General features: G+C 38.5%; 5 protein-coding genes and 3 long non-coding RNA genes across 17 annotated transcripts; 4 read left to right on the top strand and 4 right to left on the bottom strand.

Annotated features, from left to right (window-relative positions):
• Positions 1-2,974: 2,974 nt before the first annotated feature.
• On the top strand, positions 2,975-26,793 carry prkcha (protein kinase C, eta, a). The gene is made up of 14 exons (XM_067421336.1): positions 2,975-3,814; positions 12,690-12,753; positions 13,431-13,584; positions 14,612-14,646; positions 14,760-14,842; positions 15,103-15,232; positions 15,344-15,477; positions 15,776-15,916; positions 16,282-16,455; positions 18,991-19,145; positions 19,992-20,130; positions 21,956-22,144; positions 25,017-25,163; positions 25,613-26,793. The coding sequence occupies exons 1-14, from the start codon at positions 3,464-3,466 to the stop codon at positions 25,859-25,861; spliced, it is 2,145 nt and encodes a 714-aa protein (XP_067277437.1). The 5' UTR covers positions 2,975-3,463; the 3' UTR covers positions 25,862-26,793.
• A 4,191-nt stretch (positions 26,794-30,984) lies between these two features.
• LOC137045737 (uncharacterized) lies at positions 30,985-32,582 on the bottom strand. The gene is made up of 3 exons (XR_010898835.1): positions 32,450-32,582; positions 32,122-32,256; positions 30,985-31,691 (listed from the first exon to the last, which is right to left on the bottom strand). It is a non-coding gene; the product is annotated as an uncharacterized lncRNA (long non-coding RNA).
• A 2,702-nt stretch (positions 32,583-35,284) lies between these two features.
• hif1aa (hypoxia inducible factor 1 subunit alpha a) lies at positions 35,285-65,074 on the top strand. Of its 5 annotated transcripts, XM_067420877.1 has the most exons (17): positions 35,285-35,565; positions 45,934-46,124; positions 46,199-46,344; positions 47,038-47,122; positions 47,291-47,403; positions 47,520-47,716; positions 48,974-49,080; positions 50,717-50,864; positions 50,984-51,237; positions 56,026-56,246; positions 56,356-56,457; positions 56,593-56,825; positions 56,982-57,084; positions 58,339-58,447; positions 58,551-58,636; positions 64,480-64,578; positions 64,765-65,072. In XM_067420877.1, the coding sequence occupies exons 1-16, from the start codon at positions 35,537-35,539 to the stop codon at positions 64,543-64,545; spliced, it is 2,190 nt and encodes a 729-aa protein (XP_067276978.1). In that variant the 5' UTR covers positions 35,285-35,536; the 3' UTR covers positions 64,546-64,578; positions 64,765-65,072. The 5 variants fall into 5 exon arrangements, with proteins under 5 accessions (XP_067276978.1, XP_067276977.1, XP_067276976.1 ...); XM_067420876.1 differs by having other exon boundaries at positions 64,480-65,074; XM_067420875.1 differs by lacking the exons at positions 64,480-64,578; positions 64,765-65,072 and having other exon boundaries at positions 35,287-35,565; positions 58,551-59,565.
• Positions 65,075-86,580: 21,506 nt separating this feature from the next.
• Positions 86,581-101,679, bottom strand: sertad4 (SERTA domain containing 4). Of its 2 annotated transcripts, none has more exons than XM_067421020.1 (4): positions 100,971-101,679; positions 93,102-93,270; positions 90,269-90,396; positions 86,581-88,316 (listed from the first exon to the last, which is right to left on the bottom strand). In XM_067421020.1, exons 2-4 carry the CDS (start codon positions 93,253-93,255, stop codon positions 87,588-87,590), a joined length of 1,011 nt encoding a protein of 336 aa, XP_067277121.1. In that variant the 5' UTR covers positions 93,256-93,270; positions 100,971-101,679; the 3' UTR covers positions 86,581-87,587. The 2 variants fall into 2 exon arrangements, with proteins under 2 accessions (XP_067277121.1, XP_067277124.1); XM_067421023.1 differs by having other exon boundaries at positions 86,581-88,313; positions 100,971-101,677.
• An 8,388-nt stretch (positions 101,680-110,067) lies between these two features.
• On the bottom strand, positions 110,068-188,267 carry syt14a (synaptotagmin XIVa). Of its 4 annotated transcripts, none has more exons than XM_067421323.1 (9): positions 188,212-188,267; positions 159,275-159,322; positions 149,194-149,346; positions 133,234-133,458; positions 124,793-124,974; positions 122,469-122,918; positions 122,183-122,372; positions 121,535-121,591; positions 110,068-114,576 (listed from the first exon to the last, which is right to left on the bottom strand). In XM_067421323.1, the coding sequence occupies exons 1-9, from the start codon at positions 188,222-188,224 to the stop codon at positions 114,263-114,265; spliced, it is 1,632 nt and encodes a 543-aa protein (XP_067277424.1). In that variant the 5' UTR covers positions 188,225-188,267; the 3' UTR covers positions 110,068-114,262. The 4 variants fall into 4 exon arrangements, with proteins under 4 accessions (XP_067277424.1, XP_067277422.1, XP_067277423.1 ...); XM_067421321.1 differs by having other exon boundaries at positions 124,703-124,974; XM_067421322.1 differs by lacking the exon at positions 121,535-121,591 and having other exon boundaries at positions 124,703-124,974.
• LOC137044929 (uncharacterized) lies at positions 138,316-143,663 on the top strand. Its single transcript, XR_010898654.1, has 4 exons — positions 138,316-138,601; positions 138,913-138,954; positions 141,067-141,131; positions 143,412-143,663. It is a non-coding gene; the product is annotated as an uncharacterized lncRNA (long non-coding RNA).
• On the top strand, positions 181,156-184,126 carry LOC137045262 (uncharacterized). Its single transcript, XR_010898726.1, has 5 exons — positions 181,156-181,215; positions 181,621-181,693; positions 182,059-182,153; positions 182,744-182,822; positions 183,085-184,126. It is a non-coding gene; the product is annotated as an uncharacterized lncRNA (long non-coding RNA).
• Positions 188,268-198,435: 10,168 nt separating the features above from the next.
• Positions 198,436-215,946, bottom strand: utp25 (UTP25 small subunit processor component). Of its 2 annotated transcripts, none has more exons than XM_067421776.1 (13): positions 215,762-215,946; positions 215,621-215,660; positions 205,731-205,917; positions 205,391-205,630; positions 205,118-205,206; positions 204,831-205,029; positions 204,535-204,728; positions 204,149-204,365; positions 203,661-203,863; positions 201,605-201,787; positions 201,326-201,435; positions 200,782-201,027; positions 198,436-198,844 (listed from the first exon to the last, which is right to left on the bottom strand). In XM_067421776.1, the coding sequence occupies exons 1-13, from the start codon at positions 215,860-215,862 to the stop codon at positions 198,589-198,591; spliced, it is 2,265 nt and encodes a 754-aa protein (XP_067277877.1). In that variant the 5' UTR covers positions 215,863-215,946; the 3' UTR covers positions 198,436-198,588. The 2 variants fall into 2 exon arrangements, with proteins under 2 accessions (XP_067277877.1, XP_067277878.1); XM_067421777.1 differs by having other exon boundaries at positions 205,391-205,627; positions 215,762-215,942.
• Between the last annotated feature and the right edge of the window lie 72,412 nt (positions 215,947-288,358).

A 288,358-nucleotide genomic window follows, 5' to 3' on the forward strand; every position in this document is an offset into this window, starting at 1 on the left:
CGGAACAGTGTGTGTGTGTGTGTGTGTAAATGGCAGATTTGGGAACTATTTCAGACTCCGGCAATGTGCGAGAATGTTCTGTATATATTCTGAATGCGATTAGGATGCTTTGCTGAGTTTGTACATGTGTATAGGTATTTGGTCAGGTATGGTTTAAGTATATAACAGGGCTTCAATCAACGATTATGCATGCATTACTATGGACTTAGGCTAGTTGTCATATTGGAATGCAGTCACACCTTAGTTCTGTTTTTTTTGTTAATTCTGTCCTCTAAAAAAAAAAAAAAAAAAAAAAAAAATCACCATGATATAGTTATGCTATAGGTAAATAAAATCACGCCTACAAGAGACTACATAAATCAAGACTTTTATCTTAAAGGTTTCCACCAATTCTCACTTAACTATGACTTTTGCCCCAATAAATTCTTAATTATGGCTTATTAATAGTTAGCAAGGTAGTGGTTAAGTTTAGGTACTGGGTAGGATTAAGTATTCGGTCATGTAGAATACAGTATTAATATGTGCTTTATAATTACTAATAAACTGTTAATATATTAGTAATATGCATGCTAATAAGCAACTTTAATAGTGAGTATTGGACCCTAAACTAACGTTACCCTGTTTTCTTCTTCTTTTGCAATTTTTGTCTTTTAAATGTCACTTTCATACAATTATTTTTTTAATGTTACCTTTTATAGTTTCACTGTTTTGCGAATTGTTTTGTGCTGCTTAAAAGACTATACACTATAAAAAATTATATGTTCAATAAGTTATGACAACATATTTTTTACATTGTTTTAAGTCATCAAAATAAGTTAAGAAATGTTAAACTTGTTTTGTTTAGTTATACAAGATGTAACTCATTTTTTAAAGTCATGTTAACATCATTTAAGTTGAAATAACTTAAACATCCAAGTTGGTTGTATTGCAAAAGCTCAAAATTTGCTCTTTTTTATTTTTTATTTTTTTTATTTTTTTTACAGTGTATATACTATTTTGAATGGCACAAATTGTGACAATTTTTTTTGGGACAACAGCTTATCTTATTTTAGTAACTTTAGTAACTATAAGAATTAAGGGGACCTGTTAAAAACAACTTAAATAAATTACATTCTAATTTATTGTTTTAATTAAACCCTTTTAAGTTGCAAACATAATTTTGTAGAATTCTGTTGAAATGATAATGTTGATCATTACATCGGCTTAATATTGTCTGTAATTTAAACTCAACTGCGTTAATTGGCTTTTTTTAAATTTAGGTTGTAAAACTTGAAATTAAATTGTCTTGATAACTCCGTACATTAGGCGGTGGATTTCTAGTTCCCAGCATGCTTTGCATAGGACTGGATTAGGAGAATAAATGTTGAAATGAAGTGTTAATTTATTTGTTTTTAGTGAAGGGAAAGACCTGTAAGCATTTAATGCGGTTATGTTTGAAGAGTTTCTGTAATGTTGAAGTTATTGTGGTTACCATTGTAAAGAGGAGATACATGAATTCTAAACACCTTGACTCTACAAGCAATGACTGCTAATTCCAGTGACAAGTAATATCTTGTTCATTAAATATACATGTTAGTATGTGATATGATAGCTGTTGATTAAAACTGAAAGATGAATTGGTTCTAGGGCTACAACTAGTTAGAGCGACTTACATTTTTTGAGTAATCAACTTTAAAGTGTGTGTTTAGCTAAAAATGATTACATCCCGCTAACTTAGAGTAGCTTGCTGGCTGAACAAAAATTCACTCAAAGTTGTCATACTCATAACTAAAAAAAAAAAAAAAGCCAACACATTATTTTTTTAGCATGTCCATACAGAGAAATGATATATATAAATTATATATAGCTAAAACACCAGAGGCACACATATGTCCTGAAATACACATTGCCTTATTCAGAACACATACTCAAGCTCTCTCTGACCAGAATAGTTCTGTTCTTCAATGGCCTGAGTTTAAACTCTCCCACACTGCGCTCCGGGTGAAAAGGGCAGTTCTTTAATGAAGACTCGGGAGGGGGCTAAACCATGAAGACCAATAAAGGTGATTTGGTGCTGAATAACTGTTTTAATACTGGTTCATTCCCCACAAAACTCTAGAGAGAGAGCGAGAGATGCTGAGATGTATGGGTATGACAGCTGAAACAACAAAGTCTGAGGACAACTTAACTTATGCTTAACACTATACGAAGCAGTCCAAAAAGAAACTGAAGATGTTTGTTTGTAAAATACAGGTAGGCCTGACTGGTTGAATACTTGAACATCAGTGTCTCCTGCTGGAAATTTCTGGTGCTACACCAGAATCATCAGAGTGGGTCCTCCAGTCCAGACATCACTTATAGACCTGTGCCAGCTCAATCAGAGCCCACATTTTGTTCATATAGACAATTCCTAATTTATTATATTATATAGCTTAATAAGCCTATATTTTAAGCATTTAAGCCTTTACAACAAAGGTTTTCAAAATCATGAGAAACTTACTTGTAATTTGTAAATGCAGTCAAGTGTATCCAGACATTACGTTTAATAGCCTAGATATTCTATTTATATAGCGCACGTAGGCCTACTTATTATTTTATTTTTTATTTTTTTTGTAACAGATTTAATTCTTTATGCTATTAATAAAAACGTGATGTTCTTCAACAGGTTTCAAACTATTTTGTGAGCTGAACTTTTTCTAAGATACAATATGTAGGCTACCTTTGAGATTAAGTAGCCTAGGCCTAGAAGTATTTATTTAATATAAAATATATTTTTTATTTATTAATTAGTTTATGTACAATATCTTCAAATGTAATTTGCTAATTATTATATAAATAACGGAATTGAATCCTCTTGAATTGGATTCCTTTACGAAACCACTAGGTGCACGCGTCCAATAAACAACATAAATCTATAGGAAAAACCTGCCGAAAGGTGGCGGATGTTCCCACTTGCTCGCAATAAAACAGGTGTGTTTTTCCCTTTTAACCTATTTCCACATGCAGGTACACTTCGAATATGGTGCTCCCGTGGCTTTGTTTAAAGAAAAATATCTGGAAAGATTCTCGCTCAGTTTGTCCGCTTAAAATATACTCCAAAAGTTTATAAGTAAAGATCGCTCTAACACGCGTTTAACGTCAACAAATTGTTTGAGCGTCGATTAGAACTTTACAAAGCCGACCTCTTAATGCCTCGCGTAACAGCTAAAACAGTAAGAAAGAGCCAGAAAGGACCCGTTATTGTTATGATTGAATCCCCTGAGCGAGATGCGTACTCATGCGTAAACTCCTTCACTTCCCTATTCTGCCCCCTCGCAGTCCTTCCGCAAAGCAGGTGTTTCAAACGGCGACTTGTTTCAGATGCAGAGCCTTTTAACTGGTGTGCGTTTTGCGCATTTACACTTTCCCATTTAAGTGATACAATGTCCACCATTCACTAAGTCAGTTAGGCTTCCATTTGCTAGTCTCCAGTTTAGAGGACACCATGAAGTTTAACGGGTATCTGAAGTTGCGCATCGGCGAGGCAGTGGACCTGAAGCCCACGACCACCGCTCTGCGACACGCCGTGATGTTCAACAAGGCGAACCAGACCATGGACCCTTACATTATCATAAAAGTGGACGAGTATAAGATCGGACAGACGCATACCAAGCAAAAAACCAACATGCCCACTTATAACGAGGAGTTCTCCGTTAACGTCAACAGCGGCAAGCAATTAGAGTTGGCCGTTTTTCATGACGCACCGATCGGATACGATGACTTCGTGGCCAACTGCACCATGCAGTTTGATGATCTGATGAAGAGTACGAACAGAGAGGAGTCTTTTGAAGGATGGGTGAGGAACGTTTATCATATAGATGTCTCTCGTTCGCCTGATAACACAATTGTGAGAAAATGTATATTGACTTTAAATTGGTAGAGATTTAATTTTCACATGAATGCTATGATGTTGGTTTCTGGCACTTTGAATCATATATTTGGAAAAGTGAAGTAATAACATGGTATGTTTGCTCGAGGGTGTTATGTTTGTAGAAAAGTGCATGTTGATAAAAAGGTCAGAATGTAATTAATAATGATGATAAATGCATATCTGATCTATACTTAATTGCACACTAAAGACGTAACAAAAACCATAGTGTTGGATGATAAACGGTCAGCATACTATAATCAGTTTAGTAATATATTCCTAAATTTAATATCAAGTACAAAGAATACGGTTGTCACAATGTACCCCCCTACCAGGTCTAATGGAACACTATTTGGAAACATTTTTTTAATGAATTTGTTGTGGTAATCAAATGTACTTATTTAATGATGCCACCCCGATCACCCTACCAACTTTCATTTACTTTCAAACATTTTGACTCATGTACATATACAGTCATCCTTTTGGCAGACCAAAGAGCTATACATTGACTTCAAGGTATAGTTTGTTGTATCAGTTCCTGTATTCTCTGGGCCTCATGTTTTACTGTTTGAGATGCAGGAATGCTATGGTAAACAATTAGGAATTGTAATTCAAAACCACAATTAAAACACAAAAGGCAACGAAAAACAAATATAGCTAGACAGAGGAGAACTGGCACCCTTGATGGGGTTTTGGTTCCTTGCCACTGTCGCCTTTGGCTTGGCTTGCTCAGTTAGGGACACGAAAATTTCGATCTAAGTTTTCAACTAAATATCCACATAAAATGAATTACTAAATGAAATATATCAACTATATCACATATCTGCCCACATTGTTGCTGTATGATAAATTGAAATGACCGTTTCCTCCAGAGCGGCTGTACAGCTGAATCAAATTCTGTAGCAGTATTTTAACACTCTGAAGCTGCTTTGAAACAGTCATTGTAAAAGCGCTATATAAATAAAGACTTGACTAGACACAAAACATAAGCGACTTATGTTCACACTGTTTACGTTGTAAAGTTATTTAGCTTGTTTAGTCATAATACATTGATGGTTTTTGTGCAATCTTTGTATCTACAGTAACACATTAGAAAGTGTTACAGCCCTCTGTGGTTTCAACCAAACTTTACACTGTTCGTCCTCTTGTATTGTGATGTGAATCTTTGTCTTGTCATGCTCTGTTGTATTGCATTGTGTTCTTTTGTGTATTCTGTTCTATTGTATTCTGTTGTGTTGATTGTTTTTAGACTTGTTTGGTTTGCGCTGTTGTATTCTTCCTCTGTGAACAGCAGAAGATATGAGTGTTATCATCTACCACAATCGAGCGTGGCTTCACACTTACACCCATATGTCCGACAGTGCATTGCAGTTCCAGACACAGATGCTGATGCATGATCAGTAAACGAAAGGAAGTCAAGCCATCTTTTTTTATACAGTGCTTTTTATAATACAAAAAGCAGTTTCAAAGCAGCTTTACAGTGATAACAGGTAAATAATGCAACTAAAATTGTTTCGGCTATACAAACAAACATTGACTGATTGCACAGTCAGCCAATTCAATTTGGTCTCTCTGTTGGAGTGTTGCAGCTAAGACCAGCTGAAACATCTTGCTTTGTGGTTTTAGCATCTTCTATGGTCTTAGCACCACAATTTCCATGTCTACACACGGCCTTCAGAGCAAGTTCATGTCAGCGAGCATAAAGTGTCTTAACTCAACACTGCTGCAGGCCATTAGGAAAACAGTAGTTGTAAAACACTTAGTGTCAGCATTTCAATGACCAGGCCAAACATGAACACACGACACGGCTTGCCTGCACTCAGCAGAAGTGGTGAAAGTCTTCTTTTATCCTTATTAATCAACCCAAGTACTGTTAGTTCCCTTTTCCAATAATGCTTGGGCACATTAATATTATTTTTAGATTGAACGATCCTCTTGTTTTAACATGTCCTGACAAATTTTAACATGTTTTCTTTACACTTTCTTGACATACACTTTGTTAGCATCAAGGTTATTTTAGGTTAAACTTTGTATAAGGGGAAGTGTTTGTTAGGGGTTATAAACTGCATTGTTTTATTTTAGAATGTTTCCTAAGGTGCACTTATAATGTTAGTAAGATTTATACATTAAAAATGGTCATAATTTAGAAATAAAAGGTGTTTTTCCTACCTTGATTTTTATCTCTTTAAAGCTCAGTTTGAAGCGTGTCTGCTGTGAGACTTCAATGTAAACACCCACTACTATGATTGGCTTACGTCTTTGCACATGAAATAGCTAAGTATTAATAATAAATAACAGTGCAAACACTGTAAATAAAAGAGTTGTTGATTTATTTTGAGTTTTGGTGCGAGTCCTGAGGCCTGTTGCATGAAGCTAGCTGAACAAACTCTGAGTTTCAGAGTAGGTTTAGAGTTGACAAATCCAGATAAATCCAACCTGGTTTTAGATCAAGTTCAGCCGTTTCTCAAAGCTCGGTATAAACTCTCTCTGTCAACTCCGGTTTAATTCAGAGTTAGCGATTAACTAACCAGCCAATCACAGTGTCCGTTTGATTCACTTCTCGTAAGAGAGAGGGCGCAATTCACTTCTGAAGATTGAGAGATCGTTTTGAAAATTATGATGAAATGAAATGCGTTTACAAGGCAGGAATAAACACTGCTTCTGCAGCGACAGTTTGAGAAAGCACATGAAAGAATATCTGACTATATCAGTGCATGATGTGAATCAAAGAAATATGAATAATAATTATAGGTTCACAAAGAGCTCAAATGTATACACATTGTTTAAAAGAATTATGATTACATGTATTATATTTACTATTTGGCTACTTGTCAATCAATATAGTATTTATATGAACATATATGAAAGTGATTATAATTCATGTAATATAAATATAATAAATAATTAGCACCAAAAGACTTTAGAGGATTTAAAGAATTAGTACCACAATTTTCATTATAAACTGCTTTAATTTGAAATGAGAGATACAGGGGGTGTGGCTTTAGTGCATCTTTACTTGCAGCTGATTGGTCCAGATTGGGTTTGCGATCTCTAACCCAGAATAAAACCTGCTCCAGAGCAGGTTAGCCCTGTAGTGTAAATTACCATGTTGATGAACACTGATAAAAACTAATCCACCTTCTTGAGCCCGAAAAACCAGTTAGCTAAAACTAATCTCGAACTTACCTGGGTAGCAACTGAAACCAGCTTTGTGCAACAGGCCACAGGGGTGTATTCCAGAAAGCAAGGTTAACTTACCGTCACATATACCTTGAACTCTTGCTTGATTAACCCAAACCTTGCTTACTTAAGGTATGCTGGTTCCAAAAACAGGAGTAAGTTCAGACAACTCAAAGTATGTTTCTGGTTAATTTACAAGACATTCTTAACAGAGTGATGAATCCATGATTCCCCATGGAAACGAGAGCGCCATTCTACTTCCTCTTCTTCTTTTGTTTAATGATGATTTACATAACATACTTAATACACATCGCACATATTGGTAGTTGTGCAATCATTTTCTCCCGTGTTTTCTTTTAATAAATAATCTTTATTCACTGAGAATAAGGATTATATTTTTTTCTTGATGCTAATTGTGAGATGACAATAAAATAAATAATAAATATATTTGAATTGCCTTAACATCTGAACTTATTTTTTATTCAAATTCTTTAGAATTAATATATAATATTGTATATTATTTAACTGAAACAAATTTGGTTATATTAATAACTATGTCAATTATATAACTCATCCGAATACCTCTTGAGCAAACTAACCTTGGAACATAACTTGCTCCAGAGCAGGTTATGAGTTGCCATGGTTACTCATATACCCTGAAAGTTACCTCAGTTTTTGGAACTGAAAGTTGAGGTTATTCGCGAACTTACTCTTAAACATACCAGGGTATTTCACATAACCTTCTTTCTGGAATACCCCCCTGAACTCAGTCACTGATAAACTCCTGTTTGATTGACAGCTTCAGTGATTACAAAGGGAGCATTCTTTGATCACTTTCTATAAATTACAGATTTTCATCCTACTAAGAAGTTGGCCGCTTAGTCTCTGCTTGGATTCACACAGAACATCTGACTGTACATGAATCATTGGTCATAGATCATAGATTAGAATTAACACAGTGGGCGGGGCCAAAGTTGCAATGATGAAGTAGGCGTTGATCTTCTTCTGCGGTCTTTAACCTATCTCTAGGCACATTCCACAATGAGTCCTTCTCTAGGCTTGGTTTCAATACAAGTTTTTAGTTCTGAAACTTACAAAATATTCTTATACTATGATGACCTCTTAAATGTCAAAAGCTCAAGGAAAATTATATTTCTCAATTCATGACCCCTTTAAATTATTAATGTATTTTAAGTTTGTTTTTTAATGTAATCAATTAATATGAGGTAAAAAAAAACATAATGCATAAATTAGAATTGTGTACACTATGCTTAAAATATCATGCAATCCAGTGGATCCCTCCAGCTCACAATTTTAGAGCTAGACATTACTAGAAAAATAAATAAGAACAAATAATAAAACATGTCTTGATTTTGTAGTCATTTTATCTTATTTCAGTACTTGTTTTGTCTTATTTTAAAAGATTTTAAGTCATCTTGAGACCCCCTTGGAAATTTGTTGAGGTCCCCTAGTGGAGCCCGGTTCCCTTGGTTGAGAGCCACTGATGCAATATGCTAGCCTGACAAGACCGACCCACATCAAGATGTTTGATCTGGAAACTCACCATTGACAGAGCTCAATCCGAGGGGCGGGATAAACGGTTGTCTTTCAAACTCCCTCTGCACGCGATAGGATAGAGCTACAACCAGCCAGAGCAACGAAGGTGAAACAGAGCTCGTTGATAGATTAAACATTCGCCATTTGTGGTCGGCAAAACTTCGAACACATCTTCCCTTTTTAAGAACGACTTCAGTGCCGTTCTTTGTTCTTTTCTCAGAGAAAAGCTTAACTCCAAGTCTTCCAGAGTCGCGGTCAAAGCTGATTCGAAAGACCGCCGTTCGCCAGTTTCTGTGTTTACTAGAAGCACGCAAACGCAACTCGGCCGTCGTCATTATAGCCCCACCCACCGACTCTATACACGATGTGATTGGCCCGACAAATTAGATTTGCTGCCGCTAGGGTGAGTCTAGATTTCTAGGCTAGCAATATGCATCTAAAACATTAATTTCAATCAAGATAAAAACCAAATCGAGTTTCTTGGGTAAATGTAAAAAATAAAATAAAATAAAAAGTCAGGGAATATTAGTATAAGGGTTTCAAAACAGAACAATTCCAGAAACAAATGGGACATCTAGTCAGCCCAGACTAAAGTGTTCATGAATTAATTGGTACAGGTAATACCCTGTGCTTCTATAATCTACTTTGTTTTGACTATGACATCTGTGTCACACATTTAAGTGCCAAGGTGGTTTGATATTTCAGTTTACAGTAATGAAAGTGTACTATTTAAAAGTTTAGGGTCAGTATGTATTTATTAAAAGAAAACAAGCTTTTGAACTCTGGTGTGTATCTGAAAATTTTTGATTGGGTTCCAAATGAATTTCAGGCAAACTCAGAGAGATACACGACCTCAGGTTCTGCAGCTGCAGATCACACAGCCACTAATTAATAATACTCCACTTTCATTCTGTCTGGGCTGTGGGTATATATATATATATATATATATATATATATATATATATATATATATATATATATATATATATATATATATAATTTATTTATTTTGCACCGCCAAGGTTCAGCCTCATGTTCCTGTGTGTATTTATATTTGTGTAGAGCCTCAGGCTTTTGGGACAAATGGTATGTAGTAAAACCTGCCATTCAAAACACACACAAGCAATTGTGTGTGTGCGTTAGCTTATATGGGAACTGCCTTTAGGAATCCAGCAGTTTCTGTTATGCAATTTTATCAGTCAGTGAAACTAGCATAAAAAAATTATATAAAATATAAGTTGTGTAATTTGGAGAGACTCTTTACGGTTTGTGTGAATTTGGATGCTTTCAGTTCTGACCAAATGAAAGGAAGTATGTGAGTGGTGAAAAAAAAAATATTCTAGTGAATTTAAAAGAAGTTGCTAAAGCAAAAATTAGGTAATACTTTATTTTGATGGTCCCTTTTGAGCCTTCTGGTGACTATAAGTAACTCTGCAACTACATGTCAACTTATACTAACTTATTCTGTCTATTACTAATCTCAGAGTTAGTAGACATGTAGGTGCGACATTACTTATAGTCAACAGAATGTGTTAAAGGGACCATCAAAATAAAGTAAAAACAAATTCTTGTTATTTCAGCTGTTTTGCTAAATAACACTTCTATTTAGAGCACCACCGCCTCTTTAACCCCACAGCCTCTATCCACCACAACCTAATCTTCCAAAGATGTTAGCCAACCTGATATCCGCAAACCGAAACGCACAAAAGGAGTGATGGGTAAAAGGCTTTTCTGATTGGCTAAAAATTCAGAATGGCTCAATAATTGTATACATTTTTTAAAATAATAATAATAAAAAAAAAAAAAAATGCTGGTTGGCTGCTCCCTTGTTTCTGCTGTTTACATGCAATATCGCAGGACACTTATTTCAGTGATGTGTCCGGTATTGTGTACGTTGTATGTGTGGTACTTCAAAAACTTACAAGCACCTTTTAACTTGTTTTACTACAGTTAACAAAAAATACGTATGAATAAAAGTGAAATATCTACAGATCTGTTTGCACCGTCTTGCAGTGTTTAGTCATTTAATCATTGTTTAAATTTTCTATAAAATCTGATTGTTCTGTGAGAACTTCAGAGATTTATTTTATAAATATTTTATATTTTCCATTTATTTTATCTGCAAATGTACCAAAAATAGTTTATGCTGACAGATAAAAAATCTAAATATAGGGATTTTTACATAGATTAGCATATTATCCAAATACATATATACTTTATATAAAGTTTTTTCTTCAACATTTATTTTACCCACAATTCCATCAAATCCCACATACAAGCATTTAGGGTTTAGTTCTGTTACTTACAGGTCTACACATGCCCACAGAATCGGTTGTCTACAGACTAGAGTTTACCACATGCTCATGAACAGCACTTTACCTTTCGCCGTCTCTTTCCATTTCCGGGTTTGTCTTTCCGTCTACAGTAAAGGTGTCCGGTTCTAATATTTCACTTCTGCCTGACCTCATTTACATTTTCAGTGGTGTAAAACTGCTGTGGAAAGTGTTTGCTTGATTGGTTAAATGTGGCACAGATATTTCTTTCAGTATGTTTGCCTGAATATGTAATAGAGGGGGAAAAAATAGTCACACAAAATAATGCATCATCGTGACTTGAAACAGGGTTCCAACCATCCTGGATTGGAAATGTCAAGGGGGAAAAGGCCTGGGAAAATCGTAAAATATTAAAGTCTTCGATACAAGTGTTTTTTTTCTAGGCCTGGTTGTGTTTATGGGGCACAGTATAAAATGTCTTAATACTCCTGTTTTTCAAAAAACACCATCTTTTCCTTATATTTGACCTTTATTTTACACCCCTGTCTCCACTGTCCTTTGAACGGCTCATTTGCTTCCTGCTCCGATGAAGCCCATCCCTCTGAAAAACGCAATGGTCTTAGATTGGTTAGATGGCTAAATGTAGTTTCATGTGTTTTTATTGGCTGAAGTGCCAAACACAGGTTGTCCGGAAATGCCACGCCCCTTACCATTACGGGCAGTGCTGCGTTCCACTCCACTTTAAGACACGCACTTGTGAACTTCCCTAAGCGCTTCCCCTTGGGGGAATCCCCGCTGCCATTTTGAAGTGTGTTCCACTTCGTGAAGTGAACAAGGCAAGTTTATATGGACAGACACTTGCTCCCTCGATTTTGACCGAGTGAGTGAGTCTACTTCATATGTACACTACATGCAGCTTCATATACCACAATGCAACGCGATTGTGACGTTACCGCATATCGCGTTTAATTTACACCACCACAAACATCTCTATGATATTTAACAAACACATCCCTATACATATAGAATGCTGCATTAAAACATTTCGTAAAGGAAAATAAAATAAATCAGCTCCATAGTGGATTCCAAATGATCAAGGGCTTAGGGCGTTCCAGTTCAGTCCATTGCAACGTTTCCGCCAGTAGTGGGCACTCATGCAATGTAAGCAGTGATGCACATCCGAGTGAACGAGACTGAGGGAAGTTCGCGAATGAAGGGCATAATAAAAACAAACTGGAACTCAGCACAGAAGTCACATCTGCAGTGACTAGCAAGGGTTTATGATGTCACCAACCCACGAAGAAGCTCGTTGTAGTCCAAACCGGCCGTTTTTGTAGGCAAGAAACTGCCGTAACTAACTAAAAAGACAATATCTCCGTTTCCATTGAACTTTCAGCGCTGTAAGATGCTGTGCAGATACTGTTTATGCTCAAGCATCAACATTACACACTAACTAAAGTTAAAAAAGTGAAATCGCATGCAACCACCCCTTAAAAAAGTGTTTGGAATTTCTGTAGTCATTGACTAAATTTATTTTTAGTATATAGTTCTTTCTTTGTCCAAAAATTATTCACAAATAACTGTAAAATATAAGCTAAATAAGTTTAATGTTTGTTTCGGCATACCTCTATGTGTGTTATTTTTTACGTGTGTGATCACTTTAACTTCAAATTTTTATATATTTAATGTTAATAGTTAATGTGAGAATAAATTTAGTATCTTAAGTATCTAACTTTAGTGTGTAAAGTTATATCTAATCTAATTTAAAAACAAATCTTGTTGTTGTGTTGCAGGTTGACCTTGAACCAGAGGGTAAGGTCTACATCCTGGTAACTCTCACAGGCACATTTATAGACGGTAAGTCTCTCCTCTCTCTTTTGCATAGCACTTCCTTTCTGTCTTGGTTTCTTTTTCTTTTAAATTTCTTTATGAAGAAGTAGAACTTTTACTGGGTGTCATTTAAAAACATGGATTCGACAGTCAGTCTGGCTTTGCTTGGACTTGAACATAGAGGCGTTGCATAAGCCCCTGAGGGAGTAAAATGAAAAATATAAAATTATTTTTGATCAAGGCTGTGATGATGATGCAAACACAAACACACACTTCTCTAAAAGAAGGAACCCTAATTTCCTCCCCTTTCTGTTGAGATATCGGTTCACTGTTAAACTGATACCAGACTTGTCAACACATGTTGGTAGTGCTCTAAGACAGACAAAGCCACCTTCAGTCACAGGATTTTTTTAATCAACATCTGTCAGAGCATCTTATGCATGAAGTGTACGCTACGTGTGAATCGCTCACACTGTGCAGGAGGGTGTAAAGCTAGTTTCCTTTAAAGGCCTGTGGTTAGGCCTGCAGAGAATAGACCACTTAATAATACCACTGAACTGGGGGCTTGTAATCTGTCACTCTTCCTCCTCACATATTTAAAATAACGTTACACTGCAATAGAGGAAATGCGTATGAATTTCTAAAAAGATCATGCATCATTATTCATGAAGCAATTAACATTTTCCCCATATCTCTGCGTTCAGATGACACTGGAGGAAATGAACGTTCCTATAAAGAATTTAATCGAAAACGGCAGCAGGCAGTTCGAAGGAAGATTCACCAAGTGAACGGGCACAAGTTCATGTCAACCTTCCTAAAGCAACCAACATTCTGCTTCCACTGCAAAGAATTCATATGGTAACACGTACACGCACATCTTTTTTTTTAACACAATCATTTTTTAAATTAACAATTTTTTTGTGAGTTTTAAACCACGCAACTTCATGTGTACATGTTAAAAACCTCACGATGTGTGCGCATGAGTCCTTGAGCAAGATATTTATATTCATCTGCATATCCCTGTAATGAGGTTACTGTTAGGGTTTTTTAATGACAGCATTATCTAAATAACAAATTGACCGTTTTTATGTAAACATTGAGTTTCTGCACTGAAGTTAAAGGGGAAATCTGCAGAATGAATTTAAACGCTAAGAAGAATGTATACCCCTGAGAATGTTACACATTTACTGGTAGCTGAATAGACTGGGTAAACTCAGCCTGATCGGCCGGCCATTTATTTTCGTCGGTCAACTCAGTCTGGAAACTGTACATTAATCTCTACTGCTTCTGTTACACTTTTGCGGGAACCAATCACAGACTGGCTTATCCATCTGGCACGTTATGGGCAGGTTTAATACAAAGACAGATAAAGAAACGATGAGTCGTTGCCTGTTAATCACGCATCTTGTGGTCTGATTGGTTGAAGGACTATCTATTTGCGTACAGATTAATTTGAATAATGCCAGCTGATCACGCCTCTTGTAGACAATACAGAGCAGACTCCCCAGACCAATGTTCAATCTTAAATTGAGCTTGGTCTGATAATAGCCAGACAAGTAGCTTAAAGCATAATCACGTTAAAATATTGAATAAACAAACACACAGTGTGACAGAGACATCCTACTGGTGTGTATTCCTACAACTTAGTTTTTTTTTTAACATTTGAGTCGGTGACATCAGAATGCCATCTGAACTTTTAATGGCATTTTTTTTTTTACTTTATATGAAATGCTTTTCTATACAAACAAAGTTTATTATTATAATCAAAAATTGCACATAATATAACTAGGGTCTATTATGTAAAAAGTGTTTTACAGGGAAGTTTGTGTACAAATATAACTGCACACACTTTTCACAAACATTGTGTGTTTTCTTCATGCTCCAGGGGTGTTTTTGGAAAACAGGGCTACCAATGTCAAGGTGAGTAGACCCACTGTCTCCACGTTAATTAATATTATCTGTGTTTACACTGATTGAAAAGTATGTTATAATTAACTTGTTAACTTGTGTGTGTGTGTGTGTGTTTGTGTTAGTGTGCACCTGTGTGGTACACAAGCGATGCCATCAGTTTGTGGTTACGGTGTGTCCACGCATGAAGAAACCTGCCAAGGAACAGGTAACACGCAACCCTAACACTAAAATACATTTGTAGTCCATTTTTTTTGTGTGGGGGGATTTTCGTAAGATGGTTTGATCTGGGTTTGCTTTTCTCATCTATTTACATTTCTTAAATGTTGCCTGTAGAATTACAGAGAAATGACTAATGGCTGTATCCTGATAAACACAGACTATTTCGCCACCTGCTAGTCAGAAGAAGAATTGCTGAAATGAATAAATAAAAACTTATGTTAATGAAAATTTTCCTTGTCATTACAGACTACAAATCAGGGTTTCAGTATAAACATTCCCCATAAGTTCAGCATTCACAATTATAAGGTTCCTACCTTCTGTGACCACTGTGGCTCTTTGCTGTGGGGAATCGTAAAGCAAGGATTGCACTGCAAAAGTACTCATTTCTTTTTTTTTTTGTCTCCACTCCTTATTTCTCAGAAATCCATCCATTACTATTTGTCATACTGTTGTGATGCTCATCTAGTTGTTGTTTTTACTTTTGTAGTTTGTAAAATGAACGTCCATATCCGTTGTAAGGGAAATGTTGCGCCAAATTGTGGAGTCAACAATGTAGAACTGGCCAATAAACTGGCAGAAATGGGCCTTCAGCCAGGAGGAATGACCAAACGCAACTCTGTGGTACGTTAAATACACGCATGTGCACAATCTTGTAGGAAGTGAAACGTGATCTCTCTGTTTAGGTTTTTTTTGTGCTTTATTGACATCGCACTTACTGTAACTGTACTTTTCACTTGGCTGCATGCAGTGAAAATAGGGCAAAATAAGACTTTAGGGAAGTAATCAAATAAATTAAGGGAAGTAGCACAAGACCATCAACAGAAAAGCAGTGAAAGATAAAAATGTATAGCACTGAACAAGTAATAATGTAATGAAGTCTATAGAAGAAAAAAAAATCACTTGTTCTTTCTCTTCTCAGGGTCTCGCAGGTATGGACACTCAGTCCCGGACGTTGAGTGTGAGAGGAGTTCGAGGGGATTTGAAAAAAGAGAAGAGTTTGAAAGTGGGAATCTCCAACTTCACACTTCTTCAAGTGTTGGGAAAAGGCAGCTTTGGCAAGGTCTGTGCTCAAGATTATTCCTTTTTATTTCAACTTCAGTTTGTACAAAGTTTGCAGACTATTTGTTACACACAGATTCACACGATTCCAATGTGATTGTGTTTCCTTGTTAAAAACAATTCCAATGTGATTTTATTTTTTACCCTTATGTGAAATAAATGACATGCTACAGTCACTCGCCTGCTTAAATTATATAATAATATTTACCAATCTTACTCAATCTCACCTAATGTTTAAAAGTTTTTTCATATTAAAATATTCGTTTTTTTGTGCCACAAATCAGAGTAAATTATTCACTTACAAATTAAAGTAAAAAGATACCCCACATGCTTTTAAGTCATGCTGTTGATGCGGTGTGTAAATAGGTGATGCTGGTCCGGTTGAACAATTCAGATCAAGTGTTTGCGGTGAAGGTCTTGAAGAAAGACATCATACTGCAGGATGATGATGTGGAGTGCACTATGACAGAAAAACGTGTGTTATCCCTCGCTTCCTCTCACCCGTACCTCACTCAGCTCTTCTGCTGCTTCCAGACACCGGTGAGACACCCCACACACACAAACACACACACACACGTTGTTTTTCACAACATCAGTAGGTGGCAGTAGAGGATTAAGCACAAGTCTGGGTTACATTTTACTTTGCATTTTCTGTGTATGAGTAGTTTCCTCTTTGTATGTTGTGAGAGGTCAGATGTCCACTGTAATCTCCTTGCATGTTTTGCTTGAAGCATGTAGAATAATTTACAGGTCACTGAATCCACTAACCTAGTTTTTAAAGCTTTTACAATCATACAGACCCATTCGAAATGTTATACACGCTCTTTCATTTGGTTACAGTGTTGCATTTACTTACTCTACCTTAAGTGTACACAAGGTTTTAACAAAGGTTTGTGCCCACGCGCACTGATTGCTGAAGGATTTAAAGTTTCATGTTCATTCCAGCAGAACAGATATGACATGATGACCTCTCAGGATTTATTACTGCTGAGTTCACGTGGACATGGATGTACAGGAACATCCTCAAGGACTCGCTGATGTGTGTACAGTGTAATTGTAATGATTAAAGGAATTTATGAACCATTTTTTTTCTGTGATCCGTCACAGCCCTGACACACACAATCAATCTCTTAAACCTCCACACGTGAGCGAGATACAAAGCACTCTCATGACCCTCTGGGGCCAGGTTAAATGAGATAGCAATGCAATGTGGCTGTGAAAATCGATGATCTCAGAGGGCCTGCGGTGTGTGTGGGACTGTTTCACAGTAATTGTGTTCGTCCGTGATGGGTTTAGTCCTTAGTGGACGGGTCATGCCGGTTTTGCTAGTCCAAATCTGGTCCACGCTGCATATCCTAGTGAAAAACTGTTTACTTAGGAAGTAAATGTCTGACCACAGTCCATTATGGTTATTTCACCCAAAAATGACAATTCTGTCTTTAATTACTCACCCTCATGTCATTCGAAACCCATAAGACTTGTATTCATCTTCACAACACAAAGGAAGATCTTTTAGGCTACACAACTACCACATTCAAGCCCCAGAAAGATAATAAAGACATCATAAAGCTTTAGTGGTTTTACTTCAGTTTTATGAAGTGAGGCAAGTGCTTCACAATTTACCATTTTATTTACAAGATATTAATCTCTAATGCACGTTCATACCACACTGTCTGCTTTCGCATCAACACAACATGCATGCATTATGATGCTCTCATGAACACGCCTTGGAGATGAGTATTTTGTAAATTAAAGTGATAAATTGTGCTTTTTTTGTAAACACTTGTGTTGCCTTATAAAATTGAGGTTAGAGGGTTAGTTCACCAAAAAATGAAATTGATCACCCTCACCCTAATGTCGTTCCACACCCGTAAGACCTCCGTTCATTTTCAGAAACCAGTTTAAGATTAACCAGCAGAAGAGAAGACTGAAGCTGAATAAAATCGTAATTTTTGTTATTTTTGGACCAAAATGTATTTTTTGATGCTTCAAGAGATTCTAATTAACGACTGATGTCCCATATGGACTACTTTGATGATGTTTTTATTCCCTTTCTGGACATGGACAGTAAAGTGTGCATTGACTGCATATGCTCTCGGACTAAAATATAAAATATCTTAAACTGCGTTCTGAAGATGAACGGAGGTCTTACGGGTGTGGAACGACATTAGGGTGAGTCATTAATGACATCAATTTCATTTTTTGGTGAACTAACCTTTTAAGTCATTGGATTTGCATGAATTAATTTTCATGATGTCTGACTACCTTTCTGGGACTTGAAAGTGGTTGTTGCAACGGCTGTCAATGATGGGACAGAAAGTTCTCAGACTTCATTAAAAAGATGAATGAAAGTCTTATGGGTTTGGAACGACATGAACGTGAGTAATGACAGAATTTTTAAGTGCAATTTTCTCTGGTGGACTACTTGTCCCAGTATTTGGGATAAAATAGCCCTATCATATTTTGTTTCTTACAGATTTTTTTTTATTTTAATTTGGCATTTTCCTTTAATATTTTGGATTATGCATAATGATTATCCTGTAGCCTACATGCTAAAGTCATATCCAAATATGGCCAGTTTCACAGTAAATGTGCACTGTTAAAGAGGAAAGTTCCCACATCTTACCCTACGGATTATTCCACAAATGGAAAATTATTGCTTTTCACAAGTGCTTTCCAGTTTTGTGTGCAACATGCATCATGTGGTCCGTAAACTGACTGTGGGTGGTCACTGGTTGTGCGGTCTGAGTTTGATATGTAGGCCATGCTGAACTCAAGCATGCTGTCAATTCAAACTTATGATGCTTTTCATTTTAGATCACTTCCAACCCTCACAATCCCATAATCCTGTGTTTCCTGCAGTCTTCTTTGCTGACTAAACAGTATTTATGTTTCTGCTTCCTCTTGCTCTCCCGTGAATCTTCTAATAGCTCAGACATGCATCTGGTTGGTTTGAAAACTGCTCCAGAAGACTCCCTATAAGTAGCTGGATTTCCTGATGTTGTTGGTGGTAATCTAGTGTTTATTGTTGTCTTGTAGCCGTATCTTTATCTTAACTTCTTAATCCTTTTACAGGAGCGTCTGTTTTTTGTAATGGAGTTTGTAAATGGAGGAGATCTGATGTTTCATATTCAGAAATCCAGAAAGTTTGAGGAGAACAGAGCCCAATTCTACACAGCGGAGATCACGTCTGCTCTCATATTTCTTCACAGCAAGGGGATTATATACAGGTTAGATGCACACAAAGGCACGATAATTCATCCAAATAGACAATTCTGGCATCATTTGCTCACGTTATGATGTTCCAAACACTTTCTTCAATGGAACACAAAAGAGGAAGTTTAGTTGAATGTTCAAGCTACCCTTTTCCAAACTACTGCTATCCCTGATCTTCATCAGCATTCATTCTTCATTTAAATTCATTTGGAACAGCATGAGGGTAAGCAAATGATGTCAAATGTAGTTTCTTGGTAGAACTATCCTGTTCTGTGAATTCTCTGAAATCTTTCCCTTCCACTTCCTTATTAATTGCCACTTCTGTGTCTTCTGAGGGTTTTTTACACTATAAGACCTTTTTTTAACCTCTGCGTTTCCATTATTACAAACCTTTATCCGCATGGACCTTTAAAGCTGTAGTGCTTTACTGCTTTGACTGGGAAACAGCACCAGCACATATGAGTTGACTTACATGGCAAATGGAAAATTCTCAGCGCTCGTGCAAATTTCTGTGGGCTGAATGTGAAATTTATGATAAAGAATAAACATTATTTTGAATGTATGTGTATGTAAGAGGTAAATAACCATTTTGAAATGAAATTCCATTTGTATTTTTTTAAGAAGGAAGTGATTTACCAAGTAAACAAAAATATTAACACATTATTCTCTCTCTCTCTCTCTCTCTCTCTCTCTCTCTCTCTCTCTCTCTCTCTCTCTCTCTCTCTCTCTCTCTCTCTCTCTCTCTCTCTCTCTCTCTCTCTCTCTCTCTCTCTCTCTCTCTCTCTCTCTCTCTCTCTCTGTGCCTGCCATAATGGTATGAATCTGGACATGTTGGTATATGTGTTTGTGTGTTATTTCAGGGATCTGAAGTTGGATAATGTTCTGCTGGATAAGGATGGTCATTGTAAACTGGCTGATTTTGGCATGTGCAAGGAGGGAATATTTGAGGGTGTTGTCACGGGTACCTTCTGTGGAACTCCAGATTACATTGCTCCAGAGGTGATTCAAACACTCCATGACATTTTATCTTGTAAGCAACGGCTGTCTAAAATACACACAAAATTATGCATCACAAAGTCATTCCGATTCTGTTTATGCTAGAATTAATCAGATGCCAACTCAGAGATTCTGCTCAGAGCGGTTCACATTCACTGAAATGTTTTATTTCTATGGCATACATAACACAAATATGGATCCTTTTTTGACTTTGATGTAATTAACAGACATTTATTAACTATAGATTAAAGAGTTGTTGCGCTCTTCAGTTGGAAAGATTCTCTCTCAGGTGCCAAATTGGTAAACTTAACCAGAACAGAAGAAATGGTTGACAGCACACTGATTCCAAAGAAGACTTAAGTCTAGGAAACCAGTAGACTTTCCTAGTCTTTCAAGTCTTTACCAATTGCGTGGTGCAATAAAGTGCAAAGTGCAAGTGAGTTAAAAACAGAGGAGCATAAACAGACGTTTCAGCAGATTGCTGTCCTCAGGGCTCCTAAAATGGCACTTTATCGCACCATGCAATTGATAAAAATAAATTTAGTAGTTTTCTAGAGTTAAGTCTTTTTTGGATTCAGTGCGTGATCAGCCATTTTTTCTGTTCTGCTTAATTATAAATAAAAATTTAAAGCTGCAGTTGGTAACTTTTTGCACTCTAGTGGTTAATAAACAGAACTGCATGCATCTTGCAGAAGAACATTGCAGCGGTACCTACCAGTCTGGCCTGAAATAGTCCCAATATAAATACGTATTATAAGTGTACCATAATGATTCAAGGTAAGACAAAAACACGGTTTGGAAAATGGATTCATGTTGTACATTCTCATTATATAATTTTTGCAAATCTTGAACACAAAAAAAGTTACGGACAGCAGCTTTAATTTACAGTGTTGCAATCGTTTACACTATTGAAAATAGTTTTCGTTCGTTGAAATGAAGCTGCAATAAAATAAATGTAAATATTAGATTTAAGAAAAATGTATAATATTTTAGTTGCATCTCATTTATATAATAACAAGTAAAATAACATATAATTTATGCAAAAGTTTGTCTGGTTCTCAAATTTAATAGATTCATGGCATTTGAGCAAATCCACCATTTTTTTGTGTCACGGCATGTATTTTTAAGAGCTTTTCCCCCTTTTTTAGGCGAGACTAGCTATTTAGACCTCAAATATGTGACTCTCATATAAACATAGCACCTATTTTACAATTTAGACACTTTAGCAGGTGTGAGCTCCAGACTGACAGCAGTGATTTAGCTCTCATGTACTGGCCGAATGCAGCTTAATTTCGTTCAGCCCTTCTGGAATATGTTGCTGGCTCGTATGTAGATGGTGGTAAAACATGTACACATACTTTGGGGGATCAAATGGGCAATTTTTGGTCTTATTAATCTATTACTTTTTCTAAAAGCAAATCGATTTGGGCCTGAATTGTTTGTTTGTGTTTAATTCCTATTGTCTTTTATAATTGCTATAATTTTTAATTCAAATAATATTGTTCAATAAATATTATTTTATATAAATAAGTCAAATTATTGAGAAGTGATCATAGGGACTTCAGTGAAAGTTACATTATTATGCCATTAGTATGTCTTTATGAGTGAGTTATAAACGCAATATCACATTACATAGCCGTGTAATATGGCTGTATATCAGCATGCTGGGATTACCTACGGCCGAATCACAGGCATGTTGATATACTGTCCAGGCATAATGCGTAGCTACTCGTGTGATAATATAATAGAAATGTGTGATCAAGGTGTAGGAGAGAGAAAGAGAAAGATGGTAGGATGACCTAAATGTGATTTTTATATGGTCCTATAGATCCTTCAGGAGATGCTTTACGGGCCGTCGGTTGATTGGTGGGCTCTCGGTGTGCTTTTGTATGAGATGCTATCTGGCCATGCCCCCTTTGAGGCAGAGAATGAGGATGACCTTTTTGAGTCCATCCTGACAGAAGAGATCATCTACGCGTCTTGGCTCGGCACAAATGCCGTGGACATACTGAAAGGGGTGAGCTGCTCAATGTTTGCTTAAGAGTCCTGGATTCATAAAGACATGAATTGACTTGAACAGAGCAGTGTCTGCTTATGCTCTGATTGGTGGGAGGCATATGGTGTGAATTAAACTGTCAATTCATGCAACAATGAACATCAGTAAACAGTAAATACCTCCCATCTGATCCCTCTCTGTCCCTCTTACATAACTATATTTAGCCTCAATCCACAATCCACTGCTCTCACATGACTAGCTAAAAATAAAGACTCTTCACGTCAAATGTACACAGGCTCACAACCCCCTGCTCTCACTCTATAGTGTTTGCCTTCAATGTGAAATATAGTACTGGCAATATTGCTGGGGATGATTGTTTCACCCTTAGAGTAACATGCAGTTATTGAAGGACCAATAAATTCCCAGTTGAATCTGGAAATTAAACAGCAGAATGTCACAATATTTGCCTGGGATGAAAACTACCGAAAACCTGGGTGATCCAGCATGATATTGACTCACAAGAGTCAACGAATGGATCAATAGAGTGGCTAAAGAGCATTCTATTTTTGGAATGGCAGATCTCAGCTCTGTTGCACTGCTATCTGACGTAGATGGCCCAGAAATATACATGAACCACTGTAAAAAACAATAGACAATATACCATATAGGTTATCGAGCAATATATATATAAAAAATTTTTTTTTAAACTTTATATTAATCAGTATCAACCTGATATTTAATAATGTGGTATATCCTTTTTTCTTAAAAAAACTAATTTAATCTTAAAACACTATAATAAATAATTTATGCTGTTAAATGTAATCTTTAGTAAATCAAAGTTAACAAATTGTAGTTCATGCACATTATGCCTAAATTCACTTAAAATAGATTCTTCTAGTATTTTATTAATTTAGACAAAATAGTATTACATTTTAATATCAGCTATATTGTTTTGTTGTTTTTGTTCAGTATAAACTAGATGATCCCTCTGAACAAACGTTGTTTGTAGCCGATGACATATGGTACCCAGCTGCGCTTCCTAATGGGTGTCAGATTTACCCGGTGTGTGTGTACGTTTTAGATGGAGTTTATTTCATTGTATTTTTAATCTGATTTGTTATATTTTATATTTTACATTGATACTCTAAACACAAACTCTCACAAGAGTTTGTGTTTAGTGTTGTTATATACACGTCCTTGCAGAAGTTGAATCTGATTACTTAATCTTACTATGGGGATCTGATTCACAATATTCAATAGCTTTGGGCACTTTCTTTTTATTTTTTGAATATGATTTTGTTTTTAGAAAAATAAACTGATATACAGGTGCTGGTCATATTATTAGAATATCATCAACAAGTTGATTTATTTAACTAATTCCATTCAAAAAGTGAAACTTGAATATTATATTCATTCATTACACACAGACTGATATATTTCAAATGTTAATTTCTATTCATTCTGATGATTATAACTGACAACTAAGGAAAATCCCAAATTCAGTATCTCAGAAAATGTTGAATATTACTTAAGACCAATACAAAGAAAGGATTTTTAGAAATCTTGGCCAACTTAAAAGTATGAATATGAAAGTATGAGTATGGAGAGCACTCAATACTTTGTTGGGGCTCTTTTTGCCTGAATTACTGCAGCAATGCGGCGTGGCATGGAGTCGACCAGTCTGTGGCACTGTTTGGGTTATGAGAGTCAAGGTTGGTCTGATAGTGGTCTTCAGTTCTTCTGCATTGTTGGGTCTGCCATATCGCATCTTCCTCTTCACAATATCCCATAGATTTTCTATGAGTTTAAGGTCAGGGGAGTTTGCTGGCCAATTAAGAACAGGGATAGCATGGTCCTTAAACCAGGTACTGGCTGCTTTGGCACGGTGTGTGGTACCAAGGCATAAAGTGCTCTAAAACTTCCTGGTATATGGCTGCTTTGACCTCAGAAAACACAGTGGACAAAAACCAACAGATGACATGGCACCCCAAACCATCACTGAATGTGGAAACTTTACACTGGACCTCAAGCAAAGTGCCTCTCCTCTCTTCCTCCAGACACTGGGACCCTGATTTTCAAAGGAAATGCAAAATTTACTTTCATCAGAGAACATAACATTGGACCACTCAGCATTCCGTTTTGTCTTTAGCCCAGGCGACACGCTTCTGACGCTGTCTGTTGTTCAAGAGTGGCTTGACACAAGGAATACGACAGCTGAAACCCAAGTCTTGCATACAGCTGTGCGTAGTGGTTCTTAAAGCACTGACTACAGCTGCAGTCCACTCTTTGTGAATCTCTCCCACATTTTGGAAAAAGTTTTGTTTCACTATCCTCTCCAGGGTGTGGTTATCCCTATTGCTTGTACACTTTTTTTCTACCACATCTTTTCCTTCCCTTTGTCTGACTATTAATGTGATTGGACACAGAGATCTGTGAACAACCAGCCTCTTTTTGCAATGAACTTTTGTGTCTTGTCCTCATTGTGCAAGGAGTCAATGGTTGCTTTTGGACAACTGTCAAGTCAGCAGTCTTCCCCATGATTGTGTAGCCTACAGAACTAGACTGAGGCACCAGGTGTCCCACTCAATATTGAACCTTTCCACAATATTGTAATTTTCTGATATACTGAATTTGGGATTTTCCTTAGTTGTCAGTTATCATCATCAAAAGTAAAAGAAATAAACATTTGAAATATATCAGTCTGTGTGTAATAAATATACAAGTTTCACTTTTTGAATGGAATTTGTGAAATAAATCAACTTTTTGATGATATTCTAATTATATGACCAGCACATGTATACAGTATCTAGTGTGCATTGGCTTTCACATTTAAAACAGATGCATTTTTACAGACATATGCATGATGACAATTTTTGGGCTTTATTTTGCACAGTTTCTGACAAAGAATCCATCCCGCCGTCTGGGCTGTGTGGCTGCAGAGGGTGGAGAGACGGCTGTAACCAATCATGCATTTTTTACTGGCATTGACTGGGACAAACTAAACCAGCGAGAGCTTGACCCACCTTTCAAGCCAAGAATTGTGAGTAAAAATGTAGAAGTGAAGTTATTAAACGTAATTTCGGGAGGAGTATGCCCATCTAATCTTTCAATAAATACCATAGTATAAAAACAGCAGCTTACCTCTTCCCCTTTTTAGTTCCTACAGCATCTCCACACTAATGGTGGTTGAGGAGAGATCCCTGACACAATTGTAAAGCTCTTTGGGGTGTACAGTAGTACATATGAAAGCGCTATATAAATGACTCATTAATTAATTAATTATTTCATTCATTCAACTTTGCCTGTTATAGGGGGGCAATCGCAGCTCTGGTAGAATATCCTCTCCGAAGCCCTCTATAGCAGACAGCAAGCCAAATCTGTTTACCACTTTCACTAAGATTATATGGGCACACAAACTCGCAAATTGAAATTTACTGTAAATGTAAATGCAGATTTATACATTTATATTTTAAAATCTAAAATCCCCAGAAAACTGCAGAAGACGTGAATAATTTTGATCCAGACTTCACTCAAGAGGAGCCTACTCTTACGCCCATTGATGACGACATCATCCCATCCATCAGTCAGGACGAGTTCCGTGACTTCTCCTTTACCTCTCCTGAACTCTTGAAAGTGGTATCGGAGGTGCAAAGTAGAGACAAAGAAACGTGTGATGTCTTAAAGAAGGATCGGATTGCAGGAGAATTCTGTGATGTGATAGACCCAAATGAATTGTGACAATGGAAACTTGCAGGAGCAGTCTAAAGTAACAGTTTGGATACCAGATTATTTAAAAACGGTTCATTTCAGTGGCCTAGGTTTTTGTTCCATACCCAAGCTATAAGATTCTCTTGGCCTATGTTTCTGCTTTAGCATTGTCTTCAGCACTTTAATTGTCTTTTTCACAGACATCATAAGTGATACACAAAGATCTCCTTGAGAAACTTTATTCCAGAAGACACCTGTTTACACCAATATGATCAACAGATATACTTGTCCATATCTAAATGCTCATATCTAAATGTTTAGATCCCTCTGCAATTGCTATCTCTAACACAGACAAACATCATGCCAAAGCATCACTAATTCTGTCAGAATTGTTCTGTTGTCAAGGAACCAGACTCAAAATCAGGCGCAAGAGAATGGATTTTAAAATGGAAACTCTAGTTTTGTAAAATATTTTCATACATTTCAGTGTTCATCTGTGCCTTTTTTTGAGTTTTAGGTCAGAATTTCACCCATGATTCACTCCAGCATCTGTAGATGTATTTTATTGTTGATAAAGGTTACAGTATTGAGTTATCTTAGACCTTTCTGTCTGTGACTCCATCAGAAGGCATCTCCCCTCTGTTTTTCTGAGGGGTTAAAGGCTAGCACAGTCAAGTGAAATGATGACCAGTTTCAATCTTTTATATTGAGGCCAGTGGCTTTTCCTCATCGTCCACATCATTCTTTAATGTTGTTTATCTGGATCCTCTAAGTCCGAGCAGAGCAAAATATATATTGGCGTTTGCTTTCATATCTCTGCGTATTTACCACTGATTTCCCATTATTACTTTTTGTGCAGTTGTGAAAATAATCTGTAAGAAAGTGGGAAAAAAACTTTATAATACTCAGATATGGTATTCCTTGCTTAAAACAACAACATAAACAAGCCTAGGTTTTTTTATGTTTTTTTCCCAACACATTCATGGCAGTTTGTAACTATTTTACAATGTCACTAATTGGTGGTTAATTCGTATTCATTAATATGATCTCATTCTTAAAGGGTTACTTCAGCGATTAGCATATGGCTTTGTATCAGTAGAAACCCTGGAGTATATTCAAATTGTTGTGCTTTCCCCCCTCATATCTCCCTGAGACAAGAGATTTATGCATTTTATTTCTGGAAAAATTCCTCCTATGATGCAAATTGACGATTTTTGCATCATAGGAGGAATGTTTGCCCAGAGGCTAAAGACTACAGCCAGCAGAGGGAGCCATTTCCGCATGTTTTGAATCTGCGCATGGGGGAGGGGAGATAACACTCAGCTTGCAGGGAGAGCTCAGCTCAGCTCCAGGCACTCATTTAAACGGAGCTATGGTGTGCAATGTAAGTCTTTTAACTTCTCAAATTAATTTCTATGAAAGCTAAGCTTGTAAAGGCATGAACTGAAACGCGCCAGACTGAACTCGCGTTGTGAATATATGCCGCGAGTGTAGTCGCGATTACCTCAGCTCTCATCACTCCTGCAGTTAGTGCTCAGTGCTGTGATACTCGGTGACTCACTCATTATATTGTACACACACGTTCAGTTTTTAATTGTAAGGTCTTCTCTAACTCAGTCACTGTAATCAAGTTGGTGGCGTTGGCAATGACACAGGGCAGCGAAGCATTCTGGGAATTGTAGTCTTTCATCCCCATGGAACAAAAATACATTTTCTGTCTTTTCTCAGTCTAGAAGACACCAAATTCAAAAATAATTTCACATTTCTACTACATTGATGACCCAGTTTAAATACAGATTCATCTTTCCAGCGCTGAAGTACCCCTTTAAGTTTTCTACTTACTTTTGATGTTTTGTAGACCTTGCTTACTTGTTTCCGAAAAATCGTACGTTTCCAAATTAATCGCATAGTAGGCCAGCTCAACATTAAAATGTGCTACTTCTGACATGGTCAAATGGATTGCAAAGGTCGCTTTGACACATCCAGTGTAGGCCCAGTATCAGACTGAAAAAATGTGTGTTGGATTTACATGATTTAATCATGTACATCGGTTCCACATGATTCAATTAAGCTAAACAAACACAATTTGTTCACATAACTTCAACATCATGGAATTAACTAATATTTAAGTAACCCAATTGAGTAGTCTCAAAATGATTTTAATATGGCTTCCTAACAACATGGTGTGCACAGGGGGGCTTTGAGACCCTGCCTCTTTAATCAAATCACAAGCTCATTTAGTTTTTTTCTATATTTTTGTGGTCACTTGACTGCTTTATAAGACTTCACTAGCTAGCTTTCATTCTATTAGCCAGCAATAGCACATAATGAATGTGTCTAGTGCTATGTTTGAAATGCTCTTTAATGACATGTGCTGTCGCAGTCCACAGCCTAAGCAATCGCTCCGCTCTTCTCCACTATGGTAACCCAGTATAATTTAAATGGTTCTAATTATTCAAACATAATTAAACACTAAACAAAGTCTCCCCCTTATCTAATTTTGTCCAAAAAACACATAAAATAACACTTTCAACAATTTTACTCTTTTCGTCAAGTCACGCAAAGCATGCTGGGAACTACAGTTTCAGCAAAAATCATGTTCGAGTAATTGATTGGTTCACATTAACCCCAAATAATGTAATCTAGTAGATTGCACATTTAAGAGAATTACATCAATTGAAAGCAAAGAAATCACATTTAGAAGAGAAACACAATTTTGTTGCGTAGAGCGCAAATAATAAGATTACGTAAATTGGACAATGTGTGTTTTCCTTTTTTTTTCAATAACGACCAGCTAAGACCAGGAAACCAGTTTAGGCTGGTTTAAGAGAGTTTTTTTTTTCTTTTTTTCTTCTTTCATGAAGATGATGCAACATCGTAATAGAGTCAACAGAGTAGTTCAGGTATGACATGACAACGCAGTTTAGCGCTTCCTTTCCATCGTCCAGAAGTCAATGGTTTTTTTTTTAAAATGCGATTTTTTTAAATGGCTAAAATAAGGTTTGTCATGAACACAAGGTCAAGACAAGACACTTTCACGTTTTATTATTTAAATACATCAGTATTATCCCACTTGTGATTGTTTTTAAAAAGCCGTACGTGTCTTGGAAAAAGGCGGTTGCTAAGCGGCTATATGGGACAGAGGCTGTCAGGGACATTAATCAGTCCACAACAGTCCACTTTTAAACTCAAACGGTATGTTATGAAATAGTTAGCTTTATGGATCTTTAGCTTTTTGCTTCTGGCAACTGCATTTAGGCTTCAATGTTAATAAAAGTTGCGTTCATCTGTAATAATTATCTTGATGGACAAAAAAACAAAACATGGAAGTTTTGTTGATCAAGGAGCTTGTTTTTCCCACCCGATAATCTAAAACAAAGCGGGGAATCCTATTGGGTTTTTTGTCCAGGGAAACTGCCGGTTGGCCTACAAAGTGACATCATACCTGCACCACTCAATTGGGATGGATCCTCAACTGGTGGCTGATGTGTTGCTTGCAAGGTGGAGTCAAGCTTTAAGGGAAACATTAACCTAATAAGAATAGTAATGAGTGTCTTGAGAACATTTTTCAATTTCCACTACCTCAGTAAAAAAAACGGATTTTGCCATATCATGCATATCACACTTTTGCTAGCAGTGGTGAATGGAGGCAAATAAATATTATAAACAACAGATATCTGATCTTAAATGAGAAAAACATTGGAGATGTCATGGGAGATCCCATTAAGCTACTTGCCCTTACAAGTCTGGCCCAGCCCCAGTTGGAGAATCAACGTCAGCAGCCCTCTTTCCTGTGGGAGACTACAAGACTGAAGACCAAGAGAAACAGTGCTGACTTATGTGCTCAGAGCCATTTACAGTCTTTGGCGATGTGGGGGTAGGCAGACACGGAAATCCTTGTATGGTAAAGGATACTCTTGTGGTGTTTGAATGACTCATAACAGTCTACACACGGAGGGGTTTCCTGATCCTTCAATGCCAGTTACCACAATTATTCTCTGTATTATCAGTCTTTTATACATCTTTCAGCATCTCTTCATCTTTTTCCATACACATCTCTATTACTGTGGCCCTTTGTATAGACCCATTCATTGTGAATGCTGGTGATGGTTCATTCCCCAGATATACTGCTGGTCTGTAAGATGGCTGATCTCTTCACATCAGACCATTCATGCTGTAAGATTGTTTGTTCTCTGCATGACTTGATTTTTTCCCCCCTCGGTGCACTATGAAATGCAATTTCTGTTACTGCGAGTCTCCGGTTTTGAATGGCTCTTGCTTGACTGCTCATGCTGACAGCCTTATTTTGTATATATATATATATATATATGACATTTATTCCAATGACAAATATGATAAGGGGTTTCTTCTTAGGTTGTATTTCTTATTAATGAAACAAACCTTTTACAACCATGAGAAATGTTTCTTTAGCACCAAATCAGCATATTGATTTCTGAAGGATCCTGTGACACAGACCACTATAGTAATGGCTTCTGAAAATTCAGCTTTGCATAACAGGAATAAATTAAATTTCAAAATATATTAACCCTAAACCGACCCTAAACTTTTGAACAGTAATGTGCATATATAACATACATTTGGACATTTCATAGGTTTCTTTAGATTTGTTTATCCATGCAGAATTAAATATTATGATTTTTTTTTTTCTTAGCATGCATGCAATATTTTGGATTAGAATACATATCAATATAGACAAATTGAACAAGCTGACATGGAACTGTAAGGCCCTGATTTAATTGTCAGTTTGTGTATTGGCGACAGGCTACTGTCCTTCCCATTTGCTTCTAAACTCATTCCAGCTGTTATAAAATTAGCCCTCTGTAATGCGTCTCTTAAAGGCCTTGGTGACAGATCAGTTTCCAGCCATTCCCAGGTCCATTGGGCTATAATTACATTTTATTGATTTCTCTTCTGCTTATACGTATCCCTTTTATTGGATGCAGAAAATCCATTTCAGTCTTAGCACCACTTCAGCTCCGAAACCTCGTCATGGACTGATTTTGTTTATTCTATTGATTTCTGTCTTGATAAATGAAGGGTGTAACGATTAGTTCAGGAGTCCCTGTGGATAAAAAAAGACATCAAGACATCTTCAGATGTATCATTGCTACACATTTTGTTTAAGAGGCAAGTGTGTTCAAACACTTGTTCTTTTATTTTTATTTTTCTTTCCTAATGAGGCTTGACAGGGAAACAATACATGCATGTTTTTATAGCTTTCACTGTACTACATCAACGGAGTGCTACGCAAAAGATCTTTGCACGTTTCTCTGATCCTTCCCTTCAAAGTCCCTCGTGTCCATTCATCCGCTGCTGAGGGATGGAGAGATCATCTCTGAACAGGAGGATGGAGATTATTGCAGATTAGAGTTGGCACGTGTCCATCTCCTTTCCACATTCATATACACATCACAGTTCTTTACTGCAATCCAGCTGAGGCAATGCTAATAAATTCGAAATGTCCCAGAGACCCTTTTCTCCAAACACACTGTATAATAGACCTGGCAGGAACAGTCCATAAGCTGGAAACTACACCGGAGAAAATGTTTCTCTCTCACAGAGATGGAGCATGCATGGCCATGAACTCATTTATCCTAGTTGTTTGCTCTCGCTTCAATATCTAAACCTGCTCCAAACCTGAAGTTCCTTGAACATTACAAAAACTTTAAAGTGAGAAAGGTCAACACACTAATTTTGGAAAATTAGTAGTTAACTCCACACGTGTTAGAGCCTGTTTCAGGGAAATGTTCAGAGTTTTTTTTCCACTGAGTTGTGGAAAAGGATGAGACACAGGGTATATGCTGGTCTGCACGTCTCGTCGTGGTCACAGGGCTGGAGTCTGGGGAAAAGAACATCTTTCCAGAATTTTCAGGGGCTGGAAAATGTTTGTTGACATGTCTCTTTTAATGGGAAAAGTAAAGGACCTTTTATAGCTAGTAAATGCATGTCATTAATAAAATTATAAAAAATTATTCAGTTACACAGCAAACTGTGTTGCATTACAAAATAATCAAAGTACCGGTACCCTATAGTGGACTCAGTGATGCTTCTCGGAATCCTGGTTGTCTTTCATACTGCTTATACTATACTTAATCTTGGGTATTTATAAACTGCAGTTTTACACCATACATTTCTAAACCCCTGGTTAAAATCCTTATTTGCATATTTGCATAGCACGTGAATATAAGCAAAGACTATATATATATATATATATATATATATATATATATATATATATATATATATATATATATATAGGCTACACTCACCTGAAGGATTATTATGACCCCTTTCGCCTTCAGAACTGCCTTAATTCTACGTGCCACTACTTCAACAAGGTGCTGAAAGCATTCTTTAGAAATGTTGGCCCGTATTGTGGGATGCACATCCAGGGCACAAAGCTCCTGTTCCACCACAGGGGAAAACATATAAGGAGATTTTAAAAAAAACTAAAAATGACACTTGATGGATTTTTATTATAAATGGTTGTGTACAGACACTGCCAACACACATTTCCATACAATCAGCTTGTAAAAGTGCATTTACTTATGACCCATTTAAATACAGATTCATCTTCCTAGCGCTGAAGTAGCCTACCCATTTAAAGGTCCACTGAAGTGCCTTGAAACGCGCCGCATTATTCAATGTGTGACGTAATTTCCCCTGAAACGGCTTCAGCTGTTAGCAGCTCCTCCCCTTTTTTGAAACAGCCAATAGCGTTTCGTTAATATACAGTTTGACTAGAGCGCAAGAGCGGACCTTCTTCTTTCTTTGTTGGTAAAGCCAGTTTCCTCTAACACTGTTTACCACCATAATCTCCTCCAAATCCCTTTGAATTGCAACATTCTGTGCAGAATTCAAATGGGTCGATATGTTTATTGTCTGCGCGGACTTGCGCATATGATCCGCGCTGCGCTCTTGTGTCTGTAGTCTAAATTTAGACCAGAGCCATTGGGGTGTGTGCGCTGCCGTGGTGTGTGAAACTAACATGAAACCAGACTTTATTCGCCTCAAATGAAAGCATATTTACACTGAATCGTTTCCTATCACATAAATGCTATGTGCCTTTCACCATGTAGAAATTAGTAAATGTGTGTTAACAACTCATGACCGATTTCAGCCTATTAGCGTTTTAGCTTCGGCAGTATAGGGGGCGGGCTTTAGATTCTAGAGAGCATTTTGATTGGACAGAAGATTTGACGAGAAAGTGAAGTCTGCGATGATGTCACCAAAATCTGAGATTCGTTTTAAACGGAAGGGGGAGACTGTAAATTTTCAATGCTTATATCCTAAATGCAAATTTTGTCATAGTTTTGGAACATACCAGCTTATTCATAACTTTAAGGCTAACACAGTCATACTAAAAGCTAAAAAACTTACATTTTAATTTCAGTGGACCTTTAAGAATGGGAGAAAGTGCAACGCCCAATATGATGAATAAGCCTTGCCTTCTAAATGAAAGAGCTAATCTTTGATTAGTATAGTATTGTGTCACTTTCTGCAGTTGCTGTTAGACACATGCATGTTTAGGATTGCACATTATCTTTGTCCAGGCTGAAAAATGCTGAATTTTAGACATTTGTTGTTTGATTTCATTTGGTGATTTCAAACATGAAATTTAATCATAAGCTTGGTGAACAGTTTTGGAGAATATAATGCTTCCCCGTTCAAAGAGATAGGAGCTGCACTTGCATGCCCGAGAGGCATTTCAAAGATGGCCGCCGAGTGATATGACTTGTCTTAAAGGGACTTTGATATATAAGACACACGATTGACTGTCGGGTGACTGTCGGTTGCTTTCATATATAATATGACACACACAATTGACTGTCGGTTGCGTCTAGCTTTAAAATTCTAAAACGGCATTGTTTTCCACTGCACAAGTTTGGCACCACGATGCAGAGTTAACACAGCAAAAGTAGTGCATTTTTATTTCCAGAGCATGATTTTATAGTCCAGGGTAAAAAGTGGTGTTAACCCCGCATCTAGATTTCAAGTGTGATACGTTCCCTTACCCAGGGTTAAAAGCTGTGTTTAGAACGCCGATAACCGGTTAAGCTCAGTGTGAAAAGCCCTTGTGGCATTTGATCTTGATGACAGAACATTCTCTGTTTGTCTCGATAGTTTTCCTTCCTCACCAAAGCTCCATTTTGGCCTCTGTTTTGTTCTTGCTATACCCTTTGGGGTCCATTTTTACCAAGCGTGGGGTGTAATTTCATTTCTATGCTGAATTTGATAAACAGATAAATTATGTAGTTAAATCTACCCCCCCCCCCCCCCCTAAAATTAAGATTGCTATCAAAAGCTATAAGAACTTTTTTTTAAATCCTTTTCAGAGTTTGAGAGAGTGATCCATGCATGTGTCATCTCTGCTTGATTATTGTAATTCTCTTTATTATTTATTATATTCTCTTTATTTAAATTATCTTTCTTATATTGTAATAAGTCAATCTAATCGAATTCAGATGCTTCAAAATGCAGCTGCCAGACTCTTGACTGGCACCTGGAAGTTTGATCATTTTACTCCTGTATTGTGCTCTTTGCATTTTCTGCCGGTCTGTTACAGAATTGATTTTAAAATGTAACTTTTTGTTTTTAAATCTCTGACCAGATCTGCTCTTAAATATGTGAACTTTTAAATCCAAACACTTTGAGGCCTTCTAAACAAAGATTCTTGATGGTTAAAGTTTTAAGTTGAAAGGTGACCATGATTTTTCTGTTGTTGCTGTGGAGTAGTCTCTCAAGATTAGTTTTGTCACAATCTGAATTTATATCCAAGTTTTACTAAGGTTTACTCCCAGGCATATAACAGTTCCTAGATATTTGAGGCCCCATGATGTATTGGTGTTTCGGTGTATAGCCTGCTCCAGTTTTTCTCATTGCATTGTGCTCTTTATTGTTTATATTTATGTTTTAGGTTTATTTTAGTTTGGTTTTGTACAACACAGTTGACAAAACAGTCAACTACTGTTTTTTAATTTTTTTTTATTGTGCTTTGTGAATAAATTCTGATTTTATTTGAATTTATTTACTCAAGTCTGGAGTTTTTAATCTTTTAGAAGCCACAGACCCCCAAATGTGATCATCCTCAAAATTTAAAATACATAGTTTCTTGTACAAAGACTCAATTTCTATTGTGACACGAGTGTATATTCACAAGAGTATATATAGCCTATAGGCTAATCATTATTTTCTTATTTACTAATTTATTTTAATCACATCTTTTCCTATTGGAGTTGTGCAAAATCGTCGTTCTGCACGTGATCTAGGCTATTTGTTGGAAACCGTGACACTTGACTTCAAGAATGCTGAATATATCCAATTATTTTTAATGTATTAAACACATCCATGAAACGAGCGCGGTGCAGCTTCTTCATGAGCGTATAATGGCCATCGGAGGGTTCTCGTTCCAGAAATATCCTCACTGGAGCACCACTGCGCGTTCCCGACTGCTCCGAGGCATGTGACTGCGCGCCCACATCAACCGTCAGGCAGATGCGGAGAAAGCGAGAGAGGAAAAGGCGAAGCATCACTTCAACTTAATTCAACTTTATCACCCGAACACTGGAACTCATGCAGGGCTTACTGTAATAGCACACCTAAGACTGGACAAATTTGAGCGAACAAGGGATTTAGCGAAGGTTTTTCCCCCCTTCTGCGTGTGTGTTGGAGTCCCGTTTGACTATGGATTCAATCGCACCTGGAAAAAAAAGGTATGCAAAGCAAGCACTCGTTTATTTTAAGATATGGACTTGTTTTGACAACAATTTTGTTGATTTAATTCTGTTTTGTCCTTTGTTTCTGGCTGCTATGCGTAGTCTCAATAGTTCACGGATAACCTGTTGTAACATTTATAATTCACACCCCTGTATGAAACTGAGTCTGTGACGAGAGTATTTTTCTCACATTTGCAGACGTTGGAAGATTTTGCCTGGTTACAAACTCAGAATAATTTGAGATATAACAGTAATGCTTTAGAAAAGTAGACTGACTCTCAAGCACAACTGATTTGCGCTTGTATAGGTTGTGGTGAACCGGTTCACTAAGTCGGTCTAAACGATTCATTCACGAATCGAACTGAGCCGATGTCGTATCCAGATTTCGGCCTCACATAAGCTGTGTCTTATTTCATTTATTTTCGAAGGTTGCGTCATCCGGAGGACATATCCTGTGAAGGATGCAGTATACGAGTTGCCTAAATCAGGAAGTAGCCTATCACGTTGCTATGCCAACACGTTCAGCTTGCTAGTTATGAATGGAAATTATTTATAACTTGAAAATGAAATGTTTCCTTGACAGTAATGTAGCCTACTGTTCTAAACTTTTAAAAAGGTACTGATCACTTGCAATCAAATTTACCACAACTATCTGTTTGAGGTAGGCTAATGCAGCTTAAAAACCAAAAACAAGCTTGAAACTACTTACGCCGGTTTCACACTGCACGCGCAAGCGGTGCTGGCAGGCAGTGTTGGGTGTAACTAGTTAGGCTACTAAGTAATTAGTTACTGTAATTGAATTACCTTTCCCTTGAAAAAGTAAAGCAAGGGATTACTCTTATTTTTTGTGTAATTGAATTACAGTTACTTCTCAAGTAATTGAACTTTACTGTGTAGCTATAGACTGTAGAACAATTATAATAGCTACAATAGTGGAATTAACATCAAAATTTAAAGTCTAACTTTAAAATGCATTTTTTTATGTATCCTTTTCACATTTGTAATACTTTGGTCAGTTAATGAAAATAATTGATGCAGTTTTATATTATGTATTTGAATGAATTAAAATTGCCATTTCATCCTTGAATTACTTGGATACTTAACCACTTTTTCATATGTTACTCCCTTAACTAAAACGAGTTGATGCATAGCCTACCTCTCTCGTCTCAGTGCGTGCACTTAATCTCTCTCTGACGCGCGGTGACGATCTGATAGCATTTAGCTTAGCCCACTAAGCCCAGTTCATTCACTATGGTACCAAACAGAGATCAAGTTAGAAGCGACCAAACACCTCCACGTTTTTCCCTATTTAAATACAGTTACACAAATAGTTGAACAATCAAGTATGATGACAAAATAAAACATGCTGCTTTTCTAAGCGGAATAAAAAGGAGAACTATAATGTATGGCGGAATAGCACTTCTGAGAGTACTTCGACTCAGCGCAGTGAAAAGTCCCGGCTGAAACATCCTCCCTCACATCTCCCCCTCCCTCTCTCATTTCTGGGGGAGGGACAGATGTGAGGGAGGATGTTTCACCCGGGACTTTTTACTGCGCTGAGTCGAAGTACTCTCAGGAGTGCTATAGAACTATGCATTGCGACTTTAATTCAGCGTGAGCAGTGCGGCAAAAATAGACTCGCGCCGCCTCTGCGTGCGATGTGAATGCTTATCTGTTAACATTAGGGCCGAAAAAACTGGCAGTATGCCCTGCTAACGTGTGCAGTGTGAAACCAGTGTTACATTTAAACACCACATCAAAGTTTGCATGTACTGTATATCTGGCGGTGGTGCCATTTTTTAAAATAAAATCTATAAAAAAAAATGACGGTTGTAAACAGCGACGCAAAGAATTGTGGTTTATCTGCAGCAGCGAAGGAAACACCTCATGCACAGCACACTACGAATTCCTGTAAAAGAAGGGCTCATTCTAAGGTCGCATTTGGTGAGTCCTACTCACTTTTAAGAAACCGCCTTATGAAATGCAGTCTTTGAATGTGACCTATGGAGGAAGCAGCGACATGTCCGATTCGAGTTATCGACGTTTGGGATATAAAAACTGAGTAGAACTGAAGGACATGATATGGTCCAACAAGTAACTTATAGCTTACTTTAATAGATGAATAGCAGAAATGTTCAAAATAAAACGTACAGTAGGCCTACTTGATATGTGACTTGATTGTATGATACTTCAAAACACATACAGGAGTCAATAGAGTGAAAATGCTAATTATTTTTAGGTTGTAAATTAGGCTACTTTTTATGAATTGAATCTCAACAAACTGGACTCGGACAACAAATAAGTAGCAATATGCTTACAATACAAAAATGCTTTATGGTAACATTTTTAGCCATGTTTTGCGGATATCTAGGGACAAACTCATGCCTAGAGAACCACCTGACGACGTCGCTCGTCCTCCATTTGTTTTTTTTTGGTCACATTTAATGTTGCAAGTGTATTCGAAGCATGCACTTTCTATTAATGCTGAAAATCAGTCCAAATGTGAAAATGTTTCCCAGGCCTTAAAGGGGTCATATGATGGTTATAAAAAACATTATTTTGTATATTTTAATGCAATGTGTTAACGAAGTTTTAGGTTTAAAAAAGTTATTATTTTACACATACTGTACATTATTGTTGCTCATCTATGCCCCTTCTTTCTGAAACGCATCAATTTTTACAACGCTCTTCGCCCTGAAAACTGCAATTTGCAGTGATTGGCGATCCAGTGCATTGTGATCAGTCTGACACTTGTCCTGTCCCAAAAGGCAGACTTCATGTGCACTTTCGGTCTTGTGGACTTACAATGGCCGCTGCATGCCCGTGTCTGTTAAGTCCACAAGACTGCAGGGTGTTTCAGTTGTCATTTTAGGTCGTGGAAGGGTGCTCGCGAGTGCCCCCCTTTGCGGCCCTTATGTGCCCTCGATGCGTACTTCTGCTGAGTCCACACTGGTGAGGGTTACGCAGCGGACTTCTTCCTGGCAGTCAAAGCGGCATTATGGATTTAGAGGAAGACCGTGAGGGTTTAGGGTGACATTTGGGACAGGGCCTTCAGCCGTTTGATGGAAATGTCCCACTTCTTTCCATATTTGGAACATCAGCTCTCAAACTAAAGCAATATTGACATATGATAATGTCGGTGCTACCTTATCAATTCAAGCCAAATCTGATCCAGATGATGCAGATGACCAAGCTAATTGATCAACAATGCGCACCCCACAGTGGAATATTTGGTTTGTACTGTTCTGGAACAGTGTTGTAACTAAAGCTTGGCCACACTGTTTTCAGATTGTCCCACTTTGTTTGGCCTTCCAGAAGTAGTTTGACTTTCCCAACACAGAACACAGCATGGCAGTGCCGGCGACAACAATACTACAGTGGATAAAAGTTACTCCTTTCTTTGCGCATGAATTTGGGCAGTGTTATGAAACTCTGCACCCACATACCGGTGTATAGAAATGTCGGGGTGTGTTTGAACTAAGTGTTTTAGGAAGGTGTGGCTGAGCCTTAACTTTTACAAAGAAAATCTCTTTGGGTTTGAGACTTTGAGCTTTGTAACTATGCAGATGTTTTACAACTACTATCTTATAACAACTATAACACGCTAAAGAGAAAGGAAAACAAGAAATTGCAAGAAATAAGGACAGTTTCAACCATAATCCTCCAAACGTGCACACACCTGCCAATTGTAGAAGTGATTTCACTGTGGGATTTCCATATAAACTCACAGAAACTCGCGTGATTAAACGCATGTTGGAAACAACAATGTCGTCAGCTGGCTCTCCTGGCGTGTGCACTGTTTTGCAGTGAAAAACAGAAACTGAAAAAAAGATTATGGGTGAAGTCTTGGTTGAGAAGGCTCTATAGATGGCTTGTACAGTTTGCAGCGTGATCTGGAGGTGATTTGGAAATTATCTAATGCATGCAGATGTTTCAGATATACTTCCCATTCCATTGAGGCTCCCAATATGACATATGGGGTTCACTCATTGTCAATTGCCGGTATCCAGTCAGACGGTCTGAACAAGAGTCGTAAATATCAAAAATTAGAATTAATAATTTAGCATTTGAGATTGGGGAATGCTCTGACTCGATCGGGAGCAATTAAATAATTGTAAAAAGCAAAAAGTAGTTTGTGACAAGCCTCGAATCGTACTAAACTTTGAGGGTGCAAATCAGGCTTAAAATCTTTGTGTGGCCAGACTAAAATAATTGCTTCCTAAATTTGTTTTTAAAACAAACCGACTCTCCATCACTGACACTGACAAGATATTCTACAAAGATAGAATTCTATATATATAACTGAGCTCTTGATTCACATTTTGGTCCTCTCAAAGAGATCTGGGTTTGAGTTTGTCTAGTCTTGTGTAGCCAGACCTTCAGACTCCATAGCAGCTTTCATTAGCCAAGGACCAGGCCATCTTACTGACACGTAAAGCAACCAATCACAGTACCTACAATTACAGACCTGTGGGTAAAACGCTTGGATGTATTTTAAAGAGTATGCCACAAACTTGCCTCCAGCATTTTGTTGATGCGGTAAGTTGTAAACATGTCATCTTGCTTTTTCCATAATGGGGTTTGGCATCACAGCATCATAAGCTGTCTCATTTTGAAGGCTGCATACTCCATAGGTCACATTTGAAGGCTGCATACATCATCAAGGATGTGGGATTTTAAGAAAAGTAACTGTTATGAAATTGGTTATTCCTTGTGAGGTATAAAATACTGTAATTTCTTACTTTCTTTGCAATCTAACGGCAAATTTTCTTAAATAAGACCGCCTCGATTACATATGCAGCCTTCAACTGCGACCTCCGGAGGACGCAGGCTTCGAAATGAGACGCTAAAGAACGCGTCATCCTGTAGAATTCAGATGACGACTCTGAAACTCCTGAAGTGTTTCCAATTTTGTGTGCCATATTCATCAGACGTTCAGCCAATGGTCCGTGACGTCTGAGACTAGGGTTTGTCTGTCAATTCTAATACGTTTTGTTGCACATGCAGTGCTGAAGAATTTCTGATGAACCTGTTGAATCTCCACATCACATATAGTGGGTTTGATTGATCATCTCTTCCTTTAAAATCACTCAGGAGTCCTGCTGGAAGATACGGCCTAGTGCCATTTAATTAAAGCTAAGTGCTTAAATCTATTCAAGAGTCAGCATTTTAAAATAAGAACATATTTCTTGCACCCCATTTTCATTTGGGCGAATTTTTGGTTTTTAGGAGGTGGCACGTAATGCACTTTACAATGCTTTAGAATTTACACTTTAATATAATAGTTTATAATACTTAAATTATATTAAACATAGAATTACAAGTGTATATTAAGTAGCACAGGGCAGTATTTTGATTTGAAATATTCCATTTAATACATGCAATTATAAGCCTTTTTTTAAATATGCAAACACATGAAAATAAGATCTTTTGGTGTTGCTCTGCTCTCTGAAAGCCCTCTGTCCTAGCACTTGTGTTTTGCTCTGGATCAGCTGACACCTCTCCTCTTGGCTCTATTGTAAAGGTCCCCTGTGTGCTATCAGCTTGTGGCCTGTCGGTGCTGTCATTCGCAGGAGTGTAAAATGAAGCTGAGAAAGGTTAGGCTGCTCCTGCACTTATCAAACCAGCCATTAGTCTTCTAAGAAACAGAATTTGTAAATAGAAGAGAATTTGTATTTATCAGATAGCTGCTAAAGGATGTTGACCTTTGCTTGAATAATGTTCTCGACGTCTCATCGTGGGTTCTGTAATTGGCTTCTTTCAGTACGGATTTCGTTAACAGGTCTGTGGTTAATGCAGGGCAATGTTAGCTTTTACTGTATGTGTTATGACGTTTAATAACATATCCACAGGATGCCAAGAAGCTCTAAATGTTTCATGAGCGCTTTAAAGGACGACATAATGGCATTAACCTAGATTCTATTGAAAAGCTGACATTATCCTATATCAGTCCTGTTAAACAACTTTCTCGCACGCACTCTGAATGTTTCTGCTTATGCTGTTTTAAAGTTCAGAAAGAGAGCATCTAGCATAGCGTAAACATCTCTTCTGGTTATACCCATTAACATTGTACATACTTATGGTCAAGGTTGCAAATGTAGTGGAGATGCATTAAGCAGAAATGTTTACCTGCAAGAGTGTGTTCACTGTCCTTGCTGAAATATTTAGACCATAGTAAGTGTGCCTTATGTGTGTGAGCCATAAATAATGAATCATCTAGTCCCCTGCAGGAAGCAGTTTGTACTGGTCAGAAGGAGGGAAAACAGAGAGCATGTTGACTGACAGAAAGCTTATTGGATCATTATTATTAAAACATGCTGAGGGGCACAGCGCGTCTCACAGAGGGACTGTGATCATGCTAAAGGCTCCGTCTGTCTGCTCTCCACAGTCTGGCTCAGCACATCTGAGATGACTTCTAGAATATTATAACAGCATAATTGCTTTTGTTCTTTTTGGTATATTAGATACACAGTTTTAGTTCACAACAGTCGGGATCAAAGCTGTTCATATGGTTACACACTTTACAAGGGTCAGTTCAGTAAAATTTGTTAAAGCAAAAGGTATCATCATGACCTATACTATACTTTAAAGCATTTCATTTTGGTTAATTTCTACATGTATACATTGTTAACATTTTACATTTCATATGTTCAAGCAAGTTTAAGAATTTCAGCAAATGCATTAACTATAAACTAATGTTATCAAATGTAACCTTATTGTAAAATAATAAAAATAATAATAATAATAATACTAATAACTTACAACTTGAATGGTTGTGTAAGATCCTGTCGACTCGTTGATTGTACATGGTGCTGTTTGATGTTTTAATGTTCTCTCAGCAGAGGTTTGTGGTTAGCTTATTGTTCCACCATGCTACTTTTGGGGTATGAGACTTTGCATTATCTCAAAACAGCATCTGTGACTTCCTACAGAACGACTGTACTGTGACTTGTATCCTCCTACAGCAATATATTCTACAGTACACTGTATGGAGAACCTTTCAGAGTTTAATTCAAAGTTCTTGACAGGTCATGAAAAAGGTGTCCACAGTTCCTCTTTCGGTGATGAACACTAGGTAAAGATGCACTATTTTTAAATATACAGTAAATTTTTCCTGATAATCGATAAATGTTCAATGTTAAAATGTCTTTATTTTATTAAAAAAAAAATTAAAACCCCAAAAAACTCAAATCAGCTGTTTTAAATGCATAGCCACATTATAATGTACAGTATAACATTTTCTTTAAATATTAGTTTTAAAATGTATTAAAGGGGACCTATTATGCAAAATTCACTTTTGAACATAAATATGTTGGCAGTGTGTCTACACAACCACCCTATAACGGTAAAAATGTACCCCCTCCATTTTTACACCCCATAAATCATAAGCAGTGTCATAAGCCGTTTGCAGTTTCTATGCAATGTGACATCACAATGCACAGGCCCCGCCTACGACAGCTTACGGATCCCGTCCAGAGTGAGTTGTACACTTTATTTCCTTGGTATAGCATTTAACAGAAGCATTTAAATAAGAAATGTATAATTATTGATGCTACTTAAGTTGTCAATCAGGAGATGTGAGTGATTTTGTTTTTCTTTTGTTGTTTTATTCATATTAATAGTATATTTATCAGTTGGTACTGTATATAATGCTGCTGTCACTTTAATAAATAGATCTAATATACACATGCAATTTTGTTACTTGCTGTTTACGTTCACAGATATAACCGACTGTGTTTATGTGAACTTTGTGTGTTTTTTGGCATAACCATGTTGGTATTTGACAGTTTAAGCACAATAAAATGTGGAAGAGAACTCAGTTTAATACTGGAGGGACGCTTGTTCTTCGGATAGTCAGATGTTTAGACTTACATGGCTTTAAAAGGCATACAGATAATAAACTTGCATGATGATGAAGAACTATAATGTCACATGAGTGTGAACGCAACAGAGACGATAATCAAAACCAGGAGCTAATTTGCATTTAAAGATAAATGCTTAAAAACAGCATGTTTTCCCTTATGCTCAAAAATGGGCATTTACAACATGGTATAATAAATTATCTGTAGGGTATTTTGAGCTGAAGTTCATAGATACATCCTGGTGACTTCTGAATACTCCTTACATCTTGTAAAAAGGGAGCATAATAGGTCCTCTTTAAGTTTATTAAATGAGTTATTAAATTAGTGTTTTAAAGTGAGTGTTAGATGGATATCTAAATGTTAAAGATATAGGCATGTAAATTAAATATTCAAAAAATGGGCTATTATATATTCACATGATAATATATTCACAAATGATAAAAAATAATATTATATTTGATATATATATAATAATATTATATTACAATAAAATAATATTTTATTGACCACTAACTGACCACTAACAAAACCTAAACCAGGATCCTGCTTAATGTGGCTACGAGGCATGGCTACTGTGTAGTCAAGGTCATTCTGGTGTGAAGGTTACTCAGATATGCTAATGATAGAAATGTATTAGTAATAGGCCTTCAACTGTGTGCTGTTGTGTGCTAAGCATGTCCACTGCATCTCAAGTACATACACATAATAAGACCTCATTAATCCCTGTTTGCTTCATTGTATTTTTTAAAAGGCCAGCTGGGTGACTGAAAGCTATTGTGTATGTGTTGGTAAATCACTAGCGTCCTTTTTTGTCTTCACTTTTCTTTTGTATCCGAAATAACATTTGCAGATAATGCTCAAACTGGGGGAGTGATTCAGAGAAACAGACAGGAAGAGGGGTGAGACGACTAGGTGGTTTCTATAGCATTCGCTTTTAAGACGATTGGCTGGCCAGCATCCAGACGCTCTAACTGCACTGTAGCAGCGTAGAGACCTTAAAATGAGCTCAGAGTTCAAGAGTGGATGTTTGTGTGTACATTTTCATCTTTTAATGTATAGCCATATCTTGTCTCATGAGGGGCCCAACATATGTTTTAGTGTTTTATTGAGACATCTTAGAGACATAATGATTTGACTAGACATCATTAATGATGTGCTGTATAACCTGTATATTATATCCCCTAAATCCCCTGCATTTGTTTTACACTTTCAAAAAATATGACTTGGTATGATTTCTAAGCTGTCGATTAAGTGTAGTTAAGTGCCTCTTAAGTAAGGGTTTTTATTCCATATTACACCATTAATAGCATTTGTGTCCAATCTGAATGAACAAGTGTTTTGAATAAATTAGTCAGTGACTCACTCATTAACATAAACTCAGTCACTTGTCACCACCTACTGGCATAACGATTACCTGTAGAAAATCATTAGATCTATATGATTGTAAACATTCTAATGACAGAAAAATAAATGTACTTCCCATTTAGAAAATTTACCATAGAAACATTTCTAGAACAAAAACACGCGTTTCATATTTCTCATGTTCATCTGTCACAGCCAACTGTAAATGACAGATATACGCACATGTCAATATGGCAAAAGCATAAGCACATGGCAATATATGGCAAATACATAAGCACATGGCATTATATGGCAAATACATTAGCACATGTACAAAATTGTACCCACTTACACATCTTATCCCACTCCCCCTACAGTGTATAATCCAACCCAGATAGTATGTGAAGTTGGAACCAAACTGAATGTGACCTTCAGACCTGTAATAATAATTTTTTTTTATAAATTATTATTATAAATGTGTAATGTTGATGGCTTTAACAATGAACACTAAGGTTTCTCATAAATTAAATCTTGAGAGAGAGAAATATAAATCAATGAGAGTTAATTAAACACTGTTGACATCTCTGTATAGTCTTGTCCATGGATGTTTTATGAGCTCTGGGTTTTCCATATTTGCCCTGAGGACAGCTCATGGCAAACATCATGATGTCAGTAACTGTACAGTAGGATCTTTGTGCATGTTTGTGTGTGCATGTGTGCGTGCGTGTGTGTGTGTGTGTGTGTAAGAGAGAGTGGTTTTACCTGCCGTGTCCCCATCGAGTCTGCTAATAAAGCAACTGTCCTCAGTTCAGAAGAATTGCCATGCCTGACCTCACACAGAACATAAAATTACACAAAACTACACAACACAACACAACAACACAACACAACACAAATCAACACAACACAACACAACACAACACAACACAACACAACACAACACAACACAACACAGATACATACATTATAATATAGTTGTTTATTTTTAATTTATTAGTGTGGCATCATATCCTGTAGTCGACATTTGTTGCAGCACCCTTTTGCAGCACGGCAGCATGTTTAAATGCTGTGTATTTTAAAGCTCTATGATATGTTTTTGACAGTTTGACAGGAGCACATGGCCCTCTTATATGATTTATATGCATGTGTATGTTTGTGATAGGGTGAGCTCAGAGCGAAGGAAGGAGAAATCCCGAGATGCAGCACGTTGTCGGAGAGGAAAAGAATCAGAGGTGTTTTATGAACTGGCCAGAGAACTTCCCTTCCCCCACAGTATCACCTCTAACCTGGATAAAGCATCAGTCATGAGACTCACACTCAGTTACCTGCGCCTGCGTAAGCTGCTGAATACAGGTGAGAGAGGACAAATGTTCAGTGAGATCATGCAGTGAAATTGTCTGCATGAGTTCATCTCTGTCTCTCTTTAGATATACTGGATGCTGAGACTGAATTGGACTCTCAGTGGAACAGTTCATATCTGAAAGCTCTGGATGGGTTTCTCATGGTTCTTTCTGCTGATGGTGACATTGTCTACCTGTCAGAGAATGTCAGCAAGTGTCTAGGCCTACCTCAGGTGATTTTAGGTGTATTTCAGAACATCTTGTCTTGATTGCACCTGCACGTGTGACTCACATTAGAAGTCTTTTTCTAGTTTTTTAAAAAATTGACAATAATTAGATCTTGTTATGAATGTTATAATGCAGTAACATTACAAAATATGAAATGTGGCAATAATTTGATTCAGTTTGATACTTATCAATGCTTAAAGTTGAAGTATGTGCCCTGCTAGTGGCACAAAACAATCGCAAAATTTTCCATAAAAAAAAAAAAAACTGAATTGCAGTTATATTTGATGCTGTTATTGGAGCAAAAATTACACACTTCCATTTTCAAAATTAGAAAAATAAAATAAAAAAATGTATGCTTTTGAAAGAAGCATATTATGCTTACTAATTTAAGGCTAATTTATGAATCATGGATTAAAAAAAATCAGGATTCTTGGATGAATAGAGTTTAAAGAACAGCATTTATTTGAAATAGAAATCTTTTAAACATTATTAGTGTCTCTACTGTCACTTTTGATTAGTTTAATGTATTTTGGAGAGAAATGAAAGCATAATATAATAGTTATTATTGTAATATTTTTGATCAACTATTGTCATAATCCACCTTCCTTTGTAAAATGCGAGGCCAGTTGTAGAATGTGTAGCCAGGCCGTCAGTAATGACATGAATTTTGTGTATTAAACCTTTTCTTACCCCTGTAGATCGACCTTACTGGACACAGTGTGTTTGAGTTTACTCATCCGTGTGATCACGAGGAGCTCAGAGAAATGCTGGCTCACAGGAATGGTAATGATCTGTGTTCTCTCTCTCTCTCTCTCTCTCTCTCTCTCTCTCTCTCTCTCTCTCTCTCTCTCTCTCTCTCTCTCTCTCTCTCTCTCTCTCTATATATATATATATATATATATCAATCACATTATTGATCACTCACATTCATCTCTCCCATTCCCCCTTCAGGTCTGTCTAAGAAAACAAAGGAGTTGCACACAAACAGAAGTTTTCTATTGAGGATGAAATGTACACTGACCAGCAGAGGGCGTACTGTCAATGTCAAATCTGCCTCCTGGAAGGTACCACCCCCTACTTGTGCTTCAGTTTTTACCCTGTGACAGCAGGGTTACTCTGAAAGCATCTATAGAGTGAATCTGGATACATATTTATCCCTATCAGCCTCTCTCTCTGACAGGTGCTGCGCTGTTCAGGCCATATCCACACAGCAGATGTCGAGAAGGGTGTGTGTGAGGAAAATAATGCATGTTCAATGAACCTGGTGCTTATCTGTGAGCCTATTCCCCACCCGGCAAACATTGAGGCTCCTCTGGATTCTAGAACGTTCCTCAGCCGCCACACTTTAGATATGCGCTTCACCTACTGCGATGAGAGGTAAAGTCCCAGCACTTCTCAGTGTTGCACAATAACACCTGCTCCCCTCAGCAAAACACGAAATACTTTTGTGCTGACAGCAGCAACTTCTGATTCTAACACCCGAGTATCATTTATTATAGGCTGGACTTTTGGGCACTCGAGTCACAATTAAAATGACTAAAGTTCATTGCAAATATAAAGTTTGGGGTCAGTAAGATTTTTAATAAAGAAAATAATACACCAGAAGAATTAAATTGATAAAAATTTGTAGACTCGTACATTGTTAACACTTTTCCTGCCAGTGTTTAAAAAAAAAGTTTTTGACCGTTTTCACAGAAATTTGACCCTCTTCTTTAAAAGTTTTTAGTGAACATAAAAGATTTAAACAATTAAAAAAATGTACAAATTTTACTGGCCCCAAATGTCTTTTTTTCTATGTATAAACCTTTAAAAATGTTAGAAGCGAACTGTATAACATAATTGTAAATCATGTCATTATTCCTAACTAGAAAGAAAAAATATATAGCTGTAAGCAGCCATGATGGGCCCAAGCCCTGGCGCCAACGCCATCCGGTGGCTTTAGGGAAACTGCATGACGTGCAATATGCATTTAATCCGGCTAAATATAAAATGACTTTGTCAAAGTCATTTGAACACGCAACATTTACCACAGCCTATGACCAGAAACTACAACAGCCACATCGATGAAATCATTTAAATTTAGATTAATTTCATGTCACAGGAGGACAATTTCAAATGAGTATAAAGTTATAATTTATAGCTCTCTCAATATCTTGACTTCATGGTGACCGAATTCGGTGCCGATCTCAAAAATCACTTAGGAGAAGTATTAAAAAGTTTAGCGCATGCTGTTTGGTTGCCTGTCAGTGCAAAAGTTTTCCTGCTCTATGAGATCTATATGTGTACAGAATTTTGTACATATGCATGTGAATTATATAGAATATATGAACCAAGTTCTCAAAATTCACTAAAAGCCATTTAAATTACTTCAGTCTTTGGGGCTTGGGCCCAAATATTAACAAAACTAATGTCATTATCAGAATCTTGTGAGGTCATCTGGGTATTTCTGCACAGAATTTCAGGACTACTGAGGTTTGAGCATATCGAGACACAAGTTTGGAAGTATGAATTTTCTGAAGCAGAGTCTGTGGACTGAAGGTCCAGATTTATGGCCTGGATTTCTTCGCCATCTAGTGGTGACATGTGAAAGCTGAAGTGTCACAGAGCAGCATGTGTGTTTGTGTGTTTTCACAGGATCACAGAGCTGTTGGGGTTTGATCCAGTGGATCTGTTGCAGCATTCGGTGTATGAATACTATCACGCTCTGGATTCTGACCACATGACCAAAACACACCACAACTGTAAGTTCATATAAATGCTGTTCACATATGCAGATCTAAATTGAGATATACAGGTCCTTCTCAAAAAATTAGCATATGTGATAAAAGTTCATTATTTTCCATAATGTAATGATAAAAATTAAACTTTCATATATTTTAGATTCATTGCACACCAACTGAAATATTTCAGGTCTTTTATTGTTTTAATACTGATGATTTTGGCATACAGCTCATGAAAACCCAAAATTAAAAAAATTAGCATATCATGAAAAGGTTCTCTAAACGAGCTATTAACCTAATCATCTGAATCAACTAATTAACTCTAAACTGCTGCAAAAGATTCCTGAGGCTTTTAAAAACTCCCAGCCTGGTTCATTACTCAAAACCGCAATCATGGGTAAGACTGCCGACCTGACTGCTGTCCAGAAGGCCATCATTGACACCCTCAAGCGAGAGGGTAAGACACAGAAATTTTTTTCTGAACGAATAGGCTGTTCCCAGTGTGCTGTATCAAGGCACCTCAGTGGGAAGTCTGTGGGAAGGAAAAAGTGTGGCAAAAAATGCTGCACAAAGAGAAGAGGTGACCGGACCCCGAGGAAGATTGTGGAGAAGGACCGATTCCAGACCTTGGGGGACCTGCGGAAGCAGTGGACTGAGTCTGGAGTAGAAACATCCAGAGGCGTGTGCAGGAAATGGGCTACAGGTACTGCATTCCCCAGGTTAAGCCACTTTTGGGCTACAGAGAAGCAGCACTGGACTGTTGCTCAGTGGTCCAAAGTACTTTTTTCGGATGAAAGCAAATTTTGCATGTCATTCGGGAATCAAGGTGACAGAGTCTGGAGGAAGACTGGGGAGAAGGAAATGCCAAAATGCCTGAAGTCCAGTGTCAAGTACCCACAGTCAGTGATGGTCTGGGGTGCCATGTCAGCTGCTGGTGTTGGTCCACTGTGTTTTATCAAGGGCAGGGTCAATGCAGCTAGCTATCAGGAGATTTTGGAGCACTTCATGCTTCCATCTGCTGAAAAGCTTTATGGAGATGAAGATTTCGTTTTTCAGCACGACCTGGCACCTGCTCACAGTGCCAAAACCACTGGTTAATGGTTTACTGACCATGGTATTACTGTGCTCAATTGGCCTGCCAATTCTCCTGACCTGAACCCCATAGAGAATCTGTGGGATATTGTGAAGAGAAAGTTGAGAGACGCAAGACCCAACACTCTGGATGAGCTTAAGGCCGCTATCGAAGCATCCTGGGCCTCCATAACACCTCAGCAGTGCCACAGGCTGATTGCCTCCATGCCACGCCGCATTGAAGCAGTCATTTCTGCAAAAGGATTCCCGACCAAGTATTGAGTGCATAACTGAACATAATTATTTGAAGGTTGACTTTTTTTGTATTAAAACACTTTTCTTTTATTGGTCGGATGAAATATGCTAATTTTTTGAGAATTTTGGGTTTTCATGAGCTGTATGCCAAAATCATCGGTATTAAAACAATAAAAGACCTGAAATATTTCAGTTGGTGTGCAATGAATCTAAAATATATGAAAGTTTAATTTTTATTATTACATTATGGAAAATAATGAACTTTTATCACATATGCTAATTTTTTTGAGAAGGACCTGTATTATAATGCTTCATACATCTGTCTCTGCAGTGTTTGTAAAGGGACAAGTGTGTACCGGACAGTACCGGCTATTGGCTAAAGCAGGAGGTTTTGTTTGGGCAGAGACTCAGGCCACTGTGATCTATAACAGTAAAAACTCCCAGCCACAATGTGTGGTCTGTGTCAACTACATCCTCAGGTGGGACTTCACACATTAGTCTTAGTCTTGTGTTTAAATGTGTGTCTGCCTGAATACCAATATGTGCTTGTGTTTGTATGAGTGCCATTATTTTCATGTTTTCGTTTCATCCTTTGCAGTGGCATTGAAGAGCCCAAACAAATCCTATCCCTTCAGCAAACCAACAGCACAAAAATAAAACGTGAACAGGAAGAACACCAGGAGGAGTTCCTTGGGGCTGAAGTAACCATGGCTGAGTTGAAAGCGGAGGGAAAACAAATGGATGAAAGGGAAGAAGAGTCATTGGAAGAGGAGTTGAATGATAGCCTGAAGGGGGAGCCAGCGGCACTGACTCTAGTAGACCCTGTCCTCACACTGGACATCACCAGCACAGGTCTGAACTCCACATTAGCCACACTTTTCATCCAAAGTTGCAAATTGTGCAACATTGAAATAAGGAACAAAGAACCGTTTCAATCCCATGTGTTCCAGAAAAAAGCCACTTCCTGGGAAATTGTCGCAAAATATCCACATTATAATATAAATTAAAGTTGCCGCAATTGGGAAAGGCACCTTGGCTCTTTTTTCATACATGCCATTCAATACACCTCAGATTGTGCAGACAGAACACAATCCTGTCATTTCGAAACACAGTTGTGTAAGACAGCTCTAGGAGGAAATTAGGGGAGAGCACTTTTTGACTTTCTCATTTTGTGTAAATCCACTTGGGGTTCAGAGTATTTATTTTTACAACATTAACTTCACACGTGGTTTTGTTTCATTAATACAATGTAAACTTTTTTCTTGAGTTACCCCAAAAGAATGGAAGTGAAATGTGACAACATGCCCCATAGGTGGAGTACACTGTAACATGACCAAATAGCACTTAAAATGTTACCTGATATAATCAACAACAAAAAAAATCAAGACAAACTAAAATATTTTGTCAATAAAATACAATTATTAACTTTTTGAAATAAAATAATTGCATTTTTTAATAATTAAAAATATACTTATTTTTGAGTTTGACAACAAACAAATCACTAAATACAATTATACCGCATAGTTAAAAACAATAATAATGAATAGTTAATGAACATTCACTCTGTCATTATTCACCCTTTTCACATGGTAAAAAAAAATTGATAAAAGTATAGAATACAATAGCCTAATTATAATAGGGGCTCATTGTCACGCAGTGTTACAACACACCCCACCTGCGCAACTGGGATTTAAACCGAGGCTCGTGTCTTCTGCTGGTTAGATCAACATTTAAAAAACGATCTCAATTGTTAATTTAACCTGTTAAGCTGACTTCCAAATTTTGAAAAAATCCTAAGAAATGTATACTCAGACTAAAACAAATACAGTTTGTGAATCCTTTGCACTAAAAGCATAATTATGGTCTCATTTGAAAGCAGACACCTAGCAGTTTACTGTAAAGTCAAAATGATAATATTTTTTATAATCAAAAAAAGCTATAAGCTTCAACGTTTTGTAAAGTTATTAGAAATGTATTTGTATGAAATATCTTTATGAAAATAAAATTGAAGTGGGCCTTGGAGAAATCTAGAAATGCACTACAGCTAAAGCCACAAGTCTGACCATGTTATATTTCAGATCTGAAGATGATCAGTCTAAAACTCTGCATTTTATTAAATGTTTTAAAAGATCGTTTCATGTGATTTTATTTTGAGATATCTCTGAAATATCAACTGATGTTTATTGCCATGTCTTCTCAGCTTTCATTCAATCTATTGCCTCTATTGTTTAGAGGTGCAAACTGCCCCATTCAGTTTGTCTCCCCGGCACACATTCACACTTCTGCGGACTGGTTATGGCTCCAATTATTATTCTTTTGTCTGCATTATAATTACTAACGATTCTCTATTCAAGCTGTTCTATTCAAACCTCATTTCTAAATCAAACCTCTCACTTTACCCTCACTGAGACTCTATTGAATGCATTTCGTCCAAATAAGCATTTCAGTAGTTTTACATTTAGAAAATATTCATAAAAATAAGTATTTACTCAGTGGCAGGTGCATCTAGGGCAAGCTAGCATGTTAGCTTAGCACACCAGCAAAACAACAATTTATACGATTAAAATCATGTTTTATTCAAAACTTGCTTCATATCACTTTATAATTTATATGTAGAGTATTTTATATAACAATATGTGATCTCATATAGCTTCGGGTCAAAAAATCTGACAGAAAATATACAATGCTAAAAGCTATGTGGAATAGCATTGCATTATAAATATCATCTATTATGAAACCACCCAACATGGCATAAAGAACACAGACCAACCATATATTGCCGCGATTGTGTGCTTATTGTCTTAAAACGTGTCTATCTGCATAAAATAGCGATATAACGATCTCAGGAAGCTGTTTTTTTTTTTTTTTTTTTTTTTTTTTATTGAACATTTAACAGAACAGAAACACAATCCAATTACCATAACAGAAAAGGCATTTGGAATGCTAGGGGGATATAAAAAAAAATTATAGGAATACATTAAAAAGTTTACATGCTTGCAAAATTCTTATAGCTTTTTGTTTCTTTGAGGGTAATATAGATTCCATATAATAGTTCACTTCATTTTTAAATGCTATAAAACATGGTTTTTTACCTGAAAATTTAAATTTGTGGATATGGAATTTGGCCATTAACATAATAAAATTTATAAAATAAGTGCAAACCTGTTTATCTTTGGAGTTTACAAAAATGCCTAAAAGAACATCTTTCCATTGTAAAATAAAATTTCCATCAACATTTTCAACAATAAAATCAAGTACATTTTGCCAAAATCTCAGGAAGCTGTTTTGGACATAGACAGTAAAAGAAATGGACACAGCGACCCCATTGACGTCTACGGCGAAATAATGAAGTCAACCTAGGGGCACTCACTTCCTGATGGCTGAGCGAACTGCGCAGGCTCAGACTGAGCTTGACGACGTAGATGTGACGTGAGCCTCCTGTCTGACAGCTGTGAGTCTTCTAGTAGATGTGGAAAGCGAAATCTGAATCACGTTGTTTAAATATTTTCTCCCGTTGCTTTTGGCTCACTATGGGCTTCTCCCCATTCTTCCCCCTTGACTTTATCAGACTAGTCTCCAGGACATGTCTCCACGTCCCCCCGACTGCCTCATAGACAGTAAAAGATTGCCTGGGAGTGTCTCCTCAGGTCTATACGGTAATTTCTCAACTGTGCGACAGGGTCGCGTTGGTTATGACGCAATCGTTAGCCTATTTTTACAAAAACAGCTTCTGCGGGGCGATAGTGTAAGATACAAGGTAATGGAGCCTTTTATACATTGTCGTGTTTCTTTAGAAATAAACAATGGACAAATGGAGTCTTTAAACGTCTCAGATGTAAAGTTATTCACTGTCAAAGTGACTCAAAAATGAATGGGAGTCAATGGGATGCTAACAGCAGGTGATGGCTTGGTTAGCAATGGCAGCCCCTAGGGGTGGAACGCTTTCCGAGCGCTAGATTACCCCCTTGGTTTTGGAAATGTCAGATACTTCCTGAATGTCACATGGTGTGTCTGTTCTTCATGTGTTCCACATGGGAGTGAATTTTCAGTAGTACAGCTTTCCAGCGCCCTCCGGCTGCCAGAATGAATTGAAAACACAGCATAACACAGTCTACTGCGCTCATAATCATACATCCGCGGATTTTGGATAAAGATTGAATAAATAATGCTTCTCTGTATAGAAATTTGACTCAAACATGTGAGAATCTATCAATATTTCTCCACATCTGCACACATTTAAAGTAAAAGCCCTGAGGGAAGTTGTTTTGTCGAGTGTCTTCATGACGACCTGAGAGGAGTATTTTATGAATGGGAGCAAATGACGCGCATATTACAATCAAAAGGTAGCGACGCCCAAGATCATATTCATAACTCCTGGCACATATTAACACATTACGGTCAATATACGACTTTGAGAATAAAACAGAGGTAAAAAAAATTAAACTTTAGTCTTAGATCTTTTTAATGATGTATAGTTTGTCAAGGTAATTACTTACACCTGATAGTAATTTTGAGCTAATTTAAGCAAAGTGAGCTTCAGCACGTCCTCGTCCTCGTGACGGTAACAGATATAAGATTACAATAATATCAGATTAGTCTTATTTTAAATAAACACAAAAAAGAGATGAAAAATTAACTTAAGAAATGTACTTTTGCTATGGTTAAATAATGTTCAGTAATATCTTCCAAATATTTTTTAATTTTGGTGAACATTTTTTATACTCATTTCAACTCTAAATAATGTTGAAATGGCAACTAGTAAATACACAAATTATCGCCATCCTGGCATTTGTGGAAAGTTTTAAACCATGCGCGTTACAACTAACCCGTGTTAGGTTGTGCCCCACGGTCCCCTATACCAAATCGTTTTGATGACAGACTCTGGCTCTGGCATTTCAGAATAATCAAACCAATATTTGAGATGCTGTGCAAGGAAATTGGTCTTCTAATTAGTTCAGGTTTCCAATCACATCATCTGTTCAGGCAAAGTTTTTTGTTGCACATCTTGGCGTTTTCATCCAGCATTTCATGCGATATCCCAACATTTGCATAAAAATAAGTGGCAGCTACTGACTCATCATAATCAAATGTTTTAGTTGCTCTGGCATGAGACCGAACTTCTGGAAGTTTCAGGGTCATTCACACAATTTCAGTCTGCAGTAAATTATGTGTGCTTTATATTGTGTTGATGTTGTGTTATCTTAAAATACTGTAGGTAGCATCAAATTTGTTATGTTTGAATGGAATACTAGCATATTATGTAGTATATATTGTATAACACCTAGTGCCTACTACTTTTAAATAATCTGCTGCTTTTTTAATTTATGTATGTGACATGAGTTGTGCAACAATTATTTAATTAATACGCTGCATTGCTGTTACATGATTTCACAACACTTCGTCATTAATAAAGCATGCTGCATCCATTAAGTCAGACATAAATTAAACATCTAGAGAAAATTATTGGTTTTGATTTCAAGACATGCTTATATCATTTGACTCTTGCCATTTAATTCTGTTATTTACAGCCTATAAAACAATAACTAAACATTAATTTATACATGAATTCTATTTACATTTTGACCATTTATAAGAAAGTATGTTGTTGTTTTTTAAAGTCCTTATGTTAATTTCTTGCAGATTCTGCGATCTCAGTGCTAACAGACATTCCTCTCTACAATGATGTCATGTTGCCCTCTTCAAGTGTACTGCTACCCCTCTCACCCCTCTCTCCTCCCTGTTCCTCACTAAATGATGATGATGCCTCCACAGCCTATCTACATCCTCACAACTTCCCCTTCCCACAATCTTCGGCTTCTGATTCTTCCAGATCCGAGGTGGAGTCTAGTCACCGTTTTACAGTACATCACATACCTTTCACACTTTTAGTACCTAATATTTTTTTCTAGTCAATGCTTTAAAACATGTAAAATTAAATGTGACATGAATTGGTTGTTTGTTTATGTTCAGGTTGATCTGCCAGAGGATTCAGAATTAAGTGACCTAAAACCAGATCGTGTGGAGAAACTATTTTCTATGGATATGGAGTCTAAGCCACCCTTTAATACACAGGTACAGTAGATGGGTTGATAATGTACCACATCCACACAGATGTCAACATAAGACCAAGATGACGGCCATATCAAAACAAAATAAATGTAGTGCACATTACATGTTTTAATGTGCTGACGATTATGATGATTATAGGGAGTGGGCTTGGATCTGGAGATGTTAGCTCCGTACATTCCCATGGATGATGATTTCCAGCTGCGGACTGTTTCTCCAGCCGAGTCGATGTGTTCCAGCCCAAGTTCAGCACTTGAACTGACCCCCTCCAGCAGCACACAAACTGCCCCTGCTCTCCCAGCAGCCCCGGCAGACTTGGTGTCCTGTGACACTGTTCAGCAGAACACTAGAACCACAGAGCAGGACAACAGCAGGTGAGGCCTCATCCTCAGAGAGACATGATTTGTTAATCAGATCTGTGCTGCAAATAAACTCTTAACAGATGAACAAATAAATACAGTTATTCAAGAATGATCTTTTTTTCTGTTGCCGTTCTTTCTCTCTTCCTATTTCGTTCTATAACTCCCCAGAGAAATTATTCGAGACAGTGATATTTCTTCTAAATGTCAGACCAACCCGAAGCTACTCAAGAGGAAACTTGAGACCATACCTCTGTCTGAAGCAATAAGGCTGGTATGCGAGCCATAATGTGTATTATTGCATCTCTCTAGAATACTTGAATCTGAGTCAGTGGCGTGCACGGGGGGGTGGGGGTGGTTGTGCTTAAGCCCCGGCCCCTTTAATCTTATAAGTCTTTAATAAGTCTTTTTATATTTAATATTTAATATATATATATATATATATATATATATATATATATATATATATATATATATATATATATATATATATATATATATATATATATATATATATATATATATATATATACAGTTAGGAAAACAAGTATTTGAACACCCTACTATTTTGCAAGTTCTCCCACTTGGAAATCATGGAGGGGTCTGAAATTGTCATCGTAGGTGCATGTCCACTGTGAGACACAATCTAAAAAAAAATCCAGAAATCACAATATATGATTTTTAAACTATTTATTTCTATGATAAAGCGGCAAATAAGTATTTGAACCCCTGTCTATCAGCTAGAATTCTGACCCTTAAAGACCTGTTAGTCTAAAATGTCCACCTCCACTCCATTTATTATCCTAAATTAGATGCACCTGTTTGAGGTTGTTAGCTGCATAAAGACACCTGTCCACCCCATACAATCAGTAAGAATCCAACTACGAACATGGCCAAGACCAACATGGCAATGACCCAAAGCACACAGCCAGGATAACCAAGGAGTGGCTCTGTAAGAAGCATATCAATGTTCTGGCGTGGCCTAGCCAGTCTCCAGACCTAAACCCAATAGAGAATCTTTGGAGGGAGCTCAAACTCTGTGTTTCTCAGCGACAGCCTAGAAACCTGACTGATCTACAGAAGATATGTGTGGAGGAGTGGGCCAAAATCCCTCCTGCAGTGTGTGCAAACCTGGTGAAAAACTACAGGAAATGTTTGACCTCTACAATTGCAAACAAAGCCTACTGTACCAAATATTAACATTGATTTTCTCAAGTGTTCAAATACTTATTTGCAGCTGTATCATACAAATGAATCGTTAAAAAAAGCATACATTGTGATTCCTGGATTTTCTCACAGTGGACATGCACCTACAATGACAATTTCAGACCTCTCCATGATTTCTAAGTGGGAGAACTTGCAAAATAGCAGGGTGTTCGAATACTTATTTTCCTTACTATATATATATATATATATATATATATATATATATATATATATATATATATATATATATATATATATATATATATATATATATATATATATAGAAGAGTTTATGAGTAACTGTTGATGTGTTTTCTCCCAGGGGTCTGTGTTGCAGGTGGTGACTGATTTTCCAGAAAAAAAGGTCAGAAAATCAGATGCTTCATTATCAGAAGGGATTCGTCACACCACTATACTGTTGCTGCCATCCGGTATGTCACCATGGAGACAACACATCAGTGTGTGAAATCCTTGTGAAAATTGTGAGACCAGTTGTTTTTCATGCATAATTGCTCTCTCCTTTTTTTTTCTCAGACGTTGCAAGTAGATTGTTGAGCAGATCGTCAGAGGTTGGAGCCATAACTATGCCCCTCCCCCAGCTTACCCGTTACGACTGTGAGGTAAATGTGCCTGTGACTGGACGGCAGCACCTGTTACACGGGGAGGAGCTACTGTGTGCCTTGGACCTAATTATTTAAAAAAAAAAAGAAGTCATATTTGTGTTTTCCCATAAACAGGGAAATATCAGTGGCATTATGGATTGACTTCCATTACAAAGAAACAGTGGTGAGCAGATGGGATGCTTCTGCTTCTAATGAGTCGATGGTACATTCTGACATCAAAAAGGAAAAGGCTAATAATAATAAATGGAAGGGAAATTTAAAACAGAATTAATAGAGCAGTTATGAGCTATGTGCTTACAAGATAGAAATACGCACAGAGAAGAGAATATATATTCTATTCTAAATAAGATTGTATTGTGTTACAACTACACAGATTTTTCTCGCACAAATGACGAATTTACCTGCAGCTTTCAGAAAATCGTATTTTATTAGCACTGTTGTTTTTATATTTATGTCTAGGGTATGTATAAGGTACATGTATGTATAAATGTTTTGTTTGTTCAGGTCTCTATGTCCCATATATTTGTTTGTAAATGTTGTGAAATGTCTAAAGTGGCTGTTATTATAAATTTGTGAAATATATATACAGCATTTGAGAGTAGTCAGCATATTGGTAGAGCGACCCATATTACACATTACTACCCTAATGTTGAAACTATTACTCACTATTCCTATTCTTGCTAGAGATTCCTATTTAGTTTAATCTCTGGATATATGTAGGGCATTAACTCATTCACATGTTCTTGTGTTCCCTATACTAAGAGTTTCCCTGTGTTACATTAACAGTGGCATATAGGAAGTGTAAGATCTGGTACTACAACCCCTAAAGTGTGAGCTCTGTGTTTCTCATGTTCTTTCCTGTCGTGTCACATTGTCTTCTGAGAACTGTAATGTCTGTGACAAATAAAGAAAACGTTTTTCAACAACATATAGCCTTCAGACATTAGTGTGGTTTAAATTTAAAGCTTTAAAAAAATAAATAATAGAACACATACTACTGTTTAGAAGTTTTTATCAGAAGTCTCTATTTGATGAAAAATACTGTACAAATAGTATATTGAAATATATATTGTGAAATATTATTACAGATAAAACTTTTCTATTTTAATATCTTTTATAAAATGTAATTTATTCCTGGGATGACAAACCTGAAATTTTAGTATTATCAGTGTCATATGAGCCTTCATAAATCATTTTAATAAGCTGATTGCTGCTCAATAGCTATTTATTTTTATTATCAACATTTAAAACTATTTTTATTTTAGATCTTTTTTATTCTCTACACCACTAAACCTAACCCTACTGTATATAAACAGTACATTCGCAAATGAGTCGAATATATGTGTTCATCAAACACAACACAGAACAAGAACTGTTTTCAATTACTAATGGCCTTGCCAAAGGACTTGCTTCATCGCTCAGGACGCTGCACGAGCTCTTTATGTGCCGTGCGAGACACACAAAACCTCAGAAGGTCCCCTCCACATTTCTGTGGGAAAACACTTACTCATGGAGAATGGCTTTATTCTTGGTAACTTTATACACACCATTTTGTATCTGTGTCCGTCATCCAGGTTGAGTGAATGGCTCTCATTGAATTAGTGGGAAAATCCCATGATTCTTGCTTTTGTTGCTATGGAGAGGGCTGTTCTCAGACTCTATGGACTGTTGCACTTCAAATCAAACACAGGCCAGTTTTGTGAATGTAAGAAAAGGACTGTTTTTCTGTTTAACAGTTTGTTCTCATAAACATGTCTGATTGTTCACAATAATGACCAGCTTTACTCAGCAGGAGCAGCTGGTTTGTTAGTGTATGACGGGTGGTTGTTCAACTGAACTGCAGAGTTTTGCACATTAGTCTTATAATATAAAACAATTCCAAGAGTGCTGATATAATATTCCAACAGCATTGGGACTGCTGGATGGTTCAGGTGTGTTTAATTAGAGTTGGAGCTAAACTCTGCAGTGGCCATTTAGGAGAAAAATTGGACACCCCTGTTCTATGCCATTTTGTAGTATGAATAGTGCAATTAGTGGACTAAAAATTCATAAATTATGTGGAACAAAAAACAACAACACTGCATCAGAATTGGCCTACTCATAGAAGTTTTGTACTGTGAGTTTCATAGTATTCATAAAACAGGTGAAAAGTACAAAACTATACAAAACCAAATGTAGATCCTACTATCCCGAGTCCAGTCCTGCCCCTGGAGGGCTGTCCTGCACAAACCTGAACCAGCTAATCAAAGGCTGTGTTCGAAATCGCCCCCTATACCTTCATTCACTATTCCATATTACTCCACTAATATAGCCCACTTGAAGGAGTGAGTGATTTTGGACACTGAGTGTGCCAGAAGGACTTCCGCGTCTGCTTAGTTTGTTGATTAAGTTAGCTGATTAATAATCTTTTGAAACTTATCAATAACTTAGAAATAACTGACAGCTCCAGTAGTAATGAAAATAAAAATTAATTTATACCTGTATGATATTACGGTGTAGTCGGTTTGGAAAATGGATGGATGAATCAGCTGCAGCAGCTGCCATCTTCTGGCAAGATGTGGAAATTCATTCGGCATGACCCTCGCAGTGCATTGTGGGTATTCTTTAGCCACTGAGTGTACGGCTACGTCCGAAAACCTAGGTAGCTGACTCGTTGCCTCGCTGCCTTATCAGACAATGGATTGTAAGGCAGTGTTTGTGCACGAAGGCACCTTACAAAACTAATTTCGGACAGACTTCTTTTGGCAGTGTTTAATGATTTGATGTTTAACGATTTAATGATCTACAGAAAAATAGAGAGAGCTTTGGTGAGAATTAAACAAATATTTAATTACTTTATTAGTAATTTCTCGCTAGAAATTACATCAGAAACAAACGCACCTTTCAGACGCCATCTTTCCCCCCCGGCTCAACTGTTACTGAATGGAAAGCAAAGAATTGTGGGATATTAAAGGCAGCAAAGGATACATGTATGCTGCCTTCAAAAATCGATCAGATGAAGGTATCTCAGGAGACAGGAAGCAAACATTAGATTCAAACGTGGTTTGATGCCTTCCTGCCTTCAAATGTGTCCTCTGAAGGCAGCATTTTCCAGGTTTTCGGACACAGCCACCATCAGTTGTACATAGATGCAAACTCCTCAAGTGCCTCCTCTAAAGTGTTTTGGGGAGGAGGGGAGGGGGGGGGGGGTGTCTGTTAAGGCTGTTAAGGTCTGTTATCTTTTTTTTTTTTAAATGACATTACAAGGTAATATAGAAACTTACGAGGCAGTGTACAAAGTATCCCATATTGATGCATTTGTAACCAGTGGGATCTTCAGTGTTGAGTGTTAATGAAGCTAAGATGATTTTCAACATACATTTTATCTGGTTGTTGTGTTCCTGGTGTTCGTTCGTCGTTTGACTCGTCGAGACTGTTTTCCAAGATGGCGCCTGTCCGTAACGGCGTAATGTACTGTGTTTATAATGTATCTTCTTATTAAACTATTTGTACACTTACAACGTTCTCAATCCTTCAGTTTGCATGTCATCATACTCAGATTGTAGTCAGAATATGAGTCTGATACTGCTCTATTGTGTGGGGCAGCAACAAAGGTACTCCACTTCTGTCTGTCTTTGGCCATCTTCTGCAATCTTCTCCAAGTGTGATGTAGAACTGTCATTTCTACCTCTACTGCACGTCTCCAGGTTATAGGTCTCCCTCTTCGCCGTTTTTCCCTCCGGTGTCCAGAAAAGTGCTGTCTTTGTCAAGTCCTGCTGGTCTTTTCGCAGAACATGGCCAATCCATCTCCACCTTTCTATCATCTTGATTACACCTGTTAAGGAGGTCCTGATTTGAGTTTTTAAGGCACTTTTTGCGTTTTCTTTGCCTCTTCTTGACAGATTGCTTCCTGTACTCCTGAGTTGTAAGTAGCTTTGGATAAAAGCGTCTGCTAAATGCATAAATGTAAATGTAAATTTAAGGATACACGAAGAACTTACAAACACGATCATCATTTTTGAGAGAAATAGTAAAGGTGAATACAAACAAGCTCTCCGTTTAGGATTTCAACTATTTAAACCCAAGCGCTCTTTGGTGATGTAAATATTTACGTTACAGTTTATTATCTGTCCATCATCGTATAAAGCCCGTCCTGAAAATTTGATTGGTCCAAACAGCTTTGGTTCGAGCATTGCTCCACAACGGATCAAGTCCAGACAGAACTTCCTGAACTCAACTGTTGTGGGCGGGGCTAAGTTCAGCTGGCATTCAGGCTATTTACCTAGCCGACTTGACAATTTCAGCATCCCTCCGCCACTCTGACTCCTTGCTCTTGGCTCACAGTCAGGTATACCAGAGGAATATTCTGAGTTTCGGGCAAAATACAGAGCTCGGAGCCCTCTCTTTTTGGACAGCATGCCAAATACACATTCATGGGCTACTTATTTTACTCTTAACTTATTATTTGTAGCGTGAACTCGTGAATAACGTGTATTTAACATGTATTTGTATATTTGGAAAGACACGTTTTAAATTTCTTTTTTTATGTTTTGAATTTTTTTAACCAACATTAAAGTTAACAGGACATAGAGTTGTTTAAAATAGCTTGATGTCCCGTTTCAGGGTTTCATTTTGAGTGATTCCCATTATACAATTTGGTTAAGGGAAGCTGATCCCATCAGTGCTACATCACAATGCAGTGAGGGTGGAAAAAATAAAAGCAAATGAACACAACCTCCCAAATGGGTTTCCTGCAGTTGATGACTGCACATGGTATATAGATCAAATGCTAAACAAAAGCATGTGTAATGGACTGAAGATGTTTCTCTCTTCCACAGCATTAAATGAGCTCCAATGGATAGCCAACAGGCCTGTTTTCACTTACATCTGTTAAACACACTTAACCACACATCACTCTTCCTCCACACACACACACACACACACACACACACACACACACACACACACACACACACACACACACACACACACACACACACACACACACACACACGCACGCGCGTGATTTGTCCTCAGAGGACTTGTTATAAAATCCTTTTACATGTGAAAGTTTTACTGTTTTTTTATGGATACACCAGCAGAAAACATCGTACAGGCCTATCTGCCCGGCCTCACAAACAGTGAAGCTATGATTAGTAATAAATCAGATCTTTTTCTCTTTAACTAGGCCTACATCATTCATCTCTGAGGAAAACTTTATTGCTCAGAGGTCGCTCTTTCATAGCTCAGTAAATATAATTGAACTCTCTCAAACCTTTTTTACTCAGTATAAACTTGTTTGACTCAAATGTTTAATACCACAGGATAAATAAAATGTCACAAATGAGACAACTCTCGTAATATCTTACCTTTGATTGCATGGCTTGGGATTGTTGAGATCTGAAATGTGAGATTATTGTGGTCTTTTATTTGAGAGAAAATGTTGTATTGCAGTATTCCTCCATGACAGCAGGGGGCGTCATGTTACTATTAGAGCTATAAGAAAAAAGGTTTAGCTTTTTCTAAGATATTTTAGAAGTGCAAATCACCCTTCAATACAAGGCCTCGTGTAACTATACAACCTACTGCTGCAATTATGTGTGAGAAAAAAAAAATACTGCATTCACAAGCCTTATGAAACAGAATGATGTCACCCCTTCTGGAGCAAGTCTAAATCTTGCGGTTTAGAAGAGGTATTGTGTGTTTTTACATGCTTTGAAGGGTAATCTTGTGTTAGCAGATGTGGCATTTAAATGTTCTGTTTTCCATGCAGACTGGTGATATATTATATGCATGTAAAAAGTAACTGAATGTAAAGTTCTGTGTCCTATAACTGAATGTTTCACTCTTTCTTTTATCAGCAACTGGAAGAGCAGCTGATGGAAGTCAGGCTGATTATTGAAATCTCAACTGATAGTTTTGACTGAGAACTGAGAATGTGATTTAGTGCTAAACGAGAGGTAACATTTATTCATCCACACAATTAGTCATTAACACATACACAACATTGTTTTATACTGATTTATTATGATTTAAATTCACTAACATATTTTATGTAACTCCAAAAATGATTAGTCTGTATTTTTGTTGTACATTGCTTTATACTGTAAAATCTTATTAACTGAACTGTTTAAATACAATTGAAGGCACACAACATGCAGGATAAAGAACTACAAACAACAAGGAATCAAGCTGTTGGTGTATTATTATAATATTAAATACTTTCAACAATAATCTGAGAACAGAATAATGGAGTGTACTACAGCATTTTATTGTTAGTAAACAGATTAAGTTGGAAAACATGCAAATGTAAATCTATTGAAAATATGCTTGTTACAAATAAAAAAAATAAGCACAAAATAAAAGATAGGCATTTTTTGCCCTTACAATTTTTTATTTATTTATCATTAATACGAGTGTATACTTTTTTTCTGGATTCACCCTGAAAGAATGGGAGTGAAATATGTCAACATGCCCCATAAGTGGGGTACACTGTAACATCTGAGGGGCGCATTGTAACATCACCATATGACAGCTTAAAATGTTACCTGATATAATCAAAAAAATATCTAAGACAAACTAAAATATTTTTTCAATACAATTATTATATTTTTATAATAATTTAGCATTTTTAATCATTAAAAATATATATTTTTTGAGTTTGACAACAAACACACTGAAAAACACAGCTGTACAGTATAGTTAAAAACATTATAATAATTAACAATTTCTCATTATTGATACTCAGTCATTCAACTTTTTCTCATGGTTTCTTAAAGGTCCCATTCTTCGCATGTTTTCAAAGCTTTGATTATGTTTACAGTGTGTAATATAACATGAGTTCATGTTTCGCGTGTAAAAAAAACAGTATTTTTCACACAATTTACTTCTCTGTACACCGCTGTTTCCTCTGTCCTAAAAACGGCCTGATGATTTCCTTGTTCTATGAAGTCCCTCCTTCAGAAACACGTAACGAGTTCTGATTAGGCCAGCGCTTCCCGCGCTGTGATTGGACAGCAGCTTAGTGCACGTTGCACGGAAAGGTCTCGCCTCTTAGGGTAGATACGCGCCCTCAATGTTATTGCAAAAATGTCTATATTGCCTTATCAATTTGAGCCGGAATCAGACCCGGCGAATATCGAAGAGGATCGATTACAACCTGCTCAGGAAAGACTTTTGCTGGATGTTTCAGAATGGTAAGCTGTCTATTCAGTAGTTTAAACTGATCATTACAAACACCAACAATCAATGGTGTCTGAATGAATTACTACACTTTTATATGCTAAATTTTTCGGATTAGTTTCAATTACCATCTAACGTTAGTTAACAAAGCTAAACAGCGTTGCACTTTGTGTCATGAGTTACATAAACTGTTAAACGGACCAACTTAAATAATAAAATACACTTACCGGTTGTGTCAAACAAAGGTGATTTGACTCCGGGATGAAAATAACAGCGTTTCAATGGCATGGCGACAAACACACTCTACAAAAACAACGCTTCCTATTCTCGACCTGCGAGAGCAAAAGGACAATGCCCCCGAATTTGCGTGTTCTTGTGGGCGGAGGGTTCATCAACAGACGGTTTTAGTTGCATCATTAAAGCAGGAAGTGCAGGGCTGTAGTCCAAACCGGCCGTTCACTGTAGGCTTTGAAAGGGAACTTCTGTTAAATAAAATATCTCGCTTGGCATTGAACTTTGAGCTTTATAATTTTACAGGTATTATTTATGCTCTAACAGCAACATTACACACTAACTAAAGTTTGAAAGATGGAATCGCAAAGAATGGGACCTTGTTAAGGTTACGTAGTATTACTGCTGCGGGTCAGCGTTGGGTTCCGAGGAAAAAGATAGACGAGAGATGGGATCATCTTTAGCCGTTCACGGCATATTTATTATTTTAGCTGACGACACATCAGTCTCATGGTCAGACAGCTTTTTAGTCAGAGACTACCACAAATCAACTGGGACAAACATCCTCAATACGCACACGCGTCTTTTCTCTTTTCTTTTAGTATACACTTTCAGTGCCCCCTTGTGGCATACACATATGCATAACAATGAACAGTATAACATTATATACAACTGAGGACATAATGAACATATTTTAACAGACCTTTAAAAGAAAATTATAGAATATAATAGCGTAGTTCTATTAGGGGCTCTTTGTAACGCAGTGTTACAACATGCCCCACATGCGCAACTGGGATTTAAACCCTGCTGAGAGTGGCTGCGGGCGGTAAGGTCGTGTGTGTGTGTGTGTGTGTTTGTGTGTGTGTGTGTGTGTGTGTGTGTGTGGATTGCGAGAGAATAAATCTATTTGTGGGACTCTTACAAAATAGAAATATCTACAGATAAAACGTACAAAAAACAAATAAATTGTTATTCATCTACTGCACAAAAGCAGCAAGAACAACTACTGGAAATGTTTTAATAAAAACGATTTACAGGCGCAAACATAGGCTGAGTTTCTGTTTATAAGGTTTTTGCTGCATTGTGCAATCAGTGTAGCCAATCACGGACTGCATTGTGCAATCAGTGTAGCCAATCACGGACATGTGTGTTGATTTCTGCATGCTGGCAAATCCTGAGATTATAACGAAGAAATTGTAGACAATATAAAAAAGATTCAGTGTTTCAGTGTTCAGCTTCATAACGGAGCTTTGTGAGATCACGATGAACTGAGATGTCAGCTTTTTAGGAGTTATTAAGCCACGCTAAACCATGTACATGCTTACATTTATGTTAAATTACTCAATATGTTCATGGATGTACAGAAAAAATCTATTTATACTTATATGCTGGCTTTTGCACGGGACAAAACATGAATATTGCGGGCGAAGAAGGTTACATATATATTTGCAGAAGCGAGACAGATTCCTGCGGGAGCAGGACAAAAAATCTGTCCCGTGGAGGTCTCTAGATCGATTCCATAAACACCTGCTTCACATTTCGTTTAGGAACATTAGTAACATTATGCAGTTTTGATTTACATGCTCTTTGTTTTGTGCTCATGTTATTGTACATTTGCGTGAGCAATCTTCTGTCACTTGTTACAGCTTCTTCTTTCCCAGTGTTTTGGTATGGAGATTCTGCACTAGTTGATGTGCAATTGCGCCCCCTACTGCATTACAGTGAAAACCCTAATTGTATAAAAATTCTGTCAGTGTCTGAATTTTTTTTTTAGTACATTTTGAAGTAAAGTTTTGAAGTAAATTCCAGTGTCCAGTACCAGTGGACTAGCTTACATAAAAAACCTCTCAATTAGGAACATGTATGTTTTCTTTATAAATCAATATCAACTAATATAAGTTTATGAAACTATGTAAAACATATTTAATAGGCCACTCAATCAAAAGATTAAACACAAATACAAGCCAAGTATACTTAGAATACTTAATTAAACGTTTAAATATATCTTGATCAAAATATGAGTACAAGTATATAGGCTAAATATATTTAGACCGTTCTGTCAACTATACTTAAAGGGATAGTTCACCCCAAAATTAAAATTTGATGTTATCTGCTTGTTTGCAGGGCATGTCGCCCCGAGCCACAGGGTTTAATATGGATTTGTGTGTCCAAGTGTTTTTTACACTTAATATTGGCTCTCATAGAAATAGACCCCATTGACATGCATTATACGAGCAACGGTTGGAGTTAAAAATCTTCTTTTTTTTTCTACTGAAGAAACAAACACACCTAAATCTTGGATGCCGTGGGGGTAAGCAGATAAACATCACATTTTTATTTTTGGGTGAACCCTTTAAGTGCAATTTTCAACTCATTTACAATTTAGTCATGAAGGCATGCGATTATGTAGACATGATTAATTAATCAGGTCTGTGCGATTATATATGTTTTAGTATTCTGGAGTGCTTTTCAAGCTTCTATTTCAATGAAGAAGGAAACATTGAGACCCCCTCATGATCATGTAGCAATACATATTCTCTGGTAAATAATCCACCTGAAAGGGTTTTGAGAACTATCATTTCTTTGTCCGCATGTATGACAAATCTATAGTAGGCCTCTGAAATACTGCTTTTGGTAAGGTATTGCTTTATGAGATGGTCTAGACATGCTATCAAACCGTGGCATGCAGGCTTCTCTTTCTGCAGCCAGACTTTTTTGCTCAGCAAACCATCAGCAGAGAATTGCTCAAGCTTTAACTGACACTTTGTTTCTACAGTTGCGCTTTGACCATGAACATTGGTGGCGTAGGTGACTGAGAACCTGTTGCATTTAATGTGTAGGTCTGAAAGACCGTCTTTAGGAATGGCTTGTTGAGCCTGTGTAAGGCAGGAGTTAAACTCATCTTGGCAAGAGTGGTTGAAAAAGTGGCGGGGGTCAATGGAAAACAGTTTTGCATATGTGTATATATGCACATTGACAAAGGTTTGGTTGTTTTCTGATGTTATAGTAAAAATCAACGATGGATTCTTACCAATTTGTACACAAGAGTAGTTTCCTTTAACCACCAATTTTGAGTACTGTTGTAGAGGATGGCCTCGAAGGAATCTCTCAGCAAAGTCCAAGTTGGAGAGAAGGGTGTTGTCTGAAAAGTTCTTTTCCTTAAGTTCATGCATCACAGACATTATGTTTTCCGTGTCAGGTTTAAAACTGGGGTAACATCTTGGAAAAATAAATAAAAACATATTTATGATATACACATGTATAAATTTATGTTTATCTTCCACCTGCAGATCATTTTCAGAGTGTACTTACAATGAAGTGTCCATTGAGAGGGTGGAGAGACTCTCTAGCAGGCCGAACAATTCACCAGGATGATCCAGACTCTGTCATCGTATACAGCAGTCATTAATGAGGAATAACGTACAGTCATTATTTCAAAATAACCTTGATCTCTTATAAACCTGAAGTGATACAATTAATAAATCACGTTCATTACATAGAATTTTGTTGATTATTATAATAACTGTGCTAAAGATAAAGCAGGCTCGGGCTGGCCATCGGGAGCAACCGGGAAAAGTGAAATCCTGCTTGTTTGTATTTACCTCCTTGTTATTTTTACCGGTGGGATAGGCATCTACGTTTTTAACTGTATTGTAAAACAGTATTTAAAGTAAAAATGCAGAGGTTTTCACTAGCGGATGCGGGCGGATATTGTTACCACTGCAACCACTTGAGTTCCACACTTCACATCACTTCTCATTCTCGTTAAATGCCCTTATATCTAGCACGTTATTAACTCTGTTCATTACAATAAAGGCAGTTCACCCGAGATGAGGCCTCCTATAAGCATTATAGTTAGGAGTACTATAATGTATGGCGGAATAGCACTTCTGAGAGTACTTTGACTCGGTGCAGTAAAAAGTCCCGGCTGAAACATCCTCCCTCACATCTCCCCTCCCTCTCTCATTTCTGTCCATAGGGGGGAAGGGGAGATGTGAGGGAGGATTTTTTAGGCGTGACTTTTTACTGCGCCTCAGAAGTGCTATTCCGCCATACATTATAACTTTTTTTTTTAACTGCTTAGAAAAGCAGCACGTTTTATTTTGTGTCACCATACTTGATCATTCAAATATTCGTGTAACTGTAATTAAATAGGGAAAACGTAGAGGTGTTTGGTCACTTCTAACTTGATCTCTGTTTGGTACCATAGTGAATGAACTGGGCTTAGTGGGCTAAGCTAAATGATCAGATCGTCACCACGCGTCAGAGAGATTAAGTGCACACACTCAGACGAGAGAGGTATGTATCAACTCGTTTTAGTTAAGGGAATAACAGATTAATATGAAAAAGCGGAGAAGTATCCCTTTAAGGGATATCCCTTAAAGTATCCCCCCCCATAAGGCCAAACAAATTACCTTGGGGCAGGGGCGTGGGACTGGGGGGATAAAGGGTACTGAGTAACCAGGGCCCGAGGCAGGGGGGGGCCCTTAGAAGTCAGTTTTCTATACATACACATACATGGTACGGGGGCCCAGCAAGATGGTTTGTACCCAGGGCCCAAAATTTGGTGCTACGCCCCTGCCTTGGGGTCCCCTGGTTATAGTTAAAATACTAGAAACACAATATATCTTATAACGTAGCCTATATAACAATAAAAAAAAATTCCACTGTCGCTCCCAATTTCATAAGAAGCTATTCCAAATTGTTGCTGTGTGATACGTCAGCGTGGATTCTCGTTTCAACTTCACGATGATGGAAAGCAGGTCAGGACCTCTGTATTTTGCCACAGATTTTTCCTACCGCCTAGAACGTAGCTGTATGCATTTTTAAGCGCCTCCTACTTGGAACATTTTTGAAAAACTACTTTTAAACGGGAAATTATGGAATATTTACATATTTACAGCGGATCTATTCTCACAGGATTGTCACTCTCCTAAGCAGTTTGCGTTGTAAACAGTGCACTGCAGCTCTGTGGGGTGCTCTGTAACATGTTCATGCCTCGTTTTTTAAATTTATTTTTCATATAATTAACCTTTATTTTACACTGCTCTGTCCTTTCTTGTGGTAAAAACGGTCTGATGGTTTCCGAGTTCTATGAAGCCAGTTCCTCAAAAATACGCAATGGGCTAAGATTGGTTAGCTCGCCCAGCTGTGTTCTGATTCGCTAGTTCACGTATTTGATGATCGACAAGTTATCACAAGCTGTGGGCAGGGCGCCGCCATTACATGTTTTCAACACCGACGGAGCCTGCTGGATTTACAACACAAGATTATTCACTTCACCTGATATATGTTATGTGACATTACGTGAGGGAACAGGGTCAAAAATGGTTGTTATTTGTTCGGTAAAGTTATCATGGGCTGTGGGAGTCTGAGTCGCCTTTTTATGTTTATTACAACACTGACAGAGCCTGCTGGATTTACAACACAAGATCCTCCACTTCACCTGATGTAATGTGACATTACGTGAGGGAACAGGGTAGAAAATTATTGTGTTTGTTTGGTAAAGTTATCAAGGGCTGTAGGCGCCGGTAAATGACGGAGATGGGGCCTGCTGGATTTACAAAGATCATCCACTTCTCCTGATATATGTGACATTTGTTGATTGTGTAATGTAATTTTAAGTGTATGAAACCTAAAATAAACATTAAAAGACACTGAGCTCAAGTCAGTCTCTCACTCACTCAGACTCTGGCTCAGAGCCAGTCAACGTGCTAAAGCAGCGAGGGGTTTATGTAAATATTGAACCCGCTGATGTCAGCGAATCTGGAGGAAAAGGTTGTAGTTCCCTACCGGCCGTTTGCTGTAGTCCTTAGAAATTGATTTCTTTAAAAGCAAATATATCCCTTTGCTTTAAACTTTGAACGTTGTAACTTTGCAGATGTGGTTTATGCTCAAACAGCAACATTACACACTAGCTAATGTTAGAAAAGTTAAATTGTGTTTTACCACCCCTTTAAAATTATATTTGTCTGTCTGTCTATAGTTCCAGCTGTCTGTCTTTCTGTCTACAGGTTTTTTCTGTCTGTCTATAGTTCTGTCTGTCTGTCTTTCTGCCTATACAGTTAAATCTGTCTGTCTTTCTGTCTAGTTCTATCTGTCTGTCTGTCATCTGTCTATCTGCTTGTTAAGTCATGTCGTAAGGAACACCGTTTCTGGGTCCATGCCTCAACTCGTTTCACACTGAGAATGCCATCGACGCCCGTTCATATTATGGCGTTATTTATTCACATTAAACATCAAACATTTAAAAAAGTTAAACATTTTGAATAATTAGTTTGCACAACAGTCTGTGCTCACAGCATCACAGACATATTTTAACGATTTATAAAAGACCGTCTTTTATAAAGCGTTAAAATATGTCTGTGATGCTGTGAGCACAGACTGTTGTGCAAACTAGTAATTATTTAAAATGTTTAACTTTTAAAAAGTTAAATTTTTAAAAAGACGAATCCCTGCTGGGCATCTTGAATTTTGTTATTGAGAAAAAGGTTATCATTATATTTTTTTTGTAGTATTACACCACATTGTGTGTATATTAGCACTGTTTGTTGTTTTTCTATTGATATGAGCGTTTGGACCCGGAAGCTCTGCCGTGTGACGTCTGACTTAACAACCAAATAGTTCTGTCTGTCTGCCTATTAGTTCTATATCTGTCTTTCTATCTTTCTATATCTGTCTTTCTATCTACAATTATATCTGTCTGTCTGTCTGCCTATAGTTCTATATCTGTCTGTCTTTCTGTCTACAGTTATATCTGTCTGTCTGTCTGTCTGTCTGCCTATAGTTCTATATCTGTCTGTCTTTCTGTCTACAGTTATATCTGTCTGTCTGCCTATAGTTCTATATCTGTCTGTCTTTCTGTCTACAGTTATATCTGTCTGTCTGCCTGTCTGTCTGCCTATATAGTTCTATATCTGTCATCCTTTCTTTCTATATCTGTCTTTCTATCTACAGTTCTATTTGTCTGTGTGTCTACAGTTATAGCTGTCTATTTGTCTATAGTTCTATATCTGTCTGTCTTTCTGTCTATAGTTCTATCTGTCTGTCTGTCTGTCTGTCTATAGTTCTATATCTGTCTGTCTTTCTGTCTATAGTTCTAACTGTCTGTCTTTCTGTCTACGGTTATATATTTCTGTCTGTCTGTCTATAGTTCTATATCTGTCTGTCTTTCTGTCTATAGTTCTATCTGTCGGTTCTATTTGTCTACAGTTATATCTGTCTGTCTGTCTGTCTGCCTATAGTTCTATATCTGTCTGTTTTTCTATCTACAGTTCTATTTGTCTGTCTTTCTGTCTACAGTTATATCTGTCTGTCTGTCTATAGTTCTATATCTGTCTTTCTTTCTGTCTACAGTTATATCTGTTTGTCTGCCTATAGTTCTATATCTGTCTGTCTTTCTATCTCTATTTGTCTGTCTTTCTGTCTACAGTTATTTCTGTCTGTCTGTCTGTCTGTCTATAGTTCTCTGTCTGTCTTTCTGTCTATAGTTATATGTGTCTGTCTGTCTTTCTGTCTATAGTTATATGTGTCTGTCTGTCTTTCTATATAGGTCTTTCTGTCTAGTTCTGTCTATCTGTCTATAGTTCTGTCTGTCTGTCTGTCTGTCTGTCTGTCTATAGTTTTATCTGTCTGTCTGTTTTAAACCTACCCAGCAAACACACAAACGTTAAAACGTTTTGTTCCCCACGTTATGAAAAGGTTGTGATAACCTTTTAATTTCTAATAATCCGATTGTTTTTGTATGGTTGTAGTTTGACAGAATGTTTTTCCCCCAATGTTACCAAATTGCTGGACTAGTTAGTAGGCTACTTAAAAAAAATATATAATAATAATAATAATAATAATAATAAATAATTAAAAACAACTGGAAAGACTTACCGTCATAGATCTTTGTCCAGTGGTGGTCAAATTAAAGATATAGCTTCGGGGGGAAACCGTTATTACGCGTTTTAGATGATTTCAGCAAATGTTGTCCTTAAGTGGTTCGCTGATGTTTTAGCTCTGACTCTTGAAGGAACACTGACAATCACGGTAAGTTTCATTTTTGCAAAGCACTTTAAGTTTCGTTTTCCGGGTAACGGGAGAGGGGAATGAAAAAAAACAGAAAAAAAAGAAATGTTATCTAATATGCTATATATATATATATATATATATATATATATATATATATATATATATATATATATATATATATATATATATATATATATATATATATATATATATATATATATATATATATATATATATATATATAAAAGTAACATGCTATATTTGAATTCACTATAATTGGAGTCTGGAGCTAAACATATTTTGTGTCCCAGTAAAGACTAGCTATATCATGCAAATAAAACGTTTGTACAAGTTTTCACAACGTTAGGCTATTTTAGGAATTATGCAATTAAAGGTAGGATAGGTAAGAATTGGTTAAACAAACTTTTTTTTTCCAAATTTTTGTTTAAACGTTCTTTTATCAATACATAATTACAATGTAAGTACTCTTAAATGTAGGCTAAGTATAAAACCGAGTACACGGAGGGCAATAAAATTAATTCTCAAACGAAATCCTGCATTACAGCATATTCTGATGCGTTATTAATGAAATATGCTATTAATGATTCGTTATTTATGAAATATGATCCCAGCAGCGCCACGCTCAGGTGACTAGTGACATGTCATAGGCCCGACGTGTCAACACACTCATTCTCTACATAGACAGTAAAAGAAATGGACGGAGCTATCCCATTGACTTCTACCGCGTTAAGTGAAGTCAGTGAAGGAGCACTCACTTCCTGATGGCTGAGCGTACTGCGCAGGCTCAGACTGAGCTTGACGACGTAGATGTGACGTGAGCCTCCTGTCTGACAGCTGTAGGTCTTCTAGTAGTTGTGGAAAGTGAAATCTGAATCCCGTTGTTTAAATATTTTCTCCCGTTGCTCATGGGCTTCTCCCCATTCTTCTCCCTTGACTTTATCAGACTTTATGTCTCCACGTCCCCCCGACTGTCTCATAGACAGTAAAAGATTGCCTGCGAGCATCTCCTCAGGTCTATATGGTAATTTCTCAACTGTGCGACAGAGTCGCGTTGGTTATGACACAATAGTTAGCCTATTTTTACAAAAACAGCTTTTGCGGGCGATAGTGTAAGATACAAGGTAATGGAGCCTTTTATGCATTGTCGTGTTTCTTTATAAATAAACAATAGACAAATGGAGTCTTTAAACGCCTCTGATGTAAAGTTATTCATTGTCAAAGTGACTCAAAAATGAATGGGAGTCAATGGGATGCTAACAGCAGGTGATGGCTTGGTTAGCAATGGCAGCCCCTAGGGGTGGAACGCTTTCCGAGTGCTAGATTACCCCCTTGGTTCTCTAAGGAAATCGTGAATTACAGCACATTCTGAGGGTGGTGATGTTCTGGGGATTATATTTCCATAATAACACATCAGAATATGAACATTATCACCTCACATCCGTTCTGTTTCAGTGCCAAAGCTTATATTTAAAATCCCCTCAAGAACTCGTTTGCTGAGAGATATTAATGCCTCTCAGGTAATAAGACAATCATTCCATCTTTATCAGCTAAAACTACAGTTAAAATACTTATTATAATGTGTTCACAACACAACACGAGATCAATGACTTTATAACTCGCAATTGCGAGAAAAAAAGTCAGAATTCTGAATTTATATCACGCAATTGCGACTTTATATCTCAGAATTCTGACTTTAAAACCGCAATTGCGAGAAAAAAGTCAGAATTCTGACTTTATATCACGCAATTGCGACTTTATATCTCAGAATTCTGACTTTATATCACGCAATTGCGACTTTATCTCAGAATTCTGACTTTATAACTCGCAATTGTGAGAAAAAAAGTCAGAATTCGGAGATAAAAAGTCGCAATTACTTTTTTTTATTTACATTTAGTGGCGGAAACGGGCTTCCATAGTATGTAGTGAAAATATGTCAGAATCACATGTAATAAAACATCTAACTTTATCAGTATGAATACAAACAAATAAGATGTCTTTTAGTACTCACTATCAAGCTAGAATACCGATACTGGTAAAGTTTAAAATATATATTTTTGTTTAATTCGGTAACGAGCTAGTTATATTTATAAGGCAAAGCTAAAAAAAGGTAGCATTGATTAAAAAAAATTTCCTCAACAACATCAGTTATACTGTGATGAAGATGAATTTCGTGTAAGATTCATAACGTACTCGGTTACTTTCGCAACCTCGGTTCCCTAAAAGAGAGGAACGAGTATTACGTATGGGGAAAACTCCTTTTCTCGAGAATACGAAGCAAAACTTTATTAATAAAGGTATCCATGTAAAGCGTAGTGCCGCTGTACGGCCATAGCCCAGCGCGAGGAGCGCTCTGATTGGCCGGGTCGCGGCAACTGCTGGAACCTATGGTGAGGCGGCTGAGAGGAACGAACCAATGGGGGGCGTTCCAGAAAGCCCGCCGTAAAAGGTGCTTATATTTGCATACAGGAGGCTATATATCACCCTGATTCGCCATAGGTGTCAGGTTTTAAGATCGACTGAAGCAATACCTGTGAAGCATAAACACGGAACGTAATACTCGTTCCTCTCTCTCAGGGAACCGAGGTTACGAAAGTAACCGAGTACGTTCCATTTCGAGAGAGGTTCCTCGTATTACATATGGGGAACACAATGTAAAGCGCCGTGTGTGCTGATTGACCCAGTATACCTAAAGCGCATGTCAATAAACCCCCGAGAGACCGACAGAGGCGGCTTATAAGGGGAATGAAGAACCGGAAGAGTCGGTTCGTTTGAACAGCTGATCGGACATAGTTGGATCTTATGATGAATGAATGGTGCTTAAGGACTAATGAGTACAGGCCAAAACGTAAGGCAATCTGTTTGCCAGGGTCAAGATAGAGCCTAGATGGAGAGAAGCCCTGCTTGTAGAGCTGGAACCTCCAATTTGTAGAATCTGATAAAAGTGGACGGAGAGGCCCAGCCTGCCGCCGCACAGATATCTTCCAAAGAAATGCCACACGACCAAGCCCAAGATGAGGCCATGCCTCTAGTGGAGTGGTCTATAACGCCTATAGGGCAAGTCAGGTTTTTAGATTTATATGCCAGCGAGATCGCGTCCACTATCCAGTGTGAGAATGCCGAAGCAGACAAAGAGCTGGTCCGACTGCCTGAAGGGGGAGGAGCACTCCAGATACAGACTCAAAGCTCTGACCGGAGTTCACCCTGAGACGCGGGTAATGGAAGCAGAGTAATAACCTGTGCTCTAAAAGGGGTAGAAAGCACTTTGGGTATAAAACCATGTCTCGGTTTGAGAACAACTTTGGAGTTGTTGGGCCCGAACTCGAGACAGGACGGGCTCACTGAGAGTGCGTGTAGGTCACTCACACGTTTAACCGAGGCCAGAGCCAGCAGAAACGAGGTTTTGAGTGATAAAAGCTTTTTGGTCACGGTCTGGAAGTGGCTCGAAGGGGGGACCCTTCATAGCGTCTAAAACCACCGCGAGGTCCCAAATAGGGACCGAGGGAGGGCGAGGGGGGTTCAATCTCCTAGCCCCTTTAAGAAAACGTACAATGAGCTCACTTTTCCCTGAATGTCCCGCAATCTGAGCGTGGTTAGCTGCTATGGCGGCGACATAAACTTTGAGTGTGGAGGGGGAATGACCCGCGTCCAGTTGCTCTTGGAGAAAAGCGAGCACTTCTGCTGTTTCGCATGAGTGTGCGTCGATATTTCGGACGGCACACCAGTTAGAAAACACCGATCACTTCAGAGTATAGAGCCGCCTGGTTGCGGGGGCTCTAGCTTCCGCAATAGTGTTCATAACTCTGTCAGAGAGGTTTCCCGATACCAGTTGATGGGCCATATGTGGAGGGCCCCCTAGTTCGGGACTGGGATGCCAGATCTTCCCCTTCGCCTGCGTGAGGAGGTCTTTCCTCAGCAGAATGGGCCATGGGGCTGTGTCTGACAGCTGGATCAGATCGGAGACCCACGTTCGGTTCCTCCAGAGTGGGGCTATCAAAAGCACCGTGGATGCTGTCTCCCTGATTTTCTTGATGGTTTGCGGCAGCATCGCGATCGGGGGGAAAGCATATAGCAGGAGACTGGGCCAGACATGGGCCAGGGCGTCCCTGCGTTTGGAGAAAAATATTGGGCAGAGAGTGTTGTCTTCTGAGGCGAAGAGATCCACCTTCGCTCTGCCGAAGGTGTTCCAAATTAAGAGAACTGTTTACGGGTGAAGAGACCATTCCCCTGGGGAAATGGGTCCCCTGGATAACATATCCGGACCCAGATTCAGAATACCTGGCACGTGAGCCGCCCTCAGGGAGCTCAGGTTGTGTTCTGCCCATAAAAGGAGATGCTTCGCCATGCGGTGAAGAGAATGTGATCTCAGGCCGCCCTGGCGATTTAAATACGCTACCACCGACATGTTGTCTGTACGAATCAAGACGTGGTGGTTCTTTATATGTGGAAGGAAAGCTCTCAGCGATAAGGCGACCGCTTTCATCTCTAGACAGTTTATGTGTAGCCGCTTCTCTGTTTCTGTCCACAGGCCAGAGATCGGCTTGCCCTCGTGTAGGGCTCCCCACCCTCGAGTGGAGGCATCTGTCGAGACCACTTTCAACTTCGTAACCGTGCCCATAAGTACGCCCCTCCGATACCACTCTGTCCCCGTCCAAGGAGCCAAAGCTTTGACACTGCTGTGGTTCACTTTGACGGGAAGACGGCCCCATTTCCATGCGTAAGGAGGCACACGGGCGTGTAGCCAACCCTGGAGGGGATGCATGTGTAACAGTCCCAGCCTGAGCACTGGCGATGCCAAGGCCATAAGGCAGAGCATCCTCTGAAAATGTTTCAGGGGAACACGAGTCCCGGCTTTGAATGAAGCTGCCATGTTCTGGACGGATAGCGTGTCGTTAGCCGCGCGTTCATGAGTCTCGAGTCTAAAATTATGCCTAGAAAAGATATCTTTTGAGTGGGGGACAGCGAGCTCTTGGCAATATTGATCCTGAGACCCAAACAGTCTAAGTGGTTGAGGAGCCAGGATCTGTGTGTTAGTAGTTGTGCTCGAGACTGGGCTATCACTAGCCAGTCGTCGAGGTAGTTGAGCACCCGCATCCCTTTCAGCCTGAGCGGGGCTAATGCCGCGTCCATACATTTCGTAAACGTGCGGGGCGCCAGGGATAACCTGAATGGCAGGACCGTGTACTGATAAGCCTGCCCCTCGAAGGCGAATCTCAAGAATGGCCTGTGGTGGGGCTACCTGAACGTGAAAGTACGCATCTTTCAGATCTATTGTGAAAAACCAGTCCCCGGCGCGAATGTGCGCAAGGATCTGTTTCACCGTCAGCATTTTGAAAGAGTGAGACCTTAGAGCTTTGTTCAAATGCCTTAGATCTAGGATGGGCCTGAGCCCTCCGTCCTTCTTCGGAACGAGAAAGTATCGGCTGTAGAAGCCCGACTCGCCTCGGGATGGGGGAACGGGCTCCACCGCACCCTTCTCTAACAGTTTCGAAATCTCGGTGCGAAGCACGTGACTGACGCTGATTTTCACAGAGGTCTCAACCACGGCGCGAAAGCGCGGGGACCTGCGAGCGAATTGTAGCCCCTTTTCACTATGTTCACAACCCAATTTGATACTCCGGGCATGGCTTGCCAGGCCTGAGCCCGAAGCGATAGTGGTTGGAGCCGGCGCGGATAAGGGTCGCCTACTAGGGAACTCGGTAGTGCTGCCATTTTGTGCTTGTGACATAGAGAGGGTAATGCTTATGTGTGGCGGCCTGCACTGTGGAGTGGGCGCCGGGACATTTATAGCATTGGTGGGAGGGGTATATGAGTGTAGGAGTGCAGACTGATAAGTGGGCACATTTACTACAGAGAAAAAGCTCTTTTTGAGATTTATTTGGGTCGCCGTGATAACGGCGTTTGTGTGTAGGCGAGTGCGTTTGACAATGGGCTTGTTGGCTGCGAAATTGAGGTCGGCAGTCACCTGGGTGCAGGGAACTGGGAGACCGGGAGGGAGAGATGGGGGTCCGGCCGAGGCGAGACCTGACCATCTCCTCTTTCTTCCCGCGGCTAGGACGGCTTCGGAGGCTCGGGGTTCAACACAAGCTTGGGTCGAAGTCCCCGGCATTCAGGCTGCCTGCTGCGGTTCGTGGAGCGGGAGTGTTGGCGCGTTCCAGAAGAGGAGCGAGGCCGAGAAGGTGGCGCAGCCGGCTTAGCAGGTTGAGAGGGTGGCGGTCTACCTTGAGGGCATTCCCGGCTTGAAGAAGAGCTGGAGCGCTTGGGTAGGAAGTGCCTCATAGCCTGAGAGGCCTTTTGCGCTTCGGTGAAACGCTCCGCGAAGCCCACGACTGACAGCTGAGGCTTTATCCGTGTCCTTCATCTCGGTCAAATTCAGCCAAAGGTGCCTCTCTAAGACCGTCAGGTTTGCCATATTCTTTCCAATGGCTTCTGCGGTGGCTTTAGTAGCACGAAGGGCCAAATCCGTCGCGCTGCGAAGGTCCTTCAAAACTTCGGAGTCGGGGACAGACTCGTCCAAGCCTGGAACACCTGAAGGACAGCCATGGTGTGAAGGGCCGCGGAAGCCTGGCCAGCGGAGGCATATGCTCGGCCAGCGAGAGCAGAGGTGGTGCGGCAGGGCTTGGACGGGTGCTGCGCCCTGGCCTGCCATCCTCTGGAGGAGGGCGGGTAGAGGTGCGTGGCGACAGCCTCTTCGAGGGGGGGGAGAGAGACTCGTAGCCTTTCTCCTTGGCGCCGTCGACGGTAGAGAGAGCTGAGAAAAAGGCGGATCTCGCGCGAGCAGAGTAGGGCGACTTCCAAGATTTAGTAAGCTCGTCGTGTACCTCAGGGAAGAAAGGCGCGGGCTTCTGAGGAGAAGAGAGGCGGCGGCTTTCTAGGTACCACTCGTCCAGTCTGCTGCGCGTTGGTTCTTCGGGCTGGGACCACTCGAGTCCGAGGTCTTTCACGGCCTTAGAGAGCACGCGGATAAGCTCCGCGTCAGCATTGGTTTTGGAGCTCGTGGCGGTCTGCGTAGAAGCGGGGGGCTCCGAGACAGAAACTGACCACTCGCTACCCGAAGCGGCTGTGGAGAGGCTGTCCTCGTCTTCCTCTGGCGATGGGCCACCGAAGGAAACCGAACAGGCTGCTGCATGAGAGGGGCGCTGTTCCTCCTGAGTGAAGGTGACCGGCAAAGGCGAGGCATGCGGGGAATCATCCGGCGTGCAGTCGCCTGACCGCTCTGGCAGCCTCTGGTCGCGCCGTTTCTTACGGCGCGGCCCAGCGGCAGGAGGGGGGACCTGGTCGAAGGTGGCGAGGCGAGCCCGAAGGGTCTGCAGCGCCATCACATCACATCACACTCGGGGCAGCCGCCCCTGGAAAGCGCGAGCTGCACGTGATCCCGTCCGAGGCATGTCACACAGATGATGTGAACCGTCAGCCTAGGAGAGGGGCTCTGCACGAGCCGCAGGAAATGCGAGGCATTTGCAACAACGCCTCGCACTTTTTTAGAAGGAAGAGAGAATAAAAGGATTCTGGCGCCGGATGGCGTAGCTGGAATGGCAGAGAAGGCGGAGACCGGGGGAATCCGTCGTCCTCAGCTGCAGGTTCCGCTGGTGCTTGTTCGACGGCGGTGCTTCTTCCGGAGGTCAGCGAAGGTGTCGCTGAAGGAGATAAAATCTGACACCTATGGCGAATCAGGGTCTTATATAGCTTCCTGTATGCAAATATAAGCACCTTTTACGGCGGGCTTTCTGGAACGCCCCCCATTGGTTTTATTCCTCTCAGCCGCCTCACCATAGGTTCCTGCAGTTGCCACGGCCCGGCCAATCAGAGCGCTCCTCGCGCTGGGCTATGGCCGTACAGCGGCACTACGCTTTACATGGATACCTTTATTAATAAAGTTTTGCTTCATATTCTCGAGAAAAGGAGTTTTCCCCATACGTAATACGAGGAACCTCTCTCAAAAGGGAACATATACTGTGTTTTGCATGTAAGAGTTTCCATGATGAAAGCATTGTTGATTTAGCCTAGAAATCTAGACGCACCCTAGCGGCAGCAAATCTAATCTGCCCTGAGTGTCGTCTAGCAACTCTCAATACCCTTCTGAGCTGTAATCGCCTAACTCTTGCCGGGCCAATCACATCATGCCGAGTTGCGTTTGCGTGCTTCTAGTAAACACAGAAACTGGCGAACGGCAGTCTTTCGAATCAGCTTTGACCGCGACTCTGGAAGACTTGGAGTTAAGCTTTTCTCTGAGAAAAGAACACAGAACGGCATTGGAGTCATTCTTAAAAAGGGAAGATGTGTTTGGAGTTTTACCGACCGGATACGGTGGATGTTTAATCTATCAACAAGCTCTGTTTCACCTTGAACGTTGCTCTGGTTGGTTGTAGTGCTATCCTATCGCGTGCAGAGGGAGTTTGAAAGACAACTGTTTATCCCGCCCCTCGGATTGAGCTCTGTCAATGGTGAGTTTCCAGACCAAACATCTTGATGTGGGTCTGGCTTGTCAGGCTATTGTTGATTAGTAGTAGCTAAAGCTAACTTAGTTCTAAAAAAAGTTCCTGGATGCGGTGTACTAGCTTTTACACATGCATATTGTTATCTAAAGTTAAGTTTTGCGCAATTCAACACGACAGCAATCAACTTGAACTAAGCATATTGAGTATTTATCATCTCTACAAATGGCTAAGTGTATATCATTGTAATTTTATGCTATATTAGGCAGATACATGTGCTAGTGATACATGCTTCATGAAAACATAAACCGAAAAAATGTATAATCAAAATGAAAGATTACCTGTCCAGCAGAAATACAGCCAGCAATGAGTAATTTTTCAGCCCCTTTACGTCCCTCAGTGCTCAACATCGTTGGAAAGCCACGCTGATATTTACTCACGTTTGATTTCTTTGTTTATCCAAAGACTTCTTGTGCATTGCCTTTACATGTAGGCCTACTGTCTTCCTTTTTTTGCATTGTTTGCCTCAAAAATTGGATGACCAGTAATTTCCTGCAACTTAATTCAGAACAAAATACATTTTTAGTAGTAACCTAGAATACTATCTAACACTCGATGGCTGCTCTGTCAAGTCCTCGTCGTCAGTAAGGATCCTGGGTTTGCTTTTTGATACCTTTCTTTTATAGCTCACCGCCCATTCTATGATACCTTTCTTGTCCACACCTTTGTCTCCTCCAGGCTGGACTACTACAATGCGCTCCTTATCGGCATCCCAAGCAGAAATCTCCAGAGGCTGCAGTGTATTCAGAACAGCGCTGCTAGGATCCTCATGAGGCAAATACTTCATATCACGATCGAGTATAAGATCTCTCTCCTTACCCACCAGTGCATCCATGGTGATGTACCCACCTATCTCAAGGAACTCCTCACCATCACTGGGAGATATCATTAGTAAGCATGACACAAACATCCACACGTAACCTCCGCTCTGTTTCAACGTATCTTCTTAAAACTCCCATGACCAATCTCCGTACTATGGGAGATCAGGCCTTCTTCTCTGCAGCCCCCAGTCTGTGGGATGCTTTCCCTGACCACTTGTGGACCCCACAGACTGTAGATGCTTTTAAGCGTGGTCTTAAAACCTGGATGGAAGACCAACTGGAAAAACTAGGTTGCTGCTGGTAGAGATGTTAGCAAGGGCAGCAGGGGGTGCTCACCCTGTGGTCTGTGTGGGTCCTAACACCCCAGTATAGCGATGGGGACTCTATACTGACAAAGAGCACTGTCCTTTAAGGTCCTGACTCTCTGTGGTCATTAAAAATTCCATGATGTTCTTCGGAAAAAGAGTAGGGGTGTAACCCCTGCATCCTGGCTGTCCATCATGGCCTCCTAATCATCCCCATATCCTGATTGGCTTCATCACTCAGTCTCCTCTCCACCAATCAGCTGATGTGTGATGAGCACTCTGGCACAATATGGCTGCCGTCGCATCATCCAGGTGGATGCTGCACATTGGTGGTAGTTTGAGGAGATTCCCCCCTTCAATGTAAAGCGCTTTGAGTGCCTTGAAAAGCACTATATAAATCGAACAAATTATTATTATTATTAAAAACCACCTTTTTAGCTTTTTCTTAATTATTCAGTTTTATTTATTTGATATTATTAACTTATTTATTCATTGTTGTTGATTGTTTTAATTAGCACTGAGATTTTGTGTAATATAAAGTGCATTACAAATAAAATGTATTATTATTATTATTATTATTATTATTATTATTATTATTATTATTATTATTATTATGGCAACTTGTAACTATTTTACAATTTGGTGAACTAGTAGACAATTCAAATTAATTTGTGCAACCTCATTCATACATTATCGTTCAACCTGCTTACTCTCCACTGGCGATTTAGGGTTAGGGTTACATTTTTTCTAAAAATCAAAAATGTCTCACCAAGTCTTAAGAAGAAAAGAAAAGAATAGGCGACCAGTGATGAGGGGGAAGGGGCAGGGTGAAAGCTGTCGTTTAACGCCTTTTGATCTAAAACCTCTGCCTGGCAAGGGGCAGTTGCCATGGCAACGCAGAACTGCCAAAGATATGTGTTGATGGATGACAGTTGAGCCAGTAGCATTAGACAGATTCTGCGCCTAGAAGAACAGAAGGAGAGAGAGAGAGAGAGAGAGAGAGAGAGAGAGAGAGAGAGAGAGAGAGAGAGAGAGAGAGAGAGAGAGAGAGAGAGAGAGAGAGAGAGAGAGGGGGGTGTAGAGGAATCATGCTCCTCTGCTCCTCTATTAGTGTTGACAATGACATGATGCTTGTCATACTGTGCATCACAACACACCCACACACAGTTTCTCTCTCTCAAACTGCCTTAGTGCCCCAGGGAAGTTGAGGTGAATGCTGAGGCCGGCTGTCATGGTTCAAATTAGACTTGTGTGACATTTTAAGTGCATTCAGCAAGCGTGAAGCTTTTTTGTTTGCGTCTTGTTTGTTTAATAATGTGTAAATTCTGCAAATGACATTCTTCCTGATGAAAAATGCCTCTCCCTGTCTGATAGCTCCCGAATCCTGTATCATTAGTCAGACCGTGAACACTTTTCTCAAATAATGCAAAAACCGCAGACAGACCTGTCATTACAGAAATAGGAAAAAGGAGATTGGTGGAGGGGGAGGGGGCAGCGAGAAAATGATTGAACTACAACAAAATGTTTGGAAGGATTCAGTAGAGACTGAGAAAGACAAAACATAATGAGAAAAAGAGCAAGAGTAACAAAATTCAACATTGCTTCCTCTGTTTTAATCTTTTTAAGACCCTTTGTTAAATTCCTTTTATACAGGGTTTCACATTTGTAATTCTGAAAAACTTACGTAGGCCTAGAGCTCAGTCCCCAAAAGGACTGATTCTGTGTTTGCAAGGCCTTGGGAATTGAGTCAATTTCAAAGCTTGGAGTCCATTCCATTCAGAAGAACCCTGTGATCTTCCTTCAAGTCCAGACTTTCGTGGCATAATTTGACTGTGGGGTAAAAGTCTGCTACTGAGCTGTTTATTACGTTTATGTGCCCGATAACCAATACAGAGAACAAATATTTTGGTTTTTGACAGTAACTTATAACTATAACAGCACTGATTTCTCAAAATTTCATAATATATTTTTTTTAAATTTTAACTTTTCACTTTTTCACAAATAAATAAATAAAATATCTCCAAATTAAAGCTTTTATCAGACAAGCCTTTTCGATGGTTGAAAGGGTGCCTAGAATGACACAGTTTGTTTGTACAGTTTGCATTTGAGGGAACCTTTAGTTGATTGATTACAGTTCAACGGACTACTTTTCCACCCGTGAACTCGTGATGTATTCCAGTTGCGAGCTCTGACGTAACAGCCCGCGGAACAATGACAGCCCCTTCGGACACAAGGTAAAATAAAAGGTATGACAGCTTCTCTTGCCTTATGCGCCGTTTTTTATATTCCGTTTCCCTCAAATAAGCAAGGATTAAGCAACTTTGGCGATAGAAATTATTGTAATGAGGAAAAGAACCGTATGGTCAATTTTTTTTTTACATCGTTACCACAATTCCTTGTGCTCAGGCAGTTTGGCAGCATTATAATAATCAGTTTAAGTGTAGACTACAAGATCACTTAAAATGACAGTTGCTACTGTAAATTTTAAAGGTGAAAAGCCCAACAACAACAACATCATCATCCAGAGGTGGATAATAAATAAATAATTCCATCATCCATCTGCTACATTTAACAGAAGCAGTTTGCTCCATCTAAAATCATCTCATCTCAGGGTGTTCATAATAATCACTGAGTGTCTGCGTGCATGTTTGACCGTGGTGTGTGTGTTTGCCATGAACCTTTTTCCCCCTCAGGGGATCCCAGACTGCTCTTCCAGTAAACATTGTTTCCATAGTGATAATGTAGAAGAGAGGAAGGAAGTGAAAAGGTGACAGCAAGAGTAATAAAAGAGAGAATGAGTGAGAGAAAATGTGTGTGTGTGAATCCAAAGAAATAAGCTGTGTGCCAGGTATAATCGCATCACAAGGAGATAAAGGGAACATTGTGGTCTCGGGATCATTCCTTTATTCTTAACACATTTCACAAAAAACACACACACATTCAAACCCGAACAATGTTTAAGATTTCATTTCATTTCCTACCAGCATTGTTGCCATATATATTCTGCTCATGTCTGAGGGTCTCCCATTTTGTGTTTTTAGAAATTAAAAATAAATGTAGATAAAATGCATAAACAACCAATATAAAAAAGTGCATGAAAATATAAAAAAAAACTTTAGTACACTCTAAAAAAAAAAAGTGGGGTTAAAAACAGCCACGGGTTGGGTTGAAAATGGACAAAGCCAGCAATTGGGTTGTTTTAACCCAGTAAATGGATTGTTTTACCCAACGGTTGGGTGTTGGTTTGTCCATTTTCAAGCCAGCATTTTTTTAGAGTGTAGTGAATGGAGATTCTCTCATTCGTACCAAGCATCACGTGAATCAGTGGACCTCAAGACAATACATTAACATGGACACTGAGGTATCTGTATCTGTGATAGTTTCAATTAGGTTTTGTTTCTTCAATATACATGTATGAAATGTTAAGGGTGCTAAAGAAAGATTGTTCTAAAAATGATGGCCACCTTCAGGGCCTCATGCATTCTGGTTAAAACCCACTGAATGTGAACGTGATGATCATCATGGTGAGCAACCCATGTCATGCATTTCTCAAGTGCCTATGATATTAAAATAAAAATAAAAAAGGATTTTATTTCATTATTGTCTTTTTTCCCCTTCTTTTTTCACTTCACATGGTGAAGTGTCTCTGTGCTTCAGTCACAAATATCCACAAACACAGCAAACATTAAACAGGAGCATTTAAGGCACAGTATGGTAGTTTTCACAAGAGACAGAACAATATGTTCATTTGCTGTCCCTTTTAATTTGTGGTGTGTAATCCAGAAGTACAAAAAGTACATACAAATCATTGACCATTGATATTCTGGTTTGTATAATTGATCTATAAGACTGCTAGAACCTTTCGTTTGCTTCTTTCGTTTCCACAGCAAGTGTTCATTTGTTATTTTCCCCTCACGTGAGCCCTAGCAAGGGCCCCATGGTGTCCAGCACCTATAGTGTCTGAAAGCCACCGCTGTGAAACCTCCCCTCCTCTAACCTTCTCTTTCCCCTTTTCTCTCTCTTTCTCCAGGGTCTTGTCATCCCTGTGGCTCTGCGGCCGGACAACATCCCACGTCCTGTTCTGCTCTCTGGTTTCTGCTTGACACAGAGCCACCACAGGACACACAGAGTCCTCTTCTTCATCACTGTCCTCCTCCTCCTCATCGTCCTCCTCACGCAGCTGTGGAAATCTAACTGATGATGATGATGACGATGATGATGATGAAGGGTGAGAGTTGGAGTATACGTCCCGTTCATACACAGACAGGGGGAGCTGGAGGTAACGTCCAGCTGCGTATAAACAGCAGCAAGCTGGGACGCACTCCTGCCCTTCCCTCCTCAGCAGACGCAGGCGTTTGCGATACGGCCCGGGCGGCGTCATGCAGGGCTGCAGGGCAGGAGGGGGGAGGGGTGTATTTGTGGCTGGAGTTTGGAGGGGACAAGGTATGGTTGTTTGACCTGATGGGAAACACCAGTCGCTCTGGAGGAGGATTTCATTTCTGAGACGCCGGAGAAGGTTGTTGATGAGCACAGAACGCCGTAAGAAGGACTCTGGGTCATCCATGAAACGCAGCTTCTCGAGAGAGAGACGTAGAATTTGAGCACGCTCCTCCAGGACTGGTGACACCTGCTGGCCCAGAAGACACCATGAGCATTCACAAGTGAGGTAAGGTCAGTTATCAAGTTAACCTATGATTCATAATGTGTTGTAAGGAGGATCAAATAAAAGCGGTGTCATACAGTAAATTTGGATCTGAAATCTGCATAAAAGGTGACTGGGTAAACCCAGCCTGATCTGCCGGCGATTTGATTTCACCCGGCAACTCAGTCTGGAAACTGTACATTAATTTCTACTGCTTCTGTTACACTTTTATGGGAACCAATCACAGACTGGATTATCCACCTGGCACGCTACTGGCGGGTTTAATACGATGACAGACAGAGAAACGATGGGTCGTTGCCCGTTGCTCACGCCACTTGTGGTCTCATTGGTTGAAGGACTATCCAATGGCATACAGAGTTATTCGAATAATGCCAGTTGATCACACCTCTTGTGGAGTAGACAATACAGAGCAGACTCCCAAGACCAATTCTCAGTTTCAAATTGAGCTTTGTCTGGTGATAGCCAGACAAGTATAAAAGTTTATTATGAGCAGAATATAATTGAAAGTGTCTGAGAAAACGTCTTAAGTATTTGTATTTTCACATAGCTTTCTAACAACCGAAGCCTGAGTTGATTCAAATAATATCAAATTAATGGTGTGTCCACACTTGTAGTTCGGTTCTGATACATTTAGTCCTGCTTCACTAATGGTGTGTTCACACTTGGCATGTTTGATCTGAATATAAACAAATCCTGGTGCAATTGCTCTTAGTGCAGTTCATTTGAATAAGTGTGAATGCTGCCATCCGGACCTTGGTGCCAACCAAACAAGCGGACAGAGACCGCTGAAAAGATGGGTTTTGGTCTACTTCTAAACGTCTGTCCAATCACAGTGGAGGAGGGCCGGGACAAAAACTACACCGACCAATCATCCCACTTGTACACCAACTAAACAACAATAATGGAGACGTTAATACTGCTTTTTAATGCATTTTTATATTCAGTAAAAAAAAAATCCATAATGAGATACTAGCAACACATTACTGCCATGGATATTCTGTATCATAGCATGATACAGAAGCATAGCATATCATAGCATACCATGTTTTAGCTGGCTAAAAATGCTTTCGTGGACACAAGATAAATGAATATTTATTGCTAGTCATATGGCCAATTAGTCTCTTCAACTTTTATGCAAAATCCTGGAGCCAAACCTGAGAAAGTAGTCCAGAAGAGTCCACAGCATTCCTGGTCACGTCATTTGCATTTGTAACTCATGGGCGGGGATTATGCTAATTATGAAAGAGCGTGCATCCTATTTACGCATGTTTGGAATCCACTACACACGTTTAACTACCGAATCCGTGGTATACGAAGCATCTGGAATAGGTCAATTTCAAGTAAAGTATCAAGTAAAGGTCAATTTTACGCGCAAATTACTCGAATTTGCTCATATATTTACGAAAGTTTCATGAATGAGGCCCTTTAATCGCACTAACAGCCAATCACACTAGAGTTAATTTTAATTAATGCCAAGTGTGAATACACCCTAAATGTTAAAGTAAAACTGAATTTTGTTGTTGTTGTTGCTCAGTGAATTTTTGCAGGCCAAATCCAATAGGAATCCACACAATCGGTAATTTCACGCCATGGTAAAAGATTTCCACATGCAGATTTTGCAACAGGTTCAAGTTGATCATGCAAATTCTCTGCGTTAACCAAAAGAAAGCTGCTGCTTGGTTTGAAAGTTACTTCTGTGTGACTGTTGACAACAGACTATGGATCAAAATTTGTCTAATGTGACCACACCTTTACAATATATACATTTTTTTCCCCAAATGTCTAAACTTTAATAACCCTTGTTTACAGCTTCTATAATAGGTGTGCAAAAGTTGTTACAGTCAAACAATTTTAAGATTTGCTAAAGTGAAATGCAGGAATATGATGTGTTGTTTATATGCAGAATTCTGCAGACTCACAGTGTGACAGTAACTCCTGAAGCTCAGTACAGGTTCTTCATCCTCCACAAACTTCCTCTTGAAATAAGAGACCCGTGACATGGCCACACGATCCATCACATGATCAGGAACTCGTCTGTAATGGGGCTCTGGAGACAAAATGGGATGGTTCATTAATAAGCTATGTCTTCTAGGTCAAAGACTGGAATGAAAATAAATTCTGGCCTGTTTTAGTGTCAAAATTGGATTTTGAGATCTCTACTTTGGAACAGAACAATGGCCCTCATTTATCAAAAGTGCGTACACCAAATTTCCAGCGTACACCTTGCGTACACCCAAACCCACGGCGACTTTGAGATTTATCAATATGGACGTTGGCGTACGGCACGCTCAAATCCTACGCCAGCTCAGGAGGTGGTGTACGCACGTTTGAGTTAGTGTGAAAATGCGCAGAAAACACCACAAAACGCACTGACAAGATATGCTATATGACCCACTGTTAAAAACCACAACAACAACATTCACTGTTTATTTTTGTGCAACATGAACGTCAATGTTTAATTTGTGTGACTTTACCAAAGCGTTTGATTTGTAGGCATATGTATTCCTCCAGTCGCGAGCCTGTGAGCTTTATCTGACGTTTCAGGCCCACCTGGCCCGGCAGCTGCGCACGGACTGGGACTAAAATAATTCAGACTGACAAAATAATAAAAATGACCTTCTTCTTTTAAATAATAATAAAATCAATAAAAACGACATTCTTCTTCTTAAGAATAATAATCATAAGAATAAGAATAAGAATAAGAATAATAATAAGAATCTTACAAATCGTCATGTAATTATTAATGTGAATGAATGGTAGTACTCCACATCACATCATCATATCGTACACCCCAATACATGTGCCGTGATACGAAATTAAATGCTAATTGTTTCAAAACGTGCTGTAAAATAATGCATTGTGATGGTAATTTATCATCCAAACAGCTATTTAAACTGCTGGAGTGCGCTTCTCAACCTCCTAAGAGTACTCGTAATTTGGGTTCATATTTTGTTTTTGTAGGTGCCTTTAATCCCACTCTTTAAACTCCCAAATAAAACAATTTCGTTTTTTTTTCTTTCACGTCCCTGGTGATGGTCTCGATGGGCGCGTCTCAATCAGCTCACTAGTTCAGTAGTCAGGGCACTGATCAGGGAGTCAGCCCATTGACTTATGTCCTAATCAGTGCCCTGACTAGTGGACTAGTGAGATGATTGAGCGCGCCCGATCTCCACGTCTGAGAACTTTCGCTTCTTTGCCGTCTTCCGTGTGTCCATGACGTAAAATGAGGGCGTGGGAGAGGCGGAGACTTGAATACATAGGGGCGTGTTATTCTAATGACGATCGTTTTCAGCCACGGGATTTATCAAGGGCAGGTATTGCGTACACCTGAATTGCAGAGGTGCGCACAGTTTCATAAATCAGGCGGTGAGAGGAGTGTAAGCATAATCTTACGCCAACATATACACCAGTTTCTACGCAAGATTGATAAATGAGGGCCTTTGGCCCTCATTTATCAAAAGTGCGTACACCAAATTTCCAGCGTACACCTTGCGTACACCCAAACCCACGGTGACTTTGAGATTTATCAATATGGACGTTGGCGTACGGCACGCTCAAATCCTACGCCAGCTCAGGAGGTGGTGTACGCACGTTTGAGTTAGTGGGAAAATGCGCAGAAAAGCAATTCCTAACACCACAAAACGCACTGACAAGATATGCTATATGACCCACTGTTAAAAACCACAAAAACAACATTCATAGTTTATTTTTGTGCAACATGAACGTCAATGTTTACTTTTTGTGACTTTACCAAAGCGTTTGATTTGTAGGCATATGTATTCTCCAGTCGCAAGCCTGTGCGCTTTATCTGACGTTTCAGGCCCGTCTGGCCCAGCAGCTGCGCACGGACTGGGACTAAAATAATTCAGACTGACAAAATAATAAAAATAACCTTCTTCTTTTAAATAATAATAAAATCAATAAAAAGCGACATTCTTCTTCTAAATAACAAGCGTCATTAAGAATAATAATCATAATAATAAAAAGAAGAATCTTACAAATTGTCATGTAATTATTAATGTGAATGAATCTTACTCCACATCACATCATCATCACTATTGTACACCCCAATACATGTGCCGTGATACGAAATTAAATGCTAATTGTTTCAAAACGTGCTGTAAAATAATGCATTGATGGTAATTATCATCCAAACAGCTTTAAACTGCTGGAGTGCGCTTCTCAATCTCCACACTATTAACAGTACTCGTTATTTGTGTCCATATTTTGTTTTTGTAGGTGCCTTTAATTCCACTCTTTAAACTCCCAAATAAAACAATTTCGGGTTTTTTTTTCCACTTCCCTGGTGATCTCGATGGGCGCACGTCTCAATCATCTCAATAGGATCGTCAGTGATCAGGGAGTCAGCCCATTGACTTATGCCCTAATCAGTGCCCTGACTAGTGGACTAGAGAGATGATTGAGCGCGCCCGATCTCCACGTCGGAGAAGTTTCGCTTCTTTGCCGTCTTCTGTTTGTCCATGGCGTAAAATGAGGGCGTGGGGGAGGCGGAGACTTGAATATATAGGGGCGTGTTATTCTAATGACGATCGTTTTCAGCCGCCGCATTTATCAAGGGCAAGTATTGCGTACACCTGGATTGCAGAGGTACGCACAGCTTCATAAATCAGGCGATGAGAGGAGTGTAAGCATAATCTTACGCCAACATATACACCAGTTTCTACGCAAGATTGATAAATGAGGGCCATTGTGAGCACCATCTGTTTTTCAGAAATGAGATTAGTTCCAAACCTTCTCTGAGCCCTTGGGTGTCACCCCCTGGTGGTGAGGGGGTGGAGACACAGCTTTTACTGCAGTGTTCAGATTCCCAGATCGGTTGGTAGATCGACGGCGGTGCTTCAGCCTCAGGTTCACAAAAGGGGTTCATTGATAAGACCAAAGCCATGGTTTCACCTCAGTTCTAAACAAACACACAAACACGTAATGGAATCATAAAGGGAAAAGAGTAAAGGGATAAATCTCCCACAAATTCTGTTTTTGTTTTTGTAAACAGTGAATTTGCTCACATTTATGTCATTCCAAACCTGTATTACTCTATTTCTTTTATAGAACACAAAATAAGATATCAGTCTTCTGTACAGTGAAAGGAGTCCAGTGACCCCTTTTACTTTGATTATATAGACAAAAACAGTTGAATTATTGTTATTTATTTTTTAAAGCAGAGACCAACTTCTTAGTAAAGTTTAATGCTAGTATAGGAAAAACCTTTTTACTAGTTTTTTTTTAACTGTCCAATTCTCTAAAAACAGCCCCTGTGCAAAGCTTATTACATTTATGTCTTTTTTACAAAACACTAGACAGGTTTCCATTACATATTTGCGCAAAACTTTAGCAATATTTTCTAAATGTCAATAAAAAATTGATTCATGTTTCCATTAACACCTTATGTGACTAAAATGTAACTTTTTTTCCTCTTGCAATAAGTCATTCCAAAAATCATGGCAACACATGTTGGTAGGTTTATGTATATCGCTGCCACCACACTAGCCTTCATTTTTAATCGAAGGAGCCATAGGTGTGTTATCCAAGCATTAATATCTGGCAAGAAAAAACCCTTATACTTGGGGGAGCTGCCACATATGATGATTCTAGGAGTTTACAGTACGCGATTTCACAGGGGAAATGTGGATTCAGAATTTACGGATGAACAGATCAACCTTTTTTAAGGTTTCATCTCGACTTCTGTCCAAATATACCTGGCAATCTTTAAAAAATGATAATGTGACTTTAACGTACACCAGGTGACCTGTAAATGTGGAAACCCATTGCAGTTTTGCGAAATGTTCCTTTTTCAAAAATTGCCTGAAAAAACACCTCATGCCAGCGTAAAAACGCTTTGTGATACATGGGAGTTTTTGCAAAAGGTAAGTGTTTCCATTGGGTGTATTTTGGAATTCACAATTTGAAGGGTAATAGAAACGCAACTAATCTGTTCTGAAATGTGTTTCTCCTGTTAAGAAACCAAAAAAAAAAAAAAGATTCTTGCGTCTTAGTATCAGTACATTTTATTTCTCAATGCGGAGCAGGTTTTGAGTTCTGAAAGGTAGATACAGTATGCTTTCATAGTACAATGAACTCTTTTATCTCAAAAGATCAGGGAAAATTTGAATCCTCGTTATGACCCCTTTAAAGAAAGCAACCTCTCAACAACACCGTTCTACTTAACATTCTTATTTCCTCTATCTTTGAAGACTGTATTAACAAGGCATTTGATAAACACACGAGAACCTTTAAAATGGCTAAAAGAGCAAACCCGCACAAACACACTCTCAAACTCTCCGATAACGACATAGTGAGAGAACAAGATTCAATAAAAGCTGCTAAGACAGGGAAGATATCTGTTTGTGTGATCTCTCTTTAATCATTTAGCTCTATGTTTTACCACACACACAGTGACAGGAGAGAGAGGGAGAGGAAAAGTTCTGGATGACTGCCTCTACAAAGGTCATTAATCTTCACTGACAATTTCACACACACTATTACTCTCATGAAGTGGGTTCAGTTGGCACATATTGAAATGTTGTTTCGCCATGCAGGCTTTTTTGGATAACCATACACAATTCTCACATGGCAGCAAACAAATTTGTTACTATTAAGGCTGCCAATTGATTACAACGTTTAATGTCCATGGAATGTCACTTAATTATTCAGATTAATCACATACATCAGTATTTACTTAGAAAATGCCCCCAAATAAGATAACATATTACACTTTTAATCATTGCCGGTCTATCGGAGGTAAATTCATACAAGAAGCTTGTCTTGTATTCCAGCTACGAAATTTTTATCTGTCAACAAACAACAAAAAACGCTTTTTGTTGTTTTTCAACCTCTTTGTGTGAACAGCTCCTTATTATGAAGTGTATATATGTCTTCATGGACAGGATTAATTCGGTTAATGCTATTGAATTATACTTTTTTTGTTATAAAATTGTAATTAATTGCACAAAGTAAATTTACTGCTGTATAAATAAGTAATTAAAAAAGTCAGTAAAACTGAAATAGTAAAAATCCCACAATGTTTTTTTTTTGCACGCACAGACAAAAACTATGTTCCTCTTGCAGCAAGCTTAATTCGGCTGTAATAACCCGTCGTCTTTTTAGTCTGTGTCCACAGGGTTTGGATCACACTGAGCTCATGTGAGAGAGATGTGTTTAATCAGAGCAGATCCCGCTCTCCTCCTCTCCCTCGTACTGTCGTTACCTGTTTCTCATTCCGCCCACAACTCTGCTTTGAATTTACGCTTTAGAAGACAGAGAGCTGACACAGAAGCAGAGCTCGCTCAAACACACACGCATGCACGCACACACGCAAGCTGTCTGTCTTTGTTTCTTTGCTCGTTTTGTGCTTTTATGCACTCTCTCTCCATCTCATCCACTTTCCTTTTCATGTGAAGAAAACATAAAAAGGTGCTGGATCTGTTGGATTTGCACCTCATCAGTCACACACGCACACATACACAAATATCACAGGGTACAGAAGGGAGTGTGTGCTAGAACTGTGAGGCTCAGACTCAGTAGATGCTAAAACTACAAATTATAAAACACACTCGATTCTAAAACCAGACAGAGAGAGCGAAAAAAGAAAGAAAGAAAGAATGAGCTTTCCAAACTAAGGAATCATGTAAGGGATAATCTTTCAGTTGTGCCGTTGTGGTTTTTCCTATGCAAGAACCACAATTGCAGGTTTCCATCGAGGTAATGTCATTTTTGGCTTAACTGACTAAAACCACAACATCCAAAGCTCATAATACCCTTTACTTGGTCATAAAAAGCTAACTCACTCACTTAACTGTCTTAATAAGGACATACTATATACAGTACACAAGGATCAAGATTGGAACATTTTTAATGTTTTTGAAATATTATTTTTTTTTGCATTTATTTAATCAAAAAATATAGTAAAAACAGTAATATTTTGAAATATTATATTTTATAATGTTTCCAAACTTATGATTTGTTTTTTAAGAAGTCTCTTATGCTTACCAAGGCTGCATTTATTTGATTAAAATAGCTAAAATTGTTCCTTTTTTAGCCATTAGTTCAGTCTTTATTGTCACACGATCCTTCAGAAATTATTTTAATATGCTATGATTTGCTGCTCAGTTAAGATTTCTTATGATCAATGTTGAAAACTATGCTGCTAAATACTTTTTTGATACATTTTGATACCCAAGCTTTTTGTGATATTATAAATGTTTACAATTTAATGTGAATAAAAGTATATTTTTTAATCTTACTAACACAAACACCTTTGAGAGGTAACAGTTTAATTATAATTAATATTTAAATAAGTAATTGCATTTACAGCATATAAATAGTTATAAAAAATGTTACTTCAATGTATTAAAATATGTTTACATTTTTTTTCACTTGACAATATCTCTAATGCCCCTAAGTTTTGTCAGATAAATACCGGGCACATACACTTCTTTTGAAGCTTATTAAGAAACATATTCTTACTGGGTGGTTAGTCTTCCAGCAAATGTATTCCTTTGAAATTATTTAAACAATTTCCAAAACGCCTCGTCAGTAGAAAGTAAGCCATAAAGAGAGACAGAGCAGACATAAGAAAACAAAACGCTGCACAATTAGTCGGTTACGACAACAACTTCAGGCATCAGCTCATATTCTGCTCCGCTCTCTGGAACACCAGGCTGACAGATCATTCTAGAACTCCAGCGAAAGTTGACCACAAATGTGTGGCACATTGGCACATGCACAGAGCAAAAGAGTCATGATCAACGCCACATTCTGCCCACACAGCCTGACCCAGAAACAGACACGTGATTTATGAGAAACATGAGTAACCGATATAAACATTCACGTTCAAAGATGTCATTTATGACAAAATGTGGAGGGTAAACTGCGGATTACAGAGGCAACCATTACCATTTCCTGACTTTCTAGTGAGAACCATATTCTGAATGAAAAATACACAAGTTTAAAGAAATTATTCAACCACATCGTATGAAGCAGTTTCTGAAAGTTTTATTGAGCTTTTTTTAAAAATTATTTTTAGATTTGTCATACACTAGGATTTTTTTCCTCACAGAACAAAAAAAGTCAAACAGGTTTAGAACAACATGAATGACTTCTGTAATTCATGCATGCACATGCAGAACCCATATTGACTACAAAGAGTCACACAGTAATGTGTGAAACACACCCTGCTGCGGTGACGCCCCAATGTCCATAAGGTGAAAAGTCCTCACAGAGACATTACAACCGTAAGGCTATTACACACTTGCACACCTTTCCAGGAATTATCTTTCATCTGCTCAGAAACTGCTTTCTGTCGGGTGCTGGAAGCAGTTACACCATGTGTGTCCTCCCCAGGGTGCAGGACTTCCATTCAACAGTTTGGGTTAAAGCTTTCCATAACCTGAATCTTTCAGCGAGACCGTTTTTTTTTTTTTTTAAGAATAGAAATGTTGCGTTGGGGGTCTGAACACATCGTGGAGACTGTAATCTAGGTCATTAGGTAGTCTCTTTAATTCTCTCACACACACACACACAGAAAATGTAGGCAACACCCAATTGAGGAGGTAAAACATCCATCCAAACATATCTGGCACACACGTACAAAGAAAGAAAGAGCAGGGGGAAAGAGGAAAAAAGAGAGGTAGGAACACCCTTCCTGCCTGCCAAGAGCTCTGTGGCTTCTCAGCTTGTCTAGGTTCCATCCAACTCGGAGCAAGAGGAAAAAAAGTTTGACCATGTCTGCACTGCAATCACATACGTGAGATGAGAAGAGTGTAACAGTGTTAGACAGGTAAAATAGGAGAAAAATTATATCAACTCCGGCCAAAAGCCATGTGTGTGTGAGGTTAGCGCTGTAACCTGATCATGTTGACACAATGCCACATCAGTGCTGAAGGAATGTTCTGGCTACCCATGCATCCCTGCTGTTAAGAGTTAGAGCCTGAGGCTGTGTATGTGTGTGTGTGTGTGTGTGTGTGTGTGTGTGTGTGTGTGTGTGTGTGTGTGTGTGTGTGTGTGTGTGTGTGTGTGTGTGTGTGTGTGTGTGTGTGTGTGTGTGTGTGAGATAGAGGGAGGGCAACACGTGCTCTGTGTGTACTCAAAGGGGAAGGGTAATCACATCATCCATGCTATCAAATGAGTATGATTTTTTATAATGGTGCAGCTCAGATTCATTTTTTTATGGGATGGCTGTGATTTGTGTTCAGACAGCAACTTTTAGTGAGTTTTTGTTTATTGAGATGAGGGTTTCCTATTTTTTTTGTCTTATGGACTCACACAACATTCAAAACGAATGCATGGTTTAATTTTGCATTATTGTTATTAAACCCATACAATGGCTGAAAAACCGACTTATTATTCTGCAATGAGTAAAAGAATCGCACACGGAGGCTGCATTCATTTGATCAAAATACAGTAAAAACAGTAATATTGTGAAATATTACAATTTAAATTATGTTTTCTAGTGTACTGATTATTAAACTACATATACTGTTTATTAAACTACACATATTTTAGTGGTAATCATAATGTTTTTGTTTCTGGTTTCTTTGATGAATAGAAAGCATTTATTAGCCTAGAAATCTAGACGCACCATAGCAGCAACAAATCTGCCGCGAGTGTCGTCTAGCAACTCTCAATATATATCTGAGCTGTAAAAACCAAACTCCGGTCAGGCCAATCACATTGTGTATAGAGTCGGTGGGCGTGGCTTAACATAATGACGGCTGAGTTGCGCTTGCATGCTTCTAGTAAACACAGAGGCTGGCGAACGGCGGTTTTTCGAATCAGCTTTGACCGTGACTCTGGAAGACTTGGATTTAAAGGCTAAAGTTATGGCGAAAGTTTAATCTTTCAACTAGCTCCGCGTCACCTTCGTTGCTCTGGTTGGTTGTAGCGCTATCCAATCGCGTGCAGAGGGAGTTTGAAAGACAACCGTTTATCCCGCCCCTCAGATTGAGCTGTCAATGGTGAGTTTCCAGACCAAACATCTTGATGTGGGTCTGGCTTGTCAGCCTAAGCATTTATATGAAATGGAAATCTTTTGTAACAATATAAATGGCTTTGTCACTTTTGATCAATTTAATGTATCCTTGCTAAATTAAAGTATTAAGTTCTTAAAAAAAAAAATACAACAACAAATAAACCTTACTGACCCAAAACTTTTGAATGGTGGTGTAATGAGCTAGTTCGGCTTCATCCAGTGTGTGTATTTATTCGATTACACCTCTAGTCATACCTGGACAGAGAGATGAGGAGTGTAGCTCGACTATCCAAAAACCTGACTATGGCGCATGTGTTTGTACCTAATTTGATGACAGAACAGTTTTCACCACTTACAGTATCTAATGTTGATCTACAGTTTCTATTGTGGGTGTTTAAATGAGGTGAGCCTTTGAATGAGTCAGTTTGACAGGAAAATGATCTACACAGGATGTGCCGTGTCCCTCCCAAACCACAGTTTTCTGAAAGTCGCCCTGGTTTAAGTTTAAGATGATTATGCCTGCAGACTCCTGTGAAGTCTCTTGAAGTAAATCCTCACTGTGCCCAGACACAAATGACTGGAATGGACTGATGAGAACCACAGGCGGTAAACGATTGCGTGGGTTTTCCTTTGTGCCTGCTGTAGATCGAGGGATCAATGCGTGGCAGTACGCCAGACACTCTTAAACTGGCACAGTGATCTCAGGGGGAATACCCACATGCACACAAACACACACACTCCTGCCCCCCGGCACCAGGAACAGATGCCACAGCCATGGCAGTGAACCCATTGCTGATAATGAAGCAAGAAATTATCCCACTCACACACACATACCAACTCAGCCGCGCACAATAGCGTCTCTCTCTTGCACAACAACAACAATAGCCTTACACACAGATGTGCAATTGCCTTACGCTACACAGACACCAATGCAATTTTTTTCCTGTGCAACATTAATTGTGCATTCATGAGGACACACACTCGGCGTCCATCTATAAAGGTATCTTGCTTTCATCTTGTACACTTCATCTCCTTGTAAGGGAATCAAACAGTAACAAATTCTGGCACACTGCCCTTCAAAAAAACACACACAGAGCTTAAGTGTTTTAATGTGTGAAATCAACATTGTGTGTGTCATCTCACTGTCATTAGCCTCTTTAGAGATTCAAAGCCATAATTAAAAAAATGAAGGAATAAAGACTGTTTCATGGTTCATCTCACATATGTAATACATGCATATTTTTATTTGGCTAAATATGTAGCCTATTATAGACATCAAATAATGTTTTAGAACTACTTTTAAAAGCGAATGTATCACTACAGGGCCATTTAATTTAAACTAGTCAAGGCAAAAAGGTGCTAACAGGACGTAACAGACTTGTGCATTCCTGCAAAACCATATTTATAAGCTACATTTAGGCTAATATTTTCTTGCTACAACTTCCCATAACGCAGTAGACTGTGTGTACTCTATTGTGCTTGCACGAAATAGTTGTAACACACTTCAGAGATCATAAGTGTAGTTCATCTGTGCTGGCACTGTGCCATATCTGTCTGCCTCCGGAGAATGGTGGCGCGGAACTCTTGATAACCGATTAGTGTGACTATGTTCAGTAGATATTACTCTGGCTTACCTTTAACTATAGTGATGGCTAAGTCAAAGATGTGTTGTTATGAAGCGCAATCAGATGTGTCTTTATAGACGCGCTCTTGTTTTCTCCTCTGGGTTCCGCTTCTGTAGTCCCGCTGGGTTCATCAGTAACTACTTATTTACGATCCATCAGCGCGAGCTTCGCTGGCTCACAATAATCGATAGGGTTCGACGGAAAATATGCCATCCAACGCCAAGCATTCAATCAGTGCACGAACAAAGCCGCTGTGATGTGACGGAATCTCCGCTGCGTGTCCGCGCAGGTCGCTCTGCTTTGTGCCACAGTGACCTCACCGGCAGACGGTGCGACGTTGCAGTGTTTGCTTTGCACTAGGCTCGTAAACATCAATGGACACGAGCAGCGTCGCCCCATTCCTCGGAAAAACAGCAGCTTTTTTGCTCAGGATCAGTCTCGTCCTGTCCCAGCAGCAATGCTCCCCCGGTGGTTTGTGTGTGTGTGTGTCTGGTTTTGGTCAGAGGAGCTGCGTTAACTTGCGCCCGGGAGCGCGCAGCATAAGTAGAGCGGGCGGGCACGGGGCCAATCATCTGTTAGACATTTCCCTTTTCAGGAGCGCCGGTCCGTGTTTTCCAGCCGCACTCTTGCGCGCTTTTCTCCGGTGTTCAGTGGTGGACTGAATGCCAAGTCGTGCCGATTTTTGGTTCTTTGGTTGCGACAGTCCCTCCATCACTGTCTGTCCTCTCACACGCACATACCTGCACAATTATTGTAAAGATCTCCCATAGACGTCCCATGATTTTGAGAGTTTATTTTGCCCATTGTTATTTTTATTGAAGAGCATCACTCTGTTTTTGAAGGTTTAATGTATTTTGAAGAAAATTTTAGACATGGCTCTCGCAGTGAAACATATAGGCTATAGTGAAACACACATGAAAACTATATGCATTTTTACATAAATATTTGTCACTATATTTTTAAAAAATGAAAACATGTTTGCTCGCTCACTGACTAGCTCACTCACTCACTGACTAGCTCACTCACTCACTCACTCACTCACTCACTCACTCACTCACTCACTCACTCACTCACTCACTCACTCACTCACTCACTCACTCACTCACTCACTCACTCACTCACTCACTCACTCACTGACTAGCTCACTCACTCACTGAATCACTCACTCACTCACTGACTAGCTCACTCACTCACTGAATCACTCACTGAATCACTCACTCGCTCGCTCGCTCGCTCGCTCGCTCACTCACTGAATCACTGACTGAATCACTCACTGAATCACTCACTCACTCACTCGCTCACTTACTCACTCACTGATTGAATCACTCACTCACTCACTCACTCACTCGCTCACTCGCTCACTCGCTCACTCGCTCACTCGCTCACTCGCTCACTCGCTCACTCGCTCACTCGCTCACTCACTCGCTCAATCACTCGCTCAATCGCTCGCTCGCTCGCTCGCTCACTCACTCACTGACTGAATCACTCACTCACTCCCTCACTGAATCACTCACTCACTCGCTCACTTACTCACTCACTGATTGAATCACTTACTCGCTCACTCGCTCACTCACTCACTCACTCACTCACTCACTCACTGAATCACTCGCTCACTCACTCACTCACTGACTGAATCACTTACTCTTTCACTCGCTCACTCACTGAATCACTCGCTCACTCACTCACTCACTGAATGACTTGCTCACTCACTCACTCAACGCTCGCTCACTCACTAGCTCGCTCACTCACTCAACACATACTCGCTCACGCACTCGCTCAAACATTCACTTACTGAATCACTCACTCGCTCACTCAACACATACTCATTAATTCGCTCACTCAACACTCGCTCACTCAACACTCACTTGCTCGCTCACTCACTCACTCCCTCGCTCGCTTGCTCGCTCGCTAACTCACTCACTCACACTCGTTCGCTCACTCACCTATTCACTCACTCGTTCGCTCGCTCACTCATTCACTCGCTCACTCATTCGCTCGCTCACTTACACTCATGCTCACTCACCTATTCACTCACTCACTCACCTATTCACTCACTCACTCACTCACTCGTTCGCTCGCTCGCTCACTCACTCATTCACTCGCTCACTCATTCGCTCGCTCACTTGCTCACACTCATGCTCACTCACCTATTCACTCACTCACTCACCTATTCACTCAATTACTCACTCGTTCGCTCGCTCGCTCACTCGCTCGCTCACTCACTCACTCACTCACTCACTCACTCACTCGTTCGTTTGCTCACTTACTCACTCACTCACTTGTTCGTTTGCTCACTCACCTATTCACTCACTCGTTCGCTCGCTCGCTCACTCACTCACTTGCTCACTTGCACGCTCTTGCGCTCACTCACTCACTCACTCACTCACTCACTCACTCACTCACTCACTCACTCACTCACTCACTCACTCACTCACTCACTCACTCACTCACTCACTCGCTCGCTAACTCACTCGCTCACACTCGTTCGCTCACTCACCTATTCACTCACTCACTCACTCGTTCGCTCGCTCACTCATTCGCTCGCTCACTTACACTCATGCTCACTCACCTATTCACTCACTCACTCACCTATTCACTCACTCACTCACTCGTTCGCTCGCTCGCTCACTCACTCATTCACTCGCTCACTCATTCGCTCGCTCACTTGCTCACACTCATGCTCACTCACCTATTCACTCACTCACTCACCTATTCACTCAATTACTCACTCGTTCGCTCGCTCACTCACTCACTCACTCACTCACTCACTCACTCACTCACTCACTCACTCACTCGTTCGTTTGCTCACTCACTCACTCACTCACTTGTTCGTTTGCTCACTCACCTATTCACTCACTCGTTCGCTCGCTCGCTCACTCACTCACTCGCTCACTTGCTCACTTGCACGCTCTTGCGCTCACTCACTCACTCACTCACTCACTCACTCACTCACTCACTCACTCACTCACTCACTCACTCACTCACTCACTCACTCACTCACTCACCTATTCACTCACTCACTCGTTCGCTCGCTCACTCACTCACTTGCTCACTTGCACGCTCTTGCGCTCACTCACTCACTCACTCACTCACACTCGTTCGCTCACTCACCTATTCACTCACTCACTCGTTCGCTCGCTCACTCACTCGCTCACTCACTCACTTACTCACACTCATGCTCGCTCACCTATTCACTCACTCACTCGTTCGCTCGCTCGCTCACTAACTCATTCACTTGCTCGCTCACTCACTCACTCACTCGTTCGTTCGCTCGCTCGCTCACACTCACTCACCTATTTACTCACTCACTTGTTCGCTCGCTCGCTCACTCACTCACTCGTTCGCTCGCTTGCTCGCTCACTCATTCACTCACTCACTTGCTCACTTGCACGCTCTTGCACTTACTCACTCACACTCTTTCGCTCACTCACCTATTCACTCACTCACTCGCTCACTTACTCACACTCATGCTCACTCACCTATTCACTCACTCACTCACCTATTCACTCCCTCGTTTGCTCGCTCGCTCACTCACTCACTCACTCACTCACACTCACTCACCTATTCACTCACTCGTTCATTCGCTCGCTCACTCACACTCACTCACCTATTCACTCACTCACTCGTTCGCTCGTTCACTGACTCACACTCACTCACCTATTCACTCACTCACTCACTCACTCACTCACTCACTCACTCACACTCATGCTCACTCACCTATTCACTCGCTCACTAACTCATTCACTCGCTCGCTCACTCACTCACTCACCTATTCACTCACTCACTCGTTCGCTCGTTCACTGACTCACACTCACTCACCTATTCACTCACTCACTCACTCACTCACTCACTCACACTCATGCTCACTCACCTATTCACTCGCTCACTAACTCATTCACTCGCTCGCTCACTCACTCACTCACCTATTCACTCACTCACTTGTTCGCTCGCTCGCTCACTCACTCGCCCGCTCACTCACTCACTCGTTCGCTCACTTGCTCGCTCACTCACTCACTCACTCACTCACTCACTCACTCACTCGCACGCTCTTGCACTTACTCACTCACACTCGTTCGCTCACTCACCTATTCACTCACTCACTCGTTCGCTCGCTCACTCACACTCATGCTCACTCACCTATTCACTCACTCACTCACTCACCTATTCACTCACTCGTTCGCTCGCTCGCTCGCTCGCTCACTCGCTCGCTCACTCACTCACTCACTCACTCACTCACTCACTCACTCACTCACTCACTCACTCACTCACTCATTCGTTCGCTCGCTCACTCACACTCACTCACCTATTCACTCACTCGTTCGCTCGCTCGCTCGCTCACTCACTCACACTCACTCACCTATTCACTCACTCACTCGTTCGCTCGCTCACTCACACTCATGCTCACTCACCTATTCACTCACTCACTCACTCACCTATTCACTCACTCGTTCGCTCGCTCGCTCGCTCGCTCGCTCACTCACTCACTCACTCACTCACTCACTCACTCACTCACTCACTCACTCACTCACTCACTCACTCACTCATTCGTTCGCTCACTCACACTCACTCACCTATTCACTCACTCGTTCGCTCGCTCGCTCGCTCACTCACTCACACTCACTCACCTATTCACTCACTCGTTTGCTCACTCACTCATACTCAGACACTCAATTGCTCGCTTGCACACTCTTGCACTTACTTACTTACTTACTCACTCACTATATTTTTAAGTCTTTTTTTTTAGAAGACCAACCCTATACCCTTTACAGATTTACTTTTTGTCATTTGTAGGTTTATTTACTTTTTACAAGTGACCATCATCACATCTGTGACATTGTATTATATTTCTGGGGATGTTTATTTTTTTATTTTTTTAAATGTAACCCAAGAATAAGACACACACAGACACACAAAGGCTTTTTTTCTTGCTCAGTTTCCCTTTAACTGACTCCAGGTTCCAAAAAACACACCCGGTTTCTAGTTAGAAGCAGACATCCACTTTTGTGCCAGAGTCTGTAATTTATTTTCTTGTGTGAAAAGCAGCCCTGTGTTGAAGTACTTTTCCAGGTGACTGGGGGCTTCAGAGAGAAACAGCATCTTTTAAATAAATGGAAACCATGCTCTGTGGTTTACTGTTACCAGAACTTTTATAGTGAATCTCTATCCTTTAAATTAAATAAAGACCATATTTTAGAAGGCCCATATTTTAGACAAAAACATTAAGGGGTTAGTTCACCCAAAAATGAAAATTAGATGTTTATCTGCTTACCCCCCCCCCCCCCCCCCCCCCAGTGCATCCAACATGTAGGTGTGTCTGTTTCTTCAGTAGAACACAAATGAAGATTTTTAACTCCAACCGTTGCTGTGTGTCGGTCATATAATTGGGTGAATAGGTAACAATTCTATGAAAGCAAAACAAAAAAACATGCTTAGGCAACGTGCACAAAAACCCTGCTGCTCCTGACGACACGTTGGTTTGAAAGACACGAACGAACCGATCGGTTTCTGTGAGAAACCGAACAGTATTTATGTTATTTTTTTACCTCATATCCCGAAGAGTTTTATCAAGTTTTCCCATCGGCTGTGACTTCCGTTAGGTGAGGTCAAATAGCGGTGCGATCATAGACATACATTATGTACATCCTCATTCAACCGATCCGCGGTTTTTGACCTCACCTAACGGAAGTCACAGCTGATGGGAAAACTTGATGAGACTCTTTGGGATATGAGGTAAAAAAAATAACATAAATACTGTTTGTATTCGTGTATTAACAAACCAATGTGTCGTCAGGAGCAGCAGGGTTTTTGTGCACGTTGCCTAAGCATGTTTTTTAGTTTGTTTGCTTTGCTTCATAGAATTGTTACCTATTCACCCCATTATTGACTGACACACAGCAACGGTCGGAGTTAAAAATCTTCATTTGTGTTCTACTAAAAAAACAAAGACGCCTACATGTTGGATGCACTGGGGGTAAGCAGACAAACATCAAATTTTCATTTTTGGGTGAATTAACCCTTTAATGTAATCTGCAAAATTCTTGTATATTCTGCAGGCAATAATTAATATATATTTATTTTCTGAAATAGCCATTGTACACTTAATTGTTGCATACATATACAGGCATATACTTTTTTTTAAGCTCTATTTTTTAATTTTATTTGCACATCTGGCATTTGTACATCTAAAAATTAAACTTTAAAGTTCATGGTTTGGGAAACTTTTTGGAGTTAAAATGACCATCGGCAATAGTGCCATCTATTGGTTACGTGTCAGTATTTATTCCTGCTCCTGATTCAGCAGAATATGCTTTTTTGATTTAGGAATTATCTTTAGAGATACACTTGTTTTGATGACTTTTCACCCTTATAATCTCTAGATCTGACAGCATGGTTTGGTTTCTGCTACATTATGAGGTCACAGTCGGAGTTCAAATATCTCTTTATTCACTCCAGCCAAGCAGCGCAAATAAATATTGACTTCCAGGGAGATGCCGTCCATGTTAAAGCACTACGAAGAGAGCACTTTCCCGCAGGATAAAACTGAAAGTTTAATGGGCCCTTCAAAACATACTCCCCTCACGCAGACAAGCACTTAGTAGGGTTGTGATGTGTCACGTCTACTTATTTATGAGCATCCAAAGTGCATATGAAAGGAGAGGTATATGAATGTATTGATTGGTATGATAGTAAATGTATTTGTGAGGTGAAACAGTTACCCTCTTAAATCAGAAACATTTTCTGTCTTTTCTAAACTCAGCCACAGAATTTCATCATCTGAAGCTGATCGCCATTTTTTCTGACACTAATCGAACGGTTTCAACCACTGCCAAAACTCTATGTACCTGTTTACATGCTCTGTTCAAAACTAATAATACAAAACAGAACAAGACAAGACAACAATTTGTTACATTTCTACTGAAATATATATTTAAAATTTTTAGCAGTGGAAACTTGGCTATACCTTTAACTAAATCAATAAATGCTACCTTGCTAAATGGTAACAAAATGCTTTGATAGCATTAGCATAGCACTTGCCCCCCAATTTCACATTAACATTGCAACAACAAAAAAACATTATATAACACATTTTAGCATTTACTCTCCCTTTTCAGTGTCATGGCAAAGCATGCTGGGAAATAGAAATCCCAGCCTAGTTTCAGTTAAATTAAAAGAAACAAGTTCATAAAACTCAAAACAATGAAACAATTCAGATTATTTAAAGGGTTAGGTCACCCAAAAATGAAAATTAGCCCATCACTTTCAAGTAATCCTAGGTGTATACGACTTTCTTCTTTCAGAAGAATACAATCAGAATTACATTTAAAAAACGCCCTGGCTCTTCCAAGCTTTATAATGGCAGTCATCATAAAAGTACTACACACAGCTCCAAGGGGGTTAATAGAGGCCTTCTGAAGCGAGGTATTGTTTTAAGAAAAATATCCATATTTAAAACTTTACAAACTGTAATCTCTAACTTCTGACACGAGTGACTGGCATTCTATCATGATGTAGGATGCAGGCATGGTGCAGGTTCTTGTGAGAACTAACATATCACCGGAGCGTCCTACGTCATACGCTGGAAGGGCAGCCTCTAGTAAATGTTAAGTTGGAGATTACAGTTTGTAAAGTTTTAAATATGGATATTTTTCTTACACAAACATATCGATTAGTTTCATAAGGCCTCTATTAACCCCCCAGAGCCATGTGGAGTGGAGCACTCTTTTGATGGATACAAGTACTTTTATGATTTTCAAAAAAAACAAAACAACAACATTCACTGCCATTCATTATAAAACTTGCATTTTTTAATATAACTGTTTTATTATAACTAACTGTATTCAACTAAAAGAAGAATGTCAAATACACCAAGGATGACTTGAGGTGGGGTAACCTGAGGTAAAAGGTGGGCATAACTGGTACTGTACCTAGGCCTAAAATATCTCATGTTTATCATATTTCATAAGACACTGTAAAGACGGACTAAACCCTAAAATGAAATCCTGGTCTACTTGAGTGGATCACACATTCCTTGATCAGGCAGACAAAACTATTAGCAGATGTTTCTTTTCAAAACAGAAAATGTATCTTTTTAATGTATCATCGTGTAAGACTTCATTTACAAATCAAATTACAGCAGTTGTACAGAAGTATGAATACACAAGGTGACACAACATCGCTGTAGCAGTGTTGCAACATTTCAAAAACATCATAAAAACGTTCTCCAGAGAAAAGTAAGGCACCGAATGAATCGGTGGGTATATAGGCAATTCATTTAAAGCATTTTGAGAATAAAGTATAACAGCAAAATAAAAAGATTCAGGAAATATAAACATACACAATGTTCAGAACATATATAGAAATGTATATGTATATGGTGTATATGTTTACAAACATGTATAAACATGTATATGTCTAAAACTGGTTATAGTTGGAACACACCTTGTGAAAGTTGAAGGTGTCGGTGGCATGTTAGACCTGATTCATCTTGGGACACAGAGAGAGCACAGGGAGAGTGTGCTATATTTCATGTGCAATAAATCCTAAAACTTTGTGTATGCTGGTGTTTATTGGTTCTGTAAACCGAACAGAACCTCTGTCACTGAGCTCAGAATAAAATGGGTTCTTAAAACGACCATCACTTGTCTGTTGTCTCCTCTGCAGAGTTGTGCCTTTTGGGAGAGGAGCTGTGAGCTTTTATCAGGCACTGGTAGGATTCGTTCACACACATAAAACATTATAGGAGAAAATGCCGTTCCATCTGTCAAGCTGTAAAGACATGACTGTCCTCAAGACACTTCAGTCAGATCAGCAGAGGGTTTGCTTTGCATGCCAGTGTCTGTTCAGGCTAAATTAGTTTGATAAAATGTTCTAGTTCCTAGTAAAATGAAAATGCTGTAGTATCATACTAACCCTCATGTTGTTCAGATCCCATATTTACTTATTTCTGTTGTTCAGTTAAATATGATATTTTATACAAAACAACAACTTGGGCCTGCCATGATCCAAAAAGGACAAGTGTTTAATTGATCAAAAGTTACAGTATACATATATATATATATATATATATATATATATATATATATATATATATAGCTATTATTTTTTCAAATCATTGCTATTCATCAAAGAACCTTAAAATAATGTATCAAACATTTACAAAACATAAGCAGCACAACTGTAATATTGATAATAATATTAATTGTTCCTTCTGCACCAAATCTGCATATTTAAATGATTTCTAAAGGATCATTTGACACTGAAGATTGGAGTAATGAAAAAAATCAGCTTTATGGTCAAAGGAATAAATTACATTTTAAAATATATTCAAATAGAAAACAATTATTTTAAATTGTAATAACATTTACAATATTGCTGTTTTCTTACTGCATTTTTAATTAAATAATTACAGCCTTGGTACAGAGACTTCCTTCAAAACATTTTTTAAAAATGTCATCATGACCCCAAACTTTTGAATAAATGTCCAAAAAGGCGTAATAAATTATTAACTGTTCCACAGAAAAGTCTAAGCCAATATTCACTGATAATATGTCAGAACTCTCGAATGTCATTTGTGCTTTTATTCAATAAAAAAATGGCACTTCTACAATGATGAGCTCTGACCGGGGACTATTATCAGTGAACGATGACCTAAATTTAGGTCGGTTCCATACAAACTACTGTATAATTTTGGCAACACTTGGAAAATAGCACAGAAGTCATATTCTGCAATATAAGTCAGGACCTTGAAAGTATAAAGCATGTTTGTTGTATGAAAAAGTGCTGCTTAGACATTCTGCCTAACATCTCAATTTGTGTTTCATGGAACAATACAAGGTAAGAACAACATGAGAGTGCATAAACAACAACAAAAGGTCATTTTTATGGTAACTGTCCCTTTAAAGATAGACAGGTCTGAAGCTATGGGAGGGTTGAGCCTTTGGGACTGTAGGCTGGGAGTGCCATATAACCAACATATTTAACTAAAGGTACAGTCAGATTCTCATTTACAGTGGGAAAATAATTTGGAATCCATATCTGCGTGAGGCAACAGTGCGCCAAGCTACCCATAAAACTGTCACAAGTGAGACATAACAGCCTCTTTATGTCAGTTTGTGACACAGCTGTTTTCTAGTCATAATGCATTTAACATCCTACATTTCAACATTGTGCTGTATTATGTCATCGCAATTTTGACAGCTGTGGCATTTTCTCAGGCTTAATGGTTGACAGAATAGTAAAATAACATTTTGGGACTATCTACTCAGTGTGCCAAGAAGGAACTGAGAACATCTCCCAGCGTGAGAGGGAAAGCTCAGCCCAGCTGTGCGTTATGTGGGAGATATTGTCCAGTTGTGGCTCTCTGAGGACTGTCACAGTCTGACTCTTTCACAAGATGTGTTTCATGACTCCATTATGTGCCCTAAAAATGTGCTTAATTCAGGTCTTACAAAACGTACCTGCTCAGAGCTGAGCTATGCCATACCTGACCTTTTTCTTCTCTTTTTTTGAGGAGAGTAAACCGGTTCATACATCACCACCCAAAATGGCGACATCAGCAGAGCTAAGATTACATGTAACAGTATGCAACATCACACAAACTACACCCTATTGTATCACACATACTTTTTTCTATCAACCTGCAACTGTAACAGGGAAGAGTTTTTTTTTTTTTTGAACATTTATCTTGTCATATTTTGAAACGGCACGTTGAATGAGTGACACATTCACTAATAAAACAGTTCTTTTAACCAAAGAGTACCAAATATCAACTGACCTGTGAAAGTAGAACAACGTCTACAACTCCATACTGCTCACAGAGCTTCGTACATTTACCAAGAAAGTGAGTCCATTTTCTTAAATATATAGATACAAAAATAGATCAGCAAAATCTATGTGCTGTTTACAGTACATAACAATCACTGAGTGAGATTGACCATCGCTCAAGAAAGGAAAGAAACTAGTTCAAGACAGATTTCACAGGTTGACCACACAGAGATCAGGACACTTGTAAAGAGAGAGCAAAAGCGCTGAGAAGTTTCCTCACCATTATGTACTCTGAACATCCTCCCGGTTTCATTACTGGTCCTCTACAGGACATTCAGCCAGAGTCCTGGTGGCCTGTGTCTCTTGAGTCTCAGGTACTAAACTTCAACATTCACGATCGTAAGATCACACAAATTCAATACAAAAGATAAGAGGGAACAGTCTGTTGTTAAAGTATGGCGTTAAATTACTGTGATGCAGCCTTCATTTTGCCACATGTTAGCAACTACTCAAAAATGGTTTCTTATGGCTCTAAAGTTGAAGTAAGAGCTGATGATGCATTTGCACATTGTTCTTTTTGAATCCCATTTGTCAAGCCTCATAGCATTGGCGTGTCTAGGACATTGATTTGGTACCAGCTAAAGTCAGCTAAATCAACAAAGAGTTTACTGTATTACACAGGCCTATTTACACTATGGACCATAACTATAACCGTTTTCATTCAAAGAGCCACCACAGTTAAAGGGATAGTTCACCCAAAAATGTTTTATGTTTATCTGCTTACGCCCATGATATCCAAGACATAGGTGACTTTATTTCTTCAGTAGAACACAAATGAAGATTTTTAACTCCAACCGTTGCAGTCTGTCATTTGTATAACGCATGTGAATGGTAACAAAATCTATGACAGTAAAAAAAAACATGCACAGACAAATCCAAATGAAACCCTGCGGCTCGTGACGACACATTGATGTCTTAAGATGCAAAACAAACAGTTTGTGCAGGAAAAAACCGAACAGAATTTATATAATTTTTACCTCTAATTACCTCTAATCACTTCCGGTGCGTGAGGTCTATACACAATCTGGAGTAGTTTACAGTTGGAGTTAAACATTTTTATTTATGTTCTACTGAAGAAACAAAGTCACCTATTTCTTGGATGCCCATTTAAGCAGATAAACCTCACATTTACATTTTGGGTGAACTATCCTTTTAACGATAACGTGGGACGATATTGTTGGATTTTTTCCCCTGATTAATAATAAAACATTGACAGCCAATCAGAATCCACACAACTTTAACAAGCTTGAGAATTTCAACATCAAACGACATAACCAGTGCACACTTAAAAGTAACAGAACATATTGTCCGTATCTGTAACTACAAATATCATTAGTTATATTTATAGTTATTCTTGGTGTGAACAGCTCTTAACAGTGGTGAAAGCATTATGGTCAACATGACCAATTTTATTTTGAATTGGAATTATATTTTAAATAAATTAATAAATTCTTCTATTTTACAAGGGTTTCATGTATATAAAATAAGTAATATAAAGTCATAAGTAATATAAAACTAATAATATGTTTTTCATATAATGACTTTTCAAGTCAACAAACAATTTATAAATTTTATATTTTATTTTACATAACATTTCATATTTTTATTGTTATTATATTATACCAATATTAGAAGGTGCTTCTACAAATGTATAGTTAATACATGAAAAGTTCTATACTTATTGGCTGTTAATGTCATATTGAATATTTTTCTATCATCTATTCATTTTGTGCTGTGTTTCTGATTGCTAGGTATTACATTTAGAATGAGTGGAATATAATAGCTGGCATATAACGCCGAATGCAGTAAAGTCTGGATTGGCACTCTTATAGTCAATTTCAAAGTGGAATGAACTACATCATGTATAAGAATGAGATCTAGACATTCTAATCACATGTTGAGGAAAGCCATCTGTTCATATAGATACTGTACATCTGTCAGGGTATCCATTAAAATGACCTCAGAATGGCAACCGGTCATTTTACCCTTGCTTTAAGGTCAAAGCAATGTAATCTCAGAAACTCCAGTTATCATCTGAGCAAAGACATTTTAACTTGCCTCGTCTTTGCAGATCTTTCATGCCTGGATCTCAGACATATATTAGTTTGTTCTTTCTCTCTTACTGTGCCTATAACCCCTTTAGAAACATAACAACCACCTTAAGCAGAACAAAAATTGAAACATCTAGTCAAGTCAAAAAATATACAAATAAATATCTAAATAAACATGAAACTGTCTCATTAGTGTCTCCATTAACAATGTGGCATTTCTAACCCTGTTTTCATCATTTCTCTAACCCATTTCCTGCAATGCATTGGGAAGGAGAGCAGATTAGATCCAAAGAACTACTCCTGTTTCTCATAATGCACTGCAGTGGGGGCCAGCTCTGTCGGTTTGGGGCCGCTTGAGGGCCTGACCTACTCTTGGTCCCCCTACCCCATTATCACCACATATCATTTCCGTCACTTAATGACATTTTAGGACTCCAATAGACTGTGCCATCGACACACCTGTTGTCCCTTCGATTCCTTCATCTGAGTCCAGTGTGTTAGCTCCTCCTCCCCAGAGCTGTTCAGGCCCAAAGAGATCCAGCCAATCATCTCCTTCCGCTTCATGCTGCGCTTGTTGTAGACTGACAGGATGAGAGTGACATCAGAGAGCTGGAACAGAGCAACTTGGAACACAAAGGTCTCCTTGTAGGTGGGGTTGGGTTGGCCACGGCAAATCGATGTCTTGCACTTGGACATCTCCTGACCCATTGAGTTCAATAGAGTCAGCTTTACATAAGTGTCTGAAACAGGATGAAACAGGACGTCAGTCAGAGAACTTTTCATTCTATGATCAGTAATCCTAAAACTTTTACAGTCAAATCAGTCAAGGGTACATTTGATTTGACCATGAAAATAAATAAAAATAAAAATAAATCTTAAATATATTTTTATTTTGTTTTCCAGTAAAAAAAACAAAATCTCAAAAAATTAGCATATGTGATAAAAGTTTATTATTTTCCATAATGTAATGATAAAAATTAAACTCATATATTTTAGATTCATTGCACACCAACTGAAATATTTCATGTCTTTTATTGTTTTAATACTGATGATTTTGGCATACAGCTCATGAAAACCCAAAATTCTCAAACAATTAGCATATTTCATCCGACCAATAAAAGAAAAGTCAACCTTCAAATAATTATGTTCAGTTATGCACTCAATACTTGGTCGGGAATCCTTTTGCAGAAATGACTACTTCAATGCGGCGTGGCATGGAGGCGATCAGCCTGTGGCACTGCTGAGGTGTTATGGAGGCCCAGGATGCTTCGATAGCGGCCTTAAGCTTTTTTTGTTTTTGTTTGTTGGGTCTTGCGTCTCTCAACTTTCTCTTCACAATATCCCACAGATTCTCTATGGGGTTCAGGTCAGGAGAGCTGGCAGGTCAATTGAGCACAGTAATACCATGGTCAGTAAACCATTAACCAGTGGTTTTGGCACTGTGAGCAGGTGCCAGGTCGTGCTGAAAAACGAAATCTTCATCTCCATAAAGCTTTTCAGCAGATGGAAGCATGAAGTGCTCCAAAATCTCCTGATAGCTAGCTGCATTGACCCTGCCCTTGATAAAACACAGTGGACCAACACCAGCAGCTGATATGGCACCCCAGACCATCACTGACTGTGGGTACTTGACACTGGACTTCAGGCATTTTGGCATTTCCTTCTCCCCAGTCTTCCTCCAGACTCTGGCACCTTGATTTCCGAATGACATGCAAAATTTGAGCAGCAGTCCAGTGCTGCTTCTCTGTAGCCCAGGTCAGGCGCTTCTGCCGCTGTTTCTGGTTTAAAAGTGGCTTGACCTGGGGAATGCGGCAACTGTAGCCCATTTCCTGCACACGCTTGTGCACGGTGGCTCTGGATGTTTCTACTCCAGACTCAGTCCACTGCTTCCGCAGGTCCCCCAAGGTCTGGAATCGGTCCTTCTCCACAATCTTCCTCAGGGTCCAGTCACCTCTTCTCTTTGTGCAGCATTTTTTGCCACACTTTTTCCTTTCCACAGACTTCCCACTGAGGATCCTTGACACAGCACTCTGGGAACAGCCTATTTGTTCAGATATTTCTTTCTGTGTCTTACCCTCTCGCTTGAGGGTGTCATTGATGGGTCGGGTCGGCAGTCTTACCCATGATTGCGGTTTTGAGTAATGAACTAGGCTGGGAGTTTTTAAAAGCCTCAGGAATCTTTTGCAGGTGTTCGTTGCAATTCAGATGATTAGGTTAATAGCTCGTTTAGAGAACCTTTTATGATATGCTAATTTTTTTAGATGAGCTGTATGCCAAAATCATCAGTATTAAAACAATAAAAGACCTGAAATATTTCAGTTGGTGTGCAATGAATCTGAAATATATGAAAGTTAAATTTTTATCAATACATTTTTGGAAAATAATGAACTTTTATCAAAATATGCAAATTTTTTGAGAAGGACTATATTAGGACTATATAAGGCAAAGATACACATTTCTGCATCCAAAATATAAAAAAGAAAAGTATAATAAATAATAATAATAATAATAATAATAATAATAATAATAATAATAATAATAATAATAATAAGCACAATAAATCACAATTTCAGCCAGGGAAAATTATTTACAAAAACATAATACTATTAAAAAATTGTAGGTTTGGAAATTGAGATGTTAAATTGAATAACAAGATATTGTCGTGGTGCAGTTCTCATGCCAGCATGGAGGTTTTCAATTATATGGCTCCAGCTTGGCAATGTTTCAAACTCTCAATTTATCTGAAAAGCAATTGATTATTCCATTCAATAATACAGGATGAAATTTATTGGTTGAAAACGAGCCATTCAGTTTCTTTTTTGCATTAACGCACGGCACAAATCAATGCTCACTGATTAATAATTGAGTCCCGCATCACTCCTCTCAGAACGTTTTGAACTGCGACGTTACAGATGCATTCAAAGCAGACTCTGCTGCAGCACGGGGCCTTTCACAGGACTGAATTCAGAGTGCAGTTGAACTCCTCTGAGTGTGCTTTATGCTGCCCTGCCTGAATACACAAGAATACAACAGACGCTAGTATTCTCTGTGTCTTTGTGTTAGGGCGACGGTTCTGTTCCGTGAACCGTCGAGTGCGGGCTTCCTGTGGAGTCATCTTTCTACGTTTTCAAATTTTTTTCTCTCTCTCCTCTATTTTTACAACTAATAGAAGAGCAGAGCAAAAGAAGCTGATTTCAGAGCTGGGAACACAGACTCATACCTGGCACTGAGGAAATCATCTCCAGCTTCTCAAGCTGAATGTGAAATAGCTCAATAGCGGTTCAAGAGGGCTGATTAGCCTCTGTGATGCAGTTATTCAGGAGTCTAAACACTTCCTGCCACAGAAATCAATCTTCAGAAGTCTACAGTATATATCCCATTACATAAAATACTGGTCATCTGCATTAATAAAGTTATGGATAACACTAGGATTACATATATCTGTTATTAACCTAAGGAATGTAAATGAGACAAAGTTATTGTTTTTTATAATCATTTGTAAAATATTAGCAGAGCAATATTTTTCTGTGCCGTATAGCAGTTTTTGCAATATTTTGATCCCAAACAAAAGTATGAAGATGCCCTTGCGAGGCACTCTCTTCCCAAAATATATCAACTTGGATATTATATATTATGTACTGTTTGTGTATATACTTGTATAAATTGTATAAACATTATTGTTACAGACTAATTTATTTTTATACGATTTTTTTTTTTTAAATTAATGTATGTACAGTGCCCTCCCCTTATATTGGCACCCTTGGTATAGTGCATCCGGAAAGTATTCACAGCGCTTCATTATTTCCACATTTTGTTATGTTACAGCCTTATTCCAAAATAGACTAAATTCATATTTGTTCCCTCCATTCTTCAAACAATTCCCCATAATGACAATGTAAAATAAATTTGTTTGAAATCTTTGCAAGTGTATTAAAAAAAAAAAAAGTGAAATAAATCTCATGTAAATATTCACAGCCTTTGCTCGATACTTTGTTGAAGTACCTTTGACACCAATTATAGTTTCAAGTCTTTCCGAGTTCGATGCTACAACCACACCTATTTTCTTTGCAGGACCTCTCAAGCGCCATCATGTTGGATGGGGAGCATCAGTGCACAGCCATTTTCAGATCTCTCCAGAGATGTTCAATCGGGTTCAAGTCTGGGCTTGAGCTGGGCCACTCAAGGACATTCACAGAGTTGTCCCATAGCCACTCCTTTGTTATCTTAGCTGTGTGCTTAGGGTCTTTGTCCTATTGGAAGAGGAAGCTTCACTACAGATCTGATCCTGACTAGTCTCCCAGTTCCTGCCACTGAAAAACATCCCCACAGCATGATGCTGCCACCACCATGCTTCACTGTAGGGATGGTATTGGCCAGGTGATGAGCAGTTCCTCCAGACTTGTTCTTCCAGGCAAGCCGCTTGCCATTCAGGCCAAAGAGTTCAAACTTTGATTCATCAGACAAGACAATTGTTTATTGTGGCCTGAAAGTTCTTCAGGTGCCTTTTGGCAAACTCCAGGCAGGCTGTCATGTGCCATGTGGCGTCCGTCTGGCCACTCTGTCATACAGGCCTGATTGGTGGAATGCTGCAGAGATGGCTGTTCTTCTGGAAGATTCTCCTCTCTCCACAGAGTGACCACCGGGTTCATCGGGTTCTCCCTGACTAAGGGCCTTCTCCCCTAATTGCTCAGTTTGGCCAGGCGACTAACACTAGGAAGAGTCCTGGTGGCTCCAAACTTCTTCTATTTACAGATGGTGGAGGCCACTGTACTCACTGGGACCTTCAATGCTGCAGAAATGTTTCTGTACCCTTTCCCAGATCTGTGCCTCGATACAATCCTGTCTTTGGAGGTCTACAGACCTTGGACTTCATGGCTGGGTTTGTGCTCCGGCATGCACTGTTAACTGTGGGACCTTATATAGACAGGTGTGTGCTGCTGCATCCCAATTCACCTACTTATACCATGACCTTAAAGTATGTACTCTTTTGTGAAGAAAAGGACATACATTTGAGTGTGTAGCAGCAGTACTACTTCATCATCTTTAAAGGACTCCGTCACTCAGTTACGTACATCCTGTCACCATTTAAACTGCCCTGTTAATCATCATCACAGTTAAAATCCGCCACATTCAGTTTCATTTCCTACCGTATCGGAGAGAAATGTAGTAGCACGTTGATTTGCCATTAGTGGGACTTTAATGCAGAGACTCTCCTCATGTGTTTGCAGTTTAAATATAATGATGCATTTAAAAGTTAATGGCCAAACGTATCATTACAAAAGTTCACAATGCTGCTGCAGTGAAATATAATGTGGATGACACTGAATAAACATCTTTTTGTCAGGTTAAATACTGATAATTGATCACTCAAACCCCTTTATCTAAACCTCTTTACTTAACCGTCTCACATCCGTCATGTTTGTAGTTTTTTAACACTTTTTTATCCGCGTTAGAACTATTATACTTCTAATTGAATCCACGTCCAACTCGCAATGGGTTCTGGGCAATATCAGCTGTTAGAGTGTGCATCGACCCGCACTTTGAATTCTGACTGGAAATAGTAGAACATCCTGTTGGAATACTCTTTTTAGCATACTACGATTTGGGACTTACTAATTGTATTTTTGCATACTACTTAGTATGGATAGTATGCGAATTGGGATGCAGGGTGCCTTTCCAAATCATGTCCTGAATAACCAGTGAAAACAGGATGCACCTGAGCTCAATTATGAGTTTCACGATAAAGGCTGTGAATACGTAAGTACATGTGATTTTTATTTTTTATTTTTAATAAACTTGCAAAGATTTCAAACAAACTTCTTCGACGTTGTCATTATGGGGTATTGTTTGTAGAATTGAGAAAAAAAAATGAATTTAATCAATTTTAAAATAAGGCTATAACATACCAAAATGTGGAAAAATTGAAGTGTGAATACTGTAAATATGAGCAAAGAAGGCTGTGAAAATAAATCTGCATTGTCTATTATTTAAACGATTCATAAAATTCTAACCTTTCATTGAAGTAAAACAATTGAAACTGGGAGGAAACACATTATGAAATAAATAATGAAATAAAAGTTTAAGTTGGTCACAATTATTGGCACCCAATTATTACAATGCTCTTTTTCCAAGATAACAGCTCTGACTCCTTCTATAATGCCTGATGAGTTTGGAGAACACCTGACAAGAGATCAGCGACCATTCCTCCATACAGAATCTCTTCAGATCCTTCAGATTCACAGCTTCATGTTGGTGCTTCTTCTCTTCAATTCATACCACTTTTTTTCTATAGGGTTCATGTCAGAGGACTGGGATGGCCATGGCAGAAGCTTTGTTTTGTGCTTAGTGAGACATTTTTTGTGTTGATTTTGATGTTTGCTTTGGATCATTATCCTGATGGAAGATCCCGCCACAACCCATTATAAGATTTCCGGCAGAAGTCCTTAGGTTTGATTTTATATCTGGTATATGCTAGAATCAATGATACCATGTATCAAAACAAGATGTCCAGGACCTCCAGCAAAAAATAAATAAAATAAAATAAAAATAGGCCCATAACATTTAAATCCAGCAGTATATTTAACCATGGGCATTGGGGTACTTTTTATCCCAGTTTACACCAAGCACAATTTTAAGCTCCTAGTCACCCTGGTGTGCTAAAAAAAAACTAAATATGTAAAAACTAAATATACTTCAGAGATATTTTACTCAAGATTTTCTAGGGATGCCAATATTTGTGCCCAACATGCATTTGAATTTTTTTTTTATTTAAAAATGTAAGAATTTTTACCTTTAGAGTAAGATGGTGAGTTAGAAATGTTCACCGTAAGTGTGTGTGTCAACTGCTACGTAATGCTACTACAGTAAGATAACCTTACAAACACAGTAAAACTAAAGGCATTTTTCATGTTATCTAATGCATTAGCTTATGTTAACTAATTGCACTGTTAACGTGAATAGATGCATTAATATATGTGTTGATATATTATTTAAGATTAATGCTGAACTAAGGTGTTGTTCATGATTAGTTCATGCTAACTAATGCATTAACAAGTGTTAACTAATACAAGCTTACTTTTAACGATCAAGAGGATAAACAAGGCACATTTATTTTCACAACCGCTCATATTTACCAAGGGTGCCAATAATTCTGGAGTTGACTGTAACAGTGCAAAGTTAACAGTAAAAGCCCTAAAGAGTTCCACTGCAAACATAGAAGAACCACTCACATGGCTACATGCCTACAAAGATCTCTCTATGGCATCTTGGACTAGAACTACCAGTCACATGATGGGTAAGATTCAAATGATTCAAGCAAATGATCTAGTAAATGTATAAAAAAAACAGACATTAAAAAAGACATACGCTTAGGGGAACCATGCAAACATCACTACAGTGGACAAAAAAATAACATAACCATCCAACATAATGTGGTTGAAAATAACAGTGTTTGAACCTTCTCCATGGATGAAAATGAATCGATAACATGCTTCACGTTTTCTAAATCTTCCTTTTGTATAGAACAATACAATTTACAATAATTTGCGCCCGAATTTTCCACAAATCAAACCTTCAGCATCCATGCAGAAGTGTTCGCCAGTCTAACACCAAGGATCGATGATGAAAAGAGGAAGCGTAAAGAAATAAAAATGGATGAACAGCGTCCGATGCTGATAAAGGTAGCCACAGAAAACTCACCTCGGATAATGTACACCTGCCCACCTATCAAGTGCTTTAGACAACAGAACAAACCGTCTGACAACAGGAGAGGAGTGACAGCAAGAGCAGAGGGGATCGGCAGACATCAGGGAGAAAGAGAGAGAATATCAACAACGGCAGGAGAAAAAGAGAAGGTCAAAAGGTTTGAAGGTTCAATGGCATCACATTAGGTCAGATGTAATGTGTTCATAAAGCACACAGCATCACTTCAGGTTAAGGGCCAATGCATAAGAGCAGCCTAAAATGTAGCCTTCATCACCATTTCATAACGCTGTCTAAATCTATGGGCTGAATATTGTTTAATGACATGGAGTTATGAGTGCTTTCTGAAGGCATTAAGCTCTTATTGCTGTCTTTGACTGAAGTGTGACAGAAGCTTTGGGAAGGTTAGGAAAAGGTCATTTAGGGCTGCGTTTATCAGGAGGGTGATATGACAGAAAATTGCAAAGCGAAAAAGAAAGAGGGAGCATACGGTTATGGGCACCTTTGGGGTCAAAGGTGAGAGGTGACACGATTTGATCCTGCAAACCTTATAGATTATGATACAGGAAATAAAGACAAATTTGATGGTGAGATGCTCTGGAACAGCTATCTAAAGCAAAGACGTTGAGCAGCTCTTGGACTCACTGGGAGGTTTGTTTGCCGCCAGGTTTTTAAAGTGGCTTCCTTTGATGACCTCCACAGAAAGTCGTCCTGTAGTGGCGTTGTACACAAGCCCCAGCAGGATCTCTGGAGATGACCCCTGACCGGCAGAAGGGAACGATGAGGCTGTCTCACTGCACGACACATCCGACACGCTTGCCTGAGAGTCACTGCCCTGGGACACAAATCATTTTTGTTTAAAAAGTTTTTACAGAATACAATATATAAATAATATATTAGACTTTTGGACACAACGTTTGATCACACTCACAGGTATGTTGCAGCAGGGGTCCAGTATGATGGGGACTGACATCTTGCCCTGCAGGTTGAGTTTGGTGAGGTAGAACACCTTCTCTCCAAGAGCCTTCTCCTTCTTCATCCTTCGGACGCTGTACAGACGGAACCGTACGGCATAGTTTCCAATCATCTCCGTCTCTATATGGCTGAAGTGAAATGTCTCTGTAAAGACGGGGCAGGGGCCACGCTGGATGATGGTTTTTGCCCTTTGTTTTTTGGTGGGCAGCAGCACTAGATGCACCTGCCAGGAGATGTTACCCGTGCGTTTGAGAGAAGGAATGTCCGTCAGTGCTGTTATCGTGACGGACAGACGCTGGTCAGACGAATCATAGTCGAAGATGACGTCGAGAGTTCCATATTGAGCGGGAGGCTCAGGGTCATAGCCTTTCGGAAGCTGAGCCGCTGATCCACGTGCAGACAGATCCTAAGGAGATGATTGAAACGAGATATTTAGACAAAGTAACAGTTACCATGTGTGGCTTGATGTGGTGCCCAGTGTGTTTACGGTCATACGAGCTCACATATGACAGCTTTAAATCCATAAAACACTGATAGATGTACATATTTTCAATGATTGATGGCCAAGACGAGATTTTTATTGCTATAATTCACATAACAAAAGTTAGACTAAAGATGTGTCCCAGTACCGTTCAATCAGTACTGCTGCATCACACTGCTGTAAACATATCAATTATTACGTAGGTGTCTACAGCACATGAATATTGAATTATGAAGGCGTTTGTGCATGCATCTGTGTTTAAATACATGTGATGTTAAGGTAATAAAACCATGAAAGTACTTCAGAAAATCACATGCGACAGCAATGCCTTATAACAAGTTAAACAAGACCAATATAAGCTGTCTGCTGGAAACCAGTTTTTGAATGAATAAGCAAGGAAGCATCATGTCTTTTTAAACAAAGGGGGCTATTTGTGTTTTTAAAATTGCCAAATTACACTGGTCTACAATTTCTTTGTCTGTTTCAGAGATAAAATTTGCTGTTTATTATGCATTTTGATGCGCTGAATTCAAATATGACAATTAACTGATTAGCTACCGTTTCCAAGATATTTAAGTTACATTTTTTGTCTATGTATAATGTGTAGCCATACCTGCCACCTGTCCTGTTTATGCTTTAAACATCAGCAAAAGGTTATGAAAAATCAAATTTATTATGACACAAAAGGCAAAAAACTAGATGTACGTTGTTTAGTCCTATTAAGGCGCTTGGCTTGTCTCCTGTATTCATTAAATCGAGAATGGCTGGAATCTCTCGAGCTTTGGTAATAAGCATAGTTTTGTGTTTGCATGACATATACACTTAAAAAATCTTTATCTTAAGCAAAATAAGCAAGCTGACATTCAGTGCAATCTATACGTTTTATTTAGAATATATACAAATGTCATGTAGGTCTTTTAGTTTGTCAAGAGATTTCAAGTGCGCATGCGTGTGCTCTACTACGCAAGAACGAGAATATGATTTATTCTGGAAATAAAGCAAAAAAATGAGAATTAGTCCTCAGATGCCATGTCCCTAATTTATAGCATTCATTTGATCTCAAACAGTTATCACTACCCCACCATATGCGTGGCATTATTAACTAACGTGGTTGAACGATAAATTATAAAATACGGTTTTCGGTAAACAGTTGTGACTAGATGATTTATTCAACAATGCATGTGTATTACTGTGCATTACTGTGGTAATTCAGCAGCAAGTTAAGCTAATGTATGGGAAACGCACCCTTGCTGTATGATTTCTAGAGCTGATGTAGGGCAGTTTGTTCAGCAGAGTGATGTAAGCTTCGTTACGATTGCATCTTCCATGACTTCTAGGAACAACGTGATGAAATTCATATCATGTATGGCACAATACCAGCTTCAGATTGCATCAGTCATTGTTTTGCCTAAAAAGCAAGTACTGCCCAGACCCATTCATAGATCCAGTCAAAGATGTATTTTAGTCTTTTCTGGTTTTAAAAAAATATCCCTCACTTATCCTCTGCTATTTAAGTCAAGGGTCGTTGTATATAGTGACCCAATAGCATATCTTAGAGCCAATCACAAATTTTAAGCATCATTTTCAGATTTAGTTTGATTAGTTGACCAGAAAGTTTAACTATATTTATTTCAGACACATTTTGGCTGTAGACCAGTGATATTGTATTTGCTTTTTGCATTAACAGACTTCTTTGCTCAAACACTCACCTCTGGGCTGAGTACAGCTGTGCTGTCGCTGGGTACATCTTCTTCATAGCCCTTGTTAAGGAAACTCTCAGTTTCCTGTGCTCCACTGACCTCACTTGGACATTTCCCATAGCTGTGTCTGGGGCTCTCGCTCCCATGGGAAAGGTCACATTTGGCATCGCCCAGGTCAGAGGGTGTGCACGACATGCGTGGTGACCCATCTTCATCCTGATAGGGCGGAGGCTGCAACTCGTCCAATGGCGGAGTCCGTCTCATCCGCTGGATACAGTTCACTGATGTGGGGCGAAGTGAGATGCATTTAGTGTTATTTAGAATAACAATTACAATATGAAAAAGCAAAAGTCATGAAAATGGCAAATATCGTCTTCAGTGGCTTGGAAAGTGCTTCAGTGCTGGAATAATCTCAGAAACTCGAATTCATGAGACTGAACCTGAGCCTTTGTGTCTTTAGCAGCCCAGATCATAGGCGTGTCATTTAAATATGTCAGCATATTATATGGTATGCAAAGGTCTCTGGTAAAGTCTAAGACAAGATTGATTCTTTAAAACCCTCAGCTCAACTGAGGAAAAGGTCAAAACCTGGTTTTAGACAGTGTTACTTCCTTACACCTACATCTTCATAAATGATTCAGTTGTCCTTCAAAGGATACAAATCACTGAATGTATGCATATGATAAATTGATCAGCGCGTTTCATTTCAAATGCAGGAAATCAAGGAAATCTGAGGATATGCTGATGCTGCTAGTGGCTTCATGAGAATCTGAAAATGAAATGAATGGCAAAAGGTGCCCTGATTTACCTGCATTCACCCTACAATACAAACTGCTCTGTAAAAGGAATGAACCAAGTGGCTGTTGCCATAGTAACATGCTGCTGGTTAGGACAAGAAGATTTAGCGATCTCATAAATATAGTGCATTCTCTCACACACACACGCACACACTTCTGTTGGAGTGTGGCTGGGATAAGTGGTTCTGACTATTGGGAAGACATTGATGCTGTGCATTTTCAAGTAAGTTGCACAGTTTCTCTAAACTCCCTCAATTCCTACACTTTACTTCTCACTGATAATATTTTATATTATTATTTCTCATTTATTATAATGATTTTCAATGACAGCTTTTTTCCAATCACTAGGACACATTTATAAAGTCACTTGATCAAAACTCTTCACACACTTCTACTCAACTTTCATCTTGGCACAGTTAATTTCACATTCAAAATGCATTAAAACTACCAAAACACCTAAAGGGTTAGTTCACCCAAAAATTGTAATTCTGTCATTAATTACTCACCCTTATGTCGTTTGACACCCATAAGACCTTTGTTCATCTTCGGAACACAAATTAAGATACTTTTGTTAAAATCCGATGGCTCAGAAAGGCCTCCATTGACACCAATGTCTTTACCTCTCTCTCTCTCGAGACCCATAAAAGGCACTAAAGACGTCATTAATAAAGTCCAAAAAAGTCCAAAAAAGTCATCTAGTGGTTCTACAATCATTTTATGAAGCGATGGGAATAGTTTTTGTGTATATTTTTCTACATTTCCCCCCCTTTTTTTATATAGTAATGCAATTGAAAGACTGACACCTGTGTAGGAATTCAGCTACATCTATTGTTGTGATATTATTTTGTTAGATTCAGAATATATTTCAATATTGCATTACTGTAGAAATGTTGCAAAATGTTGTCTTATAAATTATGTTTGAACTTAAGTTTAATAGTTTTGAACAGATGCAAACATGCAGATTGGCCTGTAGGTATATAGTTTTGGTAAGGGTTGCATCTAAGTGAGAAAAGTATTAATATGATTTGAAAGAGTCACTGAATGCATTTTGTGCCACAGCAATGATAAATGATCCACAGTTTAGCCAACATAGACTGATTGAAGACTGAAGAGTTTTGAAAAGGTGACTGAAGTATTGAGAAATGAGTCCTAGTGATTGCAAAAATAACTGTAAATAAGTTATTATAATAACAAATTTACGTATTTGTTTAGTGACCGAAAAAGATTTCAGAATCTGCAATATCCTTCTTTATTTTTTTTTAAATTTCTGATTCCTAAAATGGAAAATCACAAATGTAAGGCACAGATGGAAACTTAGAATCAAAGTTCATTTTAATGAGGACGGAGGAAAGAAACATCACTGTTTACAAAGATGGAAGAGCACGTCCGTTTGTCTCAATGTTGCATGATGTCTTTGATCATAAAACACTGCAGCTTTTGCAACCTCAGGCTATGAACGAGAGCAAGAGAAAATGTCTATCTATGTGCATGAGAGAGTGTGCCCTCTATATCACAATTATGTTTTGATCAACTCTCATGTCAGACATCTATCATGTTTCAGCTTGATAATGCTTGAATATTCAGTATTGTCAAGATGTCACAGAATGATTAATAACATGACATTAAAAGTACATATGTAGGATTTTTAGATTAAAATATCCAAAAACCACTTAAACAATGTTATACATTTTGTTGACCCGTGTCCTACATTGCCAAACATTTCCAACAATGTTTAAATCCAGAGAAATCAAGTATTTTAACCATGTGTTATGGACCGTTTCCCTATGTTTTCTTGATTCACCGCAAGTAACGTTTTTACCATGCCTCAGAGACAACACTATTTTGTCATGTCAGAGACAATCAGAGAGAGCTTCCTCCGTCATAGAATTCATTTTTTAATATATTGTATGTCAGTCAGCAAAAGTCACCCTGGACCACAAAAGCAGTCATAAGGGTCACTTTAAAATGTGAATAAATAGTCTTTCCATTGATGTATGGTTTGTTGGGATCAGACAATATTTGGCCGAGATACAACTACTCAAAAATCAGGAATCTGAGGGTGCAAGAAAATCTAAATATTGAGAAAAATCACCTTTACAGTTCCTTAAAAATGCATATTACTACGAATACATTTTTATATATATTTATGGTAGTTCATTTACAAAATATCTTCCTGGAACATTGGCATGAATAAAAAAACACACAAAAAAAAACACTCATTTAGACCCATACAATGTATTGTTGGCTATTGCCACAAATATACCCATGTGACTGATGACTGGTTCTGTGATTTATTCATCCTATTTTTATAAATATGATATTCTAATATCAATCAAGATTACTGCAAAGTGCAACAAGTCGCTCAAACCAGCCACCGAGCGAACCCACAGAGTAACATTTTAGCATAACTTTCAACACACTGAAATATATTTAGTATGATTGTTTTAACCATGTAAAACAGCAATGTGTTACCCCAAAAATGATCTAAACACCAACTAAAAGAGCGCAAGCGGCCGACTGGAACATAAGCATAATAAAAGTTCAGAGACCGGTAATTGCCCAGGTCTCCCTTATTAGCATTCGATCCAAGGGCTCTCAACGCATCCTGCTTCATACCACCACAACGTTAATAAAACTTCTATACATGTGCTAATCCATGAATATGATTTTTTTCTCCAGTACTTTGTATTCCTTTCTAAGGTGAAGAGTCCAGACTACAACTCGCATGATTCCATGCTCATTCACAGCGACATCAAGCTACGCCTTTGTTTTGAATAAGCGACATCTAACGGCGAAACTTACATACTGTGCCTTTAACAGCTTGGCTAACTTGATATTCTTGGGGGTCATGCACCAAACAGCCAGCTTCCTCAGAATGGCAAAGGTAATGCTTGAGCAACGTATTATAAACCTCTTTGGCTCCAACAGCAAACTCTCAGCTCATTTGTTATGCATGAGTGTAAGAATGTGGGGATGTGTGCACAAGAGTATGGGTTTGTGTTTTTATGTACTTGTGAGTACTCAAGCAAAATGAGTGTGTGAGTGTATATGTAAATGTGTGTGTGTGTTAGCTCCTCATGTATTATACAGATGGCCTTAGGCTACAGCCGCTCCTGCCTCCAGGAAAACAGCTCACGAGAAAAGCACGCAGCTCTATCTGTCTCTCTGTGCAGTAGTTCATAGAAGCAGAGAAAGATATCCAACAGCTTCCTGCTTTTTTCTTTTTTGACAGTGATTCCCTTTGACACATTTTCATTCTTTCTCTTCATCGTCCTCCGTAATCTTCCTGCTCTGAGCATCTGCAATGATTCCAGCAGGGATTTCGGCACAGAATGGAGTAAAAAAAATTGGAAGTACAAAAAAATAACCCTAATCCTGTCTATTACTGATTATCATTGATTCATCCGGTGGTATAAAAGCACAATCATCTTCCTCCAAAACACAGAATAACATCTGATTTTATCCTGCTCCATGAGGAGCAAAACAGAGCCAAGAACACTGTTCTCTCATCTTTCATCTTAAGAAAGGGGAAAAAAAGTGTTCTGGCTTTTTATGCCAAAATGTTTTCTTCTAGAAATGTCCTAATTCACTTGATATCTGATACATTCATGATCTAAACCCTTTGCTTTCTGTAAGAATCCCTCCTGCCAGAGAAAGAGCAACCCACAGTCATTTTTATTGAAAACAGGTTTCATTCAGATTTTTCTACCCAGTCTGTTACTGAGGGGTTTTAAAAAAAGGGAAAAAAGTTCTGAGTCATAACAAAATTCCAATAAAAAAAAATAAAAAAACTTAAGCTGAGGATTTGTAGTTGAGCAGCACCATCTGGTGGTTTAATTTGGGCTTCAACATATTGTTTTGCCCATTAAAAGTTAAGGGTATGTAAGATTTTTTAGGAATCCAAGCACTGAAGGTGCTGGAACCCTAATGTGTTTGTAATGATTTTCTTTTTCTGAATTTTCTGCTTTGAATGGGTATGGTCATCATCAGACCTTAAACTCAAACTCGGCAAGGCGGTCCCAATTGTGACTGACAGTAGTTTTAAATAATTAGTGTTTAGAAATCTGTGAAAATGCTTATAGATGATTAAACATTTAACGGTTTTAGACCTTTCAAGTTGCCAGACATGATTAAATTTTGATTAAAAGTCTTTTTCACAATACTATATATATATATATATATATATATATATATATATATATATATATATATATATATATATATATATATATATATATATATATATATTATATATATATATATATATATATATATATATATATATATATATATATATAGAAGGCAACACATACACTGATCAGGCATAACATTATTCCTAATATTGTGTTGGTCCCCGTTTTTGCTGCTAAAACAGCCCTGACCCATAGAGGCATGGACTCCACTAGACCCCTGAAGGTGTGCTGTGGTATCTGGCACCAAGATGTTAGCAGCAGATCATTTAAATCCTGTAAGTTGCAAGGTGGGCCCTCCATTAGATCAAAATTGTTTGTTCAGCACATCCGACAGATGCTCAATTGGAGGCCAAGTCAACACCTTAAACTTATTTTTCTGATCTTTAAACCATTCCTGAACCATTTTTGCTTTGTGGCAGGGCATATTATCCTGCTGAAAGAAGCCACAGCCACCAGGGATTACTGTTTCGAACAATGCTTAGGTTGGTGGTACGTGTCAAAGTAACATACACATGGATGGCAGGACCCAAGGTTTCTCAGTGTATTCTGACACCTTTCTATCAGAACCAGCATTAACTTCTTGATCAATTTGAGCTAGAGTAGCTCGTCTGTTTGATTGGACCACATGGTCCAGCCTTCGGTCCCCACGTGCATCAATGAGCTTTGGCCACCCATGACCCTGTCGGCGGTTCACCAGATTCACCACTGTTCCTTCCTTGGACCACTTTTGATAGATACTGACCACTGCAGACTGGGAACACCCCACAAGAGCTGCAGTTTTGGAGAGTCGACTATCCATCACAATTTGGCCCATGTCAAACTCTATGAAATTCTTAAATTTGCCCATTTTCCTGCTTCTATCTAACACAACAACTTTGAGGATAAGATGTTGTACTTGCTGCTCTAATATATACCACCACTAACAGATGCTGTAATGAAGAGATAATCAGTGTTATTCACCTGTCAGTGGTCAATGTTATGGCTGATCGGTGTATACAGTATAAAATAAAAAGATGAAAAGATAAACGCTTCAGATAAAGTTAAGCTGCAAATCTTCACATTCATTTGAAATTATCCCGTACATGCATCTTAAAATTTGGAATATTCCACAAATACACTACCTCAGTGGTTCCCAACCTTTTTTACTCGAAGGCCCCCTCCTCTCCGAGTCAGTACTGCAAGGCCCACATTTGTTTACAGTTTATATTTAGTCCACAAGAAAAAAATAGCTGCATTTTATTAAAATTACCTTATTAAATATCTAATTCGGGACAGCACTACATAAAAAATAAAACATTTTGTGCTATCTCTCCTATTTTGTTACAATTATTACCATTTTCACATTCTGCAAGCGTTTTGCATACTTTTGCAAAATTGCAACTGTATTATGCTGTTCTTGTGAATGTACTATTCATCAAAGAATCCTGAAAAAAGTATCACAGGTTCCAGAAACATAATTAAAGGAAGTGTATGTAAGATTGTGGCCAAAACTGGTACTGCAAGCACTATTCCCTCTCCCCCTCCGCCTTTACTCCAGGTTGCCAGATATGCTGCAGGATCAGCAGTAAGGTTTGTAGCTGCAGCTGTGGTAACTAGAGCAGATCTGGCAACCCAGATGTTGAAACGCTACTGACTTTGTGATTGGTAGATCGGTGGAGGGTGGAGCTTCAGGCCAAAACACAACATGCCAACATCAGTTGATGGCTGCAACAAAAACTTTTAAATGACAATATCCTGCCGGACAAATGCTGTCAGTGATATAAGTATTTGAAATGAACATGATTTCTTAATGTCTAGTGACATATCAGGGCCATTTTATGATTAATTGGAATAATTTCTTACATACAGTTCCTTTAAGCAGCACAACGGTTTTCAACATTAATAATAATAAGGGCACCAATTCAGTGTAACATGTTGGAAAGTCAAGATAGTCTTTAATAATAAACACAGCAAACATGCATCAACAATAATGGACAAATGAAGGGCACCTCAGGGCTTAAATACAGTGAACAAGCAAAGGGAGCTAGAGGAACAGAGGTGAACAGAATCTAATAATAGTGAATAACCATAGCAACAAACTAGAGCATGAATGAGTAACTAAGGGAACTAATATGAACAGGCAAACGAGAAGAGCAAACAGAGAGAAAACTAAACTTAAACAGAACATACATGTTACAATCAACATATTAGAATCATTTCTGAATGATCATGTGAAACTGAAGAGACTGCAGTAATGGCTGCAGAAAATTCAGTGTTGCATCTCAGGAATAAAATACACTTTAATATTTTTTTTAAATGGAAGATTTAAAATTGTATTTAATATTTAACAATTTATCTGTTTTACTTTATTTTTGATCAAATAAATGCAGCCTTAATGAGCATAACAGACTTTAAAAACATTAAAAATCTTAAAGACTCCAAACTATAAACGGTAGTGTATAAAAGTACCATAATTCCTAAAATCAACATGATTCAGCAACCCCTTTGACTTCCTTAAAGGGAAAGTTCACCCAAAAATGAAAATTCTGTCATCATTTACTCACCCTCAAGTTGTTCCAAAACCTGGATGAGTTTCAGAGAGAGCAACCACTGACTACAATAGTATTTTTTTATCCCTACTATGGTAGTCAATGGTTGCTCTATCTGCTTTGTCATAAACATTCTTCAAAATATCTGCTTTTGTGTTCAGCAGAACAAAGAAACTTATACAGGTTTGGAACAACTTGAGAGTGAATAAATGATGACATAATTTTCCTTTTTGGGTGAACTATCCCTTTAAAGCCACAATATGTAATTTTTCGCCACTAGAGGTCACTTATTTAAAACAAAGGCGTAGCTTGATGAAGCCTTAATTTCGCAAAGCTTTTATTATGCCATAGGCGACTGCTTCCACTTTTTCCGGTCATGCATAATATGAGTTAACGCAGTGCTGATTTTATTATATTATATACGTTTGAATGTGTTAAAAGTTATGTTATGATGTGTTCTACTGTGTTCGCTTGGTGGCACTAGATAGAGCTAGATCGATATTACCCATAATAAAACAATATGACTAACTGTGTTGGGATAACAATAATTTATTTTCTTTCGATGAATGCATCCAAAAAGTTGCTCACCTGTCTAATAAAACACATAATATATTAAAGCATCTTTGGTGTTTTCTTGTTTTCTACAAAATAAAATGGAAATCGAGGGTAACACGTCTATGATATCATTGATAGGCAATGCAAAGACACAGTCCTAGTCCTGGGTAAAATTGCTTATTTCTTTAGATTTAAACATTCTTAATTTTGGATAATGTTAGTACAAAAGTCAACAAACTATATAACATTGTCCTAGTAGTTTTTGGATATTTGTTAATCTAAAATTCACATTGTGCCTTTAATGTACAGAATATTTGATTTTATCCACAGCTGTCATACACATAGAAAGCTATTTGCTCGTGATCCTCGTATCCTCATTAATATCAGAGGTTCAGCTAGCAGCACAAGACACAATAGATACCATATAGCTTTAAGAAAGCTGTTTATTGTTTGAAATGTACATTTACCGTCATCTGCTGAGGCCTCGCTGCTGTAGCCATCATATTCAGCCGCTAGGGGGCAGTATTTCTTCCGTGTGTCCCAGCCATAGCCCTTCTGGTGGTGTGAGTTAGTCCCTGCTGAGACCCCCCGGAGACCCTGTGAACGAGACACGGCCTCCTGGTACTGGCCAATCACCTCATCATCACTGTCTGACGACGAGCAGTGATAGTCTGCATTCACGTAACTCTTATCTGAGAGAGAAAAAGAGTGGAAGAAATAGGAGACAATTTAGAAATGAGAAGAAAGCAAAAATTATTTTGAGAAAGTTTCATCTCACTAAAAAGGGGAAAACTGTATAAGCCTATGCGAATACGTATAAACACTTCTGAAACTGTCTGCAAACAAAAAACGATAAAGCAGATAAATATCTTCCCATGTTCTCAACTCTTCAGCACAAACACTAGAGGGCGATACAGTTTAACAATAAAACACATTCTAACATGACAAAGGGCTCAAATAACACACAGATAATACAGTAATATGTATATCCTCTTTTAGCCAAAATAAGGAATTACTGTAACATCTGTGAAAGTTCAGTTATAAAGGCAAAGCATTAATAATTTTTACAGACGAAGAAAAAACTAATCCCATGTACTTTTACACAGACAGAGAAATAAGAGATAGGAAGAAGAGCGTAAAAAAATGAGACCTTTGCATTGCATCCGGAAAGTATTAACAGTGCTTCACTTTTTTCACACTGTATTATGTTACAGCCAAATATTCCTAAATAGATTGAATTCATATTATGTTTTCCCTCAACTCTACAAACCCCATAATGACAATGTGGAATATTTGTTTGAAATCTTTGCAAATTTATTAAAAAGAGAAAAATTACATGTACATAAGTATTCACAGCCTTTGCCATGACACTCAAAAATTAGTTCAGGGGCTCCTGTTTCCACTGATCATCCTTGAGACCTCAGACCTCTGAGAGAGGATTGTATCGAGGCACAGATCTGGGGAAGGGTACAGAAACATTTCTGCAGCATTGAAGGTCCCAATGAGCGCAGTGGCCTCCACCATCTGTAAATGGAAGAAATTTGGAACCACCAGGACTCTTCGTAAAGCTGGCCACCCGGCCAAACTGAGCAATTGGGGGAGAAGGGCATTAGTCAGGGAGGTGACCTAGAACCCGATGGTCACTCTAAAAGAGCTCCAGTGTTTCTCTGTAGACAGAGGAGAACCTTCCAGAAGAACAACTATCTCTGCAGCATTCCACCAATCAGGCCTGTATGGCAGAGTGGCCAGACGGAAGCCACATGGCACATGACAGCCTGCCTGGAGTTTGCCAAAAAGCACCTGAAGGACTCTCAGACCATGAGAAACAAATTTCTCTGGTTTGACGAGTCAAAGATTGAACTCTTTGGCCTGAATGGCAAGCGTCATGTCTGGATGAAAGCAGGCACCGGTCATCGCCTGGTCAATACCATCCTCACAGTGAAGCATGGTGGTGGCAGCATCATGCTGTGGGGATGTTTTTCAGCGGCAGGAACTGGGAGACTGGTCAGGATTGCAGGAAAGATGAATGCAGCAATGTACAGAGACATCCTTGATAAAAACAGACTAGGGCAAAAGGTTCATCTTCCAACAGGACAATGACCCTAAGCACACAGCTAAGATAACAAAGGAGTGGCTATGGGACAACTCTGTGAATGTCCTTGAGTGGCCTAGCCAGAGCCAAGACTTGAACCCGATTGAACATCTCTGGAGAGATCTGAAAATGGATGTGCACTGATGCTCCACATCCAACATGATGAAGCTTGAGAGGTCCTGCAAAGAAGAATGGGAGAAACTGGACAAAAATAGGTGTGCCAAACTCAAAGAGACTCGAGGCTCTAATGGGTGCCAAATGTGCTTCAACAAAGTATTTAGCAAAGGCTGTAAATACTTATGTATGTGATTTTACTTGTTTTTTTACATTGTTATTAGGGGTACTTTTGAAGAATTGAGAAAAAATAGGAATTTATTCCATTTTAGAATAAGGCTGTAACATAACAAACTGTGGAAATAGTGAAGCGCTGTGAATACTTTCTGGAAGCACTGTATTTCAGTGAGTTCAAGTTATCCCATAGCAATAAAATGGAGGAAAGCAACATTTTGACAGCAGCAAAGATCATTTCCACCAGATGAAAGACAGAACAGATCAGATTAGTTTGAAAGAGTCCAGGCAGATTTAAAAGAAAAAGATGGTGACTCCTTTTTTTTGGACAGTCATCTACTGAGGTTCAGAGAATGGAGGGAAAAGTTAGCAGCTTCATTCTCTCACCTTCAGCACGTCTCTCCCTATTGCTAGATTTCTTCTTCTCACCACCATCCACTGGGCTTATAGATGTTTTTAATTCAGTAGACCTAGATCTTTCTTTAACACAGGATCCATTTCGTTGGAGTACAGAAGGTGATTCGGCACCATTTTGCACACTGAACTTTGTATGAGGTGTCTGTGACAGATCACTTTCTGTACACTGTAAAAAAAAATCCTAAAATTACAGAAAATAACTCTAAATTTTTTACAGTATTTTTTTGTAATTTTTAATTATGTTTAAAACTATGTAAAATTACAAACAATATCTGTAAATTAACAACTTGACCATTATTTTAAGGATTATATCATTAATGACAAATTACAGTAATTCTTATTTTTTATACAAGAAAATTACTGTATTTTTTAAATAATATTTTTCTGTTTTCATAAATTACGTACAAATGCATGTAAAATTATAAATAATATTTGTAAATTAACAACTTGACCATTATTTTAATGAATATATCATTCATGACAAATTACAGTAATTCTCAGTTTTTTTATACAGGAAATTACCTTATTTTTACAGTATTTGTTTCTATTTTCATAAATTACATAAAAATTCATGCAAAATTACAAACAATATCTGTAAATTAACAACTTGACTATTATTTTAAGGACTATATCATTAATGTCAAATGACAGTAATTCTTATTTTTCTATACAGAAAAAATACTGTATTTTTTATATAGTATTTTTCTGTTTTCATAAATTACATACAAATGCATGTAAAATTACAATTAATATCTGTAAATTAACAACTCAACCATTATTTTAAGGATCATATCGTTCATGACAAATTACAGTAATTCTCAGTTTTTAATACAGGAAATTACCTTATTATTTATGCAGTAATTTTTTCTATTTTCATAAATTACATAAAATTCATGTAAAATTACAAACAATATCTGTAAATTAACAACTTGACTATTATTTTAAGGACTATATCATTAATGACAAATAACAGTAATTCTTATTTTTTATACAGGAAAATGACTTATTTATAGAGTAGATCTCTGTTTTCATAAATTTGATAAACATTAATGTAAAATTACAAACAATATCTGTAAATTAATATTTTGACTGCAAGTTTTAGTATTAAATCATTAATGACAAATAACAGTAAATCAAATATTTATGAGAAAATCACTATATTATGGTATTTTTTCTGTTTTCTTAAATTATATACAAATTCAACTCTGGCCTAGATGAAGAAAGCCAAGAATTCTGACAAAAGTAAAATAAGTATCAGGAAAAACAAATGATAGTTAAACACGTTTATTTTTGTCAAAACCTTGGAAAAAAAACACATTTGAAAATAAAGCATTCTTCTATTAAATTCGGGAGTTAAAAGGGATGGTTCACCAAAAAAAATAAAATAATTGTCATTATTTACCCATCAAACCTGTACAAGTTTCTTTTTCTGTTTGAACACAGAAGCTGTTATGAAGAATGTTGGTAACCAGACAGCTAACTGACTTCAAACTGACCTCCATAACAGTAGTCGATGACAGTCAGCTGTCTGGTTACCAACATTCTTCATAACAAACAGAAAAAGAAACTTGTACAGGTTTGGTGGGTAAATGATGGCCTTTTTTCGCCATGATTTGCACATGAGCATCAGAATTGGACCACAAAGCACGAATCCTGATGAATCATGTGTGCTTTTACATCACGTGGATGGCCGGGTGCGTGTGCGTGGCTTACCTGAGGAACACATGGCCCCAGGATGCACTATGGGAAGAAGGCGAGCCGGCGGAGGCAGTGTGATGCTTTGGGCAATGTTCTGCTGGGGAACCTTGGGTCCTGCCATCCATTTGGATGTTCCTTTAACACGTCCCACCTACCTAAGCATTGTTGTAGACCGTGTACACCCTTTGATGGAAAACGGTATTTCCTGGTGGCTGTGGCTGTGGCTCTTCCAGCAGATAATGCTCCTGACACAAAGCAGAGGTGTTGTCTTGGCCTCAAAATTCCCCAGATCTCAATCCAATCGAGCATCTGTGGGATGTGCTGAACAAACAAGTCTGATCCATGGTGGCCCTGCCTCGCAACTTACAGGACTTAAAGGATCTGCTGCTAACATCTTAGGGGTCAGGGCTGTTTTAGCAGCAAAAGGGGGACCAACACAATATTAGGAAGGTGGTCATAAAGCCTCATCTGTGTATGGTGTAACTTGTATGGAATTATGGCAATATTAGCAAACAAGTGTTGCTTTGGACAGAGCATCCACCCTAAATCAACAAGTTATGTTATAGTGCCACACAGTAAAAGGGAAAATGAAAGTTGACAATAGGCAAGATTATTTCTAAAGGAAAGGTCAGTAATTTGTACAAATGTAAAAGGGTCATTATAGGTCACATGAATGTAACTGTAATGCCACCAAGATGCAGAAATTGAAATTAATACATATGCAGTGTTTACGCTGTATGTGTTTAGCAGAGTAGGGGTTGGTATATATATATATATATATATATATATATATATATATATATATATATATATATATATATATATATATATATATATATATATATGTATGTATGTATATTTATGTATATATATATATATATATATATATATATATATATATATATATATATATATATATATATATATATATATATATATATATATATGTATATATATATATACACACACAATTTAAACAATTCATTAATTCATTTTCTCTCTGTATTGCTTTGAGCATGATTGGTTATTCTGACTGTCATCCGGTATACTGGCCAATGACAAATGCGCGCGCCTTTTACAGGTCAAATTTGAATTATACGTTTGTTGTAGAGTGAGTGTGTGCGCTGCTAACGTTAACGTTACTGCTCGGGCATCTGTAATGCAGTAGCTAACTTCGGTTCTGTTCGGTTTTACATGGATTCCTACATTGGTTATTTTTTTAAAAAATGTTTTATATTTTGGGCGAATTTAAGTTGCGGGATGTTAATGGAGGACAAACAAGAAAAAAATTCATATGGGCAACTTTTACCAACGTAACGGACATATTGGAACTGCAGAAGGTAAGTTAACTAACGTTAGTTTTATTTTTATTTTTTAAAATCTTCTGTTACATCAAGATATAAATGTTTAAGTGATAATCAAATCGCGATTACCCCAATAACGACATTAGTAAGTTACATACTGTAATCATTAACTACCAGCTATCGTTATTGTCGTTGTTTGCATGTGTTAATATTATAAGCTAGGTTTGAGATAAAAAAAAATCAATATAGAAGCTTTGGATTGAGTGAACTGACTTTTGAAAATACCTCTGTTAGTAAGTAAGTTAAATAGCTAATATTGTTGTGTGTTTGTTTCCCTCATGAACCAGAAATTTTGGGAAGAAAATCCAGCCTCACGATCTTCAGGGGTGGTAAGTACGTTATTGTAATACTAACACGAAGACAGTGAATTGATAACGTTACTGATATGCACAGTAGTAACGTTAGTCATTTTATTGGAAGTTTGTCGTTATGTTAATATTTAATTTCATTTGTTGAAGATATGAAGGTCATTCGTGTGGGAGACAACACATGAAAACAGAAGTAACGTTTCACATGTAATGTTAATTCAGGTTTAGACAACATGTGTGAGTAAATGATAAGAGAATTCTCATTTTTGGGTGAGCTATGTTTTTAGGGTCTTGTTTCCAATCTTGGAGTCATTAGAGCATACTTTATATCTTTTGGGGATCATAGTCATGTTTCCCTTATGTGCCATATAAACGTGGGGAACATAGGAATGACCCCCAATGAACCCAGAGTTGCCAAATTATAAGTGTTAAAGGGATAGTTCACCCAAAAATGAAAATTAGCCCATCATTTACTCACCCTCAAATCATCCTAGGTGTATATGACATTCTTTTTCTTTTGTAATATAATTGTATTCGTCTGGAAGAAGAATCATATACTTCCTAGGATGATTTGAGGGTGAGTAAATTATGGGCTAATTTTCATTTCTGGGTGAACTATCCCTTTAAACCCCTCCATTCAAATATAAAAATGCACATAGTGCCTCTGGCACAACCTGAATATGAATCCCTATTCTCTATGACTATTACATCATGCTGGCCGCTAAGATTTGTTACACTAGGGGTGTCACTCCCACAAAATATTCAAGGATGTTGTTCAGTTATTTAGTATTATTATGAATTCTGGTTAAAATCATTAACTTTGAATTTTCTGAACTTCGAAATAAGCACATTGCATGGCATCATTACTCCAGTCTTCAGTGTCACATAATTAAAATATGCTGATTTGCCATTGAGATTTGGGGAGTTTGGAGGCCAAGTCAACACCTCAAACCCGTTGCTGTGCTCCTCAAACCATTCCTGAACCACTTCGCTTTGTGGCAGGGCACATTATCCTGCTGAAAGAGACCACAGCCACCAAGGAAAGGGTTTCCATGAAAGGGTGTAAAATAGTCTGCAACAATGCTTAGGTAGGTGGGACGTGTTAAAGTAACATCCACATGGATGGCAGGCCCCAAGGTTTCCCAGTAGAACATTGCCCAAAGCATCACACTGCCTCCGCCGGCTCGCCTTCTTCTGGTGCCATGTGTTTCCCAGGTAAGCGACACACCTGGCCATCCACGTGATGTAAAAGAACACGTGATTCCTCAGACCAGGCCACCTTCTTCCATTGCTCCGTGGTCCAGTTCTGATGCTCACGTGCCACTGTTGGTGCTTTCGGCGGGGTCAGGGGTCAGCATGGGCACCCTGACTGGTCAGCGGCTATGCCGCCCATACGCAACAAACTGCGATGCTCTGTGTATTCTGACACCTTTCTATCAGAACCAGCATTAACTTCTGGAGCAGTTTGAGCTCCAGTAGCTCGTCTGTTTGATCGGACCACACGGGCCAGCCTTCGCTCCCCACGTGCATCAATGAGCCTGTGCCATGAGCCTGTGGCCGGTTCTCCACTGTTCCTTCCTTGGAGCACTTTTGATAGATACTGACCACTGCAGACCGGGAACAGCCCACAAGAGCTGCAGTTTTGGAGATGCTCTGACCCAGTCGTCTAGCCATCACAATTTGGCCCTTGTCAAACTCGCTCAAATCCTTACGCTTGCCCATTTTTCCGGCTTCTAACACATCAACTCTGAGGACAAAATGGTTACTTGCTGCTCACTTCAATTTTCACTATATATATATATATATATATATATATATATATATATATATATAGTATACACGGTGTGTACGGCTTTCTTTTATATATATATATATATATATATATATATATATATATATATATATATGTATATGTATGTATGTATGTATAATTTTTTTTTTTTTTTTAGCAACATAAAAATATGATGAAGCTTGTGCTTGTCTTTGAGAGATTAAAATTATGTTTGACTGCCTGTTTCTTTCCAAGTATTTTTGACATTTCCTTTTCCAACTGTGATAACTGCTAATGATAAAACTTTAAAAGTAGATAAAGCTCATTTTAACTTTTTTTTATTTTATTTTCCTTTTCTTTAGATCAAGCATCGGAACAATGTTTACAGGGCAGAACAGGTACCAACAGAGAAACAAGTACATCACTAGTAAGTATCAATGCAGTATATAAAACCATAGACCATAAAGGTATAATGCACTCCAAAATGCTCTATTTTCCCTTCATCATGCCATCCCAGCTTTCCACAGATTGTTGGAAAAGTGATTCATCTTTGTGAGTCCATATAGGCCTACAGTGTGTGCATAATTACACAAGGTGATATTCTGATCTTATTTTTTTCCAAGCACATTTTACCCATTTCACACAAGTGTGCCACACAAGTCCTAAAAACTGACTTGTTGTCCATCTTTTTTACAGTCTGATTCCACACCATATTAATCTTGATAACTACTATTAATTTATTAAATCATTTATAAGGGATGTATAATTAAAGAAGGATGAAAGTGAAAAAGGCTAAAAGGTAAAATGGGCTAAAAAAGAGATTTAACTCAGACTGAAGAGTCAAAAATTATTAAAATGGAATGATGCAATACTAATGCAATAATCAAAATTAAGGTGTGACCATTGGACAGCAAAATGCTTATTGATTCAGCAGGGTCATACAAAAACAGGCCGATTTTCCAGAACTGCAACCTACCTGGAGTCTCCTGAAGTGCAAGGTGTCAGGATCTCAGACACTTCAGTTAGGTAAAGAATCCTAAAAAACACCATTTAATAAGAATCAAACATGAAGACATACATAATAGACAGATTGAGAGTGACTCTTGTGATTCTTATTAAGTGGGGGTCATATTTCAGGGTTCTTAAAAGTCTCTGATATCCTGACACCTTGCACTTTCTGGAGACTATGTAGGTTGCAGTTCTGGTGGTGTCTGGTCCTGTGGTTCTGGAGACTAAAGGGTTCCTGATGGTTCACAACTAATTCACCTTAATTCATATTTGTTTTAGAAGTTAATTTATTTCTTCACCTGTTTTTTTATGACCCTGCTGAATCGATGTTTTGCTGTCCAATGGGCATGCCTTAATTGTGCAATTTCTAGTATTGCATCTTTCTCATGGGTATTTAAAAAAGGACGTTCCAGTCTAAGTTAAATCCTTTTTTTTAAATGAAAACCTGTGTAATAATGATGCACACCTGAATACAAGACATTTTTCACTCCGAGCCTTTCTTAAAAAAAATATATCACTTATAATTTTGGATTTGAATTGGTAAAATGTGCTTAGAAAAATAAATCTGAATATAAACTTGCATTATACTAAAGCATGCTTCAGAAACTACATAATAATAATAAGTTATCTTATCATGTGAGCTTCACAATTCTCTTGGATTATTGTCATGATGTGTATACTGACGTGTTTGTTAAAAAAATGTTATACAAATGACAATAATTTATTGAAAAATCCCTGTTTGCACAATTCTACGAAAACAACTAAAGAACTCTGTATTAATACATTCTAGACAAGTGATTTGGCAATTTCATTGGTAAAGAATGCATATGTGCGCAGACCTACCTTGTCTGCGCACATATGCATTCAAACACGCATACCTATAAACTAAACGTAATGCGCATGTGTGTCCATCACCATTAAGTTTACACAGAGATAACGGTATTGTTTTCAAAAACATTGTGTTTTCAGGCCACCAGAACTCCATTGTTGTGTAAATGAATGTCCAAAACGCGTTGTGTAAACGTCCCCTTATAAAGCATATATATTTTTTAAAAACCTTGTCATTTTTTAATTGAATTTGCCTAATTAAACTCATCTGAACCACCTAATCAAGGTTTTCAGGACTACCAGAACATTCCAGGCAGATGTTTAGAGCTACACTCTGCAGGAAATTCTACACACAAACTGAAGGGATTGTTGACACCAAAATTAAAAGTCTATCAATCACTTACTCACCCTCATGTTGTTCCAAACATGCATGACTTTCTTTATTTTGATCAATTTTTTTTCAGTGTTTTTTTTTTTCTTCTCCATACAAAGGAAAGCAGTTTGGTTGCCAACATTCCTCAAAATATATCAAGAAATAATTATACAGGTTTGAAACGACATGAGGATGAGTTAACGATGACAGAATTTCCATTTTTGGGTGGTAAACCATCTCAAGTATTTTCATGTCTTTTTAGTTAGTTAAAAAATATGCCGTCATTAATCCTATATTTAATTCCCTTAAAAATATTGAGGGAAAGACCCTCAGCTACCAGACCCTACCAGATGAAACAGAAGACAAAAAGAAAACTTTAATTACATTAAATTGAGCTTGTTTAAAGTAAAAAAAAAAAAAAAAAACATTTATTAAAAATCTTTTTTTTTTTTTTTTAAGACTTTTCAGAGAATCATAGTGTTCTTTTTTTCTTCCCAGATGCACCAAGGACCCTGCTGATTACTGGTATTTTGAAGGATTGTTCTTTATCTGCTTTATCTTCTGGTAACAAATCATGGATCTTTTTTTTTTTTGTTACTTCTTAAAACGCTTGTTAGAATTCTGAATAAAAGACTGTTATATTTGTAATCAGATATCTCGAGTTAGAGACGGTTTGTGGATTGTACCCCCCTCATTTGTGTTGAAATCCGATGGCTCAGTGAGGCTTGCATAGCCAGCAATGACATTTCGTTTCTCAAGATCCATTAATGTACTAAAAACATATTTAAATTAGTTCATGTGTGTACAGTGGTTCAATATTAATATTATAAAATGACAAGAATATTTTTTGTGTGCCAAAAAAAACTGACCGATTTCAAAACTGCTTCCTGAAGCTTCAGAAGCTTGACACGCTGATCGCGTGTAAAACCACCAAACTGCTGAAATCATGTGACTTTGGCTCTCCGAACTGCTGATTTGACACACTGATCTATAATGCTCCAAAGCTTCTTGTTTTGAAATCGGGCATCACTATATAAGTCGTTATTTCGTTTTTTTTGGAGCACCAAAAATATTCTCGTCATTTTATAATATTAATATTGAACCACTGTACTCACATGAACCGATTTAAATATGTTTTTAGTACATTAATGGATCTTGAGAGAGGAAATGTCATTGCTGGTTATGGAGGCCTCACTGAGCCATCGGATTCAACACAAATATCTTAATTTGTGTTCCAAAGATGAACGAAGGTCTTATGGGTGTGGAACGGCATGAGGGTGAGGAATAAGTTACATTATTTTCACTAACCCTTTAACATTTAATAAATAAATGCTGTATAATTTTAATAAACGTTGTACATTTTGTAAAGTGTTACACAGTCTTGTATAGCCATAATCCTAAAGTTTGAGAATTTGATAAAACTATTGTTAATTACTGAAGTAGTTTAAATGTTGTATTTTATTTATATCAATATCAATAATTTAATGATGGAATCATTCCATTTTATTTAGATTGTTTTACATAATTTAAACACTATTAAATTGTGTAAACAAATGCTGCAAATCAGAGTTTGAGTTGATTTGAATTCTTTTTATACTGTTTTCAGACTTATTTTATCTGCCAAAATAAAATTCTTAATTTTAAATCTTTATCACGTCTTTGCATTTTATTGAAAGAGTTTGACTGTAATAATCTGGAAAATGCTTGTAAAATAACAGTAATTTTCTGTAGAACTACCATTACCGTCATTTTATTGAAAGAGTTTGACTGTAATAATCTGGAAAATGCTTGTAAAATAACAGTAATTTTCTGTAGAACTACCATTACCGTCATTTTATTGAAAGAGTTTGACTGTAATAATCTGGTAAATGCCTGTAAAATAACAGTAATTTTCTGTAGAACTATCAGCGCCGTCTTTTTATTGAAAGAGTTTGACTGTAATAATCTGGTAAATGCCTGTAAAATAACAGTAATTTTCTGTAGAACTATCAGCGCCGTCATTTTATTGAAAGAGTTTGACAGTAATAATCTGGTAAATGCCTGTAAAATTACAGTAATTCTGTGTAGAACTATCAGCGCCGTCATTTTATTGAAAGAGTTTGACTGTAATAATCTGGTAAATGCCTGTAAAATAACAGTAATTCTCTGTAGAATTATCAGTGCCGTCATTTTATTGAAAGAGTTTGGTTGTAACAATCTGGTAAATTCCTGTAAAATAACAGTAATTCTCTGTAGAACTATCAGTGCCGTCATTTTATTGAAAGAGTTTGATTGTAATAATCTGGTAAATGCCCGTGAAATAACAGTTTTAAACTGTAAAAAAACAATCATAAAAAAATGGTAATTGACTGGCAGCAGCGGCTGCCAAACAAAAACCGTAAAAAAAAGGTAAAACACCTTAATTTAAACAAGGAAAAAATCTGTAAAATAACGTTGTTTTTCAATAAATCTTTTAATGAAAATTTCTGTAAAATTATTGTTTTTGCATTTTATTTGAATTAAGATATTTTACTTTAATTTTACGGTTTTTGTTTGGCAGCCGTAGCTGCCAGTCATTTACCATTTTTTTACGAGATTTTTTTTTACAGTGTAGAGGTCTCAGTTGACAATACTGAACCATTGTCATTGCCTGCAGTATGAGGGTCCTTCACTAGTCCAGGTGTAGCCTGGGTCTGGATTTCAGTCCAACACAGAAAAGGATCTCTCTCCTGGGCCTGCCGTGCTGCAGCCTCTTTCTCTTCCGCCTCTTTCTTACGAATCCTCTTCAGCTCTTCGGCCTGGACTTTGTGAATTATAGTATTCACATGTTCAGCGAGTTCTCCGCTCACTGTGTACGTGACGTCGCTCAGTGCATAAGCCAGGTCGTCCACTTTCTCGGTCACTGATTCCAACATGGCAGACATGGAGGGGAGACTTTTCTGGAAGCTCTTAAAAAATGCCATGTTGCAGTTTTGATTCCCGCTAATTGCTCAGTTCATGATTTCTCTGAAATGTTCAGTTTTCTCAAGCCAGTCTTAAAATGATCATCGATGGAACGTTCATTTCAAAATCCTCCATAAACAAAATGTATTTACATAATAGATAAGGCTACTTTAAATCTACAGTTAAAAACTACTTCAAATGGCAAAAAATATTGGACACAAAAATGATCTGAACACCTGTAAAAAAGAAAGAAAAATGAAAAACAAATCATCTTTAAATAACACAATTTCCATGCTTAAAATCAGGATTCGTAAAGCTAAAAACCTAAAAATTAAATAGCAGTACTCAAAAGTATGCTTGGAGGTAAGAAATCCCAGCATGCTCTGACTCAAACAACAGGTGAAGTGAGTCAGAGAGATCAAATCTCTCATCATTATGACAGTAATTTATGCGTTTCCAAAATCCACCAGAAACCACACACAGACTGAACCAGGAATGTGCCAATTTGCCTCTGAACACAGATGTTACGATGTATAATTGTAATTATGTGTAATGATTGTAGTTTATGCAGCAGTAATGCATGGAGCAGATGGTTCAGGGAACCACAGACACCAGGTTCAGAGTTTTCGTGGACGTGTCAAGCATATTTTTTCCACTGGAGTCTGATAAATTTGGCAGTGAGCATAAGATGTTCCCCTGAGACAGAGGGCAGATGAGTTCTGTTCACATATTTTAGACAGAGGAAGGTCCTTTCTGGCAGGGTGTAAGGTTAAATATCCCCATCATGACAGTACTGAAGAGGAGGGTGCCCTGTTTCTTGGCATAATTCCTAAATGATAGAGGAATCATGGCTAGCATCCCTACATGACTTCAGAGCAAAGACATGAAAAACAGCCATCCTGACATTACCCTCAACTGACACTGCCAATCAGACATACAGCACAGCAAAAAACTAAATGACTACAGATGACATTACAACCTACCACAGTCAGTGAGCATTTACACTTAACATAATTAATAGTGAGTATTTACTATTAAATAAAAGTATATTTTGTGTTCAATTATACATATAACACACATTAACTTCGTTGTTCTCAACTGGTTTTGACTCAGGACCCCAATTCATTGTACCAATGCTGGGAATGCTACTTTTTTCAGGCAAGCTACTCATAATTTAACATTGTTAAACCTAAGCAGAGTATGCACGCCATTCTAAAGTTTGGGGTCAGAAAAAAAGAAATTAAGGAATAAAGAGACAAGGGAGCATTAAACTGATCAAAAGCGAAGATTTTTACACTGTGCACACACACACAAAAACATTCTATTTCAAATAAATGCTATTCATACACAAACATATCACGGTTTCCATAAAAATATTAAGGGTCTAAAAATATTAGATTTCTCAAGGATCGCGTGACACTGAAGACTGTATACGAAATAATATTTCTGATTTTACAGTATTTTTTAAATAAATGAGCCTTGATGAACATAAGAGACTTTCAAAAACCTCTAAAAGCATATACCAACCCCAAACCTCGACCCTTGAAGAACAGCGATGCAGCTGATTTAAAATATGGCAATAAAAGATCATTACATTTTCATGTTTAATACATCCATGTGTATTGTGCCTCGCCAGGTCAAATAAGTGCAAACATACTTATCCAGTAAATGTCATTCTGATTATGCCACTGATTCTGATGCTGAGCAGAGTTATGTAAAGCCCTGTGTGTGGGCAGCTCAGTGATGCCATGGATCCAGAACCTGTCTGTAGGATGTCTATGTGTGAGTGTGTGGGCATTAAGTGCCCCTGTCAGCAGTATAAGTGTGTAGGTGTGATTGAGTGCTTGATGGTTTAAACAAAAGGTAGTTGTGTGTACAGATGTGTATGGTTCATTGAGTTTATTCAACCCAGTTTTATTGTTAGAGGGTGTGTGTGTGCACATGTATACTGACAATGTGGACATTTGATCCTTTGTGTGTTTGGAATTCTGCCCAGATTTTCTCTCAGAGCTGTTACATGATCCCCTTCTTTCATTTTCACACACACACACACACGCGCACACGCACACGCACACGCACACGCACACGCACACGCACACGCACACGCACGCACACACACACACACACACACACACACAATCTAATAACTGGCCAGTGGCATCTGTCCTCTCCGATCAACGTCCTGCGCTGAGGATCACAAGCTGACTAGTTTCATCACATCACAGTGTCTGACAGACAAACATGAATGAGTGTGCGGCCTATCCCAGAATTCCAAACCACCAAATCGTGTCTAACAAACCTCTCCAAGGCCTAAGTGGTGCTAATTAAGCTCTGTTAGTACTTCTCACAGACTCTGATCTGGAGTTTAGAAGATAATTACCTCTCTGGAGATTGTCACGCTGTGTTTGGGTACTCCTGTTATCCCGGACCTCTCAGCTTCAAAAACATCATGATTTGGTCTCAGTCTTTACAGAATGTTATGAAGTTATTTTAATCTAACTTAAATAGATAAACCATGTTGTTTCTTTTTATGAATGACCGCTATGTGCTAAAAATACCAGTGCGAAGAGTTCAATATACACTTATGCTCAATTTAGCTCCATAAAATACTAACAGATGTGGTGGTGATTTGTACGGTACTGTACTGTACATCCAGCATTCAACCAGATCACCAGAGAGAGAGAGAGAGAGAGAGAGAGAGAGAGAGAGAGAGAGAGAGAGAGAGAGAGAGAGAGAGAGAGAGAGAGAGAGAGAGAGAGAGAGAGAGAGAGAGAGAGAGAGAGAGAGAGAGAGAGAGAGAGAATGCAATATCTCCCGATTAAAAACTCCCTAAACTCTTAAAAGTATTTTGGACACCGCTGTCATATTATATTAGATACAAAACATCAAACCAAACTAAAACATTTTTTAAAAATAAACTGATGAAGTCAGTTTAAACCAAACTCACTCATTTTTAGTCTATTTCAATATATATTACAGTTCAAAAGTGTGGGGTCTGTAAAGAAAATACAGTAAAAACAGTAATATTGTAACATATTATTTTCTATTTTATCATAAATTGTACAGCAAATCTGAATTTTCCTAATCATTACTCCAGTCTTCAGTGTTACATGATTCTACAGAAATCATTATTAATTTCTTATTATTTTCAATGTGTAAAACAGTTGTGCTGCTTCATATTTTTGTGGAAACCATTATATTTTTCAGGGTTCTTTTAGGAATAGAAAGTTTACAAGAACAGCATTTATTTGAAATAGAAACCTTTTGTAACATTATAAAATGTCTTTACTGTCACTTTTGATCAGTTGCACAAATGCAGATCACAAATGATCACAAATGCAGAAAAACAAACCCAAACCTGCTGCTTCTGTGTTCTTCCTGTACTGGTCAAGGCTGGGCAGTTGGTTGGCACTCTCAAGGGACAGTTTGTTATTGAGGTAAAGAAAGAGTACAATCACGAGAAAGATGAACACGCCAATACCAGACAGGAACCCCAAAGCCTCAGGAGACACTGTAGAGAGAAAGAGAGATTCATTTAGCAATTACAATAAGGGGCATTTGAAATGAGACCGTGAGAGAGAAAGACAAAAAGATAGAAGATTTATTAAAATATATGGAAAACATTGCCTGTGGTCTTTCCAGACAGTTGGGGTTAAATTCTGATTCAATTCAAATTGTTTCCATATCAAATTTTACTTCCCTTGTCTTTTCCATGCCCGTGAAACCACATTTAAAAACCAGGCTTACTGTAACAGAACAAGGGCTGTCTTTATATTATTATTTAGTACTTTTGAAGCTTGATCTAGGATAAGTAAATCAATCACATCAGTCCAAGCAGCACTTAAAGATAAATTGAAAGTCAGTCAACTCAAAGAAAAAGACCAGCAAAGCGGAATCCGACCAATAAGACACATTCACAATGAGTGAAAAGGGTTTGACCTGACCACCTTCCTACAGTAATCAAAAACACCAACCACAGAATGCAACTGCTTCTGCTCTGTGTGGCCACATTTCAGAATGACAGAGGGAAAGGACCCGATTCCAGATGGTTTGTTACCCACTTCAAGAAGAAATAAACTTACTAGCAATAATTTTTGCACTGAACTGTGTCACAGTTAACACACACACCCATTCTGCAAGAGTGGGTGTGAATTATTCACACAAATTATGCAATGTGATTCTGTCCCATCAGCCTCTCTGTCCCTCAGGAAGGCAGTTTTAGTGCTGCTGTCTGACAGGAACAGAGTGAAATATTAAAAAGGAGATGTCCTTCCATTTTGGTTCTCCTTCATTCAGCCTCCTAAATTACTTTATTATAGCCATCTAGAATACAAACCCGATTCCAAAAAAGTTGAGACACTACAAATTGTGGATAAAAAAGGAACGCAATAATTTACCAATCTCATAAACTTATAATTTATTCACAATAGAATATAGATAACATAGAATGTTGAAATGTCATGCCAAATGCTCATTTTGGATTTCATGAGAGCTACACATTCCAAAAAAGTTGGGACAGGTAGCAATAAGAGGCCGGAAAAGTTAAATGTAAGGAACAGCTGGAGGACCAATTAGCAACTTGGCAACATGATTGGGTATAAAAGAGCCTCTCAGAGTGGCAGATCCTCTCCGAAGTCAAGATGGGCAAAGGATCACCAATGATCCTCTGCCTATGATCCAACGCCGAAAAATAGAACAATATCAAAAAGGATTTTCTCAGAGAAAAAAAGGATTTTCTTTGACCGTCTCAGAGCGGTCGTTACAAATGGAAATCACAACATGGGCTCAGAAATACTACCAGAAAACGTTGTCGGTGAACACAATCCACTGTGCCATTCGCCGTTGCCGGCTAAAACTCTATTTTGTCAAAAAAGAAGCCATATCTAAACATGATCCAGAAGCTCAGGCGTTTTCTCTCATTTAACATGGACTGTGGCAAAGTGGAAAACTGTTCTGTGGTCAGACAAATCAAAATTTGAAGTTCTTTGGAAAACTGGGACGCCATGTCATCCGGACTAAAGAGGACAAGGACAACCCAAGTTGTTATCAGGGCTCAGTTCAGAAGCCTGCATCTCTGATGGTATGGGGTTGTATGAGTGTGTGTGGCATGGGCAGCTTACACCTCTGGAAATACACCATCAATGCTGAAAGGTATATCCAAGTTTTAGAACAACATATGCTCCCATCCAGACGTTTCAGGGAAGACCTTGTATTTTTCACCATGACTATGCCAGACCATATACTACATAAATTACAACGTCATGGCTGCGTAGAAGAAGGATCCAGATACTGAAATGGCCAGCCTGCAGTTCAGATCTTTCACCCACAGAAAACATGTGGCGCATCATAAAGAGGAAGATGCGACAAAGAAGACCTAAGACAGTTGAGTAACTAGAAGCCTGTATTAGACAAGAATGTAACAACAACTTGTCTCCTCAGTCCCCAGACGTTTGCAGACTGTTATAAAAAGAAAAGGGAATGCCACACAGTGGTAAACATGGCCTTGTCCCAACTTTTTTTTTTAGATGTGTTGATGCCATGACATTTAAAATCAACTTATTTCCCTCTTAAAATTATAAATTTTCTCAGTTTAAATATTTGATATTTCATCTATGTTTTATTCTGAATAAAATATTGACATTTTAAAACGTCCACATCATTGCATTCTGTCTTTATTCACAATTTGTACAGTGCCCCAACTTTTTTAGAATCGGGTTTGTATGTCGTTCTGACTGGTCCTTTTTTTTTTCTTTCTTTTTTTTTTTTTTTTTTTAACTTCTTTTTTTAACTTAATTCTACAGATTGATGATGAGATTTAAATTTGTAAATGCATCTGAGGTCAAATCAGGGTAAGATGAGGTCAATTATGCCAGAATGTAGTGAATCCATTATGTTCCATTCCAAAGTTTGTGAGTGTGTGCGTGAGTGCGTGTGTGCGTGTGTGCGTGTGTGTGTGTGTGTGTGTGGGGGGGGGGGGGGGGTAGTTCAATGGAATGATCTTTGTTATATAACAGCAGCTCTTAACCATGGCAACAGAGTTGCTGTCACTGATCCTGTTTAGCCAGTTAACCTCTAACAGCACAATCTAGCACTGATACCAGCTAGCTGCTGCTGTTTTTAGCACACAGAAGAACAACACAGGACAAACAGATCAATAGCCAAATGCAATCATTCTTTCATGGTGTACACTAGATTAGACAGTACTGAACTACCATAATTATTTCTAACAATTTCTTGAGAAAACCGACAACTTTGAAAAGAATACCTGTTAGGTATAGTGAATCTGGTCTCTGTTATTTGTTTAGCCTAGACATGCACACAACAGATTTGTTGTACATGTGATGGTAATGTAGTGGGCTGATGGAAATTTGAAATCTAATTTTCCTCCATATTTACCAGAATGCTTCCTGACAAAAGAGACATTAACATGCAGCAAAACATCAATAGCCTAAGAATGCACTGACAACATGAGACATTTATATACAGCACGGGTAGATGACTAACATATTTGCAGTATGAATACAGTAATAATAATTACAAGACAAGGTCCTAAACGTTCTAAAACAGGGCACAGTAATTGCAATTTTAAAAAGTTTAAGGCACTGGTTATGAATTGAGAGAGTTAATACAGTCGTTGAGTGTATGAGGTGACTCTGGTCAAACAAACACTTATAAAACAGCTCTCCCTCCATCTGCTATTTTTAGTGATGCTAATTGATTTACAGCCTGTGTGTTTCCTGATCAATGCGATGAAAACATTTCCCTGGCCATTTGCTTCTTCTCCCCCTTGATGTTTCCTCCTGTTCTGTCATTTACAATTATTTCTGGCTTGTGTCCTGTCATGTTCTATTGAAATATATTTAACTCGCAGAGTCGCCGTGAGGTGCATTTAGCCACATCTTACAGGAGGAGAAAAAAAAAAAAAAATCCATCAGTCAGATGCCAATTTAGTCAACGAGGAGTGACACACATCAATAACAGGATGAAATAAGCCACTTTACGGAGAGCTCTTACTGTCAGTCTCCGCACACTTATAGAGGGGAATGACAGAATAAACTGACAGCTCTCTGTGCGGCCAAGTGCTCGAAGAAGTTTGAGACTTTTTACGGCTAAACACAAAAGAAAAAAAATCTGAATTATGAACGAAGATTTTAATGTTTTGAATATGTTTAAATAAAAAATTGGAATAAGAAGTAATTAAATGCACATAATATACACTACAGTTCGAAGGTCACTGTTCAGAGTCTCTTATGCTAAACAAGGGCGCATTTATTTGATTGAAATACAGTAAAAAAAAAAAAGTTTTTAAAATTTTGTTAATGTGATGACAAATAATATAAGACTAATAAGTCTTCTTATCAAATCAGCATATTAAATACATTTGAATATGCACATTTTTCATTTTAATATATCCTTGCTGAATAAAAGTGTGAATTTCTCTTAGAAAAAGCAAAGATAAAGAGAGAAATAAAGAAATAAAGACAGACAGACAGACAGAAAGAAAGAAAGAAAATATAGGAAAGACAGAAGAAAGAAAGAAAGAAAATATAGGAGAGACAGACAGACAGACAGACAGAAAGATCAAACGAAAGACAGACAGAAAGATAGAAAGAACGAAAGAAAGCAAGACAGTTCGACACGAATGAAAATAAAGCACAAAAAAGAAAAGCAGACAGACAGGAAAGAAAGAAAGAAAATAAAAGAAAGAAAGAAAGAAAGAAAGAAAGAAAGAAAGAAAGAAAGAAAGAAAGAAAGAAAGAAAGAAAGAAAGAAAGATGATAGCAAGCATGTTTGGTTTTTTTCATAGCCTGTGCTCTGATGTATCCCCTCGAGTCCGCACACGCACACCTGTTGCTGAAGCAGAACTGAACCTCTGATTTAAATCCAGGTCATCAGACTGAACATCACATCTCCTGAGCCAGGCACAATCTGGGCCAATGAGAGAGAGGAAGCCAGAGACATGCACATCTGGACAGAGCAGGTGCATCTGGAGTAAAGACTGAAACCACACTACATCTAAAATATCCACAGTGACCACATCTACCATAAATAAATCCACCTCATATAAATATGTTCGAAACATACTAGTTTGTCCTTTAATACTGAGTCTCTGAGATAGTCTGTCAGTAGCACTGACTCAATCTTTTGATGGTAAATTACTATCATGCTATTAAATCTAAAAAACTGCCTTCTGCTTCTTGGATCCTGTTGGCTGGTTCTGTTGTCATAGAAACAGGTAAAAGCATGTCAGGATGCTCAGCCACCTCTGAATTACAAAATACTACAGACACAAAAACACTCGCAAAAAACATTGCACGCTGTTGTAAACTCCCACATAACAAAAGACCTTGCTCTCAGAGGCCCACGCACACGCCCTCAGTCAAAACACTCTCTCACACACACACACACACACACACACACACACACACACACACACACACACACACACACACACACACACACACAGAGAGAGAGAGAGACAGACACCAGCGCTACTCAGCGATATATGGCAATGTCATCTGAACACACAAACACACACACAAAGTCTAGTCATACTTGATTAGAGAGGGAGAAGGCAGTACCTCCATTAGCTGATTTTATAGGCCTTATAACCAATGAAGCACATTAAAATATCATCAGTGTCATTATGCAGGATTTGGTCTTTAATCTTAAAGTGTTTTCATTATAAAACAGAACCAGCATCAGTGATGGAACATTACACAGCTTCTGCTATCATTGATATATATATATCCCAATTCTGCTGCCAAAACAGCCCTGACCCGGCGAGGCATGGACTCCACTAGACCTCTGAAGGTGTGCTGTGGTATCTGGCATCAAGATCCTTTAAAGGGGGGGTGAAATGCTGTTTTATGCATACTGAGCTTTTTACACTGTTAAAGACTTGGAAAAAACCCATCCTAAACATAGACAAAGTTTCAAAAACTAGGTTGGATGTTTGATGGAGTATTTCTGTGTCAAAAATACTCCTTCCGGTTTCTCACAAGTTTCGGAGAGTTTTTTTCGAGGATGGGTCTGCTTCATGTCGACAGAGCGGAAGGTCCTTGTATGGGCCGTACGGGCTCTTCTCCCGAAAGGGTGCGCACGCAAGCGACCACAGCGAGAGAGCAAATGCACGCCCATAAAAGCAGGCGGTGAGTAAAACTGCTTCAAATATCTATGTTGTTGGCTATCATTGTATCGTTGTACGTAAACATCAGTAAACAACATGATCGTATATATAGTTAATTTATCAATGGAGCATGCAACCTATGGTGTGTGTTTGACTAACTGATATGTGTCTGTTTGTTTATTGAACCACCACAAACATTAACCTAGTTCTCACGATCGCGTGCTTCTTCATTCAAATGCGCTAACGGTTACTCCATTGTTGTTCTATGTATAACGTTACACTAGTCTGACGTGCAAAACCGTTTTGCTTGCTACTGCTAAGGTTTAGTCCCATACAATAGTCCATAAACCAAATCATGTCCTCATAAACCTCAAATAAACACACACAAATGTCTATCACCACTAAATACAGTACATACCACACAGACGGATGTCCTGCTGTTGCTGTTTCTCCTGTTGAATTTATTTCAGCCTCCGGATCTGATTCTGGATCATATATGTATTAGTTGAATCTGATTGATAGCCATGGTTTATTAGGGTAGCGTTTTCTCCTCCACGCTTGAGGACGTCAGCTTTCAGACGCCCTCAATGCAACATCTGTTCGCGCTCGTGATTCTTTAGCTCTGCCCACACGATACGCCTCCAGCCGCTCGTTTTTTTCCCCGGAAAGACTCGGTACAGCCTATCTTTATTTTATAAATATAATAAAACTAAAGACTTTTCGGAGATATGAAGGATGCAATACTACTCTATAGGTACTCAAGATTGACATTTGATTGACTGAAACTCAGTATATCCTAGATCAAGCCTGCAACACGAGTCCTCAAAACTGAAGCTGATGCGTCTCGATCGCCCCCAGGTGACTGGAAGCAGTATAGGTCTTAAAGCCTGCTCTCTCTGTGTTTTCTAATGGGACATAAGACAATCTAAACGACAAACTAAACAATCAAATTACACTTTAAATAAAGGTGGTTTCTGTCATTTTAGGCTGTTTTTAATCGCGTTGATGTAAGTTCAAGTGTTCGTTCTTTAAATAAGTTTTGTTTTAGTTATTTATTTGATGCTATAAAACGGGAGAGTGATGTTATGATTGACAGCTTCTCTGAGCGATGTAGACACTGAGGCACTAGTGAACATTTTTCGGGAGGATATTGGAGCTTTAACTTGAATCTCTACATTTCCATAACTGTTTATTTCCTAAAAAAGTTGTTGATTAAGCGGGACCGGATATCACGGCTCAAATTCGCGCTGACTACTGCACAGACTCGGGCTCCAAGTTGCTGCTGCGTAGACTCGAGACCCAAGATGTCAGCCCCATATTTGAACACTGGTGGTTACGTCAACGGAAGAAAGTGAATGCGCGTCGTCTATTGTTTTTACAGTCTATGCCATAGATGCTCGATTGTATTGCAATCTGGGGAATTTTGAGGCCAAGTCAACACCACAAACTCGTTGTGCTCCTTAAACCATTCCTAAACCATTTTTGCTTTGTGACAGCGTGTATTATCCTGCTGAAAGAGGTCACAGTCACCAGGGATTACTGTTTCCATGAAAGGATATACATTGTCTGCAACAATGCTTAGGTAGGTGGTACATGTCAAAGTAACATCCACATGGATAGCAGGACCCAAGGTTTCCCAGCAGAACATTGCCTAAAGCATCACACTGCTTCCATTGCCTTCTTCCCATAGTGCCATGTGTTCCCCATAAGTGACGCACACGCACCCGGCTATCCATGTGCTGTAAAAGAAAATGTGATTCATCAGACCAGACCACATGCCCACTGTTGGCGCTTTCGGTGGGGGACAGGGGTCAGCATGGGTCTACGGCTATATGCAGCCCCATATGCAAACAATCCAATGTACTGTGTATTCTGACAGTACATTGCAGATTATTTCCTTCTACCAGCCTTAACTTCTTGAGCAATTTGAGCTACAGTAGCTCATCTGTTTGATCGGACCACACAGGCCAGCCGTCGCTCCCCATGTGCATCAATGAGGCTTGGCCGTCTATGACCCTGTCACAGATTCACCACTGCAGACCAGGAACACCCTATAATAGCTGCAGTTTTGGAAATGCTCTGACCCAGTTGTCTATTATCACAATTTGGCCCTTGTCAAATTCATTCAAATCCTTATGCTTGCCCATTTTCCTGCTTCTAACACAACTGTGATGTGACAAAATGTTCACAACGCCTAATATATCCCACCCACTAACAGGTGGCGCAATGAAGAGATAATCAACCCTCTGGTGCTGTTCAGTCATTTTATACTGAAATTGTACACTTTATATCAAATAATTTTAGAATAAAACCTGGTTTGGAAAATACTTATTTAAAAATAGTATTTTTATGTATTTTTCATAATAATGAGAACAAACTTTTACTTTTACTTTAATTTAGTAATAATGTCTTTAAAGGGATAGTTCACCCAAAAATGAAAATGTGATGTTTATCTGCTGACCCCCAGTGCATCCAACATGTTTGTTTCTTCAGTAGAACACAAATTAAGATTTTTAACTCCAACCGTTGCTGTCTGCTAGTCATAATGCATGTGGATGGGTAACAATTCTATGAGAGCAAAACAAACAAACAAAAAAAACATGCTTAGGCAACGTGCACAAAAACCCTGCTGCTCCTGACAACACATTGATGGCTTAAAACACGAACCGATTTGTGAGAAACACAAATGTATTTATGTTATTTTTTTACCTCATATCCAGACGAATCTCATCTAGTGTTCCCATCCGCTACTACTTCCGTTTGGTAAGGTCAAACTGGTGCTATCATAGATCATTTTTTTTATTATTATTTTTTTATTATCAGATAATCATTTTTACCACCGATCATTTTTTTTTACCTCATATCAGATGAATCTCATCTAGTGTTCCCATCCGTCATTACTTACATCTGATAAGGTCAAAACCGGCATGATCATATTATATATATATATATATATATATATATATATACGGAAGTAATGACGGATGGGAACACAAGATGAGATTCGTCTGATATGAGGTAAAAAAAACAAACATAAATACTGTTGTGTTTCTCACAGAAACCGATCAGTTCGTGTCTTAAGAAATCAATCTGTTGTCAGGAGCAGCAGGGTTTTTGTACACGTTTTCTAAGCATGTTTTTTTGGTTTGGTTGTTTTGCTCTCGTAGAATTGTTACCCATTCACATGCATTATGACTGGCAGACAGCAATGGTTTGAGTTAAAAAACTTAATTTGTGTTCTACTGACGAAACAAACACTCCTATATGTTGGGTGTACTGGGGGTCAGCAGATACACATCTAATTTTCATTTTTGGGTGAACTAGCCCTTTAAAACAACTTAATTTCATTTTTAAGTCTATGCAAGTAATAAATGGATCATATCTATTCCATAAATATAATTTAGCACCATACAATCACTTTAAAATACAAAATATTAAATTAATTTTTTTTTACTGAGCTAAAATATAGTGCATGATTTTCAATGAAATAAAAAACCAAAAACAAATGGTCATTTTTGACCACCACACGATCAGCACCAGAGGGTTGAGCATGGTCAGTGCCTCAGAGTGATGCATATGAAGTCCTGCGGTTGGACTGTTTTGAAGTGCCATGTCTAAACAGGGTTATCGGTAGGTTGGCAGTGCTGATTGGTACAGCCTCAGGAACAGCTCTGCAAAGACCCAGCGCTCATCCGGTCCACCTGGAACATGAGACTTTATTACTCTGGGACCGCAGATCCTCACTAATGATGTTAAATCTGCAGAGACGGAGCTCTCACTAAACACGGCAGCCAGCCGATAACAAACAAGACAACTGGACAAACCCCAGAGGAACCCAAGAACAAAAGCACCATCTAAAAAATAAATAAATAAAATAAAATAGTAATTCCTTCAGTAAATCTAGTTTCTCTCTAGTGCACAATAAAACATTTTTCACAACAGATTGTTATTATTTAATTTAATTTGACTGATTTCCTTCCTTTTTAAAAATATAAATAAGGGAAGACATCAAACCACTACAATCTTAAAGGATGATAGACGAAAAGTTAGGTTTAACAATACGCTTAGACAAGACAACACAAAAAAACAACACAAGCTTGGTGTGTGGTGAAAGCTCAAAACAACAGAAACAACAAGGAATGTGCACTGAAGATCATGTAAAGACACATTAACATAGCGTGACATTGAGAAACATTGAGAAGAAGACAGGTAGACATTACTCCAGACCAGCGTAAATGCGCCATGTCTGGATTCAAAGCAGCGGCACAGGACAGGTGGCAGCCGTTTTATGTTTAAACTGGCCGCTTACCTTTTCTGATGCAGATAAGCTCATGTACTCCACAATTCCGCTCTCCACCTGCAGAAACAAAGCAACATTTAATGACAAACGATACACACATGCAACAAGACATTAAACAGAGACAAACACAGAAACAAACAGACACTTATAACTGATGCACGTGAGACTTGAAGACTTCATCACAATGACAAAAGACTGGACACTATGAACCCAGAAAATGGATTTCACTGTTGGCTATTTCAATTCAGTTTCATACTTGGGAACTATTTTGTGTTGATATTTGACATTTGAAACCAGAACTTCTGTTGTTAACTAAAACTAAGCACCAATTTGAAATAAAATTAAAACTGAAATATATATAAATAAAAAGCAATTCAAGATGTTAATAAATACTATATAAATAACATAACTGCCAAAACCAACAAACTATTAAAAGTATTTTTTGTGTGATATTTTCAGGGATTTTCAATAGCAACTCAATCAAATTATTCAAAAAATATAATTTTAATTTAATTTGCCATTTCAGTGAATATAACAATGTGCCAGAAGCCGAATACTATGTTCGGAAAGGACATTATGCAGTCTATGGAGCCCCTAAGGGACATGGACATGAAGAGATAATAATATTTCAATGCTTTTGTGTTGTCTCACAATTATACTTTATAGTTGGGTAATTATATTGTACATAATTTGTGACCATCACAGAGACAATATGCTGATATTGAAATCACGCTTTCACTTTCCAATTCGCGATAATACACTATGTATTGGCAGCGGCGGTACTGACCAACAACTTTACAAGATATTTTGTCAATAACATTCGGGATATGTTGCGCACCAAATCTTCTGACGTCGTCCTCTCAGTCATCTCTCTTTACTCTCTTCACGTGACAAGTAAAATATGATACTTTAATGTAACTGACTACCGCAGCAAGCCTAATTATGTCCCTTTAGGGGCCCTGTATAATGCGTGATTCATTTTCCATGGCTTTCCAAATTAGGATTTAGGCTTCGGGCACATCCCCGTGCTGTTTTATTGATAATTTGTATGGGGGAGGGGGGTATAGAATCAAAAGGTTATTTTACCTCAAGTGCCCTTGGATAACACAGTTTAAGGCATATGGCCTTCAGTCAATGTTTTGCTACATAACACATTTAAAATATGTTCAATATACACACATAAAAACTGTGGCACATCAAATTTGACCATCAACCTTCCCTAATTCTTCCCTGTATCTAACTTTAGGAAACATAATCTAAAGCACCCTGTAAGTCTTTAATCTATGCCCTGCCAAATCACCTTTTAAAGGTAATGAATTCAAACAGGGATCACCAGTGTGTGAATCTGAACTCAGCGCAGTTAAACCTCAGACATCACCTCAGCAGAATGGATCACTTTACTTTTTGCAGCTGTGCTCAGGTGTTTGCTGGGGCAGTTCAGGTCAGAAATGTCTTAAAAGCTGAAACTCACACTCATGCATTAGAAAGCAGCAAAAAGGAGTTTCCATTATGTCCAGCGTAAGACTAACCCAAGATGGTCTGCAGAAGATTTCAGTTGTCAGTTGACAGTGGTTAGATTCAAACCTGGGGCTGGATGAAGTGATACCCTACACCCAAGCTAAGCATTACATTTAAACATGAAGTCGTGTTTAAGAATTAAGCTATTTGGACTCTGTCTGTGTGATGACAATTAGAACAATGTTCAAACACAAATGAAGAAGTAGTTTAAAGGCCAGAAAACACAAAAGAAGATATTTTGTAGAATATGGGTAACCAAACAGTTGATAGATCCCATTGAATTCCATAGTATGGAATGGGATCAACCAGAAGAAAAAAAAATTAATACTGGTTTTGACAACTTGAGGGTAAGCAAATTATGACAATTTTAATTTGGGTGAACTATCCCTTAAAGACACTTCTTTAAAGGAGTCATGAAATGAGAAATTCTACCTTAAGCTTTTGATATAAGGTCATGGTATATAAGAATATCCTGTAAGTTTCAGAGTCGAAAACGTCCTTGTCCTCAAAGAAAAGCTTACGCATGAGCTTCATTCAGATTCCAATATTATGAATGCATGGATGAACTTTATTTTGAATGATTATCATGCTCATGTGGGGAAGACATTGCGTGTTTGTTTTTTTTCATTTCACCACAGATTCATTTGTATCCAAGAGACTGGATTTGCCGACAGGATGAGATTGCATGAATGAATGAAGCAACACACTAATGTGAATAAAAATGTTTTTTATATGTGATAGTGTTGCATTGCTACAGATCGTTTGATATAGATATATTGATTATGTGTACATGTCTAACTGAACATAGCTCAGCATGCTGTCAAAGGCTGAATAATCCTTTATTTGTGGTGTTTTTGGTCCATTGCAATTCGGGATCAGACTCGGCCATGTATGGGCCAGGGCTCGTAAAGCCCAACGTCCCAGGGCTGTGTGTATGTGTGTGTGTGTGTGTGGTTTGCGGTTATATCCACTGATCGGGCGGGCGAATAAAAAAAATAAAATTCTAATCTATCGCAGGTGGAAGAGATATACATCATTGTGTTTGTTTGATAAAGATATTTTGTGATCCCTGTAGTAGACAATTCATTCCAGTTGCCGTTTCCCAACACACTTTCAAAACAATTCCCACATTGTATCCGGCAAGTTATTGTCTTCCGCGTAGGTCTCGGAACTCACATGAACTCACGCGATAGCGACGCTCCTCCTTGCTTCTGGGTCATGTATCTGAACGGCAGATCTGCGTCATATTCTCGGTGGATACTTGGTGGATAAAGTCGTTATTTTGATTTTTGTGCTCACAATAACGATTTTCGTCGCATTGTAAAATTATTGTACAGCCACTGTAGTGAGATGGACTTTGTATCGATGTTTTTAGTGCCTTTATGGGTCTTGTGAGTGGGAATGCACTGAATGACAATGGAGGCCTCTCTGAAGCCTTACTCAGCCTTCAACAAAAATATCTTCATTTGTGTTCTTAAGATGAACGAAGGTCTTACGGGTGTCCAATGACATGAGGGTGAGTAATTAATTAAATAATTTTAATTTTTGTGTGAACTAACCCTTTAATATTATTTATGTTTTTATAAACATAATTACAATTTATTAAACAAGTGTGTTTACTGGTTGACAACATTGTCCTTGACAGATCTCTCAAACCTCCATAGACAAAATTGATCCATTTGACATTTCAAGTGCGCCTCAAACTAACAGACGGACAACAGATTGTATGGTCCTTGAGAACCCTCGGAGTCCTGAATGAGCATCGCTGCACTGACAAGGGCTTTATTCAGCTCGGTGTTCAACTGCCAAGGGGACGTTTTGATTTGTTCTATAAGTCTATTAAACCATATTCAGTTGAAGTGTTTAGTGACCTTAATATCGCTTTTCTCAATACAAATAATTACAAAGCAGCTTTACAGAAAATGCAAGTTTCAAATGTTACAATGGAGAAATATCCTGTTATCAGATGTGACTGTGTCAACATAATGTCCATATGAATAAGTAAAGGAAAGCTAAAGCTATAATGTTTTACTTCTCAATGTGTGCTTTAAATCTGATTTGAGCTGGCTTTGAGTCTGAGTGTTGGTGTGAATCAAATACCTATGGCCTTTAGGATGTGGGGGGTTGTAATGTCCACCTGAACTGTAGAGGTTGTTTGTGAGAAGGTGAGTAAAGGTCATTCTGGAGTAGAGAGATGGAAGCAGCCAAGGATGTCAGTTTATGCATTCTTAATGCAAGCTGTAACCTGAGCGAAACCCTAGACATCTGTGATGTGGAGTCTAATCATGGTGGAATTACATCTAAGACTAAATTTTACAATGTGGATCTTTCCATGGTAATGAAGCTTGTTCACTGATATTATAGCAGTACTGTAATTAGGTAGCATCTAGATTACTGCTCACTGAAAAGTCACGCGCGGGCGTCAAATCGGTATGGCAGGGCATGATAACATACCTTGGCTTCCAATCAGGTGAATACTAAGTAATATTTTTTATTGAAGGATTAACAGAGTAATAGTATGTGTAACATGTAATTGTTAAATTAAAGAGAAAAGCAAGTAAATTAACATTATTGTCTATTTGTCTATGAGTATTGTAGCCAATCACAGGTGTTTCTGTTGAAAATAATGACCTGCACTCTAAAAAATGTTGGGTTAAAAACAACCCAAGTTGGGTTGAAAATGGACAAACCCAGAAATTGGGTTGTTTGAACCCAGTGAATGGACCTATATGCAAACGACCCAATTTCGGGATTTGTCCATTTTCAACACAACTTGGGTTGTTTTTAACTCAGCATTTTTAGAGTGCGAGGTGTTTAAGTTACTGGTAGTAAGAATCCACTCAGTATTGCTCAAAATGCTGAATGAGTTTATGTTAAGTACAAGTTTACGATGTTTTTGCACTTATTGAGTTTGAACTGAACTGACTGACAGCTTCAGTGATTAGAAAGAAAGAACTCTTTACCCGCTGTATGTGTACTTTCATTCACAATTTAAAGATATGTTTTTGTTTTTCATGAGACTTAGTGAACTTTTCTACAAATATATAATTCACAAGTGACCAAAATTGACTAAATAGATATTTTTAATGTTATAGTTGTGATTTGATAATCTCTAAAAATAAGAGGCGGGTAAAAAAATTATGATGGGGAGTGGATATCTACAGCCATCTATACTGTTTATAGTGGTAATTTCATGTCTTTGTATAAAAAAAAAAAAAAACATATATTTTTATATATATGTGTAACGAGGTTCGTAGATGGGAAGGAAGGAGGCGGGAACCGGCGAACGCTCAACAAACATTTATTCAAAATAAATAAACAAAATGAAAGTAAAACCGCGGGCAGCCCCTCCCGGACGACTGCCCGCGAACACACACAAAATAATACGTGGGCAGCCCCTCACGGACGACTGCCCACAAACACATACAGGGGGGTAATGCTTTTGATCTTGATTCAGTATCAGTTTATATCTAGTATATATACTGTACATAATAATATGTTTGTTTTGGCACTAGTTTAAACATTTCTTGGGTCAAATTATATGTGCCATTCCTTAATATTCACTTGTGACTGCTTATATAAGTATCATTATTCATTAAAAAGATTAGGATGCAAGTTATTTAAGTTTTGAAATTTCACATTTAAAGAAATCTAGTGTTTGATCATCATATCTAAATATTTATTAGAATGCAAAGACTGCAATATATTTTTGAGCAACTAGATTAGATACATGTATATTTATTAAAGAGCCATAAGGCACCTAATGGCATTACAAATAAACATTAATATTTTTTAGCCACAAAATGACTCTAATTTGCCTCTTTGAATTGGAATTCTCTATTTTAATATTAATTACTACACTAATTGTAATATAAATTTTAGAAGAAATACAAATATTAGAAGAAAAATATTTTAAGTGGTCATTTATTGACAATAATTGTTGCACAAATAGTATTTAGTACCAAAAGATCTCCTCAAAATATTCAATAAATATAATTTAATGAGTATGAGTGTGACCTATTAGTAAGGAATACCTGAGGGCTAAATACAAGAATAACATTAATGTTAACAATGTTGAATCTCTATCACTCTCCATAATAAAACGATCCTGTAAATATGGCTGACTTAATAATCAATAAACACTAACACTATGCTGTACTGTTTACCAAAACTTGCAGCAAACATCTATATGGTGAAACTGTTGTGTATCCGCTTAAGCCATTTAAATTCATTGGCACAGCGCTAGAAGTATTGAGCGCTCATGGGCCACGTGACCAGCGCGCACCCCAGGGAGACGAGAGCATGCAACTCCGCTTTTCAACGCCTCTGGCTTTAACATTATGCCACATTAGCGCCAAAACGCTATTTATTGTTTGAATTTCATTAAAACACATTAAAAAAAATTAAAGCTTATAGCTTTGTTTAATATCAAAAGCAGGTTTGGCAATTTGGCGTGAGATTGAGTTGGGCGGAGTGAGAGCGTGAGACAGAGCCTGAAAGCGTGAGTCTCACACCAGATGCGTGAGAGTTGGCAACCCTGCACATAATAACACAAAACCAAAACATAACATAAAATTCCAGGCCTGGTCCTCTCTCGTCTTACGCAGCTCTTGCTCCTCCTTATCTGCTCCCGTCACATGGCCGCGAGACGAGACCGGTGTGCCACACAGCTGGCACTCGTGAACGTTAATCACCGGCCCGCTCTCGCGGTCCCTCGCCCCGCTGCCTGTCACACCACAATATAAAAGTCTTTGTAGTTCCCCAGGTGTTAGTTTTCCTTCATCGTGCAACTTATATTCTACTTAAATTACATAAAAAATAAAATAATATGGTGAATTGACGCTACTGGACGAAAGATCAGAGAGTGAATGATCTACCTCTCCTGCCACCTTTGATTTTGGATATTCTCATAGAATACTTTTGGGTCAATTCACTATACAGTTAGCCTGACAAGCCAGACCCACATCAAGATGTTTGGTCTGGAAACTCACCATTGACAGGGCTCAATCCGAGGGGCGGGATAAACGGTTGTCTTTCAAACTCCCTCTGCACGCGATAGGATAGCGCTACAACCAACCAGAGCAACCTAGGTGAAACGGAGCTCATTGATAGATTAAACATCCGCCGTATCCGGTCAGCAAAACTCCAAACACATCTTCCCTTTTTAAGAACGACTTCAGTGCTGTTTTTTGTTCTTTTCTCAGAGAAAAGCTTAACTTCAAGTCTTCCAGAGTCGCGGTCAAAGCTGATTCGAAAGAACGCCGTTTGCCAGTTTCTGTGTTTACTAGAAGCACGCAAACGCAACTCGGCCGTCGTCATTATGGCCCCGCCCACCGACTCTATACACGATGTGATTGGCCTGACAAGAGTTTGGCGTTTACAGCTCAGAAGGGTATTGAGAGTTGCTAGATGACATTAGATTTCTAGGCTACTATACAGTACTAATCATAACTCAAAAATGCTGTTTACATCATAGATATCCATAATAAAGGCTAGATGTCTCGTGCGCGCTATTGGCCAATGGAGGTCGCCGTCCGCAACTTGCGGCCATCTTGTCACAGGCAGCTCGCTCACTCGTAACAGTGTGTTTTAATGGTGCATGTACTTTTAAATAACCATAACTTGCTCAATTTTCAACCGATTTTCAAACTGTTTCGTTTGTTATAAATGACAGAGATGTAGTCATGACACTACATACTTATGAATAATTATAACCATGGACTTTAATATGAAAGTAACATTGAACAGAACAGATGGGTGCAATGAATACACACGCACGCACGCACGCACCCGCGCACGCACAAGCACAAGCACACGCACACGCACACGCACACGCACACGCACACGCACACACAAGGTATTTATGTTAAATCAACATTTAGGCTACTAAAACTGTGTACCGAATGGCAACATGAGAAATTATATATATTTATACACATATACAGCTCTGAATTTTTTTCCCAGAGCTAGCTCTAAATATATATATATATATATATATATATATATATATATATATATATATATATATATATATATATATATATATATATATATATATATATATATATATATATATATATATATATATATATATATATATATATATATATATATATATATGCTTTTTTAATAAGAATATCACTATTATAATAAAATAATTTGTATTTTTTTTTTAATTAAACAAACAAAAAAACACGCAAACTAAGTTTATTTTAACTAGACAAAAGATTGGTTGTCATAAAATCGTTATTGGTGTCAATAAAACCTATATAATTGAACAGCTCGATTGTGGTCTCAGCCTCCTTGATAACGTGCATGTAAGTTAGCCGTAATACACAAGCTGCACGATTAAGTCGTTTATCGAAATGAAAAGCTGCAATTTCGACGTGTTAAAGCATCCAGATTTGTAGCCATGTTAATAACGTTTGTAAGAAACCAAACCATTTGTAAATCCGTCAAGATTTCAGCGAGATAAGTGTATTTATGTTCGTACAGACCACTCATCTTACATCAGGTTCCACAGAGCCCAACAGAAAGCCTGCCTGTGACAAGATGGCCGCCGGTGATGCCGATGGTGCATCCGCCGTAAGATATCTAGTCCTTATTATGGATATCTATGGTTTACCTAACCTTTACATAGCTGTGTGTAAAATGAGCAACAATTTAAAAAAATAAAATAAAAATAAAATTATAACAGGTATATGCAAGAATGATGGAAAATAACTATCCAGTTGATATTCAAGTGGAATCCTGACAACTAGCCTGCAGAGAAAGATTTCTTCACAGTCACACAGCCAGTTTTTTTTCCAAACCCACAGTGTATAAAGCAGATTAAAAATCACATTAAGGTCTAACAGCCCTGCTAAATATGCAGTAACATCCATTCTAGTTGAACTGAAGTTGAACTCACTTAGTTTGAGATATCCTAGCAAGAGTTGCAATCTCTCCATCTGCAGTTTATTTCCCACCCATTGTTTAGAGACAATCTAATGCATATTGTACATATGGCTGAAACATCTGAACACTGAAAGCTCCAATCTGACTGGATGAGAAAATTCTAACTGCTGGATTTGAGCTTGCAGATTTTTTTGTGAACTCATCAGTATATTTGGTTGATTCATGGTCAGATTAAACTGCAAAGTGGACCAGTATATCAGAATATCAGAGGCCTGTGGTTCCTCTCTGCGGACTGTGCTCTGGAGACCAGTTCTGATTCAGTTGAGGGAAATTTGATTAATGCCAGGCCTGTAAATAAAACTAAGTAAACTAAGCCAAGGTGAGGTTGCAGGGCTAAGCCCCAAGTACTTTTGTCCCCGCTCTTTCGCTTTCATCCATCTCCCCCTTTCAGACAGGTCTGTTTTGTATTTATAGAGGGCCGTCCCAGTTTTACACAGGTATTTGTATAGGTTTCAAATCCTGGTCTGAGGAAAAAAGAACGAGAAAGTGGGAAAAAGAATTGCCCTTGGACCTGGAGATCACACTTTTGTGAAGCAAAGTCATGCCAACCTTTGCATCTTCCAATCACACACTTGACTCCTTAGAGAAGAATCTCAAAACTTAAGCAAAAAGTGTGTTTCAACCAAAGAACCACAGTATACCATAATAAAGTAATTCATAGCGCTAAGAACTTATTTTCAAAAATAAAAAACACTCCTTTTATCTACTAATATAGATTTATATGTGCATTTTCCATTTGTCCCAAGTATCACAGGTGAGTGCAGCTTCTCAGCTCATGAGGAGAGTTAAGTAACTGTGAACTATAAATACTTATACTGACCTACCAACCAGATCACAACTATAGTGAGACCACGGCAGAGATTCAAATATGCGCCTTGCTTACCACTATCCATCATATCTATATCCAGAATCCTTCCGGCCCAGGCTTAACAGCTCCATATTTTATTTGTGCTATTTTCACAATCTCTCACTCTCTGTATAGAAACAACATCTTATCCTCACAGTCTGGGAGATTTACACACAAATCCGCTTTGGCTTCAAAAACAAAAGCACTTAGAAGCAGCTCACCAGAAGGGATGTAATGAAAATGCCACTGAGAAACAGCACAACCTGTGATTTTCCAATATCCCAGGGTGGGTTTACTGACAGAGTGCTCATTTGAAATGTTCTTTTTTTGTGCATTATTATTGGTGAGGCTGAGATATTTTCTATGTTATGCTCTGCTAAACAATACAGTATAGTATATCATCTGTGACCCATGATGGAAAAAGAGTCGGAATGCAACATTTTTGGTTGAATTTGATGTTGTCACAAAAATTAGTTAATTAAACCATTTTCTAGAGATCCCAATGCTCCAAATAGTAATTACGCATCTAAAATTATCTTTAGTCGTACGTTTTCTGAGAGGCAAATATTATCTGTTATATCTTAAAGGGATAATTCACCCAAAAATAAAAGTTTGATGTTTATTTGCTTACCTCCAGGGCATTCAAGATGTAGGTGTGTTTGTTTCTTCAGTAGAACACAAATTAAGATATTTAAAGGGGGGGTGAAACACTCAGTTTCAGTCAATCTCATGTCAATCTTGAGTACCTATAGAGTAGTATTGCATCCTTCATATCTCCGAACAGTCTTTAGTTTTATTATATTTATAAAAGAAATATTGGCTGTACCGAGTCTTTCCGGAAAAAACCCAGCGGCTGGAGGCGTATCATGTGGGCGGAGCTAAAGAATGACAAATGCGCACAAATCGGTGACGTCCTCAAGTCTATGGGAGAAATCATGGCTATCGATCCAGAATCACATTCGGAGGCTGAAATAAACTGAACAGGAGAAACAGCAACAGCAGGACGTCCGTCTCTGTGGTATTTACTGTATTTAGTGGCCTGTCAACATTTGTGTGTGTTTCTCAATATTTGTGTGTTTACGCAGTTTATGAGGACATGATTCGGTTTATGGACTATTGCAGTGGTTCCGAACCACATTCCTGGAGCCCCCCTAACACTGAACATTTTGCATGTCTCCTCAATCAAACACACCTGATTCAGGTCATCAGCTCATTAGTAGTGACTCAAAGACCTGAAATGGGTGTGTCAGTCAAAGGAGATATGCAAAATGTGTAGTGTTAGGGGGGCTCCAGGAATGTGGTTGGGAACCACTGGACTATTGTATGCGACTAAACCTTAGCAGTAGCAGGCAAAACAGTTTTGCACGTCAGACTAGTGTAACGTTATACAGAGAACAACAATGGAGTAACCGTTGCGATCGTGTCGTTTAATGATGTTTACTCACGCAACGATAGCCAACAGAACAGACATTTGAAGAAGTTTTACTCACCGCCTGCTTCCAAAGCAGGACCGAACCTTTATCACTGGGACCACTCCATCAAAAACACACTTCTTTGGTATGATTTGGTGAAGTCCTGTGACAGCAATGACCGTGGAAATCCACTTTGCGACGCGACTAAAGCGATGCTGTGAAGCTTCCCGTCATTTCTGCGTTCAAATCGGTTCAAATGCAGCGCTGCCTTCCCAGAACGCTGTGCTGAAGCGTTGAAGTCGTTTGATGTCACCCATAGGAATAAAGTGGAGCGCAGCGCAGACTATAAGGACATAAGTTTTCACGGATGACTGGATCTGCACCTGAGCGAGTGTTTATGGGCGTGCATTTCCTCTCTCGCTCTAGTCACGTACACGCGCGCGCGCCTACCGGGAGAAGAGCCCGTGCGGCCCATACAAGGACCTTCCGCTCTGTTCACGTCAAGTCGAGCCATACTCGAAAAAAACTCTCCGAAACTTGTGAGAAACCGGAAGGAGTATTTTTGACATCAAACATCCAACATTAGTTTTTGAAACTTTGTCTATGTTTAGGGTGGGAATCCAAGTCTTTAACAGTGTAAAAAGCTCAGTATGCATGAAACAGCATTTCACCCCCCCTTTAACTCCAACCGTTGCTGGTATAATGCATGTAAATGGGGTCTAATTCTAATTCACAAGTTCGCACTTACATATAATTTATGGAGAGGGTTTAAATGCGTATGTGGTGTGCAGTCCAGGGGGAGAGCTTCGAGCTCTGAGTTTGGCCCGAACACGGAACATTCAGATTTCAACAAAAATATTTTAATTTGTGTTCCAGGTAATTATTGACAGATTTTTTTTTTTTTTGGGTGAATTAATACTTTAATGCTAAATCACTGAAGTAACCCTTTAACAAAAAGATAGAGGTTGGGAGAAGTGAGTGACCATTAAAGAAAGAGCTGTTTAGTTCATATTGCGAATTCTGACTAGGCAACTGCTAAAATGTGAACAGATTACAGTAAATCACTACCAACTGGAATTATTTAATAATAATAAAAAAGAAATGTGGAAAAGAAAAGGTCAAGAAATGGCAAAATATTATCACATGCAAGTTTAGTGTGTGTGTTAGTAAAGAGAATATGTACTATGGTGCCAAATACAGTTCTAGCAGTAAGAGTCCAATCAACACACTATTTTAGGGGTTTTCAGAGCATTATACATCCTTATTATCAAGAGTTTAGGAAAAGAATAATAGCTGACATTCAGATTCACGACAGAAGATCATTTTGAGTACACTGTAAAAAGTCTCCAATTGAAAATTTTCTAGTGACTGATCACATCTAGATTTGTCCTGATTCAGTATCTGCAGTCAGATGAGATGTTATCAGTCTATATGTCAGTAAAACTAAAACTAAAACTAAATGTCCTGTCCTCAGTGTCTGCTGTTATAGGCCTACTGCACTCGCGGCGCACTCTTGAATATCACGTGAAAATGTGGCACGCTCAGCCGCGCTGTATATCACTTCAAATAAAGCGCAAAAGAAACTATGACGAACATGCAAAATCATATTTCTGTAATCTATTATGAAATAATGAAACAAAATGTGCGAAAATATTGTGTCATGTAATATAGCAAAAAATGTAAGGCACAAACTAATATGCATATGATTTTTTTAATGCACAAATAAATGTGAGCACTGTGCATTTATACTGAAAGATAGGCGCTAATTTTGCTTTAACTTACAAAGTATAAAAACAACAATGGATAATATTTAAATGCATAAAATAAAATGTTGACTTCTTTCCTTATTACATAATTTAAATAAATTCATATTCTTGCATAGGGATTCAATAGAGGACACATTTTCCTTCACTGAGTTTAATTTTTGACAGAACTGTTGCAATTATTTATTTTGACAACTAATATAGAAAGTTAAACTTTCTTTATTTTTTTTGGTTGCGGGGTTTAGAAAAAGTCCTTACAGACTAACTCAGAATTGTTAAAGAGGGAATTGATTTTATAAAATTCAATGACGATTGAATAATTTAGGCTGTGGTTATCTACATGTCTCATCCATGAAAGATGCAACAATGGAGAACAAGCTATTGGGTTTTTGAGAACCAGAACTGAGCTGACTGAGCAAGTTAAACTTTAGCTATAATGTCAGCCCTTGCCTGGAGGTGGGGAATAACACAAAAAATGTGTAAAATTCACTCAGTATTCCATGATCTAATTCACTATACTATATCAATTACAATTAAGTACAAATTAATTGTATTCATTTGTATTGTATGCACTAAAACAGTCCAGTATGTAATAGTCAAACACATTTTTATGCTGAAATAAAGATTTCTGTGCCACCCCATGGCCCTGGTCCCCTGCCCGGCCACCCCTATAAAAAAAATCCTGGCTCCGCCACTGACGACAAGTGCTGAGGGTTGGTAGTGTCATTTAATATGAAGCAACTCTATCTGCCAACAGTTTAAACCTCTGCCAACTCCATTAAAGAATCATTAGAGCTGATTCATAGGGTCAGTTAGCACCCTTCCAGACCACACTCTCCACAGAGATCATAGCTTTCAAAGGAAGACATTACAAACTGCCCTAAATGCACACGGGTCATCTGTGCTTTTGTCAGGCACGGTTACAATCTTTATTTCATCTAAAGCAAAATGTGATTATAAAACAGAAAAAGTGCTACATTTGCATCAATCTGTTTGTCAGAGTTTGCCTGCCTTTAGTGGGGATTTTCATTAACAATGCAAGCTAAAGAGTCAATGTTGTTGCATTGGTAATCAAATTTTTTTTAATAGCTTTTAGTATGAATATGTTAGCCTTAAGGTTATGAACGAGCTGGTGTGTTCCAAAACAATGACAAAATTAGCATTAAGGAGATAAACAATAAACATTCAAAAACTACTGTCTCTTTATTCTGCTAAAATGACATCACCGTTGAGTCAAACAGTAGTGGAGTATTTTTACTTTAACATAACTCCAACTCTTACAACATATAATGCCATACTTTTGACTTCACTACATTTCATAAATAAAAGTTGTTGTTTTCTTACCTTTAATACTTAATTACACTAAAAATGTAGTACTTTCTTGTACTCAAGTAAAACTTTGAATACTTTTACTTGAGTAAAAGTATACAGTACTAATTTTTTAATGTAATTAAGTATTAAATAATATTCAATATGAAATGTATTGCTGTAAAAAGTACAATATTACGTTTTGGAATGTTGTGATGTAAATGTTTTCCAAAGAAGAACAGTATACTTGAAAAACAAAATTACTTGGAAAGTAAAAATACTTGAGTACTGTAATGGTAAATGGTAAATGGACTGCATTTATATAGCGCTTTCAACAGACCTTATGGCCATCCAAAGCGCTTTACATATCGCCTCACATTCACCCATTCATACACCGACGGCGATGTCAGCCATGTAAGGCACCATCCAGCTCGTCGGGGGCAGCTGGGGTAAGGTGTCTTGCTCAAGGACACCTCGACACTTGGTCAGATGGAACCGGGGATCGAACCACCAACCTTCTGGTTTGTAGACAATCTACATGAACCACTTGGGGCCACTGCCGCCCCAACTATCTGCCTCTGCCGTCGACATCAGCTTCTCATTGCATCTTCTGTCCAATCAAATGCCTCTAGAATCGAAAGCGTCCCACCCTTAAATAGACGCTAAAGCTGCGGCTGAATAGGTCACTTCACACATTTACTATTGTCTACATGGTGAATGGCACCTAGAGCACTTTAAAGGAGAAAGGGAGGGAGCTATTCAGACAGTGTAAATATGTTTTAGTTGAGGTAAATGAAGTCTGGTTGTATGTTAGTTTCACGCGCACTGCCGCAGAGCACACACACAGTCTGCTCCGGTCCACTGACATGAGTGCACAGAACGGATCACATGCACGAGTCACTGAAGAAAACATGTCAGACCCATTTGAATTATGCATAGAATACTGTATTATAAAGCAATATAGAGATTATGATGAAAATGGTTAGAGATCAGGAGGAAACTGCAGGTTTTTTTGAAAAAATTGTATAGGTTCACTAACGGTCCGAGGTGTGTAAAAGTGTAAATATATTTTTCTGTAAAAAAATTATTTAATCTCTAATGATGGAATAATGTCTGAACCATAATGATTAAGTGACATCTCACTCATACTTGCCGCAGACTAAAAACTAAACAATAATAAGTATGATCTGCAAAACTTGAAATGGCTCAGAGATTTACTGCAGAGCAAATACTGAACACAAATCGAATATTAGAGTTACTGTCACTTGATGGTGGATCTGGTGAAGATGCTGTCAGTGATCAAAATATTGATTTTGAAGATGTTGAAAATGATAGTTTTGAGAATACACTCTAAAAATTGCTGGGTTGTTTTAACCCAATGTTGGGTCAAATATGGACTAACCCAGCAATTGGGTTATTTTAACCCTCTGGTTGTGTTGTTTTAATCCTGCGGTTGGGTTAAATATTTGCTTCATACAACCCAATCGCTGGGTTAAAACAACCCAACTGCTGGGTTAGTCCATATTTGACCCAGCATTGGGTTGTTTTTTACTCAGAATTTTTTAGGGTGTATGTTTGAGGTGGTGAATATGAGCCAAATGCCAAGTGTACTGGGAAATGAGCTCTGATGAGGTATAAAATAAATACTGTGAGGGATGATGGTTAAAAAAAAAAAACATCTGCTCAAATTGAATTTCAAGCTCTAAAAGGTAACGAAATGTATTATTTTATTCTTCTGTAATGGTTAGACTAATTTCAGGAGAGTTTTACATTATCACAACAGATAGAGATCCATCCATGTTAGATATAGTTCTGGGTCGCTAAAGACCCGAATATGTAAGAATGATTGGTGAAACAGTCATGCATTTAAGGGTTAAGCCAGTAGATAGCGAAAGGATATTCGTTTAATCACTGACTGATTCAAGTGATTAATTTAATCACTGACTCAATAGATTAAAAACAAAACAAAAACAAAACATTGATTCCTTCAAGAAAGAAACAAGTAAATGTCTGAGTTGTTGAATCATTGACCCAATTTCTCCAAAAACGACACGAAAGTACAAAACAAATATAAGTGACTTTATAAGTGCACTATAACAAAGTAAGCAAATGCCTATATAAATGACTCAATGAATCATTTAATCTACCAATTCGTTCATAATTAGGGGAGACAAGGTATAGTTGCATATAACATGGGGAGAGTTGTAACACTACCAATTCCACGAATCAGGGATAAGATAGGAGTCTAGGATAGGATGTAATGGTTTCAGTTTCATCTGGCTTCCTTTACAATCCCACATGAAGGTTTTCCAGGCTGTGTTGCTATCTCTCCTGAAGCTACAGCAAAAAATCTAATTCTAAGTTAAAAAAATAAAACAATTTTTTTTAGTACTTCTACCGTTGTAGATAAGGAGTTATATCAGGTCAAAGTGTAGTTTCCCTAGTAAAGAATGGTATATCAACCACCTGCTAATTTTAAAGCACCATGCTAATAGAGCTAGCTAAACAGTGGGTGACAGTGGCAGGATATATTGTAATGTGTGTTTTGAAAGTGTTACAACCATCCCCTTACATAAAACTTTTTGATGATTTTAGTAATTGAATGCCTAATTTGTTCTCACTCACACACACCCATTTGAATGTGCACGAACAGACATGCATACACAAACGCACCCGTGTGCATGCACAAACACACACAATATGCACATACACTCCCCATATTCACACGTTATTGTTATTCATTTTAAAATAAAACTTTTGTTGTGGCATAAATGTGACAAATGTGGGTACTTTGCCTAAAAGTTTCAAATGTCTCCCCTATTCAGAAACGACACTATTGTGTGATGCTCATATATTCAATCCCCGGTTCCACTTGACCAAGTGTCGAGGTGTCCATGAGCAGACACCTAACCCCAGCTGCTCACGACGAGCTGGATGGTGCCTTATTTACGCAGTCTGTGTATGAATGGGTAAATGTGAGTCAATATGTAAAGCGCTTTGGATGGCCATTGGTCTGTTGAAAGCCCTATATAAATAAATGCAGACCATTTACCATTTGAGGGTTCCAGAATCAGTTACATGTAGCTGTCTTGACTAACAGTGACCCAGACTGACAACCAGACTGAGAAGAGACGACTTTGCCCTAGAGAGTCTCACTCTTTCTCTCTCTTCTGCACACACATTACCAGTCTGACACACAACGCCGCAATTAACAGCTTGGTCCTCTAAGGGAGATCCTATTCACTACAGTCTAAATTTCTCTCCTTTTCTTTCTTACTCACTCTCTCTTTCTCTTCCTCAAGGGAGAGAAAAGCAATTTACGTCAAGACACATAAAAGCTAATGGCATTTGCAAACAAGTCTTAAAATCTGCACTAGATCTCAAGTCCCAAACTAATTAGAGAGAAGATTCTGATTGCTGGCATATGCCTCCTCCTCCTCCTACTCCTCACAGACTCCTCCAGGCTGCTTACAGTCCTGTGAAGAGTTTTAAATCAGACGCTAACCACAGATAGTTTAAATAACATGATTAAAGTCCACTTGATTTCACAGATGATTTATTGATTAGACAATTAAATCGCGTAATCTGTGAGTGGCGTTCACTCTGCTAATCTGGATACAGCAAAAGATGAAACTCGTTTGCTTTCTTGTTTATAAAATAAAGAGCTCCACCAGTCAGCGTGCGGTAGACCAACACTTCACAACAATTACGTCCCTACACCTCCGCTCTCTGGAGTCCTCAGCAGCCTTCGGGAGAAGGAGTGGGGCTCTGTGGGGTGGGTGTGTTTTGGCGACTGGACTCTGTTGGGACTTCACCAACTCCACACATTCAGACTTTACATTGGATCGGGTTCATGACCGGTCTGCACTGATCTGAGTCATGAAAACAGACTCTGCAGAAGTCAGACTCTTGAGGACTGTGCTGCAGCTGATGCAGCTGATTTCATGCACAAGATGCGCCTAAAGACCAGCGTGTGGGTTTGTATGCTAATTTCTATCTTCAGGCAAAGTACAGGCAAGTCTTATCCTTTTTCCAATTTGTATTTCTTTTTTGTTTTAATCAATCATTGTTGAAAAATGTGAAGTTTGATGTTGCATCTTATGTGAAATAAAACATGTATATTATAAAGTGGAATGCTATTTTTTTTTAAATCCAGTTTAAATCCAAACCACAGTTGGCCAGTAGACAAATCAACATCCCACGGGCAGCAGAGAGAAATGAAAGATACTGTACACCCTGTTTGATAAAAGATGCATCCATTTCAGCGTAATGTCCGTTCAAATGTGCAAAAGTAACCTGGTTGCCCGAGTTTATTCAAATTAGAAATTTGAGTTGATACAATAAAGGAAATTGGTTTAATAAATAGAAACTCTAAATATTACCATATCTGAACCACATAAAAAAATGTGATAAATCATGAAAATAGCACAATTTGGCATGTTTCACTACATCTTCACAAATAAAACACACACACAATTCCCCAATGTGCTTAAAAAATCTTTTAATAATATTTGAATAAAGGTTGTCGATTCTTAAAAATGTTCATTGTATTAACTCAAATTTTTCATTTCAATCAACTCAAAAATAAGGCAGCAGGTAACTTATTTTTTTAAATATTTTTTTTAAAGTGTACAATTCAAATGTTTGAAGGAAATATTTTGAGAATAAATGCACTTATATTCAGCATGGATGCATTAAATTGCATTAATTGGCCAAAGTGACAGTAAAGACATTTATAATGTTACAAAAACATTTCAAATAAATGCTCTTTTATTACTTCTTGTTATTTACTTTCTATTCATTAAATAATCCTGCAAAAAGATATATCATGGATTCCACAAAATATTAAGCACCACAGTTTTTACAGTGGTTGTAATCAAATAAATGCAGCATAGTGAGCATAAGCAATTTATTTCAAAGAAATACGTGGCCCTGTCACCATAAAACCAGTCACACTGTAAAAAAAAATGTCATGCCTCCAAATTAACATTTTCTAGTGACTGATCACATCTAAATTTTTCAGCTGGCCAAACTGAATTTCTGTGAATTGATTCAAATTAATTCACAGAAATTCAATTTGGCCAACTGAAAAATGTAGATGTAATCAGTCACTAGAACATTTTTAATTGGAGACCAGATTTTTTTTTTTTTACAGTGCATAAGTCACATGGGTCACCAATACATTGTATGTATCAAAATTATAGATTTTTCTTTTATGCAAAAAAGCATTAGGATATTAAGTAAAGAACATGTTTCATGAAGATATTTTATACATTTCCTATCGTAAATATTTCAAAAAAATGTATTATTAGTAGTAATATGCATTGCTAAGGACTTAATTTGGACAACTTTAAAAGCTATAGTTTTAAATACTTTCCAGATTTTCAAATAGTTGCATCTCAGCCAAATATCCCATCCTAACAAACCATACATCAACGGAAAGAATAAAATATGTTAAAAATAAAATATGTATTTTGATAAATATTATTTAAAATAAATAAATAAAGAAACCTGTCTAAAATCCCTCAGGAATAAGGAGAAAGTCACTACACATTTCTAAATTTGATTAATCCAATCGAGTCACATCTTTCACAGATCGCTGCTTTAAAATTAAAATTGTCATCGTTATGCCATTATGTCACTCGAAACTCTTATGACTAATTTGGAACTTGGAACACAAAGGCCGTTATTACCCAAATGTCAAAAGAACCAAATGGCAAACAGAATACACAGAACATATGACTCTACACTAGTTTACAAACCAGTTCGAAAACCACAGTTCAACCAACCAGTGTCATGAATCATGCTTTGGCAAGAACATTCAGAAACAGGTAAAACAGCAAATCAGAAAATAAAACATCACATACCTCTGCAAAGAATTAGAAAGCAGATAGCAGATCTAAAAATGCACATCTTTTAATAAATACATCATATAGTTTTGTGTTGACAGTCACTTTGTTGTTAACAGGAAATGGCAGCTATGTAATGTGATTAGCAATGGAGCTTAAGCAGCTGAGAGTATGTTGCCTCAAGTGCTCTGAAATAACAACATCTCTTGTGCACAGTGTTGTCCTATTCTGACAAGCTATTCTCTCATTTACGGGTAAAATGAGGCAACTCTCTAATGGTGAGCAAAAAGACTGATGAAATTATGAACTGGTGAGCAGTGAGATTCATCCACCTCCAGATTAAATAATAACTACTTTAGAGTAGGGCTGGGCGATAAAACGATAACGATAATTATCACGATATTATTTTCCTCGATAAAACGATAACAACAGGTCGATAAATTCTCGATATAATGCTTACGCGATATGTGTAATTCTGCGCATGCGTATTGCAGACCGGGCTTCTGGGTGCTGCACGTGGTGATGTTTACAGTCTTTGGCTGACAGGCTTGGAGGATCGGAGTTAAGTGGAGCGATTAAAAATGAGCAATAGTGAAGAAAATGCAGCGCTCACGACCAGCTCGGAGGACACAGATATCGTTGACAAGTTAGTTCGCTCAACTTCAGTGGTTTGGAGATATTTTAGATCCCATCCGAATCCGACATAAAACTGAGCGACGTGCGTGGACTGCTTATCATAGGTTCACAGTCACCACACGGAATTTAATTATTAAATTATCGTGTTTCTTCAAAGTTCTTCCATATAACATTGAGCCCAACACAGCGGTGAATCTACATTAACTACATTCACACACCGAGCTTATTATCTTTTTAGTTGTAGTGGGTGACTTACAACAAGCTAACGTTACCAAACTATAATCACTAAAACATCGGACTTGTACATCGCTATCATAATTGTTTGTCTTTGGTGATGTATTAATGACTCCGCATCGCCTGTATCAACCCACCCAGCACCAGACGTCTTTTAGACGTTGTTTTTTGGGCTAATTCAAGTCGGCCCGTCATGGCCTTCATTTGGCCCAAAAAAAGACGTTGAAAATTGGGCTCTGTTTGGTCCGTCGGATTTGGTCCAAATTTAGCCCAAAAAAAGACGTTGAAAATTGGGCTCGGTTTGGTCCGTCTGATTTGGTCCAAATTTAGCCCAAAAAAAGACGTTGCACATTGGGCTCTGTTTGGTCCGTCTGATTTGGTCCAAATTTAGCCCAAAAAAAGACGTTGAAAATTGGGCTCTGTTTGGTCCGTCTGATTTGGTCCAAATTTAGCCCAAAAAAAGACGTTGCACATTGGGCTCTGTTTGGTCCGTCTGATTTGGTCCAAATTTAGCCCAAAAAAAGACGTTGTACATTGGGCTCTGTTTGGTCCGTCTGATTTGGTCCAAATTTAGCCCAAAAAAAGACGTTGAACACTGGGCTCTGTTTGGTCCAAATTTAGCCCAAGTTAATGTGCGTCTGTTTCGACCACATAGCCATAAACATAATTAATCAGTCTACTAAAGCAAGTGAAAAAATAGACTGTTGTATATTATAGGCTACATCTATTTCTGAACTTTTGTTAACAATCACTACATTCAGCCTTTAATATAATGCATCCATAAAAACATATTAGCCTACATATCACAGTTTAGACTGCAATAAACCACACTTATAGCCTATTAATAAATTAATTTTAATTGCACCCGTAATTTATTCACATAGGTTATATTTGAAGTGCACTGTTAAATATATTGAAATCCATTTCAAAATATATAATTAAAAATACATAAAAGTTGTTCTACTAGGCTACATCTGCAACAGTAGGCTGTATGTCTTATGTATAGATTTTAATCAGCATTTTTGCTATTTTATTTCTACACGTAGCCTATACATTTCAAAAGCTATATTATATTAGTTATATTATAAACTGACTTATATTATAAACTGATCGTTTTTCATTCTCAATACAGCTTTATTCTCTTTCCATTTACAGGTTGATGCTAGAATTAGGCCTGCTATCCACTTAATAATGTATCAAGTTTCAGGACATTTTATCTGGTTATCAAATTATTAACTTTATTAATTCGACATTTATGCATTTATGTAAATGCTTCGTGACTTCTGCGCGTTTTAATGGGCGCGCGCGCTGAACATTCGCGTCACATTTGAACTGGAGCAGAGGGCGTTACCATAGAAACGGAGCTACGCAACTCAACTGACAAGCAGCAAAACTCCGTCTCTCATTGTTGTTTGCATAATTTCAGGTAAGTTTAGTGCCTACAATTACACAAATAGTACATACAAATGTTCCTTACACTTTTCATGTTTATGACACGCTTCCGTTGAATTTTACGTTATAGAAATGGTTTAAGTTAACGTTAGTATCTTTGGAAAAAGTTCGTTAGCATCTTAACCGTTAGGCTAACGTTAACTACAGGCAGGTTAAAGCTCTTGTTAATGGAAGTTGGGGCTTTTAAAATCACATCTTATGTGTAGATGAGATATTTTGATAGTTTTGTTTGGAAGTAAGCTAATTAATTTAACCTAAAATATGAACTGTACGGTTAATCGGTGACGTCATTTAAACAGCATGAAAATGAGCTGATTTCATACACGTTATGATCTTACGTTGTACACTAATACTGATACAATTTGTTCTGTGATTCCAGAAGAAGAAAAAGCCCTCTACCTACCGCATATATTTTATAATTTCCAATGGGAAGTACAGACAGAAGGAAACAGGTGATCTGAGAAAGCACTTTGAACTTCATATGCATTTTTTCACAATATAACGTTATATCAAAAATGAATATACATCATATTTCATCTATATCACCATGCATCTGTAAATTTCTTTTGCAAATATATATATATATATATATATAGTTATTTTAAAAAAAGGCTTTAATGTACAAACATAAGTGACACTGTGTTAGTATTATTAAATAAGTAAACCAAAAAAAATTAATTCTATTTTTTATATATATATATATATATATATATATATATGTAAATTACTTTTTCTATTCTGCGTTTGTGCTGCTATAATTTATTTATAATAAACCTTACATTGAATAGGCTACTAAATATTTTTGTCTCTGTGACAGATGTTCGTAGATTCTTCCTTGCTGATGGCCGTGCACTAAAGTTGGAGCATACCCCTGTCGAAGAACATCTCTAGACATTATGTTCCATATGACTGGTAAGTTATACCAAAGTCCCTTTAAGACAAGTCCTTTCGCACAGTGGTCATCTTTAAAACGCTTCTCGGGTATGCAAGAGCAGCTCCTATCTCTTTGAATAAAGGGAAGGTTTTTATGTAACAGTATTTATTATTATGTACTGTAAATAGCATTAGAAATACATCATTAATATCTATGTATATATGTATATTAATATCTATCTATCTATCTATCTATCTATCTATCTATCTATCTATCTATCTATCTATCTATCTATCTATCTATCTATCTATCTATCTATCTATCTATCTTGTTCATTAATATCAGTAGTGTGTATATATAGTCAACGATCTGTAGTGAGCCACTGTTCTTACCAGTGCCCGAATTCATAAACACAATATACTAATTCACAACCTAGGAAACTATGAAGCTGATTGAGACGTATCCTTTATGACACTGGACCTTGAGGGTCAAGAGTTGAGAACCCCTCACATACTAATTAGTCAATAATCACTGATGAAGAATGAGTACACTTTAATTTGCACAGAAATATGAAATATTTTGGAATAATCAGTGATGTTGTCATCTTGTTTCCCTTTTGTTTGTACAGCTAAATAAAACCACAGGCCACTGCATCTTTTTACAGTGTGTGCAGGTTCCCAGTTTCAATTGATGATGATGACATGAGGGTGAGTACAAGGTGACCATATTTCCAGTGTACCATCCTTTTCAGTAGTTTACTTTTTTGTAGTACTTGCATAGTTATTTTAATTGTACAACATTTGCAATGTAGAGAAAGTAACAAAACGGTGTAGAAAATTTTAGTAAATTATTCTCATGCTATTAATCATGTTCAGTCTTTTGTGCCCTCAGGTGGAAACTAACAGACAACCATTGTTTTGTTTTGTGTTAACATTTACATTTGGGTTATTGTTTTCTTTCTCTCTTTAGATGCTGGAGAAAAACAGCCAGGCTAAAGTATTCAAAGTGGAAGCTTCTGTCGTGGTTCAATAATCCAGATTGGGATGGTGAAAGGAGCAGAAGAACAAGCGGTTTATTGATATGTTGACTGATTTACCTAATGTAAAACATTTAACCAAAACATTTCATCACCCACCTTTATGTTGTTCCAAACTGTGAGAATTTTATTCATCTTCTTTTTAATTAAATCTGAGAGATTTCTGTCCTTCCATTTCATAGTTTATCTCAGAAAGGTAGTAAAGACATCAAAGTAACCCACATGCCTTCATTGGTTTAACCTCGATTTTATGAAGCAACGTGAATGCTTTGTGTGTGCAAAAATAATCAGCATATTTTTTCACAAAATATATATATCCGATGCATGTTCATGAGAGCACCACAATGCATCCGTGTTGTGTTGGCTTGAGGCATGCTTGTGAACATGCTTCGGAGATACATCATTTGTGAACAAAAATGTTTTGTTTTTTGTCCACAGAAGGCATCTGCTAAAACTTCATTTGTGTTCTGCACTAAAGTCTTACGGGTTTGGAGCTACACAGGGGTAATTAATGACAATCTTAATTGTTGGGTGAACAATCTTTAATGAGTTCTTTGTGTTTATAATTGGTCATTGTTCTGTTTTATAAAGTTTTAATATTTTGAAAAAAAAATATTCAGAAAAGATGGATTAATTTGATCAAAAGTTACAGTAAATGCTTAAACTGTGTGTGTGTGTGTGTGTGTGTGTATAAATGCTGCTCTTTTGAAAGTTTTATTTAAAGAATGCTGAAAAACTATCATGGTTTCCACAAAAATATGAAGAAGCACAACTGTTTTCAGCATTGATACTAATAAATGATTCTTAAGGCATCAAATCAAGAATGATTTTTGAAGGATCATGTGACACTGAAGAGTTCAGCTTTGATAACAGGTATAAATTAGATTTTACATATAGAAAAGTTATTTTTTGTAATAATAGTTCACACAATTATTGTTTTTACACTGTTTGATGAAAATTGTTTTTGATGTGTCAATAAACACATAGTTTGTGTACTCTTGTGTATTGTCTTATTTTGACATTAATTAAAATATTATATAATCGTCTTTTTCAGGCCTAATTTCAACCGTTAATATGCGGTTGAAATTAGGCCTGAAAAAGACGTCTTTTCAACTTTCACTTTACAACCAGATTTAGACGCAAGTGGGACGTCCTTGTATATACGTCTTTTCAACGACCTGAAAAAGACGTCTTTTCACCTTTCACTTTTCAACCAAATTTTAACGTTGTTTAAACGTCTGGCAATGTCGTCTTTTCGACGTCTTTTCAACGAGTTTTTGCTGGGTGGGAAAAGAGAAATAATGTCATCTGGTGTTTAAAATTAATAAAATAGACTAGACAGCCCTTACTGTAGATCCACAAATACTGAACTTTTCTCTCTCCCGACCAGCCCACTGTCGGTGAGGTGTGTGTGTGTGTGTCGGTGAGATGCACGGTGGACCAATCCACTGTGAGGCAAGAGAATGGGCCTTAAAATGTTTCTTAAAACGCTTTTTTTTTTGTTGCCCGTTTGCGTTTTTAGTGTTTTACTTACACGATTAATTATATATAATGCAATATTGAGCGTTTTGTTCTATTTCAGCTGCGAAAATCGTTCACAGCAGAACCGCAACGCGTCTCACAGCAACGTGTGTAAATAAACGATTCAGTGTTTGAATGAATCGTTTGAATGAACGACTCAGTGACTCGCTCATTAAGACGGCCACCTGCTGCCACCTACTGGTGGTTTAATTTGATCTTTAAACATACTTTCCAACATGTCTTATTTGTCTATTCAAAACTACAAATCTCAAAACATTTTTTAATGCTGTTGTAATTTTTCAGTGTAATTTTTTTATTTTGATTGGTAACAGCCCTTATAGTGTCTTATTTTAATTTAATGTATTGATCATTTAAATTACAAATATAAAATGAAACATGAAGCTTAGCCTATAGTTAATAAGATTAAGGGAAAATGCCCTTTATAAAAGGTGAAAATATCACAAATTTCAAATGATTCAATAAAAATAAAAACCACAAATATGCAGATTTAAATATGTCAAAGCTGACTGAACACTGGTGAGAATAATGCTTCAGAATAAATTATATTTTCAACACACAAACACACACACACACACACACACACTTTTCCGGACAAGCTAATTTTTTACTTGGACAAGCTTGAACGATGTACTTGTTCGAAGGACAAGCACATGAACATGCTTAATGTCAAGCCCTGTATAATGATATATTATTGATATATAGTGTTGAGTAAAAAAATGCTGACCACAGTTAAGATTTTAATAAATAAATCTACCTCAGTTTAAATAAATTGTTCACTTGTTTGGGAAGTGTTTGTCATGTTTTGACAATAAAGGTTAGTTTAAAAACCACAGCTAACTGTTTGTTTTCTACATATTTCACTCAGGAGCAAAAATATGCCTTTAAACTTTAAAGAAATAAAGATTTTACATTTATCGTGATATTTATCGATATCGACTGATATGCTAAATTATATCGTGATAATTTTTTTGGGCCATATCGCCCAGCCCTACTTTAGAGCGACGCAATATCGCATGCAAATATCATTTGAGGGTTTTAAAGGTCGTCCATTACAGAGATCCATCAGAGTTTGAAATCCACCTGTCAGCGCTGATGACAAAGTGCCTTCTTTTGGCTATGGCTGAATAACTTCCCTGTAATCATTCCAAAGTCGTCCTTCGTGTGCACAAATGTCTGAGAGTGACGTGTGAAATTAATGTACCGTGTTTTCAAAATCCATCACATTCAAGTTCTCTTCCTTACAGCATTTATCTAAAAAAGTAAACAACTCACCAAACACTTACTTACTTTACTCTGCGAATACAACCTCACAACAACACAGCATATGTCCGCCATAAAAAGAGGCAAAAATGTTGAGTTTTTTTTTCCCTTTCAATCAAGAGATTCATGGGAACTAAACAGAAAAGAACAAAAGCTAGAGCTCTTTCAGGGTAACACACTTCACTGAAGTGGTAACAGTTAAACAAATGCTCACAGCCTCTTTTTTCATCCTATTCTTCCTCATCAGCAATCCACATCCTGCTTTATGTGCAGCTCTTTTGTTATGCCAACATGATTTGGGGTTTTATTCTCTGCGGAACAGCAGTGAAGTGCTGTAAATATTTGATGTGGACTCACTTTGTCAACAGCTGAGCGGGGAGAGGAGAGCAGATAAAGTATCTGATTGTCCTGAGGCAAAATCGGTCTGTTTGGATGTCAACTTGTCAATACGGTTAACTGACCTGCAGCACAATGCAGAATAACCAGCCCTTGTAAGCACTGCATTGTTTCTGGGACCTCTACATTACACACACAGCTACATTTTTATTAAATATTAAAATATAAACAGAATTTGAGGAGACTACTTATCGCCTTCGTAAAATAGATTGCCCTCTTTTCACTTTCTTACAGATTTTGTGATTTCTCGCAAAAGAACACTGGATTCTGCAGTGATGTAGCTTAAGGTATTGTTCATCATTGTAGCTACGAAAATTTATAAAGGTTAGGTCAATATATGACTATGCATTTGACATCACAATAATGAAGACAAAAACATTTTCCTTTAGGGTGAACAAATGTAAAATAGACTCTCGATGGAGCACTGATAAAAGCGTTTTACACTCAGCACAACAAATAATTGAAAATATTGTATGTAACTTCTATGTGACAATGATAAAACACACGCTCCATTTTTCAGTGTTTTCATCTTTCTAGGTTAACTGGGACAGATCGTCAGCAACAGTGAATTCATATTGATAAATCAAATGTGTTTGCAGCAATTTAAATAATGACATTTAAAGTAACTGTGTTCTATGAAAACTGAAACTAATTTTGTCATATCCACTTTGTCATAAGTGGTTGATGCACTTAAAAGGTAACTCATAGGTCTTTTTTTCCCCCAATGTACCCATCTAGATCAGTTAAATTTGACAATGTGCATATTTAAAAGGCAATCAACTATGAAAATGATTTGTCCCACTTTACCTGATGGCCCATTTTGCTAACTAAACCAGTTACCGATGTGTTTTTTTTTTCATCTTGGTGTTGTTTTTATCAGCTAAAACACCCTTAAAAACTTTTTCAGCAAAGTTAATGTGAGTGCAGATCAAAATAGTGTTACATTAACTGAACTGCATTTTAAAAATCAAGTTAAAATGTTACAAATGTACCTTAACCAGCAGGATTTACATGAACTGTAACCACTGGATATTCGATAAGAAATAATTTAATCTCTTCTCGTGTGGAGGATGTGTGTGTGGGGGTGTGTTGGTACTGGCTTGCAGTCATGGTAATAATAAAAAAGCCTTTAAAACACTATCATCCAGTCTCAGTGACAAACAGCCTATATACAAAAGAAAATTATTCATAAACTTGATCTAACTGACATTACGCAAACCGCCTACATACAAATATGGTACTACACACTGAAAAAACCGCGAATGTTTTTTTTATTCTTCTCGACGTGAAGGCAATTTAGAAACAACGCAATGAAAGGAACACGTTACAATTAATACCTATGCAAACACACAATTCTGCTCAAGTGCAAAGATCAGAGAACGACATAATCCTTCAGCGAGGAAACCTCTGCTACACAGACATCGCGCGACAACCTGTATGAGTGTCTCAAAATAACACAACAGACTGAACACTGACTTTAAAAGAGACTTGATTTCTATACTATCTCCGAGTTACATCACAGACGGTGGCACTCTCCCAAATGGAGAAGTGAAACCAGCGGGTTTCTTTAACGACGCGACGGGCACCTGCCGGTTCTCTCGCACTACAGTGAAAGAAACCATCAAATAGCGATGTGAGTTTATCTGGGAGTCGCCAGTGCGGGAGCTGTTCGTTCAGCACCACAATCACTTCACTCCACACTACAACACACAAACTTTCCCTCTAGCGTCCCAACACACACACAAAAACATTACACGCCACATCCAGCGGGAAAACATTCGAATTGAACCACCGCACGCACAGAAGCGCGCGAGGGTTTGAAAAGAGAAGAGAGTTTGAGAGAGAGGTATTGGCCTACTTACCATCTATCGCCATGATGTTCTGGTCTGGACTGAACCATGGCGCGCGCTTAAGACGGGGTGGGCTCGACCGCTCCAGTGCGCAGGGGGAGGAGAGGGGGACGCGCATTAAATGGTACATTCTGGAATGATGAAAAAGTCTATGCTGGGTTCCTGCTGTGCCCCTTAGCAGGACGCTGATTAGCTGTTGTCAAATAATAATGCTTAATGGTGGGATGAATTAGAAGACAGCTGTTGAAAACTCAAATTATGCATAGCTAACGGAAATGAACATGTCAATGAAGTAAATATGATTTCGGGCAATCGAATTTATGTCAATGATTTCCTTATGTAAACGAGTAAATGGTGGGATATTATACAAGGAGGTAGCCTACAGCAAAAGATTTATTACGCTATATTCTTTACGTTTTCTGCTCGTTAATTGTGAGTGTAAGAGCAAATATCAAAAATATCTTATGATAACATTATCTAGGCTATTAGTATTACACTATATGTGAAATGGGCTAGGCTACTTGACTATGATTGGTTAATTCTAAGTATTTAGCGAAATATTCTTGTAATATTTCTGAATAATAACCATTGGCCATAGCAAGACTGTATAACAACTCAGATCATTGAAACACACTACTCACTCACATTTTAAAAAAAATTTAAGCCTACATATCCATCTATCCATCCATCCATCCATCCATCCATCCATCCATCCATCCATCCATCCATCCATCCATCCATCCATCCATCCATCCATCCATCCATCCGTCAACTGTGTATTCATACTCTGATTCTAGTACTATATTAACTTTCTGCTTTGAGCACAAAGCAAATATATATTGCAACAAATTAGCAATGATTGTTTTTATTTAATATTTCTACCAGCTCGCCCGAGCTTTTAAAAAATTCATAGCCAAACAGCAGGCATCTCGTCTAATTACAGTGACCTTTAGAAATATGGCAAGCTGTTTTGACTTATACTCATACACAGGATATGAATTCTTGATATCAGCAATTATATTTTTACTAGTTAAAATGCTAATTCTTGATATCAACAATTACATTTTCACTAGTTAAAATGCCAATTCTTGACGATATCAATTGAACTTGTGAAACTCATTCTTGATATTAGTATTTTGTAAATTGTATTTTCACTAGTGAAATGTCACCATGGGATGCCATTCGAATTCAATTGTTGATATCAATAATTAAATGATCAATTATTCAGATATCTAAAATGGCTTTTTTTTACTACTAAGAATCACATTCATGATATCAGTAATTAACATTGTCACTAGAGGCAATTAAAATTGTTGATGTCAAAAAATATTTTTAGCCAATTCTTGACATCAACAATTTATTACCAAATTTTTTTTTTAATTTTTGATATCAACAATTTTAATTGCCATTAGTGACATTGTTAATTACTGATATCATGAATGTGATTCTTACTAGTAAGAAAGCCATTTTAGATACCTGAAATGATATTGACATCAGTAATTGAATTATTGATATCAACAATTGATATGATAATTGATATATTAATAATGGGATGCTATGGTGACATTTCACTAGTGAAAATACAATTTACTAAATACTGATATCAAGAATGAGAGTTTTTACTAGTTGAAGTTCAATATTGATATCATCAAGAATTGGCATTTTAACTAGTAAAAATTGAATTGTTGATATCAAGAATGCATATCCTGTGAATGAATGAGTTAAAACGGCTTGCCATATTGGAAGCATCTGCATTCAAAATCAAACAGCTTTTTATATTATCTAAAAAGGCTCTATGTTGTTGCACATATATATAAAAAAATCTGTTAGCACCTAATATGGTTATATAATCATGTCCAATTTGTGAGACATTGTTCAGCACTGATAATTACATTATTTGTTGTAAATTGGGCTTTCTCTGTCTTCGTTTTTACTCTGTTCTGAGAGAAGTGCTTTTGTATTTCCTGTCAACTGGGATGTCATTAGATTTCTGTAAGTACCGGAAGCCATTCAGGGCACTTACAGAGAAACGATGAAAGAGAAGAAACACATTTGGGAAATCAGCTTTGTCCTTTCAGAGGAAAACACAATGTGTCTGAAACACCAATAAGGACTTCATTAGATGTGAACCTAAAAGAATTGGCACTGTTATCCTAATCCCATCCGGATACCTTAAAAGTCGCCATGGTTACCCGCTGTTGCCATGTGCCCATTGTTCTGGTTAAAAACACAAGCACGTGTCATCATGTTAGAAATAACAGTCCCCTATCAGGCTCTCTCCATCTATATCATAATTTCCTATATTTCCCTTTTGAACCGGTTCATTATACCCCTCAGGCTTTGCTTTCCATTTTACATTTAATACCAGCCTAAAAATAGAAACAACAACATTTTCAGGGTTAACTGGAGCCGGGGACTGAGGTTTAATGATGTGTATGAGGTCATCTACTCTAATTCCCAAAGCTATAACATCACAGAAATGTCACTGACAATTAAGAGACAGAAATTACTAAATAATTATGATCCTTCTTTCTCTCTGTAAATTTGAATAGTGGGTTTTAACTGCTCACATCTCTCTCTATTCATTCTTCATTTGGCTGTTAATAACTGACGGAGCAAATGCAAGGACACACACCTCTCCACCAGCTAACTGCAAAATAGAAAATGATCCCAACACATGAAATGAATGGATACAAACACTTTATTATAAAAGATGTTCTTGCCATTATTTTGAGTATATTAAAACAAATGTTTGAACAAACACGCAAAAGTAGGGACGTGGCAAATACATAATTTTAAACCCATAGTTAAAATAATTATAATTAAAAAAGTTATTACAAATTGATTCAATTTGGGTCTCCAGACAGTTTAAATCACATCGGGCTTACCATAATGTTTATGCATTAGGTCAGTAGGCAGAGTAGATGGTCTGTTCGAACACATCACAAGCATTTACGCTATGAAAGCAATCCGGTCAAATGTGGAAGTGGTCGAAAATGGACAAGCTCAAAACATTTTAGACCTTTTTTACACCAAAGCGTTGGCCGCTTGTGATCCAATCGACCAAAATGCATCTTAATACTAGGTGTAAATAGTTTTAAATGACATGAGGGTGAGTAAATAAAAAATAGAAAGAATTTTAATTTGTGGGCAAACTAACAAACATATCAAATTATTGTTTTTAATGAAATTACACTCTAAATAAGAAACTAAAACTGCCAGTAGGTGGCGGTACATTTTTAAAAGAGTAAGTCATTGAATCATTAATTCTAACAGCTGATTTATTTCAGGAAGCAGAGTGGCTTAATAGGTAATATTTTCATTTAAGAAAAATAGCAAAAAGAGACAATATTGCGTGTGAATATATCACAATATTAACTTCTTATTTTTCTAAACTCTGCAGTGCATTGGCCCTCCAGGGTAAGATTTGAATAGCCCTGGTTTAGACTAATCTCTCTGCTGAATGTGGAAGGTAAAATTTTCTTTGATGTCACTGCAAAGTGCCTGAATACATGCAGAGGAACGGTTACATTGATCTGTTCAGTAGGTGGGGAAAACAGAGTTCTCAGGATGCCCAGAGCATACAAGCATGATCTGCCAATAGATCAAATTGGCAAAAACAGGATAGAAAGATCTCAATGTAGTCTTTTTGGACCTTGCCAGTGCACTTGGTTCAGTGCCTTATGATCTTCTCTGGGTTGCCTTCAGGTTCTTCCACATTCCAGATACCATCACAGGCATACTTCAAAGATGTGCAGTTCTGTTTTACCACTAAAGATTTTACTACCACATAGCAGCATCTGGAAATTAGGTATATAATGGCGGGATACGAAATTTCACCTCTGCCATTCACCATGGCCATATAGGTTATAATACGAGCCCCAAACCGTGTTATTGGAGGCCAGTGGTTGGATGATGGGCAGTGCATTCCTCCTCTCAGAGCTTTTATGGATGACATCTCAACTCTTACTACCGCTGTTACATGCACTAGGAGATTGAGTGGAAAACAGACCATCAAGTGGGCTCATATGAAAATAAAACCAGTCATGTGGCATCTCTATTATCATAGGGGTTCTCAAAGACTTTAGGTTTTTCATTGGGGTGACCTAATTCCAAAAGCTTGCCAGGTAAAAGTCTTGGAAGGTGTTATGTCTGAAGCCTGAAGGACAAAGGCTGCAGAAGGAGATCCGCAGTGGTTTACAACCTGTTAAGAACATTCAACGGCCCGTAAGACTGAAGAGCTGGTGTGTATAGATTTGGCTGATACCCTGAGTGCTTTTATGAGGTCCCAATCTCAGTGGTGGAGAAGAAGGAAAGAAGGGTCACATTACATTAAGAAGTGGATTGAAGTTCCACCGTGTTTGACCAAAATAGGTCTGGGGACAGGGTTCTCCGATTGCCTTTTAAGCAGTCTGACAGAGGAATACAAGTGTGCAAAAGTAAGAGTACAGATGGCATTGAGGGCTAAACAGCAAGACATCAACCCTGACAGCAGGGCGCAAGTAAGAACCAGGCAAAGCAGTGTAGGTGGGCAATGGCGGTGCTGTAACATGAAAAGGAAGGTTACCCTAAGGATTTGTGGGTGATGGAGGCAAGGCTCTTATAAGAACTTGGTTGAGTATACTGTCCCTTGTGTGAAACTGCGAGTATATGTTTGAGGGAGGCTGGCAATCAACAAAGGTCACACTCTTGGTCTTCGCCCAACCACTAAAAGATTGGCCGGTTTTGGAAGGAATGTTGTATGTATCTCTGATGGTAAAGCTCAACTGACTTGCTTCCATCACCCACAAATCTACCCCAGGAAAGTAAACAAAATATGGCAAATTTCCTTCCGCCTCAAGTCTACATGGATATGCTGGTTGACAATGGCAAACAGCTGACATTTCCTTTACAGATTGCTTATATCACCTTAAGGCCTGACTTAGATTGTTGTACATCAACCCGATCACACATAAATGCGTATAAATAGTACGAGTGTGCAATGTCGTGGAATGTATATGCCAAAACTCATTTTGGCGTGCATATGATACGCTGTTTTTCGCGTGCATATGATACGCACTTTATGGCGTATATATGACACGCGCTTGGGTAGGTTTAGGGTAGCGGGGCGTATATATGAAACGCGCTTGGGTAGGTTTAGGGTGGTGGGGTGGGGGGTTCGTATGTATAATACGCCATAAAATGCGTCTCATATGCACGCGAAAAACCGTGTGCCATAGACACGCCATTGTTGAGCTTACTGTACTCTAAGAGGATGGGGTGAAGGCGGCCTTCGAACACAAACATCTGTGCTAGCTAGCTGCCAAGGCTCTTCATGACAGCTGGATCATTGAAGTGTACCCTGTGGAGGCAGGATTTAGAGACTTTGTGTGTGATGGCATCGACCACCAGACTCCTTAGAGACCTGGAGCTTCAGCCTTGAAACCAAAGCCTTGTTGGTGGAATAGCAGAAAGAAGTATAATGACTATTGATGAAAAAGCAATACCATATCTGGACCCCGGGGTAACAAGGATGGAAGGAAATGAAGGCAGTGATTCTTTGGACACCAACATTTGTTGTTGAGCCCTCTGGATATATATCAAAATATATATTTTTAACTATAAGAAAATTCGGATCTTTGCTTTTTTTAGGGGGAACAGAACCCAAGGCTTGTAAACCGGGAAGGGATGTGCCACCTAAACGGGCTGCATTTGTTCAGGGCAATGAAAAGTCAAAGAAGCAGGGTGCCCACTAGAGACCTCCTCTATCATCCTTCCCTCAGTAACTGGTCTCCATAGAGTTGCTTCAACAACCAGCAACGTTTTTTGGATACGTGCACAAAGTGTAGCATCTCATCCTGTGAATGTTTGAACATGATATTAATATAGCATCCATTATTATTATTTATTTATTCATCTGTTGATAAAAGTAATGTGATAAAAAATATACATCTAATTGTATATACAAATACATTTTAGAAAGGAAGATTTTAGCAATGTGTTCTAAAGTTAATGAAAACAGGCTGCATTTGTTTAGGTTTTTTTTTAATAGAGAACCCTTTAATGCATGTCTTTTTGTAGATTAAGGAAATGCCAAGCTGGATGCAGATTACCATAAAGATCTATACTAGTCTACAACTAGCAGTTGATGTGAGAGGTCATCAGACTGGGTGGTTTGGATGTCTGGGCAGAATTTAATCGATCAATAATTGACCTCCTCTTCCTCCCTTGCCATCTCCTTAGGTTTGTTTTGTGAGTGGTTATTTTTGGATTCTGAGTTGAGAGCCTCTTCTGAATGGTTGTGCTCATCAGTCTCATCTGTGTTGTCATAGAAACACTCAGACACCTATTAACCCTTTCACTTTCAGGAAGAAATGAAGAGAAAGATTGATATGACTTCAGACAAATCAATACAGCTCTCTTGTCTTTTCTCTGGGAGAGATGAAGGTAACAGCCAACAGTATCTTTTCTTCAAATAACTTCCATGTATAGCAACCTTTTTATATTTTTAACTGTAAGAAAAATCGGATCTTTGCTTTTTTTGGGAACAGAACCCAGGGCTTCTAAACCGGGAAAGGATGTGCCTCCTAACCATGTCTGTTTCTGACAGCGAGATGAGTTACTCGAGTTGTTCAGGGAAAACGAGAAGACAGAACTGCGTGTTTAGAGACATACACTCCCCAGTCAGTCAGCTTCAATTTGGAGGCCTTTCTAACAGAAAAAACCTTAAGTGACTAACAATTTACCCAGAAGCTGTAAACATTACCAGATATTACATGCCAAATAATCAAGAAAGCAAGAAATAGTACATTATGCAGATTAGCTTAATTTGGAGAGATAGATTTTGCACTTCGAAAAGTAGAAAAAAGAAACAACAAAACAATCAATAACAGAAAAATATTTGTTGTATCTATACTGAAAACATTCAAATTTAACAAATTCAGTCCTTGCCAAACACAAAATACTTCCTTTTTTCTACTTTTAACAAATTCATTATAGAATGGTTTGTCAGCTCTGTTGCTGTCAATTTTGTTACATACTGTTAACATAGTTTCTCGTCTATCTTAATAACAGAGTTTGATGGTAACAATTGACCTTTTTAAACGTTTTAGCCAAAAACAAGAGCACATGACACTAATAATGAAATCATGATTAAATGATTTGTAAACAATCAATCTTTTTTATAATGTGGTAACTATTTTGATGTTTTACAAAAAAATGGAGAAAACATCATAATGCACCAACATAAATTATAAAGTTTTTAAACTAACATTACTCGAATTAATCACATTCTAATGCTATTTATTGTGGTAATTTTTGACTAATTGACTTAAATTATAATAGCCTAGATAATCTGTCAAGGGAATAGATTTTTTCACTGAATATTTATATTAGATACAACTGTGGAAAATTGTAGCGCTATATATCTAATATATAATATAGCTCTATTGTTTCTAAATGTGTAGGTATAGTTTTCAATAAAATGCTATAAGCATGGTTTTGCGGAGCTATGACCTTTTTATTGACCTCTAATCTAATCTAATTATATCCTTACTGTAAGAAATGCTATAGTTAAACAATTACAAGAACTAGCCTACTGTGTGTTAGTTTTACATAAGGCCAAGTACAAGTTAGAATCAAGAGGTTCTTCTTGAACTATTGACTAAACAATTGGTTATGATATCAGTGCATGTGTGGATGATACCATTTTGCAAAAACAAAGAAACAAATAAAACCCGCGAGGAAGCATGCCCAGCTAAATGGTTTACACTTCAACCCCCCAATATTCAAACCAAAATACATACTTGCATGTGCGTGGATAAATCTATTTCTATTGTCTTGCTTTAATATTTAGTTGTAGTTATTTTAGTACTTCAACTTTTAAGTTTTTAATCATATATTTTATTATATTTAGCTTTTTTCCCATTCAGTTAATAACAATACTGGTCTGGAACGAATATAGTCAGACAAGCTGAGTGATCTGAGTGCTCTTGGAACACCGCTAGCTAGGCCAATCAGATTTAAGGACCAGAACTAACTGTTGTATAATGCAAAATGTAACATGATTAAACACTCTAAGTGCAGGTAAAAGAAAAGGTGCTCTTGATACCACCTGATGGGCAGAGCTCCAAACACGGTCAGAGCTTTCACTCTCTCAGGACACACACACACACACACACACACACACACACACACACACACACACACACACACACACACACACACACACACACACACACACAGACACACAGACACACACACACAGAGGAGTTTCCAAGGCAACAGACTACCCACACTACAATAAACACGAGAAAGACTGGACACAGGAGAAAGAGAAAGATGGCGTTTCACACAGATGGAGAACAAGCGTGTGCGTAATTGAGAAAAAGGTCACCTTCACTGGTCAGGTCTTTTTTCACAAGTCATCTATTCCTTCTCACACAATCGGCCTGATTGAAATTATAGATGCAAAATATTTAAAGATATTGTTGAGACCTTGAGATTCAACATATAACTGGAATTTCACAATGTCGAGAGGAGTATAACTGTGATTACAGGAAAAATTATTGTATGAAATATTTTTGCTTTTTATATTATATAAAAAAACACCCATGAACAATACCCGCAAAAAAACTCTTAACAATGGGGGTTCAGAAGCAGAGGTGGGCACATACACACTAGACTTAAAGATGTGCACACTTCTTCCACGTTTGCACGCAGCAATACACTGTCTTAGCTAAAGCAACTAAAACACCAGCTTTACCGTTTAATATTTCATAGCTCAATGAAAAAGCTAGAGTACTTCCTCACATCTATCCAACAATACATGAGGGTTTATTCTGTTTCTCTGATTCTGTAGCTGTCATACAGATGATATTAATATGCAAGCTCAGCTGAAATGTTTTCACTGTGAGTGAGGTTAGAGGTCAGCATATAAATCCCAATGGAGTTTTGAGAGGATTCACAAAGCATCACAGCAGGATTGTGTTCAGGGGGAAAAACTGGGAGGAGATTTGTAGAATGGATCAATGGTTCCGTTTGATACAGTCAGATACTGTCCTTAACCAAACAACTCGCACACTCTTTCATTTATTATTTATGACGTGAGTGTATACGTGTGGCAGCTACAGAGAGAAAGAGTGCACATCTGTGAGAGAGAGAAAGAGTGTGTTTGTGCCAAACAGCTGCTCCATTTTTCAAATGAAGAGAAAGAGAAACAGAGCAATAGCTAAGTAAAGAAAGCAGAAACAAGAGTGCATCTGATCACTAGGGAGTTAGAATATTTGACAACCCAACTGCCACATCGGGAGGTAATTAGATGAATCACAATCGTTTCCAGCGTGATCATTTGAGGTCAAATCACGCTCATGTCATTTAACAAAGCCACAACAATAAGCAAAGAAATATATATATATATATATATATATATATATATATATATATTTTTTTTTTTCTTCTTCTTTTTTTTTCTTTTCTCAAATGTAAAGCTTAATTTTCAGACACAGATTGCAATATTAATAATATTATATAAATATATAATTTACAACAATAATATTAATACAAATAAGTTTACAGTAGCATTTTTTGGTCTGAAAGATTTTTTTTGTCTTTGAACAAAGTTTCTTATACTCACCAAGTCTGCATTTAAAAATTGTATTACACATATTACAATTTAAACGGTTTTCTATTTTAATGTGCTTTAAAATGTAACTTATTGCTGTGATGGTAAATTACTCCAGTCATGTTGAACACAGCTGTGCTGCTAAATATATTTTTGAAGAAACATAGATAAATAAATAAAAAAAATATTTATCTTTTGATAACCCCCCTCCAAATTTATTTTGTCTTCAAAGTTGAAACCTGTCTGAAACACTTTATAATGTACAATTACTATTTAAGATTTTGGCAACAAATTAGCCGATACTAGCAAAAGTTTTTTTTTCAGTATCAGCTGATATTTGTTTTCCCCATTTTAAAATTTGGATGATATTTTCCATATTTTAGAACTAACTTTAAATGAGATTGAATCCTTATCTCCGTTAAAGAACATGTCAGCACGCGTTGCTTGGCACACTTCATAACATTTAACCAAAAGTTAAATTCTTGGATGTTAAGATATAAGACGCATGCACACACAGTACGTGATCAAAGTAAGACTGTGACAGCACTTTTCTGACAGGAGAGGTGACACTTCAACAAGTCTGAAGCCGGTGTTGAGTCCTGTAAACCTTTTGGGAAACACACTGGAGCCAATGGTCTGGGCTGTGACTACAGCAAAATACTTTATATTAAAAAAAGAACACAAAAAGTCTGATGACTGAATTTTAGGGGAATTGAACATTACCGCGAGCAATGATTATGCCTTTTCTGAAAAGGTTAAAAATGTCACATTCAATTTTCAGTCCCACTTCATGTGTTTTTCTCCTCCCCTGTGATGAAAAGGTGCACTGGTTTTTTGGACTGGAGCATCTGAGCTGCGCGGTCGGCCCCGGCGATGGCAGCCAGCCGGTGCATGTCATATCTGGAGTACAGGGCCGTGCAGGTGAAGCTGACAGAACCACCCTCTCTGACACCGGCTTGAAGCATATTACACACTTCACTGTAGAAGTGAGGGTATGTGGGCAACCCATAGAAGATCAGGTTATGGATGCCCTTGATAGTGTACCTGAGAGAAAGATATATTTAAAAAAAAAAATGTCAGAAAATAAATATTGTGTAATATTATTATTATTATTAGAATTTTCCAAAATGCAATTTCAGGGTTCCCACTCTTTTTCAGCAATCATTTTCCATTTTTAATTCTACTACAAATCGAATAAACAGGGGCGTAGTTTATGGTATTTAAATCCATCAGTTAGAACCATACACCCCAACATTCCAACATGAAAATCACAGTAGATCAAATGAAAAATATGTAGAATTCATTTACTTTGTAACAATAATTTTGTATTCACTTAAGAGGGGGGGGGGGGGGGGGGATCATGTCAATCTGTCAAATGATCATGTTAAATGAGTACCTATAGATGTAGTATTGCATTCTTCATATCTCTGAAAAGTCTTTAGTTTTATTATATTAATAAAAGAAAGATAGGCTGTACCAAGTCTTTCCGGAAAAAAACGAGCGCCTGGAGGCGCATCGTGTGGGCGGAGCTAAAGAATGACGAGCGCACACAAAGCAGTGACGTCCTCAAGCGTGGAGAAGAAAACGTTACTCTGATAAACCATGGCTATCAATCAGATTCAACTAATACACGGTATATGCAGGAATCCTGAAGTTAATTTCAATACCATTTTAAGACTTTTTAAAGACCTTCTCAAAATATTTTAAGACCTCATCGCACTTCAAGTTCTAATCGGCAACAAACCTTTAATAAACAGTTGTAGTCGAATACAGACTTAAAATCTCTATCGTAGTCCAATTTTGTATCGTTTATATTGCATCTCTGTTTCACAACGTATGGAGGGCGACACATTACCTAACTGCGCATTTCGCAAAATACATGACGTCACCCGTAGACAGCGCTTGCCCGGGATGAAAATGAACTTTTTTCAAAGTCTACCACTCTATGTTAGTAGACCTTCCTGAAATCAAAGGGCGTATTTTATTTGTTATAAAACGAAATTATTTGAATAAAACGAAAAAGTAATTGCGCTACTCTGAGTTTTTCCTTGCAATTGTGAGTTATAAAAGTCAGAATTGTGAGATATAAACTCGCAATTCTGTAAAATATTTTTTTCTCCTCAGAAATGTAGTTTATCTCATGCAATTCTGACTGCAACACAATTGCAAAATGTATATCTGACAATTCTGACTTTATAACACGCAATTGTAAGTATCAAAATGATTTGATTAGGTAGCTGCTTACCAGTTTACATTCACTACATACATTTAAGCAGCTAATAACATCAGCAAACTGATGATAAGACTAAACATCATCATTCAAAATACTACTCTGAAATATGTCAAAACTGAATATCACACTTTCTGCAGTCAGCGGTAATTGTTTGGGCCAGTGAAAAACTATTTACTTGGATAAAGAAAAAATGAATCATTTTGTTTTTTTTAAAGATTCTCTCATATTTTCAAATTTGTGTTTTCCAAGACTGGAAAAAGTCTTAAATTTTCCAGGTTTTTCAGCATTTATTTAGAATTTTTTTGCAACGTTATAAATGCCTATCCCTTTTGAACAATTTACTATATCCTAGGGCTGGCAGATTCCCCCCGATTAAATAATATTTAATTAAAGTGCATCAACATAAAATTGCAAAGGCAAACCCTTTATCGAAAGGGTTAGATCTATCCCTTTATCTAGGCCGTAGGGAGCGTGCTACGGAAACCCTGAAGGAAGATTTGGCGAATGCAAAATGTATGTATTGCGCTATACTGCCGAGGGAAAAAAAAAAAAAACAAACTTTTTTTTTGAAAATATGAATCGATTTGACCTACCAACTCGATTTTTAAATCAAATCGATTATTTTCTCAGCCCTACTATATCCTTGCTAAATAAGAAGTCATTTAATTCAACAAAATATCTTACCTCAACATTTTATAAATAATAATGTATATGAAGTATGCAAATAATAATATAAACACACACACACCTCTTGTAGAAGTGGAATCTCTCAGAGAAGAGCATGAACTGTTTTTCCCCTTTCTGGAAGTAATGTCGAGCTCGGGACACCTCTGATCTCTGCGAGTACTCGCTGACACTAGCGAAACTGATGTCTTCTTTCTTCAGGTAGTTTCGCAGGCGAACAAAATCAAAGTACGACGGCACATAGATGAAAGTGTGGGACATCACAGAGTCTCTGTACTGGGGCAGGATCTTATCCACAAAGAACTGGAACCTAAAGAATCATGGATAATGCAGTTTACATATTTGCAAATAATAAAACGTCATAGGTCGACCAACAAGGAAATCTATCTAATGAAGTGTACTAAGGCCTGGTTTCACAGACAGGGCTTAGATTAAGCCAGGATTTGGCCTTAATTCAATTAAGACATTTAAGTAGCTTTTATTAACAATGATGCATTCTAGTCTGGAACTAGGCTTAAAGCCGGCATAGTTTTCTCTCTGAAGTTTCTCTGGGCAGATTGCAAACTGCTGCCCCCTAGAGCTCAGAATAAAAAACACAAGTCTCTAACCTGGCATCCTGGTCCATAAAGCTGTCAGAGTGAAACATCTGGAATATATGCGGTAGCTGCACGAGAACCTGACAGATTGAGCCCACCTTTGGAATGCTTTTACTGCACACCTGAGAGAAAGAAGAACATTAGTATCTGTATACTTAAATGTTCAGTTAGTCCAGCAATGATGCAAAACAACCCTAAGACCAGCGGCAATCAGATTAGCCTCCCAAAAGGAAAAATGCTTCAAAATGTGAACAATTGTCAGAATGTGAACAATTGTGTTTGTTTGTGCACCTGGCCTCTGTAGTTGTGGCAGTGTTTGGTAAGGATGTTGGTGATCTGAGGCTCTTGTACGGCACTGAACACCAGCGTCTGTCTGTAATGGGCCGCCCAGTTGTTCAGGTTCCACATGCGCACACGAGAGAAATCAACACCGTGAGAGTCCAGCGGCTGCAGATTCAAATGCTTCAACACATGCTGCAACACACACAAAGGATCATGGGAAATTAAGTAGAAGCAAAAAGCTCATTCAGGGTATATGCATGAATCCTGAAGTTAATTTAAATACCTTTTTAAGACTTTTTAAATAACTTCTCAAAATATTTTAAGACCTCACCGCACTTCAAGTTCTAATCGGCAACAAACCTTTAATAAACAGTTGTAGTAGAATGTAGACTAAAAATCTCTATCGTATCGTTTATATTGCATATCTGTTTCGCGACGTATGGAGGGAGACATTACCTAACTGCGCATTAACCAAAATATGTGACGTCACCCGTAGTGTGCCAGTGATGGAAATTAACTTTTTTCAAAATCTACCACTCAATGTTTTAACAGCCATTTTTTTGTTTTTAACCAACAATTTGTAACTGCATGTGAAAATTAATACTACAAGCTCTACAATACTTAAGCAGTTTATTTAATCTCAAGTCTCAATGAAATACTGACTTTTTCTCTTTCTCTCTTATACACACACAAACCATGAACTGATATACATTTCATTAAATGAGTAGGGCTCTGTGTGTTCTTTTTTTACCTGGATGTGGCATTTGGAGGATTCGTGGTCTTTTATGGTTTCCAGTTTTATGGTTTTTAGTCCCAACAACGAAACTATTCATTTTGGCATCTTTGAAGCATGTTGATGACATACCGAGCAGAACATTGTCACTAGGAAATGGGATGCACCGAAATCAACTTTTTTGAAAAGTTGTTTGTTCAGAAAACCTAACCACCAAAAGAAATTATGACAATTCTAAGTACCATTGCATTTATGGCTAATGCTAATGCTATGACTGTGTAAATTTACTAAAAATCAAGGCATGCGATTGCATAAATTAATATTAAAGTGTCAAATAATAAATAAATTACAAATTTTGCAAATATTTATTTAGCACATTGCAACAATGCACAGTATAAAATGTGTATTCAAATTCAAACTAAAATGTTTAACTTGAACTTCACTCATGTAGCCTACATTAAATAATAATGTATAGGCCTACTGGCCTGCAGAAAGGTAGAGAAATTGAATAAAGTAATCAATTGTAAAATAACTGCATATTTAACTGTTTAAATGAAAGATTAATCCTTATTAAAACTTACAAAAGCTATCCAATCAAGAGCATTGAGTGATGACATCTTTTGTTTGGCATTAAACAGACAGCAGTAAAGGCTACTGCCCCTTTAAGAACTAATGCAGGGATATGTGTCGTCTTTCTTGACTGTGTATACTATACAGCTCACTTAAGGCATATACAGATTATATCTGCTTGGAGACACATCAAGATGGACATGTGTTGACATACTTCTTGTGCGAGTGTGTAAATGTAAGCACAAGACTTGAAAGATAACTCAAAGTGTATGCTATTTTTACTTCAATATTTAAAGTTTACAAAGAGGTGAAACAGTATGCTCGGTAGGTGAAGCGAGTTTACCCAACTCAAAATTACCCGCATTTGGCTGGTGGCGGGTGCTAATTTCCATCCCTGGCGCGCACGCTCCGAGCCGATCTCAGACTGAGCACCCTGTTGTTTTTTTAATACTTATGAGGATGAAAATAAATCTATTCATGAATACTTTTTGGAGTCAAACACTTTTGAGAAAGGTTGAACAAAATTTAATAACTCATAAAATCGTAATTAAGACTTAATACCTTTTTAAGGGTCTTAATTTTCCCAAAATGGATTTATCAACTTTTAATACTTTTTAAGACCCAGCGAAAACCTGTCATTTGACAGCAAATATAGAACAAACATATATTATAACTTGCACTTGTTAAACAGACAAGAATACAATTATCGAAATCGAAAATTTAAATGAAAACTAATAAGAACTTTTGGAAAACTTAACCCACCAGTAAGTGTTCCCAATTCTGCATGAGGAACACATCTGCCTGATCCACAATCAGAAGTTCGATCGAAGACAGGAAGTCAATGTCTCTCTTCTTCTCACCATCGGCACCCAGAACTGTGCGCAGACCCAGTGGAGACGCGATGATGATGTCAGAGGAGTAGAACGGAGAATAGAGACGCATGCTGCGCTTCAGGATAGAAACACCTGGCCACACACAGAGGAAATAAAATACAATTCACAATAAAAGGTTCCCCTATCAGAGGTTAATAGTGTAAAATGTTTGTGTCACAAAGGGAACTAAAGGGAAACTTTAAACATTGGGTTAATACAGCATTATAGTTAATACAGTACGTTTATTTTTCGTACATTTTTAAGGTAACATTTTTGTGCGTGTTTGTATTCCTTTAGGGTATCTGCATATTTGGTTAGGGTTAAGTACTTTAACATTTAAACATTCAAATTATAGTTAAAGATCGTCCGTTATTGTACCTATCCTGAAATGGTCATCCACATTTCCAGAAAAGACAGCATGATAGTCATCAGGTCTGTGCAGGTTAGGTGGCTTTTCACCTGGCTCCTCTCCAAACTCTTCCTTAAATCGCTTCTTATTACTGACGTCCATCTTCTTGCCTTTGGGCTCAAATAACGTTATGAAGGTCTGGACCACTCGCAGAGCTCCATCTCTGAACGGTACCAGGATCAAAACCTACAAGATGGAGAGTTAATTATAAGAAAAATCAGACATATTTGATGAGCGTGTGAACACAATGGCCAATCAGAGGTGTTTATGATTCCGCTTAAAAGTGCTCAAAGCGTCACATTTTTCAGTACTGACTTTTGACAAGACACAGGTGGTATAAATCTGACGGTGGTACCTTTGGTCTAGTTAATCCCTGATCCCGAAAATCCTCATCCACATCTTTAGTTTCCTTCAGCTTGGCATTATTTCTAAGCACACGAGTGTTTGCCTTTAACACATGGTTCAGCACATGAAGACAGTATGCGCTCCGTACTTCCTTAGCCTCCTTCAAAGGGGAGCGGTTTGTAAAATACATATCCCTGTAAGTACCTTTAAAAACAAAATATGGGAGAAGATTAAAAAAAAAGTAAAGTGTAATTTTAAAAATTAGGGTGCATGGTCCAATAAATTATTTTAATTTGGCTGAAATACCCATGAGTTTAAGCAATTCCTTCTGCAGCTCTGTGACATCTGTCACAGTGTCTCTTTCTGGTCCGAAGGGCTGGTTTAACAAGCGCCAATTTGCCTCCAGGGTTTTGTGAATGGGTAGAACAGGGACAGATGAGGGCTGTCCCATGGCTGGGAAACGTTCCAGTGGACACACACATTGCAGAACACCTAGCTTTGGCCACTGGAGGGGGAGAACGAAGGGTCAGTAAATATAGTATTTTTACACACACACAAACGCACGCATGCACACACACTGATTACAGGCATACCTTAACCTGAGTTTTGATCTTTGATCCTTGCGAGATTCTGCCCACTTCCTCTTCACTCAGTTCAATCTCCTGGTGCTTCACAAACATATCTACAACCAGAGAGTCACAGAGGCATAGTTGGGTCAAGGTTTGCAACTTGATTCTTAAGTCAAACCATCTTGAGTACTAGACTTTAGGGTTTACAAAACAATAAATACCACATCAACAGCAAATATTAATCATCTCAGGTCAGAATTTAAAGCGTTACACTGATGAATCAAGGGAATGACTCACCGTCCTCCTGTTCCTGCTCTCCAGTGTTTTCCTCTTCTGCAGGCAGGTTGGTCTCCAGACAGAACGCAGCTTCATTCTTCTTATCTGTAAACTCTCCCTCCATCTCTCCGCCTTTATTTTCCTCTACATCTCCATTTGTCTTTTCAGGGTGTTCGTTATCTTTTGAATCGTTAAGTGTTTCATCCTCCTTAGCATCAGCATCATCACCTTCCTCCTCCTCTTCCACCTCCTCCTCTCCTACTTGAGAATGATTTTTAATTACAGGCCATCAGACTCTATCAGACGAAGTGCTGCAATTGATTAAATATTATATTATTACATAGAAAGTAATAGACTTTACCTTCAACCAGCTCTCCATCATCCTCATCTTCACTTTCTTCATCTTCACCTTCATCTTCACTTTCTTCATCTTCACTGTTGTCATCAGCTCCTTGGATCATGGTGGATAGCAGTTTCTGATAAGCGGACTTCTGCTCTAGATCACTGTCTTCCTCGCTGTCAGGTTCAGGATAAGGTGGACTGTCAGGCTGAATAGGTGCAGAAAGTCTTTTTATTTGATTGTTTGAAAAAAAACAAAAACATTTTAACAAAATGCAGAAATTCAACCTAAGCAACAATCTATTATGTTTTAACCAGGGACAGCTTCCCTTATCTGTGGAAGCCCATTTTGATGTATCATGCTTTGATACATCATAATTATGACATACTTATAAAAAGACGATATTGTGACCAAAAAAAACAAACTATGACAATCTCATAATTAAATGTTATCTTTTTATGTCAAAATCATAAGCACAATATGTATTTTTTTGCAGGTAGAGGTCACTTATTCAAAACAGGTGGGCTGATAAAATTAGCAGGATGACGGTGAGAATTAGCGTGGAATCATGGGAGTTGTCGTCTTCACTTCCACAGTCAATGGAAATTATTCCAACGGACTCGGCCAGAAATCTTGTTCATAGGCATAGTCAATAAATCTATTAATCGCACGGTATAAAAAATGAGCGATCATTTTTCCGGCCGTGATAATTTCCATTTTCATGCTTGTTTGTTTTTCTCATCTCTCTCGTTGACTGCGTGCGCGCACCTTGTTTGGGGAGGTGTTTAAACTCGACGTGCAGACTGGGTGCTGGTGTGATGAGACGTCATGCTCCACCAGATTCTCCTGAAACTCGTGCTTCTTTGGTTGCGGAGCTCCCACAAATGCTGCGTCCCAATTCGCCTACTTATACTACGTCCTAAAAGTATGTACTCTTTTTTGTGAAGAAAAAGTCTATACTTTTGAGTGTGTAGCAGAAAAGTATGCAAGCTTCAGGACATACTACTTCGCCATCTTTAACGGACTCTGTCGCTTAGTAACGTGCATCCCGTCACCGTTTAACTGCCCTGTCAATCATCGTCAGATTCGTCACAACTCAAATCCTTCACATTCAGTTTAATCTCCTACCGTATCGGAGAGAAATGTAGCCGCACGTTGATCTGCCATTTGTTGGTCTTTAATTCAGAGACTCTCCTCATGTGTTCGCAGTTTAAATATAATGATGCATTTAAAAGTTAATGGCCAAACATGTCATTACAAAAGTTCACAATGCTGCTGCAGATAAAATATAATGTGGATGACACTGAATAAATATATTTTTGTCAGGTTAAATATTGATAGTTGGTCACTCAAACCCCTTTATCTAAATTTCTCTACTTAACCGCCGGACTCGCACATCCGTGATGTTTGTAGTTTTTTAACGCTTTTTATCATCGTTTGTAGTTCTAATCGAATCCCCGTACACCTCGCAGTGGGTTGTGGGCAATATCAGCCGTTTGAGTGCCCATCGATTCATACTTCGAATTCTGACCAGAAATAGTAAACCATCCGGGTATCTTTGGAATACTCTTTTCAACATACTATGATTTGGGACATACTAATTCTATTTTCGAATACTATTTAGTATGGATAGTATGCGAATTGGGAGGCAGGGTCAGTTACAAAATGTGACGTGCACAGCGCCAAGCTAAACGGGTGCATACAAACACTCCGCATTGACAACATTTTTGCCGCGTGGACTCTCACGCTCGTGCGGATGCGTCGAGTATAAATGAGGCTTAAAGCTACACTGAAGTTGGCACTGTGAAAAATGCAAGTTAATTCTTCAGTTCAATCTTTGTGTGCTAAAAAAGGCACAAATTCCTCTAAAGATAGCAATACACATTCACCCTTTTTTTGCCAAATAAATATAAAGCATGTCATCAATGTCTTCTCTCTTGCTGTATCAAAATCTCACCTAGCTTTCCTCAGAAATGGTCAAGTAAAGTTCAGTTTGTTCATGATTACATGATTTTTTTTTTTTAATGCAGCGTCCTAAATTGTTGATAATTAAGCTATACATCATATGCTGAAGTAAAATTATGGAGTGTTAACGATTAAAAAACAAAACAAAAAACAAGACCCGTACAGAACCAAAAACCGTGACCCTAAAACCATGATACGAACCGAACCGTGGGTTTTGTGAACCATGCCACCCCTAATTTGCGCCTCATCTGTTACAGTTTTCATCCATTTTATTTAGTTTTTGGTTGTTTTGTTCGTTTATTGTGGATATTTAAAATGTTTTCCGTTTTCAGTGTTAAATAGTCTTCAGAAATAAAAGTTTATTGATCTTTGAAAAAATTGACCTGCATTATTATGCCATTATAATTATTTTAGATTAAAACGGTCTCAGAGCGACAATATTATCGTTTAACGCAATCATTTCTTGGCAAATTTATCTCCAGCAAAAAATATTATCGTGACAGGCCTACTTGTTCATGGATGAGATAATGTATTAAAGAATTATTAACATTATAGTGGTATGAAGCAGGGAGGGCCGAGAGCTGTGGGAGCGAATACTAATGAGAGACCTGCGTGTACCTCAGTGTTGCTCAAGGCCAGGGGAGCTTTAATTCTGATTATGCTGCAGTCAGCCGCTTCTGCTTTTTCTGTTGCATATGTGGCGTAATGCAGTGCTGTTTTACATGGTTAAAACAATCATTCTAAATACACTCTGTGCGTCAGCTGGTATAAGACACTTGTTGCACTTTGAAGTAATCTAGACCGATATTAGAATATTATATTAAGCCACTTAACAGAATAGTGTTGTCTCTGAGACAAGGTACTCTTGGTAAATCAAGAAAACAAGCGATTTAAACAATTAACCGTGTTGAGCTGTATAACAATCAGGGCTTGACATTAATACCCGCCAGCCCGCCAAATGCGGATATATTTCAGCTGTGGCGTCAATAAGGCAGCCACTCACACTAGCCACTTTGGCGGGTTGAATATAATTTCAGCCTAGAGCCAAATTAAATGCCAAGACCATTGTATCACAAAATTACAATTCAATTACAATTCCTTATCAATTAGCCTGCAGTTAGTGAAGGTGGGATAGGCAGAATCACACTGAATGACACACAACAGAAGCTCTCTCTCTCACGCGCACCCTGAATATTCAAATACACTCACACAGATGTCAAAATGTCCTTTGTGTGGAGTATCTTGCATGACTTGGGTGGGCGATATCTCAATATTTAAAATATATCGAGATATTTTTTAAACTCGATATGGATTTGGACATATCTTATATATCGATAAATTGTTTATATTTAATTCTGATTCTGGCACTTTGCTTGTTTGCCTTCTGTGTGCTGGGCTCGCGCACCCCCCGCTTCGTTGCTTTTGTTCCCCCTCCCCTCGCGTGTTGTCTAATTGAACACGGCGGCGTCCGCAACCAAGGGGGTAATCTAGCACTCGGAAAGCGTTCCACCCATAGGGGCAGCCATTGCTAACCAAGCCATCACCTGCTGTTAGCATCCCATTGACTCCCATTCATTTTTGAGTCACTTTGACAGTGAATAACTTTACATCAGAGGCGTTTAAAGACTCCATTTGTCCTTTGTTTATTTATAAAGAAACACGACAATGCATAAAATTACCTAGCATCTTACACTATCCCCCCGTAGAAGCTGTTTTTGTAAAAATAGGCTAACGATTGCATCATAATCAACGCGACTCTGTCGCACAGTAGAGAAATTACCGCATAGACAGGAGGAGACGCTCAGAGGCAATCTTTTACTGTCTATGAGACAGCCGGGGGTACGTGGAGACAAAGTTTGATAAAGTCAAGGGAGAAGAATGGGGAGAAGCCGAAAGTGATCGACCTCACTTTCCGCCATGGGAAAGCTCTGTCGATTTCTTTTTCTTTTACTGTCTATGTCCGCAAACAGGTGAGGGTTATTTATCATGTTGACAAGCGCGTTCGTTTTTCAAGACTCAGTTTAGAGACCATGATTTTCCCTCTAACAAAACTGCTTGGTAAAATTCATAAAGAAATATTAATGTTCATCATAGTTCAAATCGCAAGTTTCACCCACAGTCTCACCCACAGGTGATTGACCCACAGGTGATTGACACTATTGGTGCGAGACGCACTCGCAGTCGCAATCATGTCAATTTATGATTTGTGTCTAACTGATCGCATGGTTTTCAGTTAAAATGTCAAAATTATCGCATATCATTTGAAAACATTTAATTATTGCAATATCATTATTATTATTTTTTTGTCAGCTTTATCACGGGATTATGATGAATAGGTCTATTCATGTTTAAACCAAGAGGGAAAAACACGACATCCTGGGTGTCCTGAGACACAGTGCTCTCCTTCAAGTTGTACTGTATCATATAGCCTTTCTTACATTCATATTTCGTTCTGTAACTGGAAAAGAAGTCAATATCGACTCATGTGTACATGATCCACATGATGAGGCGCTCAGTCACGCTTTAGTAAAGAGCATGACATCATCTATTGAATTTTGATAAAAAATTTAACGGGAAGTGGTGTTATGACAAAATCAGTTTTTTTTTATATCTCAGTCATGCCCCTATCTTTCTGCAGAATGCTTACCGTTTACTTTAAGTGTAAAAAAGGGAGTCTTTGATTCATCTTCTGAAAGCATAAAATGAAAGAAAAGAAGGCAATATGTATTATTTATTTTCTTTTACAGTTAAATTATTATTATTTATGTAATCAGGAAGTTTTTTTTTTAAATGTTGCAAAAGCACTTTGTTCCTACATGAACTGACTACCTCTTTGCACTTCAATAAAAAAAAAAAATGAATTTGTGGTATTTGGCATATTTGTTTTTGCTGTAGTTTTTAGGGGGTTATTTTTTCTGTAAAGATATGGAGATTAGTGATCGACCGATATATCAGATTCCCGATATTTTTCCCGATATTTAAGCATTTTCCCATAATCGGGTATCGGTTTTGTAATAAGGGGTTTTCCGATAAATGGCGGCATCTTGTGGACGTTTTGAGAATTGCATAGAAGCGCACCATTAAAGGGATCCCATGGTGTTGAGACTTGTATGGCTTAATATAACATAAACAATGTCTCTTACTGAAATATGTAGTAGAAAACCCATGAAAGATCTACATTATTTTAAAAAATCGATTTTATATTTGGACCATGGGCGGCGCCATTTTGTTTGCGTTCTAGGTTGATGACGTAGAGTGGTTGCACTACTCAATCAGCTGGCGCTACCCGTAGCTATTTTTACCACAAGGCAACTCGAAAATTGCACATTCGCGTTCGGTGTGGAAGTGCTCATTACACAAACAGCTGACCAAAAAATAAAACCATCGTGCGAATTATTCGCACGTCAAAATCGCGTCCAGTGTGAAAGGGCCTTAAGGGGAACATTCTTTTCAGCATTTTATTGTTACCATAGTTACAACCATAGACTTCCTATACCCACCACCTCAGTTTTAAACAAGGGGGTAATCAAGCACTCGGAAAGTGTACCACCCATAGGGGCGGCCATTGCTAACCAAGCCATCACCTGCTGTTTGCATCCCATTGACTCCCATTCATTTTTGAGTCATTTTGACAGTGAATAACTTTACATCAGAGGCGTTTAAAGACTCCATTTGTCTACTGTTTATTTCTAAAGAAACACGACAATGCATAAAAGGCTCCGTTACCTTGCATCTTACACTATCGCCCCGCAGAAGCTGTTTTTGTAAAAATAGGCTAACTATTGCGTCATAACCAACGCGACTCTGTCGCACAGTTGAGAAATTACCGTATAGACCTGAGGAGACGCTCGCAGGCTATCTTTTACTGTCTATGAGACAGTCGGGGGGACGTGGAGACATTAAGTCTGATAAAGTCAAGGGAGAAGAATGGGGAGAAGCCCATAGTGAGCCAAAAGCAACGGGAGAAAATATTTAAACAACGGGATTCAGATTTCACTTTCCACAACTACTAGAAGACCTACAGCTGTCCGACAGGTTGCTCACGTCACATCTACGTCGTCAAGCTCAGTCTGAGCCTGCGCAGTTCGCTCAGCCATCAGGAAGTGAGTGCTCCTATACTGACATCACTTAACGCCGTAGAAGTCAATGGGATAGCTCCGTCCATTTCTTTTACTGTCTATGGTTTTAAACTAATGGCTCTTTGGAATGGCATTAAGTGGGATCTAGGCTGTTACAGTATGTTTAATTGCAGTTTTTTTTCTTCAGTTTGTTGTTCATATTAAGCTGCAACTCATTTCACATTTACTTTTTCAAATTAAATAAAAATGTATATAATAGTTTCTGATCATATCATTGCATTTGTTTTTTAATTAGTTTTTGACTTGAAACAGTTAAATATTAAACTTAAATTCAGCTTATCCTTCCTATTTTGTTGGTTTTTGGGGGCGTGTTAGAGTGGGATTCTGTAGGTGGTCCTCAGATTTTTTTTTTGAAGATATAGTGGTCCTTGGGCTGAAAAAGTTTGAGAAACACTGCTCTAGCATAAAGGCTAGATCACCATGTAAACAAGACCGACTCGTTTAAAACTCGTTAAATTATATTAACGTCTGCTATATAACATTTATATAATAAAGATCTAATTAATTACAGCTCCGTGAAAATTAATTATTACGCCACAAATGAGAGCATGTTAGAAATAAAAGCACCAAACTCTTTCTCTCTCTGTGTTTATGCTCAGTCGCGTTCAGCCGTACTCTCACCGAGATGTTGTTCCAGCATAGGCTAGTCACTGTACATGTAAACAAGACCGACTCGTTTAAAACTCCTTAAATTATATTAACGTCTGCTATATGACATTTAACATTATATAACAATTCGTTGTTTTATAATAAACATCAAATTAATTACAGCTCCGTGAAAATGAATTATTAAGCCTATCTCCGCGAGACGAGTGTTAAACGCAGAGATGAAAACAGCACCCTGTCACCAGCATAATTCAGACTGACACAAACATTCATTTTGATACCTCACTAGATGAGATTGACATAAACAAACCGGCGAATACATCAGCTTTTACAATGTTTGCATAATCCAGAGAATATTCACTCTTTAGTCTATTGAACACATAAACCTTTTAAAACTGTAGTTTAAAATGAATGCTTATATTTATGCTCATAGTTATGGGGAGTTGATAGACTCAACTCTCATTTATATTCTCCATTTGAAAACATTAGACTTTATAAATGTATTTTGCCTATTGTTAATATGGCTGTATTTATAAATAAAAAGATAAAACAGCATTAATTTTAATAAGACTTTGCACTGTATTTAAAAAAAACAAAACAATTCTGACTATTTATTGATGTAAATGTCTTTTGTTCTGTATGTAAGTGAGTGAAACTGCAAAAATTACAGTGTTTAAAAAGCTCAGTTCAGTGCTGTTGCTGTAATTGTAAAAGACAGAAATAACACTAAGTAAATATCGGTTCTATATCGGCTACCGACACATAAACATGCAAATAATCGGTAATAAAAAATCAATATCGGTCGATCACTAATCGAGATATATATCGTATATCGAAATATAGCAAAATATATCGAGATATATTTTTTGCTCCATATCGCCCAGCCCTAGCATGAACACAGTCGATTATGGCTTAAGTGTACAGTAAACAGGTTGGTAAAAACTGGATACGTGTAAGAATATTGCGTCCATGCATTCAGCAGCTTAAATAAATACTTGTCTGTCATTAAAGGGGGGGTGAAATGCTGTTTCATGCATACTGATCTTTTTACACTGTTAAAGACTTGGAATCCCATACTAAACATAGACAAAGTTTCAAAAGTTAAGGTGGACGTTTGATGGGAGTATTTCTTTGTCAAAAATACTACTTCCGGTTAGTCATAAGTTTCGGCAAGTTTTTTGAGATCATGCGTCCCCATTGACGTTAGTGGGGGCGGAATTTCCTTGTATGGGCCTTACGGACAATTCTACCGGAAGCGCGTGAGAGAGAGCGAGGGAGAGAGCGAAAGCAACAGGCTATGCCCATCAAAACGCTGGTTTGTAGGATGCTGGACAGGTGACAATTACACATAGCACATAACAATGTCACCAAAAAAGTGGGTTTTTGGTTGCCAGACCAAGACAGTCCTGCACAGATTCGCCAAAAACCCCGCGTTAAGGCAACAGTGGATGTAATTTGCTTTTCCGGATCAGCAACTGAGTTGCGCGAATGTTTATATCTGTTCGCTGCATTTCGGTGCCGACTGTTTCATAAACAAGGCCCAGCTTGACGCCGGCTTTTCCAATCGCCTAATGCTGAAGGATGGAGCAGTCCCAACGATAAAGGTCCTAACGTTAGAACCGCAGGCTGTGAGTAAGAGTGCTTCAAATGTCTGTGTTTTTGCCTATGCTCATCAAGTAGCCCAAACATGATCACGTATAGTTAATTGATCAATGGAGCATGCGATGTGTAGTGCGTGTACATTTGTTTAGCTGGCCACTATATGTGTAACTTTATGTTTGTGTATTGTAAAAGCACTCCAAACAACAATACACAAAGGGGGGAAATATGTTGAACTAAATAAGCACGCTTCTTCTTTCAAATGCGCTACTATTCCGTGTCTTTCTATGTAAACACTAGCCTGCGGTGCAAAACCAGTCCGCTTACTAACGTTACAATTGTCTACACAAACCACGCGTAAACACACAAACACACGTGCACAACTGCACTTCCCACATGTACACCTTCAAAGACAAAAATACGACGATATAATTCAAGTATAAATATGTAAATAACACAAGCCGCTAAGCATATTATATAGTTAGTGTATAACTTGTAACTTACCACATACAGACGTCCTGCTCTAGTCGTTTTTGCTGCTGCTCCTGTTCAACTGCAGCCTCTGGGTCTGATTCCGGATCATAGATGTATGGCTGTATCTGATTAAAAGCCATATTTTTTTTTTGAATAAAGTTTTTTTACCGCTGTTAGGGATGACGCTCGACTCAACACACAGCGCGCTGCTGCACACGTCATTATTTAGCTCCGCTCACACGACACGCCCCCACCCGCTCGGCTTTTTTCGGAAAGACTCGGAACAGCGCATCTTTCTTATATAATTATTAAAAAAATAAAGACTTTTCGGAGATATGCAGGATGCAATGCTACTCTATAGGTACTCAAGATTGACATGACACTGACTGAAACTGAGTGTTTCACCCCCCCTTTAATGTTAATCAAACAACACCATATGTTAAATATGGTTCAACTTTAATCATATAAAATGTAATTTCCAAACAGCAAAATTGTGGCTAACGAAAATGCTGAGTGGCTAGTAACTTTGGAAAACCACTAGCCACAGTGGCTGGTGAGCAAAAAAGTGAATGTCAAGCCCTGATAACATAGATGAGTTTTCTGTTGATAAATGTATTCAAACTGTTACTCACCTGTTTAATAAAAAATATATAATAGTCTTTAATGATGTTTACATGGTTTCAACTAAAGCAAAACTGGAAATCGAGGGTAACGCGGAAATGACGTCAGTGACAGGCAACACAATAACATTCCATAATACTGATTAAAATGTCTGATTTCTCTGGATTTAAACATTGTTGGAAACGTTTTTGATAATGTACACATGTCAACAACACTCTTCAAGTGGTTTGTTTTAATAGTTTCATCAAAAATATTACATATTGTGCCTTTAAGATTTACCCTTAATTGTTTTATCCTTACGTGGAGGAAAAGGGGCTTCTCAGATCTAGTCAAATATTTTGTATTCACCCTTTTTTCTGTTTGTAATGTTATTTGTGGTATAAATGCATCCAGATTCACAATTTGCTGCTAAATGCTGCATATTGACCTGACCAGAAGAAGCAGAAGGTTGTTGACTTAACGTTAAATGATCAAGACAGTCACTCAAGAATATAGTCTATCACTTACCAATCGCAAAATTTGAGTCTTCTCCGGTCTATCAACAACACTAAAAAGCGAAAAAATGATGTGCATTAGTAATTTTACTACGTGAAGCTATGCTAACTTGTACTGTCCACTGTTTTGTGAACCACACATCGTGATCCATACTTATCGTGAAAAGGGTGCTGTTCTCCAAATTCTTTTAGATGTTTCTTCTGTTTCTTGGTTAAATTGGCAAGCTCTTGATTTCCTCGTCTTCTTTTGCCCATGTTTCAATCTGTTCGACACACGTGTGTAACTCGCGCTTGTGTTTTCTTCACGGATAGTTAGTGTGTCTCTCTGTCGCCACCTGTTGGCTTGGAATAAAGGTCGCAGCTCGAGAAAGAGACCACATTGCAAATATTCTTTGTTGAATAACATTAAAAAACAAACATTTTAATTATAGGTTTTATCACTCCCAAAGTGTAATTGCTTCCAGAAACAAAGGCCGGATTATTGAACACATAGGAATTGTAAGGCAAGCGCTCAGTGGGCCAGATTCAATGATGTTAGCACCTGTCAAAGCAACATAATCATGTCATTGGTTTATCTTTCTCCTCATTTTGAGATTTTCTCACTGTAAGGTTAGTAGATGTTCTGCCACAATATGATTAGTGCCTTTAAAATGCTCTATCATTCCCTTAAGAGTCAACGAATCAGAATTTTCCTCCGGCTGTGCGTCACACAGCTTTAACTAATTACAAACACTGCAGGCGTGGAGGAATGGATCTCACCATCCATTCAGGTGCAGCAGACGTATCGGGTGTTCATCAGAATCAGAGCAGAACTGATGTTTGATGTGTGTTAACTCGACTGCAGCCGAAAATATCTTGGCCGGAGCATGTGTAAGAATGTATGTAATTGATTTGATCATTGAAAATTGTTCCATAACATTCAATGAAAACAGATGTGCGGTTACCAAATACGGAGACATTTTTTAAAAGTTATTTATATATTTATTTATTTAATTCTCCCTGAGAGACCCTCCTCCTCCCCCCCAGCCTCTGAGAACATGTGGTCTGTGATTATAAAGCATATTCCCTGCTGGTGATTAGGGTGCCTATGAATAACAGCAGGCTGGAGGCCAGTGAAAACAAGGGGAGTGAAACAAATGAACCACACACATCTCAGCTCAGGGGTGAGTCATAAACACACCAAAGGTTAGAAAAACACGGTTGGGTGCCAGTGTGAAGGCGAGGCGAGTGTCCGTGGCGCGAACACCACCGAAAACGCCGTCCCAAAGAGACGAAGCACAGCTGATCTACTATAAGAGTCTCGTGACCACTTCCTATGATAAAGCTTTGTATGTGCAAGAGGCAAATTCATCCACTTTGGTGCTGAATAGTGAGCTAGTACTCTAGGTCTACTCAGTGTGTATTGTTTCTTGAAAATTCTCAATTTGAACTCACTGTATCAATGGTGAAGTTAAAGTAGCGATGAAACAGAAGTAGCAATAGATCTTGTGCAGATGAATTGTTCATTATTAATTTTCAGAACATGCATTTAGAAAATATGTGAATTTTAATTCTATGCCAACTTTAACAGCCCAATAGAAGTGAAAAATGACATTAAAGGTAATATTACCTAAAAAAAAAAAAAAAATCACTTTGATAACTAAGCATTGCGACTTATCTGCCTTCATCTGATTTGAAGCTTAATGTGACATGTGAAGACCAAGTGTAAACAATACTCTGAATTTGTCCTCTGCATTTAACCCATCCAAGTTAGTGCTCACATATACAGGTCCGTCTAAAAAAATAGCATATGCGAAAAAAGTTCATTATTTTCAATAATGTAATGATAAAAACTAAACTTTCATATATTTTAGATTCATTGCACACCAACTGAAATATTTCAGGTCTTTTATTGTTTTAATACTGATGATTTTGGCATACAGCTCATGGAAACCCAAAATTCCTAATTTCATCCGACCAGTAAAAGAAAAGTCAACCTTCAAATAATTATGTTCAGTTATGTACTCAATACTTGGTCGGGAATCCTTTTGCAGAAATGACTGCTTCAATGCGGCGTGGCAGGGAGGCAATCAGCCTCCTTCTCCCCAGTCTTCCTCCAGACTCTGGCACCTTGATTTCCGAATGACATGCAAAATTTGAGCAGCAGTTCAGTGCTGCTTCTCTGTAGCCCAGGTCAGGCGCTTCTGCCGCTGTTTCTGGTTCAAAAGTGGCTTGACCTGGGGAATGCGGCACCTGTAGCCCATTTCCTGTACACGCCTGTGCACGGTGGCTCTGGATGTTTCTACTCTAGACTCAGTCCACTGCTTCCGCAGGTCCCCCAAGGTCTGGAATCGGACCACAATCTTCCTCGGGGTCCGGTCACCTCTTCTCTTTGTGCAGCATTTTTTGCCACACTTTTTCCTTTCCACAGACTTCCCACTGAGGTGCCTTGATATAGCACACTGGGAACAGCCTATTCGTTCAGAAATTTCTTTCTGTGTCTTACCCTCTCGCTTGAGGGTGTCAATGATGGCCTTCTGGACAGGGTCGGGTTGGCAGTCTTATCCATGATTGCGGTTTTGAGTAATGAATCGTGCTGCGTTCCACTCCACTTTAAGACACGCACTTGCAAACTTCCCTAAGCACTTCCCCTTGGGGGAATCCCTGCCACCATTTTGAAGTGCGTTCCACTTCGTGAAGCGTACAAGGGAAGTTTGTATGGGCAGACCCTTGCTCCCTCGATTTTGACCGAGTGAGCGAGTCTACTTCATATGTACACTTCAGGCAGCTTCATATACCACAATGCAACACGATTGTGACGTCACCACATATCACGTTTAATTTACCCCACCAAAAACAACTATAACTATTTTTAAAAACATTTAAAACAACCCAAACACATCCATATACATATAGAATGCTGCATTAAACAATTTCGTAAAGGTAAAAAAAAAATAATATATCAACTCCATAGTGGATTCCAAGTGATCAAGGGCTTAGGGCGTTCCAGTTCAGTCCATTTGCAAAGTTTCCGCCAGTAGTGGGCACTCATGCAACGTAGGCATGACGCACATCCGAGTGAACGAGACGGAGGGAAGTTTGCGAGTGAAGGGCATGACAAAAACGAACTGGAACGCAGCACCAGGCTGGGAGTTTTTAAAAGCCTCAGGAATCTTTTGCAGGTGTTTAGAGTTAATTAGTTGATTCAGATGATTAGGTTAATAGCTCGTTTATAGAACCTTTTCATTATATGCTAATTATTTGAGCTAGGAATTTTGGGTTTTCATGAGCTGTATGCCAAAATCATCAGTATTAAAACAATAAAAGACCTGAAATATTTCAGTTGGTGTGCAATGAATCTAAACTATATGAAAGTTTAATTTTTATTATTACATTATGGAAAATAATGAACTTTTATCACATATGTTAATTTTTGGAGAAGGACCTGTAAGGAGTAGTGAGCACAGTCAACAAACACAAACACTGCAAACCATTGACACACACAAGCGGTGGGCAGCCACTTTTTGCTGCGATGCCTGGGATCGGTGTCTCAGTCATTTCCTGCAGATTTTGAGAATTGAACCCAAAACCTTCAGGTTATAAGTGTGACTCTCTTAACCATTAGGCCCCACAAAAGCTTCAGTTTCAATTCAGTGTAATTGCTTACAGAAAAAAAAAAAAAAAAAAATGCAAAACCAGAATGGTCGTAACTATTCAAAATTTCACCTTGCTCACAGTTTGTCATAACATGAGTCTGAGTAAATATAATTGTTTTTATTTGTCATTTTTGTTCCTTTAAGCAAAGTTCATTTCCATAACACTAGAGGGCATTGCTCTTTTAATTTAAATCTATTAATTCATTGAGACAGTGACAGCTGCCAGTTGGAGTAATGGGTGTGCTGAAAGGTAGAGGCGTGGCGAACGTTGAATTGCCAAAACTAAAACTAACCCCTAACCCAGGGGTGTCCAGTCCTGCTCCTGGAGGGCCACTGTCCTGCAGTTTAGCTTCAATCCCAACAAAACACATCTGAACCAGCTAATCAAGCTATTAGGCATGCTAGAAACTCCCAGGCAGGTGTGTTGAGGCAAGTTGGAGCTAAACACTTTAATAACACTTCTTGCAACAGGCAAGTAGGCTACCTTTTGTTGGTGAGACAGGAGGATAAAACAGCATTACTTTTCATTAGAAGTGCAAGAGCAGTGTTCAGAATATTCTCTTCCTGTTCCAAAACTGGCATCAAATGAATTGCATAATTATCGGAACATTCTCAGATTACGATAATTACACACACATATCAATAGCACTTACTTTCCCAAATTGCATTTAATTGAGAAAATATTTATCCAATTTCCAACTTAATGGAATGGCTTCATTTTTTAAACAGAAAAATCTTTATTCTGCTCAGTAAAGGATCCAAAACTCTCAAATCCCGTTGTTGATCATTTGTGTTGACCTGTTGCAGCTGGTTTGCATGTGTTGGAGTCTGATTCCTCTTGAAGTGTTTTCCAGCTTGTTAAAGAAATGAGAGACAAAACTACAGCACTCTGAAAGAAAAATGCAGACGTTTACGGGACTCTTGTTAAATTACCCACATCAAAATGAAACAGCCTTACGCCAATAATTGGCAGCAGAGTAAGTTTTACAGAAACACTCAGCCTGGAGCAGATAGTGGCTTATGTGTTATGGGGCAGATAGTGGGCTAAAGATGTAAACCAGTGCAATACATGTGATATGGGTAGATTAGGGGTCTGACAGCAGCAGACAGGCAATGTAGACGGTGAGCATACAGGGCAAAATATTAAATATTTATGTGTTGTTGTTGGACATTTTGCATTTGTAAAGTCAGTTGACTTGACTGACATGCGTTGAAGAAAGTCACATTGGGACTGTGCCTAAATGTCCAGCAGACTGAGATCCCACACCTGGGGTTTTAGTATACAGTGACCTGAACTCAGGGCTAATGTGAATGCATCTTGAAGCAAAACAACATAGAGAGAGAGAGAGAGAGAGAGAGAGAGAGAGAGAGAGAGAGAGAGAGAGAGAGAGAGAGAGAGAGAGAGAGAGAGAGAGAGAGAGAGAGAGAGAGAGAGAGAGAGAGAGAGAGAGAGAGAGAGAGAGAGAGAGAGAGAGAGAGAGAGAGAGAGAGAGAGAGAGAGAGAGAGAGAGAGAGAGACCCTCTCATTAGAGAGATTTGCTATTTTGATGATTATGGCTGACAGCTGATGAAAACCCCAAATTCAAAATCTCAGAAAATTTGAAAATGACCTAAAATCAAAAAAGGAAAGAAAAAAAGGCTTTTAAATACAGAAATGTTGGCCCTCGTAAAAGTATAAACATGCATATGTACTGGTTTGGGCCCCTTTTGCATGAATTACTGCCTCAATGCATGGCATGGATACAATCGACATGTGGCACTACTGAGGTGTTATGGAAGACCAGGATGCTTCAATAGTGGCCTTTCTGATATTGTAGCTGGGATGCAATCTTCTGTTAGCCCTTCAGATGTTTTGCCTTCACACATTTTTAAGGAGATTTTTTCAGCTCTTAGTTGTTACTGCTATCATTAATAGTTCGCTAACAAATGGGATGGTACCTACCAAGTTCAAACATGCTACTGTACAGCACTTTGTTGAAAAAGATCAGCACGATGTGAATAACTACAGTCCAATTTCCAAATTGTCTTTTATCTCCAAGGTCTTTGAAAAAGTTCTCTACTCTCAGATTTCTTCATATCTAAGTGCCTTTGATATTTTTGACACATTCCATTCATTATCTTTGCCCCATCAGATCTGACTTCTACCATAGTCCATCAGCTTGGTTCTCTATCCTCAAATGTTCATGACTGTGTCAGGAATCTTGGTGAAATGTTTGATCCCAGCCTGGGTTTTAATAAGCAGATTAGCGCTGTGGTAAAAAGCAGTTTCTTCCAACTGAGATCTATTGCTAAAACTAAGATGATGCTATCAAAGAAAGACCTGTCATTTATGCATTTATTACCTCGAAGCTGGACTATTGTAATTTGTTGTACCTGGGTTTGCCTCATTCAGCTGTAAATCGTTTGCAAATGGTTTAGAACGCAGCAGCCAGACTACTAACTGGCACTAAAAAGCATCAGCACATCACTCCTGTGCTAGCCTCTCTTCATTGGCTACCGGTTAGGTCACGGATTGATAAAAAAAATTAGCTTTTTGTGTTTAAAGCCCTGTTTGCAACTCAGTACATTAGTGATTTTCTTGTTATGCACAATGCCTCAAGATCCATACGCTCTTCGAATCAACTTCTACTTTCTATTCTTTGCGCTCGCTATAAGACTAAAGGTGACCGGGCTTTCTCTGTAGCGGCTCCTCGACTCTGGAACTGTCTTCCTCTTAGTATCAGATCTTCCCCCTCTGTTGCTACTTTTAAAGCATCCTTAAAACTAATTTATATAGTTTATGTTTTAACGGATGGTGTTAATGCTTTCCCATGTATCCTTAATGTTTATATCTAATGTGTAATTCTGTTTTAATCATCTTGTACAGCACATTGGTGAACCTTGGTTGTTTTAAATGTGCTATATAAATCAATAAACTATAAACTAAATTAAATTTCAGCTCTTCTATTCGTTCTCATGTCTCTCATCTTTCTCTTGGCAATGCCTCATAGATTCTCTATGGGGTTCAGATCAGGCGAGTTTTCTGGCAAATCAAGCACAGTAATCCCATAGTCATTGAACCAGGTTTTTGGTACTTTTTGGCAGTGTGGGCAGGCGCCAAGACCTGCTGGAAAATGAAGTCAGCATAAAGCTTGTCTGCGGAAGGAAGCATGATGTGCTCTAAAATGTCATGGTAGACGGCTGCGTTGACTCTGGACTTAATAAAGTACAGTGGACCAACACCAGCCGGTGACATAGCTCCCCAAACCAACACAGACTGCAGAAACTTTACACTGGACTTTAAGCATCTTGGACTGTGTGCCAATCCATTCTTCCTCCAGACTCTGGGACCTTGGTTTCCAAATGAGATACATTTTTCCAAAATTTGCTTTCATCAGAAGAGAGGACTGGCCCTCTGAGCAACAGACCAGTTCTTTCTGACCACATTTGAAGCCCATGTCCAGGATTTGTCTGTGTGAGGTAGCTCTTGATGCAGTAACTCCAGCATCAGTCCACTCCTTATGAAGCTCCCCTACACATTTGAATGGCCTTTTTCTGACAATCTTCTCCAGGCTGCGGTCATCACTGCTGCTTGAGCACCTTTTTCTTCCACACTTTTCCCTTCCACTTAACTTTCTATTAATGTGCTTTGATACAGCTCTTTATAGAACACCCAGCTTCTTTTGCAATTACCTTTTGAGGCTTTCCCCTCCTTGTGGAGGGTGTCAATAATGGTTTTCTGCACAACTGTCAGGTCAGCATTCTTCACCTGAGAGACCATTTAAAGGCCCAGGAACCCTTTGCAGGTGTTTTGGATTAATTAGCGTATTAGAGTGGGAACCTTTGAAACTACAATACTGAACCTTTTCACAATATTCAAATTTTCTGAGATTTTGAATTTGGGGTTTTCGTAAGCTGTAAGCCATAATCATAAAATGTATAACAAATAAAGGCTTGAAATATCTCACGTTGCATGTAATGAGTCTATCTAATATATTAGATTCACCTTTTAATTAGAATTACTGAAATAAATGAACTTTTCCACAACATTCTAATGTATTGAGATGCACCTTTATATACCAATCAGGCATAACATTTTGACCAGGTGAAGTGAACACTGATTATCTCTTCATCATGGCACATGTTAGTGGGTGGGATATATTAGGCAGCAAGTAAACATTTTGTCCTCAAAGTTATTGTGTTAGAAGCAGGAAAAATGGGCAAGCGTAAGTATTTAAGTGAGTTTGACAAGGCTAAGTCAGAGCATCTCCAAAACTACAGCTCTTATGGGCTGTTCCTGATCTGCTTTGGTCAGTATCTATCAAAAGTGATCCAAGAAAGGAAATGTGGTGAACCAGTGACGGGGTCATGAGCGGCCAAGTCTCATTGATGAACGTGAGTGAAGCCTGGCTTGTGTGGTCTGATCAAACAAACTACTATACCTCAAATTGCCTAATAAGTTAAATCTAGTAATACACAGTGCATTGCAGTTTGTTGCATATGGGGCTGCAGATCAGTCAAGGTGCCCATGCTGTCTTCTGTCCACTGCCAGTGGACACGTGATCAGAACTGGACCACGGAGCAATGGAAGAAGGTGGCCTGGTCTGATTAATCACTTTTTATTTTATATTACGTGGATGGCCGTGTGCTTTTCTTACCTGGGAAACACATGGCACCAGGAATCACTATGGGATGAAGGAAAGCCAGTGGAGGCAGTGTGATGCTTTGGGCAATGTTCTGCTGGGAAACCTTGGGTCCTGCCACCAATGTGGATGTTAGTTTGACATTTATCACCTACCTAAGCATTGTTGCAGACCATGTCCACCCCTTTCATGGAAACGGTATTCCCTGGTAAATATGGCATCTTTCAACAGGATAATTAACAGTATAATTTGCACAAAGCAAAATGGTTCAGCAATGGTTTGAGGAGCACAACAACGAGTTTGAGGTGTTGACTCGGCCTCCAAATTCCCCAGAGCTCAATCCAATCGAGCATCTGTGGGATGTGCTGAACAAACAAGTTCAATCTATGGAGGCTCCACCTCACAACTTACAGGACTTAAAGGATCTGCTGCTAACCTCTTGATGCTAGATACCATAGCACACCTTCAGGGTGTCTAATGGAATCCATTCCTCGATGGGTCAGGGCTGTTTTGGCAGCAAAACGGGGACCAAAACAATATTATAATGTCATAATGTTATGCCTGATCGGTGTATATACAGCCTTTGTGTGTGTGTGTGTGTGTGTGTGTGTGTGTGTGTGTGTGTGTGTGTGTGTGTGTGTGTGTGTGTGTGTGTGTGTGTGTGTGTGTGTGTGTGTGTGTGTGTGTGCATGCTCACATTTTATTATAGTACTTCACCTGGTGGTATTTGTTTAATTTGTTAACCACAGAATGGAATGTAATCTGTCTAAATGAGTGAAGGTTCACAATTATTGCCCACGGCAACCCGGAACTTTCCAAAGCCGCCGATGACAACTTTATGATTAGAACTAATTCACTTCTTTGTATCTGCATGTGTTGCGGCTTTCATACAAATGTTCTGAGACTTTACATTGAATTAATCTCAAGGGCAGGAATGTATCATGGACTGTCCTCAACGTGATGGAGACGTTAACACGTATACCGTCTCTGAAGCCCACTAGTTCTCATAAATATATAAACCGAAATTTTACTTGCATTTAAAGCTGCACTGAGAATTACAACATCAGTTTATAGTGTGTTTATTGTTTCACCTGCCATTATAAAGGATCTTTTTTTAATAATGTTTTCATTTGGATAGTGCCAAATTTTGCAATAACGGACAGACACCTGAATGAGAGAAGCTGCCAACAGGATCACAAAAAAAAAAAGGAAAACAAAATGCAATTTACCTGCAGAGGCGTGTCTGCCTGTCAGCAAATATGTGCACAACACACACACACACGTTGTTCGCTGATGAAAAGGGTATTGTCTGGTTTCTGAAAGACAGTGTTGTCTAATGGTTTGTGTTTCCTTGACTCTGTGGAATGAGGCTTGTAGCATTGCCCCACCTTATTACGCTATAGTCTTCCTCGTTAATCTTCCATCTGAATGCACCTGTTTAAGACAAGTAGAAAATTAGGGTACTACTTAACCAATAACAAACCAGGTTTTTTATTTTTTGTTAGTGAACCATCTAAAGCTATGGTAGTCAACCAAGGTCCGGGGCCAACTAGGGTCTCTTAGAAAATTTCCAAGGGGACCTAAAGATGACCAAATAATAAAACAAGTTTTAAATAAGCGAAAACAACTAAAATCAAAATTTTTTTTTTTAATTCTTTATTTACCTCCAAACTAATTAAATACATTTTAATTATGACTATTGTAGGGAATAGTGTGAATAATGCAGTCAAAAAGGAGTCAATACTCCATTGTTAGGCTGATTTATCTAAATTCTGTCAAAACATTTCTGTTTGTTTGAGAATCAGCCCAACACAGCAACAGAGACTCAACCAATAGCATAGTTTAGGGTGGGGCCATCCATTTGATTGACCAATGGCAGAAGGGGTGAGTGTTCTGGAAACTTGTTTGAAAACAATCATTATTTTTGCAGGTCCGTTTGGTGTCACTTGTGGCCCAGAAATCACATACTTAATCTCTTGCATACACAGTATCGTTTATCTACATCAATATAAACTCTGCTTCTGGCCTCTCTTCTTTTTTTTTGGTCAATTCCCTCCTTATTTCTAACTAAGAACTTGTTGAGTAAAAAGTCAACACTCTACCTAAATTCTTCATTTATTTTCTCTGCAGGAACTCTGTCATCCAATCTCTTATTCGCTTTTCTTTCTTCCAACGTTGTTCTCTTGGGTGGAATCGCCATGTCCTTGTCGGGGTCTCTTTCCTCCTCTCCTCTCCTGCCCTCTTTCTCTCTCGCAGTGTCCTGAGGTGGTAGAACAGTAGGCCGTGTAGCAGCACAGTAGGAACAGTTTGTGTTGAGCTCTCTGTGCTGTAGCTCTTTTATTCTTCTGTTTTTCATTTCACTTTATTTTTGTTCCCTTCATCATCTTTCCCTGGGAAAGCAGGCCTGAGGGAACAGATGGAAGGACATGTTAAAGAAAAACGTTCACTTATTTGTCTTGAGTACACTAGGTTCACAAGAGACCAAAGACTGCTCTGTGTCTGATTATAAATGACAGAAAAAATTATTTATTGTGTATCTCATTTTAAAATGGATAGTTTACTCAGAAAACTAGACTGGTCATCATTTTACTAACCCTCGTGTAGTTTCAACCCTGTATGACTTTCTTTTGTGGAACAGATTTTTTATGTTCTACAGAAGAAAAAGTCATATAAATGACACGAGGGTGAGAAAAGGATGACAGCATTTTCACTATCACTATTAAACATTAAAATATTAAATAATGTCTTTTAAAACATTATATTAATGAAAAACTAAAAATAGTCAAATTAAAGATTTCAGTTTCAAAGTTGTCAGTTTGCCTTTGCTAGCACTAACTTCTTAAACTATAGCTTAGCATAGTGCTTTTGATTAACTAGAACAACATATGTGACCCTGGAACATAAAACCAGTCATAAGGGTAATTTTTTAATTTTTTATTGAGATGTATACATCAGTAAATAAGCTTTCCATTGACTTATGGCTTGTTAGGATAGGACCATATTTGGCCAAGATACAACTATTTGATAATCTGGAGTGGTAGGGTGCAAACAAATCTAAATATTGAGAAAATCACCTTTAAATTTGTCTAAATGAAGTCCTTAGCAACACCTACTAATGTACATACGGAAATTTACAAAATGTCTTCATGGAACATGATCTTTATGATTTCCTAATCATTGTTGGCATAAAAGGAAAATCGATAATTTTGACACATACAATGTATTGTTGCCTATTGCCACAAATATACCCGTGTGACTTATGACTGGTTCTGTGGTCCAGGTTTAAGGCTCAACAGAATCAATACAAAATGTAACAGATAGCATTCTGGCACAAATTCAGATTTATTTTATTTTATAATAACCTATTAACACATCTCAAAGCTTTGCTTAAATGTATAGATTTTAAGAGGTGTTTACTACATGATACAAAAGTGGACCATACGTTAATTTCCTCTGTAATACCATACCACTTTTTGGAAAATCTGAGTCAGGCAGGATTGTGCAAATGTCCACATGCATGTCCAAGGCTTTCATATGTTTTCAATTGCATGAACATGATTATGTGTCTGACATATCGCTGCTCCAGCCTGTGTTTCATTCCCACCTATTTATCAAATATCAGGCCCTGGTAACCTGGTATCCATGACGACCCGATTGTCACGGTGATTGCATCGGTCCAATTAGTTGTGGTTCATTACTGAGGGATCTCAGCCACGGGACTGAAACAGACCTGATTAGAGCGGAGAAAGGAGGGCCAAAGCTCTTCTGTACAGGAGGAGATGGGCAAGGGTTCTTGAAGTAGAGACCCCCAGGAGACTCACTCTGTCAGGGGCACGACGAGGTCAACAGAAGGTTCTCAGCTCAATCATAGGCTGTCATCTCCTCTGAATGTCAATGGTGTAATCAGTGAAGGCAGCATCAAACCATCCTCACAGAACAGAGTCAGGATGGCCATCTTGTAAATGAATACCCAGCATGCAGGCCCTAAACTTTGCCCTTTGACTCTGAACGTGGGTGCGCAAGCAAGGGAAGTTTCAGCACACGTCATCAACAATGATTTTCACTGATTGAAAGGCTCAAGACAGGCTATAACCACCAAGGTCTATTCATTTCTCTCCACACACACACGCACGCACGTAGCGCGCGCAAGCACGCACGCGCACACACACACACACACACACACACACACACACACACACACAAACACACACACACACAATATCTTGCAATTTCAAATTTTGGCAAAAATAAAACAACTATTCCAATGATGTGTCTTCCTACAAAATTGAAATGAAAAACCACACTCCACCAATTAGGGTTAGAAGAACTGTTGTCAAACATATACAAACAATCCTCACTGCAATAATGATCCAGTAAATGACTCTCAGGTGTTGTCTGTGTTTTATTTGCAGAATTAAACGTTTGCTTGCAAACATAATGTGTTGAAATGAACTGAATGTGGATGATTTCAGGCCTGAATCATTTTCCCCTCATATTGGATTGCTCATGAAATTAAACTTTTTTTGTGCATTCTCCATGCTATACAAGCATCACTTTTATTTGACTTAACACTAACCTTCTTGCTGTTCCAGCAACTTTTATCTTAAATGGTTAGTTACGGTGGCCCAGTAGTGCAGCCGTAATAAATTAAACCACAACACAACAAAATTGCCACAACACAACAGAAATAAGGCACAACACAACAGAAATAAGGCACAACACAATGAAATTGCCACAACACAACAGAAATAAGGCACAACACAACAGAAATAAGGCACAACACAATGAAATTGCCACAACACAACAGAAATAAGGCACATCACAATGAAATTGCCACAACACAACGGCAACGAGCCACAACACAATGGAAACAAGGCACAACGAACCACAACACAACGGAAACGAGCCACAACACAATGGAAACAGGGCACAACACAACTGAATCACCACAACACAACGGAAACAAGGCACAACGAGCCACAACACAATGGAAACAGGGCACAACACAACTGAATCACCACAACACAACGGAAACAAGGCACAACGAACCACAACACAATGGAAACAAGGCACAACACAATGGACAGTTTTCTTTTCTCGTGGTGGATCAGACACCTGCGAGATCAGTTGCGGATATCGCGGGATTCACACTTGTGCGCTCTGTTTTTTTTGTTTTTTGTTTTTTACATTGCAAAATTAGCAAACAAAAGAATACATACAAGATACATACAAGAAATATAAACCATATTTCAAATCAAAAAGTATGTAAAAAGTTTAAATCTATTGAACAATATACCTTGATAAACTGGATGTAATTTCAGTTCTGTTGCTTTTATATGAAAATAAATATTATGAACAAGACACCCAAAGTATTTGTTATTTATTTCCATTCGAAAGACCTGTTTATCAATCATTTTTTCTTTAATTACATACATGTTTTTATATATTTTTATAAATATGAGAACAATCACTGCGCAGATTTTGCTCATCTCAAACAAGCCTATTATCTTGATGGATAAAGTCATTATTTAGATTTTTTTGCGCACAAAAACTATTCTCGTCGCTTGGTAAAATTATTGTACAGCCACTGTAGTGAGATGGACTTTGTAACAAAGTCTTTATAGTGCCTTTTATGGGTCTTGTGAGTGGGTCAGTGGAAATGTACTGAATGCCAATGGAGGCCTTTTTGAAGCCTTTCTCAGCCATCAGCCTTCAACAAAAATATCTTCATTTGTGTTCCGAAGATGAACGAAGGTGTTACGAGTGTCCAAAGACATGAGGGTGAGTAATTAATGAAATAATTTTCATTTTTGGGTGAACTAACCCTTTAAGTCTACATGGTTTAAAATATTTTCCTTAAATCTGCATTTCCAGTTTGGTATCATTATTTTTGATCTGGTCAAGACATCGGGAACTCTCTAAAATACTGTCCACAACACACATAACTGTTAAAAGGTATCATAATCAAGAGTTAACATTATTTGGAATGGACAATGAAACAGGAATCTGTTATTGCCATTGCACGTGTGTGTCTGATGAAAAAATAAAAAATAAAATAAAATAAAAACAGAACAAGATGAAATCCACCATCAGGTTCTTGACAAAGTCATTACAAATCAATGTCTGCTTTGCAAAATCAATATTGACAGTTCTCAAATTTACACTTATCACCACTCCGTATGTGAGGGTGTGTTTCAGCTCCCTGTGGTAGAGCTTCAGTAAAAACAATAATAAGGTCTCAAACAAAGGCTCTACTGTAAGTGTGTGAAACCTGCTCCTCTGCTCTCTCCAAACCGCTGCCATGTTGTCCGTCAAACCCCTGAGTTTATCTAAAGTAAACCCTATTACTCTCACTCTAAAAACTTTTTTGGGTGAAGAAACAATTTTCTCTAGAAATTACTAGTAAATTTCACAATAATTACAAGGAAACTTCACGTATTACATAGATTTTTCACAGACTGAAAAAAAACCCTGAATATTTCTTGTAAAATGTACTGCAATAACCTTTTTCCCCCCCAACTACGATAAATTATTTTTTACAGTATCTTTTTCCTTCATATTATGTCATTCTCACATGCAATATATAATGTACTGTAGGTTCATTCACACTTCACATTCACACAACTCCAGTGTTAGGGATAATGCATTATAAGTAACAAGTTTCTTTTGTGTTTTTTTCTTTCAGATTTTTTAAAAGTAACTAGTAAGGTAACACATTACTTTTTAATTTGCAGCAAAATTAGCAGCAAAAGTTACTTTTTAAAGTAAGTAACACAAGTTACTGTTTTCCTATTTATTAACTGACACCTCTGCTTTCCCCATGATGAGAGAAATCGTGAGTAAGTGCAGAGGCATTGTGTGCATTATATGATGGTTATTGTTATCATTATTTCTCAAAATGAATAAAAACTGAAATGCAAACTGAGAATATTATGCAAACCTGCGATAATAAAATGTGATAAATAACACACATGCTTATGCATTTAATCTCACTTTAATAACCATGTAGGTGTGAATTTGCATTTCCTTCAGCCTGGGGCTAATGCATTTCACTTCTGGTGTGAAAGGACTTTTTCATGTTTTATCTTACAGCTACCTTACAGCTCCAAAATGGATTAAATTCCTTATTTTCCTCAAAATTCTAAAAACAATACCCTATAATGAAAACCTGAAAGACGTTTGTTGGAAATCTTTACAAATGTATACAATAATGATAATAATAATAAACGAAAGAAGATAAATAAAGAAAAAAAAAATCACATGTACATAAGTATTCACAGCCTTAATTTGCTCAATACTTTTGTTGAAGCACCTTTGGTACCAATTACATCCAAAGTCGTTTTGAGTATGATGCTACAAGCTTCACACCCCTATTTTTGTCCAGTTTCTCCCATTCTTCTTTGCAGGACCTCTCCAGATCTCTCCAGAGATGTTCAATTGGGTTCAAGGCTGGGCTTGGGCTGGGACACAGACATTCACAGAGTTGTCCCGAAGCCAATTCTTTGTTATTTTGGCTGTGTGTGTAGGGTCATTGTCCTGTTGGAAGATGAACCTTCAACCCAGACTAAGGTCCAGAGTGCTCTGGAGCAGGTTTTTATCTAGGATGTCTCTGTACATTGCTGCATTCATCTTTCCCTCGATTCTGACTAGTCCCCCTGTTCCTGGCACTGAAAAACTTCCCCACAGCATGATGCTGCCACCACCATGCTTCACTGTAGGGGATACTTAATGTTTGTTGACTGGTTTCCTCCAGACATGACACTTGACATTTAGGCCAGGGAGTTCAATCTTTGTTTCATCAGACCAGAGAATTTTGTTTCTCATGGTCTGAGAGTCCTTCAGGTGATTTTAGGCAAACTCCAGGCGGGTTTAATTAATTTTGGAATAAGGCTGTAACATAACAAAACCTGGAATAAGTCAAGCGCTGTGAACACTTTCTGGATGCACTGTACATTCAAAGAAAAATAGAACCTTTTTTTGCTATTAAAAAACAAACAAACAAGCCCAACCCCAGTGAAAACAGTATTGCAAAAGTAACATTATTTTCCATAAAACGTATTGTAATTAGTTACTTTTTTAGGAAGTAACACAATATTGTAACTTTTAAAAGTAACTTTCCTCAACACTGCTTAACTCTAGGTTAATGTGTTTTTGAGAAATATTTTTGGAAATGTGTTTTTAAAAAATCAACAAATTTGGATTACCAGGTCAGTACCTGATTATGCAAATGAAAATGATAACCCAGGGTTAGCATGTATAGTGTGGAATATCGAAAACATAACAATCCAGGATTAATTAGGCCTACAAACTGACAAAACATTTGAACAGTGTGAAATATACGAGGCTAATGCTTAAATAATAATAATAAAAATATATTTCGATATTTCCTGGCTTTGTTCTAAAGCAACCTATTTAAAACTGTCATCAAATTGAGTGGTGAATTACCTTTTTTTCCCAGCAGAGGTCCTTGTAAGCATACTAAGTTTATGAACATCTGTCCCACCAAGTGATGACAAGCATGCCTACAACATTACATCTTTTCAGTGTCATCTTTTTTTCTTTTAAACTACTTCTCTTTCCCTATCTCTCAATTTCCCTCCATTATTCTGTCTTGGCCTTCTTGTTTTCACTCTCTTTCTTACTGTATGCCTGTCTTTCAGTGACCTTGCCAGATTGGGATTACTCCGTGATGTTATCTGAGTAGCCCCTACTTGGGGTTTGTTCAGTTGTAATCTGTTTTTTTGCAGTAAGGTAAAAAGCAGAAATGTTTTCCCATAAATCAAAAATAGCATCCATCTGGATCTGTCTCGCTAACTCGTTCTCTCTCTCTTTTTCCCCCTTCCCCTCACATATCACATTTTTGTGGATAAAATCTCAAAACAAAAATCAAAACAAATCAAAACAAATCTCAATGAAATTAGTCTAGTGCGGCAGGCTGAGTCTGAGATGACTCTGAGGCTTCTGATTAGAGCTCCATCTGAAACTGTACATATTCACATTTTCCATGATCCTATCAACAAAAACAACTTAGGACTCATGATGTCTGCGTCTCTTGTGACCAGAGATGAGATTTCTCAATCACCTACACCCTGCAGCTATGCCAAAACTGCGGAAGACATCAAAAGTTCAGCGCAAGATTTCCAGAAGTTGAGGCCGTCCAGGGAACAGGAAGTCAAAGGCTTCCACTGTGATGTCAGCGATAGAGAGATAGATAGAGGAAAAGATGGAGAAAGCGGAGCGAAGGTCGGAGGCTTCCTCCCTGTTGTCTGAGGGAAAACAATGAAAGTTTGCATTCGGTTGAGGTCAGTCATTTGTTTTAACAGGGGATTTCGCTAATCTCAGAATTGAGTCTGATTAATACTACAATCTGAATGCTTCACTCCTCTGAAAATCATATTTCCAAGTCTCTCAGGAAAATAAGCTATGACTAAAAACTCCAGAGGAGAGCATGATAACGAGAAAAGGAACAATTTAACAAGATTACAGCAGTATTAGAGGTCCAGCAGTGACAAGAAAAACAGGAACAGTAACACGTTCAGTTACTTTTTAATGGGTTTCAGTAGAAGATGCCAAGTAGTTCTTCAGCTGAAGTTCTCTGGTTTCTGTGAAAGCCAATCAGTTTCAGTTCAAATCAGAGCTTCTTGATCAAAACTTCGTTGTCTCAGACAGTTTCACAGTCCTTGAGGCCTGAACACCCAAATACTCCCTTGGAGCAGAAAGAAACCCATCCTCCTCCTCCCAAATTGCTTAGTAACAAGAACTGTCTTACTGTTTGTTCTGATTCGGCAGCCAATAAAAAAAGAATTCAAACAAATAGTATGACAGTTCTAAGGGTCTGTCTACAAAATTATTGACAGAAACATCTATCTATCTATCTATCTATCTATCTATCTATCTATCTATCTATCTATCTATCTATCTATCTATCTATCTATCTATCTATCTATCTATCTATCTATCTATCTATCTATCTATCTATCTATCTATCTATCTATCTATCTATCTATCTATCTATCTATAGTATTTTATATATATATATATATATATATATATATATATATATATATATATATATATATATATATATATATATATATATATAAAATCTAAATTATATTAATTAAAAAAAGTTATTTACAGGAGACATGTTGAATCACTAGAAGGAGAGAGATACAAGTTGGGGAAAATTACTTTTAATGCATAATATTGTGCTATTCTAAAAAAAAAAAAAAAGTAATGAATTGCATTGCTTTGTATGGAAAGAATGAACAAGGTTTAATTGTTTTTTTAATATTATTAATAAAGTAAAGTTATAACAATGATACCTTTGCACATCATTAGCTAATTAAAGCAGACAAATGGAAGTTAAAATGCATGGTTTTAACCTATTGTGGTAATTAACATGAATTTACACTATTGGTAATTTGTTATTAGGGTATGAATACAATATGACATATTTAACAATTTAATGATTACATAATCAATTAATCATATAAAATCTTTATTAATTGCTGATGCAGTAATCATTAAAATATTTCTTCATGAGTCATACATTGACATTAATTTTTGGTTGTTGCTCATTTTGCATCAATTCACAGAAATTAAATTTGGCCACTGAAAAGTTTAGATGTGATCCGTCACTAGAAAATGTTCAATATGGGCCTGAATTTAGCATTAATATTTACTATTATTAGTTTAGTACTGTAAAGTTTTAGCTTGTGTTACTTGGAATGTGTTACCTCCAACTCTGAGCTTAATCAACAAGAAGCTAATATTCAGCATCTTATGTTTTAGAAAATATTACCAGTTTACATTTAGCGGCAGTAATGAATATAGTTCCAAACAAAGCAAAATCTAAATCTGATTAACACAGAAGTGTTGTTCCTGAATCAAAAGGTATTTTTGATTTGAAAAGGTTTATTGAATGATTCAGTCACTTTAAAAGGTGTCACCTGATATAACGGTGTATCCTGCAAAAAGACTGACCTATTAGTACAGTGAATACAGGAACATTGTGAAATATTATTACTATTTAAAATAAGTTTTCTATTTTAATATATTTTAAAGCGTAATTTATTATTTAATTCCTGCAATGGCAAAGCTGCCTTTTCTACAGCCATTACCAGTGTAGCATGAATCATGATTCAGAAATGATTCGAATATGCTGATTTGTTGCTCAAGTAACATTTGCCAATATGATCAACGTTAGAAAAAATGCTGCTTAAAAATCTCATTGACCCCAAACTTTTAAATTGTAGTATAAATGCATGTTAGAGCACAGGTTCCATATCTACTGGAAGTTTTTCAGAAACAGGCCCAGTGTGTGCCTTTTAGTTTTTAGTTTTTTTTTTGATAACCATTTGAAGATGAGTGATGAGCTTTCCCACACTGCAGAGGTTTATCGGAAACTTCAGCCAACTGGGTCCTTGTTCTTCTGCATGTGGGTGGGTGGTTGTGAGTCTCTAGCCAAATAAGACTTCATTCCTCTCTTCGCTACCCGTCATTTTTCTTTCTCCCTCACTAGGGATTCTCGCCGTTGCCAAACCATCCCGCTGCGAAAACATCTCCAGTCCGTCTACATAAATACAAACAGAAAATAGTTTACTTTATGATTTAGAAAGGTAACCAGATACAAGGACTTATCTTTGTGAAATGTTGCTCTGCTGATAGCAGTTGGCATGCATATATCTCTTTGTCCATTGTAGGGTAATCAAGAAAATGTTTAGATATTCATATTGCTGAAGTTCACATATTTCAAAGCTGTAGCTAAAATCATCCAGAGAGTTTGAAGAACAGAGATAATGAAAGGCAGAATGCTTCAAAAAAACAGGCGAGAGGAGTTATAGAGCTGGTGACGGCACCCTCGTTGATCTGTCCAATTAGACGGCTAAATTGTTCCCACATTGAGACTAAAATGCAAATGGTCTGCCTTTCAGGGACAGAGCTAATGAGCTTCGCTGGGTTACCACAGTGTTACAGCTGAGGCAGCAGCTATTACTGTACAGCTCTCCTCTAATCTGACCCATTAACTCTGTGTACACACAGATCAATGTGAGTGTGGGGAGCTATGCATGGACTATAATGACCTAATGAGAGGGTCTCTCTCTCTCTCTCTCTCTCTCTCTCTCTCTCTCTCTCTCTCTCTCTCTCTCTCTCTCTCTCTCTCTCTCTCTCTCTCTCTCTCTCTCTCTGTGTGTGTGTGTGTGTGTGTGATGTGGCCAGCGACATTGATTTGACTGTGGTTTGGCAAGTGGTAGCATACACCTCGAAAACTCCAAACAATCAACAACAAAATCTCCTTGACTTGATTGACCACAAAATTCTCCAAAAATACCAAAGTGAAACTGGAAAACAGAGAAAAAGAGACTGAAGGAGAGAGAAAGCACTCCAAATATGGAACACATAGAGACCAGCCCAGACTCAGGTGAGAGCTATGACCTGTCTGAAACAGTGGAAAAACAAGGACTCTATTTGCCAGTTTCGCCTAGACCCCCACAGTACAGTAATGTGCAATAATGAGTCATACACTCATTATTGCAGTGCATTGTGGGATTTAATGAGTGCACTTGGTAACTTCCACTACAATATTACAATATTACAAATGGCTGCCCCTTAAAATAGTGCACTATTATAGGGTATGTGAACGAATTCTGACACAGCTGAAGCAAAACCTGCCCTGCTGAAGAAAAAAAAATACCCTAAAGTAAGTAAAGGTGGTTTGCTATTCTCAGCTTGGCAGGGTTTAGAAGGCTTTTGGGCATTTAAAGCTGAACCAGCTAAGTTAAGTCCAGCATCACCAAAGAGAAATTTGTCTGTTCATGAATTGTTCACAATATTTCCATTTCAAGCTGGCTTTAGAGATGTAAATGAACTAGTAGTGGACCTCTTACCATACTTGGTAAAGTTTCGCCACCATTCCATGTTCGAATTTGCCTATTTTGAAGGCAGTTTTGCACATTCAGTAAATGACATGCTGCTTTAGAAATGCAGAATGCTTTTTCCTCACTTGTGGAGGAAAAATCAGATCAGTTTAATCAGAGGGTGATTGCATATTTGGCCCTGATTCCTTTCACACTTTATACAGCCACCTTTACTCAGTCCCCCCAGACTGTGCACGTTACCTGATGAGTTATTTCACCCTCGCCCACCACTGGGCGGCTCTGCAGATTTGTAGCTATTGGTTCAACTCCAAACAGACTGGGAGTGATAACGCTGCCGCAACAAGCCTCTGTTTATTTCCTGTGAAAACAGTGAAGTGGGGGTCAGTGGAATGCAAACCAGTGTCCGAGCTCGCACTAGTAAAGCAAACATGCTCGAGATTTTACCGCCAACATATTTGAGGTCCGGGGCTGGTGTTTTTCTTTGCCCCTTAACCAAGCAGCAAATCAGTCCAGAGCTACTGCTTGCAGCTGCAATCTGTGGTTGCTTATCAGCCAGAGTGATCAGGCCGTCTGGAGCTCCAAGGTTCCTCCATGCACTTAAACGAGCTTTATGGCGGTCTTAATTCTTGGTGCAATGATTGTAACTCCTTCCAAGGCTGACCTCATGTGACCATGTGTTAATTGCATCTGGTTGATTGTTTATCTCATGTCTAAACAGTCAATCAACAAGATATAATTTGATATATGTTGTGCATATGCTGCATCGTTTGTCAAAACAGTTAAAAAAAGATTGGGCCACATTTTAACATCCATTTAAAACATGTATCCATTCAAAGCATGTACCCATTTAAAGCATGTATCAATGACATATACGTGCGTTCACAAAACAAACAAACAAAAAATACCATCAAAAGGGAAAAGCATGGTAATGGATATGGTAATTTTAATATGTTTGTTCTTGGTGGAATAGACTGGCTTCATTGCTGCTGCTCAATTGCTGTTGCTGTTTATTATTGCTGTTTCAGAGCAAGTACATTAACTTGCTACTGCCAAATACAGCAACGCTGCTGTGAATATGTAAGACATGCTGCTGCACAAACAGCATATCAATTACCCCTAGCAGATCTGTACAACTGGAGCTGGGGAAGGTGGAGGGTTTTAGACAAAGTCTGAAAGCGCACTGCAAACTGCTGTAGTGAATGGTAACCATTTAAAGGTGCCATAGAATGCATCGATACAATATTTAAAATTGTTCTCTGACATCTACCAGAGATGGAAACTTGAGTCTGCGACTTGGACTTGAGTCGCACTTAAGTCACAGAAAAAAATTACTTGCGACTTGACTTGGACTCTTGGACATGGACTTGGACTCTTGGACATGGACTTGGACTTGAAAAAATGTGAGACCTGTGGAAGAAAATACAAATGCAGCATCACCCGTTAGAAAACTGCTGTTAAATAAATTAGCAAAAAATTGTAACAATTTAGTCAAGCCTTACCTTACAAAACTTTGTCATTTGATTGAAAAGCAATCTATTCATCTGAAGGGAAGCTGCGGTGTTGCACAGCAGCAGAGAGCTTGCTTGCGGTCCACTTTCAGGAAGTACACATTTGCATGTCCTTTTCATGTAGGCTATTTGATAACATATGCATATGATCCAGATTTACCAAGTTTATATTTATATTTATAACATTTCCATATTTATGACCGTCCGACTTATTTCCACAAACAAGTCCCGCAGATGAAATGTTGTTCTTTGTGTCGTTTACTGTAACATTTATCATTACCATAGACTACTCGGGTCAGGATTTGTTACCGTTGGTGCTCACTGAAAGACTACATTATGAGCATTGCTTGAGATCTACAGTAAACTACGGCAACTCAAGTACCTCAAAATACACAGCCCCCCCCCCCGTGGTGTTCTAAATGTTATAATTTTGTACAATGCTGAGAAGTAATAGTAATGATTTAAGTAGTATTTTATGTGCTTTATTATGCAATTTTAAAGTAAAAGTAATCTGTTTTGATAGCTCAGTACGCTGTTAATTAGGCTATAACTAGCTGAAACAAATATTGGTAAAAATAGAACATATACTTAACCTGAGACTTGACTTGGATCTCAAAGACTTGAAACTTGACTTGACTTGGACCGCAGGGACCTGTGAACATGTCTGATATATACATAGAAGGTATGTGGCTCCTTTTAAGGAAGTGTATGTAAGATTGTGGCCAAAACTGGTTCTGCAATCACTTTCAAATGAATGTAGAGCGGTGTATCTCCTCTCCATCTCTCCACTGACTCCAGGTTGCCAGATATGCCGCAGGATTCAGCAGGAACGTTTGTAGCTGCAGCTGTGGTAACTAGAGCAGATCTGGTAACCCGGATACCGAAACACTACTGACTCCGTTATTGGTAGATCGGTGGAGGGTGGAGCTTTAGGCCAAAACACAACATGTTACATCAACATCAGTTGAGGGCTGCAACAACAACTTTAAAATGACAATATCCTGGCCCAGGGCCAGCTCTAGCTCTTTGGTTGCCCTAGGCAAGATGGAGTTTTGTGCCCCCCAACCAACTCACTTTTATCGTCTCTAATTCAGCACATGTCTGTTTACCTACCCCTAACCGAGAAGCACTTATTATTAAACACGTTAGACGCTTTATTTCCACTTTTCTAATATTTTCTCAATTTTTATTTTAGTAGTAATATGTAGAAAACTAGCAACTGATAGCTTAGTGACAATATTAATAAAATTAATGTTTGATAATATTAATAATACTAAGTAAATTTATTGTGTTTGATAACTTATTGGCTGAGATAAGAAGACTAACCTCTATTCTGGGCTTTCTTTTGGTCTTCTTCTTTCCTCTTTTTCCGTCCCTGTGCATCCGCGGGTTTAGACGCCTCATTTTTGATGAACGCGCAAGATGAGCACTTGCCTGACCTAACGCCTGAACCAGTAATCAATAAATCACCATCAATTCAATCTAATAATCAACTTGATAAGTAATTAAACATGTGGCTGAGGGGGCTCCCTATGATTTTACATTTTACATTTACATTTAATCATTTAGCAGATGCTTTTATCCAAAGCGACTTACAAAAAAGGGGAGAGTAATAGAAGCAACGGAACAGACAAGGCCAAAAACCTGTAAGAGCTGTAAGAAATCTCAATTAATTAGCACAATACACAACATTTTTTTTATTTATTATTATTATTTTTTTTTATTTTATTTTTTTTTATTTATTTATTTTTTTTTAAAGACAGACATCTACAACAAAAACTCACGTCCGCAAAGTGCCGAACACTGGATTTTGATAGCTATGATAACAACCCATTAGGACTAAGGCTGTTGCCCCAGCTGTTGTCGTTAATGCAGATTCAGTGGCCCAATGGGTTGGTTTTGTATTCTAGCTAAACGCGCAGCAATAGCCATCTACAACAAAAACTCACGTACGCAATATACAGAACACTGGATTCTGATAGTTATGATAACTATGTAACATACCCGCCTGAAGGCACAAATCCGGATGAGAGACGTAGATATGATCCAGGAGTGTGCGCTTTTGGTCGTTGCTGCGGTGATCAGTAAGTGCTATTCTGTATTGGTCAAGTGCAAATGGAAAAGATGTGTCTTAAGATGTTTTTTAAGAATGGCTACAGACTCGGCAGCACGAATTGAGATCGGCAGGTCATTCCACCAGGTGGGAACGGTCCAGGAAAATGTCCGTGAGAGCGATTTCATGCCTCTTTGGGATGGAACCACGAGGCGCCGCAAGCTTCTGGAGGGTGTGTAAGTCTGAGCAAGTGAATTTAGGTATATTGGTGCAGAGCCAGAGGTTGTTTTGTAGGCGATAACTAGTGCCTTGAATTTGATGCGAGCAGCCATTGGCAACCAGTGCAGTTTGATGAAGAGAGGCTGATGTTGATGATGAACATTGTTTTATTTCGCTTTTTTCAATTCTATGCTTAATGGGAAGTAATTGGCAGCACTAGAGCGCGCTCGCGCCCCCAACACAATTGTCGGCCTAGGGAACCGCCTAGCTCGCCTTTAGCAAACGCCGGCCCTGTCCTGGCCGGACAACTGCTGTCAGTGATATAAGGGGTGAAATGCTGTTTCATGCATACTGAGCTTTTTACACTGTAAAAGACTTGGATTTCCATCCTAAACTTGAACAAAGATTCAAAAACTAAGTTGGACGTTTGATGGAGTATTTTCGTGTCAAAAATACTCCTTCCGGTTTCTCACAAGTTTCGGAGAGTTTTTTTTTCCAGAATGGGTCCGCTTGACGTCAACCAGACGGAATGTCCTTGTATGGGCCATACAGGTTCTTCTCCTGGTGCGCACGTGCATGACTAGAGCGAGAGAGAAAATGCACGCCCATAAACCCTGCTCTCAGGTGCAGATCCACTCGCCCGTGTAAATTTTGTTAAAGATAAACATCAACCATGCCTGTTCTGTACTTGTGGGAAGGGAAAAGTGCTCACATCCACTGCACAGTCTGGTACAGGTGCTGAATATATAATTAGAATGTCATCAAAAAAGTTGATTTATTTCACAAATTCCATACAAAAAGTGAAACATTATATCCAGACATTACACACAGGCTGATATATTTAAATTTTTTATTTATTTAAATTTTTGATGATTATAACTGACAACCAAGGACAATCCCAAATTCAGTATCTCAGAAAATTTGAATATTGTGAAAAGGTTTAATATTGAAGACACTTGGTGCCACACTCTAATCAGCTATTTTACTTTAAATGATCTCTCAGTCTAGTTCCCTTTCGGGGAACTCGAGCTGCGTCGAAACGCTGTGAGAACGCCTCTGCGTTAATGCGTCGTGAAGCGCCTGTAGAACCATTCCATCGGAAAAAAGATCGATCGTCGGCGTGATGACGTCATCGACCGGAAGCTATAAAACGTCCGTGAAAACAAACAGGAACTAGCTTCTGTGCCTTCAGTAAGCGATCGTTGTGAACCTGTCTGTCTATTTGGTGTTTTTGTCTGTCTATTATCAGAGATTTTCCACCCTTTTGTTAAATATTTCATATATTAACAGAAAAAAGAGAAAATAAAATAGATGGAAATGGCGAGTGAAAGCAGCAATTTCAGAAAGTGTGTTCCTCCCTGCCCACGCTACATCACGGGCGGGGACACACATCTTCTCTGTGTTGCATGCTTGGGAGCGCAGCATGCCCAGGCAGCCCTCGAGGGGGCTGCTTGCGAGCACTGTGAGCGTATGCCACTGAGAACGCTGCGCTCCCGCCGGGCACTCTTCGAGGAGGGTGCCTCGGCTCGTGTTCCCCGCGGCTCTGGTCCCGCTGCTGCCGAGGCAGAGCGGAGGCTGCAGTCGTGGGGTTCACAATTGGATGTTGCAGAGGGGTTTGAGACGGGCACTGCCTTATCTCTGCCCTCACCTGCTCCATCCAGCGGTTCTTCTCGGGGCTTGGAAGCACGCATTGCGGTTTCTTCCCCCCCGAGAGAGCCGCCGGTGCTCCAACTATCCAGCTCCGAGGAGGTGGACGTTGAGAGCATCGCGACTGAAGATTTGCCACTTCAGTCCCCTGCGAGTGAGGAGCTCGTTGAGGTTCTAACGCGAGCCGTGGCCAGATTAAATATTGACTGGCCCGTAGAGAGATCTGAGGCAGGAAAGAGAAGATCTAGTAAATTAGATGAGAGATTCCTGCCCGCTCGCGCTTCAGAACCTCAGCGGCGGGGCCTGCCATTCTTCCATGATTTGCACACCGAGGTGGCAACATCATGGAGGAGACCGGCATCATACCGTGTGTTCAGCCCTCAGACTTCGGTCTATAGCAACATCATGGGGCTGAAGCACTACGGTTATGGGGCGATGCCAAAGGTTGAAGAGACGCTCGCGAGCCATCTCTCGCCTTCCTCGGCATCGTCCCTAAAGGCCCCGACTTTGCCCACCAGACCATTGAAAACAACGTCGGCACTGGTGGGCAAAGCGTACTCGGCGGCAGGTCAGGCTGCTGCATGCCTACACACCATGGCGATAATGCAGGCGTATCAGGCTGACCTGCTCAGGGACTTAGATGGACGCGATGAAGTGGGGGGTGATGTCATAAATGAGCTGAGAACAGCAGCTGATCTGACTCTCCGGGCCACCAAAGAGACGGCCAGATGTGTTGGCCGCTCTATGGCAGCATTGGTGGCTACGGAGAGACATTTATGGCTCAACCCCACCGAAATCAAGGAGAGGGAGAAGAGCTTTCTGCTCGACGCGCCGCTGTCTCCTGGTGGCCTCTTCGGTGACGCAGTACACACTGTCACCGAGAGGTTCCAGGAGTCAAAGAAACAAGCTGCGGCGCTAAAGCAGTTTCTCCCTCTCCGGGTCCAGGTCCCTGGGGCTGCCGCTGACATCAGGCAGCCCAAGCCGAGTACGAGCTCCGCTCACAGGTCACAACAAAAGCAGAGCGTCGCCGCTCGAGCTCCCCCTCAGCGCGGGGACGAGGGGCGGCGCTCTCAGGCGAGGCCTTCGAGGGGCAGGGCTGATCTGCGGACAGTCCTGATCGCCAAGAAGGCCTCGTCGAAGCGTTCCTGACGCCAGAAGCGTCAGGACGCTGAGGGTGGTTCCCCCCATAGGGAAGCGGTGTTTACCCCTGCTAACGGTACCCGCTTCCCTACGGCACCCTCGGGGGGCTGCGCTGCCAACCCCGCCGCAATGCCGGGGCGCAGTCGGTCTCCGCGGGCCACCCGAGGGTGGTCCGCACCCCCTCCGGGGGGCCCCCGAGCAGTCAAGTCAGTCGTTCCCTGCCGGTCCGCCGCTTCAGGGCACTGTATTTGTTGCTCAAAATACACCAGAGGCCAGCCTCGAGAGGCTGGTTCCCTTAGTAGATTTTCTAGACGAATGGAAACGTCTATCAAATATATCTCGTTGGGTCCTGCAGATAGTAGAAAGGGGGTACGCCATTCAATTCAAGAGTCGGCCACCTCCTTTCTGCGGTGTCCTACCTACAGAGGTGGGCCCGGAGCAGGCTCTGGTAATGGCACAGGAAGTAGAGACACTCCTGCAAAAAGGGGCTATAGAGAGGGTTCCCCCTCCCAGCAGGGAGTCTGGCTTTTACAGCCGTTACTTCATCGTGCCGAAGAAGGATGGGGGCTTACGCCCGATATTAGATCTGCGGCTATTGAATCGCTCGGTGGCCAAGCTCAAATTCAAGATGCTTACACTCAGACAGATTGTAGCGCAGGTCAGATCGGAGGATTGGTTTGTCACCATAGACCTCAAAGATGCGTATTTTCATGTCTCCATCCTTCCACATCACAGGAAGTTCCTGAGGTTTGCCTTCGGGGGAGAGGCATACCAATATCGTGTACTTCCCTTCGGTCTAGCACTGTCACCCCGCACGTTCACCAAGTGTGTGGATGCAGCTCTGGCGCCGCTGCGTCTACAGGGCATCCGCATACTGAACTATATCGACGACTGGCTGATTCTAGCGAATACAGAGCAGATGGCGGTTCAGCATCGAGATGCTGTTCTCGCCCATATGTCGAAGCTGGGGTTGAGGCTGAACGCCAAGAAGAGTGTGCTTTCTCCGGCTCAGAGAACCACTTTTCTAGGTGTGAACTGGGATTCGGTAATTATGCGGGCGCAATTATCGCCAACACGCATAGCATCGATCCTGGCAGCCGCCAAAGAACAGAAGCTAGGCCGAGCCGTCACTGTGAAACGGTTCCAGAAACTGTTAGGTCTCATGGCAGCAGCGTCCAACGTGATACCTTTTGGCCTACTGTACATGAGGCCACTGCAGTGGTGGCTCAAAACAAAAGGGTTCTCCCCGAGGGGAAATCCGCTCCGCACGATCAAAGTCACGCGGCGATGCCTACGTGCTCTGGTCATGTGGAAAAACCCGGGGTTTTTATCTCAGGGTCCCGTGTTGGGGGCTCATGTTCGTCGCGTAACGCTAACGACAGACGCCTCTCTCACGGGCTGGGGGGCGACCATGAGTGGTCGCTCATCCCAGGGTCTATGGCAGGAACATCAGCGGCACTGGCACATAAATCGGCTAGAGATGCTCGCAGTGTTTCTTGCATTGAAACAGTTCCTGCCCGACCTCAGGGGCCACCATGTACTAGTCAGAACAGACAACACGTCCGTGGTGGCCTATATAAATCACCAGGGGGGTCTGAGGTCTCGTCCGTTGGACAAATTGGCACATCGGATCCTCCTGTGGGCCCAAGGGAAATTGCTGTCAATCAGGGCAGTATATATCCCGGGGGCCCTGAACCAGGAAGCAGACAGCCTGTCGAGACAGGGGCTGAGGCCCGGGGAATGGAGACTCCACCCAGAGGTGGTGGAGCTCCTTTGGAAGGTTTATGGGAAAGCAGAGATAGACCTGTTCGCTTCGGCGGAGAACTCTCACTGCCCGCGGTGGTTTTCTCTGACCCATCCGGCCCCGCTGGGGCTGGATGCCATGGTACAGGAGTGGCCGAGGCTGCCTCTGTACGCCTTCCCCCCGATTGTCTTGCTTCCAGGAGTTCTGGAGAGGGTACGCCGGGACGGGGCCCAGGTACTTCTAGTGGCTCCGAACTGGCCGACCCGAGTATGGTTTTCGGACCTGATATCTCTCCTGGAAGGCTCTCCGATGGAGATTCCGACCAGGAGGGATCTACTCTCTCAGGCGGGCGGGAGATTCCTGCACCCACGCCCAGAGATGTGGAAACTGTGGGCCTGGCCTCTGAGGGGGCTAGGCTCATAGAGGAGGGTCTCTCGGCCGAGGTCGTAGAGACCATCCTACACTCCAGAGCTCCGTCCACAAGGAAGCTGTACGCTTTGAAATGGAGACTTTTCTCAGCATGGTGCAGAGAACGCCAGTGGGATCCAGTTAACTGCCCGGTTGGTACAGTGCTGGAGTTCCTGCAGGAGAGGTTCTCTGCAGGGGTGACCCCCTCCACACTTAAGGTGTACGTGGCGGCCTTGGGTGCTGTCCACGTCCCTTGCAGTGGAGTGTCTTTGGGAAGACACCCTCTAATTACACGCTTCCTTCGTGGCACATTAAGGTTGAGGCCAGTTATGCACTCGAGGGTCCCGGCATGGGACTTGGCCATTGTTTTGAGGGGCTTGTCCGGACCTCCGTTCGAACCTCTAGAGGAGGTTTCGGATAAGTTCCTCACCTTGAAAACTATCTTCCTTTTGGCCATTTCATCCCTTAAAAGGATAGGAGATATTCAGTCCCTGTCAGTAGGGCCCTCATGTCTAGAGTTCGCGCCAGGGATGGTGAAAGCATTTCTGCATCCCAGGCCGGGTTATGTCCCCAAGGTTCCTACGAGCTCACGGGGCCCCATCACTCTACAAGCCTTCTGTCCTCCTCCATTTATGACGTCAGACCAGGAAAGGTTAAATCTGCTGTGTCCTGTGAGGGCACTGGATACTTATGTCCACAGAGCTGCCCTGTGGAGAAAAACTGAACAATTGTTTGTTTGCTTTGGACCCCCTAAGAAGGGGGCTCCAGTATCCAAGCAGAGGATGAGCAAGTGGGTGGTCGAGGCCATCTCACTTGCTTATGAAGCTACCGGGCAGCCATCTCCACTGGCTGTCCGGGCGCACTCAACCAGGGGTATGGCTGCTTCTAAAGCACTTTTGTCGGGGGCTTCCCTCCATGATATATGTAACGCGGCCGGATGGTCGTCTCCTTCTACCTTCGTCAGGTTCTACGAACTAGACCTGGCATCTACAGTAGGGGCACAGGTACTCTCGTAACCGTGTGCGCTTCGGCTTCACACATACGAGACACTTGGTCCTATGGCGATGTGGGTATAAGCGTTCTCACAGCGTTTCGACGCAGCTCGAGTTCCCCGAAAGGGAACGTCTCAGGTTACGTATGTAACCCTAGTTCCCTGAGGGAACGAGACGCTGCGTCGCCCTGCCATACTCCCGGCGTGTCCGTGATCACTTACTTCAGGCTTTATCAGAAGTTAGTTCCTGTTTGTTTTCACGGACGTTTTATAGCTTCCGGTCGATGACGTCATCACGCCGACGATCGATATTTTTTCCGATGGAATGGTTCTACAGGCGCTTCACGACGCATTAACGCAGAGGCGTTCTCACAGCGTTTCGACGCAGCGTCTCGTTCCCTCAGGGAACTAGGGTTACATACGTAACCTGAGACGTTCTGTAGACTACACTGTCATGAGGAAGACTGCTGACTTGACAGTTGTCCAAAAGATGACTATTGACACCTTGCACAAAACCACTACGCACAGCCGTATGCAAGACAGCAGTCGCATTCCTTGTGTCAAGCCACTCTTGAACAACAGACAGCGTCAGAAGCGTGTCGCCTGGGCTAAAGACAAAATGGACTGCTGAGTTATGTTCTCTAATGAAAGTAAATTTTTCATTCCCTTTGAAAATTAGGGTACCAGAGTCTGGAGGAAGAGAGGAGAGGCACACAATTCATGTTACTTGAGGTCCAGTGTAAAGTTTCCACAGTCAGTGATAGTTTGGGTTGCCATGTCATCTGCTGGTTTAGGTCCACTGTGTTTTCTGAGGTCCAAGGTCAACACAGCCATGTACCAGGAAGTTTTAGAGCACTTCATGCCTCCTGCTGCTGACCAACTTTATGGAGATGCGTTAAGGACCCATCGTTAAGTACCCATCGGCCCACACCATCTAGAGTTTCATAACAGAACAATGACACATGACAATTAAACAGAACCAAAACACTACACACACAATCTGAGAGAAACAAACAAGCGTCATGTCATTAAGACACATGTACCATATAGAGACAAAGCCTTGGTTAAAATGCTGTCTGTCACATTGCCAGAATTAGGCATAACTTCTGATATCACTCTTGAAAAATCTCTTATAATAATAAAAACATTAACTATACTCCTTCATGGTGCCAATCAAATCATTAAGAGCTGTAAGTTGGAGATGGAGTCTTGTTTAGTGGCTGCAGGACTTTTGGGACTTCATATCCGTACTGAAATACAGTAACATTAACATACATGTTAACACAGTTTACAAGGCAATAACCTCCCTCTGGGGAACCAGTGACCCTGCCTACAGACTAAATCTATTAAATCAGGAACAAACTGCTTTTGAACACAGCACACACTCGTAAAACAGACCACAGCCCTTAGGTTCTCACTAGAGGTTATGACTTTGCCATTTTAGCATGTGGATTTGCTACAACTATGCATGACCTTTCCTCCCTCACAATACTTACTGCTAACGTGAGAGCCTTCACAATAATGTCTGCTCTGTTTAGTTTCGAAATTAATACAAACTTGGAACTTCTCCTGATGTAGCCCAAAAAATATTTGTGAGAGGATCACATATCATGGGGTCTATCTCAAATATGACTCGATTTCCTTTGGCTTCAGACCTGCATTGAGGGTTTATTTGGGTGAAGGTGCAGAGAACGAGCGAACAGAGAATCAAAACCGTGTTCGCACATGAACAATGAACTTGAGGTGGGAGTCATGGGAAACTCAAAGATCGAGCTGAGAGAATTCTCTTTTTTTGTGCGAGACTGCAAAAATAGCCACGCACAAACCGAAAGAAGTGGCAGAATGCAGCTGATTCAGGCGTCGGATAATTCAGGCCTTATGGTGGATGTGGAGACGATTAGACACCGCGGAAATTACGAGTGTAGGAAGATTCGGCCTTTGTCATCGTTCCCTGTGTGGTTGGGACAACACAGCTAGGAAACCAAATAAAACAACAGCATGCTCGAGATCTGCATTATGTCAGACGGAAAGTGAATGACCCTCCTTTAGCCCTTAACTGAAATTAAATCTTTCATTAGCAGAGCCTAGGTGCCAGAACCTGCCTCATTCTCACACAGGAGGGCAAGTCTTTGTGGTCACACAGGGAAATGCCTTTCCAATGTCTCAAATCCCCCGCGTGTCATGAGCCAAACCTAAACCACAGCAGTGAGAAAGAAGGGAGCAGCGGTGCCTGGCGAAATCAGCCAGCTTCAAGTGCCAAGAGCTGCCATTACACTCAGCTACTGTCGGCAAAGGCGAGACCTCGTCAAGACCGCGTGGGTGGAAGGCGAATTACACCAAAATCACATGAGGTTTTGTACGCCTACACATACAGTACACACCACTGCCTGTGTAATGTCGGGCCATATTTAGGTCTCCCTGTTTTAATGTCCCTGGACATAAAGGGCCAGTGCAAGTACAGTTCTGTGAAGGCACTTAACATCTGCATTGCCTCTAATTCAAAAAAGCCAAAGGGAGGGGTGAAGCAATTCTGTTCCTCGTGTCAAGCCAAAACCATCATCATTGGGCAGAACTTAGTGGAGTCAGAGCCACAGAAACAGGGCAGTTCTTATCCTAAAGGTCAAAGGTGAAATGCTTAAGTCAATTCTAATTTGCAGTGCATTTGTAGTGTTTTCAAATTGGTTGCTATAGCGTCACCTTCTCTAACCCCAAGTCAAACTTCTGAAAATCAGGCGATGCGAGTGCTGTAGGCAACTTTCATCTGCAATAATCTGTGGTGGTGTTGAGCTGCTCTACTTATACGCTGCGAATTACACTGCCGATCCAAATATGGAGATTTAGTACATCTGTTTGGCATGTTTGTGCGTACTCTCAAGAAACATTTACTGCCCAACATCAGCCTTCTTGTCTCAAGGCAAGAACATTTTATGTCTCTTGACTGGGTCAATAACATTGGGATTTATTAATCCAGTTTAGGAACTGGACTTCACACAGCTGTGGTGTCTGTATCAAACTCAACAGTCGACCTGTTCCATCTTTTCCTACAGGTTCTGGTTTAAGTCCAGGCATCTGAGAGTAAAAATGATTTTGGAAGCATCAAAACTGCCGAAAGCCATTACCTGTTCCAGCAACACCTGTTCTGCAGTCCTCCGCTAGCCTTTTTCATCCCTCTGTTGTTCCCTCCGCCCCCTCCCGCAACAGGTCCTTGTAAACAAAGTGCTGAAATCTCTCAGGGGGTTGAGTATTTTTACAAGCCAGCACATTGTGATGAATATATCAAAGCTCTACTGGAGGCTGCGCAAGCTTTTATGAGCTAATAAATTAGTTCGGGCCCTGCTGGGGAACACACTGCTGCCCAGGGCCTAACCACAGAGGAGACCTGGCACAATATGATAAGCTAAGGGGAAACAGAATAGTGGATAACCGTGAGGAGCATTGTTGGCCAGGTAGTAGAAGCTTTTTCTTGTACAGGTGGGCTTTGTGCTGCTAAGGGCTGTTTGAAAACTGGCAATCCATCATCATTTTACTTGTATTTAAACATTGCATGGTTTTACCCAGTGGCCAGACATACTGCAATAAATAATTAAAAAGTAAGTAAGTAATAGAACACGGATTAAAATGTTTTTCATTGCAGCAATGTGTCCTCTACCACACAGATTTTTAAAAATTACTTCTTGTAGTTTAACCGTTCCAACAACATATGGGCAGTAAATCTCATTCACACTGATAATAAGCACTGTTTTAGAAAATTGTACATGTGTGCCCAAGCAGTGGTTGTGTAGAATCTCATTTAAAGTGTGCTCAGAACAGAGCATACTCGACTGATGAAACACCAGCTCATTTGGCCGACAGATGTTTGTAGGTTTCTCTCTCACATAAACGAACGCAAACAAAGCCGAACAATTAAACACGATGTACTTTCTGTTGGTCTGAAAATGGGTCAGCACTTCTCTAAACAAAACAAAAAAATCTTCCCCTTTTAAAATGTGGTATGCATGTTCTGCATCAGGCAGAAAATAACACAGCTATGCCCTAAATCATGTCTTCTGACATCAACCAACTGTCTTAGACCATTTCTTGATAGCATTCCCCAGCTGTTGTTTTTTTATGTCTATACATAATCACTTATAACCTTTGCATACGGATGGACATCATACAGACCTGAACAGGATCAACCTTCAGGATCAAATGCAGAATATTTTGGACTACAGGTGTTTATCTCAGAGTGGATTCTACAGGATTGTTTCCTTGATACTTAGCATAAACAAACAGAGCCATATTACAAAATGACTCACTGAAAATCCCCACAGAAAAAAAAAAACCTTTGTAGGAAAAAGACATTGTATTTTAGGACCAGTTCACACAGATAGCATTTGTGTTTTCCACTTTTTTATAGTTTATATATATATAGAGACCTGCTCAGTTCTTACAGTTATATATATATAATAACTGCAAGACCTGAGCAGGTAAATCCCTGAAAAATAGTGATTGAAATAATATAAATTTGGAAGGGACAAAATCATATTTAAAAGCCTTTACATTAATTTCCATCAAGAAAGAACACAATGCTTTTTCTTGTCCCAATGCAAATGCATTAAAATATTGTCACAAACTGCTTTGAAACATGCAAAAAAACAACAACAGGAAAATCCAGGAAATCATGCAGAGGGTCAAACCCAGAACGCAGGAGAAGCTAGAGCACTATAACAAGTGCAGTATAACACATACAAGACTTTGCAGTGAGTGACTGAATAAACAGGTGCTGCATCCAAATTCACCTGCTTATACTATGTCTTAATAGTACTCTTTTTGTGAAGAAAAAGTACATACTTTTGAGTGTTTAGCAGAAAAGTATGCAAGCTTTGGGACATACTACTTCGTCATGCCGTCATCTATAACGGACTCAGTTACATGTATCCCGTCATCGTTTAAACTACCCTGTCAATCATCACACAGGTAAAATCCTCCACATTCAGTTTAATTTCCTACCATATCGGAGAGAAATGTAGATGCACATTGATCTGCCATGTTTGGGTCTTTAAAGGGTTAGTTCACGCAAAAATGAAATTGATGTCATGAATGACTTACCCTAATGTCGTTCCACACCCGTAAGACCTCCGTTCATCTTTAGAACACAGTTTAAGATATTTTATATTTTAGTCCCAGAGCATATGCAGTCTATGCACACTATACTGTCCATGTCCAGAAAGGGAATAAAAACATCATCAAAGTAGTCCATATGCAACATCAGTTGAATCTCTTGAAGCATCGAAAATACATTTTGGTCCGAAAATAACAAAAAATATATTTTTGTCAGGTTAAATACTGATAGTTGGTCACTCAAACACCTTTATCTAAACCTCTCTACTTAACCGTCGGACTCGCACATCCGTCATGTTTTAAACGCTTTTTATCCGTTTTTGTAGTTTTAATCGAATCCTTTTCCAACTCGCAATGGGTTGTGGGCAATATTAGCCGTTAGAGTGCGCATCGATCCCCACTTCGAATTTGGACCGGAAATAATAAACCATCCGGGTATCTTTGGAATACTCTTTTCAACATACTACGATTTGGGACATACTAATTCTATTTTCAAGTACTATTTAGTATGCATAGTATGCGAACTGGGATGCAGGGAGGGCTTACGTAGGCAGAGTTAACAAGGGTAATGACACACAGGTGGAAGTGATTAAACAATAATGAGCCCAGGTATTGGGTTATGGGAAGTGTAGTTCATGATGGGAGAGCCAAGGAGATGGGAGGAGTGCCCTCTAGTGGAAATCAAGGGCAATTCATCTGGTGGATATGAAAATAAGTGGTAACACTTTAGAATAATGGTCCGTTATTATTAGATAACTATGCAGGAATTAATGCAGCACTAATAAGTAGCACTACATTAACACTTCAGCTACTTGCTCTCTGTCTGATGCTCTCCGTCTGATGGCGCGTTCAATGTCCGTAATAGCTGATAATAATATACAAGCTTTCTGAATATGCTAGTGCTCTTTTCTGTCGTTGTTAATTAAAGTTACCTCTTTAGTAAACCTATATATAACCAGCAAAAGCAGCACAGCTTGAATCTCTTCCATACTCGTTATTAAAAAATTTCATTCTATTTTTCACCATGTAAACAAACTGACCGTTTACTTTTAAGTGTGCGTCCTTACATGACGTGACAGCGTGCGCCGCGCCGTAATCATGTTGACAAGAGAGGAAAGTTTCCGAGGGGTAAACTTTTTATTTCGTAAGTTTTGAAGATAATGTTGGAATAATGACACAGCGTATATTGCCCCAGGCAGTTTTTACTTTAACTGCGCCTGACAGAAGAATAAATTTTTTTTCTGAGATGATTATTACACTTTACAACAAATAAATAGCTTACTGTATTAGTCCTGGTAGCCGTTAAGAGTTGCTATGGCTACAGCTAACACATTCCAGCTGGTGGAGAAAACAGCGTTGACATTTTTGATGCGGCAGACAAACTGCATGCCACTAAATGATTGCGATTGAAAGTCATCACATGTAAACACCTGATCGGTTTAGATAACGTCTCATGTAAACAGTCCACTAAATCTTTCAATCGGATTGACAAAAAAAAAGTGTGCTTGTTAAGTGGATAGTGTCGCGCAAAAATGATTCCTGTCCGTCACTGACTTGGATGAGCAGTCGCGCGCAGTCCTACATCATCAGACTAATTTGCCTAATCTTCACAGAACTTTAGATCGGGGTGGAAACGCAGACAGTAGCAGGACTGGGGGGAGAAAAGTTCCTCTAAAAAAGTTCCTGGTACAAATTGTTCCGGGTAATTTTGGTGGAAACGGGGCTATAGTTCCTTATTAGGTAATTAATAGTTACTGAATGAGACTGGCATCACTAATAACTAATAGGTAACAAGGAAAAATTATAAAGAATTACTAATTAATGACTAATCACAACATTAACATTTGAGAAATTTGAGATTTGAAAAATTCTCTTTTTTTTACTCTCAATGTGGTCATAAAATGCATCACTAATTACTTAAGTGTTACCTAGTCATTATGCAGGAACCTCTAGTGGTCTGGCCATTATTTTAAAGTGGAAAACATTGTTAGATCAAAGTAGTTCTTAAAAATGGTTCTTTGTTACGCTGAATAAAGTAATAAAATGCATTACTAATTACTCAAGTACCCAATAACTCTTCAAAGACTACTGGTGATCTGGACCATTATTTTAAAGTGAAAAACCATATTTTCCACTTCAAAATAATGGTCCAGATCACTAGTAGTTCCTGCATAATGACTAGGTAAAACTTAAGTAATTAGTGATGCATTTTATGACTTCCTTCAGAGTAAAGAATATGGTTAATTACATACACACAATAATGTGATAATTGGTCAGTTAGTTAATAGTTATTAATGAGGCTAATCTCAGTCATTAATTACTGATTACTTAAAGGTGCACTATGCAACTTTCCGTCTACTGGAGGGGGTCTATTCAAAACAAAGGCGTAGTTTGATGACGCCAAGTTTGAGCGCAGTATCTTGGGACATGTGGTCTTCCCCCTTACAGCCGGTGGAAAATAGGACTCGGGCAGAAATCATGTTCATGCATGCGATTAATCACGTTACTGTAGTGTGAAGCAGAGCAGGACCGGGTGTTGTGGAACTGAGCACGGCTGCTGGAGCGATTGTTACACAAACACACGGCTCGGGAGCACCAGGGCTTTTATTATGATGGGACGGGAACACAGTCGCCAGGCGCCTGCACATTATAAGGTAAAGCAGCTCTGTTTATCATATTAGATACATTTAAGTGTGTTTGAAATAGCAGAAGGTAAAGAGGGTAACACAGATATGACGCTATTGATAGGAGATTCCCTCAAACGCTATGCTGACACGTCACAGTTCATTGGTTAAAATAGCAATTTACTCACAATTTACAAATAGTTCACATTTGGGATATTGTAAGTACTCAACTGAACAAAATATATAACACTGGCCTAGTGGTTTTTGGATATTTTACTGCAAAAATACTACATAGTGCACATTTAATAAGGAACTATCTCCTAAATTTGCATAGTTACCTAATAATGAACTAACATTTTTCTGTTTTTTTGAATGTTATTTAAAGTACATTATGATAAATACACTGATTGTTACATATATCTGTAAAATGTTATATGTAAACGTTAACTAGTTCAGTACCTGTCTAGCAATGTATATTTTATGCTGAAATATAATTAAATAATGTAAAAAAAAAAAAAAAAAAAAACATTTACTATGTGTGGTGTTTTGTCGTGTCTGATTTTTTTGTTTGTTTTCCATTTCAGAAATTCCATCAAGTGAGCTTTGATGCTCCCTGATTTTCACCGACTCCCTGATCAGCCGCTGACAAGTGGTAATATTTTATTAATATAGTAAAATTTATGAGAATAAAGTTGTAATATTATGAAGAACTCATTTGTTATTCAAGTCGTAAAGATGCACTGTCAACTTCAATAAAAAACTAAATGTGAGATGCTAAAAAAGCAGCAAGATGTGGCACAACGATCAAAGATGTTCGTCAAGTGCATGTTTACATAGAAGAATAGAAGCGTGGTGGAAAATTTTAAGCCCGTTCTTAGTGAAGCTGTTAAAAACTCAATTAGAGATCCTGCGTTCTTTTCCATTCCACAGTGCTTTTGAACATGAGAGCTTTTCCTGTGTGAACGACACCTAGGTTGGTCATGTTGGTTGGACACCTATCAACCGACTTCAAACAGTTCATTCATACTTCAGATTTAGGCTGTCTGGATCGCAGTGATCTTTTTAAATGAGTGGTGAATCACATCATTTGCTTATAGCCTGATAAGGGGTATAAAAATACACAATGGAAAATACAATGTTTACCTTTTGGCTAGCAGGTGCAGAGGTACAAAATATACCTCCTGTTAAACAACAGCAGTGAGACTAAAGTTTCCATTGTAACTGGCTATTATTAGCCACAAATCTCACCTCATTACACACAAACACACACACACACACACACACACACACACACACACACACACACACACACACACACACACACACACACACACACACACACACACACACACACACACACACACACACACACACACACACACACACACACACACACACACCTCTATCTAATGGAATCCACCTTTAATCAACTGCAGATGCACATCATATTAAACTCCACACACCATGCTCTGACTCATAGGCTGTTTAGTGCTGTTAACAACAATCTCACGTATATCTTCCACCTCTGGGCTGTGCCGTCGTGCTGCTCGGCTCCCTAAATCACCTGCCCAGCACCAGCCCTGTCAGCCTTGGTGCCAGCTCTCCTCCTGCTAAGAGAACAGATCAACACAGACACACCTGGTTCTCTTGAAGAGCCACAGAAGGTGTTAAAGCTGCAGGAGTCTTTGTCTGCAAGAGAGAAAAAAGAGAGTGGGATGGAAGAATCATTTAATAGAGAGAAAGACAGCCACATTAATGAACAGGTGCAAACTGAAAATTAAAGCGAGGTGTGCTGTTCCCCTTGTAAAGAGTTTTTATAGTGGGGTATCTGCTGCATATGTCCCAGCTTCAGATATGAGAGTAGTGTAGCATATTTCCCAGTGTCTGTAACTTAGTGGTTTCATGTGCTACGTCTCTCAAACTTTGATCAAATATTCTCATATATATCTCTTACAACTATTATTCTAAAACTTTTTACATTTATGTCAAGCACAAAGAGTGCCTTTGTTAAAATCTACCAGGATGAATTGAGAAATGTTGTTAATAAAGTTTTCCTGCATCACCTCGCAGGAAACTATTACAGTTTAAATCAAAATGGTTTTGGCAAACAAACTGCCATCCAAAAGTTTGGGGTCTGTACGTTTTTGTTTTGTTGTTTCAAATTGATTAATCACGATTAACTGCATCGAAAATAAAAGTTTGTGTTTACATAGTATATGTATGTGTACTGTGCACACACACAGTAAACACAAACTTTTATTTTAGACGCTATTAATAGCAATTAATAGTTTTGATACCACTTTTATTTTATTTTATGTTTATTCATTAAATAAATTAAATGGATCAAAAATGACAGTAAATACATTTATAATGTTACAAACGATTTCTATTTCAAATAATGTTTAAAACTTTCTATTCAAAGAATCCTGATAAAAATCACAGTTTCACAGCAAAATTAAGCATCACTAAACATTGACTAAGATATATTTCTATTTGACATCACAGTAATGAATTATTTTATAAAATAGATTAAAGAAGCAGTTATTTTAAATTGTTATAACATTTCACAATAATAATATATATTTTTTTGTAAACATAAAATTGACTTTCAAAAACATTTAAAAAATCTCCACTGACCCCAAACTTTTAAAGGGATAGTTCACTCAAAAATGAAAATGTGATGTTTATCTGCTTCCCCTCAGGCCATCCAAGATGTAGGTGTGTTTGTTTCTTCAATAGAACACAAATGAAGATTTTTAACTCTAACCGGTGCTCGTATAGCACATGTCAGTGAGGTGTATTTCTATAGCCCCTTTCACACTGCGATTCCAGCAAATACACGGATAATGTGACCCGGCATTTGTTCCCGGGCCGCTAGATTTGGTCCATTCTCACTGCCAGCGAAATACCGTAATATGTGCGCTTTCACACACAACCCGTAACGGTCCCGGAACGAGTTGACACGTGACATCCTGATGTGACGTATAATGGCGAGCGATCTCAGCTTCAGCGCGTATAGTAAGGAGCCGTGGTCTCGACTTGTGTCCAGTTTGCGCACATTTATTGCTTGTTTAATTTTAGTTTCTTTTGTATACGAACACTCTCTGCGTTTAAAACACAGACTAGCTCTTCTGGCACTGCAGGGTTGTATTATGGAAAAAACAAGCTCTAGGAGTCGCACGATAACTACGTACACATTGCGGCATTAGTTTTGGCTTTTGTTCACACAGCGCTCGTCCCGGGTCAAATACCACAATGTTACTAGGTCCCCGACCCGGGTTCAATTCGGTAATCAATTCCGGGACGTGGTTGCTTTCACACAAAAGGCGACCCGGCAATGTTCCAGGAATATTGCGGGTCTGACGTGCAGTGTGAAAGGGGCTTTAGAGAGTAAAAAACACATAATTAGTAACTAGTAACTATAACTATATCAACCTCAACTAGTTAAGCGATTCAAGGATACATGAAACGGCTCTTTTAATTCATTCAAATACATAATATAAAACTACATCAATTATTCTTATTAACTGACAAAATTATTAAAAATGTACATAAAAACATGCATTTTAAAGTTCTACTTTAAATTTTGATGATAATTCCCCTTTTGTACTATAAATAATTTTGTCTACAGTCTACACAGTATTTAGTTCAACTACTTGTGAACTGTAATTAAATTACACACAAAATAAGAGTAATCCCTTACTTTACTTTTTCAAGGGAAAACAATGTAATTTAAATACAGTAACTAATTACTTAGTAACTAGTTACACCCAACCTTGAACACAACCAATGCTGAGTGCAGTGGGAGAAGAAAGATTCTGAAGATCTCTTTTAGGCCTCCGCTGCAATCTGTTCCATTTGGCAGTCTAATCAAGAATTTGAGAAAAATGCTGTGAGGATGTTAATTAGATAAACATCCTTGAGAAGAAATGGAGTAGTCCAGCTGGAGTCCTGAAACACTGGATTTGCTTTCTATTCCACTGTAGAAAAGATGGAGGTGTTTCCACAGGGGCATACACTCAAAACAAAACATATGTTTTCACCAAATAAGACACATTGAACATGCAACCTTATACGCAGTCAATCAGCAACATACTATTTCCTGTCCTTAAGAATTCAATCTCCGTTCACAATCGATTTATTTTTTGTGGAAAAAAAACGAAACAAAAAAAACATTAGGCACTAATGTGAAACTCAAATAAGCACAGCATGCAGTTCTGCTGAAAGGATGAGAAATGCGTTTGTTGAAAATAAAATATGAAATTAGGTTTACTGTGAAAAGATGACTAGGGGTTTACCTGTGTCACCATCCGCTGTGAGCCCATGCAGAGAAGGAGCAAAGACCCTGGTCCAAATCCACTCTTTTGCTCTCTCTCTCCAGATCTGCTTGTGGAAAATGGACCATTCGTCACGCTCATTGCTGCATTTGGAAATAACAGGGTATTTTCCCTTTCGTTGCTACTGTTGGATGAAATCTTTTGGGCATGTTGAACATTGGCTGCACCCTATGGGTGTTTGGATTTTTTATGCCTCCTTAAATTCTGGAGACTGACTGACTTTTCTTCCCCAAGCCTATATACGTATATAGGCTTGGCGAAGAAAAGTCATATATATATATATATATATATATATATATATATATATATATATATATATATATATATATATATATATAGATATGATATAAAATTATTATTTTAATGATCTCTCATTAATTGTATTACCTACTTTGTACATTAATTATGAATGAATTTAAGATCAAAAGATTATACAAAAATCATTTACGGAGCAGTCCATGTCATAGCAGCAGAAAATACCACCCATATCAAATAACTATCCCGTCAAACAACTGACACACATGCAAAGCTCTGGCAGGGTTACAAATCAGCTGTCATTCAATCCGAGCCATTTGGAATTCTGATCAAATCTGCTAAGCACGTTTTGGAAAAGATGACAAACTGTCACATGACATTAGATGAATTTAGACCTGACTGTGGCGTTCGACTAACTCTAAACAGATACCAACTGACCAACTGGCATGAGTGATTTACCACAGCCTCTCAGTTTGATTTGGACATGTGTATCAAATCAAGACATTTAATACCTCAGACTGCTATTGATCATAGGGCAATTTGAGTAGAGTAACTTAGGCTGCTCCGTTCTTCTGATTCAATAACGCATAAAGCTATAGACTGTAATTAATGCCATGCTGGGATGAGATGGCAGGAAGATGAAGAGATGTTTTAATGACGACTCATCCCAACTGTATCTCACACTCATGTGATTAAAGTCTGATCTAATCATCCTGGATTAAAGATTTGTTTTGATCCACTAGGGGGCGCTAGGATATTGCTCAGGCCTCAGAACAGCATCCATATGCCCATCACTACACATGACACATTCATTTCCACTAAAACCTCTGAGAGGCAGACAGAGGGAGTGAGGGAGATGTCTTAGAGAGCCATAAATGCAACACTGCGCGTAAAAATGTGAAACACCTGCGAGCAACATGCTTAGCGCTGCGACCTGCCAGGATGTGATCAAACATGGCAGACCATGAGCTAACTGTAAGATGTAAGAGGCGAGTGAGAGCGCCCTCGCCCCTCCTAACTCTCTTTATATGAAGGCAGAAATGAGGGGTGTCCAAAAACATTAAACCGGCAGAAATACTTTCACAGCAAGCAGGTTATTTATATGTCTGATGTGATGTCATGAATGAACATCACTTTCTTTCTCTCAGTTTTATACTGTAATCTGTTTCCCAGAGGATTCAAGCTACATGCCAGAGATGTTTAAAAGTAGCACTCAAAACTGCTTCAGATGAAGGATAGTTATAATAATCACATGCTATTTTGGAAGTAGCAAGCATAAATAAATGCGATTCCTTCCAAAAGGCTCTGAAGGATGTTGAATTCATATTTCTTCTGTCTCACCTCAAGAAACCCTCCCATTTTTGTGACTTCAATGCAAGACAGAGAGAACGAACGAAAGAAAGAGAACTCGTAACTCACAGAGAGAGACGAAGAGATTACTCTAACATGTGTCTTCCCTTCATCTCTCCATTCCTCAGAATACTGCTGTTTCCCATCCAAGCACAGCTGCACACATTTACAGTTAGAGAGAGAGAGAGAGAGAGAGAGAGAGAGAGAGAGAGAGAGAGAGAGAGAGAGAGAGAGAGAGAGAGAGAGAGAGAGAGAGAGATGGGGAAGTACCACACTCGTTTAGTGATCCACTCTTTCCTCTCTCTTGTGCTGTCTCTGCTGAGGGACTTCCCAAAATAATTTTTAGGAGAAGTGGACACATGACGGTCAACCGAGTTGAGGAAAATGTCTAACTTGCTTGTGATTTACTTGTTCTGTTCATGTTTAAAATGATCATTCACATACAAAGTAAGCGCATATGATGGCATCTGATCTGTGTATATATATATAGTGTGTGTGTGTGTTACAAACCATTCCGTCTCCAAGCAGCTGTAGCCAATAGACACGTTTCAAAGAGACTTGTGTTTTACATATCTGCCTTTCTTTTAACTATAGCATTTTAAAAGGAACAGTCCAACCAAATCCCCCCCGCAACTACAATGGAATCGGAAAAGGACACAAAACCCCATAAAAGTGTCTTAAAGGGGTCATATAATGCCATTTTTATACAAGTTAATATGATTCTTCAGTGTCTTAATGAAAACTTTGTAATATACTTTAATTAAAATTCTCATTAGTATTTTAAGAAAACACTCATTTTACCTGGTCAAAAACCAGACATTTAAGGCTAAACAGGACGTTTCTAAACGATTGGTTAACGTAATGTCACTTTGATCTGTCTTTATTGTACTAGCAGGGTAATGTTAGTGCAAATAACACAATTACCACAACGTGCTGTTCATTATAAACGTGGGATTATGAATTATATTGAGCACGTCATAAATAGAAAGCATGCCGTAATTTAACTTACCCTGTAAACTTTAACCGCATTCATTGTGAAGCGTGCACGCGTTTAAACTACACTCACTTCTTCTGGAGGGGCAGCAGGAACACGAAGAGCTGGTTATAAAATAGTCTGGTGAGAAATGCTTCGTGGTTGGCGCAGACATAAAAGCTTTGATGAAAACAAAAACTCAGCCACTGCGTCTTCAGGGGTTCGGATTTAGGAACATCAGAATGACTGCTGTGTTCATTATTACACCCAAGAACAGAACAATACAATCGCTTAGATGGCATTCTGTTTCAGCATCTCTACTTATACAATGGCGGACTATGACGACGACAGCTTGAGCTCGCTCAGGGCGGGTCTGTGTTGAAACGCTGCTGTCAATCAACAGTTATGGGAGGCGGCGTCCGACCGTGCGACATCACACGGTCAAATGGCTCGATTTGAGACGGGGAAAACATATAAGGAGATTAAAAAAAAAACACTTGATGGATTTTTATCATTATAGGATGGTTGTGTACAGGCACTGCCAACACATTTCCATACAATCAGCTTGTAAAAGTGCATTTACCATTATATGACCCCTGAAGTTATTCTTGGTTAAGTGTTCGGTCAGTGTTCAGCTAAGTGTTCAGCCAAGTGCATCCAATATTTTCTGGTTTCGGGCAATAATTTTCATTTTGGTGCACCCCTTCCAAATACTACTGTTAGACTGCTTTCCCCCCTGTTTTTTTCTTTCCATTTGTCTCTTAATTCCATTGTATTTATTTGTGCTTATAATTACTGCCTGTTTACTTTTCTTTTCTGTTGTAAATTTAATTCAGATTTTCAAATAAAGCCTCTATGTTTTATTGTAACAAAATTATCAAAGATAATTAAATATCTATTTAACTGTATAAATGCAGTATACATGGCAGTGTTCCCTGTGGTCTTGGAAATTATATCAAATATCAGTATTTTTCAAGGTCTTGTATCCAAATTAGAAATTCCAGTATCGTGACAACACTTGTGCAAACATCTCACAGTTTAGTTAGTGTTAGCAGTTTAGAGGTTAGTTTACTCAAACAGAAAGCTTGCAATGACAGATGAGTGAATGAGGATCTTTAGTTTTATCATATTTATAAAAGACAGACATGCTGTAGCCTACCGATTTTTTTTTGGGGGGGGGGGGGGGGGGGGGGGGGGGGGTGACATGCTGTTTCATGTATACTGAGCTTTTTACACTGTTAAAGACTTGGATTCCCATCCTAAACATAGACAAAGTTTCAAAAAATAAGCTGGATGGCTGATGGAGTATTTCGGTGTCAAAAATACACCTTCCTGGAAAGTTTTTTTCCGAGTCTGTGTGATGTCAAATGGGGCGGGATTTCCTTGTACGGGCACTTCTCCCGAAAGAGTGCATATGCGAGACCAGAGCGTGCAAATACACGTCCATTAACTATGCTTGGCTTTAGGGAGGCCGGTTGGACTGCAGTCACAGGACTTCACGAAATCAACAATTGCACTAAAGAAGTGTGTTTTTGTTTGTCAGGACAAGATAAAGAGCTTCCCAAAGAACCCAGCATGGGACAGCGGATGGAGTTTGTATTTCCGGAGCAGCAACGAAATTGTGCAAGTGATTTTCCTGCATTTCAACAACAGACAATAAAAAAAAAATAAAAAAAAAATCAAGGCCCAGTTTGACATCTTATTTGTAGCTCTAATACTGAAAGATCAAGCGGTCTCCGCGATAAAGGTTCAGGCAATGAGTAAAACATCTTCAAATGTCTGTGTTGTTGACTATCGGCTCGTAAGTAGCCTACACATCAGTAAACAACCCGATTATGTAGTTAATTTATCAATGGAGCATGCACGGTTTGTGTTTAAATTGGTTTAGCTGACTACTATCTGTTTGTTTATTGTAAAACCATCCCAAACAACAATACACAAAAAAGTGGGAAAATATGTTGAACTAAATTAATTATTTTATAAACTTAGGGGCGTTTAAGGATGCTTCACGTTTAAGGATGTCACAGAAAAAAAAAAAAAAACAACAAAGAAAAACAAACTGCTTTCACTGTTTAACGCTGGGTTATTCGGGAAGCTGATCAAGGTTATATTTCCCTCACAACCAGAAACACACTCTTTAGTGGCATAATTTAAAAGTCTAAAAACAAAATGCCAGCGCTGTCGACGGCTTCCATAACCCTAACAATTTTTTTTTTTGAAAAAACAAACAAAATAAAAACAGGGTGAGTAAATTACAGACTTTTTGGGTGAACGAATAATGATTTGTTCATTGTTCAGGCTGATATGGTAATCACATTTATCTCACTGGTTCAATTCTCAAAGCGTTTTTACTGGAGGAGATAATCAGTGAGTGAATACATCATATTCTGTACTCTATATTAAATATAGTGCACAAGCTGTATGCATTACTTTCATGTTACTTTTTTTTTTCTTTTGCATCTGTGGCTTCAGTCAAAATTTGTAATTTGCATGAAACTGAATTTTCTTCAGAATTTCTCCTTTAGTGCTCCACAGAAAAAAATGAGTTGTATTGTCAGCACACCTTAGTTATCTCTGTTTATCACTTTCTCGCCATAACAACCCAAATAACAAGAGCATCAGCGCCTCACATATCGGCCTTAAAACTAAAGGTGACATCATGGCAGAGTGTGTTGATTACAGTGACTCATGGCTGTCCTCTGAACCCCCTGCAGTCATTCCTGTCTTTGTGACAGCCTTGTATTGGTCTTCTCTGAATAAAGGAGCATGAGATCATGCCTGTTTTTAAAGAAACATGCCAGTATGATAAAAGGGCTTATAAGAACCCAATTTTAATGATTTCTGGTTGGTATGACACCTGTCTTTGTGTGTAACTACTTCCTTCTCCAAGACTACTACTTAGACTGCTTCATGTTAGAGTCTTCTTGACATGTCCTGAATATCTAATGAACAACACATTCTTCAGCTATACGCGTTTCTCATTGATTAGGGTTGTGAATTTTACTTTGCACGTTTACTGCACATTTGAATCCCTGTCCAGCGAAACATAAAGTAGCTCTGCAAGCCCACTGCTTAAAGTAATAGAAATGAAAATGTATTTACTCACTCTCATTAGTTTCTTTGGAAAACAAAAAGAGAAGTTTAGTATGTTGCCATAGCTGTGAAGCTGAATGGTGATCAGGCTCTGTCAAGCTCCAGAAATGCCAGAACATTTCTACAAGTAAAATTGTGTTGTTATTGTTAAAATGCATATATTAGATTAAAAGCATTAAGAAAAAAATTATAAAAGAAACAAATGTTGCTTTGGTCTCAAACAGCTTGCAAGTATCAAATGTAATTTTTTTTATGGCGCTTAAACGGTCAATTTCTTTTAAATTAGTCTCTTTATTCCATTATTTGTGCTATAATTTGCTATAATCGTGTGTAGTTTTTCTCATTTTTTTTACTGACTTGTTTACCTGTCTTTTCTTTGTTGTAACTTAGTTTATTTAAAAAAAAAGCCTCCATGTGCTTTGTGTAAGCTATTGCAACAAAATTATCAAATATAGTTAAATATATATTTAACTGTATAAATGCATGGCAGTTTTCCCGGTGGTATCAGGGTCAAATATCAGTATTGGTATTTGTAGGCCTGTCACGATAACAAATTTTGCTGGACGATAAATTTGCCAAGAAATGATTGCGATAAACAGTAATATTGTCGTTCTGAGACCGTTTTCATCTTAAATAATGATATTGGCATAATAATGCAGGTACATTTTTTCAAAGATCAATACATTTTCATTTCTAAAGACTATTTAACACTGAAAACGGAAAACATTTTAAATATCCACAATAAATGAACAAAACAACCAAAAACAATAAATAAAATGGACGAAAACTGCAACAGATGAGGTAAATATCAGGCCCGCACGGTTCTTTTTTTTCTTCTTTTTTTTTTATCGTTAACACTCCAGAAATTTACTTCAGCATATGAAATAAAACTTAATTATCATCCATTTAGGAGACAGTATTGACATTTTTTTTCATATCTTGTAATCATGCACAAACTTGACTTCTCTGAGGAAAGGTGAGATTTTAATACAGCCAAGAGAAGCCTTTTTTAGTACACAAAGATTGCCCGAAGAATGAACTGGATTTATTAAACTGCCAACTTCAGTGTAGCTTTAAGCCTCGTTTATACTCGTCTGCACAAGCGCGAGGGTGTGCGCGGCAAAAATGCCGTCAACGCGGAGTACGCGAGACCCCTTTTCGCTTGGCGCTGTGCACGTCAAATTTTGTAACTTTGCGTGTGGCTCCGCAACCGAAGAAGCACGAGTTTCAGGAGAATCTGGCGGAGCATGACGTCTCATCACACCAGCACCCAGTCTGCGCATCGAGTTTAAACACCTCCCCAAACGGGGCGCGCGTGCGCAGTCAACGAGAGAGATGAGGAAAACAAACAAGCATGAAAATGGAAATGATCGTCGTCGGAAAAATTATCGAGCTCATTTTATTTTTATCGTGCGATTAATTGATTTATTGACTATCGCGACAGGCCTAATCTTTCAAGGTAAATTGAAGTTAGAAATTCTAACACTTGTACAAACACCTCACAGTTTAGCAGGTTGCATGGTTTACTTAGAAAGAAAATCATATCAGCTTGTAACGACAGATGAGTGAATATATGATGACAGAAATGTAATGTCAACATTCTTAGAGATTTCAATAGTAAAATCAACAATATGTGGTAGTCATGACTCATGGTGCAAAATGCAAAAAAAAAAAAACAGCAAGACGAGATTCAATGGCCAAAGGTATCTGTCTGATGCATGCGTGCATAAGCTAATAATAATAATAAAAACTGCACGGACAAATCATTTGCTGAAGTAAAGAGTCTTCGTTGTTGAAATCTTAGTTAAAAGCCAGAGCTGTATCTTAGTGGTGTTAACCCTACAGCGAGCAATGCTGCTCATATGGACAGTATGAATCTGACTCATTTCCTGATCTTGTTTCCTTCTCTTCTTCATATCTTGCCCTTAAATGTCCAGTAATAAAATAAGAAATGTTCAAAAAAGACTGTCACCCTCAGGTGAAGTTCTAAAGAAAAAAAGCTTGCATGTGTTGAGTAACTTAGAGTCAGGCTTTTGTCAGACAGACCTGGAGTCTTTACACTTTTACTAAAAGATAGTGCATGTAGCATTAGCGCTAGCCAGCTTCAATAGCGATAAAGCACCTCTGGTTCAGACAGCTGCACTTAAAGGATCAACTCTAATCTCTGCATAAACTCTTTTCTCTCCTTTACGCATCCAGCTATGATTTGACACAACACAAACGTCGCTTCTCATTAGCAGTGAGGTGCCAAACCTGGTTTTACAAGGTGAGCAAAGAGATTATGTGAATTTTCCAACAGCTTAAAACAACTCTATTGAGGCATTTCACAACCTCTTCACCCACATTCTCTGGTTTGGGATCTGGGTATCCATGGATTCGGTCGCTCCCTAGAGATCTGTGGGTGATTCTAAACTGTTATTTCATTCACTCCACCACCAGAAGGGAACACAGAGCTGCCGTAACCACTCGGGCTTTGGTCAGAGGCCTGGGTGGGATAGAGATGTCAGGACAAGAGATGCAGAGCAGTTCAGGGACCTGCTTGTTCCTGTGGTTTTGGGAAGTGTAGTGAGAACTGCCTGGCTCTACTGCTTGTGGATTTGGCGAATTGATTGTTGAAATATTTCGAACAGCAAAGCATCACAGATGCTGTTATCGTTTTACATGAGAAGTTTAGCAGAGGGTCAGAACCTCATTTGACCTTGATTGTTGTTTTTATATGGTAATATGTTGGATGAATGGACTGTTTAGTTTTAAGTTTACAAATTCATGTTCTGTCATTTCTAATGTGTGACATAAATTGGATGAGGCATGTGAGGTTTTTTCAACTTGTCCAAAACCAGACCAATTTTAGTCAGACTAAAACATTCACATTAAAAAGCTATTAATTGCTTTAGTCTGTCTAAAAATCTAACTGTTAAAGTTCATGTAGTTTGACAGAGTGAACATATGACAAACTCATTTTCTATCATTTCTATTGAAAAGTAATATGTGGCATAAATTGGACGAAGTATCTCAGGTTTTTCTACTTAGTAAAAAACGGACAGATTTCAGTAGAACTAAAGAATTTACATTTTAATACCAGTAAATGGACTTGTGCAAAACTTAGGAAAATCACCTTGCATGATTTATTTAAATAGACTACTCTTCTCCTCCCATAAATGTTGCATCTGAAAGGGAAGCTCCTACAAATTCATGTGCAATAAGGACTGCTATAATGGTAACCCTGTCCACAACATTTTTTTTTACTGTGCCTCTTTAGTAATGCCAAACTGGCAAAAGAGGCTTTGCGCAAGCTGTTAGAAAATCTTTCCCTTAAAGGGGTGGTCCTGTGTTTTTTTTCTAGGCTTGGTCGTATTTATGGGGCGCAGTATAACATGTCCTTTTTAAACTATGTATTTTTCTTATATTTTACCTTTATTCCACACTGCTGTCTCCACTGTCCTTTGAACGGCTTGTTTGCTTCCTGCTTCTATGAAGCCCATCCCTCCGAAAAACGCAATGGTCTTAGATTGGTTAGATGGCCAAATGTAGTTTCATGTGTTTTTATTGGCTGAAGTGCCAAGCACAGGTTGTCCAGAAACACCACGCCCCTTACCATTACGGCCAGAAGTCACATCTGTGGTGACTAGCAAGGGTTTATGATGTCCCCAACCCAGGAAGAAGCTTGTTGTAGTCCAAACCGGCCATTTTTTGTAGGCAATAATCTGCCATAACTTTAAAAGACAATATCTCCGTTTGCATTAAACTTTCAGCGCTGTAACTTTGCTCTGGTGTTTATGCTCAAGCAGCAACATTACATATTATCTAAAGTTAAAAAAGTGAAATCGCATGCAACCACCCCTTTAATTGAAAAGTGCGAGTATATAATAATAATAATAATAATAATAATAATAATAATAATAATAATAATAATAATACATTTTTATTTATAATGCACTTTATATTAAACAAAATCTCAAAGTGCTACATAATTAAAAACAATCAACAACAATAAATGAATGAAATAAAATAAATAAAAACTGAAAAAAATAAAACAAAGAAGTAACAAGTCAATTAAAAGCTCTGCTAAAAAGGTGGGTTTTTAGACCACGCTTAAAAGCATCTATAGACTGTGGAGTCCGCAGGTGGTCAGGTAGAGCATTCCACAGACTGGGGGCTGCAGAGCAGAAGGCCCGATCTCCCATAGTACGGAGATTGGTCGAGGGAGTTTTAAGACGAAACAGAGAAACAGAGCGGAGGTTACGAGTGGCTGTTTGTGTGGTGAGGAGTTCCTTGAGATAGGAGGGAGCATCACCATGGATACACTGGTGCGTAAGGAGAGAGATCTTGTACTCGATCCTGAACGACACAGGAAGCCAGTGGAGTGATTTTAGAATGGGGGTGATATGGTCGTATTTGTGCACCCTCATGAGGATCCTAGCAGCGCTGTTCTGAATACACTGCAGCCTCTGGAGATTTTTGCTAGGGATGCCGATAAGGAGCGCATTGCAGTAGTCCAGCCTGGAGGAGATAAATGCGTGGACAAGCTTCTCCGCATCTGCCAGTGTTAGAATGGGACGAAGTTTGGCAATGTTTCTGAGGTGGAAGAAGGAGGTCTTACACAGGTGTTTGATGTGCGCTTCAAAAGTAAGCTGCGAATTCATTCTGGTGATTTGTGACTGAAGTGGAAATTGGAATGACCTGACCAGAGAAAGCAATGCTGGTGATAACGGACTTCTGGACCTGAAGTGGAGTGCCGACTAGGATAGCTTCAGTCTTGGAGCTGTTTAGCTGCAGAAAGTTTTGCTTCATCCACGCCTTTATCTCATCCAGGCAAGTGATCAAAGTGGATGGTGTGAGGTCAGCAGAGGGAGATGAACTTGTCCTAAAGTAAAGTTGAGTGTCATCAGCATAGCAGTGAAAAGAAATCCCAATGCAGCTGATGAGACGGCCAAGGGGGAGCATGTAGAGGATGAACAGGGTGGGTCCCTTTCACTGAGCCTTGAGGGACACCGCAGGTGACATTGTGTGACAGGGATGTAGCTTCTCCTAACGCAACATATTCAGTTCTCCCAGTGAGATAAGAAGAAAACCAGTTGTGGACCGAGTCAGAGAGACCGATGGTGGAATGTAAACGGTGAAGGAGGATGTTATGGTCAACTGTATCGAAAGCTGCAGTTAAGTCCAGGAGGATGAGAAGGGATGGGGAACCAGCATCTGCCGCAATCAATAGATCGTTTGTGTCCCTGACCAAAGCTGTTTCTGTGCTGTGTCCTGAGCGAAAACCAGACTGAAATTTCTCAAAAAGATTGTTATGCTCCAAATGGACCTGAAGCTATGCGGCAACAACTTTTTCCAGCACCTTAGAGAGATAGGGAGGTTGGAGATGGGCCTGTAGTTGTCAATAACATCTGGGTCTAAAGTAGGTATATGACATGCTCTTGTACGATGCATCTTGTTTTTGACTGTTTACAGACTTAAGGTTGATTTATACTTCTCTGTCAGATCTGCGCTTGTAGCCCTTACGTCGATTTTCATTTATAACTTCTCTGCGTCCTTGTCCGCGTTGATGTGCAGTTACACGTGCAGAGGGAGCATGTGTACTTCTGAGGGAGAGGTTCTGGCAGACCAATCAGTGCTTTTGGTAGATTTGACGCGTTGTTACATTTTTGGAGAGGTGCACGTCAGGGTAAGTCGTAGGCTATACGTGCAACACACAGCCTACGACGTAGCTACGGTGAACACTCGACGCAGAAGTATACATTGGATAAACTTCCAAAACACATCATACTCACACAAAAAACGGCAATTACACAGAACTCTCAAACCTCAGATATGTCTCACCGTTCTAATGCATGTTAAAAACACATGTCCGCTGAGCCAGAGGGAGGATGACAGCAGATCTTAGTGATGTAATGTAAAGGATTTCCTGTCTTCTAAAGATTAATGAGCATGCTAATTTTTCTAGGATTGAATCACACTAATATTAGGTTACCAACACAGTCACACTCATAAACAAATAACTATTACCCTAACATGGCTTACATTAACTACTCTGCATGCTCCACAGAGTTCTTATTCTCTCTCAGAAGTCAAACTGCTTTGGGGAATCACACCCACACTGTTACAAAACAACAACAGCAGTCCTGTACTAGACCCCAGAGGCCCGTGCCAGAGTCTCTCATAAACTTCAACCAGTCTTTGAGGCTGGGGCCAAATAATTCCACCAAAATAAATGCAGGGATCTACTGCACCTCCAGCCTTCTCATTACGATTTAATTTAGACACTCAATACCACATTCATTATACCAGGGGGTGGAAAGAGTCTGATTAAAACTAAGAAAGGAAGCATTACAAAGACGCTAGTAATGCTGAGTCAAGTGCATCAGTTCTTATTAAAAGCATTTCTCTGTATTTTACAGGCATGAGTGATCAGTGTTGGAACATTAACCGATGTGTACTACTTTTTAAACATCTGTCTGAGGACTAACAAGGTCCTAAACACTCAGCATGCCAATGCAAAATCACCTCTTGCATCAGGAGACTGGAGTTTTGATCAGAAAGGGGCAATCCATTTTCCCTCCATGCAGGCAGGCTGGAGCTTTTAATGTGGGATTGCTCAGTGTAGTCATTGTCCTTCTGCACTCTTTGTGTTCTTGGCAGGGCTGTGCTTTTTCCCTCAGGTCAGAGCTGGAGTCCTTGTTGTTTTCCTCCCATTTATAATGCACTTTGCTGTGGCATCTATTCACAGGATCCGTAATTTAAAATGAAAACACTGAAGAATAGTTTATGGCTCACACAGCCCCCTCTGTAGTGTCACATGAAAACAATTTCTATTTTTTAAGGATTCCCAGCAGAATTATTTATTAATTAGCTCTTTTTCTTGTTTCCATTTATTACAGTTTCTGGAAAATAACATCAAAGTAAAAGCATAGAAGAAATGGCAGGTATTAAAACAGCCAAATGCAAAAGGAAGAAGATAGAATCCTGTTGTTGGGTCGATGTTCATTGCCGAACAGTGAAATAAAACAAAAAATAAATACAAATCTACAGGAAAAATACACCTCATCGAGTCATAATGAACAAGCCTAGATGAGACTTGTACTTTAGCTCTTTGGTAATCAAAATATTCTTTATCAAAATTTTGATATTTCTTAAAGTCAAGAGTCATAGTTTGGCTTTTTAGTATGCTGGTAGAACATTATGACCACTGAGAGGTGAAGTAAATAAATGATTATCTCTTCATCATGGCACCTGTTAGTGGGTGGGATATATTAGGCAGCAAGTGAACATTTTGTCCTCAATGAAGGAAAAAAATGGGCAAGTGCAAGGATTTGAGCGAGTATGAAAAGGGCAAAAAAAAACTTTTGACAAAGTTTTCTTTTACATCACATGGAAGTTTGAGTGCGCTTACGTGGGGGACACATGGCATCAGGATGCACTTTGGGAAGATAAGCCGGCAGAGGCAGTATGATGCTTTGGGTAATGTTCTGCCGGGAAACATTGGGTCCTGCCATCCATGTGGATGCTGCTTTGACCACCTACCTAATCATTATTGCAGACCATGAACACAATTTCATGGAAACGTTATTCCCTGGTGGCTGTGGCCTCTTTCAGCAGGATAATCATAATAGGCGCTGTCACAAAGCAAAAATGGTTCAGGAAGGGTTTGAGGAGCACGAGTTTAAGGTGTTGACTTGGCCTCCAAATTCCCTAGATCTCAATCCAATCACACATCTGTGGGATGTGCTGAACAAACAAGTCTGATCCATGGAGGCCCCACCTTGCAACATACAGGAATTAAATGATCTGCTGCTAACATCTTGGTAATAGATACCACAGCACACCTTAAGGGGTCTAGTGGGCTTGACGGCTCAGGGCTGTTTTTGCAACAAAAGGGGGACCAACACAATATTAGGAAGTAGGGATGTCCTGATCCGATCACGTGATCGGAAATCGGAAATAAGCCCGATCACGTGATTTCAGACTCGATCGGAATCGGACTTTACCTCCCGATCAGGACTTGGATATATATGTATATTCTCATAATTTTTTTTTAACACCAACAGTTATCCAATGGCACAAAGTTAGACCCTTTTAACTCCACACAGAAACAGCAACGCGTGCGGCAGGACGTCACTTTTGTTGTTTAAATCAAGCCTGCAGCACTGGCAGCACTGGCAGCACCCCTTTCAGAAACTGAAGGCTTCGCACCACGATCGCCCCCAGGTGGCCAGTCCCAGTATAGCCGCACCTCTGTGTTTTCTAATGGATGCGAGGCAAACTAAACAATCAAATTACACTTCAAATATTTCCCCCCAAAGTTAGTTTATGTCATTGTAGGCAGTTATCCTCACGATGATTTCATTTCAAGTGTTTGTTTTTTAAATAAGTTTAGTTTAAGTTAGTTATTTGATGCTATAAAAACGTGTGTGATGTCATTATTGACAGCTGAGATCGACGTCTTCTCTGAGTGAAGTTGTCACTGAGGCACTAACGGATTTTCGGGATTTTCGGGAGCAGATTCTTAATTTAATTTAATTTAATTTAATTTAATTTAATTTAATTTAATTTAATTTAATTTAATTTAATTTAATTTAATTTAATTTAATTTAATTTCTATAACTGTTAATTTCACACCAACATAATTAATTGTTTTGCATCTATGAGAGTATGGGCGGGCTTTTGATTTCGCCGTTGTACTTCCTGCTCTCTGCGCAACTCCGGTCCTGGACTTTTTTTTTATATTTACTGTTGCACTAACATCCAAAAGTTAAGAATATATGTTATTTATAACTTGATTGTTCAATCGACCTAACAAAAGTGCTCTGTTTGTTAACAGAGTTGTTGAATGTTAAAATAAGGTGAATTAAATAAAAAATATGGAACATCCTTGATCGTTTTTTTTTTCCACATTTCTTTATTCTTTTTTTATGTATTATAGAATTATCGGATCAGGACTCGGTATCGGCAGATACTCAAAATCAAATGACTTAGACTTGGACTTGAGGGCAAAAAAACCTGATCGTCCCTTTAAGGAAGGTACTCATAATGTTATGCCTGATCAGTGTATATAAGTGATGGGGTTTAAATGCATCTCGTCATCACACTCCACCCTGTTCAACATCTCTCCCCATGACCACAAGTTCAGATTAACACAGTACCACACATCTCCAGCTGAGACAGTGCGCACATATTTCTGTAATTACGGAAGATTACAATAGTTCATAAATAAATCAGGGTTCAGGAACAAAGTTTAGCAACTCCCCAACGAATGAAAGAATAACACCTTTTTAAACACACGCAAAGACACACCTCCTGTGAGTGCTGAAAAATAACACCTCAAGGTTTCTTCACTCTAAACTCCCAGCGGAGGCATCAGAGTTCATCACCGTGGTTACACACACAGAGCTGAGGGCGACAGAAAACACACTTCTCCACAGCTTGGAGATGGACGACTCTCAAGAGTGCTGTTATGACGTTTTAACCACGGTCAGGCATCTGGCACTGATGTCAGATTGGTGGTGATAAGGACTGATCCAGTGTAAGGCAATACAAGCATGTGCACACACACACGGAGATGCTTCACACTCAGAGATGATTATTTGGTCATTGAAAGGGGGAAGATTTCAAGATCTCTGGTGGATATATAAACACATAAAGTGCTGTACCCATAATGTGATTGATTCATTTTTTCCCCAAGAATATATTACTTACACTTACTCTGAAAGACTTCATTTAGCTGACAAATGACCAGAAACATGGAGCACATCTAACCTCTATCAACAATGTGTAACGGAATACAAATGTGAAATAATTTCAATGACAGATGTGGGAGAAAGTCAAATTGGCAGAATACAAATGGTTGCATCACAATTTTCTTATTCCCATATCATCCACACAATGACACAATGATTTATAAAGATGTCATTATGTTACGACTTTACTTGTTGGGGCACATGACTATTAACTAATTCAAAACCCATAACCACAATTACATATTACTTAATCAATTAGTTAATAGTCATGTGCCCCAACAAGTAAAGTCATAACATAATGACACCTTTATAAATCATTAGCTAATGAATCATTTTAGCAAACAACTGGAAGATGAAATGCATGGCTTTGACCCGTTGTGGTAATTAACACATTAATTTACATTATTAGTAACGTTATTAAGGAATTAATACATTATGACACATTTAACTAATAACAATTTATTGATGACAATCTATTAATCATGTAGAATCTTCATTAGTTGCTGATGCAGTAATCATTCATAAATGGGTTATTTCACCATTAGTAATACATGAACTCATGATTATCTGTGCATTAGTTAAGCATGAATTAAAGCATATTTGTGCACTATTGTAAAGTGTTACCGAGTCATTGTTCGCTAATCACTCATTGTGCTGTATATTTCTGATTCACTAAAAGAATCGACACTAAGAGTCATTTGTTCATTCTATATCTGTTTGTTTTCCCGTGCAGCCCTTACAATTCAGTGAAAATTCAGTAGAAAGGTGTATTCTCTTACCCTTTATTTCCCATACACAGATTTTTTTCCATATCACATTCAATTCAGACTCTAAGCTCACAACTCGGTTGTATTTTTTTGTTTTGCCATAATGCATTTCAGATTCAAATGTTGCAGGAAACACTGGATGATTAAGATTAAGCATGCGCGAGAACTTGAACTCGGTAGATTACATTTGACACAACCATAGACTGGACATAACCATAGACTGGACACAATCATAGACTGGACACAACCGTAGACTGGACACAATCATAGACTGGACACAATCATAGACTGGACACAACCATAGACTGGACATAACCATAGACTGGACACAACCATAGACTGGACACAATCATAGACTGGACACAATCATAGACTGGACACAACCATAGACTGGACATAACCATAGACTGGACACAACCATAGACTGGACATAACCATAGACTGGACATAACCATATACTGGACACGATCATAGACTGGACACAATCATAGACTGGACACAACCATAGACTGGACATAACCATAGACTGGACATAACCATAGACTGGACACAACCATAGACTGGACACAACCATAGACTGGACACAATCATAGACTGGACACAACCATAGACTTGACACAATCATAGACTGGACACAATCATAGACTGGACACAACCATAGACTGGACACAATCATAAGCTGGACATAACCATAGACTGGACACAACCATAGACTGGACACAACCATAGACTGGACACAATCATAGACTGGACACAACCATAGACTGGACACAACCATAGACTGGACACAACCATAGACTGGACATAACCATAGACTGGACACAATCATAGACTGGACACAACCATAGACTGGACACAATCATAGACTGGACATAACCATAGACTGGAAACAACCATAGACTGGACACAATCATAAGCTGGACATAACCATAGACTGGACACAACCATAGACTGGACAATACCATAGACTGGACACAACCATAGACTGGACTCAACCATAGACTGGACACAACCATAGACTGGACACAACCATAGACTGGACACAACCATAGACTGGACACAATCATAAGCTGGACATAACCATAGACTGGACACAACCATAGACTGGACATAACCATAGACTGGACACAACCATACACTGGACTCAACCATAGACTGGACACAATCATAGACTGGACACAACCATAGACTGGACACAACCATAGACTGGACATAACCAAAGACTGGACAAAACCATATACTGGACACAACCATAGACTGGACACAACCATAGACTGGACACAACCATAGACAGTTGAAGAAAGGACATAACACAACAAGCGACATGACCCTGACCCAGGGCAAAGGCAGCGCAAAAGGACAAGTGTACATTCAAAAATTAAACATTCAACATTTTCAATTTCAATTAATAATAAAATTCCATCAAATGTAAACACATTAAATAATCAAATTATAATTATAACAACCATAGACTGGACACAATCATAGACTGGACACAACCATAGACTGGACACAATCATAGACTGGACACAACCATAGACTGGACACAATCATAGACTGGACACAATCATAGACTGGACACAACCATAGACTGGACACAATCATAAACTGGACACAACCATAGACTGGACACAACCATAGACTGGACATAACCAAAGACTGGACAAAACCATAGACTGGACACAACCATAGACTGGACACAATCATAGACTGGACACAACCATAGACTGGACACAACCATAGACTGGACATAACCATAGACTGGACATAACCATAGACTGGACATAACCATAGACTGGACACAATCATAGACTGGACATAACCATAGACTGGACATAACCATAGACTGGACATAACCATAGACTGGACACAACCATAGACTGGACACAACCATAGACTGGACACAACCATTGACTGGACATAACCATAGACTGGACACAACCATAGACTGGACATAACCATAGACTGGACATAACCATAGACTGGACATAACCATAGACTGGACACAACCATAGACTGGACACAACCATAGACTGGACACAACCATTGACTGGACATAACCATAGACTGGACACAACCATAGACTGGACACAACCATAGACTGGACTCAACCATAGACTGGACACAACCATAGACTGGACAAAACCATAGACTGGACACAACCATAGACTGGACACAACCATAGACTGGACACAACCATAGACTGGACACAACCATAGACAGTTGAAGAAAGGACATAACACAACAAGCGACATGACCCTGACCCAGGGCAAAGGCAGCGCAAAAGGACAAGTGTACATTCAAAAATTAAACATTCAACATTTGCAAATTTCAATTAATAATAAAATTCCATCAAATGTAAACAAATTTAATAATCAAATTATAATTATAATATCAAATATAAAACAAAGTAAAACAAGACTAGATCTTAAAAAGAGCTTGTTTGTGTTAAAAAAGGGTGTTTCAACATACAAAAAAAAAAACACAAAAAAACCCCAGCCTTTTTTATAGCCTTCAAATATAATGAAATGATCCCATTCCCATGGGATTTTTTGAATGCAGAATATTATCTGAATGCGAGGCGTGTAGAAATCTGTTTAGCATTAAAAAAAAGGATGTTTGTGTTGCATTGCTCAGCTTTGGTTGACTGCAGAGTGATTGTGGTGTAACATATGTTTGATTGGGGGCTTTAATCATTAAATGAACTACTTCACCTTTTCAGCTTGCCAGTGTTTGTAAATTGTGCCAATGCAATTTGATTGGAAATAGTAACCATGCAAGTGCTCACAATTGTGTTCCTGCAGGCTGAGAGTGATTTGGATGCTTTATTGGAATTTGATTTTTAGATCTGCTTTAAAAATAAATGAAATGTAAATGTAGGGGTGTTTCTTCAGATATGGGCAGTGGGCACTTTTGGCCCTGTAGAAAATAAACTCTCTTAAAACAGAATGTTCACACTTTGTTTATTTATCCACCAACATTGGGCGTACATGCATGCATCACAGGAAAATTCAGATTCTTGTTTATCCTTCATTTTGTCCAAGTCTTTTTCGCCACTCATTTTTTATCTCATATATGCAATAGAATGAAAATAACGGCAGTCCCACAGTGGAAATGACATTTGGACATTTATGGAATTAATCTTATTTTTATAATCTTAAATCTTATTCACATCTCATGTCTTATATCATTTCAAACATTCCTCAGTTTTCTCCTTGGTAAACAAGTTAGTTTTGGATACAACTTTATTAGAGGCAATTCATCAGAAATGAGTTCAGAGTTCGGAGTTTTGTTCAGATAATAATTTAAAAGTGAGTCATTTAAAGAAATCATATTTTTATATTTTAAGATCGAAAGTCTGGCTCTGGGACTAGGGTAAAATATAAATCTTTAGATCAAAGTAATTTTGAAAGTAGTCATGTAAGTACACAATTAAAAAAATATATATAACATTGTTTTAGTGATTTTTGGATATTTTAATGCAAAAAGCTTACATATTGTGAATTTAATGTAGATAGCACAAAGACTATTTGGAAAGAGGGTTGCAAAAGAAAACCGTCCTGGGATGTGAAAATAGGAGGGAAATCTTTTGGGACTTTTAATATGAGCTGTAAAGTAAACACGAGGATCAAGGATCAAAATGAAAATAAGCCGTTTGGTGGTTTTTCCACCCTAATTGGTGAATCTGCAGGCAGGGCCTACCGACTGCAAATATTTGGTTCCTGCCGCTTTGATTCCAAAATCACGCAGTGTTGGAACGGCCGCCAAACAGTGTTATGAAGGGTCGTTGCTTTTCACCCAGGAAACGCTGATGGAAACACTTACTGCCTGGCTGATCACGGCTCTAGTTTACAGTTTGTGACAAAAAGGGCCAAGAGGAAAAACAATGCTAAACACTTCATCACAGCGCCGTCCCAACAATAACTAGACCTCCTCTCGCCGTGCCTCTCCCCGAGAGCATTCGACCCGGGTGTTCCTCGCTTATCCTGAAATGAACAAATGTGCCTTTTGGGAAACCAACGTTTCAGCGCACTTCTAATTTAGGGAGCACACCGTAAATTACAACCTCTACGAAGAGAGAAAGAGGGTGCAAAGCTTCAGCCTTATCTTTCAGGCATTTTGAAATACTATCAGAAGCAGGTCCAGAGTATTGTTCTCAGGGTAGGTGAATCCCGCAGAGGGACGCGGCTCCACGCCTGCAGAGCCAGCGCAGTGCACAGATTGTTCAAGATCCCTGAATAAAAACAGATGTGTGTCTGCTCTGTGGCCTGACGGGCAATCCAAATAATTCTCCGTAATCTGTACGTCCAACATCCTTCACGCAGGGCCTTGACATCTGGCTTGGCAGCTGAGCCACAGACTCCATTCAAATGCACGGACACATTGCTTTCCAACGCAGATTAGCTTTACGTCTAAAGCATAAACTTTTATTCGTCTATTTATCTTGTGGGGATGTCCCTAAAGCGTCATTACTTCAGTTGTAAAGTTTCTGCTTGACAAGTTCTTCTTTTCCAATGAGAAATGAGGAAAATTGTTCTTGAATGGTACTTATCAAAATGAGGCTTCCAGGACATCGGGCACAAACTCAAGCAACTTGTTTACGCGCCTGCCATCCGCTTGGCCCAGCCTGACAGAGGGCACCAAGGGAAGGAAAGTACATAGCATAGGATAATTATCCAACTGTGGTAGTATGATTGGTTTGAGATTTGTGCAGAAACAGCCACCACAGAGGGGGACGGGTGGAGGGTCAGTCAAAAGACAAATGTCTTTGATTAACTCTTGCTGAGAGACAGACAGAATGAGGTCACAAGTGCATCATGAAGTCCCTTGTTCAAGTGGGAATTCTCATCTGACTGGTGGCAATCACTCTTCTGCTAGACCTCTGTTTCACACTCTTTAGCTTTAAGGAACGTAAAAAAAAAGGTTGTCCAGAACTTGAGTTCACTCCAAAGGTAACCCTAAAATAAACCTCCCTGGCAGCCCATACCAGTGTTTTGTCTAGCATTATACCTAGCATTATAATTATTTCCTTGTTTGGAAAGGCACGTTGATTCAGTGCTTTACCCAAACGCATACATTGTTATAGGCATCCAATAGCATTCTTTAGGAAACTTTTTACATCTAAATGCATGCTTCCCTACTATATAGTTGGCTAAAAAACAGTAGGCTATGTGAGAAGAGTAGTATGGCCTTAGTATTAAGCCTCATTTCCAGCAAACTTACTCAGAACAATTTGCCCCAGGACCCCACACACCCAAGTTCCTCCTGTGGAAATGCTGCTTAAAGGGTTAGTTTACCCAAAAATGAAAATTCTGTCATTAATCACTTACCCTCATGTCGTTCCGACACCCATAAGATCTTTACTCATCTTCAGAACATTAATGAAGATATTTTCAGAAAGGCTCAGAAAGGCCTCCATTGGCCACAATGACATTTCCTCTCTCAAGACCCATAAAAGGTCCATCTCACAACAGTGGGTCTACAATAATTGTATGAAGCGACAAGAACAGTTTTTGTGCGAAAAAAAAATCAAACAACAACCTATATAACGACTTCATGTATATAGTGATGGCCAGTTTCAAAACTCTTATAAAGCTTTGGAGCTTTATAAATCAGTGTATTGAATCAGCAGCTCAGATCGCCAAAGTCACGTGATTTCAGCAGTTTGGCGGTTTGAATCGATACGCTGATTCATTAAGCTCGGAAGCTTCAGGAAGAAGTCTTTTGAAATTTAATTTGTTTTTAATTATTGTAATGATCAGTGCAATTGTAATTTATTTTATGTAGAATTTTAATTTTGTATGCACAATATTATTATTATTATTTATGTATCTTTTTTTGTATTCCTTTTAAAACTGTCAGGTCGCATATGCTCTATCTCATTATGCGTGTGTGTATGTGTGTTTGTATGTATGTGTATGTGTACATATATATGTGTGTGTGTGTGTGTGTGTGTGTGTGTGTGTGTGTGTGTGTGTGTGTGTGTGTGTGTGTGTGTGTGTGTGTGTGTGTGTGTGTGTGTGTGTGTGTGTGTATGTGTGTGTGTGTGTGTGTGTGTGTGCGTATATGTGGGTTGTGAGTGGGTGTATGCATGTGCATATATTTTATATTTAGAACTTGACTTTGAGAAACCCATACGAATTCAATGTATGAATACCTGTACTGAAACGTACCTGTGCAAATGGCAATAAACTTTGAAATTTGAAATTTGAACTTTGAAATCGGCTATCACACTGTAAAAAATTTTTTAGAAAAAAAGTTACCTGGTTGCCTTACAATTTTGAATTCATTGAAATTAAAATTTTGAGTTGATGCAATGATTTTTTTTTTTAGATTTGACAACCTTTATTCAAATATTATTACAAGATTTTGTAAGCATATTGGGTAATTGTGTGTGTTTTATTTCTTTTGATGCAGTGAAACATGCCAAATAGTGCTATTTTCATGATTTATCATTTTTTTATGTGGTTCAGAAAGAATAATATTTTGAGTTTCTATTTATTAAACAAATTTCCTTCATTGCATCAACTCAATTTTTTAATTTAAAAAACTCAACATTTTAAGGCAACCAGGTTACTTACTAAGTTAAACCAACAAAAATCAACAATTTTTTTTTACAGTGCACTTTATGAGTGGTTATTTAGTAAGTTTTTTTGCACACAGAAACGATTCTTGACGTTTCATAGAATTATCGTAGAACCACTGTAGTGAGATGGGCTTTTTGACAACGTCTTTAGTGCCTTTTATGGACCTTGAGAGAGGAAATTACATTGTAGCCAATGGAGGCCTTTCTGAGCCATTGGATTTCAACAAAAATATCTTCATTTGTGTTCCAAAGATGACCGAAGGTCTTACAGGTCTGGAACGACATGAGGGTAAGTAATTCATGACAGAATTTTCATTTTGGGGTAGACTAACCCTTTAAGTATTCATAAAATAGGCAAAAAGTACCTGGCAGACCAATTACCCCTGGTGACATTCTGAAGTGCATATTCATTGGACACTTTATTGTATTTACTATTGCGGCCAATAGTATGACATTCCACATCGAAACTGATAGGTCACATGATAATAACAAAATTATGAATGAAGTACAGACTACAGCACTACACACATTCATGCTATATAGAACACACTTTTTAATGGTTACAGAGTAAGCACTTACTCGATCCTCAGAGAGTATGTGATTTTGTATGCAGTCACCATTTATTAGTGAGTCAATTTAGTAATTCGTTCAAACGATTATGTCAAAAGCGCTGATACGTGTTTAAAACACAACTTACTCAATATTAACCACTTGTAAATTTGACTGTTGTATAAAAAAAAGCTATGTTGGCAATCCTACTTTTTTTGTTTTTCAAATATCAGCACTCTTGCTTGTGTGACATTGCTTGAATATCATGTTACATTATGAAATACTAATGTTTTAAACTTATTAACCCCCATGTTCAAAGCTTCCAAGAACCTTCTGAGCTCCTTTCTCTTGTAGAAATGTTATGATTCACTTCTGATTTAATCCCTGCCCACATCCAGTCCTATCCAATCACAGATACAGATCATTTAGCGATTGCAACAGATACAGATTCACAAAGAGATAGTGATTTGGCTGCACAGCCCTTGTATGTATTTCACAGTTCCTGCATACTGACATAATCAGGGGTTTTCTCGCCGCAAGGCAGCGCTGTCCTCTGTTGGCCAGAGTGAGTCATCAAGGAGAGGTCAGCGGTGTCGGTTTGGAAAGGACAGGCCGAGCATGGGGAGCTCATGTTAGAGGTCCGTTCCACCCTTGGCAGGCCACAGTGCGCCACCACAGAGCTGGCTACAACTCCAGCTCATTTCCTCATAACTGAGCTACATTAATACACATTTCAGCACCTTCCCTCTGCCTGTCAGGCCTGATGAATTACTAAAGCTAGCTTATCAGATAACATGAAAAATGAAAAACAGTCACATTAGCGGTGTTTTCTTTGAGATTTACTATTTTTCTCAGACCCTGAAATGCTATAATGATCAAGCCATTATGAAAGTTTTCCCCTCAGGAGAAAAGCAATACCTTATTGGGGATAAAACTTAGTGACCTAACAGGTTTCTAAACATGCTACATGCCTACAGCAGATATAATATCCCTAAGAAACACCGTCATTGTACTAAAATTGCAATACTTTTAGGTTGTTTTCGTGATAAAATTTGACGTGTTCCCTAAACTTTCATGATGACCTCTTTGTGTTCTGCATGAGCTACAGTAAAACGCACACTTTGAGTTGACCCCAGTGTAGCATTTTTAGGGCAACGCTTGGCTGCTGTACAAATCAGGTGGATGGCTAACCGTCGGGATGACTGATTGGATGAGACAGGTGGCATCTGCTACAAATTTTCCCAGCTTGAAAACGCTCATGCAAAGTTAGCCTGGAAGCACAGGCTCCGACAGAATGGGCTGTGTGTTTTGAACGCGATCCAAGGAAACAGAAACTTTGCGTTCTGGCTTTGGGGTTACAACTGTACTTGGTATGATTTGCCCCCACAGCTGAGCACAAGTCAAAGTATGTATAAAACATCTTCCATAACCTGATCATTAAGGAGCCAAGTCACATTCTGGCTCGTGTACAGACTTGTGTGCATTTCTCAAATTGCACTACAAATTGCATCTAAAATGAGGATAGAATGCACTAAAGACCATTTGTCTTAAACGAAACTATGTTAATATCCAGAATTGTGCTGAAATCAGACAATTACATAATTATTGAAGCAATGTTTTTGAGTGTCTGCAGGTGTCTCACTTTTAACATGCTGCACCTGATCTAACCAGACCCTTACAGTCTGCCAGGACGGAGCTGATTTAGAATTCACGGACACAGAGCTCAAAGTTAAACACCAGAGAGTTTCCGTGGAATTGCAGGAGTCTAACAACTCTCTGTGAGAAACCCAGGTGGCTGTTCTCTGCGTCCACACAGTGCCTACTGTATGTTGAGGGAGCGGTGACACAGAACAGGGGCCACAGGAAACACTAGGACATGGCTGAGGGATACTGTTAACTGCATGTGTATCCAAACTGACTGACGTAGATCGTAATTTTTTGTGCGCGGCCCAAAATGTTTGTTTTACAATATAAATTCTTGCTACTTTTGGCTGCATTCATTATTGCTCCATCATTTCGAATCTGTTGCATTACATACTACTTACATTTTTAAACACGCAATATGTTAAGTCTTTATTTACACCATCAATAAAGTCAATACTCACCTTCTTTTGGAATCAACAAATCAACAATTAAAGGTGCACTATGTAACTTTTCCGTCTGCTAGAGGTTGCATATTCAAAACAAAGGCGTAGTTTGAGTGCAGAATCTTGGGACGTGTTTTTTACCTCACAGATGGGGGAAAAGAATCGGGATAGGACTATATGATTATTAGCGTTACTGTAGTATGAAGCAGAGCAGGACGAGTGTTGTGGAGCTGAGTACGGCTGCTGGAGAGATTGTTAAAGGGTTACTTCAGCGATTAGCATATGGCTTTGTATCAGTAGAAACCCTGGAGTATATGATGAATGACCGGGCTCCATCTACCCCCCCCCCCCCCCCCGCATTTTATTTCTGGAAAAACTCCTCAGATGGCGCAAATATCGTCAGTTTGCTAGAGGGAGCTATTTCCACATGTTTTCAACTCGCACATGGGGAGTGGGATCGCACTCACAGCACTCAGCTCAGGAAGCTGCGGGCATTCATGTAAACGGAATGGTGCGGAGCAAAGTGAGTGTTTCAACTTCTCAAATTAAAGGTGGGGTAAGCGTTATTTCAAAACCGTTTTAGAAAAAGGATTCAGGCCGAGTGCAATAACAAACTTGTAACCAATCAGCAGGTAAGGGGCGTGTCTATGGTGAGAAGAGAGGCCCAGTGCACAACATTATTCAAAACACACGAGTCACACAGGACGGACATTAGCCAAGAGAAAGAACTAATATATGCTTGTGCTTGAATATGCTCGTGTGTCATGTTCGCTTGTTTGTCCATTTGCGATCGTATTGTGGCTCACTTCAGCGATGATAAAGACCCGTTCATTTCCACACCGTATGGAGCATCTAAATCCCCTCAGTGTTTTCAAACTCACAAAATGTGTCCGACAGGTAAGATACTATTCTTGTAATATATGTTTGTTTCCTCTTTTCATCTATATAACATAATTGTAATATGCCGTTAACTGGACTATCGAGTTTATATTAACGTTATCGAGTTGTTCTTGAGAATGGTGTGTGTTTTTGTGATTGCTATAACTCTAATCGTGTCATAATTGTAATATGTCGTTAGCTGGACTGTCGGCTCGTGTACTATCGAGTTGTTCATGAGAACGGTTTGTGTTTTTGTGATGGAAGGGGTGACTTTTTCATTGAATATTCAACCTGGATTAGTTACACACAGATTCTGCTACAGTCGTTGCCTGGGTTACGGATGTGTGGGGCGGAGCTATCAAAATAAAGCAAACAAGGAAGAGAAGACAATGCTGAATAAAGTCATGGTTTTTGTTATTTTTGGCGAATTGGTGTTTTCAGCAATAATAAAATGATAATAATATTAAAAAAACAAACACTGGATGGATTTTTTTATTATTATTTAAGGATGGTTGTGTACAGGCACTGCCAACACACATTTCCATACAATCAACTTGTAAATGTACATGTACCATTAAATGACCACTTTAAAACTTTTTCACACTCTGTTCAGCATTCACATCATGTGGAATCCAGAGGTTATTTTACATTGAAAAAGACAAAAGGAATCGGCTGCACGGGAAGGTCTCACTCTATGACAGCATTTTATGTGCATTCGCCCCCTTAAAATGAACTGCACACTATTCTCCTCATTAAATACGCTTCCTGGACTCTGGCTAATTTCATAATTGGTGGAAATGATGCATGTCACAAGATGCAGTTTTTGCCTCTTACATAAAGCTTTTAACATAAACATGAATTGTTGATGAACTGCCCTACGTTTTTTATGAGTTCATGTGATCTCATGGTAGCCACATTCATTTTAAAGAGAAAAAAATGGTCTCAGCTGCACCCAGTTAAATGAATCAGTGCTTTTCCTAAATGCATACATTTTTTATGGACATCCAACAGCATTCTTTAGGATAAATGGTACGATGGGTATGTTAGGAGTCTGAAGATGTAGTTCAAAATCACAGAATAACGTCAGGTGTGGTTGATGAAAATTTGTAATAAAAATATGATTAGTAAATGTGAGATCTGGTTGCAAAATTGTGCTAGAAAGGCTCTATGATCATTATATACATTTATTGGAGTCAGAAAACTTTTGAGAGTCACAAATACAATGAAAAGGACCTGTGTTCAATCAACTAAAAATCCCCTTTAGACTCCCCCTAAAAAAAATCCCTCACTTAAAAAAACATTCACAAACTGGCTGAGGTTTAAAGAGATACTTCACCAAAATATTACAATTCTGTCCTCATTTATTCAATTACATTCCAAACCGATATGAGTTTCTTCTTTTGAACACAGAAGAGAAAATATTATATATTTTCCATTGTATTGTAAATGAAAAAAAAAAAAAAAAACGATGACAGAATGGTCATTTGGGGGCGATTTCTTCCTTTAAGGCTTGATTGGAGGGTGGTGCTGTGTTTGCACATGGTGTGGATTCACCTATACGCTCAATTACCTGGTCTTGTGTCCTCCTTCCCTCTCATTCTTAATTCAGTCAGCCAAATCTGCAATCAATTTCAGTCCGCTGTGATTGGCGTGCGGGTGAAGTAGCTGGAATTAGGCCCCAGTTTAAATGATTAATGTTTTTCTAAGGCCCTGTGTGTATATGTGCGCATGTATTTTTGTGGATGCATGTGTAGAGCAGCCAGGCAGAGTGGGAGGCATCTGCTCTGATATTGGGAATGTCCGCCTTACACAAAGACGCCCAGAGAGTCTTTCTGAACTCTAATAAAGTCTCAGGAGAGACTCATTATTACCTGCACTCACCCCGAACTGCCCTCCACTGGAGAATGAGCGATCCAGCTTCACAAAAACAATTGACCATACACACACATATGAGCATGCCAACACAAATACACACACACACACACACACACACACACACAGACACACGGACAAACATGTTAAATTTACCTCTCACGAGTGGGATGTACGTCATTATACGCTTGAAGCATGTTTATTGATTTACAATGGTTTTAACATCCATGTATAATTTTTGATGTAAGTGATGCAGTTTTTCTCGCTACGTGTTTGTCTGAATATGATAAACCTGCCAGTGGCCTATAAAGAATATTTGCTATTAACATAAACTTAAAAATAAGCCTTGTGTAGGGCAAGAGCAATCCTGATTAGCAAATCAAAAACATCAGATGTAACCAAATATGCATGATACCATACCTGACGGCGATATTCCTGAAAGTCACAGGAAAGCCTGCGGTGAGTTGGTGACATTTTGCTTCCATGTGTAAACATTAATCCCATCAGCTCCTGCCCACAGGTGCAGCCGGACAGTTTCCTGGCGGGTGGAAGCATAAGGTAATGTCTCTATGGACAATGTTAAGATGACAGCGCTGAGCTGTAAAACATTTACGCTTGATTAGCTTGCAGGACTGGAAACCTGATATAACAGTTTCTCTGGAGCTATTTGTACACAAAAAACATTTATGCACATCAGATTTCCCAACAGCATCATTATACAAATGAAGCCACAGTCCCTTTTTGAGCATTCTTTGCTCACTCATTATCAGCCTGAGGGCATTTTGTAAAGGTGTGAAGGTTCAGGTTTGATTTTACTTTTACTTTTACACATTTTATGTATTATTGTCTTGAAATGTACATTGAAATGTACAATGTACAATGAACAAATATCTTTTTTGGGGGGGCATTGAAATAGTAAATAATATAAAGATTAACAACATCCAATCTGATTAGCTTCTTTAAAACAAGGGGTTAAAAAGTCAGAAATACTGAACAATGCACAGGATACCGTGCACAACACAGTATATATATATATATATATATATATATATATATATATATATATATATATATATATATATATATATATATATATATATATATATATATATATATATATATATATATATATATATATATATATATATATATATATATATATATATATATATGCGTAATTCAATTCCTGGTTTTAAATTGAATTTTAACTGAGGTAGCAAATAAGGAATTAAAATCTAAATTTAAACACAAGGAAGCTGCAATAAAATGAACAGAAAATCAGTCGGCTCAAAAATATCTGTACTGAAAAAAAAAAAAAAAAAGGAAATACAAAGTCATGGCAAAACAAACCCAGACATCAACCAACAGGCTGAGAAACAAAAGGTCCATGGCTAGGCAAAACAAAAAACAACACACAGGTAAAACCGGCAAAAGATCCACACACTATGACCGAACTGGAGTCCTTTTTGTTAAACCAGCATGTTCATTCGCAACAGAACACCCAACCCGTTATCGGACAGCAGCTCTAATTTAATTCCGTACCCGACCTGACCCATTTAAAGGCCGCTACCCGAACCGCACCTGCATTAAATCTATCAGGTAGACAAAATTTATTTATTTTAATGTAACACAAGCAGCCACACCAACAGTAAATGAATTTAAGAAAATAGACATGCGGCAGCCCAACATGGTAG

This window comes from Pseudorasbora parva, chromosome 17 (assembly GCF_024679245.1).
Source record: "Pseudorasbora parva isolate DD20220531a chromosome 17, ASM2467924v1, whole genome shotgun sequence".
In the NCBI taxonomy this organism is placed as follows: Eukaryota; Metazoa; Chordata; class Actinopteri; order Cypriniformes; family Gobionidae; genus Pseudorasbora; species Pseudorasbora parva.

What these genes read in the sequence shown, in the direction of transcription:
- prkcha (XM_067421336.1), top strand. Translation starts at nt 3,464, where the DNA reads ATGAAGTTTAACGGGTATCTGAAGTTGCGCATCGGCGAGGCAGTGGAC. An exon ending in CACAGGCACATTTATAGACG is followed by an intron (nt 12,754 to 13,430) that starts GTAAGTCTCTCC and finishes CTCTGCGTTCAG; the next exon opens with ATGACACTGGAGGAAATGAA. An exon ending in AGAAACCTGCCAAGGAACAG is followed by an intron (nt 14,843 to 15,102) that starts GTAACACGCAAC and finishes TTGTCATTACAG; the next exon opens with ACTACAAATCAGGGTTTCAG.
- hif1aa (XM_067420875.1), top strand. Translation starts at nt 35,537, where the DNA reads ATGGATTCAATCGCACCTGGAAAAAAAAG. An exon ending in ATCGCACCTGGAAAAAAAAG is followed by an intron (nt 35,566 to 45,933) that starts GTATGCAAAGCA and finishes TGTTTGTGATAG; the next exon opens with GGTGAGCTCAGAGCGAAGGA. An exon ending in TGTGTCAACTACATCCTCAG is followed by an intron (nt 50,865 to 50,983) that starts GTGGGACTTCAC and finishes CATCCTTTGCAG; the next exon opens with TGGCATTGAAGAGCCCAAAC.
- sertad4 (XM_067421020.1), bottom strand. Translation starts at nt 93,255, where the DNA reads ATGGCTTTGGTCTTATCAATGAACCCCTTTTGTGAACCTGAGGCTGAA. An exon ending in CACCCAAGGGCTCAGAGAAG is followed by an intron (nt 90,397 to 93,101) that starts GTTTGGAACTAA and finishes TTTTGTCTCCAG; the next exon opens with AGCCCCATTACAGACGAGTT. An exon ending in TCAGGAGTTACTGTCACACT is followed by an intron (nt 88,317 to 90,268) that starts GTGAGTCTGCAG and finishes CTTCTGGGCCAG; the next exon opens with CAGGTGTCACCAGTCCTGGA.
- syt14a (XM_067421324.1), bottom strand. Translation starts at nt 145,855, where the DNA reads ATGGCATTTTTTAAGAGCTTCCAGAAAAGTCTCCCCTCCATGTCTGCC. An exon ending in GGCGGCAAACAAACCTCCCA is followed by an intron (nt 121,592 to 122,182) that starts GTGAGTCCAAGA and finishes TCCTGTTGTCAG; the next exon opens with ACGGTTTGTTCTGTTGTCTA. An exon ending in GCAGGTGTACATTATCCGAG is followed by an intron (nt 114,577 to 121,534) that starts GTGAGTTTTCTG and finishes ATCCTGTTTCAG; the next exon opens with ACACTTATGTAAAGCTGACT.
- utp25 (XM_067421776.1), bottom strand. Translation starts at nt 215,862, where the DNA reads ATGGGCAAAAGAAGACGAGGAAATCAAGAGCTTGCCAATTTAACCAAG. An exon ending in GGAATTGCTTAAACTCATGG is followed by an intron (nt 204,729 to 204,830) that starts GTATTTCAGCCA and finishes TTGTTTTTAAAG; the next exon opens with GTACTTACAGGGATATGTAT. An exon ending in GCCACAACTACAGAGGCCAG is followed by an intron (nt 201,436 to 201,604) that starts GTGCACAAACAA and finishes TCTTTCTCTCAG; the next exon opens with GTGTGCAGTAAAAGCATTCC.